The following is a 288,358-nucleotide window of genomic DNA, read 5'->3' as shown; positions in this document are numbered from 1 at the left end:
GAGATCACCATTATCTTTGTGTTGCTTGCTGATGGCACTCCCACCTCCATCCAGGCTGGAGTTTGCAAAATTTGGATCCCACTCTGTTATCTTGGCAAGTGAGGCCAGACTGGTGTCTCTGATCTCTGGGCATTCACTGCGGTTCCAAACCCCCTCCCCCCCGAACCGATTTGTTCATAAGCACAGAAAGGCAGTTCACGTTTTGGTCTGAGCCTGTGGATCATTTTACTTTTGTGCGCTGTTCTCAAGAATTTTTCATTTTGCTACCTTTCTGCACAGAGCATTATGACAATGGTCAGTAAACCTTTAATGGTAATACTGGCCGGGGCACAGCAAGAGGATAGTCTGCATTTAGAAATGGTGCCATGGCAGGATTTAGGCTTGGCCAAGAGAGCAGGGCCACGCAACTGGACAATGCAGTACGGTGGTGACAGGTTAAGGAGGTGTTTGGATCTCTGGAGAGAAACCCAGAAGTTTGGTGGTCAGAGATGATCATGCTGACAAGGAAATGAATGCAGATGTGAAGGGATATCTTGGCTATGGGTTCTCCCAATCCTCTCAGGACCCATTTAGTCTGGCTTTTCTTGCATTGCATCCCCTTACTTTCCCCCACCATGGATTAAATTGACTTCCTGTCTCTACTCTCGACTTGCAGACTAGACAGTGCAGAAACAGGTCCTTGAATCCATGCCAAACACCACCCATCCAGATGCATTGATCCCATTTTCTTCTCCCCACATTCCCACCCAGAATGTGGATCATTTGCAGTTTCCATTTCAAAGCAAAGGCCGTGTTTTTGTCTAGCTTTTGTGCTTGTGAACCTTTCTATTTCGGGAAGCAGCTTGCCAACTAACTGGAAGGCTCCTAAAGCTGATCAGGACAATTGGCTGTATAGTTAGGCAGATACTGAAGAGTCGAGGTGATTACATTGTCATGTAATAAAAGAGAAAATGTGATATTACATGAAATTTCCTTTAGTCAGACAAAGATTCGCCACCAGCAGAAATTGCCCAGTGTCCCTTACAGTCAGAGAAAGAGAATCCCCAGAGTCAGTGAGTGTCCGTGGTTTCGCCTCCAGCACTTCCCGCAGCCTCACAGCCTTCAGTCCAAACCATCAGCAACCAGAGCTCCAGATGTGAACCTCTTACATGATCAGGAAGCCTCCAGCACTCTTGACAAGCTTTCGCATCCTAGTTCTGAAATCCAGTACCCCTTCTGCCAGTCTCCAGCAGTCCGCAGCCTGGTGCGAGTCACCTTGATGGCAGTCGCCATTCTGCGTGGGGCCCTCGCCTTGAGTCACCAACAGTCTTGGTGCCTGTTTGTTCCTCAGCCTCAGAGCCCCTCGCTGGTCTGCCACTGTGGTCACCAAGTCTCCTCTGCTTTTTCTCAAACAGGGGTGGTCTCCCTGTTTGCTGGCGCCCTGCACCAGTCCTCTGTTTCCCTGAAGTTTGTAACCCCTCGTGGCTGCTGCTGATCACAGGCCCAGACCCCGTGGTCACAGGATTTTAAAATAAACCACTGTTGGCTACTTTAACAAGCCATTTAAAACCTGTTCGGAGCTGACAGCAGTTAGACTGGGCAGATGGACCCTGTGGGGAGCGCTGCGTCTCTGCTCCCGTTCGGGTCCATGACAGTTGTCCCAACAGCACCACTATTTCTGCCCAGGCATGTACATACTGGACAGAAAAATCAGTGAAAGAGAGAGCAGAACTTTTTGGGATGTGGCATGAAATCAGAACGCCCAGAAGACATGCGCGTGGTCTCAGCGAGAGCGTGCAGGCTCCACTCGGATGGAGTTCAGGATCGGACCCTGGTGTCAGGCGCTGCGAAGGTGGTGTCTGCAGACCTTTAAAGCCTCCCGTGCAACACAGGGCGGTGCTTCTCATCTAAAAAAGTGGTAATGCAGCAGTTTGTTCAACCAGCACTCTGTGCTCCAGATTTGGGCAAGGAACATAAACCCACAACCTTTTGACCCAGAAGTAACCCAAACTGTGGCTTCAATGCAGACCAGGTTTCTGGTAGCAATAAAATGCATTCCATTAAATGCACCCACCTTCCCTCACACCCGGCACTCAAAGGATATTCTTGCTGTGAGTTGCATGTGGAAGAAATAAATTGACATTGCGAGATGAGAAAGAAGATCTTATCAGCAGAGCAGCGGAAGCTTTTATTTTCTTACTGTCTGAAGTGCTTCAAGTGCAATATGTCGCAGTCAAAACCAAGAACTCCCAAGAAATCAGAATCGTTGTGACACAGGAGGTGGTTTTTCTGCATGTGCTGGCCACTTGAGCATAGAGTCACACAGGCCCTTTGGCCCAACTTACCCATGCCGACCAAAATGTCCTACCTGCCTGCATTTGACCCTCTAAACCCATCCTATCCAATTTTATTTCTTAAAACACTGCAATGATCCCTGTCCCAATCACTTCCTCTAGCAACCCGTTCCATACACCCAACCACCTCTGCATGTTTAAAAAAAAGTTACTTCCTGTTAGACCTCTTTCTCCCCACCCACCTTAAACCTATGTCGTCTGGTTACAGATATCCCCCTACTCTGGCAAAAGACTCTCCGCATTCACATGATCCATTCCTGTCATGATTTTGTACATGTTTGAGATCACCCCTCATTCTCTTGCGCTCCAACAAATAAAGCCCCGTCCGTTCAACCTCACCCACCAGCTCAGGTCCCGAATCTCTGGCAACATCCTCGTAAACCTTTTGTCTTCTCTCTACCCCCCCACCCCCCCCCCCCCCCCCAACCCCACAAGCTTCTTTCCTACAGCACGGTAGCCAAATCTGAACATGGCACTCTGATCCCTCTGTTCTCTTACGTTCCCCAGAACCCTACCATTCACTGTGTAGGTCCTACCCATGTTAGATCTCCCAAAATGCAGCACCTCACGTATCTCTGTATAAAATTCCACCACCCAACTCTCTGCCCACTGTCCAAACGATCAAGACCCTGCTGTAAGCATCGACAACCGTCTTCACTCTCTACAGTACTGGACACTTTAGTGTCACTTACTAATCCTGCCATGTACATTTTCATCTAAATCATGTACATGCATGTCCAATAGCGATGGGCCCAGCATAAACCCTGCAGCACACAGGTCTCCTGTCCGAAAAACAACCTTCCACAATCACCCTCTGCTTTCTATTGTGAAGCTTATTTTGAATCCATTCTGCTGTCTTCCCTTGGATCCCATGCAATATAACCCTCCAGAGCAACATACTGTGTGGAACCTTATTGAAAGCCTTACTGAAATCCATATGTACAACATCCACAGCTCTCCCCACGTCAACCTTCTTGGCCACATCTGCAAAAAGCTCAATCAGATTTGTGAGACATGACCTTCCAGTTTCAAAGCTGTGCTGACCATCCCTAATCAGCCCTTGTCCATCCAAGTGCATCTTTCCCCTCAGAATACTCTCCAGTAACTAACCCACCACAGACCTTAGGCTCACTAGCCCGCAGTTCCCAGGCTTTTTCCTGCAATCCTTCTTTTTTGAATATTTTATTTAAATTTTAAGAAAATACAGAATATAGGACTCAATTAATATAATAATAATACATTGAATAGAAAAACATTCATAAGGTAGCAGTTAGTGCAACACTGTTTCACGCCAGCATTAGGGAACAGGGTTCGAACCCCGCGCTGTCTGTAAGGAGTTTGTATGAAGTCCCCATGTCTGTGTGGGTTCTCCCCGGGGGCTCCAGTTTCCTCCCACCCAAGGTGGGGGTGGTTGGGCTAGGGGCGTAGCCAGGTTCTAACATTAGGGGGAGCGAGCATGTAAAAAATGTGCCACAACACATAGCAGATGGCGAGCCAGTAGTTGAATGGTGGGCCACACTGATTTTTTGGTGGCGTCTGACCAGAGGGGTGGTGGTGGACTGGGATTGGGGGGGGGAAGCAGGTGGGGAGGTGCCTCTTTTGAAAAAAATGTCACTCCCCTTGCAACCCCCCCCCCCCCCCCCCCAATGTGTACCACTGGGTCCTCTGCCACTTACCTGCCCACTTGACTAGCTTGGGTCTCATCCTGTAGCCCACCGTACTCATCCTAATTGCTCCTTGCAATTCCAAGCTTCATCTCCGCCCCTAATTTGGAAAGGATTAATGAACTATTAGCACAAAAGAAACGGGGAGAACAAATCACCCCCCACCTGCCCACTAAGAGGGAGAAGCATAGGAGATGACCTGACAGGGAAGGTGACCTCAGCCAGAGGACCAGCGAGGGTGGCTCCGGCGACTGAAGGAGCCACAACCAGCTGGCAGGCTGCTACCGACTTGTGGCTGAATGGACCCACACAGGCAGTGGGCGACTGGCTCCCGGGAACCAGGTATGGGAGCAGAGATTTGAGAGGCAGCTGAGGGCAAGAAAGGCTCCTGAAGGGGCTCTGACTTCCTGATCATATTGGATCTGGAGCTCGGGTGGCCAATGGTTTGAACAGGAGCTTGTGGGGCTGTAGAGGCTGTGGGAGGGCTGGAGGCGAATCCATGGACACTCAGTGACTCTGATTGAAGGGACTCTCTTTTGCTTCTCATGCCTTACAGTGGGCAAAAGTTGACAATAAAAGGAACCTTGAGCATAATCTTTGCTCCTCTTTGTTTTCCTCACTGAGGAATAATCCCTTATTTCCCATTTTCATTGCTACACGTAGAGCAACTATCCTGAGGCGAGTCTTACATTTTAAATGGAGACTTGCAGCACGGTAACAGGCCCTCTCAGCCCATGAGCCCGTGCCACCCAATTATCCGGCACCCCAGTACGTTTCGAACGGTGGTAGGCAACCAGTGCCTCTGGGGAAAACCCAGGGAGAACGTACAAACTCCTTACAGACAGAACCCCAGTCCCAATTGCTGGCACTGTAAAGACGTTGCGCTAACCCTACCGCCCGGTTGAAGAGGACAGTTTGGTGCGGTGCTGCAGCTCGTTGAAATGCTGCCTCACAGCAGCAGTGGCCCAGATTAATTCTGTCCTATGGTGCCATATATGTGGAGTTTGCGTGTCCTCTCTGTGACTGTGTTTTTTGTCTCTCCGGGATCTCCAGTTTCATCCCCACCCCAAAGACTTGGGCGTGAGTGGGTGGGCTGATTTGACCACTGACTCTTTAGGTAGGTTACCGAAGACTCTTGGAAATTTCTACAGGTGTACTGTGGAGAGCATTCTGGCTGGTCGCATCACTGCCTGGTTTGGAGGCGCCAACTCTCAGGACAAGAATAAATTCCAGAGGGTTGTTAACTCGTCCTGCGACATCTGAGGCACCAGACTTCACTCCATCGAGGACATCCTCATGAGGCGGTGTCTTAAAAAAGCATCCTCTATCCTCAAAGACCCCCACCACCTAGGCCATGGCCTCTTCACTCTGCTACCATCGGTGAAAAAGGTACAGGAGCCTAAAGACGAGCACTCAGCGGCACAAGGACAGCTTCTTCCCCACTGCTATTAGATTCCTAAATGATCAATGAACCAAAGACACTACCTCACTTTGACTTTTCGTCCACTATTTTTATTTATTGTTGTAAGGGGTTCATATGAATGTTTGCCCTGTGATGCTGTGACGAATTTCGTGACTTGTTCATGACAGTACATTCTGATTATTGAGTGGAAGAAGCTGAAAGGATTTGATGGGCATGGGGAGTAGAGGTTAGGAATAAATGGGGACATGTGGGATGAGTATGAATGGCTGCTTGATGTTGGGCGAGATCACGGTGGGCTGTTCTCCCTGGTTCTATGATACATGTCTCTGAGAACACTGGAGAAAAGAAAGGATTAGTGAAAGGAGTTAGGGATGAAATCTCGCAGTGCCTTGATGCAGAAGCAACTGTACGATGGACGACCAACTCAATTTTTCGAGCATGAGCGTAGCACTGGGCAAGCGACAATCAGATAAGACCTTGGAGGTATTTTCAGTGAAGAGTGAGAGTCTTTTAGCTTTGAGGGATGGTCAAGGAATGCAAAGATAATGAGATGAGGTCTTAAGTTACCGGGAATAGTAGGCTGGGTACATTTACGGAGTGTGGGAGGAGGGTGGGCGGGGGATGGTTGGGGCAGGGGATGAGGGACATGGGTACAGAGTTGGCCGACTTGGAGCTGTGTTGGGGCGGGTCTGGTGGAGGTTCGGGTGCTAGCTCGGCGCAGAGGAGAGGGAAGGAATGGCAGGTTAAACCCATAAGCTCTTGGTCTTTTGGGTATGCCCTGTGCTCAACCGTTTGCTGGGTACAAGGCGTCAGAGGAGTGATCGAGGAAGGAGGAGTTCGGGAGCTGTCGACTCCCGCCAACTGGGTTGTGCGTGCGATGGGAAGATGTGGCGGAAGGCAGCATCTCGTTGTTCATCCCCTCCCACCCGGTCCACGCATAGAGCTGTGAGGCATGGTGTGAAATTATGCAGGAATCATTGATCTGGAGCTACGGTTACTCTGATTGACCCTGGGGGGCCGTATTAAATGCCCAAGAGTAGTTGTGTTAGAGTGCTTGCCATCTGCTGCAAAAAATACCACTGCTGATTCGCTGCAAGTGAGCCGGCTGGCTAGGGGTATCTCTATCAAGTTTAATTGGTCACGCACCCATTTGAAATGGACACAGACCTCATTGTTTGAAAGAAAAATAGAGGAATCCTGTCATTGAACAAGAAGACGTACAAAATGTTCCTCTCGACCCCATTGCTCCTCATTCTCACCCCTTGCACTGCCTGGGTCTAGTTTTCTTATTTGAACTTTCCCCTCTCCCCTCCTTCCCCCTCCCCTCCTTTACCCTCCCCTCCTTTCCCCCCTTCCTCCCCTCCCCCCTTTCCTCCCCTCCCCCTTCCTCCCCTCTTCCCCTCCCCTCTTCCTCCCCACCCCTCACCCCTGCTTTTCTCCTCCCCTCTCCCATTCCCTTCCTTCTTTCCCCTCTCTCTCTCTTTACTCTCCCTCTTCCCCCCTCCCTTTTCTCCATTTCTCTCCCTATCCCCTACCCAATACCCCCACCCCCTGTTTCTTGACTGCAGCCGGCCTCTGCCCTGAGACAGAACCACATGACACTGGGTCTTTAATTCCAGTGCTTCCTGGAATTGGATTGCAGATTTGTAGAATGACTAATTAATGTTGTCTCATGCTCAGTGACTGCCTATGATAGGCTGTGCACAGGGACATTGGAACAGGGGCCAGAGAGCTTGAGTTGGTGCACTGGTAAAGTCACTGAGAGCAGCAGAATCTGTTTCTCACCGTCTCCAGCAGCCCAGCCTCCAGAAGGAGGTACGAGCACTCTCTTTATTTGGCTTGAATCCACACTGGTTTCTGTCAGCGGCCTGGGCTGCTGACCTCATCATTTCCTTGACAGCAGATGGTCCTTGTGTTCAATTCTGTTTGCTTGTGCAGTGTGTGGCAGAGACCTGTCTAACCAATCCCTCATTCACCCAATGTCAAATGCTGTGATCACCAGCTCAAATGTCCAGGAAGAGAGATTTTGTTCCATTTGACTGTTTGAGATATTGTTGATTATTGGCAGCCAGTGCAGTGGGTGGTCAGGCCTGGAAGAACTGTTGCTCAGTTCGTATTAAGTTGCTCTAAATTAAAGCCAGCCCTGGGGTGGGGGGGGGGGGGGGGGCAGGCAGGGTGAGCAAAATGATGGGCACGCTGCGGCTTTTCAGCCACGTGCTGGTGGATAGGCTGAACCTTAACCCTTTAGCCGCATTGCCACCACCAGGTCTCCGACGAGACCAGTCAGGCCGTTAAGACCCATTAAGACCCTGACAGCCCCAGTGACCCACCTTCGATCCCGACCTCCACCACTGTCTGTCTGCCTGCGGTTTGCGCCTTCCTCCTGTCTGCTTTCCTCCCACGTCCCAAAGGCCCGCTGGTGGGTGAGTTAATTGACCAGTGTCAGATGACTCCATCGTGCGGATGAGGTGCTGGGATCTGGAGTGGGGGAGGTGATAGGGATTAGGAGAGAATAAAATGGTATCCATGTCCACTTTCTGTAACTCTGTCTGCAACTTGAGTGACCCAAAGTGCATTAGTTCCTCCCTCAAAGGAGCAATATAACATTAATCACAATTTTCAGAGGTTCCTCAACTTACAATGGTTTGACATGATTTTTCCCACTTACGATGAGTTCATCGGAATGTAACCCTATGTAAGGAAAGGAGCATCTGTCCTGTACATTAATGATCTGGAAGAGGGGGATGTGTAGAGTGCATCATAATTTGATGAAGACACTAAATTGAACAGAAAAGCAAATTGTGCAGAAGATGCGGAGGTAGGTTAAGTGAGTGGGCAAGGTTCTTGCAGATGGAGTACCATGTGAGGTTATTCAGTTTGCAAGGAAAAATGGAAGAGCAGATTGTTGCTGAAATGCCAAGCAATTGCGGCATGCTGCTGTGTAGAAGGACTTGGGAGTCGCTGTGCAGAAGGACTTGGGAGTCCCTGTGCATGAATTGTCAAATGTTGGTTTGCAGGTGCAGTGGGCTATCAGGAAGGTTAGCCTATATTGCTGGAGGGATTGAGTGTAGGAACAGGGAGGGTATTGATTGGTGAAGCTGCATCTGGGGTACTATGTGCAGTTCTGGCCTCCTAACTTGAGGGAGGGTGTACTGGCCTTAGAAGTAGAGCAGAGGAGGTTCACTATATTGATTCCAGAAATGAGAGGGTGAGCCTATGACGTTACAGAGCCAACGATTGGGACCGGGTTTCGAATCCCGCGCTGTCTGTAAGGAGTTTACACATTCTCCCTGTGTCTGCGTGGGTTTTCCCTGGGGACTCCAGTTTCCTCCCACAGTTCAAAACGCACCGCGAGTTGTAGGTCATTTGGGCGTAATTGGGTGGCACAGGCTCGTGGGCTGAAGGGGCCTGTTTACCATGGTGTACGTCTAAATTTGAGCCTCTCTCCCATACTTCATTTGAGGCTTCACCATCAAAAAAGCGTCAACATCCTATCCCTGCTCTTTTACCCTCCTCTCGAAATAAGCCAACAGTGCATTTGGTGTCTTCACCACTGAGTCATCCTCGACTCCCCTCAACTTCCCGGCCTCTGATGTCAGCCTAATAGGTCTCTAATTTCCTTTCTGCTGCCTCCCTCCCTTTCTAAACTGCAGAGTGGCCATTGCAGGTTTCCAGTCCTCCAGAACCTTGCCAGAATCTTGCTCATGACCAATGCCTCCACTTCCTTTAGAACCCCGGGGGTGCATTCCATCCAGTCCGAGAGGATTTATCCACCCGGGTGAAGACCATTCAGCTTCCCAACCACCTTCTCTGGTGATCATGACTGCACTTGCCTCTCTGCCCTGACACCCTTGAAAGTCAGGCCCACTGCTAACATCTTCCACAGTGAAGACTGACTGATGCCATATCCTTGTCTCCCATTACAATTTCTCCAGCTTAATTTTCTACTGGTCCGTAATCAGATGGCAAGTCACAGGTCCTTAAGCAGATTATCTTCAGTTTGGTCAAACATGTCTCATTTGTAGTATAGAGATCCTTTTTGCACATTAAAGATAATCCTATTTAACCCAAGAGAGGGTACAGTTGGGGAAGCTGCAAAAAAAAGATTTATAAAGCTGGTGGGTGGGTTCCTGTCACCAAGGCAACGTTCTCTCTTCTGCAGTGAAAGAACTCACTCGGGATCATTCTGATGCTCATCTGTTTAAGTGAGTGCCTTGGTCCAAAACTGAGCCAGTGCGTTATATCCCTGCCCTCCCCTGCTGCCAGGCAGTGTGAGCGCCAAAGGCTGCCAAGGCCCTCATGGGTAAAATTCATTTTGTTTAGCCATTCCCTTCCTCCTCTCTTTTCCTTACTCCTGTCCCAACCCCTACTCCATCTCCTACTCTCTCCCCCTCCTTCCCGCGCTCTCTCCCCCTCCTTCCCGTGCTCTCTCCCCCTCCTTCCCGCGCTCTCTCCCCCTCCTTCCCGCGCGCTCTCCCCCTCCTTCCCGCGCGCTCTCCCCCTCCTTCCCGCGCTCTCTCCCCCTCCTTCCCGCGCGCTCTCCCCCTCCTTCCCGCGCACTCTCCCCCTCCTTCCCGCGCACTCTCCCCCTCCTTCCCGCGCTCTCTCCCCCTCCTTCCCGCGCTCTCTCCCCCTCCTTCCCGCGCTCTCTCCCCCTCCTTCCCGCGCTCTCTCCCCCTCCTTCCCGCGCTCTCTCCCCCTCCTTCCCGCGCTCTCTCCCCCTCCTTCCCGCGCTCTCTCCCCCTCCTTCCCGCGCTCTCTCCCCCTCCTTCCCGCGCTCTCTCCCCCTCCTTCCCGCGCTCTCTCCCCCTCCTTCCCGCGCTCTCTCCCCCTCCTTCCCGCGCTCTCTCCCCCTCCTTCCCGCGCTCTCTCCCCCTCCTTCCCGCGCTCTCTCCCCCTCCTTCCCGCGCTCTCTCCCCCTCCTTCCCGCGCTCTCTCCCCCTCCTTCCCGCGCTCTCTCCCCCTCCTTCCCGCGCTCTCTCCCCCTCCTTCCCGCGCTCTCTCCCCCTCCTTCCCGCGCTCTCTCCCCCTCCTTCCCGCGCTCTCTCCCCCTCCTTCCCGCGCTCTCTCCCCCTCCTTCCCGCGCTCTCTCCCCCTCCTTCCCGCGCTCTCTCCCCCTCCTTCCCGCGCTCTCTCCCCCTCCTTCCCGCGCTCTCTCCCCCTCCTTCCCGCGCTCTCTCCCCCTCCTTCCCGCGCTCTCTCCCCCTCCTTCCCGCGCGCTCTCCCCCTCCTTCCCGCGCGCTCTCCCCCTCCTTCCCGCGCGCTCTCCCCCTCCTTCCCGCGCGCTCTCCCCCTCCTTCCCGCGCGCTCTCCCCCTCCTTCCCGCGCGCTCTCCCCCTCCTTCCCGCGCGCTCTCCCCCTCCTTCCCGCGCGCTCTCCCCCTCCTTCCCGCGCGCTCTCCCCCTCCTTCCCGCGCGCTCTCCCCCTCCTTCCCGCGCGCTCTCCCCCTCCTTCCCGCGCGCTCTCCCCCTCCTTCCCGCGCGCTCTCCCCCTCCTTCCCGCGCGCTCTCCCCCTCCTTCCCGCGCGCTCTCCCCCTCCTTCCCGCGCGCTCTCCCCCTCCTTCCCGCGCGCTCTCCCCCTCCTTCCCGCGCGCTCTCCCCTCCTTCCCGCGCGCTCTCCCCCTCCTTCCCGCGCGCTCTCCCCCTCCTTCCCGCGCGCTCTCCCCCTCCTTCCCGCGCGCTCTCCCCCTCCTTCCCGCGCTCTCTCCCCCTCCTTCCCGCGCTCTCTCCCCCTCCTTCCCGCGCTCTCTCCCCCTCCTTCCCGCGCTCTCTCCCCCTCCTTCCCGCGCTCTCTCCCCCTCCTTCCCGCGCTCTCTCCCCCTCCTTCCCGCGCTCTCGCCCCCTCCTTCCCGCGCTCTCGCCCCCTCCTTCCCGCGCTCTCGCCCCCTCCTTCCCGCGCTCTCGCCCCCTCCTTCCCGCGCTCTCGCCCCCTCCTTCCCGCGCTCTCGCCCCCTCCTTCCCGCGCTCTCGCCCCCTCCTTCCCGCGCTCTCGCCCCCTCCTTCCCGCGCTCTCGCCCCCTCCTTCCCGCGCTCTCGCCCCCTCCTTCCCGCGCTCTCGCCCCCTCCTTCCCGCGCTCTCGCCCCCTCCTTCCCGCGCTCTCGCCCCCTCCTTCCCGCGCTCTCGCCCCCTCCTTCCCGCGCTCTCGCCCCCTCCTTCCCGCGCTCTCGCCCCCTCCTTCCCGCGCTCTCGCCCCCTCCTTCCCGCGCTCTCGCCCCCTCCTTCCCGCGCTCTCGCCCCCTCCTTCCCGCGCTCTCGCCCCCTCCTTCCCGCGCTCTCGCCCCCTCCTTCCCGCGCTCTCGCCCCCTCCTTCCCGCGCCCTCTCTCCCCCACCCTGTGATGAATCTGTGTCATGCTGTCAGTCTTTCACTGTGCTTAGTCTGTTCTCCTGACTTTGGACGTGTATTATCTCACCCTCCCTCACTCTCTCTCTCACCCTCCCTCACTCTCTCTCTCTCTCTCTCTCTCTCTCTTTCTCTCTCTCTCTCTCTCACTCTCCCTCACTCTCTCACCCTTCCTCACACTCTCAAGCCTCCCCTTCCTCGTTCTCTCTCCCTCCTTTGCGCTCACTCTGTCCTTTGCAATTTTCCCCTTGCTTTTTCTCACCTTCCCTTCCCCCTCCCACTTCTCCTTCCTGTCTTCTGCTTTCTCAGCCTTCTTTCCCATAACCTATCCACACCCTCCCTCCCTCCCTGTCTCTTCACCTCTCCTTCTTCTTCCTTTTCCGCTCTCTTTGTCTCTCCCTTATCTACCCTTTTTCCCTTGCCCGTCATCCCCTCTGTCTGAAGTTGGCAGCTCTGCCGTCTATATTCCACCAGATTTTAGAGCTTCATATTATTTTAATTAATGAGGAAGATTCATTCTCCACGTTGTGACACAGCACACTTCCTGCCCAGTTTCATGGAGCACATTTCCTTTGTGAATTGTCTTGGCCTCCCAATTCTGCTGGGAGTGTGCAATGCCAAGTTATTTTGGGCTTGGCACTGCGTCATGGCCCATGAGTGAATGAGTCCCACTTAAGCCTTCTAGCCTGGCACAGCAGTCGTTCTGGACTGAGAAAGTGATGCACAGGGCTAAATCACCCAAACACAGATATCGACAAATATGATTCTTTATTGAGATATTTGTGGTCTAGTTCAGTATTGGGTTGAAAGATGGTTGTCTAGACTCTGACGGATAATGTTAGTCTAAGTCCAGCGGCGATTTCATTCCACTCTGCTTCTGCTGCTTCCTGCCTGGCTAAAAGCTCTGGCAAGCCCAGAATTAAATCCACCGGAAAAATTAAAACAATTGGGAAGGAGACGGGGTTACTCAAAGGCAACCTGATTAAAAATGATCCAGGCTCCGTTCATCCACTGCATTTATATTGTGGGGTTATTTGGAAAAGCAAAAAAAAAATTGACGTATCATGTTTGGGTGGAGTTATTTGAAACATGCAAGGTATGAAGTGCGGCTAAGAGCATGTGGCTTGGCTAGTGGACTTTAACGCAGGAGTATTTGATCAGACTGGAACATCAGCTGTGGAGGGGGTTTCTTTTTGGAATAAATGTAAATAGGTTTTTTCCTCTTTACTGCTCTGCTTTTGCCTGCCATCTCTTCCCCCCCTCACTCTCTGCCACTCTCTCCCTCACTCTCTGCCCCTCTCTCCCTCACTCTCTGCCCCTCTCTCCCTCACTCTCTGCCCCTCTCTCCCTCACTCTCTGCCCCTCTCTCCCTCACTCTCTGCCCCTCTCTCCCTCACTCTCTGCCCCTCTCTCCCTCACTCTCTGCCCCTCTCTCCCTCACTCTCTGCCCCTCTCTCCCTCACTCTCTGCCCCTCTCTCCCTCACTCTCTGCCCCTCTCTCCCTCACTCTCTGCCCCTCTCTCCCTCACTCTCTGCCCCTCTCTCCCTCACTCTCTGCCCCTCTCTCCCTCACTCTCTGCCCCTCTCTCCCTCACTCTCTGCCCCTCTCTCCCTCACTCTCTGCCCCTCTCTCCCTCACTCTCTGCCCCTCTCTCCCTCACTCTCTGCCCCTCTCTCCCTCACTCTCTGCCCCTCTCTCCCTCACTCTCTGCCCCTCTCTCCCTCACTCTCTCTCCCTCACTCTCTCTCCCTCACTCTCTCTCCCTCACTCTCTCTCCCTCACTCTCTCTCCCTCACTCTCTCTCCCTCACTCTCTCTCCCTCACTCTCTCTCCCTCACTCTCTCTCCCTCACTCTCTCTCCCTCACTCTCTCTCCCTCACTCTCTCTCCCTCACTCTCTCTCCCTCACTCTCTCTCCCTCACTCTCTCTCCCTCACTCTCTCTCCCTCACTCTCTCTCCCTCACTCTCTCTCCCTCACTCTCTCTCCCTCACTCTCTCTCCCTCACTCTCTCTCCCTCACTCTCTCTCCCTCACTCTCTCTCCCTCACTCTCTCTCCCTCACTCTCTCTCCCTCACTCTCTCTCCCTCACTCTCTCTCCCTCACTCTCTCTCCCTCACTCTCTCTCCCTCACTCTCTCTCTCCCTCACTCTCTCTCTCCCTCACTCTCTCTCTCCCTCACTCTCTCTCTCCCTCACTCTCTCTCTCCCTCACTCTCTCTCTCCCTCACTCTCTCTCTCGCTCACTCTCTCTCTCGCTCACTCTCTCTCTCGCTCACTCTCTCTCTCGCTCACTCTCTCTCTCGCTCACTCTCTCTCTCGCTCACTCTCTCTCTCGCTCACTCTCTCTCTCTCTCCCTCACTCTCTCTCTCTCCCTCACTCTCACTCTCTCCCTCACTCTCTCTCTCTCTCCCTCACTCTCACTCTCTCCCTCACTCTCACTCTCTCCCTCACTACCCCCCCCACAAACTCCTCTTTCCTCGTTCGTGTCCTCATATCCAATTCATACCTTTTGTCTGTTGGTCTATACCCCTCCCCTTCCTCCCTTTTCATTAGCTTTTTAAATACGAGTTATCCGTAAGTTGGACATTCGTAACATCGGGACTCCCTATACTTTTCCCTCCCACATCCTCACCCACCCTCCACTCAAGCTTGTACCCTTCACTCTCAACTCCACAACTTTTGACGGAGGAGAACCTCCGTCAAAAGGTCACACTGCATGGAGTCAGGCCGACAAACAGCAGGCAGCCTTCTGTGTTGGGCCCATCTTCCACTGCTTATCTGCTTACCTTCAGTGCCGCGCTGCCTTGACTGTTGTGGACTCAAGCACGTTGAGGAACTTTCACGGTTGCTAGGATTCAGTCCTGGAACTCCCCCTGCTGAAAGCCCCTTCACTAGAGGTACTAAACCGTTCAAAAGGACAACTTTCCAAAGTCTTTACAGCAGTTAGTAGAAACCTTGCCCAGATCTTTTAAACAAATGGGAGAGAAATGAACCCTCTGGAGCCTGAAGCTGCTGCAGGAGCATAAATGCTTCTGGTACGGCAGGAAGTGTCTGGGTTCCAAAGAGTTTTTTTCAGCAGCTTCCAGACACTTGAACACCCCACACTCTCCTGCACTATCCTAACCATAAACTGGTCCAGGGCCACCAAAGATCTGTCTGTGCTATTGATACATCACTTCTTTGGGCACCAGAAATGGGAGAAACACCACCCCCCCCCCCCAACGTTGAAAAGGAGAAGTATGTATAAGATCGGACCATATGGGATGGTGAGAGAGCGGCTGAAGGACCGGCACAGGCTGCGGGCTGCTGGAGACCGGCTCACGGGGACCAGGTATCGTCACCGGGACTCGAGAGGGCGCTGAGGACAAAAGGGGCTCCTGAAGGACCTCAGGCGCTGAAGGCTTCCTGGACAGGTCAGGGATTTGGACCTGGAGCTCGGGTTTGCTGATGGATCGAATGGTAGTCCGTGCGGCTGTGGGAGAGCTGGAGGGGAATCCATGGACACTCCATGCCTCTGAAGGGACTCACCTTTGCTTCTCTTTCTCTCTAACTGTATGGGGCACTGGGCAATATCAATAGCGATTCTTTGTCTGTCTTAAGTCATGTAATATTACATTTTCTCTTTTATTACATGTCAGTAGCTGAATCTTGAAACGTGAAAAATTTTGCACCACCATCTCTGTCTTATTGCTTCGTGTGCTAATTTACTTAATACTATTTTTATTGGTATGGCTGAAGGAAGTAAGAATTTCATTACCTCTGTACATTGAGATTGTGATTATGGCCATAAACTCTCATGGTTTTGCTCTCCAGGCAGCATGCACCACATGCCAGGTCTCCGTTAGTTTACTGCAGACACTGTGTGGGCTGGAGTTGTCATGGTGCTCGACGGTAACGGAGATATCCGAGCCTTCGCCGAGGTCGCTGACTGGGCCATGCCGAGCAGTCCTGGCTTTCCAGGCACTGCCTCGTTATCCCCTCTCCAACGTCACACCCAGCTCTGTGCTGTCATGTGAGTGTTGAATTGCCTGCATCACACCTGATACAGGAGTGGGATGCAGTGATCCTGCAAGATTGAGTCCGGTTTCATTTCACGAATTGGGCATGCGATCAGCCAACTTTCTAGAATCTGACCACCCTACACTGCACAGTTTTATTTTCCAGTTTGGCTAACTTTAGCCTCAGTAAGCAGATACCTTTTTAAAACCAGTTGCTCACTCTTGAAGCATGATTTGTGTCTTCCAGCTGGTCTCACTTTCAGTGTTGCAGGCAGCTACAACCTGCACTTGTAGAGCAATTTCTGCAGTCTTAAAGGTTCCTCAGGTGTTTTCATACAAAACACATAGGCGACATGGTTAGTGCAATGCTGTCACGCCCCAGCATTTGGATCTGGGGTTCGACTCCAGCACTGTCTGTAAGGAGTTTGTACGTTCTCCCCGAGTCTGCGTGGGTTTTCTCCAGGGGCTCTGGTTTCCTCCCCCATTGGAAACCTGCCGGGGGTTGTAGGTTAATTTGGCGGCATGGGCTTGAGGGTCAAAATGGCCTGTTACCGTGTTGTATGTCTAAATGTTGTAGGTTAATTTGGCGGCATGGGCTTGAGGGTCAAAATGGCCTGTTACCGTGTTGTATGTCTAAATCTAAAATTTTTCCATGATAATTTTTCCATCGATATTCTCGCCATCCTACCTTACCAAAGAAATTTTCTGTTTATTTAATTCCTGTAAAAAAAATTAAAAAAATTTGTGGTACAAAAATTGGCAAAGTCTGAAATTCTTGGAAAGATATACATTTTAATACAATTAACTCTACCAATGAAAGTTTGAGGCAAATTTGTCCATCTTTTCAAATCCTCATTTACTTTCTTAAGTATCGGAATATAATTTAATTTATATAAATTTTTAAAAATTATTTACGTATTCCTAAATACTTAATCCCAGTGTTACAATTTATAACCAGAAACTTTTCAATAATCTATCAGTTGCTTATAAAGTCTAGGTCAGTGGTTTTCAACCTTTTTCTTTCCGCACCTCTGTCACGGTGGCCAGTGGAGAGCTCGCCATATAATACGATCTTGGGAAGGCGATGGTCCTCCATTCTGGAGACGTGACCCATCCAGCGCGGCTGGATCTTCAGCAGCGTGGACTCGATGCTGTCGACCTCTGCCATCTCGAGTACCTCGACGTTAGGGGTGTGAGCGCTCCAATGGATGTTGAGGATGGAGCGGAGACAACGCTGGTGGAAGCGTTCTAGGAGCCGTAGGTGGTGCCGGTAGAGGACCCATGATTCGGAGCCGAACAGGAGTGTGGGTATGACAACGGCTCTGTATACGCTTATCTTTGTGAGGTTTTTCAGTTGGTTGTTTTTCCAGACTCTTTTGTGTAGTCTTCCAAAGGCGCTATTTGCCTTGGCGAGTCTGTTGTCTATCTCATTGTCGATCCTTGCATCTGATGAAATGGTGCAGCCGAGATAGGTAAACTGGTTGACCGTTTTGAGTTTTGTGTGCCCGATGGAGATGTGGGGGGGCTGGTAGTCATGGTGGGGAGCTGGCTGATGGAGGACCTCAGTTTTCTTCAGGCTGACTTCCAGGCCAAACATTTTGGCAGTTTCCGCAAAGCAGGACGTCAAGCGCTGAAGAGCTGGCTCTGAATGGGCAACTAAAGCGGCATCATCTGCAAAGAGTAGTTCACGGACAAGTTTCTCTTGTGTCTTGGTGTGAGCTTGCAGGCGCCTCAGATTGAAGAGACTGCCATCCGTGCGGTACCGGATGTAAACAGCGTCTTCATTGTTGGGGTCTTTCATGGCTTGGTTCAGCATCATGCTGAAGAAGATTGAAAAGAGGGTTGGTGTGGAGGACCATCGCCTTCCCAAGATCGTATTATATGGCGAGCTCTCCACTGGCCACCGTGACAGAGGTGCACCAAAGAAAAGGTACAAGGACTGCCTAAAGAAATCTCTTGGTGCCTGCCACATTGACCACCGCCAGTGGGCTGATAACGCCTCAAACCGTGCATCTTGGCGCCTCACAGTTTGGCGGGCAGCAACCTCCTTTGAAGAAGACCGCAGAGCCCACCTCACTGACAAAAGGCAAAGGAGGAAAAACCCAACACCCAACCCCAACCAACCAATTTTCCCTTGCAACCGCTGCAATCGTGTCTGCCTGTCCCGCATCGGACTGGTCAGCCACAAACGAGCCTGCAGCTGACGTGGACTTTTTACCCCCTCCATAAATCTTCGTCCGCGAAGCCAAGCCAAAGAAAGAAAGAAGACATACCACCTTAAATAATCCCTATGCTATTGGTGCTCTGTGATTAGTAAGGGATTGATTAAGGTGGGATGTGAGTGGGAAGGGAAGGTTGAGAATCACTGCTCTAGACCCAATTGCTATGGAAATATTTTGCTTCAGAAAAATTGTCATTGGCCCATCTCCTTTAGAGTTATGAAACTGTGCACATAACGAGTCAATGAGGGATGATTGAAACAGTGGTTTTCAAACTTTTTCTTTCCACCCACATACCACCTTAAGCAATCCCTTACTAATCACAGAGCACCGATGGCAGAGGGATTCCTTAAAGTGGTATGTGAGTGGAAAGAAAAATGTTGAGAACCACTAGGTTAGGTTGTAATAATCGTGGTTGAGTCAAATATACCAACACATCGTCCGCAAATAGACTAAGCTTATGTTCAGTGTGATTTACCGTAAAACCTTTTACTGTTGATCTATGTGAGATTCAAAGTTGTATTCCATTAGAAAAAAATTACATATAATTCTGTAGTTTTTTCTATTTTTATATAGTTCAGTCAATTATTTGTAACAATGTGATATACGCTTTTTATATGTGTTGATTTAAAATAAAATACTAAAAACATAAATCTAAAATTAAAAAAAATATTCAGCATTGAGCCTCGTTAGATTTTGGGACGGGTGTAGGGAAGGTTGGTTCAGACGGGTGGCAGGAGGTCGAGTAGGGTGTAGGTAGGTGATCTCAAGACGTCCACAACAAGTGCTAAGCAGAGGACTAGGCCAATACACACTGGCACAGCGGTATTTACAGTTGTTTTGGATTTGTTTGTTGCCCTTGTACCTGGTAAAGTGAGGGGGTAGGGGGTCCTCTTGCCAGCAATTTATAATAGGACTGGTCTTAATGCAACCATACCGAAGAGGAAGAAGTTTGGAAATCCACGTGCAGGACAGTAGGTTGAGTGGATTGTGAAGAAGGCTAATGCAATGCTGGCGTTCATTTCAAGAGAAATAGTATGTAAGAGCAGGGATATGATTTTGAGGCTTTATAAGCCTCAGACCTCAGTTGGAGTATTGTGAGCATTTTTGAGCTCCTCATTTGAAAGAATGTGTTGATAATAGAGCGGGTTCAGAGGAAGTTCACAAGGATGATTCCGTGAATGAAAGGGTTATCATATGAGGAGTGTTTGACAACTCTTGGCCTTTAATCATTGGAATTTAGAATCTCACTGAAACAATTTATATGTTGACAGGCATGGACAGAGTTGATGTAGAAAGGTTGTTTCCCATGGTGGGAGAGTCTAGGACCAGGGAACAACTTCCGGACTGGTGAGTCTGTGGAATTTGTTGCCACGTTTCGGGCCTGAGCCCTTACCATGAGTTAAAAGCAGGCAGGCGCCCGAATTAAAAGGCTGGGGAGAAGGGAAGAATGGCAGCGGGAGGAATGCTGACCAACAGATGAAAGGTGTTAAATGGATGGGACACGAGAGAGAGAGAGAGAGAGAGAGAGAGAGGTTAGAATTGACTGGGGCATGGGTGGGGAGGTTGTTTTTGGCTCTGTGGAAGCAAGAGGTGGAGGAAAAGAGACAGAGAAAAGGAAAGAGAGATGGAGGAGGGCAGCAGAAATCAGTAATGCTGTCCAGTTGGAATACGTGGTGTTGTTCTTCCAATCAGCGGAGTCTTTTAATGAGTCAGCCATTTAAAAAATTTTTAGACATACAGTAGGAAGACAGGCCCTTTTGGTCCACGAGCCCATGCCACCCAATTACACCTAATTAACCTACAACCCCCATACGTTTTTGAAGGGTGGGAGGAAGCTGGAGCCCTCGGGGGGGGGGTGTGGGGGAACCCATGAAGACACAGGGAGAAAGTGCAAACTCCTTAGAGGCAGTACCGGGTCGCTGGCGCTATAATAACGGTGAGCTAACTGCTAAGCTAACCCTGCCGCCTGCAGCCTCACTAAATGACACTCGATGGCATCTGAAGCTTCCAACAGCCATGTTTTATTCAATTCCGTAGGCCGTCTCCTCCCGCTTTTATTTTAAAATGCACTTTATTCATAAAAGTTCATGGAACATGCAAGACCACCCAAGGTACCTAGTTGTCTGTTGTAAGGATATATACCTGCCATGAGTGGGCCTCTCTCTGTGTGGCATTTGTCACTCATTAATTTCAGCACAAGGGTAAATTTATTGCCAATTTCAGTGTAATTCTTCGCCATTTGGATACGAATGGACATCATTGAGCCCTCTATGAGGCCATGCATCAGAGCCTAATGTAGCAGGGCAGCACAGAGAATCACCTGTTTAAATGGCAAGCGAATGCAGCATGCTGCCTTGCAGAAGGACTTGGCAATATTTGTGCATGAATAGGGAGACGGTGCAGAAGAGAAGAGGCTCACCAGGTTGATTCCAGGGATGAAGAGGTGAGCCCATGAGGAGAGATTGAGTCATCTTGCTGGAATTTAGAAGAATGAATGGGGATCTTATAGAAATCTATAAAATTATGAAAAGATAAGATGGAGGTAGGTAAGTTGTTTGCATTGGTGTGGAAGACTTGTTCCAGGGGGAATAGCCTCAATATTCCAGGTAGCAGATTTAGAATGGAGATGAGGAGGAACTGCTTTTCCCAGAGGGCAGTCAATCTGTGGAATTCATTGCCCATTGAAGCAGTGGAGGCCACCTTGGTGAATATATTTAAGACAAGGTTGGATAGATTTTTACAAAGTAGGGGAAAATTAAGGGATATGGGGAAAAGGAAGGTCGATGGAGATGACCTGACATCAGATCGGCCATGATGTCATTGAATGGCGGAACAGGCTTGACAGGCCTGAAGGCCTTCTCCTGCTTCTAGTTCTTGCATTCCCATGAAGCTTGTAGCAAAGTGCTCATTGCATCCCAGGCATGACACCTGCGCTTGACGTGGTGGAAGACGCCCATAACTCAGGATGATGATAAAACGTGAAGTGTTTCCCCCCCCCCTCCGTATGTTAATTCTGTCACAAGTGCAGCAGCCACTAGTGCAGGAAATTCAGTTTCCACGGAAACCACCGGCTGTAGTGACGGAAAGGCTGTGCAAACTCGAGTTGGTGAATTATTTTTCCATTGCAGTGATCCCATAACACTTCCACGTGAGTAACCTAATTATTCTAAATCTGCTCTCCCTGTCTGGTGTTTAATGGTGCAGAGCACTTAAAGTGCATCCGGATTTGAGTTCATGGCTTTTTGCCTCAAGGTGGGAACATCATTTACAGAGAGCAGTATGCTGCAAAATGTTAACTGAAAGTCGGTATGCAGAGCCGAAGAGAGAAAGTAGCCCTAAAAACTGCTTATATTTGTCCCTTGACGTACCCTTTGGACTAGTTCAACCCAGTTTTCATTCACATGTTGCTTTAGTTTGCTTCTCTGATGTAATCACCAGTAATCAAGAGTGCTCCTGGTGTGTCAGATAGGATAAGGCAAATACTGTTTTCGAAGAGGTCATGATAAAATGTGATTGGCAAAATATTTCATTGTTTCACTGTTAATCTTTAGCTGTTGGCTTCTTCGTGTTCATTCGTACTTGTTCAGAGGTAGAGAGTGCTCTGTCTAGCCTAACGAAGACTGCAGTTTTGTTTTTGATTCGTCTCTTCTCCCTCTGCAGTTGAGGTTTGTGCTTGCCAGAGCGGCGGAAGGGGAATCCTCCATCTTTTGGAGACCTCTGACTACAGCCACCATGGTGAGAGGTGTGCGGCCACCTTACTGCTGGCTGTTCCTTGTGGCCGCGCTTCTCTCTTGCAATTTCACTTGCCAGTTCTCAGAATCAGGATTTATTGTCATGAACAAGTCATGAAATTCGTTGTTTTGCAGCAGCATCAAAGTGAAAACATTCATATTATAACCATCTCACAACATTACGATAAAAAAATTAAAATAATAGAGCACAAAATGTAAGGCAGTGTCTTTGGATCATTGATCATTCAGGAATCTGATGGCAGCAGGGAAGAAACTGTTGTCGTGTCACTGAGTGCTTGTCTTTAGGTTCCTGTACCTTTTCCCTGATGGTAGCAGTGTGAAGAGGGCTCTTTGAGCATAGAAGCTGCATTTTGAAGACACTACCTCGTGTAGATGTCCTCGATGGAGTGAAGTCTGGTGCCTGGTCGCAGGCCAAGTTAACAACCTTTTGGAACTTATTCTTGTCCTGAGATTTGGTGCCTTCATGCCAGGCAGTGATGCAACCAGCCAGAATGCTCTCCACGATACACCTGTAGAAGTTTACAAGGTTTTTGGTGTCATTTCGAATCTCCTCAAACACCTCACAAAGTATATCCGCTGGTGAGCCTTCTTTGTGATTGCATCAATATGGAGGCTCCAGGACTGATTTATTATCCTGATTTTTTGCATTGCATGGACAGTAACACTTGAACCAATTATAAATTTAAATTTAGACATACAGCCTGGTAACAGGCCCTTGCGGCCCATGAGTCCATCCTCCCCATTTACACCAACAACGTTTGGAAGGGCTGGGGAGGGGGGGTGGGGTGGAGTACCTGGGGAAGGGTACATGCAGACACAGGGGAGACAGTTCAAGCTCCTCACAGACAGTGCTGGGTTCAAACCCGTGTCGCTGACACTGTAACAGCGGCATGCTAACCGCTAGGCTAACTGTGCTACCCACATTTCTTCCAAGGTAGCCTCAAAGTTTGGATCAATACCAAGACCCTTGCGGATGTCATTATACAATTGGGAGTTTACTGTTGACCTGACTCCCACCACCCATACATAGCCTGATGAGATGAGAGGTTATTGTCATTATACTGTAAAACTGCCGGTATCCAGCACCTGGGTATTTGGTAGATGCCGGATAAGTGAATTTTCCGGTTGCTTGAGATTATGTGTTGAGTGTTGGGCAAACTAACGGAGAGACACACACTAAATTTAAACTTCTGTATTTTTTACCAATTTATTTTCCACAGTTTTTTTTGTCAGTGGTTTGAGGCTGCTGGTTGCTTGAATTCTGTGTAACAGGGGTTGTACTATACATAGTTGCAATGAACAAATGAACTGAAATTCTTCCTGCTTGCTACACAAGTACATAGAATGCACTATTGAGCAAATGATTATACAAGAGAGAAAATATAAATATCGAAGGATAGATAACTAAACATTCACGCCTGCATCTGGTGCAAATAATATGTCATGGTACAATAGTGCAGACAGATCTTTGGTCCCAGGACTGTGTTCTGGTATGGAAGATTCAAGAGACTGATTGCTGTTGAATGAAAATGGTCCTTGAACCTAGCAGTTCAAAGAGGTGGTGACCATGGAGACGGGGGCCCTTTATGCTGTTGGCAGCCTTCTTGAGACAGCGTCTCGTGTCGATGCCTATTGTGGACAGTGGGGGGGGGGTGCGGTCTTTGCCTGTAATGGACCTGCCACTTTCTGCAGCTATCTACATTTCTGGACACTTGAGTTTCCAAACCAGGCTGCGATGCAGCCAAGTCAGTTTCCACAGTTTAATAGAGTAGTCAGTGCTATGCCAAATCCCTTCCGGCTGCTTAGAAAGTTGATGTGTCTTCACGGTTGCCTCAATGTGCTTTCCTCTGAAGACATCTTCATCGTCATTGAAAAAAAGAGTTGCCCCTGTCTGTGATGGTGGCCATAGCACTCTGACCAAGAGCTTTGTTGATGACCTTGGTGTTAGTGATTCTGATCTGCCCATTGCTACAAGATGGTAAGCAGATGAGCTGGAAACCATTCGCTTGCCTTTCTTGCTATAACTGTGTTGATTGCCTCTCATGGTGAGGCACAGGGGTACAGAGGGTTTCTACATAAGCAGCTTTGCTTTGATAATGGGTTTTAATGGGACAGACAATCAGAGCTTGCTCGTTTTCTTGTGAGGTGTGCAGTCTGGACTGAAATGGAGCCTATCGGAGAATCATGGGATCAGGTTTGGATTGGGTTGGGAGGGATTAGAGTCATGATTTGGATTGGATACATGTAGAGATTGGGATCAAGTTTGGATTGGGGACTGTTGGATTGAGGTAGGATTGGATTGGGGACGGTAAGATTGGGATCAGGTTGGGATTGGCATGGTGAGATAGGGATCAGGGTGGGATTGGGCAGAATGGAATTGGGATCAGGTTTGGATTGGGCACGGTGAAATTGGGATCAGGTTTGGATTGGGCATGGTGAGATTGGGATCAGGTTGGGATTGGGATCAGGTTTTGATTGGGCACAGTGAGATTGGGATATTGGGATCAGGTTTGAATTAGGCATGGTGGAATTGGGAGCAGGTCTGGATTGAGAACAGATTTGGATTGGGCACGGTGAGATTGGGATCAGGTTTGGATTGGGCATGGTGAGATTGGGATCAGGTTTGGATTGGGCATGGTGAGATTATGATATTGGGATCAGGTTTGGATTAGGCATGGTGGAATTGGGAGCAGGTCTGGATTGAGAGCAGGTCTGGATTGAGAGCAGGTCTGGATTGAGAGCAGGTCTGGATTGAGAGCAGGTCTGGATTGAGAGCAGGTCTGGATTGAGAGCAGGTCTGGATTGAGAGCAGGTCTGGATTGAGAGCAGGTCTGGATTGAGAGCAGGTCTGGATTGAGAGCAGGTCTGGATTGAGAGCAGGTCTGGATTGAGAGCAGGTCTGGATTGAGAGCAGGTCTGGATTGAGAGCAGGTCTGGATTAGGCACGGTGAGATTGGGATCAGGTTTGGATTGGGCATGGTGAGATTGGGATCAGGCTGAGATTTTGTGTGGTGGGATTGGGATCAGTTTTGGATTGGGATTGGGCTGGGATTGGCCCTGTTAGCTTTTATCTGCTTCTAGCTGTATGTTATACAGTCCCCAACAAGATGTAAGAGGTGAAAGGCTTTGGTCATAATGGGGGTGTTGCCTGTCTTTCGCACAACCTCGTGCCCTAGGGTCGGTGAGGGACAGTTGGGGTGTGATTGTTGTAACGGGACTGTGCTGCTCTTATGGCATTGTTCAGATCAAACCCTTTACACTAATGGCGTCATGAAGAAAGCACGTCGGAGCCTCTACTACCTCAGGAGTTTGCGGAGATTCAGTACAACATTGGAAACCCTGGCAAATTTCTACAGAAGTGTAGAGGAAAGTATGCTGACTGGCTGCATCATGGTCTGGGATGGGGACACCAATATCCTGTTCAAATTGCCTATGACGTGACCTAGGTAAATTTAACTGGGTTCCCTGACTCCCTCTGAGATAGGTCAGGGGTCCGGTTGGGTTCCAACAGGTTAGACCCTTTCTAACTGCCGCGTAACTGGGGCGTTATCTGGGTAAATTGCCTGGTTAACCCCATTTTGCTCAGCAGTTTCAAAGGGTCTACTGATATCTCCGTGTGCAGAAAGACCAACGGGATTCGGGCAGATCACCGGGTGCCTTTCACCGAGTTGGTGGTCTTCCAGCTGTTCTGGATGTCCCACTCTGCGTACGTCTCCAGGAGCAGCCCGTGGGCCAGAGAGTCCTCTGTCACGTTGCCGCTGGGGATGAACCATGACAAGGACCCCTTCTCCACGCAGTCGTACCAAACCTGCATTCGACAAAGAGGTGGGCAACTGTCTTCACTCCACTGCTGTCACCTTGGGGACAGCATGCACGGTGGGTGATATGCTGGTTGTACAGGAAGGATTTGACCAGGAGATTATTTAAAAAAAATCAAAAACAGACTTTATTTGCAATAAATTATTTTCCAAAGGAAAACCATTCCAAGTTCTTCCCACCCTTAGTTTCCTATCTATATGTTTCCATCACTCTACATTGTAACATGCATTTCTGTTTACACAGGTATATAACTACCTCTTTGAGCCTGAGCCCTACGACAATGTATGAGCTAAAAGGAGGCAGGTGCCTGAATAGAAAGGCAGATGGAGGAGAGAAGAAAGGGCTGGTGGGAGGGGGTGCGTGCACAGGCCAACAGGTGGACATGGATAGGGCAGAGGTGGAAAATCGATTGGAGGAGAGGCAGGTGTAGTTCTGTGAATGCAGAGCAGCAGGGGAAGGAGCACAGACAAACCAACAATTGGGCACAGGGCGGAGGGCCGGAGAGGAGAAACGTTTGGGGAAGGGGAGTGGCTGAGTTAGAGAACTGGGATTTAGAGGGCTGGGCGACTGCCAAGGGCCAGTGGCAAGGGAAAGATCGCAACGTTGAGATGCTGAGAGAGGGGTGGCGATGCCCTCGCAGTAACCTCTCGGGCATTTTCCGGGCTGTTGTCAATATTGGACCTCAGTGTCGTTGCACGAAGAATTCCCCTGAGAGCACTGTGCAATGGCTTGTGAGGCCCTGCATCACACATTAAAGGAAACGTCGGTCAGGCTGCTGCTCCTTCCTGGTGTAAGTGAGTCATCCTTCATTCATAGAACTTGATAGCACAGTGCAGGCCCTTTGGTCCACAATTCTGTGATGACCTAGCCAAAGGGACTCCTCAGAAAGCAAGAGAAATATTGGAAGCAGATGGAATGGCTGCTGTAAAGGTGGCTCTGGAGTGGAGACAGCGCTGCTCCGCAGGGTCTGACTGCTGACAACTCCACACAGGCTTCAAATGGGCCTCACAGGCCTGTTACAGGGTCCCTCAATGTTTTTTTTTAATCCTGCATCCACGGGGTTTGCGTCCAAGAAGATGGTGCCTGTGCAGAGCAGCGTACCATGAGGGGGTCCGCAGACTCCAGTGGAGTAGTGGACCAGCACAGGGCACCAGAAACGGGGAGAACGCTCCTGTTGAGATGGAGAAACATTGGGGGCGACCCTATAGGAAGGCGGCCGCGGGCCAGCGAGAGGCTCAGCGGCAGGAGTACCTACACAGACTGCTGGAGAATGGCTCATAGGAACTAACTGTTAGAACTGGGATCCCAGAGGGTGCTGAGGGCAAGAAGGGCCTCGGGCGCTGAAAGCCTCCTGATTTGGACCTGGAGCTTGGGTTGCTGATGCATAGGCTGTGGGAGGGCTGGAGACAAATCCACAGACACTCGGTGTCTCTGAAGGGACTACATTTTGCTTCTTTCTCTAATTGTTAGGGCAATGCTCATGGCGACCCTTGGCTGGCCTTACGGCAGACAGAAGTTGAAGCGTGGTGCCTTCTGGAATGTTTGGGACACATTGTTTTCCGTTTTATTTGCCCCTGTGCTCCACAGTTTTAAATCAAAAAATTCACGTGATTAAAGTGCACATTCCAGATTTTATTCAGGATTATTTGTATATATTTCGATTTGACCACGTGGAAATCACAGCACTTTTTATACATGGTCCCCCATTTCAGGGCACCAGAATGTTTGGGACATTTGGGTTCTCAGGTGTTTGTGAGAACTCGGGTATGTTTAATCGTTTCATTGGTATAAGAGAGCTAGGCTTGCTTCTGAGCTTTCGATCACCGTTGGAGTCTGTAGTTGCCATTTTCCAACATGAGATCCAGAGTTGTGCCAATGAAAATTAAAGAAGCCATTATGAGGCTGAAAACCAGGATTAAAACAGTAAGAGACATCACCCAAACCTGAGGTTTACCAACATCGACTGCTTGAAACATCATTAAGAAGAAGGGGCGTACTGGTGAGCTCAGTAATCACAAAGGGACTGGGAGGCCAAGGGAAACCTCCAGTGCTGATGACAGAAGAATTCTCAACATAATGAAGAAAAATCCCCAAACGCCTGCCCAACAGATCAGAAACATTCCTCGGGGGGCAGGTGAGGGAGTGTCAATGACTACTGTCCGCAGATGACTTCACGAACAGAAAGGCAGAGGCCACACTGCAAGATGGAAACCATTAGTTAGCCACAGAAACCAGATTGCAGTTTGCCAAGAAGTATTTAAAAGAGCCTGCAAAATTCTGGAAAAAGGGCCTTGTGGACAGATGAGTCTAAGATTAAACAGTATCAGAGAGATGGCAAGAGCAAAGTGTGAAGGCGTAAAGGAACTGTCCAAGATCCAAAGCTACCACCTCCTCTGTGAAATGTGCTGGGGTTGTTATGGCCCTGGGCATGTGTGGCTGCCACAGGTACTGGAGCACTTATCTTCATTGATGTAACTGCTCATGGCAGGAATTCTGAGGGGTACAGAAATAACCTATCTGCTCAAGTTCGAGCAAATACCTCCAAACTCCATTGGACGGTGCTTCATCCCGCAGCAAGACAATGACCCCAAACATATTGCTAAAGCAACAAAGGAGTTTTTCCAAAGTTTAAAAACCAGAATGGCCAAGTCAGTCGCCCAATTTAAATCCAACTGACCGTGTTTTCCATATGCTGAAGACAAGCCCCTGAAACAAGCAGGAGCTGAAGATTGGTGCAGTAGAGGCCTGACAGAACATCACCAGAGAAAATACACAGCACCTGGTGATGTCTGCGAATCAGAGACTTCAAGCAGTCATTGCCTGCAAGGGATATGCAACAAAGCACTAAACATGACTACTTTAATGTACACACACATTGCTATGTCCCAAATATTATGGTGCACTGACTATGTATAAAAAAAGTTCTGAAATTTCCACATGGTCAAACAAAAATCAACACAAATACCCTTTAATAAAATCTGAATAGTTCACTTTAATCACGTGAGTTGTTTGATTAAAAATTTAAAACTGGATCAAAGGGGAAGAAATTGTCTTTGACTCAAGCATGATGGAGGGCCCTGTATGTCATGCACATTACATATTGATGTGTTGGTACGTGAAAATAAAAAGAACCTTTTGACCCTAACGATATTCTTTATGTGAAGTGAGTTAAGTCGGGTTTTACGAATAAATATATTTTGGGGGCGGGGGGATGCTAATTAGAACAGAAATTTGACCCAAACACTGAGCATTGTGACCAGTCTGTGAAGCAGTCCTTTGTCCTGAAACATACAGCTGTTCCTCTTTCCACAGATGCTGCCTGGTCAGCTGAGTGTTTAAAGCAGTTTCACTTCTTACGATTGCAGAAATGTTCTCAATAGATTCATTGAATTGGTGCCATCAGAGCTTTCAATGAAATGTGGCGTTATTCACCAGGTAGCTTCCATCATGTAAGAATTTGAATTAGATTCGGAATCAGAACATATTGTCTTGAACAAGTCACAAAATTTGTTGCCTTGTGGCAGAACCACAAAACATTCATATAATCCCTCTTATGAATAATAAGTAAAAATAGTGGCACTAAAAGTCAAAATAGGGCAGTGTCTTTGGTTCATTGATCATTCAGGAATCTGATGGCAATGGGGATGAAGCTGTCCTTATGCTGCTGAGTGCTCGCCTTCAGGCTCCTGTACTTTTTTCCCGATGGTAGTAGAGGGAATGGCCAGAATGGTGAGGGTCCATGAGGATAGAGGCTGCTTTTTTTTTTAAGACACCGCCTCAATGTCCTCGATGGAGTGAAGTTTGGTGCCAGTGATGTCGCAGACCGAGTTAACAACCCTCTGGAGTTTATCCTTGTCCTGAATGCTGGCACCTCCGCACCAGACAGTGATTGTCAAGGAGATGGGAAGTACTTGCCTGCATTAATTCAAGGCTGGATTTTGCAGATTGTTGCTTTTACCAGGAAAGTGATAGGATGAGATTATCCTTAATAGATTCTTGACACCCATGAACGTATTTGCCACTAACTCAGAAAGTGTGTCTTTGATATCATCCTTAGCAGACTTGTGCAGATGGAGTTGTGGTCATTGTAGCAACCTGGGCTAATTCTATTAAAGCTATTTATTTTGGAACACCGCCAAGTGAGGGGACTGAATGTCTGCAGAGGGAGATTTGAGTGAATGCCATGCCTATTCTCTAATTTCTGTGATTTTTCTCCTGCCCTGTGAAATGGGGATGGCTCTTCCTCCTCACCACACCCACTTTTTGCCTTGTTGAAGTGGTCGCTGAGTTGGTCCCTCTGCTCAGTTTTAACGTGGCATCAGCGATCTTTGGCCCCTGGATTATTTGCCCTGTCTTTTTGTGACAGTGCACCACAGGCCACATTTGGAATTTTCTCACTTTTTCAAAGAAAGGAGCTTCTGGAACCGAGTGAGGTGAATGAACAATTGCAAAATGTGTCTTACATGAGCATCAGAGATAAATTTTTAATAAATGATTGAGGTTTTGCCCATCCTCAATGGAATATTGATCCCCTATTGCCTTGTTACCCACAAATGGAAAAAATGATATTCCTATGAACGTGATTTATTTTAATCCATAAAATTACCATTTAGGTTCGTAATTCAGATGCCCAACACTTCAAGAATCTGAAAGAACTGACCTGGTGACTTACATCTGGTATAGTTCTGCCTCTTTCCCAAAGTATGCTCAGAAGAAATCAGTTTGCCCGGTGATCCAAGGAGGAGACTGGGGCAGAGCGGAAACTAGGCTTTACCATGCTTGCATTGGTCATGTTGTGGGACTGCAGAGAGACCCATGAATGGAGCAAGCCAGATAGGTTGGAGCTTATTTCTCTTCAGCTCAGCAGGCTAAGGGGTGACATTATGAGGGTATTTGCTCAGGAAAATGCTCACCACCTGTTCCCTAGAGCACAGAAATCTAAAACCAGATGGTGTAGGCCTAAGGCAAGATTTAAAGGGGACCAGGGGGGACAGAGGGTGGTGGGTGTTTGGAATGAAGTGCCAGATGAAGCTATGGAGGTGGGAACAGTTACAACATTTAAAAGGCATTTTGACAGCTATGTCAATGTGAAGGGTTTATAGGGAGATGGGCCAAATTAATGGGGTCAGCTCGAAAGTAAAACCCGAAAGTCTGCAGACACCATGGTTGAAGTAAAAGCACAATGCTGGAGAAACTCAGCAGGTCAGACATGGTCCTTCTACAGCAAAGGTAAAAATACATAACCAATGTTTTGGGCTTGTCCCCTTTAACAAGGTATGGAAAACTGTTGGCAGGCACCCGAATGAAATGAGGGAGGGGCGTGGTCACAAAGGCAGGAGGCGATAGACAAGTAGGTCAGACAGGTTGGCCGAAGGGCCTGTTTCCCTGCCTCATAACTGTTACCCCCACTCCTCCCACTCCCGTTTCTGTGACTAATTTTTCCCCTTTGATTCCTCCCCGAAGGTGCCCACCCTTCCGACCACGTTCCAAAAAGGCTGGAACTTCTAGACCACCTCGTCTAGCCTCCAGTAGCACATGGCCTTCTGATGAGTATCTGCTTTTGGGCCTACACCTGGAAACATCAAGGGTGAATGCAACAGAGATCGGAAGGCCACACGGACTGGTGAAATGGGCAGGCACGGGGGTGAAGCAAACGACGAGAGACTGGAGGACCAGAGACCCAATGCGGTGGCTGACCACTTCCCTCTGTGAATGCGACTTGACCCGCCGAGTCCCTCTGACTATCCAGTGCTCAGTCGTGGATTACAGCATCTACAATTCTTGTGTCCCTTGAAGTAGGCGGTGGATACAGTATAGCACAGAGGAAAGGCAAGAGTTCACGTTGATTCCAAGAGCAAAGACAGTCAACCAATGCAAATGGAGCAAGTGTCAAGATGATGCAGAACCAGAAGGTCCTGGCAATGAAAGTTGTCAACCTTTGGCAAAGTATGTTGAGAACAAAATGCAGGTACCGCTGCAGCAGGCATTTTATTTACAAGTGCCCAATTGATAATTATTCTCCCCCTATTCTCACCCAGAGTGAAATGCAGTAGCCTCCTCTTCCAGGATGTATTATGTCATTCAAGGGAAGATCAGTGGAACGTGCTGGTGCACTAATGGGATGTTGTGGCTGAGGACACACTCGATGTCATCTGTGCAGTGCTCTGTGCAACAACATTTAGACAGACATACCGCACAGTAACAGGCTCTTCCAGCCCACGAGCCCATGCCGCCTAATTGACCTACAACCCCCACCCCTGGTACATTTCCAATGGTGGGAGGAAATTGGAGCACTCGGGGAAAACCCAAACAGACACGGGGAGAATGTATAAACTCCTTACGGACTGTGTGGGATTCGAACCCCTGTCTCGATTGCTGGCGCTATAACGGTGTTGTGCTAACCGTGATGCCCTAACCTTGGGCCATGTTATCCCAGGAGTGACTATCAATGGAGCACTGGGTCTTCCCAGACGTTGCTGGATGTGACTGCTGGGCAGGCAGGTCCCATCCTTTCTTGTGGATCTATTGACTCTTCCATTCCCGTCCCCTCAACCAACTTGCATGGTCCTGAATTGAAGCTGCTGCGCCCCCCCACCCACCACCTTGGGGGCTTGTGTTGTTGTGTCCTCCTGTATTCCTATGTACACATAAATATTGTTTCATAACTAGTAGTGTCTTGGGTGGTTAGTGTGAACAGTTTCTATCGTCGTTCAGCATTCTCACTGCCTGTGGGAAGAAGCTGTTCCTCAGCCTGGTGGTGCTGGCTCTGATCCTCCTGTATCTGGTTTCAATGCTTAGCAGTGTGCATACTCAAGTGGGTTGGGTAAAGGTGTGTGTGGGGTTAAAATTCCTCCATGGTCGCTTGCATTAAAAGCTCCAGGGAGCACCAGTACATGGACGAATCCTGCACTGGTGCACTGTCCAACATTTGCAGAGCGAATTTGCAAACATGAGTGGCAGGTTAGGTATCTGTAGCCTGAGAATGATGGTGGGTGTATGGCAGAGAGTGGGCACTGTATACTTTGCATGGATGGCTGAGCAAGTTGCACCCCAAAACTGCCTGTCTTTGGAATGTGGCAGGAAACTGTATTTCCTGGAGTGGGAAGGATGCCTGCAAGGTGAGAGGGAGCATGCACAAACCACTGTTTTAATCGTACCTCATTGACTCGCCATGTGCACAGTTTCATAACTCCAAAGGAAATGGGCCAATGACAATTTTTCTCCAGCAAAATATTTCAGTAACAATTGGGTCTAGAGCAGTGATTCTCAACCTTCCCTTCCCACCCACATACCACCTTAAGCAAACCCTTACTAATCACAGAGCACCTATGGCATAGGGATTCCTTAAGGTGGTTTTTGTGAGTAGGAAGAAAAAGGTTGAGAACGACACAGACTGTAGCAGAGGTCAGGATTGAACCTGTGTCACTGGAGCTGCGCTGCAGCAGCTCAATAACTCTAGCTGCACAAATTCACTTAGTTCATCTCCAGTAACACTCTCCCTTTTCTCGATCTCTCTGTCTCCATCTTGGGTGACATATCTCAACAGATATTGTCTGCAAACCCAACAACTAACACAGCTATCTCAACCACACTTCTTCACACCCTGTCCCCTGTAAGGATTCCATTCCTTTCTCTCAATTCCTCTGTGTCAGTTGTAGCTGATCCCAGGACGACGACTTCCATGTCAGATCATCAGAGATGTCCTCTTTTTTCAAACAACATGGCTTTCCCTCTACCACCATCAACTTGATGCTCACCTATATATTCTCCATTATCCGCACATCTGCCCTGGCCCCCTCCTTCCCCACAAAGATAGGATTCCCCTTGCCCTCACCTACTATTCCACCAGCATCCGTGCCCAACATATTCTCCTCTACCATTTCCGCCACTTCTAAGGTGACCCCACCATGAGCCACTTAGTCCCTTCTCCTCTCCTCTCCGCCTTCTGCAGAAACTGCTCTCTCCGTGACTCCCTTGTCCACTCCTCCCTCTCCACCAATTGTCCCCCTTGGCACCCACCCCTGTGACCACAAGAGGTGCTCAACTTGCACCCACAACCTCTCCTCCCCCCCCCCCACCACCATTCAGGGCCCGAAACCATCCTTCTGAATAACGCATCGTTTCACTTGTGAATCTGCAACAGTCTCTACTGCATCCGGCACTCCCTCTGTAGTCTCCTGTACATCAGAGAGGCTGGATGCAGACCGGGAGATCACTTTGTTGAGCACCTCAACTCTGTCTGCCACAATAGTAGGAGATCTCCTAGTGGCCACCCATTCAGTTCCCTGTCCAATTTGCATGCTGGTTTTGTGCACTGCCAGACTGAGACCACCCACAAGTCAGAAGAAGAACGCCTCATCTTCCATCTTGGCACCCTCCAACCGAATGGTATTATCGATTGCTCTGGCTTTTGGTAACCCCCCCAGCACTTCTTCCCCAGCTCTTTCTCTCCCTTCCATCTCCTTTTCCACAGATATGATAAATTTTTACCTCATCCCTTATCATATCCAACCTTTTGGTCTGGATTCCTCACCCTGCCCAGCGTTGTCTGCATTCTGAGATTTCGTGCTTCTGGCTCATTCTGCTTATTCCTTGAAGAAGGGCTCAGGCCCAAAACGTTGGCAGTGTACCTTTTTATAGACGCTGAAAGACCGGCCGAGTTCCTCCAGCATTTTGATGTGTCTTTACTACAATTGCGGCGTCCACAAGCATTTGAGTTACAGTGCTCCATATCTCTCCCTGGTGTGTCAGCCCCGGAATCTGTGCTCACATGTCTGGAGTGGAACCCGAGCCCACAATCTTCTGACTTGTGTGCAAGCACTACCAACTAAAACATGGCTGCTTTAAATTAAACATACTTTTACAAGACCTTCCATTGGAATTTCTTGTAATTTCCACTTTCTGTAACAGCAGGAACAGACTAATAGTTTTAGATTAAAAAGGAATTGTACTCTGAATTTACCTTTGAAGTATGGAAGAATGCCAATTCCTGTATGTTTTTTTAATTAGAGACCAATGCGCTGGACAGCGAAAATTTTGCTTCCTGAACACTTTTGGGTGTATTTTATGGATTCTGGGCAGCTGATCACCTGAAAATTTTACTGTCACATGCTTTTTTTAAAATATATAGCTATAACCTATTTTTGTGATTTTCTGTCATATTTTAAGTCTTCTTCAAGCAGACAAAATCATGAGGTCCATCATGTCATTGAAAATCCAATTTTTTTGCATTCGCACTTGGACTTCTTCCCTGCTGATCTCGGTGCCATCAGAGACGAACAGGGTGAACAGTTTCACCCAGACATTGCAATCAGGGCAACTGGAATCCATCAACTGGCCGACGATTTGTTGGCCACTGATTTGCACAAGACATTGAGTACAAATGAAAATCAGCGGCAAAACATTTTTAGGTCAGTTGAACTCACACAATGTGTCAGCATCATTATGTGATTAAACATGCTAAATTCAATAAAAGTTAATTAAATGTTTCTCCAACTTCCTATGTGATACGGCAAATCTGAAATTATCTTTGTTTTCAGCTTTAAGTTGTCCATCGTGATTCCCCAAATTTTATTCAGGAAGCAAACGCTTTGAAAAAAGTTTGTCCAATGGCATTGTACAAAGAGTTCTGGATATCCTTGTAAAGCAACGCACAGAATATTAACACTGAGGTGGTGCACCAATGGGGAAGTTAAATAATATCTCGGGATGAGGAATGGGGTGAAAGAGCAAGGAGGCTTTGCTGCCAGCTGTTTGAGGTCTTTGTAAAGTCTCGGCCTTCTGTTTGGGACAAAAATCTGGAGCACCCAGAGGAGATCCACGTGGTCACAGGTGGCAAACTCCGCACAGACAGCACCCGAAGTCAGGGTCAGACTTGAGTCACTGTGTCCTCTCAAATCCCAGTTCAGAGACCTACTGCCCATGAGCCAGTCTCCAGCAGCATGCAGCCTGGATGGTTCTGTGAGCCGCTGACCGGTCTTCTGCCGCAGTCACCTTCCCTGCAGAATGGTCTCCTACTCCTTCTCAGCAGAGGGTGTTATCCCCACTTTTGGTGCCTCCCTGGGAGTCCTCAACCCTTGAACTATGGTGCCCAGCCTAAGCACAGACCACCGTGGTTTCTGGATGGTTTTAAAAAAAAACACCTTTGGCTCTTCTAACATGCAATGGTATTAGGCTCCTGCGGAGCGAGGCTGTATTCCCCACCCCCCTCTCCTGAGTCTGCAACGGCAGCGCTGCTGTTACATAATCTCCGGCAGCCCCACCATTTTGGGAAAAAAGCAAGTGCATAACGATAAATAAACATGGCTTAAAACCACAACACGGTTATTCTGGTAGTGCGTGAACCAGTGTTTTGGTTCATTTTGGGGACACACAGAATAATGCAAGTGTTGGAGTCTTGAACAAAGGGCAATGTGCTGAGGTCACTTGGGAATCAGAATTCTATGTCATGAATGAGTCACGTAGCTCGTTATTTTGTGGCAGCATCACAGGGCAAATGTTCACATAAACCACAACACAACAATAAATAAAAATAGTGCACAAAAAGTCAAAGTGAGGCAGTGTCTTTGGTTTATTGATCGTTCAGGAATCTGATGGCAGCGGGGAAGAAGTGAGTGCTCGTCTTCAGACTCCTGTACCTTTCCCCCATGGTTGTAGAGTGAAGAGGGCATGGTCTGGGTGGTGGGGTCAACTTATTGTTGTTTGTCTTTGAGGCATGCTGACCAGCATCAAGACAAGTGTAGCCAGGGCATGCCATTGCTGACCACGGACCTGCTACTCCAGGTCTGTGCTTCCAGGTATTCTAATGGATATTTGCATTTGCTTTATAATCGCATTATCCAGTGAAAGCAATGAGTCAGCCCTTATTTCATGAGCCTTTTTTAAACTGCAGCACCTTGGTCGCCCTCCTGGGACCCAGTTGCGACGACTGGGGCAAAGATGCTGGAAGCACCTTTTAAACTGCAGCAGAATGACCCATTAAATTGTCAACCCGGTGATATAAGGGGGATCCTGCTCCCACAATGACGAGTCATAGACTCACCGGAAGTATCGCCGGATGCTGGCTGCCCGGTGACGCATGCACGCAAGCACTGGCATCACCAGAGTAAGTGGGTCAGGTCATTTTGTTTTCATATCGCCTGTGGACACGACGTAGGTAAGTTTAACTGGGTTCTCTGTCTATCGCTGAGGTAGGTCAGGGACCCAGTGGATTTTGACAAGGTTGACCGGACCGGGTCAGACCCTTTCTAACTGGGGCGCTAACCGGACAAGTTGCCCAGTTATCCCCATTTTACATGGCAGTGTATACAGTCTGGTTTTGGCCCTCTCTGAATGCAGCCATTACGTGGCCGATGAAATCTATTGGTCCAACACTTTGTTGGGAACCAGTCTGCTGGTGCTCAACACAGTGGGCTTTTAAAGGAGAGGCCTTTGACTGTTATGTTTAACCAAAAGGGGATTAGAGTTTCCAGACAGGTCAAAGTGTGAACTCTGCTGCGAGATGTCTTGGTGTGTAACCTAGTGTTGCAAAGAGCTGCAGTGGCCAGGAGATGGTTGCCAATATCAATAGTGTGGTATTCCTGGTCTGGGTCCCTTTATCTGTGCTTGTTTTTTGCTCTGCTCCAAGGACCAATTGTCGTCATTTAAATTTTTAATTTAGACATACAGCATGGTAGCAGGCCATTCTGACCCACGAGCCTGTGCTGCCCAGTTTATACCCAATTGATGCACCTTTCGAATGGTGGGAAGAAACCGGAACCCCAGAGGAAACCCACGCAGAGACAGGGAGAACATGCAAATTTCTTACAGACAGCGTGGGATTCGAACCCTGGTCCTGATCGCTGGCGCTGTAACGGCATTGCACTAACTGCTCTGCCGGCCACACCGCCCAAGGAGGAGACTTGCCCGCAGCCGTTTCCCGGAGGGGCGAGTACCTCACTCTGGCGAGTGTGACGCCTCGGGCAAATCTGACTGTGGCCGCTCTTGCTGCTGCTTCAGCCGTGCCCACCAACGTAGAGCTCCCTGAGCTGAGAAACGGTGGTGGTGGTGGGCGGGGGGGCACTGCCGCATTTGTAAACACCATCAACTTGTTTACCGCCCCCATCGCTGATGGTAAACGGAAGCTAAACAATGGAGCGCATGACTGGATTGTATATTACGCTCGCTTGTCCCTCTGTCACTTCTGAGCACGCAGGCAGGATGAGGAATGGCGTAAAAGAACAAGAATTGGGAAATGTCTGAACCGGCCCTAAACTAGCTGCTGAAGGCTTAACAGACCTGACTGTTGGTGTACAATGATTGCAGAGGAATTGACAGTGCTGTGTGATTACTACCTGCTGAGCTGATCACTGCTGAGGTGCTGAAGACTGATAGAGGAAATATCTGCACTATGAGATAGCTGTGAACCCAAAATCCGGGGTGTTTCTGGCAGAGATATGCAGGTGTGAATGATAACAAGTGTACAAGAATCAGAGCCTCAGACCTTGTTCAGGGGCTCACATGGTTATGGTTATCTAAAAGACTCTCCATCAATTGAGCGGCACAAGCTTGTGAATAAAGGGCGAATGGTTGAAAATGCATTGAGTTGGAAGGTTTTTCTCTCTATGTCTGATCCGAAAGAAAAGGACGGGACTTCACATATCTGAGGCAGCCCAGCCCGAGACCTTGTATTTATTCAAATAACTGACTCAGCAAGTACAGAAGCAAAAGTGATAAAATCAAGGACTGTGTTGTTCAGAGTGAGATTGAATGTGGTTTCACCTTGACAACTGTTCCACCTCATCCAGTTTATTAGATTGAAAAAGAGACTGCAGAAGCTAGAATTGGCATAAGAGAGAGAGAGAGAGAGGGAAAAAAAGGGGTTTGGCCGGTTAACACCCCACTCGCAAGGCAGTTTTAAAGGGTTCGCCCCAGTCAGCGTCGTCCAAAGTCAAGCCAGGATGTGTTGATCGGTGGCTTGAACAGCAAAATCGCCGACCTGGTTGCTCCTGTGACATCAGCACTTGCACGCTGGCTTCACCGAGAAACTCCGGCTGAAGTGTCTGCAGTGTTCGGGGTGGGGGGGGAAGAGGGGTTGCTGCCAGGGCCCAAGCTGGAGTAGTTGGTGGCGGGGTGGGGGGAAAGAGAGGTCGCTGACGTGAGGGAGAGAGATGGGGGCCACATTTGGGGGGGGGGGGGAAGAGAGGTCTGTATGGTGGGGGGGAGCAACGCGTAGGTTGGGTGGGAAGCACGATTGACAGTGGGAAGGAAGACTGATAGCTGGTGAGGGGACGGGGAGCCTAGTTTGTGTGACACGTCACTTACCGCGTCATTGTGGGGGTGGGATCCCCCTTAAATCACTGGGGTCATCCCCCCTCAGCTTTAAAGGTTCTGGAGGCACCTTTGCCCCACTAATAGCAGGAGGGCTACCCAGATGATACATCTTAAAAGCACCTAAGGAGAATGGGAGAAAAAGAGAGAGAGAAGCAGAAGGACAGTGATCCTTCATTAAAAGTTCGTGAATGAACCAAAATGTTAACATTTTTCCTCTCCGTAACTACTGAGTGCTTCTAGCATTTTCTGTATCAGTGATTTTCAGCCTTTTTCTTTCCACTCACATACCACCTTAAGCAATCCCTTACCAATCACAGAGCACCTATGGCATAGGGAATACTTAAAGTGGTATGTGAGTGGAAAGAAAAAGGTTCAGAACCACTGTTCTATATGATTTTTAAGGTCCTAGGGAGAAAGGGAGCTACTGGAATAGTTCCAGGGATTTAGACGACATTGAGATATACAGTACAGTAACAAGCCATTTTGTCCCAATTTACACCCAATTAAACTATAACACCCGGTATGTTTCGAATGGTGGGAAGAAACAGGAGCCCTCGCGGAAAACCCACGCAGACACGGGGAGACAGTGTGGGATTCGAACCCCAGTCCCGCTCACTAGCGTTGTAAAGGCGTTGCGCTAACCGCTATGCAAATCATGCACCCCTGATCAGGGATTTGAGCCACAAAGTCAGGCAGAGAGAAGTGGACATTGTTTCCCCTGGAGCAGGGGAGACTAAGAGGTCATTGGATGGGGGAGGGTATGATCATAACTGCTTTAGATGGGGAGAGCTGTTCCTGATATTGGATGCTTCAAGGTCATGGTGAGTAATGATGATCTGGACTTTGCCAATAATTATGGTGGTGGAAGCAGTTAATGAGGGCTTTTAAAAACACTGGGTACCCAAAGGACAATAATTTTCAGGCCTGTAGATAAAGATATCATGGAACATTACAGCCCCTCAGTGCCAACAATATTGTGCCGGGCTATATATATATATATATATATATATACATCAAAAAATAAAAATAAACCCTCCCTAGTCTGTAACCCTCTATTTTTCCTCCATCCATGAGCCTCTCTAAGTCTCTTAAATGCCCCTAATGTTCCAGCCTCTACGACCACCCATGGCCAGGCACCCACAACTCTCTGTGTATGTCTCCTCTAAACCTCCCTCACTTTGCTGCTGGTCAGACTGATGTTGGGACAGCATGACAGCAGTTATTAATGCCAGGTGCAGTATAATTTTCTGCATCAGTTGTACCTCACCCCACAAAAATTACATAAATACAAACCAGAAATTTTGGAAATGTGCTTCAGGCGTGGTGTGGAAATTGGAACCTTTATCCACTCAACCTGGCTGTGTACCAAGGTGAGGATCTTCAGGGTGGACCTGGACGACATTCTGAAAGAAATTACAATGGTGGATTTTCCACAGGATCTGGAACTGTACCTTCTGGTCCTGAGTTTTAAACTGTCCAAGTACAAAATTCAGGTTGTGAAGGTCGCCTTGCCGGTCGGTAACCAGGAAATGTATAGCGTTCACGTAGAAGTCTGACTCCCAACTAAATATTACACGATGGAGTACGGAAATGCAGAGTTGTATTCCCCTGGAAAACCATGTACAATTTAAGGAGTGAATAGAACACAATCATTAGGGTATGATGGCCTTATCTGCAACATATTGGATGCAGTTACACCCCTTCAAAATAGAAGAAAGGTTAAAGTCCGTACTAAGAGTGGAACGATTGAGACTTATGAAGTGGGTCGGGTGCAGACGACAAGCTCTTGTTTTATATCTTTTTCATTTTACTTTATGTTATTCTGGGTTTACATTTGATTCCCTTAAGGGTTGGTGACTGGAGATTTTTGGTTCTTTATTTAAGTTTTATCATTTATTTGTTATGGTATTAGGGTGTGGAAGGGAAGGGAGAGGGGTGGGCACTGGGTGGAAAATGTTGAGAAATCATTGTTGAGAAAAATTGTCTTGTGGTTTTGGATTTGTGTGATTCTTGGAATATCAAAAATAAAATATTTTTTAAAAAAAACCCCTCCCTTCACTTTACACACATGTCCTTTGGTGTTTGCTATTCCTGCCCTGGTAAAAGGGTGCTGGCTGTCCAGCCAATCTATGCCTCTCAGAATCTTGTAGACCTCTATTAAGACTCCTCTCATCCTTCTGCACTCCAAAGAGAAAAGTCCCAGCTCTGCTAACCTTGCCTCATAAGACTTGTTTTCTAATCCTGGTAAATCTCCTCTGCACCCTCTCCACAGCTTCCACATTCTTCCTATAATGAGGTGAACAGAACTGAACAGAAGCTCTAAGTGTGGTCTCACCAGAGATTTGTAGAGTTGCAACATGAACTCTCGATTCTTGAAATCAATCCCCCATTAATGACGCCCAACATCCCATAGGCCTTCTTAACTATCTTAACCTGTGCGGCGACCTTGAAGGATGTCTGGATTTGATCCCCAAGGTCTCTCTGTTCATCCACACTCTTAAGTAACCGACCATTAACCCTGTACTCAGCCTCTCAGCCTTCTGGTTTGTTCTTCCAAAATGCATGACCTCACACTTACCTGGATTGAACTCCATCTGCCACTTCTATGCCCAACTCTGCATCCTGTCTATATAAAATTTCAGATTTATCATCAAAGTAAATACATGACATCACAAACAGCCCTAAGATTGTTTTTCCTTTTGGTGAGGCAAAATTAGGACTTAGTGCAAAAAAAATTGTACACAGTATACACATGTAAACAAAGAACTGTAAACAGATAGCGAATGTAAACAAACGGCAATATAGAGAGAATAATAAAAAAATAAATAAAGTGCACAAGTAAGAGTCCTTAAATGAGTCCCTGATTGAGTTTATTGTTGAGGAGTCTGATTGTGGAGACCTGAACCTGGTGGTGGGAGTCTTGTGGCACCTACACCTCTTTCCTGATGGCAGCAGCAAGAACAGAGCCTGTGCTGGGTGGTGTGGATCCTTGATGATCGCACTGCTCTCCGATGGCAGCGCTTCCTGTAGATGTACTCAATAGTGGGTAGGATTTTGCTTGTGATGTCCTGGGCTGTATCCACTACCTTTTTCAGGGGTATTGGTGCTGCCATACCAGACTATGATGCAGCCGGTCAGCACTTTCCACCACACCTCTGTACAAATTTGCCAGGGTTTCCGATATCGTACCAAACCTATGAGGCGCTGATGTGCTTTCTTCACAGCACTGTTAGTGTGTTGGGTGCAGGAAAGATCCTCTGAGATAGGGACTCCCAAGAACTTAAATTTGCACACTGTCTCCACCTCTGATCCCCCAATGATCATTGGATCGTACAACTCTGGGTTTCCCTTCCTGAAGTCAGCAATCAGATCCTTGGTTTTGGTGACATTGAGTGTGAAGTTATTGTTGGTGCACCATTCAGCTAAGTTTTTAATCTCCAACCTGTACTTTGACTCATCCCCTTCCATTTTTCCACCCACTATCGTGGTATCATTGCCAATCTGTAGATGGTGGTGGTATTGTATCTAGCCACACAGTTATAGGTATAAAGTCAGTAGAGCAGGGGGGGGGTTAAGAACACAGCCATGTGGTTCTCCAGTATTGATGGAGATGTGGTGCTCCAGTATTGATGGAGATGTGGTTCCCCAGTATTGATGGAGATGTGGTGCTCCAGTATTGATGGAGATGTGGTGCTCCAGTATTGATGGAGATGTGGTTCCCTAGTATTGATGAAGATGTGGTGCTCCAGTACTGATGGAGATGTGGTGCTCCAGTACTGATGGAGATGTGGTGCTCCAGTACTGATGGAGATGTGGTGCTCCAGTACTGATGGAGATGTGGTTCTCTAGGATTGATGGAGATGTGGTGCTCCAGTACTGATGGAGATGTGGTGCTCCAGTACTGATGGAGATGTGGTGCTCCAGTACTGATGGAGATGTGGTGCTCCAGTTCTGATGGAGATGTGGTTCTCCAGTATTGATGGAAAATCAAAAACACCATCCACAGCCCAACCTTCAACCTTCGTATCATCCACAAACTTACTGACCCATCTCTCTCCATCTTTGTCCCAATCATTTATAACAAAGAGTAGGCTTCCCAGAATAGATCTGTGTGGAACTTCACTGGTCACTAGTCCAGCCAGAATGCCTTCTGTCCACTACAACTCTCTGCTTTCTATTGGCAAGCTGATTCTGAATCCCCCACAGCCAAGCTTCCATGGAACCTATTCCTCATGACTTTCTGAAAGTCTCTCATGGGGGACCTTGTCAAATACCTCACTAAAACCCATATACAGTAGAATCCCCATTATCCGGTGGATGTCAGATATGTGAATATTCTGGTTAACTGAGATTCACTCTTCCAATGCCTAACTAATCTTTCTTCTTTTCTTCTTCTTTCTTCTTTGGCTTGGCTTCGTGGATGAAGATTTATGGAGGGGTAATGTCCACGTCAGCTGCAGGTTCGTTTGTGGCTGACAAGTCCGATGCGGGACAGGCAGACACGGTTGCAGCGGTTGCAAGGGAAAATTGGTGGGTTGTGGTTGAGTGTTGGGTTTTTCCTCCTTTGTCTTTTTTTCAGTGAGGTGGGCTCTGCGGTCTTCTTCAAAGGAGGTTGCTGCCCGCCGAACTGTGAGGCGCCAAGATGCACGGTTTGAGGCAATATCAGCCCGCTGGCGGTGGTCAATGTGGCAGGCACCGAGAGATTTCTTTAGGCAGTCCTTGTACCTCTTCTTTGGTGCACCGCTGTCACGGTGGCCAGTGGAGAGCTCGCCATATAACACGATCTTGGTAAGGCGATGGTCCTCCATTCTGGAGACGTGACCTACCCAGCGCAGTTGGATCTTCAGCAGCGTGGATTTGATACTAATACATCTGCATTAAGAATAAACAGTTTAAAAGATAAGACAGTGCAAACTGTGAAATAACTTTAAAAAAATCCTTATTGTAGACTTTCATTATGAAGTTCACTTTAATCAGGTAATTCCTGTAACTTACAAAATTTAAATGTGAACCGCGGTCTCTGGTGCTGTAACAGTGTTGAGCTAATCGTGTCAATGTCATAATGCCCACCAATTTTAAACTTCATATTTTTTACATACTACATATGCTGGCATAAGGAGGATCCTTCAAGCTTTAAAATATCACCTCAAAATCGGGTCTGAAATCCAAACCTTAACAGTGAAGTCTCAACACCGCTGCAATCTTCCTCCTCGCCCTGCCAGCTCCGACTCGAGTGTCTCAGTCAGGCCCTTGACGCACTCTACCACCTTCCTCACACTGACCACCTAACTCACCTCCGCGCTAGTCCTCGCCACACCTTCCTCACGCTGACAGCCTGACTAACCTCCAGGCCAGTGTCCCAGTCAGGCCCTCCTTAAACTGACAACCCGACTCACCTCCATGCGGGTGTCCTGTTCAGGCCCTCTATGCACCTTCCCCACACTAGACAACCTGACTCACCTCCACGCAAGTGGCGAGGGTGAAAAGATTGTGCATGCGTACATTGAGGGTCATTGCTAGTTCAACAGGGCAAACCTGAGCATGTCCAATGAAGACTCAAAGCTCCCCCGTGGGGTCCAACCGCCCAGCCTCATTTATTCAAATTCTTATTCGTTTATTTCAGTGATTTTTTTTTCCCCCTGTTGCTTGAATTCCAGATAATGTGGATTCTACTGTTCACCATGTCTACTGGCCTGCCCTCATCAATTTCTTTTGTTAGGGTCGTGAGGTGCGGCCTTCCCTTCACAAATGCACACTAACTATCCCTGAGTAGACTGTAAATGCTCATAATAAGAATCCTCTCCAATAGTTTGCCCACCACTGACGTGAGACTCTGGTCTACAACTTCCAGGATTCTCCCTATTACCTTTTTTAAACAACAGAACCTCATTGGCCATTCTTCAATCATCTGATTGCTCGCCTGTGACCAAGGACGTCAAGATTGTTGCCAAAGCCCAAGTTTTGTAAACTTCAGTGTCATAAATGGAACCAAGTGAATTATTCGAGTATATTTATAAATATTTATTTTTATGTATTTTTATTAATTACTTTTAATTTAAAAATTTTAAAAATTAGGCTTACTTTAACAGGCCCTTTTGGCCCACAGGCCTGTGCCTCCCAATTACACCCAATTGACCTACGTTTCGAACGGTGGGAGGAAACCGGAGGCCCCCCCCCCCGGGAAACCCCATGCAGACGTGGGGAGAACATACCCATTCCTTACAGGCAACACGGGATTCGAACCCCAGTCCCGAAGGCTGGTGCTCTAACAGCATTACTCCAACCGGCTGATTCCACCGTTATTAAAAGTTCTGGCACTCGTATATTGTCCAGTCTCTGCCACAGTTGTCATGTGTGACAGAATGTTCATTTATCATACTTGCTCATATATGAGTGACAGGCGTTAGTGAGGCATTGATAACCTTTCAAACCCACATGGTTGAATGTGGGTCACAACTGCTGAAAATGAAAGCTATAATACCTTAATTTACCAAGAGCTCTTTAATAATGAATATGCTCCTTTGATTCAAGAAAAGACAGCTTTTTGAGAGAAGCTCTGGAGCATTTGGATAGAGATCTGTGATATTTTTAGATCGGAACTACTCAAAAGCTGGGCACTCCTCCCTGCCAATATATCTTCAGAGTTGGCTGTCAGAGGCCACATGAAAATAGCTGAGACAGCTATCCCTTCTTTATATTTCCAGGTTTCTTTTTGGGCTTATTCTTGGCAGGCGTGGGAAGTTGCCACCTTTGCATCAAATTAAGTCTGCCTCTTGGGGAGGGGAGACGGGAAGAAAGCATCGAACGCGGGCCTGGCTGCTTCTTCACTCACTGCTACTCTCGAGCAAGGAGCTCTCAGAGAAGCAGGCAACCAGCAGAGGCTGAAATCTTGAACCACTGATGAGCCATTGGAGGAACTCAGCAGGTCCCGCAGCATCCGTGGGTAGAAATAATTGCTCATGGTTTGGGACCCTTGATTGAGCCTGGACCGAGGATCCCAACCGCAAACCATTTCTATCCGCGGATGCTGCCCGACCCACAGAGTTCCGCCTGCTGGTTTCCCCCTCATTCTGGAGATGTAGGTGGAAAGCTGTGAGTTCAAATCGTGCTCCGGAGACCCCAGCACGAACTGCAGGTGTTCCCGAAAGAGCTGCACTTGACTACAGGTGGAAATGCAAACCATGGCAGCTCTCTCCCTCTCCCTCTCCCCCTCCCTCTCTCTCTCTTTCTCTCTCTCTCTCCCTCTCTCTGCGAAAAGTCAACAATCTCGCAACTCCAAAGAGGAGGTTAGTTGGATCTCCAGGTCAATATTTATCAGGCAATCAACGTGACTTCAGAAATGAACTTGCAGCATTTTATGGGATTTGTAGTGCTTGTGGAATGTAGGTGTTGCATTTCCACACAAGCAATGACTGCATTTGGGAAGCATTTAATTGATTGAATAGCTGGTCAAGCTTTTCCAAAAGGAAGGGATTGGTTAAATGCAAGTTGCCTTTATTTGTTTACGGTGGGTGAAGGCTGTGGGGGTAATGTACGTTATGAGTTGCGTTGATGTGATATGCAGTAAAATCCCTGGTATCTGGCACTGACTGGGATTGCAGATACCGGACATATAAATTTTCCAGTTGCCTGAGACAGACTCTTACGATGCCTAACTAATAGAACAGAACCATAGAACATTACAGCATAGAAACAGGCCCCTTCGGCCCTTCTAGTCTGTGCCAAACTATTTTTCTGCCTGGTCCCATGGACCTGTACCCAGTCCATCCATGTATCCGTCCACATCCTTAAATGTTAAAATTGAACCCGCATTCACCACCGCAGCTCGTTTCCCCCCCTCCCACCAATCTCTGTGTAAAGAAGGTCCCCCCTAAACTTATCCACTTTCACTCTTGACCCATGTTCTCTGGTTTGTATCTCACTGACCCTCAGTGGAATAAGCCTATTAACATTTACTGTCTATACCGCTTATAATTTTAAATACCTCTATCAAATCTCCCCACATTCTCCTGCACTCCAGGGAATAAAGTCTTAACCTGAATAAGAGACAAAAGGACAGTACAAAATGTAAAATAATTGGAAAAAAATATCAGTAATGTGGTTCTCGCTGCTGCCATCAGGAAAGAGGTACAGGTGCTACAAGATTCACACCCCCAGGTCCAGGAACAACTGCTACCCCTCCTCCATCAGACTCCTCAACAACAAACTCAATCAGGGGCTACTTAGTTAAGGACTCTTTCTTGTGCACTTTGATATTTTTCCTCTCCATACACAATCAGTTGTTTACATTTGTTTATTTGTTTACACATGTTTCATCCAGCATTATTGTGCATTAAACTACAGCGTCTGAGGCCTTTCTTGTTTAACTGAAATGCAAGTTATTTTCCATCCCTCACCGCAGGCAAGGGGTGTTGGGGAGTAATGCTTGCTTTGAGTCCAGTGAGACACAGAGCATGGATCCACTCACTGAGTCCACACTGACCATAGAACATTCATCTACACTCAGTCCTGATGAAGGCCTGATCACTGTCTATTGACGTCCATGAATGCTGACTGGCTTCCCAAGTTCCCGCAGCATTTGTGTGTTGTTCCAGATGATCCCTTGTTTGCCAATCCTGTTTTAAAGCCTCTGGTCCGTGGCTTTCTATGCTTGGGAAATTCAGTCACCCATCTGAATATATTCGTTAGAAGAGTCACTCCCTCCAACTGTCTTTAAGAAAGCAGCCTCTATCCACAAGGACCCCCACCACCCAGGCCATGCCATCTTCACTATCATTGGGGGAAAGGTACAAGAGCCTGAAGACGAGCACTCAGCGGCACCACCCAGGCCATGCCATCTTCACTCTCTGTCATCAGGGGAAAGGTACAAGAGCCTGAAGACGACACTCAGCGGCACAAGCACAGCTTCTTCCCCGCTGTCATCAGATTCCTGAACGACCAATGAACCAAAGGCACTGCCTCATTTTGACTTTCCATGCACTATATTAATTTATTGTTGAAGGGAGTTTATGTTAATGTTTGCGCTGTGATGCTGCCACAAAAACAGCTGTTCATGGCAACAATTTCTGATTCTGATGCCTCTCGGACACCTGTAGAAAGAAGCAGGTATGGGAGATGTTGCAGACCCTGTAAAAGCCGGTGACGTAAGCACAAAGGGGGAAGGGGTCTGTGAGAAACATTTGGATAATTTTGCCTTTGCTTTTCTGCATTGGATTTGAGATGTAGCATTGTTTCAGCTTTGGTCTTCCTTGAGGAAATTCCATCACCGTTGAGGTATAGAAAGTCTTGTGATAAGTCATAATGTGTTCAATGTGGGATTTAGGAAGAAGACACGTGTGTGTCCAGATCCAGCACTGACCGTATGGAAGAGAATAATTGGCCACATGTAAGAGACGGAAATGATAGGTGTTGGTTCCTGCTCCCTTAATGTTGGCTGTTGCTTCCTTCAATCAGCAGGACCACAGCCAATAGTTTTTTTTTAATGTGTCGCAAAATATTAAGGAGAGTGGTGATATCAGGTCAATGCTGCAAATCAAAGCCACAAATAGCGAAGGCAAATGGAGAGGTTTGGTGTGGGAATTTCCCACTGAAATCGTTGTTCTGTCTAACATTAATTTTGTCTGCAGATGTGGGAGTTTTTTTTAATTGATTATTTTGTGGGGTTGACTCTCCCCTTTCTCTCTCCCTCCCACTTCTCTCTCCCCTCCCCCTCTACCTATCCTTCCCACCTACCTCTCCCTCTCCCCTTTCCCCCTTCCTCTCCTCCTCCCTCTCTCCTTCCCTCTCCCTCTCCCCACCTTCCCCTCCCTCCCTCCCTTCCATTCCTTCTTCTTGCCCCCCCCTTCTCCCCTTCCTCACCCTCTCCCTCTTCCTTTCTCTCCTCCCTCCCCTCTCCCTTTCTCTCCCTCCCCCTCCCTCTCACCCTCTTTCCCCTCCTCCCCCTCCCTTTCCCCCTCTCCTCCTCCCTCTCTCCCCATCTTCCTGTATCTCCCTCTCCTTACCCCTCTTTCCACTTTCTCTCCCCTCCCCTCATTTCCCCCTTCCCCCTCCCTTTCCCCTTCTTCTCTCTTTTTCTCCCTCTCCCTCTTTTCTGGATTCAATTCTGTGCAAAAGGGAAATGGACAGACTGATAGGAAAGACTCTGGGGAGACAATTGGCAATTGGGACTGGCTTTTGCATGGAGCCAGGAATGACTGAATGGATAATTGTTCTGTGACATGGTGACAAAAGTCCAAACTCATGTGGTTGGGGATAGCCCTGGACAGTCAAAGGAACGCTGCAGCATAAAGTTTACAATAAAGCTTCATTGAATAATTTTAAGAGACTTTATGTTAGTTTTCTTTTGCGATTTTGATTTTGAACACTTGCAGTTATGTTTACTGAGTGGCCAAAATGGCAAAAAGGGGGCAAGTAAGACTACAGGCAATCCCCGGGTTACAAACAACTCGTACTTTTGAACGAACGGACTATGCGTGGCTTCAGCGGTTCGTCAGCTTGAGGAAGGAGAACGCCGTCCGCCATTTTACGTCGGATCTCATTGATGCCTACTTAAGGAATTGACTCCAGTAGTTTTTTTTTAATGCATATAGAAGGGTGAAATATGTAAGTCAACCTTTTCACTAACTGACCCTAAATGTACCTGTTCTGACTTAACTACAAATACAACTTATAAAGACAGACCTAGAAACAGATCTTGCTTGTAACCTGGGGACTACCTGTAAAGTGGGGGGGGGATGATTTCAAATAAAGTCGGATGAAAGGGGGTGAGTAAAGTTGGTGCACTTTTAATGGTAAAGCCTGTGGTCAAATTGTGCTGCACCATCTCACTATAGGATACTGCCATCTCCAGGAGTAACAGATACTGCAGGTGATGCCTAAGTGCTGAAAGTAATAGAATAGATACCTGGTTAATTCCCTCCCCCCACCAGTCTTTGCACAAGTAGAGTTGAGACAGGAGACATTGTCTGGGTCAGGCTGAGGAGGCAAAGGGCGATGGGGAGGAAGGAGGAGAAAGGAAAGCACACTGTGGAAGATAGGACAGTCCAGTACATGAACAGACCCTTCGGCCCGCGCGTCTGTGCTGAACAGGATGTCCAACTTCAGCTAAAACTGCTGCTTGCACCTGATAGGAAGCCCTCCGTCCCCTTCATTTTCTTGCATCTCAAAGTGTCTTAAATGGCACGATTCCCTCTGCCTTCACCAATACCCATGGGACCCCATTCCAGCATCTGCCACTGTCTGGGCAAAAAAGAAGTTGCCCTGTGCATGTCCTTTAAACTTCCCCTCTCCTTAAACAAATGTGCCCTATAAGTGTATTAAACAGGAAAGTCGCTGCAATTGCAGTGCAATACACAGAGGTGCTGGAGGAAGGCAGCAGGTCACGCAGTGACCATAGGAAGCTGGTGTGTGATGCCTTTGCCCTGATGATTGATTCTGACTGGCCCACCAGTGCCTCTCATAGTTTTACTTTTCACCTCAATCAGCTTTTGACATATCAAAGCAAAACAATGCAAGTTTGCCCAATCTCGCACCAAAGCTCATACCCTCGAAACCAGACAACATCCTAGTTAACCCCTCGCTCCACATCCTTCCTGCAATGGGGCGACCATAAACTGTATACATTCCGCTTACATTTGAACTCCCTACGGTGTAACAGCTCACACTTTACCGGTTGAAGTTCCGCTTTAGGAAACCCGCGGAGTGCCCGAATAGTGCAAGATTTGCATTCTGTGTGGAGAGCCTGTATTTTCAATGCAGTGGTTCTCAACTTTTTCTTTCCACTCACACATCACTTTAAGTCATCACTATGCCAGAGGGTGCTCTGTGATTAGTAAGTGACCTCGGCTGCACCATTTCATCTGATGCAAGGATCGACAAAGACATAGACAACAGATTCGCCAAGGCAAATAGCGCCTTTGGAAGACTACACAAAGGAGTCTGGAAAAACAATCACCTGAAGAAACACACAAAGATCAGCGTGTACAGAGCCATTGTTATACCCACGCTCCTGTTCGGCTCTGAATCATGGGTCCTCTACCGGCATCACCTATGGCTCCTAGAACGCTTCCATCAGCGCTGTCTCCGCTCCATCCTCAACATTCATTGGAATGACTTCATCACCAACATCGAAGTACTTGAGCTGGCAGAGTCCGCAAGCATCGAATCCACACTGCTGAAGACCCAACTGCGCTGGGTGGGACACGTCTCCAGAATGGAGGACCGTCGCCTTCCCAAGATCGTGTTACATGGCGAGCTCTCCACTGGCCACCGAGACAGAGGTGCACCAAAGAAGAGGTACAAGGACTGCTTAAAGAAATCTCTTGGTGCCTGCCACATTGACCACCGCCAGTGGGATGATATCGCCTCCAACCGTGCATCTTGGCGCCTCACAGTTCGGCGGGCTGCAACCTCCTTTGAAGAAGTCCGCAGAGCCCACCTCACTGACAAAAGACAAAGGAGGAAAAGCCCAACCCCAACCAACCAATTTTCCCTTGCAACCGTTGCAACCGTGCCTGCCTGTCCCGCATCGGACTTGTCAGTCACCAACGAGCCTGCAGCAGATGTGTACATACCCCTCCATAAATCTTCATCCGCGAAGCCAAGCCAAAGAAAGAAGAAAGAAAGAGTAAGTGAGTGGGAAGGGAAGATTGAGAATCATTGCTCGAGACCCAACTGTTACTGAAATAGTTTGCTTAAGAAAAATTGTCATTGCCTCATTTCTTTTGGAGTTATGAAACCACGAATAGAATGAGACAACAAGGGACGATTAAAACAGTGGTTTTAAACTTTTTCTTTCCACCCACACACCACCTTTCACAATCCCTTTCTAATCAGAGAGCACAGATGGCATAGGGAATAGTGTGTGAATGGAAATAAAAAGATTGAGTACCACCGGTTCAATGTCTGACTTTTCCCTTCAGTAAGACTGGTGTGTAAGCGAATGGTTACAGGTTCACCCCTTCCCCAAGATTGGATTGCGATGGGGACAGGATGGATTTCATGATGCTGTTGCTTGGTTCTTGCCAATCTCTTTTTTATTTTTCGCACTATGAACCATAACAACCAAAATATGTACAAACGTTTCTCATGAAATTTACACAGTGGTCTTTTCTCCCCTTTATTTCCCCTCTTTCCCTCCCTCCCCTCTACCCACCCCCCTCCAAAACCCATAAATATTCAACATATACAATACTATAAAACAATATCTTCACACAAAGGAAAATAAACAATAAAAATGTGTCGTCTATTTATTACACACTGAATCTAGTCGTTTTGTCTTATCATTTTCATTCTCATTTTAGGGGATGGAGGTCATAGGCAAGGTCTCTCTGATATTTTCCATGTATGGTTCCCAAATTTATTCAAACATTGTCACTTTATTTTTTAAATTACATGTTATTTTTTCCAATGGAATACATTTATTCATTTCCTTGTACCATTGCTGTATACTCATGCTCTCTTTCATTTTCCAAGTTGACATTATACATTTTTTTGTTATCGCTAAGGCTATCATAATGAAAATTTTTTGCACTTTATCCAATTTGAGGCCTAGTTCTATACTTCTTATGTTACTTTAAATAAATATCTCTGGTTTTTTTTTGGTGTTATTTTCTGTAATTTTATTTAGTATCTTGATTTAATTCATCCCAAAGCGTATTTACTTTCATACATGCCCAAGTTGCATGTAATGTTGTTCCCATTTCCTTCTTACAGCGAAAATATCTATCCGATAATGTTGAATCCCATTTTTTTAATTTTTGAGGAGTAATATATACCCTGTGTAAACAATTATACTGTATCATGCGTAACCTGGTGTTTATTGTATTCTTCATGGTTCCAGAAACATAACTTTTCCTATACTTCATTTTTTATCTTCATGTTTACTTTTCCCACTTCTTCTTAGGTTTATAGTTCTTGTCAATCTCGAGGGGCAGGGAGGAGGAGCTGGGCTGCATGCTGGGGTTGGAGGGCACCGTGTAGAACGCAGGATGGAGTTTAGCAGTCAGGCCATAGGTTGGGGGTGGGGAGGCATACTGGGCAGATCCAGCCAGTGCAAAAAGTTTGGCCAGCGGTTCAGGTGGAAGTGACTCCGATTCTAGCCCGAGGTAACTTTGAGCTGCAATCTCCCTCAAAACCTTCACCCTCCACCTTTCCTTGATAATCTATTTTTCCGAGATTTCCTGCTCACATCAGAGGTTTGGACCTGGAGCTTGGGTTTACCGTTGGTTTGGACTAGAGCTTGCACGGCCGTGAGAGCGCTTGGGACGAATCCACGGACCAGTGCCTCTGAAGGGATTCTCTCTTGGTATTGTTGGGACAATGCTCACAGCGACTCTTTGTTTGCCTTTACAGCAGACTAAGTTGAAGTATATAATATGTGACAATAAAAGGAACGTTAACCCTACTTAGGAGGAAGCGTGAAAGGCCTTAAGGCAGTAGGTGGTCACCTCTAGGGGACAATGTGAAAGTCCATTTGACCATATTAAGACCATCAGCCAGTGAAGGGAGTAACCAGGTCATCACCAACATAGGTGTCAGCCATTACAATCTTGACTGAGGAGCACTTGGGGAAGTAATGGGTAGGGTGTGGACGAGGGCAAATAATCAGTGCAAAAACATTCTTGGCTGGTGCTTTAGACCGGCTATTCTCAATGTTTTCTTCGGCTATGGCCTCTTTAGGTCTCTGCTCAAAGTTTCCCTGGAAAGTAGTCAGGCTTAGTTGGTTTCTTCCGTACTCCTAACAATGAGGTGAAAAACATAAATTGTATTTTATGTTTTCAAGTCTATGGTCCCCCTGCTTCGGACAATGATCTGTTCAGCTAGAGTCACCTGTTGGGATGCACTTCCATTTGCAGGACCTTCTGAGAATCGGTTAATTTCAGTGTGGAAAAGCTACATCAACCCAGGAGATGAGATAACCTGTTGTTTATTTTTAAACAAACTTCCCTGAATCATGCTTTATAGGCAAAACAGATTCACTCGGCCTCTCTGACGTGAGATCACCACTGCAGATGAGCCAGCATTCTGACATTGCATCTGTGTTCATTTAACCTTCATCAGGCACAGCAATGTAGTGATGGGGACCATTATTTTTTTCAATAGTCACTTTACAGTAAACAACAGCTGATAATCTTTGGCAGAGCAATCTGCTCATTAATTTTTTTTTTAAATGGTCTTGAACCTCCCTTCAGTCATCTCAGGGATGGGTCTCCAAGCTTGTGGCTGGGGCTGGAGGCACTTTTCCAGGCCCCAGGGAAGCATCCACCGGGAGTGCAGTTTTCAAGAATTCAAGCAACCGGCAGCCTCAAACATCCAGCAAACAAAATCGCAGAAAATTAATAGTTAAAAAAAAAGCCAGAAGTTTAAAATTGGCGCACCTCGCTGTTCACGCAATCTCAAGCAACCAGAGAATTCACTTATCCAGCAGCTACCAGCTCCATTAGGATACCAGCAGCTTTACTGTATTTGGTTTGGGATCTTCCGTACCACCAACTTCTTCCCACCCTTGATCCTTACAAGTCCACCTGATGGTCCTTCCCACCACTTCTTTCCTCCTATCCTATCCACCTGCGTTCAACACTCACCTCCGCACCTGGAGTCCACAGCTATCTCTTGCGCAAGGATCTGACATACATTCAGTTGGCAGGCCGCGAGGTTGGGGCACAGCAGAAAAGTTCAGGTCAGATCCAGCTGACACCCATCCATCTTCAATCACTGGAAGGATACTGGGAACCGAAGGAGGGTCACGGGAGGGGATGGGATGGGGAGGGAGTAAAAATGAACGGGAATGAGGCAAAACAGTTTAGTAGATGAAACATTAGAACAGAAACAGGCCCCTTCGGCCCATAGGCTGTACCTTTTTTTGCCTAGCTCCACTGACCTGCACCCAGTCCATATCCCTCCGCACCCCTCACATCCATGTACGTGTTCAAATTTTTCTTAAATGTTAAAATTGAGCCCTCAGCTGGCAGCTCGTTCCACACCCCCACCACTCTCTGTGTGATGCTCCCCTAAACTTGTCCCTTTTCAGCTTTAACCCATGTCTTCTGATTTGTACCCTCATTTGGAAAAAAATGCCTACCTACTTTTACTCTGTCTACCCCCTCATAAATTTAAATACCTCCATCAAATCTCCCCTCATTCTCTGCTCCAGGTAATAAAGTCCTAACCTGTTTAACCTTTTCCAGTAACTCAGTTCCTGGTGAGAGTGCATTGAAGTTGTCAAAGTGCCAGATGACGGGGAAAAAGAAAGGTGTGAGTTTTAAAACTGAGCTGAGGGTCTTGTTGGATGTTGACTCTGCAAGAGGGCTTGCAGCTACTGCCTTTCATTACATTGGGAGGAAACCTAAGCAGTCCTGTGTTTATTGTGCTTTGCTGTTTTGAACTCGGCACAGACATTCCCACAGTCATTAAATCTACAGCAGCTGAAGCCAAGCTGGGAGTCCTCGGAATCTTTCACGCATCCCCCTCGGAGCAGTGCCCTGTGGCCTCCATGGTGGGTCACTGGGGAACGCCGCAGCGATTTGGTGTTTTGTTTATTGAAAAAGTTAAATGTGAAAAGCCGGTGTCATGGCCCTCCCCACCCGTGGGTCTGACGCGGACTGAAGTATTTCTCATTAGCCCAATTGAAAGAGGAAGAAAGATCTTTTCCTCAGTTAATTTTGGAATCTGGAAGCATTAATTCTAAGAAACAGTGGGTTGTGTCTGTCAGTCAATGAAAGATGATAGCTGCATCTTACCCAGATGAGAATGCAGTGGCTTATGAAGGATTCCTGTCTCTTGTCTTACAAGTTGCAAGCTCCCCTCCCCCTTCTCTCTCCTACCCTTTTATCTCAGTGTACTCCTCCAGTCCCCTCTGATTCTCAACTTCTCAGCCACCCCACTCACTTCAAGGCTTCACCCATTAAATTCACATGCTCTGGAATTCTCTCTGGCTTCTTTGAGTGAAGTAACAGGAAAGCTTAGCGGTTAGTGCAACACCATTACAGGGCCAGTGGTCTGTGCTCGAATCCAGCACAGTCTTCGAGGGGTTTCTACGTTGTCCCTTTATCTGTGTGGGGTTACTCTGGACCCTCTGGTTTCCTCCCAACCTCCAAAACGTGCAGGGTTGGAGGTAAAATTGGGATATTTGGGCACCATGGGCACGTGGGCTGGAAGGGCTGGTGTCAATACTGCACTCCTAAATTTAAAGTTGACCTGAATCGGGGGCTACAACCTGGGCTCGGCTTTCTCTCAAAACATTGCAAAAGAATTTTCATGGGTGCCGAGTTGGTTGAAATTTCCAGACCTATGACAGTAGATTTTCATTGGGTAAGGTGATCAGGGGATATCTATTTTTAAATTTAAATTTAGACATACAGCACAGTAACAGGCCATTTCAGCCCACGAGCCCATGCCGCCCAATTTACATCCAATTGACCTACACCCGCCCCCCCCCTCCCCCCGGTATATTTCGAACAGTGGGAGGAAACTGGAGCCTCCACAGAAAGCCCATGCAGACGCCGGGAGAGTGCAGGATTTGAACCCCGGTCCCGATCGCTGGCGCTGTAACAGCGTTGTGCTAACAATGAGGCTAATCATGCGGCATATGTACTTGAGGTGTAGACCAGTCTTAATGCACATGCTTCCATTTCTAATTACTAACCACTCCATTCTTCTGGCCCCAGATGCCCACAGCGAGGAGTGTTGGATTGCGTGATCCAGTAGGTGGAATTACCACGGAGTTGTCTGTAATCTGGCTTCCTTGTCCCTCTACTGAGGTTGGGATCTACCTGTTCTTTTAATAGCCATCAGGAATCTAAATGTTTTTTTTCAGGATGGATGCAGACTCCACACACTGGATGGGATCCACCTGGGGACAGGCAGAACCATTACCACCAGTGTAGTGTTCCTGATGATGCGTCGGCTGGAAGTAGAACTATAGGAGCAGTACAGCAAGAAACAGGTTCTTCTGCCCACTGTCCACGATAGCCGTCATCTGAACTCATCCTTCATCCCATTTCTTTGTCTTCCCACATTCGAATAGACACCAGGGGCAACGTGCAGTGGCCAGCTCACCTATCAGGACAGATGTCTTTGGGATGGGGGAGAAAGCCAGAGGAAACTTAACGTTGAGGCAGGGAAAAGGTGCACACTGCAGAGATTTGCTGGCAGCAGCCATCAGGCGGCTGGCTGGGTGTTTTAGCAGCAGTGCCATGGCCGAGTTGCTGACCCAGCATTCATAGCGGGTTAACAGTCCAGAGGATCTAAGTGCGAGTGACAAAATAAAAACCTGGAGTTAAAGGTTAGTCTTGTTAATAGTGACTACCATGTAATGACCAGATTGTTCTCGTGGCTCACGAATGCTCTCAGAATAGTCATGGGGTTATAGAGTTCTATAGAAACAGTCCCTTTGGCCCAACTGGTCCATGCTTGCCCAGTTGTTTTCCTTAGCATTGCCCTTTTTTTATGTATTTCCTATCCATGAACCTGTCTAAGTGCCCTTTAAAAGTTGCTATTATACCCTCTGGCAGCTCATTCCACACACCCAGCATCATCTTGTGTTTGGGGAGAGGTGGGAGGAGTTAGGGTGCCTTGCACCCCTCTTCAATCTTTAACCTCTCACCTTAAACCCCTGCCCTCTACTTTGGTACTAGCCTGGCCTGGGTGAAAGAATATGACCATTTATCTATGACCCTCCATAAGGTCACCCCCTCTCCCCAACCCCATCCTATCCAGAAACATCCCAGACTTGTACCTCAAGCCCTGCCTATTCCAGATAACTATCCTTGCGGTCTCTGGCCTTCGTACGACTTCAGTTCTGTCTGTTTGGTTGAATCTTAAACCGCACCCTCCAACATTAAAGTTACCGAGTAAATGTGGACAGGCTTTTTCCACTGAGGGTCGGTGAGATACAAACCAGAGGACATGGGCTAAGGAATTTAGGGTGTAGCGGCCCGCGCCTCAGGCCAACACCAGAAGTGGCCATCGAATGCAGTGACTGGCAAGACCTCACACGGGCTGAGACGCCCAGTGGAATGGTGAAACCGGCCAACCACTGCCAGCGGATCCCAGGGGGCCCAATTGGGGCCCGGGTGCAGGAACTGACCAATCGGTGGCTGGCCCGCTCAAGCCACGCCCCGGTGGTGATGTGCCTGAGCTGACTATAAAAGGCAGAACTGCCCCTGAATAAACTCAGTGTCGAATACACTCTACCGGCGTGCGTGTCTTCTGTCCTTTGCAAATTTCGAGCTACAGTCAGGAACTATAACTGTGAGCTATAACCTGGCTGAAGCAGTAGCGACCCTGCTACAAGGGAGAGCTTCTTCACATAGAGAGTAGTGGGAGTGTGGAACGAGCTGCCAGCTGAAGTGGTGAATGTGGGCTCAATCTTAACATTTAAGAAGAATTTAGACAGGTACATGGATGGGAGGGGTATGGAGGGCTGTGGACTGGGTCCAGGTCAGTGGGACGAGGCAGAAAAGAATGGTTCAGCACAGACTAGAAGGGCCAAAGTGGCTTGTTTCTGTGATGTAATGTTCTATGGTTCTAACAAGCCAGAGAATATTGACAAGACCTATTCTGCTGCAAGTTCAGCTGGCAGTGAAAGGGAAAGGTACTGTGAATGAGGATCTCACCTTTTCTCCAGCTCTCATGTCAAAGATGCCCACTGAAAAACCAAACCAAACCATCAGCATGCACTCTGCCAAAAAATTGCTTCCAACAATGCATCTTGTGCGCTGGTGTTTCATCTAATCAAGGTAACTGCCACACCAATGTTTCACGGGTCCAGACTCCACAACTGTTTACTGTGCCAAAAGAAAACAGATTGCCGGATAAGATTACTTTCACAAACTGCGCAAGGGGCATAGTCTAAGGAGAGGCTGGTGTAAGGAAGAATTTCTTCAATCAGTGCCGCAAACCTGTGGAATTTTCCTGGGGTGGGGGGGGGGAGCGATGGATTCCAAATTCCAATCTCTGGTTTGGGATTCGTGTGCACGGGAGGGACGCGGAGATTGGGCCAAAGTTATGAATGTTTCATGGTGTTCTTGAATGACATGGGAAGGCCAAGTTCTTGAATGGCCGGCACCTATTTCTGCACAAAAGTCTGCTGGCACCGAGATTGAAGTAAAAACAAAGTTGGAAAAACTCAGCAGGTCAAAGTGTCCGTTTTAAAATATATTTAATTTACACTTGCCTCGATGAAGGGCTGAAGCCTGAAACATTGGTTATGCATCTTTATCCTTGTTCTATAAGTATGCAGTTTGCCCTGCTGAGTTTCTCCAGCATTAATCTGGCAGGAGATATCTTGTTTGGATGAGTTGTTTGTTCCGTGCTTCTAACTGCACTTCTTCAGATTCTGAATTATTCCGATGCCGATTTTACACAGGTTCCAAGCCATTTGCTTGTGTTGTAATGGTGACTCAGTTCACCCATCCACTCCTCCCTGCCCCCACCTCCCCACCCTCTCTGCCCCCGGAGAATCTTGATAAAGAGTTGTGTGGCTGGCACCAAGGTCTCCCATTGTCTCCCTGTGGAAATTCAGGGCCGCGGGCCTCCTAACAGGTTTTGCCAAGAGGCCAAGGGTCCTGTTGATGCAGGGCACAGCCAAGGCTGCTGTACAAATAAACTAAAAAGCCAAGCGCACAGGTTGGTTGGGAGAGCGTGCGCTCTGGCTGCTCCCCAGGGCTCCAGAGGTGAGGGGTTTCTATCCCCAGATGACCATCAGTCAGCAACAAATGACACAGGATTGCATTCCCGAAGCGAGCACTTGTATCCTGTTTTGTCACACTCATTGACTTGATATGATGAGACCAACCAGGCAGTTACTTCCAACAGAGCCGGCCTGTATCACATTAACCAGGAATTTCATGGTATCACTTATCAAATGACCGGTTCCTTTTCTTTCAGCCATAATTCTGACTGTGGCATACTCCCCAGTTTATCGCTGTGACAGGCCCTGCCACGACCGCCTTGCAGCAGATGGCCTCCTCATTGCGAATCATTTCATTTATCCCTGGGGTGGGTAGGGAGGAGGCAGTTTGCCCTCTTGTTTGCGTCTCAGGAACAGTGAATGTAACTTATCCCCTTTTGGAACTTGGGGAACATTTTGAAGGCACAACTGTGGCACCTTTATGCAAATCCGTTCATAGGACTCCGTTCCCTGATCCCAGTGGGGAGCCAGAGCTCCTTTTTCTGCCTCTTGTCAAGGACAGGCATGGAGAGATGCAGCGCAGAAACAGACCCTTCAGACCACCGAGTTCATCCTGGCTATCAATCACCTGTCTCGTCAATCTGACATTCATCTCATTTTTAATATGACCCCCGCTTTCATATTAACTCGGGGATTCACTGCTCTCCTCAATACGAGGGGAATATGAAGTGGGGATATGGGAGGAGAGTCATGGGGAGAATGCATAAGAGTGCCAGAGGCTACGATTTAGCCAGTCTCTCGGGCGTGGCGAGACAGCTCTGCTGCCCCACGGCGAGAGCAGTTGAGGGCTGCACATTCCCCCTCAAGGCCGCTCATCCCATTCGGAGGCAGGACTGGAATCCAGGGGCTCTTGCTCAGCTGCACCCAAGCTTGGATGGAGAATCCGGGCTTAGTTTTGCTGGTTCCTTGCCGTGCTCCGCAGCGGAAACGGCGTTGCCTCCAGTGAGCATTGGAGGGAGACCTGCTGCCCTGCCTGTGACTGTGAAAGAAGCAGTGCCTGAATGCTCTGCTGCCCCTCCTTTAGTAGTGCGGGATCCAGGAATTGGTTGTGCAAATGGCACAGGTGAAAGCGTGTGAACACTACAGAATGCACAGGTCTTTCGGCCCTCAATGCCATGTTGACCCATATAATCCTTAAAAAAATAAGTACTAAACCCTCCCTACCCCGTAATCCTCCATCCACGTGCCTGTCCAAGAGTCTCATAAATGCCCCTAATGCCACCATTCCTGGCAAGGCATTCCAGGCACCCACAACTCTCTGTGTAAAAAAACACCCCTGATGTCTCCCGTAAACTTCTCTCCCTTCACATATATACTCTGGTGTTTGCTGATCCTGCCCTGGGAAACAGGCACTGGCTGTCCACTCTACCTTTGTCTCTCATAATCTTGTAGACCTCCATTAAGTCTCCTCTCATCCTTCTGCACTCCAAAGAGAAAACTCCCAGCTCTGTTAACCTTGCTTCATAAGACTTATTTTCCAATCCTGGCAACAACCTGGTAGATCTCCTCTGCACCCTCTCCATAGCTTCAACATCCTTCCTATAATGAGGTGACCAGAACTGAACAGAAGCTCGTAAGTGTGGTCTCACCAGAGATTTGTAGAGTTGCAACATGATCTCTCGATTCTTGAGATCAATCCCACCCCATTAATGAAGCCCAACATCCCATAGGCCTTCTCAACTATCTTATCAACCTGCGCGATGACCTTGAGAGATGTCTGGATTTGGATCCCAAAGTCCCTTTGTTCATCCACACTCTTATGTAACTGACCATTAACCCTGCACCCAGCCTTCTGGTTTGTCCTTCCAAAAATGTGTCACCTCATACTTATATGGATTGAACTCCATCTGCCACTTCTCCACCCATCTCTGCATCCTGTCTATACCCTTTTGTAACCTACGATAACCTTCAACACCATCCACAACTCCTCCAACGTTCGTGTCATCCGCAAACTGACCCATCCTTCCGCCTCTTCATCTAGGTCATTTATAAAAATCACAAAGAGCAGAAGTCCCAGAACAGATCCGTGCCACACTGTACTAGTCACCAACATCCACAGACAAAATACTTTCCATCCACTGCTACTCTCTGCTTTCTACATGCAAGCTCATTTTTTATCCACACAGCCAAGGTCCCATGAATCCTGTGCCTCGTGACTTTCTGATCGAGTCTGTCATGGGGGACCTTGTCAAATCCATGAAGACCACATCTACTGCTTTACCCTCATCAATTTCTTCAGTTACCTCCTCAAAAAACTCAGGCTTGTGAGGTGCCACCTTCCCTTTACAAACCCATGCTGACTATCCTTGAGTAGGCTGGACTTCTCCAAATGCTCACAGATCCTATCTTTAAGAATCCTCTCCAATAGTTTGCACACCACTGACGTAAGATTCACCTGTCTGTAATTTCCAGGATTCTCCTGATTACCTTTTTTAAACAAGGGGACCAAATTTGCTATTCTCCAATCCTTCCGCACCTCTCCTGGGGCCAAAGAGGGCTCAAAGATTTTGGCTACTGCCTCAGCTATCTTTTCCCTCACTTCCCACAGCACACTGGAGTATATTGAGTCTGGCTCTGGCAGTTATCAATCAATACTTTTTAAAAAGATGAAACATTTCCTTTTCCTTAATCTCCACATGGTCCAGCACACAGTCCTGTTCTATTCCAACCTCACCCCGATCACGGTCCTTTGTGAATAAGGATGCAAAATATTCATTTAGGACCTCCCTAACCTCTTCTGCCTCCACATTGTCTCCTTTATCCTTTAGTGGCCCCACCTTCATTCTCATCATCCTTCTGTTCTTCACATATGCATTGAACGCCTTGGGATTCTCCTTAATGCTACATGCCAAGGCCTTCTCATTCCCCCTTCCTCTCCCAAGTCCTTTCTGAAGCTCCTTCCTGGCTACCATATACTTCTCATGAGCCCTTCCTGTTTCCCGCTTCCTCTATCTAATGTGTGCTTCCTTCTTCCTCTTGACCAGCTGCCTCACCTGCTTCATCAACCACGGTTCCCGTTTCCTACCCTCTTTTCCCTGTCTCTGGGACAAACCTATCTTGGACCCAGCCCAAGTGGTCCCTAAACTTCCTCCACATTAGATCTGTGCTTTCACCCTTGAACATTTGTTTCCAATTTACTCTCGCTAGTTCCTGCCTCATCCCATCGCAATTAGCCCTTCCCCAATTAAACACTTTCCCATTTTGCCTGCTTTTATGTTAGCAGCGAGTGAGCTAAGTTTGGCCAGCTGAGCTCAAGTTCCTGCTGAGCTCAAGTTCCTGGCTGCTTCATGACTCCTGCAGGAATTGCTTGCAGCCAAGTGTTAAGGTGCAGATAAACAAAACAGTGCAGGTCAAGTTTCAATGAAAAGTCCAAACAATGTGTTGGGCGTTTGCACTGTATAGGAGGCCTCTCATGGTTGCTGACATTGGTTGGAGTCAGTTGTTGTTCATGGATAGGCACACTTCATTGATTTTTGGTTTTCAGATTTATTGTCAGAGTACATACATCAGATACAACCCTGAGATTCTTTCACAGCAAAATTCCCACTTATTGGTAGTGCAAAAAAGAACTGCATGTTAATAAGTAAGAGAATGGAAACAAACTGTAATACAAGGAGAGAGAAAAAATCAATAAAGTGCACATGTAAGAGTCCTTAAATGAGCAGTGAGAACAGAGCGTGTTGGGTGATGTGGATCCTTGATGATTGCTGCTGCTCTCCGACGGCAGCGTTCCCCATAGAAGTTCTCGATGTTGGGCAGGGTTTTGCCTGTGATGTCCTGGGCTGCGTCCACTGCCTTTTGCAGAGCTCTACACTCAGGGGCATTGGTGCCTATGTGCCAGGTTATGATGCAGCCAGTCAGCACACTTTCCACTACACATCTGTAGACACTTGCCAAGGTTTTCAATGTCATACTGAACCTCTGCAAACTCCTGAGGAAGTAGAGGTGCTGATGTGCTTTTTTCTTGGTGCCTTTTGTGTGTTGGGTCCAGGAAAGATCCTCCAAGATAGTGACTCCCAAGGTTAATTGGTCGCTGTGCGTTGCCCCATGGTATGTAGGTGAATGGTGGAATCTGGGCGATTCTTGGGCCAGTGGGGGAGAATTAGACAAGGGAAATGATCAGGGGCGCCACGGTTGGCGTAGCAGTCATCACAACACCTTTACAGCGCCAGCAATGGGATGGGAGTTCGAATCCCGTGTTCTCTGAAAGGAGTTGGCGCATTCTCCCCGTGTCTGCGTGGGTTTTCCCCGGGTGCTCTGGTTTCCTTCCACCGTTTGAAATGTGCTGGGGGTTGTAGGTTAATTGGGTGTAAATTGGGCGGCACGTGAGCCAAAGCGGCCTGTTACCGTGTTGCAAATTAAAAAAAATTAAACATAGGATGTACAATAGATGCTTCGTGCTTGATCGTGTGCTGACTATTGGTTAATTATGAATGGCTAGTGACTCTTAAAGCTGTGCAGACAGAGGGAAAGTGAGGTGTGAAAGAGAGTGTGTTACATTGGGTGCTGAGAGCCAGTTATTTATTAGGTGTGCTGTTAGCTCCTCCTTTCATACTTCCTCTCTTGCCCATCCTTCCTTTTAAAAGCTGGCCATAATATTTCATGTTCCATCACTTTTGCCTGGATCTTCAAGTGTCAGGGAAGATTTTGACTGAGAACATACAAACTCCTTACAGACAGCAAGGAATTTGAACCCTAGTCCCGATTGCTGGCGCTGTGACACCTTTGTGCTCACCCCTACGCTAACTGTGCCATCCCAGTTGGGTTGGTTCAGATATTTTAAGTTATGAGGGGCCAGGGCAGAGAGAACAGGGATGAAACCTTCCTATTCAGATGAGAATAAAACTTTAAGGGGGCAATGTTTTGGAGGAGAGTTGAGAAGAAAATATTTCCTATAACAAAAGATTCGAGGTGTGAAACGTTCCTTGAAAGGTTGCTGGAGGCAGCAAACCTCGCTATTTAAACAAAAAGTATGTGTACAATCTCGGCCTGAAGCACGAAGACCTTGGTGGTGGGATTCACCTGAAGTTCACCTATTTGGGCAGGATGGTTGGTGTAGTGGTTAGAGCCACGCTGTTACAGCACCAATGATTTGGTCTGGGGTTTGAATCCCACGCTGCCTTTAAGGAGTTTGTACGTTCTCCCCGTGTGCGTGGCTTTTTTCCTGGGGGATCCAGTTTCCTTCCACCATTCAAAACATACTGGGCGTTGTAGGTCAGTTGGGTGTAATTGGGCGGCACAGGCTCGAGGGCCGAAAGGGCCTGTTTTGCCTGTGTGTCTAAATTAAGTTTATTTTCTCTATTTTTGTACTCTCTGCTCTGGGTTGACCTGCCTGGAGAGCACACAAAGGAAAGCTTTTTTACTGTGTTTCAGTATATGTGACAACAAGCAGGCCAATTCAGTTCAGTTGCTGACCCTTGCCTGGATGAAGTGTGCACGTTCTTCCTGCAATGGAGTGGATTCCCGCTGGGAGCTCGGGTTTTGCGTCCCAAAGATACGTGAATTGGTAGGTTATATTGCACCCAGTGCGTGGGTGAATGGTAGAATCTGGGGGGGGGGGGGGGGGGGAGGAATGAGGGACACTCGTGGGAATGCGGAAGAATAAAATGGGAGTATTGTTAGATTAGTGCAAGGGTGAAGGACGACGGTAGGTCTTAAGAGCCTGTTTCCTGCTGTATCTCGCTGCGACTGTGATACAGATAATGGTGTGCTTATAAATCGAGGATGATGTTAAAGGCTGTAAAATTAAAGTGCAACATCAACAGTATGTGTAGGTTAGTTATAATTCCAAAACTTTCCCCCGTCCTGCCAGCATTACATCAACTCAGTTTACTTGTGGTCTTGTGGCAGTGTTTGACAGCAGCTGCTGGTGTTTGAGATTTATGGTGGGGTAGGGAAAGGGTGGAGGGGGAACTTCTTTGCTGCTTGCTTCTAAGCGCGAGCAGCAGCCTGAACTGCAGTTAAGCCCCAGCCCAGATGCAGACGCAAAGAGCTCGCCCATTTAGCTCTCTTTAGGAAGTCAGCCAATCCTGTTGGTCAGCACCTCAGCAGCTTCAGAGAGGAGGGCAGAAGAAAATTTTGGGGAACGAGTGGGAGGTTGGAATGTTTTAAAAAGAGTCTGCATTGTGTCAGCAAGTTCTGGAAATTTGCCCAAAAAAATCAACGTGAATTTTTGCACCATTATGTATATATGCAGAAAAACAGAGTGGGATTATATGTTCACTTGGCTCCTATTCGATTCACTGGTTGCTGTATAAATCTAATGGTGTTGAATATGCAAGAACTTCATCAGAAGTAGCGAACAACTTCTTGGTCTGAACAAAGTAATCCACTGCGTGATGAAACATGAATATTGAGTACAGGAGTTGAGATGTTATGGTGAAGTTGTGTAAGACATTGTTGAGGCCAGATTTGGAGTATTGTGTGCAGGCTTGGTTATCTAACTACAGGAAAGATATCAATAAAATGGAAAGAGTGCTGAAAAGATTTGCTAGGATGTTTCCCGGACTTCAGGAACTGAGTTACAGGGAAAGGTTAAACATGTTAGGACTTTATTCCCTGGAGCGGAGAAGAATGAGGGGAGATTTGATGTAGGTATTTAAAATTATAATGGGGTAGACAGAATGAATGTCGATAGACTTTTTTTCCATTGTGGGTAGGTGAGCTACAAAGCTGAGGATATGAGTTAAGGGTGACAGTGGAAAAGTTGGAACATGAGGGGGAATCTTCTTCACGCAGAGAGTGGTGGGGTGGCGTGGAACAAGCTGCCAGCTGAAATGGTGAATGCGGGCTTAATTTTAACATTTAAGGAGAAGTTGGACAGGTACTGGATGGGAGAGGTATAAGGTGTGGTCTGGGTGCAGGTCAGTGGGAGTAGGCAAAAAAATGGTTCGACACAGACTAGAAGGGCTGAAGGGACCTGTTTCTGTGTGGTAATGTTCTGTGGTTCTAATCTTCTTTGGCTTGGCTTCGCGGACGAAGATTTATGGAGGGGGTAAAAGTCCACGTCAGCTGCAGGCTCGTTTGTGGCTGACAAGTCCGATGCGGGACAGGCAGACACGGTTGCAGCGGCTGCAGGGGAAAATTGGTTGGTTGGGGTTGGGTGTTGGGTTTTTCCTCCTTTGCCTTTTGTCAGTGAGGTGGGTTCTAATAGTTAGTGGAGAAGTCACCCTCAAGCACTTCTGACAGCACTTAACAGCAGACTTCTCAGCAAGGTAACCAGTATCACAGAAGAGATTCTTTTCAGTATTTTTATTGGTTTCAAGTAAATGTTACACAGGTACATAATAATAAAGAATTAACAAATCACATGAAATGATAAAAATGGTGTTGAGACCTACGTCACATTGTGAAGAAGAAAAAAACCTATACTAATTATCGACCCCCCCCCCCCACCCCCCTCCCCACCCTTCGGAGGCTACTGGCTAAACACTACCGGATAATAAAAAGGTGTGGCCTCTGGAATCAAGCAGATTTCCTCTTCATCACTTCTAAAAGCCCGAATCACATGCCCAACATGTGCTGATGTCACATGGCCGGTTCAATGCTTCCTGGGAGTTGTAGTGTCACTGCAGAGGTAATCCATGCGGTCAAAAAAACCAAAGTATAACTAACCCAACAAATTCTGAAAGTAATTAAGAAAATAACCCCATGAAGAAACAAAGTTAAGATTCATTTCAGTCGCGGGTCATCTAATTTTCATCACATCAGACAACCATTGAGCTTGAGAGGGAGGGACACTTTATTATGGCCCTTTTAGCGATAAGGGAGGCGAGGGCAACTCCATGGGATTGTGATGCAGTCAATTTCAGACCTGCTTAATCCAAAGGATTTAGAGTCCAAGTAATGTTAAGAACTAAAGGCCAGGTACAGAATACCCCTTCCCAAAAATTGGAGAGAGAGGGACATAACTAGAACATATGATACAGTGAACCTTCTTCAGTTCTACATTTGTCACATGTAGAAGAGAGATTAGATAGATTTTAGCCAATTGGACTTTGGAATAGTGAGCCGCTGTACTCCCTTAAACTGTATTAATGAATGTCGAGCACAAGGAGAGGATGAATGTACTCACTTCAGAATAGAATTCCATGTAGTTTCAGAAAATAACTTGAAAATCCTGTTCTGTCGTTTTTTGATTCTGTCCCGGAACTGTCCCTAGATCTTAAAAGTAGTTCATAAAAGACTGTTTATGATCAGGTTTGAAATTATATATCTTCCCTATCACGTTAGGTTCCAGGTCTTGAGGGTGCCTCAGAATTAAAGAACTCGAGAAGCTCCCAACCTGTAAATAATGAGAAAAGTGATATCTAGGTATTACAAATTTGATGGATAATTGTTCCAAGGCAGCAAGATTTTGGTCAGTTGTTACGAGCCCAGAGGACCCCAAAACCCAGCAGCGATAGATATTCACCAAGACAAATGGTTACTTAAACAAAAGTTGCTTTTAATTATCTTTAAACATGAAAACAGAATCACACTTTAACTTATCACTCTTGACTTAACTAACTTAACTTTACCCCCTTCTAATTCTAATCGCACGGATATGTAATGTGTGTGTAAGTTCTGAAAAGTTCTTTAATTCACAGTCCAATCTCACTTCTCATTCCTCCAAGTTCACTGGTTGCAGGCAATTCTTACACTGGGCACAGAATTTAATATTTATAAAGTTAACCAGGCTTTGGTGCTTGAAAGGTAAATGATTACCGCTCAGGAAGGTTCTTGTCAGTTTTCAGAGAGAGATTCGTTGTTCCAGAACACCCATAACTGATTCCTTTTTAATCAGCCACTCCAGTGTCTTGCCGACGAAACTTTTTCCCTCAGGGTTCTCCAGATAATAAACCTCTTTCTTTCAGGTCACCACAGAGTTCCTTTTTGTTTCTCTTATTTCAAAGTGCTCTCCTCTTCCATGAACCACAAGGGCTTTGACCAGGCTGAACTAAGCAATCACAACCTCTCTTCCAAATGGGGTTTTTCACAAGCTTCCCAGCTTGTCCTGTTCCAGTCCCAGCTGCTGCTGACTGTAACACTGTAGAACTGATCTCTGTGTCTCTCTTTCTCTCACTCTCTCTCAGAGAAAAGCCTGTTTTACTCTCTCTGCTTGCAAAACCACATGATCCTCCTAGAACAGCAACTTGCACTCCAGACAGAATGCGGCACCGACAAGCTCTTTCATTTGTTGCCTTTTTGTAAACAACAATCCATTAGTGAAGTCTCTTGGGCACTCCCCAAAGCTTTTGCAAAGGCTCTGAGGCCCCAACATGTCTAGCATTAGCAGAGCTCCAGTATTTTAAATAAGATCTGTTTCAAAGTGTTTGTATGTGACCTACACTAACAACCCTGCCCCAGTTTATCTCCCAAAAACTTACCTATATTCTGTCACACAGTAAAGAAATCTAAAAAGGATTGGATGCCTAAATTAGATGGTAACCAATATCTTGATCCAAAGATAAAAAGGAGTAATCTAAATTAGGACTGATTAATAAGAATCTATGGTGCCCAAAATATTTCCTGAATTGAAATCCAAATTCTCAATGTACATCTGACCACAAAATTATCAGTTAATTTGGAAGCTGAAAAAGGTAAATATCCTCCATGTATTGAAAGAAGAGAATACTTTTCAGTAGATTTAACTTCTAAATTAATCCATCTTCAAGCACCTCATGGAAGAGATTCAACAGGCTAATTCCTGGGTTGAGAGGATTTGTATTTGGCATTTAGAACAATGAGGGGTGATCTTACTGAAACGGATAATATTATCTTGAGGAAACGTGACAGGGTGGATGTCACCAGTGATAGGAGGACCTTGAACGAGTGGACATGGTAAAAAGCTTGGGGCGGTGAATCTAAAACTATGATCTGTTGGAATTTCTTGCACAGGCTGGGGAGTCTGCAATTCTATGCCCTGGAGAGCTAGCTCCCACAAATCTGCAGGTATCTGTGGAAGACCAGGGAATAAATGACAAGGAGGAATTTAAGGCTGGGGGAGATCAGCCATGATCATAATAGAACCATAGAAAACTATAGCATGGAAAACAGGCCATTTGGCTCTTCTAGTCTGTGCCAAAACATTCTGCTAGTCACACTAACCTGCACCCATTCCATAACCCTCTGGACCTCTCCCATCCATGTATCTATCCAATTTACTCTTAAAACTTAAGTGAACCTGCATTTACCACGTCAGATGGCAGCTCGTTCCACATTTTCACCACTCTCTGAGTTAAGATATTCCCCATAAACCTTGCCCCTAGAGAGTCCTACAGCCTGGAACAGTTTCTTCAGCTCAGCTGGCCCACACCGACCAAAATATCCCACCCTCACCTGCCTGTGTTTGGTTTGTATCTCTGTAAACCCTTCCTATCCTTGTGTCGAATGAAATGTTCCTTTAAACATCACTGTGGTCCTTGCCTCAATCTACTGTTAAATCTCTTCCCCTCCACCCCCCCTCCCCCCACCTTAAAGCCATGACACTGGTTACTGATTCCCCTACTCCGGGCAAAAGAGTCTCTGCATTCACCTGATCTATTCCTCTCAATATTTAAGGAATAACATCCTTGCCCATTCAACCTCATGATAGTTCAGGCCCACAAGTCCTAGCAACATCCTTGTAAATCTTCACTGCACCCTCTCCAGCTTGACAACATCTTTCCTGCAGCACGGTGACCAGGGCTGAACTCAGTTCCTCAATGGTGGCCGATGAGCTCATCAACTTCATTCACTTCGCTGCCAACTTCCTCCCCGATCTCAAGCTCACCTAGTCTATCTCCAACTCACAAATCAACAGAGTAGCCATGCATACTGTGACAGATTGTTATATTTTATATTTTAAAGGAGATAAATATTGGGGTGTTTAGTTATGTCACACACAGATACAAACAATTCAGAACAGATCTCATTTAAAATGTCAGAGCTCTGCTCAAGCCAGACAGTCCAGGCTCCAGGTGCCTTTACAAAAAGTTTGAAGAATGCCTTTCGAGACTTCACAAGTAGATGTTAATTGGATATGAAGTAATGGATTACTGTTTTCGAAACCAACAGATAAACAAGACCCTAAGATTAGGTCCAGTGCCACAGTCTGTCTGAGCGTAGTTTGCTGCTCTGGGAAGGCCACATGGTTTTGCAAGTAGAGAGAGTGAAACACGTTTTTCTCTGATTGAAAGAGAAGGAGAGAGAGAGAGAGAGAGAATTCAGTTCTACATGTCAGCAACAGCAGGTGAGACTGGAACAGGACAAGCTGGCAAGGGTGTGGAAAAACCCCATTTTGAAGATAGTTTGTGAGTTCTTAGTTCAGCCTGTTCAAAGTCCTTGTGGTCCATACAAGAGGAGATGGCTGGCTGCCTAATGTTTCACTTGAAATAAGGGAAGCAAAAAGGAACTCTGGTGACCTGAAAGAAAGAAAGAAAGAGGTTATCATATGGAAAACCCTGATGGGGCAAGTTTCTTCAGCTAGACACTGACATATCTGATCGGAAGGAATCAGTTTGTGTCCAACGAGCAGCAAATCTCTCTCTGAAAACCATTTACCTTTCAAGCACCAAAGCCTGTTGAACTTCATAAATGTTAAATTCTGTGCACAGTGTAAGAATTGCCTGAACTTGAATGAGTGAGAAGTGAGATTGGACTGTGAATAAAGAACTTTTCTGAACTTACACACACACACACATTACATACACGTGGGCTTAGAATTAGAAGGGGGTTATGTTAATAGTAATGTTAAAGTTTGATTCTGTTTTCATGTTTAAAGATAATTAAAAACAACTTTTGTTTAAGTAACCATTTGTCTTGGTGAATTTCTATTGCTGCTGGGTTTTGGGGTCCTCTGGGCTCATAACAATACCCATATGGGTCCCAGCAACACCTGTCTGTTTATGGGCTTTGTGGAGCGATCTAACTTATACCTCGATCTCAAATTCACCTGGTCCATCTCCGACATTTATTTTTACACCGGTAAAACATGACTCTACATCAGGGCGGCCTCATGCACCAGCGATGAGCTCATCAACTGTATTCACTTCACGGCCAACTTACACCTCGATCTCAAATTCACCTGGTCCATCTCCGACGTTTTGTTTTTACTACAATAATCCAAACGGGTCTTGTACAATTGCAACATGACCTATTAGCTTCAATACTCAGTACTCAGCACTCAGACTGATGATGGCCAGTGTGCCAAAAGCCTTTCTGACCAGCCCTTCCATTGTGTATGTCCTACCCATGTTAGACCTCCCAAAGTGCAACATCTCACCTGCCCAACTGATCAAGATCCTGATGCATTCAATGGCAGAGTGGGGTTTGGGGACAGGCGAAGGGACTTTGTAGAACAGCACTGCCTTGCTGCTCCTTCGTGGCCTTGGAGGCGATCCAGAGGAGGTTCACCAGGTTGATCCTAGAGATGACGAGATTGACCTATGAGGAGAAACTAAATCACCTCAAATTCAGAAGAATGCGAGGAGATCTTATGGAAACATATACAATTATGAAAGGCATAGATAAGAGGCAGTAAAATTGTTTTCGCTGGTAGGTGAGACCAGAGCTAGGGGACACAGCTTCAAGATTCAGGGGAGTAGATTTAAGATGGAGATGCGGGAAAAGCTGCTTTTCCCAGAGAGTAGAGAACCTGTGGAATTCTCTGCCCAGGAAAGTGATTGAGGCGACTTCATTAAACATATTTAAGTTTCAGTTAGGTAGATTTTTACATAAAAATGGAATTAAGGGATATGGGAGAAAAAGCAGGTAGATGGAGTTGAGCCCAATGATCAGATCAGCCATGGTCTTAGTGAATGGTGACACAGGATTGAAGGGCCGAATGGCCGACCCCTGCTCCTACTTATGTTCTTACACCATTACAGCAGATCCAGCTTCACTGCCATTTTTCTCACCATGTTCACAGTTTTATTTTAAAAATTTAGGAGATACCAAGTAAGATCAGGTGTATTCCAAATTTTCTTTGCTACTGGGTACTCACGCGCCCAGGCACTTGTTCTTCAAATGCCCATCCCATTTCTCTGTCATGTGTCTGCTCTCCTGGAGGCTCAAGACCCATCTCATTGATTAAACAAGCAAACAATGAGAGATTGGAGCAACACAGAGCATCAGGCAGTATCCCTGCATAGAAATGGCCAGTCAGCATTTTACATTTTGGAAATTTAGACATACGGTAACAGCCTTCTGGCCCACCAGCCCCTTCTGTCCAAGTACACGAATTAACCTGCAAAGCATGTACGTTTTTGCAGGGTGCACCCAGAAGAAACTCACGCAGACATGTGGGGCGGGGGGGGGGGGGGGGGGGGCGAAGAACATACAAACAGATGCCACAAGACGAACACCACCAGGTTCAGAAAAAGCTGCTACCCCTCCCACCTTCAGACTTCTCCACAACAGACTCAATTAGAGACTCATTTAAGAACTCTGACTTGTGCACTTTATTGATTTTCTAAATTCTCTCTGCATTGCACAGTCAGTTTGTTTACATTTGTTATCTGTTTAAAATTCTTTATTTACATGTATACTGTGTACAGTTTTTTTTGCACTACCAATAAGTGGTAATTCTGCGTCACCCACGAGAAAAAGAATCTCAACGGTGTATGTGATGCCATGTATGTGATGCCATGTATGTGATGCCATGTATGTGATGGCATGTATGTGATGCCATGTATGTGATGACATGTATGTGATGACATGTATGGACTTTGCCAATAATTTGGACCTGGGTTTCTGACAGTATAGTGTTGCGCTAACTGTGCCATAGGTCAGAACTCTTGATTGAGACTCGATGGACCAACCATCTGTCCTGTTCTTTCCTTGTGTGCAGGATGAATCTTTCTATGTTGATAATAGCGAGTTGGAAGTTTTATTTTTAATTTTTAAATTTAAATTTAGACATACAACATGGTAACAGGCCATTTTGGCCCACAAGTTCATGCTACCCAATTACACCCAAATAACCCCACCCCAGTAGACATGGGGAGAGCATACAAACTCCTTACAGACAGCGTGGCGTTTTAACCCCAGTCCCGATTGCTGGCGCTGTAACAGCATTGCGCTAAGTGTTACGCCAACTGTGCCTGCCGCCTGTATAACCTTAAAGCTGCCATATAAGTATGATTTATTATATGCAAAGAAGTCAAAAATGGCAATCTTTTGCCCTAAAGTTTCCAATTATTGTTCAAAATGGCTCAAACTTAAAGCAGCGAGTAGAGTAAAACATGATTGAAGTAAAAACGTGATGCTGGAGAAACTTAGCAGGTCAAATAGTGTCCTTCATATAGCAAAGAGGTGCTAATTATTGATAGGTGACAATCCATGTCTTGTTTGGCTACCATCAGTTATGTTTTTTCACATAGAACTAACGCTTTTTTTCCTGTCATCAGTTGTCACACTTACTTCCAGAGTGGCCGTTTGCACAGGAACGACCAAAACTCCAAAATTCCTGCTTTCACCGTGACTTTACATTAAATATCTTAATTGTGGTGTTCCTTTAGGGTGACGTGGGACACCACTACGTTAACCGTGATGTAGAACCTATATGTGATCTGCCTGTTATGGTAGGCGTCAGAGACTGATAAATCCAGAGAGTCAGATCATTCAGACTGAAAACTCATCTACTGATTTAATGTACATCTTACGCAAAACCTGTTAAGAATGGCATATAATCACCACGGTTCCAGTAATTCGTATTGAATGGCGGAGCAGGCTCGATGGGCTATTTTTGGCCGACTCCTGTTCCTACTTCCTATGTATGTTCCTATTACGAATATGCCGGTTATTGCCACAGGAAAAAAATGAATTCACATGCAACCCATTTAAATCCCGGATTTCTGACTAAGCCATTAATCTAAAACCAGCGATAAACACCCGCTGGATATGCTCAATGTAAAACAGGTTTTTTTTTCCAGATTCGTATCTGCGACTTTGCTCCGTTGATGTGATTGTTGTTAAATCTCACTCTCAAATGAACACGATTTTACAACTCACTTTCATGCCCAGCAATTCCCTCCCACCCACCCCCCCATTCTTTTTTTCCCTCCCCCTCACACTTCTCAAAAATGGTGAGCAAGCAAGATCCCCAGGTCGTGCCGAGAAGTAAACATTGACATGCGCCTCAGCCTTAATTTAGTGAGGAGACCATATTCCTGGAATGAAAGCGAGCGCCGTGATAGATCTTTCTTTGTAGAATATCATTATTGTCAACAGGAATGTCCCACATCATGGATGCCTTATTTGGAATATATGGGTTTAGAAATATCTTAAAATATTGTATTATTTTAAAATTTGCATTATTTGAAATATTTTTTTTTGGCTCCCCTTGTGGAACTGGCTAAGTCGGGGGGGGGGGGGGGGTTTGCTGATTTGTTTATTGTAATTCTATTTATGTAATATTTTCATATTATTTTTAAAAGTTTTAAATAAAGTTTTTTTAAAAAGTAATGTCCTAGATCACATTCATCTTTTAATATTACGTTTACGTTCACTTTTCACCTGTTCAGTTTCCCGGTCTGTCTCTCGAAACAAAGAAATAGATGTTTAGTCCTGTTGCATTGCTGAGGATATCAATTATTATTTATTTAAGAAGCTCTATTTCCAAATTTGTGACTTACCATGATGGAATGCCTCCTTTGTAATCCCAGCTTAATGGAGCTGGTCCTTTGCGTGTCACTGCGCGCCATCAATAACATCCCATTGTTGCAACTGATCACCTGCAGTGGCATTTAGACTGCAGGCATTCTGTCATCGTTTCTCGGGGTCCATGAGGTAAAATATCGGAATGGAAAAGAAAGATTTATCACGGCGCTCGCTTTCATTCCAGGAATGTGGTCTCCCTACTAAATTAAGGCTGAGGCGTCTGTCAATGTTTACTTCTCGGCACGACCTGGGGATCTTGGTTGCTCACCATTTTTGAGAAGCGAGAGGAGGAGGGAAAAAAACAAATGAGGGGGGCGGTGTGGGAGGAAATTGCTGGGCATAAAAGTGAGATGAGCGCCTGTAAAATCATGTTCATTTGAGAGTGAGATTTAACCACAATCACGTCAACGTTCCAATCCTTTTACACAGACCGCATTCTGGAATTTTGGGAAGATATTTCAGGAACGCAGCAGCTGTATAGAAAGCATAAGTGTGTCGCCTGAACCTCCTGGCCAGATCTCCACTTGGCTGGTCCACCAGGGGCAGTGAAACCTGGGTGAATGACGACACAAGTGGACTTTTAAAGTTCTTTCTCTCATGATCATCAACTGTCGACTTCTGGTGTTTGCTGGCGGTTTAATTGAGATCCATGTTGGAGCAAAGTGGTGTTTCATTTTGGATTGTGATAAAAATCCGCTTGTTGGAAATTGTGAAAGAAAAGCAGAAAAATATTGTTTTGAACGTTTATTTCTTGGAAGGATTTGACCGTAACGTCTGTGAAATTGTCTCTTTCCAGAGTGTTCTATCTCCGTTCCTTTGGTTTCCATGACACTGAACAGCCAAGTGGCAAAAGATTTGAAAAATCCTGAACGGACAATGTCTCAATGAATGCACCTCTGTTGCATTGGTTGGAAACCACAGTGGGAGCTCTCAGGAGACCGGAAAGGTGCTATAAAAATGCATGTTTTTAAAGCCCTCTCTTTCCCTCCCCCCCCCCCACTTTCATTCTTTCTCTTGTTCCTTTTGTTCTGAGCCCACTGCCCCTGCCCCTCCCCCATCACCAATAACCTCGAATGTGGGCAGATGTAGATAAGTGAACATTTAAAAACAAAATGGTGGGAACACTTAGCAGATTAATTGGTACTTTTGGTGATCAACATTGCTAATATCGCAGGCTCGTGGCCCATGAAGAGTGGTCAACTTGCAGCATTTCGGTGCAGCATGGATGGGCAGCGATGTTACAGCGCCAGCCACCTGGGTTTGAATACGGCATTGTCTGTGAGGAGTTTGTTCGATCTCCTCATGTCTGCATGGGTTTCCTCTGGGTGTTCTGGTTTCCTCCCTCCCTCCCTCCTAGAACGTACAGTGGTTGTGTGCAATTGGGGTATGTGGGCAACACGGGCTCAAGGGCCAGAAGAAGGCAGGGTTAGCATAGCGGTTAGCACAACAGCGCCAGCAATCGGGACCAGGGTTGGAATCTGACGCTGTCTGTAAGGAGTTTGTATGTTCTCCCCATATCTGCGTGGGTTTTACCTGGGAGCTCTGGTTTCCTCCCGCCATTCAAAGTGTAATGGGGGTGGAGATTAATTTGGAGTAATTAGGCGGTATGGGCTTATGGGTCACATTCGCCTGTACCGTGCTGTATGTCTAATATAAATAATTTTAAATAACATATAAATTAGCTCAGTTCCACTTTCTTCAGTTGCCGCCTGACTTGCTGTTTATTTTTTCAACTATTTACTACTTTCAAAGGGTACATTATTTGCCTTTTGATGAAAGTTTACTAGAGTAGCTTGGTTAGATGGCAGCCCAGGATAAGATTGTGTGACCTGTGGCCCTATTCTGTTAAAATTTGAGGAGATTCGGTACGTCACCAAAAACTCTTGCTAATTTCTACAGATGTGCCGTGAAGAGCAACCTGACCGGTCGCATCACTCTCTGGAACGGAGGGGCCAATGTACAGGGCAGGAAGAGACTACATAGAGTTCTGCACTCATCCAGTGCCATCATGGGCATTAATCGTCACTCCATTTTTAAGAGGTGGGGTCTCAAGAAAGCAGCCTCTATCATCAAGGACCTTCAGCACCCAGGCCATGCCCTCTTCACACATCAGGAAGGAGGATCCTGAAGACACACGCCCAAGGACTGCTTCTTCCCCTCTGCTGTCAGATTTCTGAATGGACAATGAACCACGAACACTGCCTCACTTTCGCTCATAATTATTTTAATTAATTATACTTTAAATAGTGCATTTACAGAAATGTAATTTATAGCACTCTGCATCCGTAATGCACAATACTGATGCCACACAACAGCAAATCTCGTGACACTTGTTCCTGACAATAAACCTGATTCTAATTCTAAAAGAAAACCAGAATTGTTATTGTCTCCAGGAGCCCTGCTCTGTTTGCCCTCCCTCTAGCTTTCCATTTACCTTGTTTGCTGTTCGTGGGATTGGCTATTTAATCCTCATTCAATTTACTGATGTCCGTCCTGAATGAGCAACTTGAGAAGGGCACAGAAACAGATGGGGGCTTGCCCTTCTGTTTACGGTTCACAAGCATCTGGGGCAGGTAGTGCAAGGAAGGAGAACTTGCAGTCTCGCTACAGTGATCTAATGATCCAAAACCGTGGATGACACCGTTCGTGTAGCAGCTAGCCCAGCACCAGCATCCTGGGTTGGAATCCGGCACTGTCTGTGAGGAGTTTGTATGTAATCCCTACTTCCCAGCAACGCTTGGCTTTTGTGAGCGTGTGTACATGCGTGCGCGCAAAAGTACATTGCATATAAGTGTGCGTGTCCATGCACGCATTCCTTGGGTGCTTTGTGTGCATTCAGTGCGTGCTTTGCATGTGCGTGCATGGTGTGTGTGCATGGTGTGTGCGCGCGCATGCACTGCGTCCATGCCACTGCCCGAAAATCCGGAATATCCAAAAATTCGAACCAATCTGAACAGTCCTGATTTTAGGACTTTTACTGTATTAAAATTTTTGTTTATTCTTCTTTCTATTTATTTCCTCTTTTATTTCCTGGTTGCTTGAATTCCAGATAGTGAGCATTTTACCATATTTTCATTTTGGAACTTCAGAAACAGAAGCGTTTGAGGCTTTCACAGCCCACATTGGGACCTGCTACTCGGCAAGGGCAAAACAGGGCCAGCTTCCAGCATGCCCGGCCCTGCCTACTTCCCCCCTGCTCCCTGCGCTGCCACTGCAAATCCCTCCCATCCACTTTTTACCGAGTTCCCTTGAGAGATTTGTGATGTGCGATGGGGGAGGAGTGTTTAATTTTCGATCCTCTTTAGGCGTTGGACGGGGCCGGTGGATGCTGACACAGACGCGAAGTGGTAAGCCTTTCTTCCGCCTCTAGAGACTGCAGCACAGTCCCTCCCATGACTCATTAACAGGAGAAAACCCAACTAGTTCCCCTTTTCTTAAACCAGATCATGAGAATCACAAGGTAAGATGTTTCTCTCCTAAAAGTACTTCTTTTTTAAAAAATGAGAGACGGTGATAGAAGCAAGTAAGCTGACCGAATTTAAGAAGCATCGAGGCAAGTACTTGCATCACCTCAGCACAGAAGGCGACACGTCGAGAAGATGGGGGTTAACATGGATAGATATCCACTGGTCAGCACTCTTGGACTTCCTCCGTTTCCTGAAGCCCGACTGCAGCACGATCATCGATCCAGCTCGAGTCGGTGAGGAGTGGCAGTCTCTCATTTACATCGGAGAGACTGGACACAGACTGGGAGATCACTTTGTTGAGTAGCTCGGCTCTGTCCGCCGCAATAGCGTGGATCTCTTGTGGCTACCCATTTCAATTCCCCATGACAACTGGGCACTATCCAACCAGATGGCATTAATGTCAGCTCTGGCTTTTGTTAAGGAAACCCCCCCCCCAACTTCTTTCCCCATCGTCTTCCCTCATTTCCCTCATCTCTATCTCTCTCCCCCTTTTCCATGTCTCCTTGCACCCAGACATAATAAATTCTCAACTTTCCATGATCAGATCCAATGAACCCCTTTTGTGGAATGGATTCCTACCCCCAGCCCGGCACAGTCTTTATTCTGAGTTTCCTGCTTCTGGCTCCTTCTGCTTATACCTTGAAGAAGGGCTCTAAACATGGGCAATTTATTTTTGTCTCCTAATAACTGAAAAACTGGCGAAGTTCCTCCAGCATTTTGGTGTGTGTTTTTTTACTACAATCACAGCGCCTGGAAACTTCTTCATGTTTCTCTGATGTCACGAGGAGCCCCAGACGCAGATCCCAGAGTCATAGGGAGGCACAGTGCAGATGCAGACCCTTTGGCCACGGAACCCAAGCCAACCTCCCCTGACCCGTTTTGACGTCTGCACATTTCCATCAACTACAGCCCACCCGACGGATTCTCAGATCCTAGTGATATCCTGCAGACTTTCAGGGCCGTTTCCAGCAGCCAATTAACCTGGCGATCTGCATGGTTTAGGGGTGTCGGAAGAAGGTGTCCAGACAAGCCTCACCTCACGCAGGGCCAACAGGTAACCTCCATTCAGACAGCGTCCAAGGTCAGGGCTGAAGCCAGGTCCCTGTATGTGTGAGCCTGCGCCCAACCAGCTCTTCCTCTCGTGACAGACCGCGCTGATTTCTGTTTGATTTGTCCTTTCTTTCTTCTCGGTTTCATTGGTCTGTCAGTCTGTGGGCGGGCGTGCCCTCTGAGAGCAGCTTGCACGTCCACAAAAGCCGGCAAGGACGAGAACGTCCCCTCTCTCTGAATGAGGCAGAATATGGTCATTATTATTCAAGCAGCTCCTAATGGTAGAGCAACTTCCTTTAATTACAAGCCGCAGGACTTGTGGCTTCTTCTTCGTTCACCCAGTGAATCTGAGAATGAAACATCAATGGACCTCTGTTATAGGGAAGCAGAGCTTCTGGTTTGCAAGAGAAAGGCACAAATGGTAAAGTGAGCAACAAAGAGATGTTGTAGCTGCTAATCTCTTCGATCTGCGCGTTTAGGTGGAGCCGCATAATTAGTGGGAAGGTAAGGTACGGCCAGCAGTGCCACAAGCAGGGAAGTCCCAGAATGCAGGCAACAAAATACACGGCAGGATGAGCAACATGTGCAGAGAGATGTTAACGGCTTTGCTTTCCACACAAGCTACCAGCATTTTCTATTTTTTTTTAAATTTCTGATGTAATGCTTTGAATTAATGACAAATTGTATCCCTTGCGTTTTCATCTGGAAGCTGGAATCGGGTCCCTGATCCCAGTCATAATCTTCAGTTTGATTCAGGATTCACTTTTTTTGTTCTGTTGTGAAAACAGTGTCATATTACTTAAAATTGCTTTCGCCTGCTGTAAGGCAGATGGATTCATCACCAGGAGAAATTGCCCGAAGTGCCTCTTACAGTCAGAGAAAGAGAAGCAAAAGGAAGTACCCCACCACACCCGAGTCACTGAGTGTCCGTGGATTCGCCTCGAGCGCTCCCGCAGCCTCTGCGGCCACACAGAGCCCAATCCGAACCATCGGCAGCCCGAGCTCCAGATCCGAACCTCCGACACGATGAATGCCCTTGGTACCCCCTCACGTCGCGGTTCACTGGACACCCAGCTGGGATGGGAGAGAGTGGACAATGCAAGCACAGCTGAGCAAAGTTCAACATCTATCTCTGTGGGATCTGTATCCAGCCCTTTCCCTCACATGCAACACACACCAAATTCTAATGATTCATGGTTTAAAAGGCACTCCCTGTGTCATCCCTAGTTCAGTTGCCTGGCTCTTAAAGCTTATGGTGGTAGAAACATTCCCTTCACTCAAACCCTTCTTGCTGCTAAGTAACATCCAGCAAGTATCTTCTCTGAAGCAGAGAAATCTGCAGTCAGTTGCATGGTTTTGATCTCTCTCCATGGAACCATTCCATCTGCAGTGTGAATTGAGCTCGAAAGGGAGAAATGAGGAAGGGAGAGATTTTCAACGTTTGCAGCTTGAATAAAAGCCCTGGCATGCTGAGCAGGTCCACACTGTTGCATTGAGTACTGTCCTGTATCAACGGAACAAGTTCTTTTTAAAATTTAGTTATACAGCACGGGAACAGGCCATTTCAGCCCCTCAGTCTGTGCCGCCCAATTGACCTAAGTTTCGAAGGGTGGGAGGAAACTGGAGCCCCCAGGGAAAATCCTCGCTGACACGGAGAGAATGATCAAACTCTTTAGAGACAGCGCAGGATTCGAACCCAAGTCCAATCGCTGGCCCTGTAACAGTGTTGCTCCAACCGTGCTGCCCCCTTCTGTGACACTTGCTGTGCTTTCTGAGCTGGCGTTAGGCTGGATGGCAAGCGGAGGGTGTGGCTTTTGGAATGTTGTGAATGAAATAAGAAGCAAGTTGCACCTGGTTATGGAACTTCATCCTCATTCCACTCCATCCAGATGCGCAAGAGGAGCTTGGACTGTGATAGATATTGCCCTGTTGCTTCCCACCCCCATCCCACCCACCTCCAAAAATAGGCTCCATCTGCCCAACACCCACTAGCTTCCATAAGACCATATGGGTGGCACAGTTGGCGTAGCAGCTAGCACAACACTGTTACAGTGCAAGGAACCGGGGTTTGAATCATTCGCTGGGCTTCACTTTCCTCCCACTGTTCGAAATGTACCATTGGTGAACTATGCCCTTATCTCTATTTTAAATGGCCAAATCCTCATTTTAACATTCTGCCTTCTCTGCCCCCAAGTTCTGGATTTCTCATAATACAAGCCCTTCAGAACATGTCTTAAAGTCTGCGTGAGGTTTACCGGGGGGTGGGGGGGGGGCACCGTTTTCCTCCCACCATTCGAAACATACGGGGTGGGTGGGGGTGTAGGTGTTAATTGTGTGTAAATTGGGTGGAATGGGCTCATGGGCCGAAATGGTCTGTTACCATGCTGAATGTCTAAATTTAATAAATTTTTATAGAAGCAGACAGGCCATTTGGCCCATTGACTTTCCCCTCCATTCCATGATGCACTGATCCATTCTACCACTTCCCTGTCTTCTCCCCATAACCTTTGATATGCTGACTATTTAGATATCCCATCATCTCCCCCCCCCCGCCCCCACCCTCACTATCCCCATCTGTCCACCAACCTGGCTCCAGTCATCACCTTCCTTATCTGATTCCATAATCTGTATCCCTCTTTTGTCTTCACTCCCCACTTCCTTGCTTCTCCTCCTTCACTTGCCACATACTGTCCCGCCCTTTCCCATTTCTTTCAACTGCTATCTTCGCTTTTCCAGTCCCAACGCAGCACCCTGATGCAAAACCACCTTCCCTCCGCACTATGCTGCCTGAGCTGTCGAGTTCTTTCGGCAGTTTGCTTTCTCTTGAGCTGCTGGGAGTGCCAGACGGCAGCACTTGCGAGATGAGAGAAGGTGAACTGATAGAAGGCAGCCTTCTGAATCCCTTTCGGAGAGATGAGCAAAGGCAGTGACTGTGGTGGTGGACCAGCAGAAGTGCTCAGCGGCTGACAGACCCACACAGGTGGTGGGCCACTTGCGGTCGGAGGACCCACGCGGATTGATGGGGACCGGCCCATGGAAACCAGGTACCGGGACCAGGATTCGAGAGGGTGCTGAGGGTCAAAAATGGCCTCAGTCGCTGAAGGTTTCCTGATCGTATCGGACCTGGAGCTCGGGTGGCCGATGATTTGAACTGGAGTCTGTGCGACTGCAGAGGTTGCGGGAGGGCTGGAGGTGAATCTACGGACACTCGATGTCTCGGAAGGGACTCGCTTTTGCTTCTCTTTTTCCTATTGTGAGGGGGGCCAGGCAATGCTCACAGCGACTCTGCCTTACAGAAGATAAAATGTACAGTAGATCATGTACATTATATTTTTACTGTATTATTACGTGACAATAAAAGGAACCTTGACTTTGGAACTCCCTCCCCAGCTACTGGATTACTGCAGTTTCTGGCCATGCTGCAGTAGGGTCTCTTTCTGTTGGCCATTTGTCCTGAATTTCTGTATTGACTTTCCCAACCTCTGGCTACCTCAGAGTGCTATCCAACTGTGGACGTGGAAAACGCCTCTCCTGGCAGAAATAATTAGTACCCGACCTTTAAAAAATTTTTTTTTAAATCTCACTGGTTTTAAAAATTTCTTAGAGGTCTCAGAAGATGGCTACAAAAAAATCGCCTGAAACTGAAATTACTTTGCTGGAAGAATCAGGACCTACCTTGAAGACTCAGCCTCCGATCCTAGTTCCTGTCCAGCCCGACTGACCAAGGATCCACGGGTGAGAACTTAGGCTCCAGCGCCACCTTCTCGGGGAGCTGGGACAGATGCCGCTGGAGCACGGATGAAAACTATGGAGGTGGCAGTAGAGACAATGCGCATGCGTGAAATTCCATGCATGCGCGCTACAGAAGCAATCGAGTCAGAGTCTGTGGGTGGATCCGACTCCGCGACAATGGTCGCATGTCAGACAAGGGCTAAACAAAAAGCCTGCCTTTGGCAACCTCAACGGAGGAGGAACCTGGAGGAGAAGAAGAATGCTTTTGCCACAGTCACAAGGAGAGGAAACAGAAGAAGGAGGAGGAGATCAATATATTCACGGTAAAATGGGTGCATATTATGTTACTCCAAAACCTCTTGATCCACAGATTTTTGATATGTCCTGCATTGTTTGTTTTAGCAGTTGAACCGCTGCCACAATCAATAAGACAAGATGTTGGTATTAAAGGAATTAAAATGAATAAAGAGGAATATAAAATTAGTTTGTTTGCAGATGATGTATTGATTAATATAACAAATCCTGAAAATTCTCTAATTTCTCTATATAAAAAGTTACAAGATAATTGAGAAATATCTGGTTATAAAATTAATTGGAATAAAAGTGAAGTTGTTAGTAGAAGGCGACTATGATTGTTGTAAATGTGTAGCTCAATTTAGGTGGACAAGTAATCCGATTAAATATTTAGGTATTAGAATTGATAAAAAATTAGACAATTTGTGTAAGTTAAATTAAAGATGATTTAATAGATTGAATGATTTACCTATTACTTTAATAGGAAGAGTGATTTGTATCAAAATGAATATCTTTCCAAGGATTCAATATCTTTTTCAATCTATTCCTTGTTTAGTACCCCCAATTTTTTTTTTAAAGATCTTAATTTAATTGTAAGGAAATGTTTATGGAAGGGGAAATGAATAGGGTATCTTTGGAGAAATTAACTTGGAAATTTGAATTAGGTGGTTTACAACTTCCTCATGTTCAGAATTATTATAAAGCTGCACAATTGAAATGTATTAATGCAATGTTTGATTTAAATAAATCTTCTATTTGGGCGAATATAGAGTTAGATAAAATAGATGAGAATTTTATGTCTGAATTTATTTATGTGGAATTCAAAATTGTTAATTGGTAAAGATCCACAAATTTTGAAACATTTAATTGAAATATGGAATAAAATTGATTATCATATGTGTGGAAAGGGAACAATTTCAGCAAAAATGCCTTTATATCCCCTTTACTGTTAATAATCAAGTTTTGAAAATATGGAATCAATTAGGGATTTAAAAAGTTGAAGATTGTTATGAATCAGGGAAGTTTTTATCTTTCAATCGAATGAAGGAAAAGTTTCAAGTTCCGAGTAATACTTTTTTTGTTATTACAGGTACACAATCCTTTATCCAGAACCCTTGGGGGACAGTGTGTCCTGAATTTCGGATTTTGGAAAGCCAGATTTAAACCCACCCGAATTGTGCTGCCATATCCACCCCCACCCCCTTCCAGTTGCATTGCCGGTCTCTCGCCCTCGCCCGCCCGACTCGCGCTGCTGGTCTCCCGCCGCCTGACTCGTACTGCCGTCTCTCTCCCCACTTGCCAGATTTTGACGCTTTCCGGATTTTAGATGTCTGGATAAAAGATTGTGTACGTGTATCAGGTTAAAACTTTTTGATTGGGAAAATTAGGCTATAGTTTAAAATTACCTAGACAATCTGCTTTAGAATTATTGATCTCTAAGGAAGAACCAAATAAATTTATTTCTGAGATGTATAAGTTATCACAAACTAAAATGCTTAAGTTGAATGTTCATAAATCAAGAATGAAATGGGAACTTGATTTAAATAGAAAGATAGATGAAAATGTTTGGAGAAATGTATGTAAAGATAGTGGATTAAGTTTATAAATGTACGATATAGACTGGTACAATATAATTTTTACATCAATTGTATTTAACTCCTCAAAAATCAAAGAAATTTGAATTAATTTCTTCAGGTTCATGTTTTAGATGTGGACAAGAAATAGGTACTTTTTTTCCATTTGACTTAGACTTGTTCTAAGGTTAAGAATTTTTGATCACAAGTTAATTTGTTTTTGAAGTGAGTATTAAAAGTAATTTACCGTTTGATCCAATGTTATTTTTATTGGGGGACATTAAGTCGATTGCTTTAGGGTTGAGATTGACTATTTATCAAATTGAATTTTTACGCTTCGCTCTGGCTCTTTCTAAGAAAATGTTTGGCTATTACGTGGAAATCTGATTTAGTTTTAGGAATGCAAAGATGACATGCTGAAATGAAATCCTGTATTCCTTTAGAAAAGATAATGTACAATTTGAGGGATAAATAACATTTTTTTGTAAAAGTATGGAGCCCACATTTAAAAACTCTTGGTAAGAAGATTTAATCTCTCGGTTGCTCCGGTGGACGTCTCGGTCTCCACGGCTAAAAAGTGGATTATTGTTGTCCTTAGTGATGATCTCCTTCTTTCTTTCTTTGTAGGTAGGTAGGGGAGGAGGGTGGGTGTTAGTGGGATGAATGAAGGAGGTTGGGGGGGGTATTCAATTACATAATGTTTGTACCCATATGTTATAATTAATGTCATATGATTTAAAATTGTAAATAAAATATTAAAAAGAGTGCTATACAACCAGTGAATTATTGTTGCTTAATAGGAAGTACGGTTCCATAAACAGGAGTGGGCTGATCGCTCAATTTTGCTTGCACAACAGAGCTCTGGGACAGCCACTCAATGTCCTGTCACGTTGGAGCCCACACTGACTTCTTTGTGGCTGAATGAAATATATTGTATATCGTTCAACAAGAAAGTCTGCAGATGCTATGATTGCTGTTTAATACACAAAAGTAGTGGAGAAACTCAGCAGGTCACACGGCGTCCAGAGGAATCAAGAGCCCCTTTCACACTGGCACCCTGTCCCAGGAATTGACAGCCAATTTACTGGTTAAAGATCCAGTGTAAAAGCAAATCAATCAGCACGTCGACAACAAATCACGCCAGGGATTGACGGTGTCAACCCCTACTCACATCCCCGGCGTCAGCTGACACTGGCATGCCGATCAACCCAGAGTGAAAAGGATAAGTTGTACCAGGACATTTCTGGTTGGAGGAAGACCCTCCTCTCCCTGGGCATGACTTGCAGTCAGTGTGAAAACAGGCCATGTCCCAGTTAAAAGTGGCCCAATGGGAACAGCAAAAACGGCTTCTTTAACCGGGACACTGAACGACCAGTGTGAAAAGGGCTAAAGGTACACAATCAATAGCTCTTTGTCCACTGGCATCCCAGTTAATTGGCTGTGCAATGTCCTGGGATGGGAAGCCGTTTCCACTGGGCCACCTTTAACTGGGACACGGCCTGCTTTCACACTGAACACAACTCATTCCTGGCGATCGACCTTGGAATGGATGGAATTGTCCTTTTTCCACTGGTTTAATCAGCATGCCGGTGTCAGCTGATGCAGGGGATAATGAGTAGGGGTAGAGGCCATGTTTTGACGTCATTGGATGCCGCCGTGCTGATTGTTTTCCTTTTCCACTGGACCCTGTCCCAGTTAATTCCCTGTGAATTGCCAGTGGAAAAGGGACTAATGTTTCAGGCCTGAGTCTTGACGAAATACGCAGGCCTGAAACATTGGTTAAAAATCTTTACTTTGCGCTGAGTTCCTCCAGTACTTTGGTATGTTTTTACTACAGTCTTGAGTGTTTCACTCGGTTGTGGCAGAAGCAGATCATTTGCCCCCATCATGTCTATTTTGATTCCTTTTCGGAACAAAATTTTAGTCCCACCTCACTCTCCTCCCTCCCCACCCCCCCCCCCCCCACCCTCATCACCACCCTGGCCTTTCAAACTTTTTTCCAACTCTCTCTTGAAAGCCACAGTGGACCTCCCTCTACTCTCTACCACATTTGCAGGCAGCACATTCCATATTGCAATCACACATGCATTAAAAAAAGCTTTCCCCCTGTCACTATTACTTTTCTTCCCTTTTTATTTTTTAACAGTGACTTCCATTTCTCAACCCTTCCACCAGTGCTGACAGCCCACAACTGTCCATACTGTCTGCATCTAATATCAGTATTTCAGTCAGGTCGACCCCCAGCCTTCTCTTTAAGGAAAGCAGTCCCAACCCCTCCAATCAAATTGCAGTCCCGGAAATTATTCCTTCTGGAACCTCTCCAATTTAAATATAAAATTTTCTATTACATTTTTAAATTTAGACGTACAGCACGGTAACACCATTTCGGCCCACGAGCCCGTGCCGCCCAATTTACACCCCACTAATCAACAGGCCCAGGTACGTTTCGAGCAGTGGGTGGAAGTTGGAGCCCCAGGGGAAAACCCATGTAGACATGGGGAGAACATGCAAACTCCTTTCAGACAGCGTGGGATTCGAACCCCTCACATCCTTCCTATAATGTGGCCACCAGAAATGGACTTCCCTGGATTTATGTGCTTCATTGATTGAGCCGTAAATAGCCCACGCCTTATGAACCGATTGTTTAGCCAGCTCTATCCCTTGTAATAATTTGTGCACCCACATCCCTTCTGCCTCCCTTTCAGAACGGCATCCTTCGGTATCGCCTCCCATTTTTCTTCCGCAATCGCAACACCTCGCATGGAACTTCGTTTGGCTGATTATACCACCCCGCTGTGTTTTATCGCTGCCCTCTACACAATTTCCTGCAGCTTGCCAGCGTTCACGCTGAAGCATGCAGTGAGAAAAGAAAAAGCAGGCGCTGGCTTTCTTGGCACAAGTGGAACCGTGGCCTGGAATAAACTGGTGGGCAGAGAACCACTAGCACCGGGATATGGCCGCAAATTCCCACCTTCTCAACTCGGCGATGCTGTCTGGCAGAAGTGGAACTTGGAGCAGGGAAGTCTGAAAGTAATATTTGGGCTGGTGCCAAGCTCACCAGCATGGATGATTGTACAGTCCTCCTGTTGCTCCATGCACACTGCACCATTGTTTTACATTAGTCTTAAACACTGCATTTTATTTAACTATATTTAGAAATAGTCACGAATATGCCAAGATAATATCAGGCTGCTTGCCCCTCACCAAGATGTGTTCTATCGCCAACTCAACAGTAGCACAAAGCCTTGGAGCCTTGTGATTTTTTTGAAAATAGTTAATATTTACAGCAGAATATAATCTCACTCCTCTCCCCCGAAGGACCTTTTTCGAACTTTTATTTTGTTAGCAGAGAGCAGCTGGCCAAATGCACGCGGTTACATGGCCTCACATGGAGTTGTGTGCATGGTCAGTAAACATCAGAACATAGAGCATTCCATCACAGTACAGGCCCTTCGGCCCACCATGTTGTGCTGATCTGCTCAACAATTTAAACCTTCCCCACTCACACCCATAACCCTCTACTTTTCTTGCATCCCATGTGCCTGTCTGAGGCTTTTAAATGTCCCTGTCCTACCAGCCTCCACCACCAATCCTGGGAAGCTATTCCAGGCACCCACAACTCTCTGTAAAAAAACTTACCCCTGACGTCACCCCAAAACTTCCTGCATCTCGCACATGTCCTCTGGTGTTTGCCAGTCTCATGCAAGGAGACTGGTGCAGATTTTCCACCCTACTTATGCCTCTCATGACCTCTATTAAATCACCTCATCCTTCTTTGCTCTGTCAACCTTGCCTCGTAAGGCACACTCTCCAATCCAGGCAACAACCTGGTAAATCTGCTCTTAACCCTCTCTATAACTTCCACATTTATCCTGCAATGAGGTGACCAGAACTGAACACAATACTCCAAGTGCAGTCTAACCAGAGTTTTATAGAGCTGCAACATTACCTCATGGCTCTTGAACTCAATCCCCTGACCAATAAAGACCAACTGCAAGAAATATCAAATGGATGGAGGGATAAACAATACACAGTTGACTGTAGTATTCACTGGAGCAGTAAAATAGTGCAATTACGATGTTGAAACTCATCGGAGAACTTCATTGAGGGCTCCAGTCAATGAGACACAGTATTTGTTCTGGAGAGAAACAAGGTCGAACGATGGCTGCAGATTGGCGAGCTAGAGGACGTGCTGGATCAGGGTCGGCGCCAGAGCCAATGTTAGAGAGGCTGTTGGGGGGTGGGGGGGGTGCACATATATATGTTTAGCAGGTGGGGAGGGTGACCGTTACATCATCCACTCTCCAGTTTAGGTGACGAGAGAACTGCTTTTATGGCGTCAAGCAGACTTCACTCCATTGAGGACATCTACATGAGGTGGTGACTTAAAAAAGCAGACTCTATCCTCAAAGACCCCCACCACCCAGTCCATGCCCTCTTCGCTCTGCTACCATTGGGGAAAAGGTACAGGAGCCTAAAGACGAGCACTCAGCAGCACAAGGACAGCTTCTTCCCCGCTGCCATCAGATTCCTGAACAACCAATGAATCACAGAACCTGCCTCACTTTGACTTTTCGGGCACTATTTTTATGTATTGTTGTAAGGAGGTTTATATGAATGTTTGCCCTGTGAAACTGCCACAAAACAACAAATTTCATGACTTGTTCATGACAATACTGATTCTGAAGTTAAGCCAAGCATATTCGTGAGTGGTAGACTGATGGGAGGGTGGGTTAATGGGAAATGTGGAAAATAAAATTAATTCAAATGGACACAATATTTGGCAGAGACCCAGTGGACTGAAGGCCCTCCATCGTGTTGCATGGCTTTATAATGCTTGGATGCAGGAATGAGTTTTATATAGGCTGAGCTTCCTTCTCCCCCCCCCCCCCCTCAGTATAATGGTCAATGTACCCACCGAGAAAGGAATGAGAAATAAATTCAGGTTCAAAGAGGCAGAGAGAGAGAGAGAGAGATGGTGTGCAGTCAATGGGATGTGAGAGGTAAAGAGAGAGAGAGAGATGGTGAGTAGTTAATGGGACACAAGGGGGAGAGAAGAGAGATGATGAGTAGTCAACGGGATGTGAGGGAGAGAGATGGTGAGTAGTCAACGGGATGCGAGGGAGAGAGATGATATGTAGTCAACAGGACATGAGGGGGATAGAAAAGATGGTGAGTAGTCAACGGGATGCGAGAGGGAGAGAAGAGAGATGGTGAGTAGTTAACGGGATGCGAGAGGGAGAGAAGAGAGATGGTGAGTAGTTAATGGGATGCGAGAGAGAGAGAGATGGTATGTAGTCAATGGGATGTGAGGGGGAGAGAAGAGAGATAGTGAGTAGTCAACGGGACACGAGGGGGAGAGAGAGATGGTGAGTAGTCAACGGGACACGAGGGGGAGAGAGAGATGGTGAGTAGTCAACGGGATGGGAGAGGGAGAGAGAGGTGGTGAGTAGTCAATGGGACACAATGGGGAGAGAAAAAATAGAATTTGCCTGAGAGCGGAAAAGGATTTGTCACCCAGTACTAGGTGAAGAAAAAGGAAGCCAGTACACCCAACACTGGGCGTAGAACCGGTTCAGGGCACCAACATTGGGTATGGAATCAGATCAGTACACCTGCCATTGGGTGTGGAACCGGATTAGTACATCAACATTGGGTGTGGATCTGGATCAGTGCACCCAACACTGGGTGTGGAACTGGATCATTACACCCAACACATGGTATGGAACTGGAACAGTACACTCAGTGCTGAGTGTGGAACTGGATTAGTACACCCAACACTGGGTGTGGAACCGGATTAGTACACCCAACACTGGGTATGGAACCAGATCTGTACTCCTATCACTGGGTGTGGAACTGAATCCGTATATCCAAAACTGAGTATGGAACCCGATCAGTGCACCCAACACTGGTTGTGGAACTTGATCAGTGCACACGGCACTGGGTGTGGAACTGGATCAGTACACCCAACAATGGTGTGGAACCGGATCAGTACCCCCACTACTGGGCATGGAACTGGATCAGTATACTCAGTGCTGAGTGTAGAACTGGATTAGTACACCCAACATTGGGTGTGGAACCAGATCAGTACACCCAACACTGGGTATGGAACCAGATCTATCACTGGGTGTGGAACTGAATCCATATATCCAACATTGAGTATGGAACCCGATCAGTGCACCAAACAGTGGGTGTGAAACAGGATGAGTGCACACAGCACTGGGTGTGGAACTGGATCAGTACACCCAACAGTGGGTGTGGAACAGGATCAGTACACCCACTGTTGGGAGTACTCCACAAGGACAAAGCCCAGTGTTGGCTGTTGTTCCAAGTTGTTCCATGGAGCACCCTACCTAGTAATGCCACACGGACACTGTACATTATTTCAGGACTTCACTTTCCAGAGAAAACGGGCCACTCACTTTCCTGTATCCTGTGCCCCTATAGAATTAGATGGCCTGACCTACGATTCGGAGACCCTCCCTCCTGACCTTTAAGGTTTGTTTTAATTTTATCAATAATCACACAGTAAGTTGCAGACACAGACGGAACCAGACGTTCTGCTCTCCCAATGAGTAGTGATTCTGTGAGGGCTACATCTATCATTTTCTGCTCCAGCATCACAAACAGACCTGTCTGCACTATTGATACCCCTTTTTTTTCTCACTCTCTTTTATTGTGAATATTCATCATTTATTTATCTTTTACTTTATCTCTTTCTGTACTGCAGACATGTGATGCACACCATTGAAGTTTTTTCCCCAGAAGAATCTGGTGGTGGTGTTAGAATTGAAGTATTTTTTTCCTTGTACTTATGTTCATGACAAAAACCTTGTTCATGAAGTGATGGTCTAAAGTCTGCAGATGCTTTAACAGGCCAATTCGCCCCTACGAGTCTGTGTTACACTTCATTAAACTACACCCGGTACTTTTTTGAAAGGTGGCAGGAAACTGGGGCCCCCGTGGTAAAGCCACGCAGACGCAGGGAGGACGTACAAACTCTTTACCCACGGCGTGGGATTTGTACCCAGGTCCGGTCCCGATCACTGGCGCTGTAACGGTTTTGTGCTGACCGCTATGGCAATTGTGCCAAACGACGTTTCGGGCCTGAGCCCATTTTTAAGGTGTGGGAAGAAATAGGTAGCCAGAGAGCTTCAGGATGGGCAACACTGAGATTTCACAGTGGAGTAAGTGAATAGAGTGAAACAAGGAGAACTTCCCACATCTTGAAGAAGGTCTCTCGCCTGAAACATCGATGACATATCTTTTCCTCCTATGGACGCTGCAAGACCTGCTGAACTCCTCCAGCATTTCTGTGCTTTTACTAAAAAAACTTGTTTAATATCATCATTGATGGTATTTTACCTGCTGACGGTACCTGTGACTGCACTCCCATCCCAAGCCGATGGCAGTAATCAAGCAGACCTCTCTGCCCCGAGCAGCTGAGAGCTTCCAACCTTGCACTGGGTTGATGGGCAGCCTCAATCATTTCGGAGCTTTCCGTCCCGTCTCTCAGGTTGGTGAGTGTCAGGGAGAAGGTACCATTAACAGCTGAGGCAGGGGCAGAAAAGGGTGGGGAAGAGATCAGAGTGTGTGTGTGTGTGTGTGTGTGTGTGTGTGTGTGTGTGTGTGTGTGTGTGTGTGTGTGTGTGTGTGTGTGTGTGTGTGTGTGTGACAGGTATCCAATCAGCCTTCAAGAGGACCAGTGCCCTTGGTTTTCTTGCCCAGTCGCTGCACGAGCTGGAAATTTCTGACCCCTGCACTGATCACGGTGCAAACTCTCCCAACATTTCCACCTGGTTTCTTTCAGCTGAATTGGCGACCACCCTCTTCGTGATGATACTTACTTTTTACTCTTGGTAGTTTCCCCTAATAGGAGGGAGGTGGGGTGAAATTTCATTTTCTTTACTGTGCTTCTCTAGATAATGTAAACTTTTTTTTTCGTTGGTTGGGGGAATTCCATTAGAATGGCACGGTATTAGTAATCTAAGCCCCAAATAGTGTTCCAGGTGCTAAATTAAGATAGCACATTGAAGAACAGATACCTTAGTTGGGCCCAGTTGGAAGAAATGTGCTCTCTCGGTTGAATGTCATTTGTGCAGGTTTTGTTATGATCATTTGCCTGTTTTTAACTCTTCAGAACAGAATATTTTCCCCTTCCTTTGCAAGCAGCCCTCTCTCTGTTATTCGTTAGTGACTGGATGATCAGATTCGACAAACATTGATTTCCCACAATCTGACTGTTATTTGCCAACACTATCGTGTAATATTGAAACCAATAATTAACGGATTTTGTTTTTAAGATCAATGGTAATAATCCAAAGTAAATTGACAGCTTACCAGTACACGGAGATACCCAGTCTTGTCGCGGTGGCAATCGTCTTTCTCTCTCTCTCTCTCTCTCTCTCAAAATGAAATATTCACGTGCCCCCCCCACCCTTCCCACATCCCATTTCATGCCCCATTCAAACACTTGGATGTGGCGACGGTCGTCTGGGGTAAGTTTGGTGTGTGCAGGGGAAAGAAGGCGCACACGCACACCGAGCCCCTGCTGCTCTCTGCCTCCACTGCCTGCCTCTGGCCTGGGTGTTGTCGGCCATTGGAGGAAGTGGCTTCTGCGGGCAGATTGCTGGAAGTAGTGTGTCGAGTTTGCAAAGGTCAGCTAGGTTAATGAGAGTAGCACACCGAAAGGGGCGGACGTGAGCGATGCCAGAGAACCATGGGGTCCGTGGAAGGTGCACGAGCCAAGTGTGCATGCGCACGCACACATGTACACGCGCGTTCACACATGCACACTCACACACATGATGCCCTCCCACCTCTCCTGTCTGATGACACAGTCATCTTCTGACTGGGCCCCCTCCAACTGGACTTCTCTGGCTTTTGTTAATCCCCCCCAACTTCTACCCTCGTCACCTTTCCCTATCTCTTTCTCTCCATTTCATCTCCTTTCCTACAAACATGATAAATTCTTACCTTGGCCCTTATCATATCCAATTAACACCCTTCCTGGGGACTGGAATCCTCCCCCATTTCTTAATTTAAGACTAATTCTAAGTCTTTCCTGCTTCTGGCTCATTCTACTTATTCCTTGCGGATGGGCTCAGGCCCAAATATTGGCAATATACCTTTGTCCCATATAGACACTGAAAAAACCGGCTGAGTTCATGCAGTATGTCGGTTTTACTGCGATCACAGAATCTGAAGTCTTTCATGTTTTGCACAGGTATAGACAGAGGCCTGCTCGTATGTAAACAAACTATCAGAGATCACACAGGGAGAGGAAGCAAACACATACACACACAGACGCACGCACACACTCACACACGCTCACACACATACACACACACACACACTCACACATACACACACACACATACATACACACAGACACACACGCACACACACATACACACACACATATACATACATACACACACATTCACACATACATACATAAGCACCCATACATAGATACACCCACACATACATACATACACACACAATCACACATACATACACACGCACACACACACACACATACACCCACACACACTCACACATGCACACACCCACACATACACCCACACACACTCACACATGCACACACCCACACATACACCTACACACACACACATACCTATACACACACATACTCACCCAATGGACACATAAACTAAAGATGAAAACCAAAGACCATGGTTGAAGCCATAAAACATCATTTCCAATTTACAGCCAGTGAGTTTTTTTTTAAGTATATGCAAATTTCTGATCTGGGAAAGGCAGAGCAGGATTGTTTTCCAGATGAGTCTCCCATCAAAGTACTGACCCGGCCTGAGTCTGTGTGATTGGCTCCTCCCATGGGAATAGAGCCACCCAGCACGGAATCAGGCCTACCCAGAGTTCACACCGACTATCCAGCATTCTCTTTGCACTAATCAACTTTAGATTGCTATCTACTCCCCCCAGATCCAGCCACTCACTGCGTACGAGGAGCAATGTCCAGTAGCCAATTAACTCACCAAGCAGTGCATCTTTGGGATGGAGGTGAAAACAATGGGGATCAGATGTGGTCATGGCTGAGCGTGCAATCTCCACACAGATAGAGATCAAGAATGAAACCAGGTTGCTGGAGCCGGGAGGCAGCAGCTGCAGTCTGGTGCTGATCTAACACTCCCCATGATAATGAACATATTGAATGATATGGACATATGAATATCAGGCAGGGCCTCTAATTCACATGCTGTTTGAACTTGCACTGTAAGACTATTTAGATCCAACTGTTCCTCAGACTTCATATACTGAGTTAAAGAGAAAGGTTAAACAGTTAAGGACTTTATGCCCTGGAGCATAGAAAAATGAGGAGAGATTTGATAAAATTATGAGGGGTATAAACAGAGTAAATGTAGACAGGCATTTTTCACTGAGAACATGGGTGAAGGGTGAAAGGGAAAAAGTTAAGGGGGAACTTCTTCACACAGAGTGGTGGGAGTGTGGATCAAGCTTCCAGCTGAAGTGGTGAAGGCAGGGTCAATCTTAAAATTTAAGAAGAATTTGGCCATGTACATGGATGGGAGAAGTATGGAGTGATATGGACTGAATGCAAAAGAAAATTGTTCAGCACAGGCTAGAAGGGCTGAAAGGACCTGTTTCTGTGCTGTAATGTTCCATAGGACTGAGAAGAAAGTTGTTCGGAGCAGACCAAAGGCGGAATATAAGTTCAAGAGGACGGTTAATGTAGCAAGAGCGTAGTGATTTATCGCAAAGTTGCTACTGCACGAGCAATTGGGACTTGGGTTCGAATCCCGTGCTGTCTGTAAAGAGTTTGTATGTTCTCTCTGCATCTGCGTGGGTTTTCCTTGGGGGCTCCAGTTTCCTTCCACCGTTCGAAATGTGCTGGGGGATGTAGGTCAATTGGGTTCGTGGGCCAAAGGGACCTGTTACCGTACTGTATGTCTGAAATCTAAAAACAAAATGATCATATAATTGTATAACTAAAACTGGTTAATCGGCATTCTCTTCATACCCTCTGACTTTTTTTTTCTTTTTTTAAAATTTTTTAAAATTTTTTTTATTTTTCACACCATAAACCACATTAACCATGATACATACTTTTTCCTTTTCAAATATATACAGTGCCATTTTCTCCCCCACCCCTCCCTCCTCCCACCCCACCCTACCTACCTCCCCCCCCCCCGTCCATTTAAAGTACAAAATCTAGGATACATTAAACCAGTCAAACAATGTTGTCATTCAATAAAAATAAACAAGAAATTCCACTGAGTCAATTATTTTCATTTCCTTCTCCTTTCGTTAATGTCCCCGGTAGGTTTTCGCTATTGTGTTTCATGTAAGGCTCCCATATTTGTTCAAATATTTCAATATTATTTCTTAAACTATATGTTATTTTTTCTAATGGAATACATTTATTCATTTCTATATACCATTGTTGTATTTTCAAATTATCTTCCAATTTCCAGGTTGACATAATACATTTTTTTGCTACGGCTAGAGCTATCTTAACAAATCTTTTTTGTGCATCTTCCAAATCAATTCCAAATTCTTTGTTTTTTATGTTACTTAGGAGGAAGATCTCTGGATTCTTTGGTATATTGTTTTCTGTAATTTTATTTAATATTTGGTTTAGATCTTCCCAAAATTTTTCTACTTTCTCACATGTCCAGATTGCATGAATTGTTGTTCCCATTTCTTTTTTACATCGAAAACATCTATCAGATACTGTTGGGTCCCATTTATTTAACTTTTGAGGTGTAATGTATAGCCTGTGTATCCAGTTATATTGTATCATACATAACCTCGTATTTATTGTATTTCTCATCGTTCCAGAACATAACTTCTCCCATGTTTCCTTTATTATCTTTATATTTAAATCTTGTTCCCATTTTTGTTTAGTTTTACCATTTGTTTCCTCATTCTCCTTTTCTTTCAGTTTAATATACATATTTGTTATAAATCTTTTGATTATCATTGTATCTGTAATCACATATTCAAAGTTACTTCCCTCTGGTAAACTCAGACTGCTTCCTAATTTGTCCTTCAAGTAGGATCTCAATTGGTAATATGCCAGCACTGTATCTTGAGTTATATTGTATTTATCTTTCATTTGTTCAAAGGATAATAATCTATTTCCTGAAAAACAATTTTCTATTCTTTTGATCCCTTTTTTCTCCCATTCTCTAAAGGAAAGGTTATCTATTGTAAAAGGGAGTAGCTTATTTTGCGTCAATATTAGTTTTGGTAATTGATAATTTGTTTTATTTCTTTCTACATGAATCTTCTTCCAAATATTGAGTAGATGATGTAATACTGGAGAACTTCTATGTTGTACAAATTTTTCATCCCATTTATATAATATGTGTTCAGGTATCTTTTCCCCTATTTTATCTAATTCTAATCTAGTCCAATCTGGCTTTTCCCTTATTTGATAAAAATCTGATAGGTATCTTAATAGTGCGGCTCTATAATAATTTTTAAAGTTTGGCAGTTGTAAGCCTCCTTGTTTAAACCATTCTGTTAATTTATCTAGTGCTATCCTCGGTTTCCCCCCTTTCCATAAAAATTTCCTTATTATTTTCTTTAACTCCTTGAAGAATTTCTCTGTCAAGTGTATTGGCAATGCCTGAAATAGGTATAATATCTTTGGAAAAATGTTCATTTTAATACAGTTTATCCTTCCTATTAGTGTTAGTGGTAAATCTTTCCAATGCTCTAAATCGTTCTGTAATTTTTTCATTAGTGGATAATAATTGAGTTTATATAGTTGGCCGAGATTTTTATTTATTTCTATACCTAGGTATCTTATTGCTTGCATTTGCCATCTGAATGGTGATTCCTTCTTAAATTTTGAGAAATCCGCATTATTCATAGGCATTGCTTCACTTTTATTTGCGTAAATCTTGTAACCTGACACTTCTCCATATTCCTTCAATTTCTTATACAATTCTTTTATTGATAGTTCTGGTTCTGTTAAGTATACTATAACATCATCCGCAAATAAACAGATTTTATATTCCTTGTCTTTTATTTTTATCCCTTTTATATTATTTTCTGTTCTTATAAATTCTGCTAGTGGTTCTATAGCTTTTCTTTCTTTGGCTTGGCTTCGCGGACGAACATTTATGGAGGGGGTAAAAGTCCACGTCAGCTGCAGGCTCGTTTGTGGCTGACAAGTCCGATGCGGGACAGGCAGACACGGTTGCAGCGGCTGCAGGGGAAAATTGGTTGGTTGGGGTTGGGTGTTGGGTTTTTCCTCCTTTGCCTTTTGTCAGTGAGGTGGGCTCTGTGGTCTTCTTCAAAGGAGGTTGATGCCCGCCAAACTGTGAGGCGCCAAGATGCACAGTTTGAGGCGATATCAGACCACTAGCGGTGGTCAATGTGGCAGGCACCAAGAGATTTCTTTAGGCAGTCCTTGTACCTTTTCTTTGGTGCACGTCTGTCACGGTGGCCAGTGGAGAGCTCACCATATAACACGATCTTGGGAAGGCGATGGTCCTCCATTCTGGAGACGTGACCCACCCAGCGCAGCTGGATCTTCAGCAGCGTGGACTCGATGCTGTCGACCTCTGCCATCTCGAGTACTTCGACGTTAGGGATGAAAGCGCTCCAATGGATGTTGAGGATGGAGCGGAGACAACGCTGGTGGAAGCGTTCTAGGAGCCGTAGGTGATGCCGGTAGAGGACCCATGATTCGGAGCCGAACAGGAGTGTGGGTATGACAACGGCTCTGTATACGCTTATCTTTGTGAGGTTTTTCAGTTGGTTGTTTTTCCAGACTCTTTTGTGTAGTCTTCCAAAGGCGCTATTTGCCTTGGCGAGTCTGTTGTCTATCTCATTGTCGATCCTTGCATCTGATGAAATGGTGCAGCCGAGATGGGTAAACTGGTTGACCGTTTTGAGTTTTGTGTGCCCGATGGAGATGTGGGGGGGTGCTGGTAGTCATGGTGGGGACCTGGCTGATGGAGGACCTCAATTTTCTTCAGGCTGACTTCCAGGCCAAACATTTTGGCAGTTTCCGCAAAGCAGGACGTCAAGCGCTGAAGAGCTGGCTCTGAATGGGCAACTAAAGCGGCATCGTCTGCAAAGAGTAGTTCACGGACAAGTTTCTCTTGTGTCTTGGTGTGAGCTTGCAGGCGCCTCAGATTGAAGAGACTGCCATCCGTGCGGTACCGGATGTAAACAGCGTCTTCACTGTTGAGGTCTTTCATGGCTTGGTTCAGCATCATGCTGAAGAAGATTGAAAAGAGGGTTGGTGCGAGAACGCAGCCTTGCTTCACGCCATTGTTAATGGAGAAGGGTTCAGAGAGCTCATTGCTGTATCTGACCCGACCTTGTTGGTTTTCGTGCAGTTGGATAATCATGTTGAGGAACTTTGGGGGACATCCGATGCGCTCTAGTATTTGCCAAAGCCCTTTCCTGCTCACGGTGTCGAAGGCTTTGGTGAGGTCAACAAAGGTGATGTAGAGTCCTTTGTTTTGTTCTCTGCACTTTTCTTGGAGCTGTCTGAGGGCAAAGACCATGTCAGTAGTTCCTCTGTTTGCGCGAAAGCCGCACTGTGATTCTGGGAGAATATTCTCGGCGACACTAGGTATTATTCTATTTAGTAGAATCCTAGCGAAGATTTTGCCTGCAATGGAGAGCAGCGTGATTCCCCTGTAGTTTGAGCAGTCTGATTTCTCGCCTTTGTTATTGTACAGGGTGATGATGGTGGCATCACGAACGTCCTGAGGCAGTTTTCCTTCGTCCCAACAAAGCTTGAAAAACTCATGCAGTTTGGCATGCCGAGTTTTGCCGCCAGCCTTCCAGACCTCTGGGGGGATTCCATCCATACCTGCTGCATTGCCACTTTTCAGTTGTTTGATTGCCTTATATGTCTCATCCTGGGTGAGGACCTCATCCAGCTCTAGCCTTAGGGGCTGTTGAGGGAGCTGGAGCAGGGCGGAATCTTGGACTGAGCGGTTGGCACTGAAAAGAGATTGGAAGTGTTCTGACCATCGGTTGAGGATGGAGATCTTGTCGCTGAGGAGGACTTTGCCGTCTGAGCTGCGCAGCGGGCTTTGGACTTGGGGTGAGCGGCCGTACACAGCCTTTAGAGCCTCGTAAAAACCCCTGAAGTTGCCAATGTCCGCGCTGAGCTGGGTTTGTTTGGCGAGGCTAGTCCACCACTCATTTTGGATCTCCCGGAGTTTGCGCTGAAGATGGCTGCATGCGCGACGGAAGGCTTGTTTCTTCTCTGGACAGGACGGCTTTGTAAGGTGAGCCTGGTGGGCAGCTCGCTTCTTTGCCAGCAGCTCCTGGATTTCCTGGCTGTTTTCGTCGAACCAGTCCTGGTTTTTCCTGGAGGAGAAGCCCAGTACCTCTTCAGTGGATTGCAGTATGGTAGTCTTCAACTGATCCCAGAGGGTTTCAGGGGACGGGTCCGTGAGGCGGGTTGCATCGTCGAGCTTTGCTTTGAGGTTTGCCTGGAAGTTTCCTCTCGCTTCGTCTGACTGCAGGTTTCCAACATTGAACCTCTTTCTGGGGGCTTTACTGTTCCTGGGCTTTGGCTTGAAGTGAAGGTTGAGCTTGCAGCGAAACAGTCGATGGACAGTGTGGCATTCCGCGCTGGGCATGACCCTGGTGTGGAGCACATCTCGTTTGTCACTTTCTCGCACCAGGATGTAGTCCAGGAGGTGCCAGTGTTTGGATCGGGGATGCATCCAGGTAGTCTTAAGGCTGTCCCTCTGCGGCGGCGGCCGCGATCCGGGCAGGAGCAAGGGGGAGACGGCGGCCCCAGCCTCGGTCGAGTGAGGCAGGCGGAGGCCCCGATCCGGCCAGAGAGTGGGAGGCGGCGGCCCCAGTCCGGGCACAGAGAGAGCAGCGGCGGCCCCGGCCCCGGTCCGGGCGAAAGGTAGGCGGCGGCGGCCCCGATCCGGGCAGAAGCAAGGGGGAGACGGCGGCCCCAGCCTCGGTCGAGTGAGGCAGGCGGAGGCCCCGATCCGGGCAGAAAGTAGGAGGCGGCGGCCCCGGTCCGGGCATAGGGAAAGCATCGGCGGCCCCGGCCCCGATCTGGGCAGTGGGCAGAGGGTAGGCGGCGGCGGCCCCGATCCGGGCTGGAGCAAGGGGGAGACTGCGACCCCAGCCTCGGTCGAGTGAGGCAGGCGGAGGCCCCGATCCAGGCAGAGAGTGGGAGGCGGCGGCCCCAGTCCGGGCACAGAGAGAGCAGCGGCGGCCATGGCCCCGGTCCGGGCGAAGGGTAGGCGGCGGCGGCGCCGATCCGGGCAGGAGCAAGGGGGAGACGGCGGCCCTGGCCTCGGTCGAGTTAGGCAGGCGGAGGCCCCGATCTGGGCAGAAAGTAGGAGGCGGCAGCCCCGGTCCAGGCACAGGGAAAGCAGAGGCGGCCCCGATCCGGGCTGGAGCAAGGGGGAGACGGCGGCCCCGGCGTCGGTCGAGTGAGGCAGGCGGAGGCCCCGATCCGGGCAGAGAGTGGGAGGCGGCGGCCCCAGTCCGGGCACAGAGAGAGCTGCGGCGGCACTGGCCCCGGTCCGGGCGAAGGGTAGGCGGCGGCGGCCCCGATCCGGGCAGGAGCAAGGGGGAGATGGCGGCCCTTGCCTCGGTCGAGTGAGGCAGGCGGAGGCCCCGATCCGGGCAGAGAGTGGGAGGCGGCGGCCCCAGTCCGGGCACAGAGAGAGCTGCGGTGGCCTCTGCCCCAGTCCGGGCAGTATGGACCGACCTAGGAGGGGAGGCAGACCCCTCCAGCCCGGGTAGGAAACCTGCATAGGAGAAGGCCACTCCGATATAAAACCTATGACCCAAGGACCTCGCTGCCACGTCCCAGCTTGCTTGGCCACGGCACACATGGGTGTAAAGGGCGGGGCCAGTACTGCGCGCTCTGCACTCCACCTAAAAGCTCCTTTGCACAGGCCCAAGGACAGGTCCACGTCCTCCCCCTCCACGTCCTCCCCCTCCACGTCCTCCCCCTCCACGTCCTCCCCCTCAAAAGATGCTCACAAACTCAAGCTAGCATGCTGGAACATCAGAACCATGCTAGACAAGGCTGACAGCCACCGACCTGAACGTCGGTCTGCCCTCATTGCACATGAACTCCTCAGACTTGACATCGACATAGCCGCTCTCAGTGAAGTCCGCCTGGCAGATGTAGGCAGCCTCCAAGAATGCGGCGTGGGCTACACACTCTACTGGTCTGGCAAGCCTTCGGATGAACGACGCCTATCTGGTGTAGGCTTCATGGTCAAGAACTTCATTGCCTCCAAACTCGAAAACCTTCCGACAGGCCACTCGGACCGAATCATGTCCATGCAACTCCCCCTTCAAAACAAGCGTTGCTTCACCCTCATCAGTGTCTATGCTCCAACCCTCCAGGCGGAACCAGCAGAAAAGGACAAGTTCTACACCGACCTGCGCAACCTCATCCAACGCACCCCTACAGCCGACAAGGTTGTCATCCTTGGCGACTTCAACGCTCGCGTCGGCAAAGTCTCAGAAACCTGGCCAGGAATCCTGGGCAAGGATGGCGTTGGCAAGTGCAACGACAATGGGCGCCTCCTGTTGGAGCTCTGCGCAGAACAGCGGCTTGTCATTACAAACACCCTTTTTCAGCTGAGGTTCTATAGCTAACGCGAACAATAAGGGTGATAGTGGGCATCCCTGCTGTGTTGACCTGCTTAAGTTAAATTGCTTTGATATTTACCCATTTACTGTCACTTTCGCCAATGGTCCCTTATACAATGCTTTAATCCAATTAATATACTTCTCTGGTAAACTGAATTTTTGCAATATTTTGAATAAATAATTCCATTCTACTCTGTCAAAGGCCTTCTCTGCGTCTAAAGCAACTGCTACTGTTGGCGCTTTACTCCCTTCTACTGCATGAATTAAGTTAATAAATTTACAAATATTATCTGTTGTGCGTCTTTTTTTAATAAATCCAGTTTGGTCTAGATTTACCATTTTCGGTACATACTCTGCTAATCTGTTTGCTAATAGTTTAGCTATTATCTTATAATCTGTGTTAAGTTAAGATATTGGTCTATATGACGCTGGTGCGAGTGGATCTTTCCCTTGCTTTAGTATTGCTGTAATTATTGCTGTTTTACATGAATCTGGTAAGCTTTGTGTTTTATCAATCTGGTTGATTATTTCCAAGAGGGGAGGAATTAATAAATCTTTAAATGTTTTATAGAATTCTATTGGGAATCCATCCTCTCCTGGTGTTTTATTATTTGGTAATTTTTATATTATCTCTTGTATTTCTACTATTCCAAATGGTTCTGTTAATTTATTTTGTTCCTCTATTTGTAGTTTTGGTAGTTCAATTTTAGTTAGAAATTCATCTAATTTCCCTTCTTTCCCTTCATTTTCAGTTTGGTATAATTGTTCATAGAATTCTCTAAAGTTTTCCTTGATCTTCTTTGGATTATATGTGATTTGTTTGTCTTTTTTCCTTGATGCCAATACCATTTTCTTAGCTTGTTCTGTCTTAAGCTGCCATGCTAGAATTTTGTGCGTTTTTTCCCCTAGTTCATAATATTTCTGTTTTGTCTTCATTATGTTCTTCTCCACCTTATATGTTTGTAGTGTTTCATATTTTATTTTTTTATCTGCCAATTCTCTTCTTTTAGTTGTATCTTCCTTCATTGCTAATTCTTTTTCTATTTACTATTTACTATTTCCCTTTCCAACTGCTCTGTTTCCTGATTATAGTCCTTCTTCATCTTGGTTACATAACTTATTATTTGCCCTCTAATGAACGCTTTCATTGCATCCCATAGTATAAACTTATCTTTCACTGATTCCGTATTTATTTCAAAATACATTTTAATTTGTCTTTCAATTAATTCTCTAAAATCCTGCCTTTTGAGTGACATGGAGTTTAATCTCCATCTATACATTCTTGGAGGGATGTCCTCTAACTTTATTGTCAATATTAAGGGTGAATGGTCCGATAATATTCTAGCTTTATATTCTGTTTTTCTTACTCTATCTTGCATACGAGCTGATAACAAAAATAGGTCTATTCTTGAGTATGTTTTATATCTAGCCGAGTAATATGAATATTCCTTTTCCTTTGGGTGTTGTTTCCTCCATATATCCAAAAGTTGCATTTCTTCCATCGATTTAATTATAAATTTGGTTACTCTGTTCTTTCTGTTAATTTTTTTCCCAGTTTTGTCCATATTTGAATCCAAATTCAGGTTGAAATCCCCTCCCTATTAATATGTTCCCTTGCGTATCTGCTATCTTCAAAAAAATATCTTGCATAAACTTTTGATCTTCTTCGTTAGGTGAATATACATTGAGTAGATTCCAAAACTCCGAATATATCTGACATTTTATCATTACATATCTCCCTGCTGGATCTATTATTTCCTCTTCTATTTTAATTGGCACATTTTTACTAATTAATATAGCTACTCCTCTTGCTTTTGAATTATACGACGCTGCTGTTACATGTCCTATCCAATCTCTCTTTAATTTCTTGTGCTCCAATTCAGTTAAATGTGTTTCTTGCACAAATGCTATATCAATTTTTTCTTTTTTCAGTAAATTTAGCAGTTTCTTCCTTTTAATTTGGTTATGTATTCCGTTAATATTTAAAGTCATATAGTTCAGCGTAGCCATTTTATACTTTGTTTATCTTCCCTTTCCGTTTCTCCATTATCACCTTTCCTTCTTATCCATTTCTGCTTTCTTGTTTTGAACAATTTATAAGACAACATTTCTAAAACATCAAACATTTTCCCTATTCTCCTATTTAAAACTTCTTTAACCCCATTCTCCCCTCCCCCTCCTGAGTTGTCCTTTATCCCTTGTCGGACAACCACATCTCCCCTCTCCATTTGGATTTGCGAATTCACTGATTCAGCTGATTTTGCAGTGACCGTAACTCCTCCCCACCCAGCCCCCCCAGAAAAGATTTCAATTTTCATATGTAACAAAGGTCACTCTTTTAATTCCCTCCTTATTCCCTCTATTCCATTTCCCTCCCTTATTAATTCTTGTCTATACTCTATATATTTTCCTCTAAATACGGATACATTCATGTATGCACACTATATATATATATATATATATATACACACACATATACCCCTTTACACACATACATATAGATCGTGGTCATTTTTACTCTTATTACATGTCTTCATCTCTCTGCTTGTTTTGTAGTTGTTCTGCAAATTTCCTTGCTTCTTCTGGATCCGAGAATAGTCTGTTTTGTTGCCCTGGAATAATTATTTTAAGTACCGCTGGGTACCTTAACATAAACTTATATCCTCTTTTCCATAAGATCGTTTTCGCTGTATTGAACTCCTTCCTCTTCTTCAGGAGTTCAAAACTTATGTCTGGATAGAAAAAATTTTTTTGAGCTTTATATTCCAGTGGCTTTTTGTCCTCTCTTACTTTCTTCATTGCTTTCTCTAATATATTTTCTCTTGTTGTATATCTTAAGAATTTTACTAAAATGGATCTTGGTTTTTGCTGCGGTTGTGGTTTTGGGGCTAAAGTTCTATGTGCCCTCTCTATTTCCATTTCTTCCTGTAATTCTGGTCTTCCCAGGACCCTGGGGATCCAATCTTTTATAAATTCTCTCATATTCTTGCCTTCTTCATCTTCCTTAAGGCCCACTATCTTTATATTATTTCTTCTATTATAGTTTTCTATTATATCTATCTTCTGAGCTAACAGCTCCTGTGCCTCTTTAGCTTTTTTATTAGATTCTTCTAATTTCTCTTTTAAGTCTTTTACTTCCATATCTACAAATGTTTCTCATTTTTCCATATTTTCCACTCTTTTTGCCAATTCTGATATGGCCGTTTCCATTTTATTCATTTTTTCTTCTGCATTCTTAATTCTTCTTTTTATCTCATCAAATTCTTGTAATTGCCATTCTTTCACTGATTCCATATTTTCTTTAAAAAAAGATACATCCATTGTCTTGCTTTTCTCTTCTTCTTCCACTTCTTTCTGTTCTTCTTCTTCTTCTTCCTCTGGGTTGACCATCTGTTGTTTCCTTGTTTTCTTTTTACCCTTTTCTTTCTTGTTGTCGTTATTGTCTGTGTTCTGCACCTGCTGCTGTGCTGCAGGTGTCTCTCTCAGCTGTGGAGATCGACTCCGCAGCTGTTCCCCCCTCCCGTCAGAGTGTTTTTTTTCATGCGCATCGCGCATGCGAGACTCCTCGCGCATGCGCGGTTGCGCACTTTTACTCGGTTCTGCGAGCCATTTTTGTAGTCCCGAGCCCGGGACCTCCACTGACCTGTGGGAGCGGGCCTCTCTCTCCGCGGCGGGCCTCTTCGGACAGGTAAGGCCTTCACCTTCTTCTTCCGACGTCTTTCCTTCTTCTTTTCTTCCCGTTGTTTTTGGTTTTTCTTTCTTCGCTGCCATTTTCTTCACACTTTTACTTTCACTTTGTTTTGGTTTTTAAGTTTGTGCCTTTGCTTTTTCTCTATCTTTTTTTAACTTTTCTGGAGAGGGCTGGAGTTCCCCTACCAGCCACTACTCCATTACGTGACTCCCCCCCATACCCTCTGACTGAAGAGGATCTGGCCAAGGAGGGTCTTGGTGGTGACTGCCAACATAATCAGCATGGTGATGACATATCCAAATCTCACCTTATGGCTAAAATGAGAAATTTCGTAAATCCATTCATTTTGCATGCGGTATTTGTTTAATTATTTTCAAACCTGTGGGTAGCTTCCATCCTGGAGAGCATCTGCTTCCAAATCAGACATCACGTGGAGATTGCTTGTGTCCACTAAGAAAGCTAAAGAAAAAGTGGGAAAAACTGTTCGGACTGAAAGTGTAACGAGAGGAAGAGCTAAAATGTAAAGCAAAAATTTGATTTCTTCTCAAAACTTGACATATTAAACCAGTGGTTCTCAACCATTTTCTTTCCACTCACATCCCACTTTTAAGTGATTCCTATGCAATCGGTGTTCTGTGATTAGTAAGGGATTACTTAAGGTGGGATGTGAGTGGGAAGGGAAGGTTGAGAAACACTGCTCCAGACCCAATTGTTACTGAAGTATTTTGCTTGAGAAAAATTGTCATTGGCCCATTTCCTTTGGAGTTATGAAACCGTCCACAAATCAAGTCAATGAGGTACGATTAAAATAATGGTTGTCAAACTTTTTCTTTCCACCCACATAGCACCTTACTAAGCACAGAGCACTGATGGCATAGGAATTACTTAAAGTGGTATGTGAGTGGAAATAAAAAGGTTCGGAACCACTGGATTCAAGGATGATTTGTCCATTTTTGAGGCCCGGAAGAATTGTTAGACATATTTAGGGCTTCATACTATTACAAGTACTTTGAAACAGTCATGCCATACTCTCTACTGCTTGCGAAGTCTGTGTCTACAGCAGCCATTCTCTTTTCCAATCTTTTTATTAATCATATTATAAGTAAATAATATATTTTTTCAAACATTATTTATTGAAAAATTATTGGTAAACATACAAAATACACTTCACAACAACATTTTTATATATATGAAAATAAAGAGGAAAAAAAAGAAATTAAACACCACACCCCTCCCACCCCTTCAGCCAGCTCTCTTAAGGAGAGCCAGATATATATGAAAAAAAAACTAAACAAAGATTAAAATAAATCAAAGTTCCTCTAACTGCATATATTCCAAATATAATGACCACTTATTAACAAAAAAAGAATAATTATCATGCAAAACATAGGTAATTTTACCCATAACAATACAAGCTTTCACTTCATAATGCCATCACGTTATACTAATCACTGTATTATCCTTCCATGTACTTGCTATATATTTTCGAGCTACGGACAACGCTAAATATACAAATGCAATTTGATATTTATCCAACCCCAAATCCCTTTAAAGGAATCACATAACCCAGTAAAAAAAACAGATGGATCTAATGGTAACCTAATCTTATACAATTTTTCCAAAATTGACTTAATTTCTTCCCAAAATGGTGGTACATACATACAAGACCAAACAGCAGGCAAAAAAAAAGTTCAAACACACGTACCACATCTAAAACAAGAATTTTAATTACTAAAGCCATATTTTTTTCAATTTCTCAGAAGTTAAATATAACTGATTAAAAAAATTATAATTAACCATTCCATATCGTGCATTTGTCAACCTAGTAACACTATCATGACACGTATCCATCGAGTAATCTTCAGGAAAAACAAAAGTTAAATAATTTTCCCATTTAAACTTAGATTTCTCTCATTTCGACTTGTGCAGATTATCTTGTAATACTTGATACATAACAGAAATATAATCCACATATAGTCCACATTCAATAAAGAAATAGGTCTATACGAAGACACCTTTAATGGATCTCTATCTTTCTTTGGAATTACAGTAACTCTGACAATACAGGTAAAATCATCTCTGTGGAAAAATATTCATTTTAATACAATTAACTCAGCCAATTAAAGTTAACAGAAGGTCTTTCCACTTAATTAAGTCTGCTTTTATCTTTTTCAACAATGGAACATAATTTAATTTATATAAAGATTGATACTCAGTATTCACAATTATTCCTAAATATTTAATTTTATCTGTCCATTTCAAATTAATAACTTTTTTATAAACTGAATAATCTCCTTCACCTACCAGTAAAATTTCACTTTTATCTCAATTAACTTTATACCCAGATAATGATCCATACTGTAATAAACATTCCCATAAATGCAGCAAAGATTGTTCCAGATTTGTTAAGTATATCAAAACATCATCTGCAAATAAATTAATCTTATACTCTTCATCCAAAACTCTCATCACTTGTATCTGCTCATTTTGCCATACTAATTGAGCTAACAGTTTAATGACCAACACAAATAGGGCTGGTGACAATGGACGACCCTGTCAAGTAGAAAGTGTTAATTTAAATGATGATGAAATCTGTCCATTTGTCACCACTTTAGCAGTCGAGTTTGTATATAAAGCTTTAACCCAGCCAATAAAAAAAGGGCCAAATTTAAACTTTTCCAAGACCTTAAATAAAATAAATAAATCCATTCAACCCTATCAAAAGCTTTTTCTGCATCAAGTGGAACCACCATTGGATGGTTGGGCTGCCGTCGGTATGCATTGGTCAAACTAATTAGTCGAAGAATATTATCCGAAGCATGTCTATTTTTAATAAAACTTGTTTGATCTACATGCATCAATTTAGGTAAATATTTAGCAAGCCGATTGGCTAACAATTTAGCTATTATTTTATAGTCCACATTCAATAAATAAATAGGTCTATACGAAGACACCTTTAATGGATCTCTATCTTTCTTTGGAATTACAGTAATTAAAGCACTAGAACAAGATTTTGGTAACTCATAATGTTCAGTCACTTATAATACCTCCCCAAACACCGAAGATAAATCTTCATAAAAAACTTTATAAAATTCCACTGAAAACCCGTCATTTCCTGGTGACTTACCATTAGGCATTTCCATCATAGCGGTTTTAATTTCTAGATCTGTGAACGGAGCTTCCAAATCTATAATATCCTCTTCATCTAATGCTGGTAACTTTAATGTAGATCAAAAAAGAATCAATAGATCCATTATCCTGTTTCCCCTCAGAAGTATATAATTTTTTATAAAATGAATAAAACTGTTCATTGATTTCCTGAGGTTTATAGGTAACTGTTGAATCCTTTTTAACAGCATTAATAACCCTTGAGGTCTGCTCCTTCTTTAACTGCCACGCAAGTACTTTATGCACCTTCTCACCCCACTCATAATATTTGGTTTGGTATGATTAAGTAAACATTCAAATTGATAAGTCTGTAACGTATTATATCACAATTTCAATTTAGTCAAAGCTATCTTCGGATCTTCTGTTACTCCCTTCTGAAATTCCTTCTCCAATTCATCAATTTGCTTTTCTAATTTAATACTTTCAGCCATATGCCCTTTCTTAACTTTAGTAGCGTAACTAATTATATGTCCTCTTAAATAACCCTTTAACACATCCCATACTACAAATCTACTTTGAACAGAGTTAACATTTTCCATTAAGAAAAAATTCAATCTGTTTCTTAACAAAAGCAACAAACTCAGATTTTTTCAACATTGTATTAAACCTCCATCTATAAAATGGACGTAACACCTCCGAACTTTCATAAGAAAAAAATAATAATGAATGATCAGATATTACTCTACTTTTATAATCTGCCTGCAATACCTTTCCCTGTAAATGTGCCGATATTTAAAAAAAATCTATTCAAGTAAAGGAATCATGCCTAGAAGAATAAAAAGAAAAAAATCTTTCTCTGTAGGATTAATCCTTCTCCAAATATCTACCAAATTTAAATCTTTCATTAAAGCCCCAAATTGTATCACCATCTTTGATTTTCTAAAACATTTTGGGGATTTATCCATTAATGGATCCAAAACACAATTAAAATCTCCCCCAACTAGAATATTTTCATTAGCTTGACTTAATAACAAAAAAGCATCTGAAATAAAACATTCATCATTTACATTAGGTGCATAGATATCGAGTAAAGTCCAAAGTTCATTAAAAATTTTACAATCCACTTTTAAAACCCTTCCAGCATTCCCCTCTACAGTCTGTAACTCAAAAGATAAATTCTTATGCTTTAAAATCGCTACACCTTTTGCCTTAGAGTTAAATGAAGAAAAAAAAAACATGGCCAACCCGATCTCTTTTCAATTTCAAATGTTCTTTTTCAGTCAAATGTGTTTCTTGTAAAAAAGCAATATCAATTTTCATTTTCTTAATATAAGCTAAAAGTCGCTTTCGTTTAATTGGATTATTTAATCCCTGAACATTAAAAGTTTCAAATTTCAAACTAGACATTTTAATAGACTATCAATATAAACACGTAATATTTAAAAAAATGCTCTCCTGTTAATAAACAAAATCTACTTTCCCTCCCCTAATGTTATAAAAAAGTTAATATGAAAAGGAATACAATTAATACCCCCCAAAACAAAAACCCAAAGGTAGTAATTCCCTAAAAAACTGGGTGTGGCAAACCCCACCAGTGGCAGATGACTATCAAAGATATCAGTGCCATCCACCTCCCCCCCCCAGCCAGAAATACAATATATATAATAATGTAATTCAACATCATTAATATATTCAGCTCTGGGACTCCAGTCCCAAAGATTGATTTGAATCTTCAACATCACTAGGACTGAGTGTCGAAGTCTCCTTCTTCCCATCTTTCCCATTCTTCCCATTCTGTCCATTTCCATGTCCATTGGCCCTTTTAGGTGACGACGGTGAAATTCTTCCCTGATCACGTAAATCTAGTAACGAATTAGTGAAAACCAATGCACCGTGATCATTCTCAAAAAATTGAGACTGATAGTTGCCATAAAAAACCTTCAACACTGCAGGGTTTTGAAAAGCAAACTTATATCCTTTCCGGCACAGCACATCTTTGGCTGAATTAAACTCACATCGACGTCTGATAATTTCTTGACTCAAATCAGCATAAGAAAAAACTATTATTCTGAATTATCATTGGAGTTTGACTTTGTCTCGCCTTCTGTACCGCCAACCGTAAAATAATTTCTCTATCCTGATAATTCAAGCACCGAATTAACACTGCTCATGATGGTTGACCCAGTAACGGTTTCCTCCTCAACTCTCTATGTGCCCTCTCCAGTACCAAACCACCCGGAAAGGACACTTTACCTAACATCTCATGGATCCAATTCTTAAAAAAAAATTATTGGATCTGCACCTTCAATATCTTCCGGAAGGCCCACAATTTTTACATTATTTCTCCGACTTTGATTTTCCAATGAATCAATTTTTTTCAATAAATCTTCTGAATTCCCCAATCCACGAATGAATCTTCCACTTTCTCTATTTTATCTTCATTACATACAACTTGCTCTTTACATTCAGGAAAGCTGTCTCAAGCTTTTAAAATTTTTCTTGTACTACATCTACTGAAGTAAGGCATTTATTAACATCTCTCTTAAGTGTAGATATATCTTCAGAGACATTAAACATTGTAGATTGCATTTGATTCATTTGATGAGACATAGTATTCATATGGTAAACAATCTCTTCCAGCACAGTAAAAATAGAGTTCAGTCTGGATTCCAGTCCCACATCTTGAGACCCACCTTCTACAAGCTCCTCCTCCAATTGTCCCTGTGAACTGGCCATGAAAGGTAAGCCTTTTTCTTGTTCCAGTATTGTCAGGGCTTTTCCCGTGCGGCTGTGGGTCTGGACACCCGACGATGGCACCCCGACCTCATCGGGGTGCCACCGCTTGGGCCCCCCTGCAGGCCACACACACTCCAATAAATCATGGACCCTGGAAGCACCGCGCATGCCCGGCAGGCCCAGGAGCTGTGCAGGGGCGGACTCCAGCACCTTCCTGTGCATCCCCGACTCTCCCGACGGTAGCGTGGGCCCAAGGGCTCTTTGTTCAGTCGGGTCACCTCTGTGCCCGACATCGCGAATGCACAGGTCAACGTTGGTCAATTTTGTCAAGCTGGCACCATCTTACGGGGACAAGACCAGCGCCGGTGTAATACTTAGCCAAGCTGGAGTTCTCTGTGGCTTGGAAGTTCCCGACGGCAACTCCATGGTTATAACTGGACAGGTAGGCCTCAGTTCTTCAGCACATTTAAAAAACAGTTTATTCTGTAGTTGAGTCTTCGGTTTTTTAATATTAGCCACCATTATAGACAACTAATGTACTTAGAAGCAGAAATAAAACATTTATATATACTTAGATTAAAGTTTAAAAACGGGTGTTTAAAAAAACTAGCTGGGGAGGATTAGGACCGTACGTCTGCCCTCTACGCCATCTTGCCACGCCCCCCCCCCCCAGGTAAATAATACATGAGGAGAATCGGAGAACATCAACAAGAATGGGGAAAAAAAATCACTGTCTGACATCATATGATATAACATTTTGCAGTACAGCACAGTTATCATCTCAAACTGAAATCTTCAAAAAGAGGAAAAAAAATGTATTATATAACCCCACCTAGTCTAAAAAAAGAAAAAGACATGGCAGTCTATCCTGAGAATTTATTAATGAAAATTAATCAACTGGTCCTCACCAACAAAGAAAAAGGAAAATAAATATCGCCCGGAAGTCATGAGGAAGTAATTTATAAAAGGACGCCAAGTCTCTTTAAATTTAATAGACGTATCAAATGTACAACTTCTAACTTTCTCTAAACTTTAACTCAGTGGTTCTTTCAAATTATGTCATGTTTAAGTATGGGGATTAGAATCTTTCCATTCAAATAAGATCGCTCTTCTAGCCAACAGTGTAGAAAAGGCAGCAGCCATTCTCACTGGGCGCTACCGCATATTTAAGGGGGGGCCATGAGCTGAAATCATAATTTTAAAAAAAATGCTTTTTACGTAGTCGTTAGGAGAGAATAACCTCAACAATGAAGACGCTGTTTACATCCGGTACCGCACGGATGGCAGTCTCTTCAATCTGAGGCGCCTGCAAGCTCACACCAAGACACAAGAGCAACTTGTCCGTGAACTACTCTTTGCAGATGATGCCACTTTAGTTGCCCATTCAGAGCCAGCTCTCCAGCGCATGATGTCATGTTTTGCAGAAACTGCCAAAATGTTTGGCCTGGAAGTCAGCCTGAAGAAAACTGAGGTGCTCCATCAGCCAGCTCCCCACCATGACTACCACCCCCCCCCCCCAACGTCTCCATCGGGCACACTGAACTCAAAACGGTCAACCAGTTTACCTACCTCGGCTGCACCATTTCATCGGATGCAAGGATCGACAAAGCGATAGACAACAGACTCACCAAGGCAAATAGCACCTTTGGAAGACTACACAAAAGAGTCTGGAAAAACAACCACCTGAAGAAACACACAAAGATGAGCATGTACAGAGCCGTTGTCATACCCACGCTCCTGTTCGGCTCCGAATCATGGGTCCTCTACCGGCATCACCTACGGCTCCTAGAACGCTTCCATCAGCGCTGTCTCCGCTCCATCCTCAACATTCATTGGAATGACTTCATCACCAACATCGAAGTACTTGAGCTGGCAGAGTCCGCAAGCATCGAATCCATGCTGCTGAAGACCCAACTGCGCTGGGTGGGTCACGTTTCCAGAATGGAGGACCATCGCCTTCCCAAGATCGTGTTATATGGCGAGCTCTCCACTGGCCACCGAGACAGAGGTGCACCAAAGAAGAGGTACAAGGACTGCTTAAAGAAATCTCAGTTGGCCCTTCCTTCAATCGCCAGTGGGCTGATCTCGCCTCCAACCGTGCATCTTGGCGCCACACAGTTCGGCGGGCAGCAACCTCCTTTGAAGAAGACTGCAGAGCCCACCTCACTGACAAAAGACAAAGGAGGAAAAACCCAACACCCAACCCCAACCAACCAATTTTCCCTGGCAACCACTGCAACCGTGCCTGCCTGTCCTGCATCGGACTTGTCAGTCACCAACGAGCCTGCAGCAGACGTGGTCACACCCCTCCATAAATCTTCATCCGCGAAGCCAAGCCAAAGAAGAAAGGAGAGAAGTACGGAATAAACCAACTAAACTTGACTGCTTCATAGGATAAGGGGCTCATAAAATTTGAGTAGAGTTCTATGTGGGCCATAGCCAAAACAAGGTCTACAAACTTGGTACGGGAGCTCTAAGCTGGACGAGCCAGGGTTTTGTTTTGTGACCTTCAGACCTTTTTTCAGTTGTACTGCTGTGATCGGCTGAGATTGCCGGCTGTAGATTGCTTAAATAACCTTGATCACTGTTGAACTGTGATTGCAATTGTAAATTCTGCACCATGGTTGGATGACGCACATCCAGACACACTCAGGCAAGCAAACTCCCAAAATGGATGCTCAGTTGTCAACCCTAAATATTCTTTGGTTGCACTTCACTTCGTCCAGCAAATTGGGTCGGCATTCTCTTGCCTTTCTGCGTGAACTTTGCAATTTAGCATTTCAATGTGTTCTTACCATGCCATGCCTTCTACAATGTTTACCTCCCTTTGCAGCATGTTTCCTGGCTGATATCTTGCACGGTTAGTGTAGCGGTCAGTGTGACGCTGTTACAGCACCAATGATCGGGACCAGGGTTCAAATCCCATACTGTCTGTAAGGAATTTGTACATTCTCCCCGTGTCTGCGTGATTTTTCCCCGGGGGCACCTGTTTCCTCCCACGAAGCTGGGGGTTGTACGTCAATTGGGCGGCACGGGTTAGTGGACCATAAGGGCCTGTTACAGTGTTGTATGTCTAAATGTAAAAATTTTAATTTAAAATGTAATTTACATTGCTTATGCCTTGATGAAGGGCTCAGCCCGGAACATCGGTTATGTATCCTTATATTTGTAAATATATCCTTATAAAGTACATTGTTTGACCTGCTGAGTTTCTCCAGCATTGTGTTTTAAGCCTTTATTGGAATGTTATTTTGGAGGCACCAGGGCCGTACCTGATTCTTCTCTCACCCAGTCACCCGAGTGCCAGAGAGGCTTGTCTGATTTGTGTATTGTTTTCGTTTCTCTATGGCTAAGAAATGAAACACCACTCAGGTCAGGCTGAGAGTAAAATCTGGGACACCCGTGAGGTGTATGATTCAATCTCCAGCCAATTATTAAACAACCCAGCCATGGGGAGAGCCCCAGCTGAGTGTTAGCGTGGGTGTAGGGTGTTTAGAGTTGCAACCTGCCAAAATTAATTCTAATCTGGCTCAGTTAGTTGTTCCCTTCGCTCAAAGCCACCCCTCTCGACTCAATGATTCCATTTCACTGTCTATCTGGGAGTTAAGGAGGGCTTGACAGTGAGCACAATTTCCGTTACCTTCATCAGCATCTCCTCCAGGCTGTTTGACCCTTTTTAATCATTCATTAATGATCAGTATTGCTGTCAAGCCTTCTGTGACTCGAATTAAGTGGCTTGAGAGAATGGTTAAGGGTCGGCCTGACTGCTTGTTGAACCTCCATCTTCTCCCCCTGTCTCCGTTGCTCTACCTCTATCGCTCGCTCTCTCTTCCCTTTTCCCTGTCTCTTTTCACAGAGCCAAAATCAATTCTCACCTTTCCTCTTACCATCTCCAGTTAGTTGCCTGATCGTCTGGACTCCTCCCTCTCCCATTGTTCCCCCTTTCTTTCCCCAGCCTGTTGAAGAAGGGTTTAGGCCCGAAACGCTGGTAATGTATCCTGTGGATGCTGCATGCCCGGGTGAGTTCCTCCAGCATTTACTGTGAGAACGAGGTTTCCTTCCCTGATGGGTATCTTTGAATCAGGCAGGTTTTGTGTGGCACTCCGAAGCCATCTCTGTCACTAATACCGTTCTTTTCTTACAGCTCCACAGAGCTCCTCTAGTGGGATTGGAACCCACATCTCTGCCATTGGAATGCAGAAGGGGGATGCCTGGTTCCTGATTTTATTTTTGCAGCGTTGCTGCTTGGCACCACTGTCCTGAACACCGTTGAAATGCGAGCGACAATGTTGATCACACAGCATGAACTTACAAACTCCTTACGGACAGCGCAGGATTCGAACCCAAGTCCCAAATGCTGGCACTGTCTTGCTTTTTTAAACTGTTTATTGTTAATGCTGGTGTATTAGTTCAGCATTGTAAGAGTGAGTCTCAAGCAACCGGAAAATTAGTTTTCCGGCATCTTCCAATCCTCATAGATGCAGGATACCGGGATTTGGCTGTATAACCATCCAGTAGGAAACTTGGAAAGGAAGACATTTGTCTTTGAACCTTTGCTGTACAAACCCTAGATTCAGGAAGTGTTAGAGCAAGAATAACGAGGAAGCGAAGCAATATATATAACCTCGTGGTCTCCCTGCACACAACATCCCCTCCCAAAATAAAGATAAAAAAACTCAAGCCCAAAACATGGCTTATACACCTTTATCTTTGCGATATAAATGCACTCTTTGACCAGCTGAGTTTCTCCAGGATTCATGTTTTTAGAACTCTGGCTTCAACAGTTTCTCCTCTGAACTCCAGTTGCACATACATCTCTGCATCCTCTGTAGTGTTGTTCATGTAACATCATTAGATGTACACAGTTCTCAGGTTGTGGGCTAACTACTGTTTATTTTAATGATTCTTGCATTCTATGTCCAACGGTGTATGTGTGCGCATGTGTGTGTGCGTGTATGTGTGTGAGTGTGCGCGTGCGTGAGAGGGAGAGAGAGAGAGAGAGAGAGAGAGAGAGAGAGAGAGAACCCCACCCCCCAATCCCAACTTGGGAAAGATGTGGAATCAGAAAGTGTTGAGTTAGTGTTATAGATGGAAACTATTTCGCCGCTGGCAGTTTATTGTAGAATGCCAGACGGTGGAAACACTTTGGAGGAAGTGTGGTTAACTCAACAATTTGGAGGAACAATTGCTCATAACAATGGATGACTGGCTGGAGTTCCTGTGGTGAAGGAAAATAAAATAAAATAGTGGCAATGAAGCAATGGGGCTTGTGCGCAGCTAATAATCCCCGGGAGATTATGAATTATGAAAAATAAAGAGAAAAAGATAAGCAAAAACACAAAGGTATAAACTGCCAGGGAGTAAGATGTTCCTCTCAGTGCTTTAACATGATCATTATAGAGAGGATCCAGTTGATAAGAAGCAATGAGAGGGATTGGCAAGGTAGAAGAAATAATTAGAATTAAATTAATGCTTTGCTTTCATTTTCAAGGCCAGGCCATTGGGTGTATTTAAGATAGAGATTCATTGGTATCTGAATAGTCAGGATATCAAAGATTATGGGGAGAAGATAGAGGAGCAGGGCTGAGTGGAAGAATCCAGCCGTTCAAGATGGATGGGGCGAATGGCCTGCTTCTGCTCCTTTATCATGGTAAGGGTAATGAGGAAAAGGGATGGATGACATTTGGAGCGGGACAAATCAAGCCACTCAACTCAAGGGCCAAATGGGCCTCCTCCTGTTCCTCCATTCGGCTGAGATCTTGTTGACAGGAAAATACTTGGTAATAATTTCCTGTATGTCTGAAAAGTTAAATATTTTAGAAAGTAATAAATAGATGGCTCTGGTTTACGGGAATTCAGTGAGTGTATCACTGTTGGAATTTTGTACATCCTCTGAATCATAGCTGAACATAGCCGATAAAATCCAAAGGGAGCTTTCAAGGTGGTCAGTGAAATTTTGGTGGCCAAAAGCCTGCTGCCTTTGTTAAATGGATATTCTAGTTCTTGCTTGTATGTGTTAATGTTGGAGTCTGCCTTTCACTTACAATCGCTGAATAAATTCTGAACCTGCAAACTCAGGCCCAAAAATGTACTCTGTGGATCAGGCAGCTTTTGCGGAAAGGGGGAACAAAGGTAGGATTGAAATTTTTGGAAAGAGTAATATCAACTTCCATGGTATTGCTTACTTTCGTTATTAATTTAAAATTTAAATTTAGACATAGAGCACGGTAATGGGCCATTACAGTCCATGAGCCCGAGCCGCCCATTTACAACCTCTGGTCGTTTTGAATGCTGGGAGGAAACCGAAGCCCCCGGGGAAAACCCTCGCAGACACGGGGAGAATGTACCAGCTCCTTACAGACAGCGTGGGATTCGAACCCCAGTCCCAATCGCTGGCATTGTCTCGCCCACAGGAAAAAAAAGAATCTCAGGGTTGTATGTGATGTCATGCATGGACTCTGACAGTAAATCTGATTGCTCCATGCATTGGAGATGGGAATTTTGAGCATGCACAGCCAATGGGTGATCAAAGCAAAATGCGATACAAGTTTTACCAACCCTTCATGTTGAAGTGAAATTCGGCATGCCTGCAAGACAACCAGCTTGCTGTCAGCTTTATTAGGAGTACTAAGCTTTTCACTGGCCTTGCACAACTCCCAATGCTTTGGTGTGATCAACAATGCCCTCTCTGTTTGCCTCCCACTCCCTCCCTCCTCCACACCACTGATGGCCTGAGCAGTTTTCCTTTGATTGTAGCAGTCATTTCACTGAGTTACCAACTTCAATCCAAACCTGACCAATTACTTTGGACAAAATATTTCTACCCGCATGTTAGGCAGGACTACCCGCTAAGTCTTGGGCAGCATCAGAGACCCGGGTTCAATTCTGACCTCTGATTGAGTTTGCATGGAGCTTGCACATTCTTTCTCTGACTGAGTGGGATTCCTCTGGGTGCTCTGGTCTTCTCCACGTGGAGGTTGGGAGCTTAATTATCAATGGGCCTTAGGGTATAGGTAAGTGGGAGAATCCGGCAGAGTTGGTGGGGATGTCAGGATGTAGGTAACAAGGAGATTGAAATCACTCTGATGAACTGACACAGTCACACTGCATTGAGCACCACAGCTCTGTAACATGCCCATCGGTTCAACTCATTCCTACTGACCAAGTTATCATCTTGAGCTAGTCCTATTAGCCTTTGTTTGACATAGATCCCTCTCTAGCCTCACAATCCATGAACCTGTCCAGATGGGTTTTTAAAAAAATGTACAGCCTCCTTGGGCAGCTCGTTCCCAATGCGCACCATTCTCTGGGTTCAAACTGTTCTCCTCAGGTCCCTATTGAATTTTGAGCAAAGCACGAAAGTTTGCAGGCACCATGATTGAAAATACACAACCGACATTTTGGGCTTGAGCCCTTCATCAAGGCCCTTTTATCTTTCATCTTAGGTCTATGTCCTCTTGTTTTAGACTCCACATATTCAATGCTCCAGTAAACCTCGGTAAGGTCCCCTCTTGTGCTCCAGGGTGAAAAGTTGCAGACTATTCAGTCCTTCTCTGCAATTCTAGCCTTGTATTCTTGGTAACACCCATGTGAATCTGCTTCATATCCATTCCAACTCCATTGGTCACAATAGCCTCTTGCAGTATCATAATGAAATGAAGGAACCAGCAGAAGATCCACCATTTGGATCTTGCTGTTGACCAAGGGAGCATTACCTCTGTTCCTCACTTGTGATCAGCTGGTGATCTGGCAGATACCTAGACCACACCAAGTCACGCCAAATTCAAGGCAATGAGCTGATCGCGGCTGGGGCAATGGGATTATTATAACTGACTACAGTGGCAATATCAGGCAGAGTTCATGTTAAAGTGAAAGAGGGTTCATGATCCTGAAACATCTGGGGAGTCATTGGAGCACCTGGTTAGGTGGGGAAGTTCTGCAGCCCAATAAAATGCATCGACCGCTCAAGATTACTCTCACGCACCACATTTGATTTCCCTTGCCCGTAGAGGTACCACCATCAAGAAGGGAAGAAGTGAAGAGCCACTCCTTTCCTCAGAGACATCAAGTGTCTGCTGATCCAACCAACTACTCACGGCACCTGCCTCCTTGATGATTGCTGCTGCTCTCTGACGGCAATGTTCCCTATAGATGTTCTCGATGGAGGGGAGGGGGGGGTGGTTGCTAGCCAGGAGCTACCTGTCAACCGGGGAGGGGTGCTATTGGATGCCATGACCTACCTATATTAACACCATCTGCCCCTCTGACGTGGGACATGAGGGTGCTCCTTTTACTGCATCAAGTGTAACTAGATGCCTCTGACGCTTGACACACGCTAGTGGCATGGCCAGGGGTGGGTGGACAGTTGGTAGTGTATGTCAAGCTAGACGCTACTGATGCGGGAGGGGGTGGGGGCTGGTTTGACGGCCAGGGATGGACACCACCATATGGCCGGGAACAGCACCTCACTTGGAGGGTAATGCCCAAGGATGCCTCCTCTTGGCACCGACCCTGAGTGACTCCCAAAATATTTGCTCACCCTCTCCACACCTGATCCCCCAATGATCACTGGATCGTAAAACTCTGGATTTTCCCTTCCTAAAGTCAACAATCAGCTCCTTAGTTTTGGTGACATGGAGTGCAAGATTGTTGTTGGTGCTCCATTCAGCCAAGTTTTCCATCTCCCTCCTGTAGGCTGACACATCCCCTTCCTTTATACAGCCCACTACCATGGTATCATCGGCAAATTTGTAGATGGTGTTATTGTCATATCAAGTCACACAGTCGTATGTGTAGAGCAGGGGGCTAAGAACATAGCCCTGTGGTGCTCCGGTACTGATGGAGACTGTGGAGGAGATGTTCTTGGTGAAGATTCTATGTGGCCTCATGGGCTAGTTACCATGCTGCATGTTTAAATTTAATTGAATGACCTGCTAGCCCAAGACATTGGATCAAGGTCACCCAGTTGGGACTGGAATGGGAAAACCTCTACAGTTGGAGTTGTGAGATGCTTAGTTGATGCAAGTGCTCAAGGGTGGGATTGTTGGGAACAGAGTGAAATCAAGCTGGGTGAGGCGAAGTAATTGGCACAAAGGCTCAGTCATGATGCCTTCAAATAAACATGGGCACCGTCCCATTTAAAGGGGAAATGAAATCATGAATTCGGTGTGAAGTACACATCCACTCAACGGCAAGGATATGGGGTTTCCCTTCCAGAAGCTGCCTAAAAAACACAGTTGACAATTTACAACAGGGTGGCTTTCTGGATTTTGCCTTAAAATGGTGAACTGGTCTTTCAAATGTAACTCTCTAGGCTTGTGCATAGGAATATGAATCCATGCTTGTATGTGAAGATCAAGTTTATTGTCATCTGATTGAACAATCGATGAAACTGTGCATCTTCTGACCATAGAGCATACAGACATACTCTATACCCTATACACAGTGATCCAAAATGAAGACTCAAACCCCTAGTATCCAAAATTCAATCAATTGGGTGGCATGGTTAACCTAGCAGTTATTGCACGCATTTACAGCATCAACGATCGGGAACCGGGGTTTGAATCCTGCACTGTCTGTAAGGAGTTTGTACATTCTCCTCATGTCTGTATGGGTTTTCCTCGGGGGCTCCAGTTTCCTCCCACGACTTGAAATGTACAAGGGGGTTGTGTTAATTGGGTGGCATGGGCTCCTGGGCTGAAAGGACCTGTTATCATGACCTATGTCTAAATTTAAAATTAAATAAAATGTAAACAGGCAATCTCATGCAACCAGCAAAAATAAACCATAGAAATAGGTAAAAAAGATAGAAGTTTAAAACTGGCGCATCTCGCCTTTATTTTGTCAATTCACACAAACCACAATCTCAAGAAACCAGAAAATTCACTTATCCGCCATCTACCAGTCACCATAGGTGCCGGATACTGGAGGTGTTACTGTAGATATAAAAATAATTTATGGGTTTCTAGGATTGTTCAACAGTCTCATGGCCTGTGGGAAGAATCCGTTTGCCAGCCTGGCAGTCCTGTACCTCTTCCTTGAAGGTAGTGCCGACTCGATAGCAAGGGCACTCGATGATTCTCTGAGCCCCCTTTAAGCACCGCGCATTGTAGTTATGGTCGATAGTTGATAGTCATGTTGATTGTAAGTGGCAGTACCACACACATAGCCAAGATGGGCCCACTCACTTTCTCTCCAGAGAATTGCGTCCAGCCCAGCTCCAGACTCTGGGCTTTTCAAGTAGGACTCTGCTGCTCCTGCTGAACTCCTGCAGATCAAGGCTCTGGAAGATCTACCTCAAAGTCAGAGCAAGAGGAAGGAGAAGACGTGTGGTTTGAAGTCTGGGGAAAGTGGTGAGCTGTGCCGTTAGATGTCACAGCTGAACTTCCCGCTCTTGCACCAGCGAGAGAAAAGCTGTTCTGTTTTGACTCATTGCTTGTGTCCATAACGTCGAAAATAATATCAGGCAAAAGCATTTCTCTTGACTTCCTGTTGAGATCCCCATTTCCCATCAGGCGAGCTGCTACCTGGATCAATGAGTAGTGCATAGTCTTGCACCCAGTATCTTACTCCGATGGCCTGTCTCAGTTTCTCCCACCCAAACCCTCACCCCCCTACCCACTCAACTCTCACCTCATACTGTGCATCCATTCCAGATCATTGCTCTCCTCAGTTGGCCCTTCCATCCAACCCTGATGTTCAAGCAATAGAGAGTTGATGTTTCCTGATAAGGGTTTTTACCCAAAACGTCAATGACCTATTGCAGGGGTAGCCAAACCATAGTTCACAAACCACATGCAGCTCTTTGACACACAACGTGCAGCTCACTGCAATACCATACAAGCTGTTGTATAGGATGATTTGCGTAACTTAAAAATTATCACCTTAAAATCAGAGTTGTCCTATACAAAGAGTCTTACCTTGGTGATGAGGTCACAACACTGCTGTCATCTCCCTGCCGGCTCCGATGCAATCTCGACGTGCCGCGTTAGTTATTTGCGAAGTCTCAGCGCTCCTCTGCGGGGTCAATTCACCTGGTCCAACTGCTGTTGGCTTTGTACAGGTGTTAAATGTGTTACAGGAGCGAACAGTGGTTAATTTTAAAATATCCAAATAAAATGTAAACCTTTGAATCAGTGGTTTTCTTTCCACTCACATACCACTTTAAGTAATCCCTTTGCCATCCGTGCTCTGTATTTAGTAAGGGATTGCTTAAGGTCGGACGTGAGTGGGAAGGGAAGGTTGAGAACCATTGCTTTAGACCCAATTGTTACGGAAATATTTTGCTTGAGAAAAATTGTCATTGGCCCATTTCCTTTGGAGTTCTGTAACTGTGCACATAACAAGTCAATGCGGTACAATTAAAACAGTGGTTTTCAAATGTTTTCTTCTCACTCACATACCACCTTAAGCAATCCCTTACTAATCACAGAGCACTGATGGCATAGAGAATACTTAAAGTGGTTTGTGAGTGGGAAGAAAAAGGTTGAGAACCACTGCTTTAAATGATAATTTGCTATTAAAATATCATGACTTGCTTTTAACACAGTAGTTTTCAACCTTTTTCTTTCCACTTACTGCTGTGACAGAGTATATAGAAATGTTTTTGGGAAATAAATTGGGAAAAGTTTGTTAGAGTAGCTTATGTATAAACACTTTAAAATAGATCTTATTTGAAATACTGGAGCTTTGCCCATGCTAGATACATCGGCTCCACAGCTTTTGCAAGAGCTTTGAAGAGTGCTCAAGAGACTTCACTAATGGATTGTTGTTTACAAAAGGCAACAGATGAAAGAGCTTGTTGGAGCCACAGATTGTCTGAAAGAGAGATTGTTATTCTAAGAGGGTCATGTGGTTTTGCAAGCAGAGACAGTCCAACAGGCTTTCTCTCAGAGAGGGAGAGCGAGAGACACAGAGATCACTTCTAGAGTGTTACAGCCAACAAAAGCAGCTGGGACTGGAACAGGACAAGCTGGCAAGCTTATGGAAAGCCCCATTTGGAAGACAGCTTGGTCAAAGCCCTTGTGGATCATGCAAGGGGAGAGGACTGGCTGTCTAATGTTTCACTTGGAATAAGAGAAAAAGGAACTCTGTGGTGAACTGAAAGTAAGAGGTTATCATCTGGTGAACCCTGAGCGGGCAAGCTTTATCAGCAAGACACTGAAGTGGCTGATGAAAAATGAATCAGTTGTGGGTGTCCTGGAATAAGAAATCTCTCTCTGAAAACCGACAAGAACCTTCCTGAGTGGTAACCATTTACCTTTCAACCACTAAAGCCTGGTGAACTTTATAAATGTTAAATTCTGTGCAGAGTATAAGAATTGCCTGCAACCAGTGAACTTAGAGGAATGAGAAGTGAGATTGGACTGAACCAAAGAAGTTTTACACACTTACACACTTACAAACTTCCACACACACATTACATACAAGTGTGCTTAGAATTAGAAGGGGGATAAGTTAGATTAGTTAAGTTAATGTGTGATTCTATTTTCATGTTTAAAGATAATTAAAAGCAACTTTTGTTTAAGTAACCATTTGTCTTGGTGAATATATATTGCTGCTGGGTTTTGGGGTCCACTGGACTTGTAACACCACTTTAAATAATCCCCATGCCATCGGTGCTCTGTGATTAGTAAAGGATTGCTTAAGTACATGAGTAGAAAGAAAAAATTTGAGAATAACTGTTTTAACGGCATCCATTGGTAAGGGGTAAGTGTCCGATTTGGGAGGGGGGGGGGAGTTGTCTTATTCAACATTTTTGGTTGAAATTCCATGATCGTCCTGTACAGGGCCGTCTTATACAAAGTTATCCTATATAGAGTCGCCCTCTATAGAGTCGTCCTATATAGTTGTCCAATACAACAGCATATACGGTATGTTTGCTGTGACAGGAATGGTATGAGCCACTGCTCACAATGGTAGTTTTAGTGGGCATGGCTTGTGATCACGTGATTTTAGTGGCTCTCAAACATCTGAAGTTTATGTTATGTGGGCTTTTCCATCACGCAAGTTTGTCCACCCCGACCTATTGCCTTCCGTGGATGCTGCCTGACATGCTGACATGCCTCCAGCACTTTGAATGTTGCTCCACTTTTCCAGCATCTTCAGACTTCTGATCTATCTCTTTCGTGCCATTTCTTTGAATCTTCCTCGTCTCTCTGGGCATGACTTTTGATTGGTCACACTCCTGAGAAGACTCTTGTGCTGTTTGCTACGTTCAGCATGCTAAATGCATGAAAGTTGTTGTTTTGGATGATATTGGCAGGACTGAGTTTGATTCGTTGTGTGAATTCCTTTGGACCTAGATTAGATCACAGCTGGCTTGACAATTATCAATTTAGAAAGGTGTTGATGTGAGATGTACACAGCCAGCAAGGTTGCCTGAAGCCTCAGTAAAACCTGGCATCCTTCACCAAAAAGAAAATAATCAGTTAGCGTAGTAGCACAATGCGATTACAGCCCTAGAGACTGAGGTTCAAATCCTCTGCTGTCTGTAAGGAGTTTGTACGTTGTCCCCGTGTGTGTGGCTTTTCTCCGGGAGCTCCGGTTTCCTCCCACCCTTCAAAATGTACAGGGTTTGTAGGTTGATTGGTGCACTTGGGCAGCACAGGTTTATGGGCCGGAAGAGTCTGTTACTGTGTCGTATGTCCAAATTTAAATGGAAAGATTTTTTTTTAAAAATTGAGCAGCGCCTTTTCCATTGTGGGAAAATCCAGGAGGATTTCTGGGATTAGAACAAAACATTTCACACCGGATCAGGAACTAGTGGTCATGGAGGGAGGTTCACCAAACCTAATGAAACTCTTTGAGCAAGTGACAAGCAGGCTGGATAAGCAAGATGTTGTGCATTTGGATTTTCAGAAGGCATTTGAAAAGGGGCCGTGCAAAAGGCTATTTAACAAGATAAGATCCCGTGGTATGACAGGAAACATACTAGTGTGGGTAGAGCATTGGCTGATTGGCAAGAAGCAGGCAGAAGGAATACAAGAATCATATTTTGGGGACTTTGCCTCATGATCCAGGGTAGTAGATTTAGGACAGAGATGAGGAAGAACTGCTTTTCCCAGAGGGTGGTGAATCTGGGGAATTCACTGGCCATGGATGCAGTGGAGGTGATCTCAGTAAATACATTTAAGAACAAGGGTGGATATATTTTAACATTGTAAGGGAATTAAGGGTTATGGGGAAAAGGTAGGTAGATGGAGATGAGCCAATCATCAGGTTAGCCATGATCTCATTGAATAGCGGCCAGGGTCGATGGGCCAGATGGCCAACTTTTTTATAAATATTGTATTAAAAATTTTCCATACATGCAATAATTAAAATTCATATTATTATACAGCTTCTGGAATTATATGAATTTTGATTATTGCATATATGGAAAAATTTTAAATAAAATATTTTTAAAAACTTAAATTAACATACATGATGATATTCACCCCTGCCCCTGTAAAAAACAAATCTCCAAACCCCCCCTCCCTCAGAACAGTTCATATATAAGATATAATGTAGCTAAATAAACATAGAAAAAGAAGAAAAGATTTTTAAGATTGCACAAAAAGATGTCATCCAACACACATGAATAAGAATTCTTCATTACGATTCAGAGGAGAATCTCACAGGTCTAGAGCCACAGAGAGGACGTTATTACAAATTAAATCCTAACATTTAATCGTATAATCAGATAACAATTACAGTATGGAAGCAGGCCATCTCAGCCCTCTAGTCCTCACCGATTTAGGTGAACTCCACTAGTCCCACCTGTCTGCTGCCTGCCCATAACCCTCCAATCCCCTCACATCCATGCACTCATCCAACCTTCTCTTAAATGACAAAATTGACCCTGCTGCATCCACCTCTTCCGGAAGGTCATCCCACTCAGCCACCACTCTCTGAGTGAAAAAGCCCCCTCTCATATTACTTCTAAACTTTTGCCCCCTAAACCTTAACTCATTATAATTTTTTATTTTTCACACTGTGAACCATATCAACCAAAATACATACAAACATTTCCCTCTTAAATATACACAGTGGCATTTTCTCCCCTTTTTGTTCCCCCTGCCTCCCCTCCCCTTCCCACCCCCCTCCAAAACCAATAAACATTCAACATATACAATACAATAAAACCATTAAACAATGTCATCACACAATGAAAAATAAACAAGAAAAATGTCATCTACTTTTACACACTGGATCAAGTCATTTTCTCTTCTTATCATTTTAGGGGGTGGAAGTCCGAGGCAAGCCCTCTCTGTTATGTTCCATGTACGGTTCCCAAATTTGTTCAAATAATATGGCTTTATTTTTTTAATTATATGTTATTTTTTTTCCAATGGAATACATTTATTCATTTCCATGTACCATTGCTGTATTCTCAAGCTCTCTTCCGATTTCCAAGTTGACATTATAGATTTTTTTGCTACAGCTAAGGCTATCATAAATAATCTTTTTTGTGCTCCATCCAAATCGAGTCCAAGTTCTTTATTTCTTATATTACTTAGAAGAAAGATCTCTGGATTTTTTGGTATGTGTTTTTTGTGATTTTATTTAATATCTGATTTAGATCTTCCCAAAACTTTTTCACTTTCTCACATGTCCAAATTGCATGCACTGTTGTTCCCGTTTCCTTCTTACAGTAAAAACATCTATCTGATAATGTTGGATCCTATTTTTTTAACTTTTGGGGTGTGATATATAATCTGTGTAACCAATTATACTGTATCATGTGTAACCTTGTGTTTATTATATTCTTCATAGTTCCAGAACATAACTTTTCCCATGTTTCATTTTTTATCTTTATGTTTAAATCCTTTTCCCACATTTGTTTGGGTTTATAGCTTATTTCATTATTTTCCTTATCTTGCAGTTTGATGTACATGTTCGTTATAAATCTTTTAATTATCATTGTGTCTGTAATCACATATTCAAAGCTACTTCCTTCTGGTAATCTCAGTCTGTTTCCCAATGTATCCTTTAAGTAGGCTTTCAGTTGATGATATGCAAACATTTTACCATGAGTTATTCCATATTTGTACTTCAACTGTTCAAATGTTAATAAATTATTTCCCAAAAAAACAACTTTCTATTCTTTTAATTCCTTTTCTCTCCCATTCTCTAAAGGAAAGCTTATCTATTGTAAAAGGGATTAGTTGATTTTGCGTCAATAATAATTTTGGTATTTGGTAAATTGTTTTTTACCTTTCTAAGTGAATCTTCTTCCATATATTGAGTAAATGATGCAATACTGGTGAGCTTTTATATCGTACCAGCTTTTCAACACACTTATAAAGTATATGTTCGGGTACCTTCTCCCCTATTTTATCTAGCTCTATCTTAGTCCAATCTGGTTTTTCCCTTGTCTGATAAAAATCTGATAAATACCATAATTGTGCTGCTCTATAATAATTTTTAAAGTTTGGTAACTGCAAACCACCTTGGTTGTAGCTCTCTGTTAATTTATCTAACACTATCCTCGGTTTCCCCCCCTTTCCACAAGAATTTCCTTATTATTCTCTTTAGTTAGTTAAAGAATTTATCTGTTAAGGGAATAGGTAATGATTGAAATAAGTGTTGTATCCTTGGGAAGACATTCATTTTAATGCAATTTACTCTCCCTATCAACGTTAGCGGTAATTCTTTCCAATGTTCTAAGTCTTCCTGCAATTTCTTTATTAGTGGCTGATAATTTAATTTGTACAAGTGGCTTAAATTATTATCTAACCTAATACCTAGGTATCAGATTGCTTGTGTTTGCCATTTAAATGGTGATTCTTTTTAAAATTCTGTACAATCGCATTACTCATTGGCATCAATTCACTTTTATTTGCGTTGATCTTCTACCCTGATATTTCTCCATACTCCTTCAATTTCTTATGTAGTTCTTTTATTGATATTTCTGGTTCTGTTAAGTACATTATGATGTCATCTGCAAATAAACTGATGTTATAGTCCAATTAATATATTTTTCTGGTAGATTGAACCTCTGTAATACCTTGAATAAATAATTTCATTCTACCCTGTCAAAGGCTTTTTCTGCGTCTAAAGCAACAGCCACTGTTGGCCTCTTATTTCCTTGAACTGCATGAATTAAATTAATAAATTTACAGACATTATCCGCTGTTCGTCTTTTCTTAATAAATCCAGTTTGATCTTGTTTTACTATTTTTGGTACATAATCGGCCAATCTGTTTGCTAATAATTTTGCTATTATCTTATAATCTGAATTAAGTAGAGATATTGGTCTATATCAGGGGTGTCAAACTCAAATTCATGGAGGGCCAAAATTAAAAACTTGGACTAAGTCGAGGGCCGAACTAAATATTTATTGAAAATTTTCAACAACATCTGCATGTTTTCTCTTCTTTCAACATATGTAATGTTAAACTTTTTCTTATTAAAATAAATGTTTAATAATAGTTTTGGATAAACTCTTTCCAGAAGCATTAATAAATGAGAAATAAAATATTCAATAAATAATATTTCTCTATAGAGGATTTGTCAAATGTTGCTAGTGTGCTGTCGAATAGTAAAATCTGAGGGCTATTGAGAATGTGGGAGAATAACATGATTCCTGAAACAATCAAATGGGTGATTGATTGTGGGCATGAACTCTAGCAGGGTTATTTGCCATGCCCTTTTTGGTACAGATATCCTTTGATTTACACACTTTTCAAGTTTTATGCCTAATGAGCTTGTATCCAGGTGCAGGACCATTTTTAACCAGGAATATATTTATCACTGTGACATGAAATTATTGGAAGATCGTTTTATCCTGAGATTAAAGTTCATAATACTTACTCAGGCCTGTGTGCGGGAGGGCAGGGTTTGCGGGCGATCGGGTTGGACAATGACAGTACGGGGTCATCGGCTCTCGCTGCAGGGCAGCATCTCGGCAGATCAGCGGCCCCGTCACCGTGAATCGCGGATCGGCCTGCAGCAGGGAGGGGGAGTGGGCAATGGTCCTGGCGAGGTCAGGCCCGAGGCCTCCGGTTCCGGGCGCTGGGAAGCGGCCTTGGCTTCCCCTGACACCGGCCAGGCCCCAAAACCAGAGTCCACGGTGAGACCTTGCAACGTAAACAGAGGAGGTGGGGGCGATTAGCAGGCTGACGCCAGTGCATTCTGGGATTTGTTGTATTACTGTGCATGCACTATACTGGCGCGGCGGCCAGCGGGCCACCTCTAATACATTTTTGAAATGATCTTGCGGGCCAAATATAAATATATTGCGGGCCAAATTTGGCCCGCGGGCCAGAGTTTGACATGTGTGATCTATATGATGCTGGTGTTAGTGGATCCTTCCCCGTCTTTGGTATTACTGTAATTATTGCTGTCTTACATGAATCTGGCAAGTTTTGTGTTTCTTCTATCTGGTTCATTACTTCCAGGAGAGGAGGAATTAATAACTCTTTAAATGTTTTATAAAATTCTATTAGGAATCCATCCTCTCCAGGCCTTTTATTGTTCGGCAGCTTTTTTAATATATCCTGTACTTTCTCTATTTCAAATGGTTTTATCAGTTTGTTTTGCTCATCTTCTTGCAATTTCGGCAGTTCAATTTTAGCTAAATACTCTTCTATTTTATCATATTTCCCCTTGTTCTCAGTTTGATATAATTGTTCATAAAATTCCTTAAAGTTCTCATTAATCTCCATTGGATTATATGTAATTTGTTTGTCCTTTTTACTTGATGGCAATACAGTTCTTTTAGCTTGTTCTGTTTTAAGTTGCCAGGCTAATATTTTTTGTGTTTTTTCTCCTAGTTCATAATACTTTTGCTTTATTTTCATTATGTTCTTCTCCACCTTATATGTTTGTAATGTTTCGTGTTTTTTTTAGTCCGCCAATTCTCATCTTTTTGTTATATCGTCCCTTGTTGCTAGTTCTTTTTCTGTACTTACTATTTCCCTTTCCAACTGTTCTATTCCCCAATTGTAGTCCTTTTTAATCTTAGTCACATAACTTATTATCTGCCCTCTAATGAAGGCTTTCATTGGATCCCATAATATAAATTTTCTTTCACTGATTCAATATTTATTTCAAATATGTTTTAATTTGACGTTCAATAAACTCTCTAAATTCCTGCCTTTTAAGTAGCATGGAGTTTAACCTCCATCTATATGTTCTTGGTGAGATGTCCTCCAGTTCTATTTGACCAGTTTTATCCAACATTGGATCCAAATTAAGGTTAAAATCCCCTCCTATCAATATATTCCCTTGCGTATCTACAATCTTCAAAAAGATATCTTGCATAAACTTTTGATCCTCTTCATTAGGTGCATATATATTGACCAAATTCCAGAATTCTGAATATATCTGACACTTTATCATTACATATCTCCCTGCTGGATCTATTATTTCCTCCTCTATTTTAATTGGTACATTTTTATTAATTAATATAGCTACTCCTCTAGCTTTTAAATTATATGATGCTGCCACTACGTGCCCTACCCAGTCTCTCTTTAATTTATGTTCCACTTCAGTCAGATGCGTTTCCTGCACAAATGCTATGTCTATTTTTTATTTTTTCAGTAAATTTAATAGCCTCTTCTGTTTAATTTGGTTATGTATTCCATTAATATTTATAGTCATATAATTCAACATGGCCATCTCATATCCTGTTTACACCTCATTTCTGCTTCCTTACCACCACCTTCCCCCTTTTCCCCATTTTCATCTCTGTTTTCCCTTATTAAACTCAATGTATGACAACACATTTAAAACATAAAATACTTCAACAACTCCCACATCCAATATTCCCTTAGCCCCAAATGTCACCCCCCCGCCCCTTTGAGTTGCCACTTATCTCTTGCCGGGCAACCACAACTCCCTTCTCCATTTGGATTGCGATCCCGTTCACAAGCGTCAACTGATTTCGCAGTGGCAGTTATTCTCTCCCACCCAACCCCCCAGAAAATACTTTTTCATTTACATATATAACAAAGTTCACCCTCCTTTTATCCCCCTTTCCTTTCTTATCTTCTCTTTCCCTTATTTAGTTCTTACGTATACATTAATTTTACATCTTTACATATATATTTTATTGCCGTTCTTCATTCTTGTTACAACTCTTCATCTCTCCTTCTGTCCTGCAGGCGTTCTGCACATTCCTGTGCTTCCTCCGAATCTGAAAACAGTCTGTTTTGCTCCCCAGGGATAAATATTTTAAGCACAGCTGGATGTCTTAACATAAATTTATAACCTTTTTTCCATAGGATTGATTCCTTCTTCTTCTTTAAGAGTTCAAAACTTATGTCTGGGTTAAAAAAAAATATTTTTTGACCCTTGTATTCCAATGGTTTATTGTCTTCTCTAATTTTATTCTTTGCCCGCTCCAGTATATTTTCTCTTGTTGTATAATCTCAAAAATTTTACTAAAACGGATCTTGGTTTTTGATGTGTCTGTGTTTTCGGAGCTAGTTTTCTGTGTGCCCTTTCTATTTCCATTCCTTCCTGTATTTCTGTCATTCCCAGGACCTTTGGCATCCATTCTTTTATAAATTCCTTCATATCTGTGCCTTCTTCATCTTCCTTTAGGCCCAGTATTTTTATGTTGTTTCACCTACTATAATTTTCCATCATAGCAATTTTCTGAGCTAACAACTCTTGTGACTAACTTTTTAATCACTTTCTTCCAATTTTCTTCTTAAGTCATTCACTTCCATTTCTACAGCCGTTTTTCGTTCTTCCACATTTTCTAATCTTTTCCCTATTTCTGTCATGACCAGATGTCATGTTCCTCTGCATCTATTCACTTTATCTTCTTTACTTTTCATTTTTCTTTTAATTTCACTAAATTCTAATGTCAACCATTCTTTTAATGCTCTCATTAGTTCTTGAAAAAAAAACTTTATCTATATTCTGTCCATCTGTTTTACCTTCTATTTCTCTGTGCAGATCTTGGTCTTCTTCCTCTTCTTCTGTGTCTGTACCTGTGTTTGTGTGTTCTTCTTCTCTTCCTTGTATCTGTGTCTCTTCTGACTTTCCTGATGAGTTGCTTGTCTCACTTTGCTGGTCTTCTTCTTGCTTGGCTTCTTGCTGTTGGTCTTCTTCTGGGCCTCCTGCTGCTGCTGTTCTTACCTTTCACTCCCTTTCCTCTTCTTCCAGCTGAGAGCCCTGGTGTCGGGCATCCCTCAGCTGGCCGCGTTGTGTTTTCCCGCTCCTCGGCTGAGTCCCCCTCCCGTCGGTGTTCTCCTTCTTAGTAAGCACACTGCGTACTTTTGTTTGGCTCAGAGAGCCACTTTTGCAGTGCAGCGGTCGGGGGGTGGGGGGGGTCGCAACTTTGCGGGGTCGACACCAACCTTGGAGAACGGGGTCTTTTCTCCTTGACAGCTCCCTGTTTCTTCATGCAGGTAAGGCCTTCTCCTTTTTCTTACGGCGTCTTTTCTTCTTTTTTTCTCGTTGTTTTTGCTTTTTCCTTCTTGGGTGCCATTTTCTTTCTTTTCTCTACAACATAATCTTTTATTTGTTATGTTTTGTGTTTCTTGAACTTTGTATTTTCTTCACTTTATTTCTTCTTTTCTGGAGAGGGCTGGTATTCCCCTACTAGCCACTACTCCATCACGTGACTCCTCCTAAACCTAACTCATGACCCTTCGTTCCAATCTCACCTACCCTCAAGGGGAAGAGCCTATTCACATCTGCTCTATCTATCCCCCTCATAATTTTAAAAACCTCTATCAAATCCCCCCCCCCTCCCCTCAGCCTTCTACGCTCCAATGAATACAGACCCAGTCTACTCAATCTCTCTTTGTATTCTAGATACTGCAATCTAGGCAACAATTTAGTAAATCTTAGCTGCACCCTCTCTACCTTATTGATATCCTTCCTATAATTTGGGGACCAGAACTTCACACAATATTCCAAATTTGTTCTCACCAATGCCTTGAATAGTCTCAACATCACCTCCCAGCTTGTATATTCTATGGTATGATTTATAAAGGCCAGAATACCAAAAGCCTTCTTCACCACCCTATCTACATGAGAATCCACTTTCAAGGAACGATGAACCGTTATTCCAAGATCTCTCTGTTCCTCTGCATTCCTTAAAGCCCTCCCTTTCACTGCATATGTTTTGATCATTCTCCCCAAAATGAAACACTTCACACTTATCGGTATTAAACTCCATCTGCCAACTTTCAGCCCACTCTTTTAAGCAGTCCAAATCTTTCTGCAGTCCCGGAAAACCATCTTAACTATCCACAACTTCCCTTATTTTTGTATTGTCCGCATATTTACTAACCCAATTTGCCACTCCATCATCCAAATCATTAATATAAATGACGAACAACAAGGGACCCAACACCGATCCCTGAGGCACACCACTCGTCATTGGCCTCCATCCTGACAGACAGTTATCTACCATGACTCTCTGGCACCTATCTTCTAGCCACTGTTGAACCCATCAGACTATCTGAACATTAATCCCTTGCACCTGAACCTTCCTCACCAACCTTCCATGTGAAACCTTATCAAAGGCGTTGCTAAAATGCATATAGACTACATCTACTACTCTACCCTCATCAACCTTCCTAGTCACTTCCTCAAAAAATTCAACAAGGTTCGTCAAACCCATGTTGGGTATCCCTGATCAGTCCCTGCCTCTCCAGATACTTATACATATTATCTCTAAGAATAATTTCCATTAGTTTACCAACCACCACCGTCAAACTTACTAGCCTATCAGTGCTAGGCCTACTCCTGCATTGCACAATCAGTTTGTTTACATTTTACTCTTTTATGTACGTATCTTTTTTTGGCACTACCAATGTGCTGAAATTCTACCTGAAGAATCTTATGGTTGCATGTGATGTCACGTAATTATTCTGACAATAAATCTGAACTTTTAACTTTTGCAATCCTTGCATTCAAGGAAAGAAATGTGTAATCATCTCTTTGAGTTAATTCCATTCTTGACCAAGGGTCTGCCCAAGTTCCAGTGAGCTATAATTTTGTGATGACAGGTTGCAAGCCTGACACTACCGCAGATAATTTTTGCATGAGGCTTGTGCTTGCGTGGAGTGGAGTGGGGAACCGGAGGTCTTCAGACATTTTAAATGCTTAACCCTGTGACAAAGGGTTCACTTGAGAGTTCAGATTTATTGTAGAGTACATACGTGGCATCGCATACAGCCCTGAAATTCTTTTTCCTGCTGGCTGGGCAGAATCACCACTTATTAGTACGGAACAGAATCAACCTCACTTCCACTCTTCCTCCTTTTCCAGCTTGTTTACTGCTTTTGGTACTTAGATAAATAAGCCACCAGGAAGGGGTGCAGTACTGTTGGAGTTCACTGGACAATCGCTCCGACACCTCATCGGGCCGCTTCAGGGCTGCTCCCGCATCTCATGGGCCCGCCCAGGATGGCAGCGTCTTAATGCGGGATCAATGGCCGCCTCCATTACCCATAATTTCCCACACAGCTGGAAGCGATCTTCTAGCACCAGGGAAATGGACATGCCTGTCGTCATGCCCCCCGCCCCCCCACCCGGTGAGCGCTATTTTCTATTCTGGACACACCTGCTTATTCCACTCCACAGTTGGTCATCCTACTTTGTAGTCCTACAGTTAGCTGTCAATTAGACAGCACCAAATACACACGGCCACCAAGGCCAGGTCTCGCGAGACCACCATATCGCTGTTTTTGGTGATCCGTCCCGTACCTAAAAGATATTGCACTGCATCCCTGCTAGTAGACAATGCAGGACAAAGGTCACCAACCTTTTGTTTCTTCTTCAAGACACTTCGATCGCCCTTGGAGAAAGGAGTGTTTGAAACCTGCCACAATCATAGCCTCTAAATAACACTTATGGTTCTGTTGTAAATCTTTGCAACCTTGCAAAATTGCCACCTCTTTGGGATGAAGATGCTCAGCTGCACAGCGGGACATCAGATTTATCAGGTTAATTGGCTGCTAAAAATGGGCACTGGCTGGTGAGGGCATCACTGGCAGTGTTAATGGAAAAGTGCGAGAGAATGAGCTACAGGAAAATAAATGAGGGTGAGAGCTGGCACAGCCTTGATGAACTGAATGGCCTTGTCCTAATGTCCTGAGGAAATATGAGAACAGAAGTAGTCAAGGCTGAGGTTGATTTTCTGGACACTGAGCTGGGAGTGTTGTGATCAAGCAGAGACTTGAGACAGAGTGATCGTACCTAATTGCACAGACTAGGGTTCGATTCCCATGCTGTCTGTAAGGAGTCAGTACATCCTCCACGTGTCTGCATGGTTTTTCCCTGGGGCTTTGCTTTCCTCCCACCATCCGAAACGAACCGAGGGTGTAGGTTAATTGGGTGGCACAGACTCGTGGGCCGGAAGGGCCTGTTACTGTGCTTTATCTAAATTTAAGTTTAAAGTGATGTGAGAAATTTAATATACCTGGGAAGGAAAAGATTCAGAGTTCTTAATTGTTCCTGCTTCCCAATTTTCACATCAACCTATTTCCCCAACACCAATCCCTGTGGCCCCTAAGTCACCAGTTGTAACTGCCTTTGGTCTGTTTCTCAGAGCAACTCCTGAACTGAATGAGACCGCCAGCCGCCACTGCTGTGCCAACCTTGCTGACGTTTCATCACACCTTCCAGATGAGTCGGATTGACAAGCTGAAAACGCACCCATTCTTTATTCCTGAAGGGAGAGGTGAGGGTGCCCTCGATCTTACAGGTTGCCCCCTGCAATGGGCTAGTGGTGTATCACCACACCCTCCACCATCAGACTCCTCCACAACCAATTCAGGTAGGGACTCTTACTTGTGCCCTCTATTGATTTTTTTTCTCTCTGTATTGCAGTCAGTTTGTTTGCATTTCTTAGTTGTTTACATGTGTACGTTGTGCACAGTTTTTTTTTGCATTACTAATAAACTAGTGATTCTGCCTCATCCTGCAGGATAAAGGAATCTCAGGGTTGCATGTGATGTCATGGATGTACTCTGAGAAGAAATCTGAAATCTGAGAGAGTGGAATGGGAAAAAAGGATTCCCAGCAAAATTATGTCCAACAGTAATGAATGAAGTAGAAGCTGTCCAAGTTCAATTGAGTTGGCCACACGTCCAAGTTTCCAGTATATGAAAGCATATCTAGTGTATTCTTTCATTGTATGCACAAGAGTGTCATCGGAAGATAAAACAACTTACAACTGCTGAAACAGCTCTTACAGCCACTCCAGTGTAGATCTTGCCAAGTCTGCTTCAGCACTTTGACTTGGCAATTGGATTGGTTTGGGCCCCATTCAATGGTCTTGGCATCGAGCATTGTGCGCAATGATGATTCATGTAAGTCTTCTACCAGGATCTTGATTCCTCCCATGACAGTAAGGATGTGGAACAACACTTCCAGGAATTAAACCCAAAAACAAGATGACGTTGGTCATCTGCATTGTTCAGGAATATTTTGCATTGTTTATGGTGCGGGAGGAAAAGCAGATGACTGAAATCAGATCCACACACACAAAAAAAGGATCTTTCACAGTTGTGCTTGCTCGTGATCGGATTATTTTCATTGTAAATGGTTTGATTGTGAATAAAATTCTGCAGCAGCTGGAAATCTGAAGTAAATTCCAAATATGGTTTGAAATACTCATCAGGTCAGTCAGCGTCTGTGGAGGGAGAGAGAGAGAGAGAGAGAGGAAACAAAAACATCACATTTGGGGATTTTGCCTGATCTGCCGCGTTTATCCAGCACTTTTGGTCTCAGCTGAGTTTGCTTCATCAGTGCAGTAATTTCCAAATGTACAACACAGCACATGCCATTCAGCCCACTTGTCTGTGTTGGACATGAGGTCCAAAACAAACTAAAACTCTGCTGTTTGCACTTGACAGATATCCCTTCATTCCCTACATATTCATGTGTCTATCTGCAAGTTTCATAAACACTAGTATTTGTATCTGCTTCCCCCGATATCCCTAGCAGCCTGTTCCAGGCACCCACCATTCTCCAAAATTCTTGACCCACCCCCCACATCTCAATTAAACTTCCTCCTCCACATCTGAAACATGCGTCCTCCAGACGCACTTGCCCTGGGGAAAAGATTTCAACTTACCCCTTCCCCAACCATGCCTGCTATAATTTTATGCACCTCTCTTGGTTCTCTCCTCCATCTCCGACACTCCAGAGAAATCAGCTCGTACTCATAACCTCCAGGCAACACCTGGCAAGTTAAACAGGAAAGTCTGCAAACACTGTGACTGTAGTGCAATTCGCAAAAGTACTGGCGAAAATCCTGCTAAACATTTTCTGTGTCTTTTCCAACCCCATCCATTGTTCCTCCTGTAATGGGGTGATCGTAAATGCTCACAGTTGTGGTTCACTTAAAGTGGCTTAAACATGACAGATGTAAAAAATAGAACTCAAGCGTCCAACACTCGATATATCAGATTAACTGAGAAACAAGCCGTAAGCTCAGGGTGTCATCAGAGAGATAATTCTTGAAGAACTATCTTTCTATTGTTTAAAGTCTGCTCCACACATTGTTGCCCACCAATGAACCATTCAAAATAAAACTTCAAAGTCTGCGGATGCTGCGACTGTAGTAAAAGCACACGGAATTACTGGAGGAACTCAGCCGGTCTCGCAGCGTCCACAGGAGGTAAAGATATATTAACAAGGTTTCGGGCCCGAGCCCTTCTTCAAGGTATAAGCAAAGAACAGGAAGGTGTCAGAATAAAGACTGAAGACTGGCAGGGGGAGGAGTCCAGACCAACAAAAGGCATTCATTGGAAATGAAAAGAGGAGAGGTGAGCATTGGTGTTGGCTCAGTGAAATGAGACGGAAGGAAAAGGGAAGAGAGAGAGTGAGAGAGCTGAGGAGAAGGCAACAGGGAAATAAAAAGTGGGGGGGGGGAAGAAGGGTATTGGTGGTTGTTTTCAAAGGCTCTGGCCCTCAGTTTATTGCATGTTCATTCCATTTCTTCTCTAGGGCTGACGAGTTGAAAATTTCAGACAGTACAATGTGGGAATTTCTTGCCTCAGTTCCTTTTCCAATGTTTTGCTTTGTCCTGCAAACACTGCGTTCTGTGAATGATTGAAATAAAGCCAGTTCGTCTGGGACTTTGTCATCTATATCAATGATCTGGGTGATAATGTGGTCAATTGGATCAGCAAGTTTGCAGATGACACTAGGATTGGAGGCGTTGTGGACAGTGAGGGAGGTTTTCAAAGCTTGTAGAGGGATCTGGACCAGCTGGAAAAATGGGCTGAATAATGATAGATGGAATTTAATGCAGACAAGTGTGAGGTGTTGCATTTTGGAAGGACAAACCAAGAAGGGACATACACAGTAAGTGGTAAGGCACTAAGGAGTATGGTAGAACAAAGGGATCTGGGAATACAGATACATAATTCCCTGAAAGTGGTGAAACAGGTAAATAGGATTTTAAGAGAGCTTTTAGCATATGGGCCTTCATGAATCAGAGTATTGAGTATAGGAGTTGGGATGTTATGTTAAAGTTGTATAGGACATTGGTGAAGCCAAATTTGGAGCATTGGGTTCAGTTTTGGTCACCTGACTACAGGAAAAATATCAATAAGATAGAAAGAGTGCAGAGAAGATTTACTAGGATGTTGCCCGGACTTCAGGAATTGAGTTACAGGGAAAGGTGAATCAGGCTAGGACTTTATTCCCTGGAGAGTAGAAAAATGAGGGGAGATTTGATAGAGGGATTTAAAATTGTGTAAGGTTTTGTCAGAGTAAATGTAGATAGGATTTTTCCACTGAGGGTAGGTGAGATACAAACCAGAGGGCATGGGTTAAGGGTGAAAGAGGAAAGTTTAGGGGGAACATGAAGGAGAACTTCTTCACAGAGAGTGGTGGGAGTGTGGAACGAGCTACCAGCTGAGGTGGTGAATGCGGGCTCAATTTTAACATGAATTTGGACAGATACATGGATGGAAGAGGTATGGAAGGATATGGACTGGGTGCAGGTCAGTGGGACTAGGCAAAATAATAATGGTTTGGCACAGACTAGAAGGGCCAAAGGGGCCTGTTTCTGAGCAGTAATGTTCTATGGACTGGTGTGACATTGTGTGTCTCAGATGCCCCTTTTCCATTCTCTTGTGTTAACAGTGATAGCGTTCTTGTTTCTGGGGATCAGACCACCCTTCAGAGTGTGCCGGCTGCCAGGATTGAAATATAGTATAACTAAACATCTTTTCTTGCGTAAAGAACCACAAAATCTCCAGGGGCTCCTGCAACCTTGAACAAACAATGAGAAGCTGGAGGGACACACACCTCAGACGACAACCATGGGTTGTTGTGGATTGGTACGCTTTATCGAGTCTCAATAAAAGATCCCGACCAAAAATGTCTGACTCACCACTTTGACCCGTTACCTGGTCCTTGACCTGCTTAATTCCTCCAACTTCACATTCTTGCCCTTTTCTTGGTTATTTTTGTTTCATTTATCATAACATTGGATGGAGATGAAGCTTTGCAAAAATAAAAGGCAACATCCTCCTGTGTCGTTTTGGACTTAAAAATATAGTAAAGGCAAAGTAACATGATGGTGGTCAAACTGGGTCTCCAACATTTCAACAGGCAAATCCGATTCATCCTGCCATTCCAGAGGTTGTCCGATCCTCAGTCATCAATGCCATCCCAACTTCGCCTTTTGATGGCCATTCCTTATTCAGAGTTGAGCAGCATGACTTATCTCTGTGGAGGCCAGCACTTTTCCTTCAGCCAGTCTTACCTGGGGTAAACTAATTGTGGGTGATTGACGGACTCTGGACTTGAAGCGGCTGTGAAGTACCTGATGGTAAGGGTGCCTGTCACATTGACCACCGCCAGTGGGCTGATATCGCCTCCAACCTTGCATCTTGGCGCCTCACAGTTCGATGGGCAGCAACCTCCTTTGAAGAAGACCGCAGAGCCCACCTCACTGACAAAAAGACAAAGGAGGAAAAACCCAACACCCAACCCCAACCAATTTTCCCCTGCAACCGCTGTAACCGTGTCTGCCTGTCCCGCATCGGACTTGCCAGCCACAAACGAGCCTGCAGCTGACGTGGACATTACCCCTCCATAAATATTCATCCACGAAGCCAAGCCAAAGAAGAAAGAAAGAAAGACATTTCAGTGTAATCTTATTGTGCAGTAACTTTGCAGAACAATATGAGCAGAATTCAATCTTCTGCCGTTGGCTTCTATCCTTATAATGCAGATGTACATCATGGCAGTACTTAACCTGATTTAACCTAGGAGACAGGGCACATAGCATTGCTGGAAGCATTCTTTTTCTTTTCCGACCAGTTGTACTGTGGTTCCAACCAAACATCTAATTACAAACTTGGTCCTCACCCGTACATCCTCCATTACCCACACATCCGCCCTGGCCCCCTCCACCACCCACTCGCAACAAGGACAAGATTCCTCTTGCTCTCACCTACCATCCCACCAATCTCTGCATCCAACACATCCTCCACCGTCATTTCTGGCACCGCCTACATTATCCCACCACTAGACACATATTCCCCTCTCTGTCTTCTGCAGTGACCTCTCTGTGACTCCCTTGTCCACTTCTCCCTCTCCACCAATCATCCCCTTGGTACCTACTTTTGTGAGCGCAGAGGTGCTCCACTTGTGCCCACACCTCCTCCCTCAACACCATTCGGGGCCCCCAACAGTCCTTCCAAGTGAAGCAACTTTCCATTTGTAAATCTGCAGGGATCATCTACTGCATCTGATGCTCCCGCTCCTCTACATCGGAGAGACTGGGCACAGGCTGGAAGGTTGTTTTGTTCATCATCTTAGCTCTGTCTGCCAATATCACATGGATCTTGCAGTGGCCATCCATTTCAATTCCCCATCCCAATCGCTTGGTGACATGTTTGTTCATGATCTCATGCACTGCCAGACTGAAACCACCTGCAAAATGGAGGAACAACACCTCATCTTCCATCAGAGTGCCCTCCAACCAGATGGCATTATTATTGACTTCTCTGGCTTTCGTTAACCCCCTCCCCACTTCTTAGTCTGCTGCCTTCCCCCAGCTCTATCTCTCTCCCTTTTCCCTCTGTCTCCTTTCACACAGACAGAATCAATTCTCCCCTCTCCTCTTATCATATCCAATTAACACCTTTTGTTGGTCTGGACTCCTCTCCCAGCCCAAGATGTGGAACAAGGCCGAATAATTAGTTCGGCAAGACTAGAAGGGTTTAATGGCCTGTTTCAGTGCTGCAGTGTTCTAAATTCTATGGAAGGGCGCAGATTGATGGATTAATTGACTGACATAAATTGCCTCTTGTGAGCAGGTCTGTGGTAGAATCTAGAAGAAGTTGACGAGAACGTGGGAGAATTCAAACATGAAAGGGTGGCCCAGTTGGTGCAGCGGTTAGCGCAACACCTTTATAGGACCAGTGATCAGGACCAGGGTTCAAATTCTGCACTCTCTGTAAGGAGTTTGTACATTCTCCCTGTGTGGGCTTTCCCCAGAGGCCCCGGTTTCCTCCCACCATTTGAAATGCACCGGGGTTGTAGATTAATTGAGTGTAATTTGGCAGCACGGAATTACAGTGCTGTATGTCTAAATTTAGATTTAAATTTAATTTAGAATGTGGGAAAATTAAAACAAGATTTAACAAAAATTGGTGGAAAGGGACAGGGCAATTCATGGGACCAAATGGCCTACTTCCACGTTGTTGGACGCTTTGGCCTGACAACTCACTTCAGCTTTATGTTGCCAGTCAGATTGACTCTGTAACAGATTTGGCCTCACCCACATCATCTGAATCCAGAGGTCATGTCGTACTTGTCACTGGGAAAATAGCATGCATTCTACGGAGGGACTGCCCAGAGTGAGGAGAGGGGTGTGATGCCAATAAAAGCAAAAATTAAAGCCAAGAATCCCTGTTCCGTGTGACGATAGAGGTCTTGGCAATTACACATTGTGTCCTGTTCCACAGAATATTTTAGCAAACACATGAAGATCAACATTCTGTTTTAAGGTTCTTCCTGTCAAGTAGGGACATTTCCTGTACTCTATGGACAAACAGAGCCAATTACATTAAGCAATGGTTTTTAAAGTGGCAAATCATATCCCCTTCGGCCTTGATGATTGCAGCTGTTAATTTATGTTTGCAGCCAGATTTTACCCAGGTTCACAGGTGTTTCAAACGCTTCCTACTCCAGGAAGAGCCAGCAGTGCTGAGACAGGTGGTGCAACTGCTAGGACCACAAGGGCAAAGGCCTTGTTTGCTCCTGTCCTCTCAATCTTTTTGTTTGTGAGTCAGGTGATGAACGATGGAAAATGTTGCTTGCCCCTACCCTGCAGTTCAACCAGTGGGGCAAGCAAGTCTGTCCAGCAATGACCTCCTTCTGGTCAGGATGTAGGGTGTAGAGTGGCTCACAAACCCTGAGCAGACTCTGTTCCCCTTGTCAGGGGACAGGGGTGTTATGGTTAGCGTAGTGGTTATTGCAATGCTGTTACAGCGCCGGCAAATGGGACCGGGGTTCGAATCCCGTGCTGTCTGCCAGGCGTTTGTACTTTCTCTCCGTGTCTGCATGGGTTTCTTCCAGGAACTCCAGTTTGCTCCCACCCTTTCAAAACATACTGGGGGACTGTAGGTTAATGGGGTGTAATTGGGCGGCACAGACTCGTGGGCCAAAAGGGCCTGTTACCATGCTAAAAATGAAATGCAGTGGAAGCTCCTTACCATACTTACACTGAAAGACGGTTCAGAGGACATTACTGAACCCTACCACTGTAGCTGAGACCATTCATTGTTCCCACTGACCTAATAGATGACTTAACTCTATGGATGGACCTAGTGACTGAAAGCAAGACGTGGGGGGTCATGGGGAGGGGGGGGGAGAGACTGTGGAATGACATGGGTGAGCTGTCCCTTACACCCGAGAGCAGCAACACAGAAGTCACGCTCGTAGCCAGCAGTTGACGTAGAATTTCCACCTCTTTGCAGGTGGTGGAGCCCGAGCTGAGCTCAAGATTATTTTATTTTATTCTCTTGAAATAAGACAGAAAATGTGATATTACACGAAATTTACTTTATTCTACTGTAAGGCAGGCAAAGAGTCGGTGTCAACAGAAATTGTTCAGCCAGTGAAGGAGAAGAAAAGAGAGTTCCCCCTTCCCCCCCACCTCCCCCACCAGAGTCACTAAATGTCCTTGGCTTCACCTCCTGCAGCCTCACAGCCTTTAGTCCAAGCCATTGGCAAACCCAAGCTCCAGATGAAAACCTCTGACACAATCAGGAAGCCTTGGCACCCCTTCATGTCTCGGTTCTAATACCTGGTACCCATGTTCCCTCTCAGTTTTTGTAGCCAGTGTACACAAATATCTTATGTTGCCCACTGGTCCTCATCCTTATTCTTTAAGATGAGGGCAGGGGTGAGGTTTCTGTATCCAGGGCTGGGATTTTTTGGGGGTATTTATCAGAAACAGGGAAAGTCCAGGAAAATATGAATAAAAGAAAATAAAGTAGTTGGAATAAATTCTGTCAGTGGATGTTTTGCCTGGTTAATCATGTCCTCATTGCTGTTAATGTAACTTTTTTTTGCCCATTGCTAGGTACTTGCACTTTAAATAGCCCAGGAATCCCCAATACCATATGAAACTGGGTCATGAAAAGGACACATACTCTCTCCCATGTTACACTGTGGAAGTAAGTGCAGAGAAGCCAACTCACTCAGCAAATCCGATCATCGAATGAGGCTAAATCACAAGTGAACAGAGTCCGTTCTAGCAAAGTAAACTATCAGAAACCTTCCACTGCGGAGGAATGGCTAAAAATTCATCGCCACTGTTTGGCTCTGATTTGGACAACCATGACTTAGGTAAGTGTGATACGTAATGCACATCATAAACCAATCCTTACAGTCTAATCGATGAAGTTCATTCTTGGTAACCAGATAACCACTTCAGCAACCCTCCATATTTTGCTCAGCTAAATATTGGAATTTGAGAGATTTGATGAAATCTGAAGCAGGAACGAAATTCCTTGAGAGAGGTCTAGAGCAGTGGTTTTCAATCTTCCCTTCCCACTCACATACTACCTTAAGCAATCCCTTACTAATCACAGAGCACCGATGGCATAAGGATAACTTAGAGTGATATGTGAGTGGGAAAAAAAAGGTTGAGAACCACAGGCCTAGAGAAATACGCAGGAAGATGGGATGAACCCAGATTGCCAATTTAGTCATCATGGACTAGTTGGGCTGAACACCATTCAACACGATCATGGTTAATCTGGCAACAGATTCAACTCCATCTACCTATCTCTTCCCTACGTTGCAAGGTTGTAACTAACTCTATCTTAAATATACTTAAAGAGGCAGCCTCCACTCCTTCCTTGAGCAGAGCATTTCACAGATTCACTACTCTCTGGGAAGAGCAGCTGTTTTTTGATGTCCAGCATGGCAACAAGTCCTTTTGACCCATGAGCCCGTGCCGCTCAAATACCCCAATTAACCTGCATCATCCCCCCAGCGCCCTGCACATTTTGAACAGTGGGAGGAAACTGGAGCCCCCGGAGGAAACTCACGCAGACACGGAGAGAATGCACAAACTCCTTACAGAGAGCGCCGGATTCAAACCCCAGTCTCTGGCGCTGAAGCAGCGTTGCGCTAACCATCACGCCAACTGTGCTTCACCTCCATCCTAAATCTACTCCTCCAAATCTTTATTAATTGCAGCAATTGCACCTGCTGCCTGGTGCCTTGGCAGCTGTCGAGAGGTTTGTTGCAGGAGAAGGGTTGCCTATTTCACATGCTGGAAGCTGATCTTGATGGTTCAGTAGGGAGACCAGACGTGGTCCTCACTGCAAGACTGTACTTTTGAAGCCAGTCCAGATATGTGCAGCGAAAGCTACTGCCTGCTTCACAATGTTGAAGTGTTGATGTGAGAGGCAGGAAACATGGCAGGTGGGCTGTAGAGATGACAATTGATATCACGGCTGCCCAGAGGAACATCCAGACATCACCTCAGTGCAGGGGTGAAAGTTTCACTTTAGCTCATTTAAGCTCCTGGGATGCCATGATGCACAATATCACACTTGATGTACTTGGAAGCAAAGAACTTGTCCAAATCTTGGTAATAGTTCTTGTTTGGGAAGGACCAACCAGCAAGAAAATGATCCACTGGTCACTGGGGGAAATCAGAGGTGGAGAGGGTGAGCAAATTTAAATTCCTGGGAGTCACTGTCATGGAGAACCTTTCCTGGACCCAACACAGTAATGTCATTGTGAAGAAAGCACATCATTTCCTTCACTTCTTCAGGTGTTTGTGGAGGTTCGGTACGACATTGGAAATCCTAGCAAATTTCTTACAGAGGTGTGGTGAAAAGTGTGCTGACTGGCTGCATCACGGTCTGGTTTGGGGGAACCAGTATCCCTGAGCATAAAGCCCTGCAAACGGGGTAGCAACCATTCCTGAACCTGGTGGTGTGAGTCTTGTGGCACCTATACCTTTTTCCTGATGGTAGCAGTGAGAACAGAGTGTGTGCTGGATGATGTGGATCCTCGATGATCACTGCTGCTCTCCGACGGCAGCATTCCCTGCAGATGTTCTCGATAGTGGGGAGGGTTTTGCATGCGATGTCCTGGGCTGTGTCCACTGACCCATCAACTATATGATGAAAGGAAGCTAAACTATATATTTCATAAGATAGTTCAATGGAATTCCTAGCACAGAAACAGGTCCATTCAATCTGAGTCACTGCAATGATCCCAGAACTTGGGTTCACCTTCAGACACAAACACTGGCCATGTGGATTCTGAAGATTTGAGGCTGCAGGATGCAGGGGATTCAGAGGAGGTAATGGGATCCAGAGACTCTCGATGCCTCTGAAGGGACTCTCTTTTACATATCTTTCTCTTGATAGGGGCAGATTCTCCATGGGCCTTTATGGGACAAACAATGAAAACGTATAAGGAATCCTGCTGGTCTGTGCCAAATTATTATTCTGCCTGAACCCACTGACCTGCACTCACTCCATACCCCTCCCATCCATGGACCTGTCCATATTTTGTTAAAATTGAGTCCACATTCACCACTTCAGCTGGCAGCTTGTTCCACACTCCCATCACTCTCTGTGTGAAGACATTTCCCCTTCATGTACCCTCTAAACCGCTCCTGTTTCACTCTTAACCCATGTCCTCTGGTTTGGATCTCACCAAACCCCATTGGGAAAAACCCAACCTGCACTTAACTCTGCCTTTTCCCCTCATGATTTTGTATTCCTCCAACAAACCTTGAGGCTGCTGGGTTTTCTCTTCGCTTGTGGGCTCCAGTTACCAGCCTCCTCAAAGGCATGGACAGATCACAGTTCAAGTCTAGAACATATTCCCCTTGTCAGAATCCAGGTGAGTCACAGACCCACACATAAGTTTATTCCATTGAAAATGCCTTATGGGTATTGCTGACAGAGGTGTGACAGTCTTTGCCTGCCTGATTTGGGAAAATAACAAGATGTCGGGGAAAGTGTAGGCACATCACAGCTGCTAGATTCTCACGTTGCCCTGCAGACCTTGTTTGGTCTACCTGCACCAAATGCATCTGAAGTGAAGGAGATTTGAGCCACAGTATTTTCAATCCAAATAAAACTTAGGCATTTGACCTCTCCAATAGCTGGTGGTCTGTTGTTGGATCATTTGTATGCTTCAGTCCACACGCAATGAGCTTCATTCCTACATCTAGACCAGTGGTTCACAACCATTTTTTGTTCACAGACCTTCTTTAAGTATCCCTTTACTGCCAGTGGTGGGAGCGGGCGGAGATGCTGATCAGCTCAAGCTCTTACCCAGACCACAGAGGAGATCTTCATTTTGTACTGTTGGGAAATTCATGTGAGAATTTTTGACCACTTTTGTTGTAACACATAACACACATTACATCATTGATACTGATCTCCATTGCTTCGTCAAAGAGCATAGGTGCGTTTTCGGAGAGCACCGGTGATCTGCTTCCACACCTCTTGGGTGGATTTTCACCATCCTGAACAAGAAGTTCCAATGCAGCTCAGTACTACATGTCTAGCCTTTATCTTAATATAACCATATAACAATTACAGCACAGAAACAGGCCAGTTCAGCCCTTCAAGTCCATGCCAAACACCTCCCACCTAGTCCCATTGACCCGCAATCACCCCATAACCTTGCATACCTCTCTCCTCCATATACCTATTCAACATTTCCTTAAATATTAAAATCCAGCCTATATGTACCACTTCAGCCGGAAGCTCATTCCACATTCCCACCATCCTCTGAGTGAGGAAATTCACCCTCATGTTTCCCCTAAAATTTCCCCCCTTCCAATCTCAGACAATGCCCTCTTGTTTGAATCTCCCCCACTCTCAGTGGAAAAAGCCTATCCACATTGACTCTATCTGTCCCCCTTCATAATTATAAATACCTCTATCAAATCTTCTAACTATCTGCTTGTGATGCGCTGTGGTGCAGCAAGCAAACACAAAACACGAGAAGACTGTACTCTGTACACACCAGTCTTAATACTTTTGCTGGCTCCACATGCCTGACTGACCCCAGGAGGGGCCGGCTCGCTCTAAATGCAGGCTGGGCCAGCCTCCCAGGTTGCCTACCTGCAGGTACAGTAGTTGCCCTCTGCAGTAGGCTGGTAGGAGTGCAACCAGTGTTGTGGTTGTTTCACCACACTTTTCTTATTCAGGACATTCCCATTAGGTTAAAAACCTCAAAGTCTACACTGTCAAGCTTCCTTAAGTTTTTCAATTGATATTCCTCTTTATTTTATTAATTGCCCATGACAGGGCAAACCTATCATTGCAGGAATTAGCCCAGTGCATTTGTTCAGAGCTGCTTCCAAAACAAGCGTATTCCTTCTCGAATGGGGAGACCCAAGTTACACACAATACCCCAGGCATGGAGGCAGGCCAAACTTAAATGGATGGATGCAGGAAGGAGATAGATGGGGTTGATCCATCCCATTCCAACCTCTGGAAGAGAAACAGAGGACATCTCTCTCTCTCCCTCTCTCTCTCTCTCTCTCTCTCTCTCTCTCTCTCTCTCTCTCTCTCTCTCTCTCTCTTTCTCTCTCTCGCTCTCTCTCTCTCTCTCTCTCTCTCTTGGTTAAACATTGAAGTTCCCAGAATAATTGGGCAATTTGCTCTATAGCAGGGATGGCCAAACTGTGGCTCACGAGCCACATGCAGCTCTTTGACATGTAACGTGTGGCTGGTGGAAATGTTCTGGCTGAGACAGGAATCATGCGAGCCGGTGCTCATACTGGTAGATTTAGTGGACGTGATTTGCGATCTCGTAATTGTAATGACTCTCTATTTTAATTTTTTTTTAAAATTTAGACATACAGCATGGTTACAGGCCATTTCGGCACACGAGGCCGTGCCGCCCAATTTACACCCTATTGACCTACAGTACATTTCGATCTTTAGGAGGAAACTGGAGCCCCTGGGGAAAACCCATGCAGACTCTGGGTATACGTACAAACTCCTTACAGCGTGGGATTCAAGCCCGGGTCCCGATCGCTGGCGCCATCAAGGCACTGTGCTAACTGCTATGAAACTGTGTCGCCCAACATTGGTGTTCTATTGTTTTTTGTATGTGGCTCTTGTGTTAAGCAAGTTTGGTCACCCCTGCTCTACACTATTGTGATTTTGGGATGAATTGCGATAATCAGACCTTTGTTGTATTTGTGTATGCAGTCACTTGAGAGTCCATAATGCCACCTGTTGTCGCAGGCTTCCTCCTGTGTTCAGAACAGGTGTAAATAATGTGGAGGCCAGCATTGTTACTGATATTGTTCACTTACGGATCAATCCGTGCAATTCATTGGTCATGTCACAGAGTATTTTGAGAGGTTGTGGTGTATTATAAGGCGAGATAAATTTTTGGTGCCAGCACAGTTGACTTGAGAGAGCTCTGGGGAAAACCACCTGGATGGGTTGGTTTGAAGCCAGCTGCATTGCAATATTTGCCAAGAAAACAGAACTCAATCTCTGCTCATAGGCTAATCCCCTTATCTCTGGAATGTGTCAGTCTCCACTATCATCCCCAGTAATGAACTGCAAGCACTGAGTAAAAATTGTCTCCCCTGAACTTTTCTCCACTCCTCCTTAAACTGATGTCCTCTAGTATTTGCTAATGTCACCCCAATAAAAAGGTGGCATCTGTTGACCCTAATTAAGCCCCTCGTAATTTTATATACCTCAATTAAGTCACTTCTCTTCCTTCATCGACAGGAAGACAGGAGCATCACAGTCAAAGCCCCAGATGCCAGGACGTCCCAGCAGAATGGGCATCCTTCCATATGGAGCTGCCCCGTATTTCCTGACCCTGCTTGGGGAAGCACCGACCCTTAGCCACTGAGACAGACATCGGGCTGCACATTGTCTTGTTGTCAGTGGCCTCTCTCTGCTTCAGTCGGTAACAGGTGCCATGCAGTGAGATCCCAATAACCAGGCCACATCTGCACCTGGCAGATGTTGCCTAATTTGAGGCCAGGCCAAAACTTTATACGAGAGCATGTCTACCCAGTTCAACCTCAACAGTATGTGATGGGATGATAACAATGAATTACAAATGCCTGATGTTAATTTGGGTCTAATTTTACTTTTATACCAGTTCTCCTTGATTTACATCAATAAAATTCGCAAATTTAAATTTAAATCTTTAAATAACATGATTACAGGCCCTTTTGGCCCATGAGCTCGTGCTACCTAATTACACCCAATTAACCCCTCCCCCCCCCCCACCATGGTACATTTCGAACAGTGGGAGGAAACTGGAGCCCCCAGGGAAAACCCACACAGACACAGGGAGAACCTACAAACTCCTTATAGACAGTGTGGGATTCGAACCCCAGTCCCTGTCACTGGTGTGGTAAGATCCTCCAAGATAGTAACTCCCAAGAACTTAAATTTGCTCTCCCTCTCCACCTCTGATCCCCCAAAGATCAGTGGATCGTTCACCTCTGGCTTATCCTTCCTGAAGGGATTTATCATCCAGTCCAAAGACTGTGGAGAAAGTCTCATCACAATAAATTAGATATCAATATAGTGTAACCATTTAAATCAGACCAAGAGCATGTGGTCTTGTACTTGGGAACAATTGAGCTGTCAGTTTAGGTTACAGTACCACAGTGTGTTCACCAAGACAAGTCAAGTCTAATAGAAATTTAGAAAATGTGGAATGTAATTCAAAACTTGGGAGTTATTTGTTTTAGGAAATATATGTCATACCTTTCAGAGGAAAAGAATTGGTTTCAGTTTTTCCAATTGAGAAACACTCGAAACTGTGAAGCGATTCTAAAATGTAGAGGTGTTTGTTAGCCTGCAGCAGATCTGCAGATGGTAATGAATTTCCTTTATATGTTTGACTGCTTTCAGATTCTTGCTCATCTTTGAGGTGTGAAGCCGAGAGGTACCTCCTCCTAACCAAGAGCACAGTCTGTTCAATGCCTTGGGGTACCTCCTTCAATAACGCTCATCGAAGAGCTATGAGAGAGAAACCCGGACTGTGGGTAGGGCCCGAAGCCTTCTCTTCTGCTGCCCTTAAATTGCTTGGGTTTCTTTGACAAGTTCCGTGGAAAGCGGCAGTTGCAGACTCTGGCGAGGCAGAGAACTGGTGCAGGGCACCAGGAAATGGAGAGACCATTCCCCTCCCCTCTTCCCCACCCTCCCATTTGAGAAGGAGAAGCAAAAGAGGTGACCCATGGGGATGGCTAGAGAACCTACGGATGGTGGGCAGTTGGCGACTTGAGGAGAGCGATCCACGCAGGCTGTGAGCTGCTGGTGACTGGGCGGGGGGGGGGGATCAATGGACTGCTAGAGACTGGCTGACAGGGTATCGGAACTGGGATGCAAGAGGGTGCTGAGGGTGCTGAAGGCTTCCTGATCGTGTCAGAGGTTTGGATCTGGAATTTGAGTTGCTGATGGTTTGGATTGAAAGTGATGTGGCTGCGGAAGGTAAATCTATGGACACTCAGTGACATCCTTTCACTTCCCTTTCTCCGACTGTAAAAGGCACCTGGCAATTTCTGCTGATGACCAATCTGTCTGCCTTATGGCAGTCTAAAGCTTATTTCGTGTAATATTACAGCCATTTTATTGGATGATAATAAAAGAATCTTGAAGACAGATGTGAGCTGACATTTGATCTGCTAATCTCACTGCGTTATCTGCCTCAGTAAATGCCTTTTTTAATTTGTTTATAATCAATGTTCTCTCTCCTGTACGGGATCATTGCTTGTCCTCTTTAATCTACCCATGTGGCGAGCTGGACAAGAAACGGAAAGAATTTCCATTCAAGAGTACTATCGTGAATAACACTATCTGTGCCCATTTGAAAATTTCATAAAGGTGTTACATTATATAAAAAACAACCTTAATCTCAACCTTCCCCAAACCATGACTCTTTTCTCATTCTTTCTCACAGTTTCTCTCAGTACTAACTCATCCTCAAGCAAACGCATTCTCTCTCATTCTTTCTTTTGTTTCTCTTCCTTACCTTTTCCCTTTCTCTCCCTTATCTTCTCATTGCTCTTTGCCCTTCTCCCTATCTTGTTCTCTCTGTGGTCACTGTCCCCGCTGATTGCCTCCCCCCCCCCATCTGAGGAGAAGAAGAAGAAGGGGGGGAGGTGACCGGCAGGGACGGTGACCACAGTGGTGGACCAGTGAGGGGGCTCTGTGGCTGAGGGACCAGTGCATGCAGCGGGCTGCTGGAGACTTGAGGACGCGAGCATCCCACGGAAGCTGCGGGATGCTGGAGACCGCTGTCGGGGGACCCGCGCCGGGCTGCGGACTGCTGGAGACTGACTTAAACTGGCTGGAGGGGTACCAAGTATTGGGCCAGGATGCGAAGAGGTGCTGAATGCGCGGAAGGGTCCCTGACTGTGTCGGAGGTTCGGATCTGGTGCTCGGGGCGCCGATGGTTTGGACAGGGCTCTGGTGGGCTGCAGAAGTGCTGGAGGTGAATCTGCAGGTATCTGGTGATTTTGTGAGGGGGACTCTCTTCTGCTTCTCTCTCCTTCTCTGACCATAAGTCTGACTGTAAGAACTATAAGAGGCACTTTGATAATTTCTGCCGGTGACGAATCTGTCTGCCTTGCATGAAAGAAATTTCATGTAATATGACACTGTTTTATTACGATGACAATCAATTGAATCTTGTATCTTGAAATCTTTCATCTGCCTCTTCTTGATGTCCCAGATATTGTAGAAGTTGTGGATGGAGCTGAAGGTTGTCAAAGGATACAGGAGGATATAGACAGTTTGAGGAGAAAAGTGACAAATGGATTTCGATCCAGATAAGTGTGAGGTGATGCCTTTTGGAAGGACAAACCAGAAAGCTGATTACAAGGTTTATGGTCAGTTACTTAAGAGTGTGGATGAACAGAGGGATCTTGGCATCCAAATCCATGCATCCCTCAAGGTTGCCGCACAGCTTGAGAGGAGAGTTAAGAAGGCCTTTGGAATGCTGGGCTACATTAATGGGGGATTGAATTCAGGAGTCGAGAGGTCATGTTGCACCTCTACAAATCTCTCATGAGACCACATTTAGAGTATTGTGTTCATTTCTGCTCACCTCATTATAGGAAGAATATGGAAGCTATGGAGAGGGTGCAGAGGAGATTTATCAGGATGTTGCCTGGATTAGGAAACAAGTCTTTTGAGAGGACTTAATAGTGGTCTACAAGATTATGAGAGGCATCCAAGGCATCCAGGGCAGGATCAGCAAACACCAAAGGACATAAATACAAAATTGAAGGAGGGAAGTTTAGGGGAGACATCAGGGGTAATCTTTTTTTATGCACAGAGAGTTGTGGGTGCCTGGAATGCCTTGCCAGGGATGGTGGTGGATACTGAAACGTTGGGGGCATTTAAAACATATAACCATATAACCATATAACCATTTATGGAGCGGAAACAGGCCATGTTGGCCTTTCGAGTCCGCACCTAGATGAAAGAAAAATAGAGTGTGATGGAGTAGGGAGAGTTCTGTACTTTTTTTTAGAAGGAATATGTGGGTCGGCAGAACTGTTTAGTGACAAAGCTTGTGAAAGCTTTGAGCAGAGAAGGAAAGCAGTGGGAGCTGTGAAGGTCACTTCCATACGAGGAGTTAGGACAACGGCCTGTTGCCAACAGGACTACCCTTTGTAGCAAAGCCTGGATGAATTTGTACAAAAAGAGAAGCCGTTTCGTTCTCCCCAAGTGGTTAAGATCTGTTGATCTGAGGAGTTGCCTTTTCCAACCAGTTGGCTTTGCCCTTTCCCTTCTCCACTTTCAGCTTCCACCAACCTCCCTGGAAAGCCAGACTATCTCCAACACTGAGGTAACACAGGACAACAAAGTTTTTCAAAAGGTTTGCTTCCTTAAAGAACATTGGTGATTATGATAAACAACTTCAAGCTGAACACAAAGATAATATCAGTTTTGCTGTATCACGTAGGAAGTTGGAGAACATTCAATAAACTTTAAAAAAATTTAGCATGTTTTATCACATAATAATGCTGACACATTGCTCTCAGGCTGATTTCACATGTTTGCACAATAAATATGAGGAGCCCAAGGCTTGTCTTGATCACCAATTTTATAACCAAAGTAGAGTTCATCGGCTTTCTTAATAAGTTCAGTCATGCTGTGTCTTTAAGTCTTAAGCGTATTTTGTTTTGGTTCTTCATTTATTGGAATGATAAAGGCTTTATATAATAGCCCAAAGGCCAGAATTGCTGTCAATGGGCAGATCTCAGAATCTTTTAATTTAACAAGGTCTACTAGACAAGGATGCCCATTGTCACTTGCTTTATTCGCTATAGTCATTGAGCCTTTGGCACAATTAATACGTCAAAACGAAAATGTTAAAGGCATGAGAGTTTTGAGTGAAGAATATAAGATTAATTTATTTGCTGATGATGTTTTATTATATTTGGTGGATCCGGGCATTTCTTTACCAGCAATTCAAGAATGTTTAGAAATTTATGGTCAATTATCTGGTTATAAAGTAAATTGGACCAAAAATGAAATTTTATCAATTTGTAAAAATGATTATTCAATGTATAAAAGTATTACAAATTTGAAGTGGACCACACAAATTAAATATTTAGGAATTAATGTTAATACAGAATTTCAAGATTTATATTCAGTTAATTACCTTCCTTTAATAAAAAGGATTAAATTAGATTTGATTAGGTGGAAGGATTTGCCTTTGGGTTTATTAGGGAGGATTAATACTATAAAAATGAATATTTTTCCTCGAATACAATATTTGTTTCAATCAATTCCTTCTTTTTTAAATAAAAGTTTTTTTAAGGATCTATATAAACCAATTAGAGATTTTTTTATGGAAGGGAAAATTTCCGAGGGTAGCGATGAGAAAGCTGATGTGGGATTTCCGATTTGGAGGTTTAAGATTACCGAATTTTCAACATTATTATGAAGCAGTTCAATTTAAATTTCTTAGTGCATTAATGAATATGGATGATCCGCCCAGTTGGGCAAAGATAGAAATGGCGGTTATTTCAGAAAAATTTTCTCATGAGTTTTTGTTTCGATGGAATAAAAATGTATTACGAACTTATGATGTCCCAATATTGAAGCATTTATTAAATTTTTTGGACAAGTAAACTTAATAAATTGGGACTCAAAAATAAATGGTCTGGACGATTGCCGTTATATAACAATCAACTTGTTCCTTTTACAGTCTCCAATATCACTTTGAAACAGTGGGAAAGGAAGGGAATAAAAAATGTATCCAATTTTTTTCTGAGGGATGCTTTTGTTCTTTTGATGAATTACAAAGGAAATTCGGTATTAGTAGAAACTCTATATTTGTGTATTATCAATTAAGATCTTTTGTAAAACAGGTATGTAGTCGACATATGATTTTATTGCCTGATTCTAATTTTGAGGAATACGTACTTTCAATACCACAAAAGGGATATATATCTGATTTGTATTGTATTTTACAAGAAATTGATAGTAAAAAAGATTGGGATAAAGATAAGTTGAAATGGGAAAAAGGTTTAGGTTTTACAATAGCTGAAGAAGCCTGGATGGAAATTTGTCAGAATAGTATTCGGAAATTGGTTAATGCTAGATTAGCGATGATTAATTATAATTTCATACATCAGTTATATTTAACACCGGAGAAACTAAAAAAGTTTGGCCTTAGTAAGTTGGATTGCTGTTTTCGCTGTGACCAGATGGCTAATACTTTTTTGCATACTGTCTGGCTTTGTGGTCGATTGCAGCAGTTTTAATAGTTTATATAATATTTGTCTTGTATTAGCCTGGTATATTTTTATTAGGGAATATGCAATCATTAATTGATTTAGGCCTACAAGATTATCAGATTTCCTTTATCTATTTAGCTTTAGCTGTGGCTAAGAAATGTATAGCTCTTACTTGGAAAGATAGAAATATATTAACTTTAGATAGGTGGTATTTGGAGATGAAGTCCTGTTTGACTATGAAAAGGATATCTTTTTCAATTCAGGATGGGATGTCTTTTTATAGGTTGAAGTGGACTCCGTTTGCTAAATATATGCATTTAAGTTTGATTTAAATATGTTTTTAAGTTTGATATTTTAGTATTGATAACTTTTTTTTGTTGTTAGTATCTTTATTTGTTATGTTTTATCTTTTTTTGTGTAAGTGGGCATTTTTTAATATAATATTGTTCATTTCATTAACTCTTCACTCTTTCTCTCTTTATCTTGAGGGGGGTTAGACTAACTTCAAGCTAGGTCATTAATGTTGTGTACTAATTATTGGGGGTGGGGGGTTTAGTTTATTTATTCTGCCGATGTAGTACTGTAATTTTTATTATCTTACGTTTAATTTTTTTACTGTAACTTTCTATTTTATTCATGTTATAAAATTTTAAATAAAGTTTAAAAAAAAGTCTTAAGCATATACTCACCTCAAATGTAACAGAATGTATCGCAGCTGTTGCGTTATCGAGACATTTCTGCTGTATTGACTCTTCCTGAAGACAATAAATGCTATTGTTAAGTACTCTCACTCTGCTCTTGCCTGAAGAACATGTGCATCAACATGTGTTCAATCTATATCATTATAATGCACAGCATCTGTATATGTGAGCTGCTTTTATAGCATGTCTGCGTCTATCCTGACTGAGCATGCCCAGGCCTAAGAAAACATTTGAATAGCACCTGCACAGAATGCATGCCTAGACATGCTTGGACTGACCAAAACAGCTTTCTTTGTGGATAATATACTAGTAGACTTAAACTATGACAGGAAATCTCAAAAATAGATTATTAAATATAAAAATGGTATGTGATAGGAACATTTTAAGGTGGTTCTCATGATCAGCAGCCTAAAATCCATAAAATACAGCAAAAAGTATTCAGGAAACAAAATCTTTGTTGTCCAGTGTAATTTGAGCATAGAGGGAAATACCCTTGTGGACAGATGAGGAGAAAACAATTCTTCTTTGTACTTTCTCTAAACCTTTTAGTTGAAGCCTATGTCCTCAGGTTAAAGACAGAGCATTTCTGGGCTGTTCATGGGGCAACAGTAGCAGTTTGCTTGTTATATTGATACCGAGCTCAGCACGAGATATTCACAAAAGCAGGTGAGGGGACACACCCAGTGAGGATAAATGTTCACAGGGCAACTCTGGACCAAATGTCTACTTTTGTCATTGCTGGCGACCAGAGGTGAACATTGTTATGGAAACGGTGCTCTCCACATTGTTGCCTGGCATGGAGTAACCAACCCATTTATGAGGAGAAGCTGTGTTTGTTTCACTTGAAACAGAAAAGGGAAGACTTGGCAGAGGTGCACAAAATGCCAGAAAAGAGGATATAAAAGTCTATCACTAGAGACAAAGATTTAAAATAAGAGGTTAAGAGGGAATATAAGGAAGATTGGCTGCATCTTGGCCAAATATGGGGGCACCAATACCTCTTTCTTTTGAATACTTTATTTAAAAATGTTCACTTACAATACAAATACTCCCATCCTTTACTAATCACAGAGCATCTTTAGCATAGGGATTACTTAAAGTGGTATGTGAGTGGGAAGAAAAAGGTCTACAGAATTGGGCAGCCGTGCATTATCCAGAGATGCACTCTCTTTCGTACAGGTGGGTGTGGGGAGTGGGGGTGCGGAGATGGGGGAGGTACTGGTCAACTTTAGCAGAACATCACACACGTGTGTGGCGACGTCCCTCTTCAGGCTGGGTTTTGGAGAGGGACTATGCAACCGGATACATCTCCTCGACTCAGCCGAAAACAATGTATGTGAAATGGGAAGCTTCCCAAACAAGGTTGGAGTTGGGCAAGGCCATGCTCTTGATTAGAACTAGGCTAAAACTAAGGGACATAACCTCAGGACTCGGGGTAGTAGATGTGGAATGCAGATGAGGAGGAAATGTTTTGCCCATAGAGTGGTGAATCTATGAAAGTGCAGTGGAGGTCACCTCAGTAAATATATTTAAGACAAGGTTGGATAGATTTTTACACAGGGGAATTGAGGGATATGGGGAAAAGGCAGGTCAGTGGAGATGAGCCTATCATCAGATAAGCCATGATCTCATTAACTGGTGGAACAGGCTCGACGGGGAGATGGCTGACTCCTGCTCCTATTTCTTATTTTCTTACGGTCTGTGTCTTGTTGTGTGTTGAGAATCCATCATGAAGGACACAGGTATAAGAGGACTGAAGAGTCCAGAGAGGGGCACTCAGATCAGAACTTCTTATCCTCTGGCTGAACCTACTGTCTGTCCACAGGTTGATCGGTAACTGCCACCAGCTGGAATTGGCCTCGGCGGCCATTTTGACTCTACAGCAGAAGCAAGGTCTGTGGCCTTTGACAACAGGTGCAAATGAGCCTGGTTTCCTTCACTGTCAGGACTGACTAACTGAGGAGCTGGGGTCTTGCTCTGGAGGAGCTGAGGCATTCTGCCAGTTAGCAGAAGCAGAGAACCAAGGTGAGGGGTAATGCAGGAAGTGAAGTGGAGTAATGGAAGTGGAGTGCTCCCCCAACAGCAGTCGAAGAACCGGGTTATCAGGTGTCAGTTGCTCTCAGTGTTTCTGTACATGGCATGGGTGTGGCCTGTCCTCTGCTCCCCTCCCTTGGCAGTCAGCCAAGCCATCTTCCATTTCATCTGGATGTCCAAAGATATGTAACATATAAGTCTCCAGAAAAAAAAGGTGAAAATGCACTTGATTGCCCGGTTTGCTCGCCCCCCTTCGTTCTTGCCAGCATCTAGTTCTGCGTGCAGCCTGGATGAGCAGCACTGGCTGCTGAGATTCTCCCAGTCCCCACTGTTGCCTGGAACATTGATTTTGTTGTCCATCATGAGCTACTTGTTGAAGAAATATGAGTGCCCACAGGTCAATCAGGTAGTGCTCTGAGCGGAATGTGCTGAAGATGCTGTGGGATCAGGAGGCAGTGGATCCCGTGGGATCAGGAGGCAGTGGATCCTGTGGGATCTGGAGGCAGTGGATCATATGGGATGGTTCTGTGGGCACTGTTAAAAGTATTTGGCAAAGTTTCCCCTTTAGAGCTCTTAAACGAGCACGACTCTTTGTTTGATTAGAGGTCCCATCTCGTCTATCTGAATCTCCATCCCTCTCTCAATGTTGATCTAGTCTGGATGAGATGGTCATCCATTTCTCTCTAGTCTGTGCATCTAGAAAGAGTATGTGGTGATACAACCACTGGACGTTCGTTGGCTGCCTGCATCTGTCCGTATTCCTGAACTGCCTACTGTAGGGGTCAACCCTTATACCTGCCAGGAGGTAACCTAGGAGACTGACTCCACCTACTCCCTGCCAACCACCAGCCCCATGTAAAGGCTCATGCCGGCCCTTGGGCAAGGAGCAGAGCACACGGAACCAGGAAGGATACAGAACCTGGTGTTAAATTTTAAGCTAATGAAAGCCAGCCCTTCATTGCTTGTGCCTGTCAGTTCGTACTGCAGTGCACCACACAGTGGCCTCTGTTGCATTACACAGAACCCTGCTCTCCAAGTTGTTCCATGGGGCACAAACTGATTCAAACTTCTGTCTGCTTGAAGCTATGGAGAGAGGTCAGGCAACTTGGGTTATCTGGAGCGTTGGAGGATAAAATTATGAGTTAATATTTAGTCGTGCAGCACGGTAACAGGTCCTTTCAGCCCATGAGTTCGCGCCACCCACACCATTAACTTACACCCCTGGTACATTTCTAAATGGTGGGAGGAAACCGGAGCCTCTGGTGAAAACCCACACAGACATGGGGAGAAGGTGCAAACTCCTTACAGACAGCACGGGATTTGAACGAGAGTCACTGGAGCTGTAATAGCGGTGCGATAACCACCACGCGAACTGTGCCGTGATGTAAATCTTTTCCACAGAGAGTGGTGGGTGCTTGGACAGGCTGCCAGGAATAGTGGTGGAAGTAGATCTGACTGCGGCATTGAAGAGGCTTCTGGGTCGGCACATGAGTATACAGAAAAAGTCGGGAGATGAGTCATGGGCAGAGAGAAGCAATATCATTTAATCTGGGAATGAATTCAGCACACACATTGTGGGCAGAAGGGCCTGTGCCTGTGCTATACTGTTCCATGTCCTGTTACAAGGTTTTGTACTCAAGTTTGGCAGAATGACATTGACTAACTTACATTAACAGATATACACTTGTAATATTGAGGTTTCAAACAGTAATACATTGTGCTGACGAGGTATTGAATATTTCAAAATCAGAATCAGAATTTATTATCATGTCACAAAATTCAGTGTTTTGCGGCAGCAATCACAAAACATTCATATTCAACCCCTTACAACAATAAAAATAGTGCAGAAAAAGTCAAAGTGAGGCAGAGTCTGTGATTCATCGATCATTCAGGAATCTGATGGCAGCAGGGAAGAAGTTGTCCTTGTGCCGCTGGGTGCTCGTCTTCAGGCTCCTGTACCTTTTCTCTGATGGTAGCAGAGTGAAGAGGGCATGGTCTGGGTGGTGGGGTGTCTTTGAGGGTAGTGGCTGCTTTCGTCAAACACTACCTTATGTAGATGTCCATAGTAGTCTGAAGTCTGATGTCCGTGTTGTCCGTGTTTTCTTGTCCTGAACTTTGGCACCTTTGTACCAGACAGTGATGCTCTCCACGGTACACCTGTAGAAATTTTCAAGAGTCTTCGGTGACGTACCGAATCTCCTCAAACCCCTCGTAAAGTCTAGCTGCTGGCGGGCCTTCTTCGTGACTGCATTGATGCGGAGGCTCCAGGGAATATCGTAGCCCTCTGAGATCTGTCATTGGCTTCACATTCCTGGGATGTATCGGGATAGTGGGGAGGGAAGTCGAACGAAATTCTGGGACAAAACCTGAGGGGTTGGTGGGCAGGGGGGCATTGTGAGCAGGCCACGACTGAAATAACAGTTAGCCTGGCAAATGTTTACACCTGAAACAACAGAATACTTAAGAAATAATGTTTAACATAGGAAATAATGACAGAAGTAAACCATTATTGTCCGCTGACTGGAGTTCTCTGAACACTAAAACTCTAACGACTCAAAGTGCGTGCCCTTCTGTTCATTCCAGAGAGAGAAAAAAGAACTTGTATTTTACACTGCCCTGGGAGCAAGAGGGTGTGGATCAGAGGGAGAACAATGTCCGTTCATGGATTGCTTGGCCAGCCATTCAGAATTGGGCAGACAGCCAGACTTGGCCAGATGCAGTAGATTGGGCACTCCAGTTCCAGCTGGTAACTTTTATTGATGCTGACCCCTTTTGTAAAAGCACATTAGAACACTGATTTAGTGGTGCTGTGGCAGCTGCAAACAGCCAAAAAACTCAGCAGAAACTGAACAGTACACTTTGATGTTGAGTCCTGTGCCAGAAACCTCCCATTTCACTGAATTTTGCGAGGCCACATGATCACATGGACACAACGTTCTTCAGGCTGGTCATCTGCACGCACAGAGCAAGCTTGTGCAGGTTGAAAAAACATAATGGGTCATCAAGCAACGTGGATAAATTACTGCAAAATATCTGCGCACAGGGTGTCAGGTCATTAAGATTAGAGTTGTGTTATCCTACTGCGGCTGGCTGAAGAACGGGAAACGGTGAGTCAGAATACAAGATGGAGTTCGAGAATCTGGTGCCGGAACAACAACCTTGCTTTCAGTGTCAGCCAGGTGAAGTCCAGGTTATTGTGGACTTCAGGAAGAGGAAGCCACACACTTGCCTTTATTGGTGGTGGAGAGGGACAGTGCCTTTAGGTACCTGGAAGTTCACAGATCGGAGGACCCGCCTCCTGGAGCCAGCACCTCAAGGCATCCATGAAGTTGGGACACCAACAGATCGATGCCGGATCAGGATATATGGCATGTTGTTGAATACTCCATCAAACTTCTACATGCGTGCTGTGGAAATTATAATGATTGGTTGTAAAATGGCCTGGTTTGAATACCTGAGTGCTCAGGAAGGTAGAAGGTGTCAAATTTAATGCTTATTCTTGTTGTTGGCATCTTGCATCTTGCAATTTTATTGCATCTGTACATTGTACTTATTTTTAAAATTAAAATTAAATTTTTTAAAGAAATTAAGACAGTCCCTTTTGGCCCATAAGCCTGTTCAGCCCAATTACACTCCATTAACCGAAAACCCCCCAGTATATTTCAAATGGTGGGAGGAATCCAGAGCCCCCAGAGAAAACCCATGCATACGTTCCCCCTGAACGTACAAGGTCCTTCCAGACAAGGCGGGATTCGAACCCTGGTCCAGATCGCTGGCACTGTAATGGTATGGCACCAACTGCTACGCCAACTGTGCTCCCACATAAATATGGTGATAAACTCTCATCATTCCCCCCAACACTCTCAGAAGGAAGGGATTGCACTGGAGAGGGAGCAGAAGGAATTGATGGGAATGTTGCCTGGATTGATGCATCTCAGTTATAAGAAAGACAGGACAAGCTGGTATAACATGAAACTGCAGATTCTGGGCAAACAATGAGATGCTGGGGGGTGGGGAGGGTGGTGGGATGATCGGAGGGGAGGGGGGGATTCAGTTGTGAATTAGCACAAGGATATGAATATCCTTAAGATGACTGCGTTATTCCAGCAGACTCACCCAACACATCATACATATCTTGTGGACCCAAAGACATCACCCCATCACATCAGTGACCCCCTAACCTACCTTCAAGATTGAAAGTGTACAGACCGGCCATCCAGTCTCATAGAAATTAGCTGCTCAAACCATGGGAAGCAGTGCAGGCACACAGACCAAGAAGCATTGATGTACCCACACAGAGCACCTGCTGTGAGAGCTGCTCAGTCTGAAATACACACGAGATTGTTCATAATGACTTCACGTTAGTTTTGCTTAATTCAGAATCAGGATTAATTGTCATGAACAAGTCATGAAAGTTATTGTTTTGCGGCAGCATCACAGGGCAAACATTCATATAAACCTCCTCACAAAAATAAATAAAAATAGTGCACATAAAGTCAAAGTGAGGCAGTGTCTTTGGTTCATTGATCATTCAGGGATCTGTTGGCAGCGGGTAAGAAGCTGTCCTTGTGCCGCTGAGAGCCCGTCTTTAGGCTCCCGTACCTTTTCCCCGATGGTACCAGAGTGAAGAGGGCATGGTCTGGGCGGTGGAGTCCTTGAGGATAGAGACTGCTTTTTAAGACACCGCCTCATGTCGACGTCCTCGATGGAGTGAAGTCTGGTGCCTGTGATGTCGCAGGCCGAGTTAAAAACCCTCTGGTGTTTATTCTTGTCCTGAGCTTTGGCACCTCCGTACCAGACAGCGATGCAACCAGCCAGGATGCTCTCCGGTACACCTGTAGGAGTTTACATGAGTCTTCGGTGACGTACCGAATCTCCTCAGACACTTCACAATGTCTAGCCACTGACAAGCAACATGGAGGCTCCAGGACAGATCCTTGGAAATGTCGACACCCAGGAATTTGAAGTTCTTGACCCTCTCTACTGCTGAGCCCTCGATGAGGACTGGGTCGTGTTCCCCTGACATCCGAAGTCAATTATAAACATGGAAATTCAAGTAATGAAAATTTATGAATTTATAAAAAATTAATTCATTAAGTAAACTCTAAGAGTGTTTATAAACGAGAGGCATATGCAGTTACTACTGTGGTTTTTGATTATTAGCAGCAAATGAACTGTGTGGAGGAACAGCTGACACAGTTGAAATGCAGCTGACTCCAGCAGCAAGGTACCTCATGAATGACAAATTCATGAATGAACAGTCCAGAGGTCTTCCCGGTTAGGCGGTTAAATTTAGAATGCCGCAGTTCCTCATTGCTTTGGTCACTTTCAGTTCCTGTTGGTCATGCAGCGCAGCAACCAGAGACTTGTCCAATCATTCTGAGAATTAGGGCATTTAGTTCATGGATCCGAGGAACTTTTCTGCCCAGGTCTCATGAACTTACACTGGGCATGTCTTGCCGTAAAACACACAAGTCTGCAGACCGACACTGTTGTTGAAGTTCGAACACAATGCTGGAGGAACTCAGCAGGTCAGCTTCTTTTATATAATGAAGATAAAAATTCATATCTGATGTTTCGGGCTTGAGCCCTCATCAAGGTACGGAAACATGTCAGCAGGCGCCTCCTCCCTCACCAGTCTTCAGCCCCAAACAGGCCTTTCATGTGAAGCACCGCTTGTGAAACTGCAGGATTGATCTACTGAATCCAATGCCGGGTTATGATATTGTGGGGCTTGTAGCAAATATTTTCAAGGGGCCCTAAATTATATAACTATCTACAGCACAGAAACAGGCCAGTTTGGCCCTACTAGACTGTGCTGAACATCTTCTCCCACCTAGTCCCACTGACCCACATTCGGCCCATAACCCTCCACACTTCTCCCGTCCATATACCTATCCAACCTTTCCTTGAATATTAACATCAATCTCACTTCTACCACCTCGGCCGGATGTTCATTCCATAGTCCCACCACCCTCTGCGTGAAGAAACTCTCCCTCATGTTTCCCTTAAATTTTTCCCCCCTTTTACTCTCAATCCATGTGCTCTTGTTTGAATCTCCCCCACTCTCAGTGGAAAAAGCCTATCCACATTGACTCTCTCTATTCCCCTTATAATTTTGAATACCTCCATCAAATCACCCCTCAATCTTCTACACCCCAGAGAATAAAGTCCCAGCCTGCTCAACCTTTCCCTGTAACTCAAACTGTGAAACCCCGGCAACATTCTTGTAAACCTCCTCTGTACTTTCTCTATTCTGTTTATATCTTTCCTGTAATTCAGTGACCAAAACTGCATACAGTATTCCAAATTTGGCCTCACAAATGCCTTATACAATTTCAACATAATATCCCAACTCCTGTGTTCTATACTCTGATTTATGAAAGCCAACAGACTAAATGCCTTCCTCACCACCCTATCCATGTGTGATTCAACTTTCAGGGAATTATGTACCATGACTCCCAAATCCCTTTGTTCCGCTGAACTCCTCAGTTGTCTACCATTTAATGTGTATGACCTGTTTTGATTAGTCCTACCAAAATGTAGCACCTCACATTTATCAGTATTAAACTCCATCTCCCATCTTCCAGCCCACTCTTCTAACCGTCCTATATCACCCTATAAGCTTTGATAATCTTCCTCGCTGTCCACAACACCACCAATCTTTGTATCATCTGCAAATTTACTAATCCAATTTCCCACCCTATCATCTAGATCGTTAATATATATGACAAACAGCAGTGGACCCAGTACCGATCCCTGAGGCACTCCACTCATCACCAGCCTCTAATTTGACAAACAATTTTCTACCACTACTCTCTGGAATCTTCCATCCAACCATTGTTGAATCCATTTCACTACTTCATCATTTATACCTAATGCTTCCACCTTCCTTACTATCCTCTTATGGGGAACCTTATCAAAAGCCTTACTAGAGTCCAAATAGACAACATCCATCGCCTTCCCCTCATCAACCTTTTTAGTGACCTCCTCAAAAGCTCTATAACATTTGTTGGACATGATCTACCATGCTGATGCATTGGCAGTGAGGGGGAAGATCTTACACTGATTTTACACTTATACTGAAATTGCTCCCCACCCCTCCCATCCCCTCCCTGTTAAAACTCACTGACATATTTGGTTAAAACAAAACTTACAGCAATGGCGATTGGTGGCATGTGGGATCAATGGTTTCTCTGGCACTGACACTGGCAGAGCGGTTCCCGTAGGTAATCAAGACGGCCATTGCTCCTGCCTTGAGGTGTCGCTGCGAGCTGCCAGGGATAGTTAGTGTTAATAATCCTGAATGAATTCAAGGTTAGCGATTTTAGCCAATTATCATCTTTAATTGGGGTTAATAACGCAGACTATCAGTGTGGTTTCTCATAGTTGCTGCACAATCGAAAACGTTTCTCATAATTCCTAGTACATAAATGCGGGGGCCCTTGAAATTACGGAGCCCATTGCATTTGCTACTCTCACTACTACGCTAATCCGGCCCTGACTGCATCCAGTGCTCCCCTTGTGGCCTTCTCTACACCACAGAGACTGGGCACAGCCTGGGAGATCACTTCACTGAGCACCTTTGCTCTGTTGGCACCAGTGACAAAGACCTCCCAGTGGCCAAACATTTCATTTCTGTGTCACACTCCCATTCTCATGTCTGTCCATGGCCTCATGTACTATCACACCCTGACCACACGTAAATTGGAGGAGCTCCTGAATTTCCATCTGGGCAGATGACATTAACCTTGACTTCTCCAGTTTCTGCTAACTTGTTCTCCTTCCCCCCGCCCACTTCCCTTCCCTCAGCTCTACCCACTTCCCTCTCTATTCACCCAGCCATCCCTCCTTCCCCTGTTTGCTGCTGTGCCCTCCCTCCCTTCTCCACCCATTACCTTTGGGACCGTGCTCCTCTTCCCATAATTTTTTTTTTGGATGCCTGGCGACATTTTTCCATACCTCGATGGGCCCGACACGTCGGTGATGTATCTTTATCTTTGCTTATATAAAGAACGCTGTGTGACCAGCTGAATTTCTTCACTGGAAATCTCCAGATTGTTGCAATGTCAATGATGTTGGATGGTTTGAGAAGCATTAGGATCAGTTCCCTTCCCCAGTCAGTGGGGAGAGTAGTATTGCTTCTTTTCTGGCCCTTTTCTGTTTATTCTCATTGATGCAGTCATTCATTTTACCTTTTGTCATAACATAACATAACATAACATAACAATTACAGCACGGAAACAGGCCATTAGGCCCTTCTAGTCCGCACCAAACCAAACACCCCTTTCTAATCCCACCTCCCTGCACAATACCCATAACCCTCCATCTTCCTCTCATCCAAATACCTGTCCAACCTTTTCTTAAATAATACAATTGACTCCGCCGCCACTATTTCTCCCGGAAGATCATTCCACACAGCTACCACTCTCTGAGTAAAGAAGTTCCCCCTCATGTTACCTCTAAACCTCTGCCCCTTAATTCTTAACTCATGTCCTCTTGTTTTAAACCTTCCTCCTCTTAACGGAAATAGTCTATCCACATCCATTCTGTCTATCCCTTTCATAATCTTAAATACTTCTATCAAATCCCCTCTCAACCTTCTACGCTCCAAAGAATAAAGACCCAATCTGTCCAATCTCTCCCCATACTCCAGATGCTTAAACCCAGGCAACATTCTGGTAAACCTTCTCTGCACTCTCTCCACTCTGTTTATATCCTTCCTATAATTAGGCGACCAGAACTGCACACAGAACTCCAAATTAGGCCGCACCAACGTCTTATACAATCTCAACATCACCTCCCAACTCCTATATTCCATGCAATGATTGATAAAGGCCAGCATACTAAAAGCCTTCTTCACCACCCTATTCACGTGAGTTTCTACCTTCAGGGAACGATGTACCGTCACTCCTAAATCTTTCTGCTCTTCTGTATTCCTCAATGCTCTCCCATTTACCACATATGTCCTATTCTGATTCTTCTTACCAAAATGAAGCACCTCACACTTATCAGCATTAAATTCCATCTGCCATTTTTCAGCCCACTTTTCTAAGCAGCCCAAATCCCTCTGCAATCCTTGAAAACCTTCTTCATTATCCACTATTCCACCTATCTTAGTATCGTCTGCATATTTACTAATCCAATTCACCACCCCATCATCTAGATTATTAATGTATATAACGAACAACAATGGGCCCAATACAGATCCTTGAGGCACACCACTGGTCACCGGCCTCCAACCTGACAGACAATTTTCCACTACCACTCTCTGGCCTCTCCCTTTCAGCCAATGTTCAATCCATTTGACTATCTCAAAATTTATACCTAAAGACTGCACCTTCCTAACTAACCTTCCATGTGGTACCTTATCGAAGGCCTTACTGAAGTCCATATAGACAACATCCACTGTGCTACCCTCATCCACATTCCTAGTCACCTCTTCAAAAAATTCAATCAGATTGGTCAAACATGACCTTCCTCCCACAAATCCATGTTGAGTGCTCCTGATCAGACCCTGTCTATCCAGATGTTTATAAGTACTATCTCTAAGTGATTTTGCATTTATGCATTGGGATCCTTTTTGCATCCTTGCATTAATCTTGGCACCTTGTAAAGATTAGCCTTGTTCAGGTTGTAACAATTCTGACTGTTCATAAGGGCCGCAATGTGGAACTGGACTGCAACTGTTTTCATGCCTGTCCATTAAGTGGAGTTGACTGTTGTGGCAAACTTGAAAATAACCACTGTAAAACCCCCGTTATTCGGAATTCAAGCAACTGGCAATAAAATCGCAGAAAATAAATAGGTTAAAATAGGAGAGTTTAAAATTGGTGTGGCAATCACGCAGCATGCAATCTCAAGCAACGGGAACATTCACTTAACCGCCATAGGTGCTGGATAACAGGGGTTTTACTGTACTTGGGTTAGAACTCTTTAAAGGTTAACAATTTTCCCCACTGCTCCACCGTTTACTCCGGGAGTTGTGAACCTTATTGCCTTTTGGTAAGATCTGCTCATACTAAGCTGTTGTGTCAATGGACTTGTTTACGGGAGTTTGCCACTTACCATGAACTTAGCATTGTAAGCCATAATCATGGATTGACTTTGTTCCAGTTACAACAGAATGACTGAATGTTGAGCCATTGAGACATTTGCTGTGCCTGCTAGTTTTTTCTTAGAGGAAATAACTTAATTCTGTCCTCTTTTGATTCCGCCAACTGTGTTTCCCTGGACCTGTGGAAATGTGTGACTGTTCCTGTAAATGAATGTGCCTGCAGCATAACCCAAAGAGGAAAAGGCTTCTTTTTTTTTCCAAAATGATTGGATTTTATCTCTCTTTTGCAGAGTGGAACAACGAGGACTGAATTTTGATTCAGTTCTAAACAAGCTCTTTGTTGAATTCCCATTCAGAGTTGTAGTAGCATGTGATGGTCGACCTTGTTTCATTGTTTCATGTAAAAACACAATGTTGGAGAAACTCAGCTAGTCAAGCAATGTCCTTTATAGAGCAAAGATAAAGATACAGAACCAACATTTTGGACTTGAGCCTTTCATCAACACCTTACCTTGATGAAGAGCTCAAGCCCGAAACGTCAGTGATGTACCTTTATCTTTGCTCTTTAAAGGACACTGTTTGACCAGCTGAGTTTCGCCAACATTGTCTTTTTACTTCAACCACAATGTCTGCAGACTTTCGTGTTTTATTTCCTTGTCTCGTGTGTTTGTCTAAAGGAGACTCGTCATCTGTGGCTGGTCACTGCTTAGATCACTGAGGCCACTGGTTAAAAACCATGGTTAAAATAAGGCTGTAAATCTCTGCCCCATGAATAGATGATTTGTTGCGTGCTGATGACGTAGCCAGTTCATTCAGCACCACTCAGCTAACCAAACTTAGACACTATGAGTGGAATCAAGAAAGAAACTTTGACCATGTTGCGGTGACATTTTGTCTTTCAAGTCCTTTTCTGGTACTGGAAGACAGATGTTGTTAAATTTAAAAAAAATTAGACATACAGCACGGTAATGGGCCATTCAGGCCACCATTACACCCAGTTGACCTACAACCCCCCAATATGTTTTGAAGGGTGGGAGGAAACTGAAGCCCCCAGGGAAAATCCACGCAGACATGGGAAAAACATACAAACTCCTTATAAGTAGTGTGGGATTCAAACCCTGGTCCCAATCACCTGCACTGTAGCAGTGTTGTTCCAACCGGGCCATCCAATTGGCCTACACCCTTGGTTCATTTTGAAGAGTGGGAGGAAACTGGAGCCCTCCCCCCACCGCCCTGAGGAAAACCCACACAGGCATGCGGGAGAACGTACAAACTCTTTACAGACAGAGAGGATGCAAACCCCAGTCCCGATCACTGGCGCAGTTACAGCATTGCGCTAACTGCCACGCTAACCGTGCTGCTGATGGGTGAACATTTTGGACCTGATGGCTGGAGGTGACCTATGAATGATTGCACAGTCATGCAGTTGGTATCTGTACTTCAGTATTGCCTCTTGGTGAACATCTTCACAGAGGTTTGATTGTTTAGCCTCCCGGCCAATTCCTAGCAGAAAAGCCAATGCCATCATCACGAGTTCCTTTTCTGCTGCAGTAATGTTCAGGCTCACATGTCACGCTTCACCAGCAAAAGAGGAAGACATAGTTCTAGGCAACACACATTCTTGTGGATTATTGGGTCTCCACGTGGTGAGAGGAAAACTTTGTTTATATTCTGCTTTGCATAACCACAAGGTATGCTGCCTGCTTTTAAACAGTAAGGTATTTTTGATGAAAAGTCATAGAATCTATTGCAGGAAGTATGAGAATCAATTTGTACACAGCAAGTCCCGACAAACAGTAATTTGGGACAGGTGTAAAACACCAAAGTCTGCGGACACCGCGGTTGAAATAAAACCACAATGCTGGAGAACCTGGTCATGGCCAGAATTAACACGGACCTAAGTAAAGAACTGGACCCGCTGCCATTCACCTATCGTCACAATAGCTCTACAGCAGATGCAATATCACTGGCTCTCTACCCAGCTCTGGATCACCTCGAAAACAGCAATTCATACATACGGCTGCTCTTCACCAACCTTCATTACCATTATTCCCTCAGTGCTGGTCGAGAAGGTACAAACTCTAGATCTCTGTACCTCCCTCTGCAACTGGATCCTCGACTTCCTCATTGGAAGACCACAGTCAGTATGAATTGAAAACAAAGTCTCTCCTCACTGATTTTCAACACAGGGCACCCCAAGAGTGCTTAGTCCACTGCTCTACTCATTATACACCCATGACTGTGTGGCCAGGCCCAATTCCAATGCTATCTCCAAGTTTGCTGATGACACCACAGTTGTCGGCAGAATCACAAACGGCAATGAGGAAGTGTACAGGAGGGAGATGGATCAGCTCGTTGAATGGTGTAACAACAACCTTATGCTTAATGTCAGCAAAACCAAGGAGATGATTGTAGATTTCAGGAGGAAGTCGAGGGAACATGACTCAGTCCTCATCGAGGGTCAGTAGTGGAGAGGGTCAAGAACTTCAAATTCCTGGGTGTCAACATTACCGAGGATCTGTCCTGGAACCTCCACATTGATGCAATCACAAAGAAGGCTCACCAGCGGCTATACTTTATGAGGTGTCTGAGGAGATTTGTTAAGTCATCGAAGACTCTCATAAACTTTTACATGGAGAGCATTCTGGCTGGTTGCGTCTCTGTCTGGTATGGGGGTGTCAATGCTCAGGACAAGAAAAAACTCCAGAGGGTTGTTAACTTGGCCTGCAACATCTCAGGCACCAGACTTTACTCCGTCAAGGATATCTACATGAGGCGGTGTCTTAAAAAAGCAGCCTCTATCCTCAAAGACCCCACCACCCAGGCCATCGGTACCATCGGTACCATCGGTAAAAAGGTACAGGAGCCTAAAAGTGAGCACTCAGCGTCACAAGGACAGCTTCTTCCCCGCTGCCATCAGATTCCTGAATAATCAATGAACCAAAGACACTGCCTCACTTTTCTTGAACAATTATTATAATTTTATAGTAATGTCATAAGATGGTCATAATATGAATGTTTGCTGCCACAAAACAATGAATTCCATGACTTGTTCATGACAATAAATCCTGATTCTGATTCTGAAACTCAGGAGGTCAAACAGTGTCCTTTACATAGCAAAGATAAAAATACATCACTGACATTTTGGGCTTGAGCCCTTCATCAAGGTATGGAAAAATGTTGATAGGCATCCGAATAAAAAGGGTAAGCAGAGAGCCACAGGGGGAGGAGCATGGAGGCAAAGGCAGGAGCTAATAGGAGAGAAGGGAGGGAGGGCACAGCTGTAAGCTAGGGGAGGGGGGATGGCTGGGTGACTGGAGTGGAAAGCGGGTGGAGAGCTGGAGGAAAGAAGACAGAGACGTTGGGACAGGTATTGACTACTGGGGATAGCAACCATGCCCTTTAAGTAGAAATGTGGGAGTTTCCATGTCAGCCCTGAGACATCTCTGAATCATGGAGCCAAAACCTAACTGGAAGAACATCTCAATGGAACAGCTAAGCAGAGACTAAGCTAATCTGCAGCAAGACCCCCAAATCTTTCCAGCTCTTCACAAGCTAAATCAGAAGTGTAATTGCAGCAGGTTAGAACCATTGTCATTTTAGAAATTGTGCTAGTGGGGCAAAGCAGTCAGCTTCATCATGTCCCATTACCAACATTTCGGGCTCGACCCTCTTCCGCGTAACTCCTGGTAGCCGAGAATTGAATGGCAGGGACAGAGGACCGATGACACGGGATGATACCACATCTGGTTTCCCTTCCGGAATCCTCCATGTGTTCTCCATGGGAGTGGCCATCTTCGAGATCCTAGGGTGGACATCTTGAAGGCAGCCATCCCAATGTCATAGCAGCAATGAATCCGACAGCGAGTTGACACTAGTCTCCATCGGCTGGATCAGAAAAGGCCACCCCAACTGGCATGATCGATGATGGACATTGAGGTAAATGGCCACACCACGGGTTGCTTATTCGACATGGGGAGTCCAATGCTGTGCCCTGTCAGTGTCCCCTGCCAAGTGCAAGGAAGCATTAGCGACCAAGTCCCAGTCCATGGAAATCTGCGGGTGCTATACCGTGACCCTAATGGTTGAATTCCGGAGCTGTTGTTGTACCTATCAATTTCTGCCTTAAGAGCGGAGTATGAGGTTTCAATGGAAAAAGCTGGACTTTCACTGAACCTTTCAGCTATTGGGTGACCTGTGCACTTGTCCTGATGCTCCCATATTAAAGTTTCAGTAAACTAAGAAGTAAAAATCTTAGAGTAACCTGGAGGCCAGAGACAGTATGGATGGGCAGACACCAGACATTAGTGAATCAGATGCAATTCAGATCATCAAGACGAGTTTTGCTTAAAATTAATTGAATTTAAATTCCTCCTATCTTAATAATGGAAATGAATGCAAATTTATTTTCTGCTGGTTGATATAATATAACGGTATTTTTGAATGAATGTTGCTTGGGTTTCAGGAGTCATCTGGGTAGTATCACATTTACTGTAGGTTAACCATCCGGAAAGTAGTGGTTAGCAGGGAGTGATTACAAAAATCTGTCCTGTCTGGTAGTGACATCACATTTCTCTCTCACTACTTGGTTGGCGCAGCGGTTAGTGCAACGCCGTTGCAGCGCCAGCGATCAGGACTTGGGTTCGAATCCTGCGCCGTATGTAAGGAGTTTCTACGAACTCCCTGTGTCTGTGTAGGTTTTCCCCCAGGGACTCCAGTTTCCTCCCACTGTTCGAAACGTGCCGGAGGGGGTGAAGGTTAACTGGGTGTAAATTGGGTGGCATGGAATCGTGGGCTGAAATGTTACCCACTGTTACCATGTATGTCTAAATTTAATGTAAAAAAAATTAATTACTCCTTCACAATCACTCATTGCTGTTGGTGAACTCCTTCAACCTCTCTGTGTTTCTTTTTTTGAAACCCTTTTGTAATTTCAAGAGATGCTGTTAGATTTTTTTACAGCTACATCTCCATGGCACTTCAAAACCGAACCCTCTTCTCTCTCTCTCTATCTCTCTCTCTCACTCTCACTTTCTCTCTTACTCTCTCTCTCTCTCTCTCACTCTCTTTCACTCTCTGTCTCACTCTAACTTTCTCTCTCACACTCTCTCACTCTCTTTCTCTCTGTCTCTCTCTCTCTCTCTCTTTCTCTCTGTGCTGCAAGCTAACCGAGATAGGTTCCTTAGCAGAGAGAGATATGATGTTTGATTTGAAAGTGCACTGCGCCAATTTTAAGTGAAGAGGTTTGCACAGCTGAGGTTAGCCCAAAGAGATACTGCCACCTCAACACATCACAGAACTGCTGCTGCTTCTGTGGAATGGCAGTGCATGGTCATATAGACTAAACAATGGCTGCCCTATGAACCTGTGACTGAGAAGAAGCATCACACATTAGCTCCTTAGCCCGCCGCATCCCATCTAATCACATCATAGCCTCAAACTATGAATTCCCACACATTCGCTGTAAACTATTGCCACTTGCTTATCAAGAAACCATTTACCCACTGGCGGTGGTCAATGGGGCAGGCACCAAGAGATTTCTTTAGGCAGTCCTTGTACCTCTTCTTTGGTGCACCTCTGTCATGTTGGCCAGTGGAGAGCTCGCCATAGAACACGATCTTGGGAAGGCGATGTTCCTCCATTTTGGAGACGTGACCTACCCAGCGCAGTTGGATCTTCAGCAGCGTGGATTCGATGCTGTCGGCCTCTGCCATCTCGAGTACTTCGATGTTAGGGATGAAGTCACTCCAATGAATGTTGAGAATGGAGCGGAGACAACGCTGGTGGAAGCGTTCTAGGAGCCGTAGGTGATGCCGGTAGAGGACCCATGATTCGGAGCCAAACAGGAGTGTGGGTATGACAACATGGTTATCCAACTGCACAAAAACCAACAAGGTCGGGTCAGATACAGCAATGAGCTCTCTGAACCCTTCTCCATTAACAATGGCGTGAAGCAAGGCTGCATTCTCGCACCAATCCTCTTTTCAATCTTCTTCAGCATGATGCTGAAACAAGCCATGAAAGACCTCAACAATGAAGACGCTGTTTACATCCGGTACCGCACGGATGGCAGTCTCTTCAATCTGAGGCGTCTGCAAGCTCACACCAAGACACAAGAGCAACTTGTCCGTGAACTACTCTTTGCAGACGATGCCGCTTTAGTTGTCCATTCGGAGCCAGCTCTCCAGCGCTTGACGTCCTATTTTGCGGAAACTGCCAAAATGTTTGGCCTGGAAGTCAGCCTGAAGAAAATTGAGGTCCTCCATCAGCCAGCTCCCCACCATGACTACCATCACCCCCACATCTCCATCAGGCACACAAAACTCAAAACGGTCAACCAGTTTACCTATCTCGCTGCACCATTTCATCGGATGCAAGGATCGACAACGAGATAGACAACAGACTCGCCAAGGCAAATAGCGCCTTTGGAAGACTACACAAAAGAGTCTGGAAAAAAAACCAACTGAACTTACGTTGTTTAAAGATTCGGTTTCCGCTGCCTCCAAAGATGGCCAGCTTTCTGAGGGAGAAAATAGTGTTTCAAGATTCAAGATCCCCCCGTTTATTGTTATGAGATAGTACAGCATAGTTGGTGTTGCGGTAAGTGCAACGCCATTACAGTGCCAGTGATCGGGACCCGTGTTCGAATGCCGCGCTGTCTGTAAGGAGTTGGTACGCTCTTCCTGTGTCTGTATGGGTTTTCCCTGGAGGGCTCCGGTTTCCTCCCACCTTTCGAAACATTCCAGGGTTTGTAAGTTAATGGGGTGTAAACTGGGTGGCATGGGCTCATGGGCCGAAATGGCCTGTTATCGCGCTGTACGTCTAAATTTAAAGTTATAAAATTTATACATTTTTTACACAAAATTGTTTCCTGTCAGAAGGCAGACAAAGCATCCCCATTAGGTTTGCCCCTTACAATAAGCAAAAAAGAAGCAAAAAAGAGTGTCTGCAAGGTCACTGAGAGTCTGTGGATTTGAATGGATTTTAAATATTTCTAAACAATTACCCATTGTATTAACACATTGTCTCCACATACTCCCTGTCAGAAGTGACCAGGGCCTTGTTTCTATCAACTCCAGCGATAGAAGCTGCCTATCCTACCTTAGCTCATAAGACGCACTACCCAGTGCACCCTCCTTAAATAAGTAAAGCAGATGTGGTCTCATCAATACCCTACATAACTGAAGCGTGGCCTGACTACTTTTGCATTCAGTTCCTCTAATAATGAGCGATATGTACTGTCAGCTTTCCTAACTGCATACATGCCTTTTGCAAATCACGCAGAGGGGAGAAAGTGGAGAGAAAAGTTCTTGTTGGGGAGGTCACGGGTGGGGAACACTTCTCGTGGTGGGTGGATGTCCCCAGAGCCCATGTGATGATGTACTAATCTCATAAATGTGACCTGACAGATGCGGACTGTCAGTATCAGTGGCTATTTGCATCAAAGGTTCAAAGTATCAGAATTGATTCTCATGAACAAGTCACAAAATTTGTTATTCATTTCCTTACAAAATAAATAAAATAATACAAGAAAAAAATATCAAAGTGAGGCAGTGTGTTTGGTTCATTGATCATTCAGGAATCTGATGGCAGCGGGGAAGAAACTGTCCTTGTGCTGCTGAGTTCTCGCCTTCAGGCTCCTGCACCTTTTTCCTGATGGTAGCAGAGTGAAAAGGGCATGGCTTAGGTGGTGGGGGTCCTTGAGGATAGAGGCTGCTTCTTTTGAGACACCATCTCATGTAGATGCCATTGATGGAGTGAAGTCTGGTGTCTGTGATGTCGCAATCCGAGTTAACAACCCTCTGGAGTTTATTCTTAAGACACTTCAGCAGTGAGAGATTGAAAATGTCTGTTAACAATCTTTTATTGTCACGTAATAACTTTTGCCTGCAGTAAGGCAAACAAAGAGCCACCATGAGCATTGCCCCTAACAATAAAAGAAAGAGAAGCAAAAGAGAGTCCATTCAGAGACACAGAGTGTCCGTGGTTTCGCCTCCAGCCCTCCCGCAGCCTCTGCAGCCGCACAGACTGAGCACCAGATCTGAACTTCTGACATGATCGGGAACCAGTTTTCAAGTCAAATTTATTGTCATCTGATTGTACAAGTACCACCCGACGAAACAGTGTTCTCTGGTCCTCGGTGCAAAACATGCAGACACACAACCAGACAGAACACAAAAACAGACAGACAATAGATACGCAGGGCAAGTATTTCATCTATACAAATAAACCAGCAAATATTTGTTTTGTACAAATGAGAGTCTCAAGTGATTAGTGTGAGCTGTTCCTTTAGTCGTTCAGTGTTCTCACTGCCCGTGGGAAGAAGCTGTTCCTCAGCCTCCTGTTTCCCTTCCCCGACGGGAGCAGCTGAAAGACGCTGTGTGAAGGGGTCCTCAATGATTTTGAGTGCCCTCTTCAGACAGTCTTGCCATCAGTGCCCATTGGAATCTTGTTTCCGATGTCTAGTTCCCCTAAGCCAGCCTCCACCAACCCGGAGCCCGTGCAGGTCTTTTGACTGCATGTTGCCAGCAGACCACATGTGGATCCTTCAACTGTCTGTTGCCAACCACCTGCAGCCTGTGTGGGTCCTTGAGCTGCTGAACCCCTGCCTAGGTCACCGTTCTCTAGGGTGGTCTCCTATGTTTTCCTTTCTGGTGCCCTTCATCGGTCCACTACTCACCTGGAGAAATCAACCCTTTGGGGTCTAGTGCCCAGCACAGGTGCCGCCATCTTGGCTACAGACCTTGTGGTGGAAGGATTTGAAAAAAAAACCATTGGCCTCTTCAACAGGTCTTTTCAAGCCTGTGGAGAGCCTTTGGTGTCAGAGCAGGTAGTAGGACCCTGCGGAACAGCCCTGTGTCACTGATCCACTGGTCTGCTCTGGCAGCCCCAGAAATGATAGGGGGCTGGCGATTGAATGCACATTGAAATAGTAGTGGAGGAATGTGCAGCGGATGTCAGGAGCTCCTGACTACTCCTTCTACGGGATGCTCTGACATGTCTTTCACCAAGCGCTACATCTTGGTGGCGAGGTTGTAGCTCTGGACCACACCTTGAGCAGACTTGCTGGCCGTTTCTTGCACTTCATTCTGCAAGCATGAGCACACTCTGGAGGAGGTGATGGACTCGACAGAGGTGATGGTCAATGATTGGCTGCAGTCAACTTCATCCAGCCCATATTGCTAGGAAGGCTAATGAATGATCATTTGACATGTAAAGATCTGAGTGATAGCTACCAGGCATTAAAAGGGCACTGTCTGTTCACCTCACCACAGCGCATGCAAGGACTTTGTGGCTGGTCCCCACAGGAGTGAGGGCATGGGTACATTTAGTGGAATGCTGTTACAACACTAGCGAATGGGACTGGGGTTCGAATCCCATGCTGATTGTAAAGAGTCTTCCCGTGTCACGTGGGTTTTCCCTGGGGGTTCTGGGTTCATCCTTCCGTACAAGATGTACCGGGAATTAATTCAGTGTAATCGGGCGCACAGGTCCGTGGGACAGAAGGGCCTGTTACCGTGCTGCATGTCTAAATTATTCAGTGGTGCTTGCCAGTTAATCCCAGGTTCTGCTAGCGCCAAGGCCCAGCAGTTACGTTCAGTATCCCATCACCTACTGCCCTCTACGTTCATGTGTGCCGTCCGTCCCCGCCCCATCACACTGCACTCTCAATAAAGGAACCTGACCCAAAAAGTTGAGCAACCATTTCTCCTCATAGAAGCTGCCTGACCCACTGTGTCCCTCCGGTTCCTCGTTGGCATTCTCTGAATCCCAGCATCTGCCATCCTTGTGATTCTGCAGTGGCATTCCCCAAGGTCTCACTTCTGATCCACCGTTGGCAATTCTCTCCCGCTCTTGTACCCGCTCACACCTATTTCCCCCACTAAACCCATGGCGCCAGTGTTACAAGGTTGAGGTCGGTGCCTCAAATTTAAATTTTACGTTTTAAAGTTAGACATACAGCACAGTAATGGGGCCTTCCGGCCCATGAGCCCGAAACACCCAATTACACCAAATTAACCTACAAGCTCCATGCATTTGGAGGAAACTGGAGCACCCAGAGGAAACCGACATAAACATGGGAAGAATGTACAAACTCCTTATAGTCAAACACAGGAGGACGTGCAAACTCCTTACAGTCAGTGCTGGATTCAAACCCAGGTCACCGGTGCTCTAATTGCATTGTGCTAACTGAATGCCCCTACCCTAACCGTGCCTCATTTCTAGCTTGCTCTCTGATAACAGATTAGTCCAGTCCAAGGAGTGAAACCTGTGGAGGGCCGATTCTCCATCTCGGATAGGACCATTGAACCAGGCTGTCACCCTTTTGACCCTTGAGGCATTTAGTGGGGTTAAAGCTGATTTGTTGCAGACCTGTACTACCAATTCCACCCCCCCCCCCCCACAAAACCACATCACCCCAATAAGAAGCTTACCAATTTTAGATTGTATATGTAAATCTGATCTGCCATCAATCACTGTCTGGAAGGGAGAGTTCCAAATGCACACTGGCCTCTGCATGTCATATCCTTACTTCCTGAGGGAGTTCTCTCCTTTTTTTTTAAGAACCAAGTCTCCGTGTGGTGTGGAACCTTCACTTCCCGGGGCTCTTTCCTTTTTTTTTTGCCGCACATTTGCCTCAGTAAATGGTTTCAGCTCTGATGTGGGCTGGAGAAGGTTCCTCCACGGCATGTTCTGAAACTAAGTGCATGAACTGTGAAAGAAGGTCATTGAGCTGGGAGTTTTCACCTTCCACCAATACGCTGGAGGGCTGGGCACATTCCACTGAGCGTCGAGCGGCAGAAGATAAGAACAAACTTCAATCTGGCCTTTTTTACTTCTACCAGGGCGAACAATGTCACTTCTGAACATTTGCAGGCCCAATTTCAATTCCCAACCATTGCAGGAGGGTGTTTTGGCCCATTGCCTTTGTAACAGCTCTTTGAAAAAAATAATCCATCATCGAAGTCAGACAAACAACACAGTAACTGGCCATTTCAGCCTATGAAACTGTGCAGCCCAATTACATCTAATTGACCTACAACTACCAGTACATTTTGAAGGGTGGGAAGAAACTGGAGCCCCTGGGGAAAACTCATGCAGACATGGGAAGAACGTAAAAATTTCTTACAGACAGTCCGGGATTCAACCCCCAGTCCCAATCACTCGCACTGTAACAACGTTGTGCTATGAAATATATAGGGTTATGGGTGTGAGTTAGGGAAGGATTAGACCAATGGTTCTCAACCTTTTTCTTCCCACTCACATCCCACTTTAAGTAATCCCTATGCCATTGGTGTTCTGTGATTAATAAGGGATTGCTTAAGGTGGTGTGTGGGTGGGAAGGGAAGGTTGAGAATCACTGCTATAGACCCAATTGTTACCGAAATATTTTGCTTGAGAAAATTCGCCATTGGCCCATTTCCTTTATAGTTCTGAAACCATTTTGATGGAATATTTGGGAATGTTTTTGGGAGATAAATTGGTAAAATTAGAGAAGGTTGCATACATATACACAGTTTACAATAGATCTTATTTGAAATACTGAAGAATTCATATCCACAGTACTTTGAAGAGGAACTGTGAGGAAAGCTATGAACATTTCACAAGTAGGTGCTAATTGAAATGATGTCATGAAATGAATGGACTATTGTCTTGGAATAATAGCCAGAACTAGGTTGTCTGTTTTGGATCTTTTTGCAAGTTGCTCACTCAGAGGTCATTGAGAGGTTATTGTTTACCTGAAACAACAGATGGACCTATTGTTTGCTGGAGAAGGTCAGGGGTTTTGCAAGTGAGAGAGAGAAGGACATGCTGCTGGTAGTTTGAATCTCAGATAGAGAGAGAGAGACAGAAGGGTGTCTTTGACTGTGTGTGACAGAAAGCTGTAACAAGCCAGTTAATGAAACAGAAACTCCAGAGTGGCGGATGGCTGGAAGTGCTATTTGTCTGATGTTTCTCTTGGAATAAGTGGAACAGAAAGAAACTCTGTGATAGCTTGAAAAAATAGGCTATCATCTGGAGAACCCTGATGGGGCAAGTTTCATCAGCAAGACATTGAGGTGATTAATGGTGGTACCTCAGTTGTGGAAATCCTGGAACAACAAATCTCTCTCTGTAAACCTACAAGAATCTTCTTGAGCGGTAACCATTTACCTTTCAAGCACCAAAGCCTGGTGAACTTTATACATGTTAATTCTGTGCACAGTATAAGAATTGCCTGCAACAGAGAACTTGGAAGAAGGAGAAGTGAGATTGAACTGTGAACCAAAGAACTTTTCTTAAATTTACACACACATTACATACACATGCACTTAGAATTAGAAGGGGGTTAAGTTGGGTTAGTTAAGTTAATAGTGATAAGTTAAAGTTTGATTCTGTTTTCATGTTTAAAGATAATTAAAAACAACTTTTGTTCAAGTAACTATTTGTTGTGGTGAATATCTATTGCTGCTGGGTTTTGGGGTCCTTTGGGCTCATAACATTTTATGGGGGAGCATAATGAGTCAACAAGGTACGACTAATACAGTGTGTTTCCAACTTTTTTCTTTCCACCCATACACCACCTTAAACAATCCCTTACTAATCACAGAGCACCGATGGCTTAGGAATTAATTAAGGGGGTATGTGAGTGGAAAGAAAAGAGTTGGAAACCACTGGATTAGATTATTGTGTAGGTAGGGACTGCTCAATCCTGCACGGGATGCTCCATGCATGTTGCCTACCAACAACTCTGGAAAATGGGGCTGAACTTAGGGCTCTGGAGCTGCCACCATACCACTGTGTTCCCCTCAACACATTCTTACCTCGCCCCTCCCAGCACATCGCACCCTTTTGTCCTGTTAGAAATGTCGGAAACCACTGGCCCATTCTGGGGCTGTTAACAACTGTGTGATTTTTATTTTCTTTGGTTGAAGGTTTCATCTTAATGACTCATTTTGCTGTTGAAATTTGAAATAAAGTGGAAAGCAAGGGTGGGGAAAGGCCAGGCATTGGTGTCTATGTGTCTTTCCATGCCACCTGTTTGAATGAGAAGCAGAGTGAAATGATTCATCTGAACAACAGTGAGGTTTCACTCTTCTCAGGAAACATAAGCTTCCTCAGCGGTTGATAAAAAAAACTTCAGAGATCAGTACATTGCAGACCACCATGGAACTGTTAATCATCTTTCACCATGGATAAAGATTCTAAGAAAGAAAGTGCAAGGAAGAACCAATCTCCTGTAAACCATGCGAAAGGGGGTAGGGAAAATAATTGATGAGCCTGTAGCGACGCACGACTATGCTGCAACGAACCGACCCCGCTTGTTACGCGCAGTCAGCGGGGAGGGGGGGCAGTTGTGACAAAGATGGCAATGCACATCCCTCTCTTCAGTCCCGGAACGGAAGCTGGCGTGTGCGCTTGCGTCAGCGTGATGCAAATGGCGAGACGTGCAGGCGGTCCGACTGGCGGCCTGATGAGCGAGTGCGCGAAGTTTGAATAAGCATTCTGCTGTGACACTCGAGCCAACAGCCCTCGTCTCCAGTCTGTTCAACCGCTCTCTCACAGCACACTACAAGCCCTTTTCAGCTCTAAAAATGGATCCGAGAAGTCTTTAAGCAGAGATCTTCCTGATCTTCTGTAAAGTTCACCATTGTAAAATTCTGAACTGCACTACCAATAGGGTGATATAATAAAGGAAAATAAAAATGCAGTGTTAGTAATCTAAAATGGAGGCAGAAAAGGCTGGGGAAGTCCAGGCAACACCTTTGGAAACAGAAGGGTCTTTGGCTGAATGGCCTTTGACCCAAAACATTAATTCTTCTCCTCTTTCCATGGATAAGACCATAAGACAAAGGAGCAGAAATAGGCCATTTAGTCCACTGAGTCTACCCTATACTTAACCATTTCCCCACTCAGCTCCACTGCCTGGCCTTCTCCCCATAACCATTGATGCCCTGGCTTATCAAGAACCTGTCAATCTGATTTGGTGAATGTTTCCACCAATTTCTCTTTTTTTTTGTCATGAATTAAGTTGCAATTTAAAAAAAAAACTTGAAAAACAAGCAAAGTTTTATTTCCTCTTTATCTGATGATTTGAGGGTCGGGTTTCACTGGTTGAAATTTCTAGTCTGCACCTTGAGGCTTCGAAACACAATTGGGATCATTTTCATCAGCTGAAAATATATTTCCAACAGACACCATTTTAGAACAGAACCTGAGTCCAAAGCCAGCCTTCAGTAAAACACAAAAATTTGCAGGCACCGTGATTGAAGTAAAAACACAATGCTGGAGAAACTCAGCAGGTCAAACAGTGCCCCTTTATATTGCAAAGATAAAGACGCAGAACCAATGTTTCGGGCTTGAGGCCTTCATCAAAGAAAAAACAAAATGTAGGCAGGTGCTTGTACAAGATGGTGGGGGGAGGGGCAGGGGGAGGAGCGCAGTCCTACAGGCATGAGGTACCAGGTGGATAAGAGAGGGAGGGCACAACAGCAAACAGGGGGAGGGGGATTCGAACCCTGGTCCCGATGGCTGGCGCTGCAACAGCGTTGCGCTAACCGCGAGGCCAACCTTGGCACTCTATCAGAATAACTTTGCATTATTACTGATGCAGTAATTCCTCTGACATATTTGGTGGTTATGTAGCACTTTGTCTGCTCTTTAAAAGACAACCCACAGTGCCACCCTGGTATGTGGGATCTTTTCCCAATTCGACCACAAAAGTGAGATCCAGAGACATCTCCGCGATACTTTAATCGAGCCACGTCCCAAGCCACCCACATTCTGTGATGACAACTTTCCTTATTTCCCGCTGAATACTCATTGCATAGGAATTTCTGGCATATTGTTGCTGCGTGATCCCTCCCTGACACCCAATCACCCCTCGATGGACCTCTTTAACATGGCATGGTATTTTATTTCATTTTCAGCTCTTTCTGAAATCTGAAGAAAATGTTTTTGCATAAATTGTATTTCTGGGCCTTCCCTCAGTTGGGGATTTTTTGTTGTTGTTGCTTGTGTTTTAATTCCTTTATGTCTCATTTTATCAGAAGTGAAACATCATTCTCAGTATTGTACTGACAACATGATGTAATGGAATGCCTTCAGAGTGATCATTTCACACACACTGTTCTGGTGATTGTGAGCTGCGTTCTGCAGCTCCGTAGCGTAGATAAAAGCTCACACTCGATGGGAGGGAGAACTGACACTTTTATTAGCTTACAACATAGGTAGGGTTCATGAACAGGCTGCAGAGGGGTTCTGGGTTTAGGCAGGAAACCAGGATTATATACAGGCCCCTGGGGGAGGAGCTGGGAGGCAAGGCCAGTTGTCAATACAGCACACTTCTAGTGAATCCCAGTTAATTCCACACTCAAATTGTGATCACGGGTGCCAATCGGGTTTGAAATCCGCACCTTGCCCGCACTCGACCGCCAGTGAAGGTTTTGACCGGCAAGGCTGTCAGCTCCCTCACTCAGGCAGGAGGGAGTCTGTGAAGTGGTTGGCGCGATGCTTTTTCTGCGCCAGCGATCAGAACCGGGGTTCAAATCCCACACTGTCTGGAAGGAGTTTGTACATTCTTCCTGTGTCTGCGTGGGTTTTCCATGGGGGCTCCGGTTTCCTCCTGCCGTTCAAAATGTACCAGGGGTTGTAGGGCAATTGGGTATAAATTGGGCAGCACGAGCTCGTTGGACCAAAGGGCCTGTTACTGTTCTCTATTTTAAACTTTTAATTAAAAAGATTCCACTGGTCAGGAGTTTCATAGAAAATGCAGTGGTTAAATACAATGGTGCAGCAGGTGAAGTTGAACATAAATATACTGGAAATCCGATCGAACAACAGCACCTGCTGGAAATCTCAGCAGGCCAGACTGCATCCGTGAGGAAGAGAGAACTTGGGAGTTATCTTCAAACTGTAACGTCAACTCTGTTTCTCTTCCCACAGATGTGGGAATGCCTTACCCATAAGGCATTTTATAATCATAGCTGGTAGTTCCAGCAACTTTTGTTCAATCCTGGCCTCCAGTGCTGCCTGTGTAGAGTTTGCCCTCTCTTGCTGTGATCATAAGAATTCCCCAGGTGCTCTGATTTTGTCCCACATCCCAGCGCTAAGTGGTTGCTGTAAGTTCCCTCATACAGCGGAGGTGAGTGCCGAATCTGGCGAAGCGGACAGGAAAGTAAGTGGGGTTTGTGTCAAGTCTAGTGCTCAAGCATACCGGAGAAACCCAGCAGGTCAAGTAGCATCCGTAGGAAGCAAAAGGGTAACTAAATCTTTCAGGCTTGAGCACTTCTTTAGGTTCAAAGGTCCCATTTATTTTCACACAATAATACATTAAAAATGTAATATACATGATACACTTCAACTTATGTCTGCAGGCGCTTATGAGCAGTGCCCGCTGTTTCTAACAGTCGGAGAAAGAGAAGCAAAAGAGAGGCCCTTCAGAGACACCGAGTGTCCATGGATTTTCCTTCAGGGCTCCCGCAGCCTCTGCAGCAACGCAGACCCCAGTTCATTCTATTGGCAAACCTGATCCAAACCTCCCATACGATCAGGAAGCCTTCAGTGCCTGAAGTCCTTCAGGAGCATTTCTTCCCATGGGCCAAGTCTTCAGCAGACCGGGGCCTGTGACACAGCCTACGACAAAAGGCCCAGGCCCAAAACGTCGGTCACCCTTTACTTCCTATGGACGCTGCCTGACCTGCTGAGTTTCCCAGCATGTTTGTGTTTTGCACTCGACCCCAGCCCCTGCAGACTTTCTTGTTTTGCTAAATTTGTGTTGGGTCGGTACTTGGTGGTTGAAACAAAGTCATTGGGCCAAATGGTCAGTTACCTTGCTGAATGACACAGTGATGCCATGGAACGTTTTCGCCAGACCTTCCATCAGTGAAGTTAGAGGTTCAATCCATGTGCGAATGGTAATAGAGGATTGGAGCTCTTTCACATTTATTTGTTGTCTTCATCACTTAGCGATCGATTCTGGGAACCCTTTGGTGTGAAGCTGGAAACATGAGGTCGTCCATAGGAAGAGTTTCAAAGTGGCATATTCTACTTGAAGGGTTAAATGGCGTTTCTGACCCCTAAATGAGCATGGTGGTTTCAGTCATCATTTCCCCTTGGCTGAGGTCAAATCATTGAGACAGTTGTCAAGCCTGGGTCCTGAAGCTTCTCAATGACAGTTTTTTTCGCTTTACGGCAGGTTTGAACGTTTATTTGAGTAATAATCTGCCATTTCATGTCAATTTGCTAGCCGGTTTCTAAAGACCTGGAAAATAATTTTTGCATTTGGTCTTTCTGGGTTTAGTGACATGTTAATCAATGTGATTCATCTGAAAGATAGGTCACTGCTAAAGCAATGAGCCAGAGACCTACACAATCATTGTATTTATATATATATATATATATATATATATATATATATGGAGAGAGAGAGAGAGAGAGAGAGAGAGAGAGAGAGAGAGACAAAAAAGAGAGCACATGAGAGAAAGGGAGTGTGAGAGATATAGCGCAAGAGGGAGAAAGAAGGAAGGAGTGAGAGCGTAAGGGAGAGAGTGTGGGGGGGGCAAATAGAGAGAGAGAAAGTACATGAGAGAGAGAGAAAGAGGGTGAGAGAGAGAGATGGAGAATGAGGGAGGGAGAGAGAGGGAAAAGAGAGAGGAAGAGAGAGCAGGAGGAGGAGAGAATGCGAGGAGGAGAGGGGCAAAACGAGAGAGCACATGAGAGAGAGGGAGAAAGAGAGGGAGAGATGTTGCAGATAACTCAATGATCACATGAGCTTGCAGTGTGGATTTTAGGAAGAAAATTATGTGCCTATTTTTATTGATTGTGAGTGTTGCTAGGAGACAGGAAGATGGACTGTCTAAAGAAACACAGAATAAGCAGGTGCCACCGTAGGTGGTTTTGGTTGGAAAAATTCTTTATCAAAAACTCATTTTCAAGTGATAGTTCATTAATAATGAAAATTAAAAATAAACTGCAGCTGGTGGAAATCCAAAACAAATGCAGAAAAGCCGGAAACTTTCCACAGATCAGGCAGCAAAGAGGAGCTATTGTAATGAAATGAAAGGTCGAAGGGAAAAGCGAGTTTGAGGGACGGAGCTGAATGATACGTTTTGTTGTTGTGTAGGTTTACTTCTGAAATGTGTGCATGATGCTCTCCCTGCAGAATGGCGGTGGAATGGGTCAACACCGGTAAGTGGCCAAGATCAAATAGATGAGTTGGGCTGCTGGGCCTGTTTCCCTTCTGCACATCTCAATGACTCGAAGATTCTGATCTGACTCATTCCCTGCTGTTCAATGTGATGTGAGTATCCTGGACTTTTTTAAATTAAACTTTTTAAAAATAATTTAGCATGGTAGCAGGCCCTTTCGGCCCACAAGCCCGAGCCGCCCAATTACACACAATTAATCTCCAACGATTTGAATGGTGGGAGCGCACACCTTTGAGGGCTTTCATCAATACTTTCTGACAGCTTACCTAACTATTCACTGACAGGTAACAATGGTTCAAACACTAAGGGTTACAATACATTGAAAACATTACAGCACAAAATTACATTTATTTTTAAATATAAATTTAAGTTTTTTTACAAACTTAGACATACAGTGCAGTTTAAATTTAGACATTCAGGCCATTTCAGCCCACGAGTCCGTGCTGTTCAATTTGCACCCAATTAACGCCGAAAATGTCCTCCCAGAATCACAGTGTGGCTTTCGCGCAAACAGAGGAACTACTGACATGGTCTTTGCCCTCAGACAGCTCCAAGGCAAGTGCAGAGAACAAAACAAAGGACTCTACATCACCTTTGTTGACCTCACCAAAGCCTTCGACACCGTGAGCAGGAAAGGGCTTTGACGAATATTAGAGCACCTCGGATGCCCCCCCAAGTTCCTCAACATGATTATCCAACTGCACGAAAACCAACAAGGTCAGGTCAGATACAGCAATGAGCTCGCTGAACCCTTCTCCATTGACAGCAGCGTGAAGCAAGGCTGCGTCCTCGCACCAACCCTCTTTACTGTCTTCTTCAGCATGATGCTGAAACAAGCCATGAAAGACCTCAACAACGAAGACACTGTTTACATTCAGTACCGCACAGACGGCAGTCTCTTTAATCTGAGGTGCCTTCAAGCTCACATCAAGACACAAGAGCAACTTGTCCGTGAACTACTCTTTGCAGACGATGCCGCTTTAGTTGTCCATTCGGAGCCAGCTCTCCAGCGCATGACGTCCTGTTTTGCGGAAACTGCCAAAATGTTTGGCCTGGAAGTCAGCCTGAAGAAAACTGAAGTCCTCCATCAGCCAGCTCCCCACCATGACCACCAGCCCCCCGACATCTCCATCGGGCACACTGAACTCAAAACGGTCAACCAGTTTACCTACCTCGGCTGCACCATTTCATCGGATGCAAGGATCGACAAAGAGATAGACAACAGACTCGCCAAGGCAAATAGCGCCTTTGGAAGACTACACAAAAGAGTCTGGAAAAACAACCACCTGAAGAAACACACAAAGATCAGCGTGTGCAGAGCCGTTGTCATACCCACGCTCCTGTTCAGCTCCGAATCATGGGTCCTCTACCGGCATCACCTATGGCTCCTAGAACGCTTCATCCTCAACATTTATTGGAATGACTTCATCACCAACATCGAAGTACTTGAGCTGGCAGAGTCCGCAAGCATCAAATCCATGCTGCTGAAGACCCAACTGCGCTGGGTGGGTCATGTCTCCAGAATGGAGGACCATCGCCTTCCCAAGATCGTGTTCTATGGCGAGCTCTCCACTGGCCACCGAGACAGAGGTGCACCAAAGAAGAGGTACAAGGACTGCTTAAAGAAATCTATTGGTGCCTGTCACATTGACCAACGCCAGTGAGCTGATCTCGCCTCCATCCGTGCATCTTGGCTCCTCACAGTTCGGCGGGCAGCAACCTCCTTTGAAGAAGGCTGCAGAGCCCACCTCACTGACAAAAGACAAAGGAGGAAAAACCCAACACCCAACCCCAACCAACCAATTTTACCTTGCAACCGCTGCAACTGTGCCTGCCTGTCCCAAGTTGGACTTGTCAGTCACCAACGAGCCTGCAGCAGACGTGGACATACCCCTCCATAAATCTTCGTCCGCGAAGCCAAGCCAAAGAACCTACACCCCCGGTACATTTCGAACAGTGGGAGCCCTCGGGGAAAACCCTCGCAGAAACAAGGAGAATGTGCAAACTCCTTACAGACATCGTGGGATTTGAACTCTGGACTCGATCGCCAGCATATTCAAGGCATTGCTCTAACCGCTACACCAACCGTGCCATCCCTTTGGCCCTTAGAGTATGTGCAGCTCTCTTTACGACCCTAACCACCTGTGACAACATTTTCAGGGAATTATGTATCTGCATTCCCAGATCCCTCTGTTCCACCGCACTCCTAAGTGCCTGACCGTATGTCCTACCTTGGTTTGTCCTTGCAAAATGAATGATACTTCCCTGTTGTGGAAATCGCCATTGTTTTCAGAGAAAACGAAGAAGCAGGATGCTTTCCGTGATACTTTGTCCATCTTCAGTCCTCTCTGTGTGGATTTGTTGCTTGGAAAAACTTTTTTGTAGCTTATTTTTACAAATTCTTTTAATTACAGAAGCACCACAAAAAGTATCCTGTCCAAACTGCTCTGCCGTAGGGCACTAGAAACTGCAGAGAATAAAGTTCACGGCTCAGGCCAACATGGAAATGAATGTTCTCTCCATCGACTCCATCCATACCTCACAATGTTTTCGAGAAAGCTGCTAACATACTCAAAGTCTCATCCCACTCTGCTCCCACTTTCCATCAGGCCCAAAAATATGAACCTCCAGATTCGAGGTCAGTTTTTCTCCTGCTGTAATCGGACTTTTCAATGGACTTCTCATTGGCAAAAGAAGATACCTTTGTAATGTTTTAAGTTTGCTGATGACACAAAGAAAGGAGGTGTTGTGGACAGCGAGGAAGATTTTCAAAGCTTGCAGAGGGATCTGGACCAGCTAGGAGAATGAGCTAAAAAATGGCATATAGAGTTTAATATAAACAAGAGTGAGGTGATGCATTTTGGAAGGACAAACCAAGGTGGGAGATATATAGTAAATGATAGCAGAGAGGTGAAGAGAGATCTGGGAACACAAATACATAATTCCCTGAAGGTGGCATTGCATGTGGACAGGGTTGTAAAGAAAGCCTTTATAAATCAAAGTTGGGATGTTGTGTTGACATTGTTTAAGACATTGGTGAGGCCAAATGGTGTGAAGTTCTGATCTCCTAACTATAGGAAGGATATCAGTAAGAATGAAAGAGTGCAGAGAAGATTTACTAGGATGTTGCCAGGTCTTCAGGAGTTGAGTTACAGGGAAAGATTAAACAGGTTAGGACTTTATTCCTTGGAGCGAAGAAGAATCTGGAGAGATTTGTTAGAGGTTTACAAGATTATGAGAGGTATAGACAGAATGGATGTGAATAGGCTTTTTCCACTTAGATTGGGGGAGATAAATATGAGAGGTCATAGTTTTAAGCTGAAAGGGGAAAGGCTTAGGGGGAACATAAGGGGGAAGTTCTTCACTCAGAGAGTGGTGGAAGTGTGGAACGAGCTGCCATCCAACGTGGTGAATACAGGCTCGATTGTGTGTTTTAAGAATAGATTGGATGGATACATGGATGGGAGAGGTCCGGAGGGTTATAGAATGGGAGCAGGTCAGTGGGACTGGCGAGACGATGGTTGGCACAGACTAGGGGGACTGAATGGCCTGTTTTCTGTGCTGTAGCTTTCTATGGTACTTTTTTTTATTACCCTGAATTCTAGCACTAAGTGAAACACAACATTCTGCAGATGCTGTGATTATAGTAGAAACATATCAAAATGCAGGAGGAACTAAGCTGGCCTTTTATCATCCATAGAAGTCTCTTATAGATGCTGAAAGACTGGCTGAGTTCCTCCAGCATTTTGGTGTGTTTTTAGTCTGTAATTCTGTACTCTTTGACTTATTGTAACACTACCCTACTTTACTATTGACGTACCTGCCATACTTAATTATGACTTGGCTAGATAGCACACAGAACAAAACTTTTTACTGGGAAACATGACAAGAAACAATTCAAGTCCACGCCAGCTGGTGCATATGCACCGAGGAACAGGTACAAAATTGTACACAAATGTACTTTGCAGTCATGGGATGAAGCTAATGTCTGCTGGGATGGGTTTTCTCCTCCGTTTGGGCTGGAATTTAATCCTAGTGAGACTACAGGGTTCACGAGGCCTCACAGATATCATGCCGACCAATTTCTGAGAAGATCTGGTTCTTGTAAGCAGAGTCACTTTTTGTGGAAGATTATCTCCTTCTCCTGTTGAAAGCAGCTTAGATATGTGCGCAGACATTTTTATTGTGAATGCACTTGTTCTTCACAAGACCTCTGTTTATCTTTCAGAAACATATGCCTGGTTAAGTGCTGTTAGAATTCTACTGTGGGGGACTGTTGAGGTCTTTTATCTTGGGTGCAACCTGAGGTACACTCGAACCAGTTTGCACAGTGACGCTGCAGAAGGGTAAAACAGAATCGCTGACTCAGTGGAAGGCTGGGCAAAGGTGTGTGTGTGTGTGTGTGTGTGTGTGTGTGTGTGTGTGTGTGTGTGTGTGTGTGTGTGTGTGTGTGTGTGTGTGTGTGTGTGTGTGTGTGTATATACACATGCATATGAGTGTGTATGTGCACATGTGCACATGTGAGTAAGTCTGTGTGTGTACTTGCATGTGCATGTGTGTGTCTCTGTGTGAATATGTGTGTGAGAGAGAGACTATCTGTGAGTGAATCTCTGTAAGAGTGTGGATGGGTGTGGGAGTGTGTTTGTATAGATGTGTTTATGTGCTACGCATCATATGTGTATTTTTGTGTGTAGGTGTGTGCTCTGTGTGTCTGTTCATGTATGCGCCCGTGTATGTATTTGCGATTATGTTCAGGTATGTGAACAGCATGTCTGTGAAAGTGGTACATGTGTGTTAATATATATGTGAAATACAGTAAAACCCTTGTTACGTGGAATTCAAACAACTGGAAGCCTCAAGAAAACGGCAAAAAAAATCACAGAAAATAAAAAGGTAAAAAGTACAGAAGTTTAAAATTGGCGCGCCTCGCCATTTGTTCACCAATCACGCAGCAGGGAACCTCATGCAACCAGAAAATTCACTCATCCGAAATCTGGCGGACACCAGGGGTTTTACTGCACCTGTTTATGCTTCTGTGAAGAATGCTTGTTTGTGTATATGATGCCCATATGCCCATATGGTGGGAGTGAGGCGAGGGCTGGGTAAGATTTTGACCTTGCAGAGCCATCAGATAACTGGTGGGTTGAAAATCAAGGGCAACATGTTCTCCAACATCCGACACACATGGCCTGGAAAATGAACTCTAGGTTCTTTTAGCCTCGGGGAGCTGGGCCAAAGCCAGCGTAATTCCTGCAGACAGGTACCAGGGAGCCTAGGCTGAGATTCACAGGCTCGAGCCTAGAGCAGAATACGCTCACACTAGCAGTTCCATGATGAACCTGAGGAGGCCTCTTGATCTCTTCAAACTGCCTGATCATTCACTCAGATCAAGACTGATAGAAATGTCACTCACCTATCATCACCTTGCGTGTCAAATATCTCGCTACTTCTGCCTTGAAGATATTCAAAGGCCCTTTCAAGAAAAGTGTTCTAATGACTCAATAAATCACCTTATCTCCATCTTAAATATTTTAAAGCTGTGACTGCTCATTCCCGGTTTCCCCACAAAAGGAAACATTATCTCCACAAACTCCCTATCAAAATCCATTGGGACTTTAGATGTTTCATTGAAGTCGGCTCTCACTCTTCCAAACTCAAGTAGATACAAGATTAGCTAGTCTAGCTTTTGCCCAAATGGACAGTCCCTCCCTTCGAAGTATTAGTTCAGTAAACCTTAGAGCCATCGAACTCTATGGGCCCTTCAGCCCTTCTAGTCTGTGCTGAACTATTTTTCTGTCTATCCCCACTGACCTGCACCCAGATCATATCCCTTCATATTCCTCCTGTCCATGTATCTGCCCATATTTTTCTTAAATGCCAAAATGGAACTTGCATATGCCAATTCAGCTGGCAACTTGTTCCACCCCCTGCATTCAGAAGTTCCCCCAATGATCCATGTTAAACTTTTCCTCTTTCACCTTTATTCCATGTCTTCTAGTTTTTATCTCATCTACCTTCAGTGGACAAAACCTGCTTGCAGTTACTCTATCTTCTCTGATTTCCTTCCAATGCATTAATATTCTCCCATAAAGAATATTGTCACACAAGACTCAATGTGTTCTTACCAATTCTCAGTCTAATTAAAACATAACCTCCCCAATGTTGGTGTTCAATTATCCTTGCAGGAAGCAAAAGCATTTATTTTATTGTCCAGGGCACTACTGAATTAATTCATGAATTATTTCCAGGTAAGCCTTTTGTGAATGGTGCTGGGGGATAACGCAGATACCTCTGCTCTTCAGAGCTCTAAATAGTGACTGGCTTCTCGCCACTGTAAGATAGATGGACACTTAGCAAGTAAGGTTAAACAAGAACATTTTCATATGCAAAGGTCAAGTGCAATACACAAAAGCGTCCCTCATTTCACTTTTAAATTTTTGGCATACAGCACAAACAGGCCCTTCTGGCCCACGAGCCCATGCTGCCAAAACACTGCCAATTAACCAATCTGAGGGATGGGAGGAAACCGGAGCCCCCAGGAAAACTCACACAGATATGAGGAGAACATACAAGCTCCTTCCAGACAGCACTAGATTCAAAAGTGATTCACTGGCACTGTGACAGTGTCACACTAACCAGGCCACCCTCACATAGGGCTCAGGCCCGAATCATTGGTTACCCTTTCCTTCCTGTGGATGGTGTGTGACCTGCCTTGTATTAATGCATGAGGAAGTTCTGCTCCACTTCTAAGCACAGTTTAACCTTGTCCTCGCTATTGCCTGTCAAATCGTCTTAAAATTTTACTTTCCTTTGGCTTCAATTTTTGTTCCTCTAGACCAGTGGTTCTCAACCTTTTTCTTTCCACTCACATACCACTTTAAGTAATCCCCATGCCATCGATGCTCTGTGATTAATAAGGGATTGTGGGTGGAAAAAAATGGTTGAAACCCATTGTTTTAATCATCCCTCATTGACTCGTTATGTGCACGGTTTCATAACTCCAAAGGAAATGGGCCAATGACAATTTTTCTCAAGCAAAGTATTTCAGTAACAATTGGATCTAGAGTAGTGATTCTCAACCTTCCCTTCCCACTCACATCCTACGTTAAGCAATCTCTTACTAATCACAGAGCACCGATGGCATAGGGATTACTTAAAGTGAAATGTGAATGGAAAGAAAAACATTGAGAACCACTGCTATACACAGTAGAGACTCTCACCCCTAGTCATTGTGTGTCTTGTGACAGTATATAGATATGTTTTTGGGAGATAAATTGGGGCAGTGTTTGTTAGTGTAGGTCACATACAAACACTTTAAAACAGATCTTATTTAAAATACTGGAGCTCTGCTCATGCTAGACATTCTGGGGCCAAAAGCTTTGGAGAGTCCCCAAGAAACTTCACTAATGGATTGTTGTTAACAAAAAGGGAACAGATGAAAGAACTTGACGGAGCCGCAGACTGTCTGAAGGGGAACTTGCTGTTCTAAGAGGGTCTTGTGGTTTTGAAAGCGGAGATTGTCAAACAGGCTTTTCTCTCTGAGAGAGAGAGAGAGAGAGAGAGAGAGAGAGAGAGAGACAGTCAGACAGAGATCAGATCTACAATTTTACAGTCAGCAGCAGCAACTGGGACTGGAACAGGACAAGCTGACAAACTAATTGAAGGACTCTGAATTGCACTGTCTGTTCTTTACAATTGTATGTTGAGTGTAGTTTTTTCACATGACCAAATTTCTGCCTTGTCCACAGGCAAAAGGATCTCAGGATTGTATGTGATGTCATTATTTTTTTCAATAAATTATAAATAATAAATTTAGACATACAGCACAGTAACAGGCCCTTTTGGGCCTCAAGTCCTTGCCACCCAAATACACCCAATTAACCTAAACCCTCCCCCCCCAGTACGTTTTGAAAGGTGGGAGGAAACCAGAGCCCCCGGGGAAAACCCACACAGCCACAGGGAGAATGTACAAGCTCCTTACAGACACTGCCTGATTTGGACCCTAGTCCAAATGCTGGCGCTATAACAGCGTTGCGCTGACTGCATCGCCAACTGTGCTGCTCTTGTATAGATACTCTGACAATAAATCTGTCCGGGATTGATTTAACCCCTCATCAGATGACGCAAACCCTCTGCAGTGCACTGGAAATTGGACTCAAAGTTTCCCAATGGGGATTGGTAGATGCTGGATAAGTGTAATGTCCGGATGCTTGAGATTCCATGTTGCATGATTGGCAAACTAACGGTGAGACAAGCCAATTTTAAACGTGTAGTTTTTACCTATTTATTTTCCTTGATCTTTATGCTGGTTGCTTGAATTCCTCTGGATAGCAGGGGTTTTACTGTATCCAAACATTAATTTTACTTTCTTTACATTGCTCAGTCGTATAATAAATTTTACAGCAAATCTACTGAGTTCCCAGTAAGTGTAAGATATACAAGCCGTCTGAACCCTGCCTCCAGCTATGGACCTACCCACATGATAATGGCAATAACGTTACTGTCATACACATTGTACAATTTACATATGCACTGACATTCTTGCTTGCAAATGAACAGGTATTTGTTGAAAATCAACTAATAATATAACTACATGAATTTACTTAATAGAATGAAATAGTAGCAGCTACAAAAGACCCAGGTATTCGCAATTATCCTAGTGAAAAGAAAAGTGACTTAGCAATAGCACAGACCGTCCTTTGTGGTGTTGGAGCAGTCCATGATCAATGTACCAAGGGGAGGTTCAAGTCCCTGATAGATGTTGAAAAGAAGCTATTCTTGAACTAAGAGGTGTTGGTCTTCAGACTTTTGTACCTTTTGCTCGAAGGTAGCAGTGAGAAAAGGGTATGACCAGGTTGATATGGGTCCTTTATGATGTTGGCTGCCTTCTTGAGGCAACAGCTGACATAGATGCAATCAATGGTTGAAAAGTCAGCCTGTGAATGATCTGGCCATGTTTGGAAACTTCTTTGTTCCTGGGCAGTTGAATGACCAAACCAGGCTGTGATGCAACCCGTCAGTATACTTTCCAGTTTGATATGGAATCTGACAACATGCTAGATCTCTTTAGACTCTTAAGAATGTAAAGATATTGGTGCACCTTCTTCACGGTTGCGTGAATGTGCTGGCTCCAGAAGAGGTCTTCAGAAATATGGATGTCCAGAAACTTAAAGATTCTAATCCTTTCCACTTCTGTCCTGTCAATGTGGAAAATGTGGCACGGTCCCTCTGCCACTGATGCAGATCAGGGCATTTCCTCCACCCTCCTTCCTGACGTCGGTGACCAGTTCTGTTATGTTTGCTGACATTGAGGCAGAATCTGTTGTCCTGTCACCAGTCCACTAGACTCTCTATCGTTCTCCCGCATCATGGCCCCTCATCATTGGTTGAGATCCAGCCTTCAGCGGAGGTGGCATCTGCAACCTTGCTGATGGAGTTAGAGGGGTGTTAGTTTAACGTAGCAGTTAGTACAACACGTTTACAGCACCAGCGGTGAGGACTGGTGTTCGAATCCCGCGCTGTCTGTAAGGACTTTGTACCTTCTCCCCATGTCTGTGTGGGTTTCCCCCGGGGGCTCTGGTTTCCTCCCACTGTTCGAAATGCGTTGGGGGTTGTAGTTTAATTGGGAGACACGGGATCATGGGCCAAAAGGGCTCTATACCATGGTGTGTGACTAAATTGAAAAAAAAAATGAAGGGCTGAAACACACAGTCCGGGCTATCACAGAGGAGGTGCTGTCACCATCCCACATGGCTTGTGTTCTGCAGGTCAGGAAATCAAAGGTCCATTTGCAGGTTGATAACTCATTCTTGATGAAAGAAACAGGAACGAGAACAGCCAAGAAATTCAAGACTGATTGGACGTAGTGGTTGACTTTGAATCTTGCAGAGTTTCTTTTGACCTGCATAAGAAAGATTCAGTTCACTTCTCCAGAATTATTACATCTGGCGAGACATTTGCATTTATTTCACCAAATATGAAGCCATTCAAAGATTGATCTTAATGTTACTCAGTTTATTTTGTTCATGTCACATCAACAGTAGCTGCTGGGAATACTTGAATGAATTAAGCACCTGCAATGTGTTTTATCAGAGCTGGGAAACACGATGTTGCACATGATCTCAGAACAGCAGAAATTTGAAAGAAGAGAGCAGATGAATTAAATTGAAAGTATGAGCCAATGGTTGGCGCTGAGTTTCAAATGCAAGTTCACAGATTGCTCCTGCAGTAACCTCAACATGCATTCCCCCTGCATCTCGTGACCCAAGCCAATCGGGAGGCATTGCCACTTGCCACTGCCCTTTGACCTAATTTTACCCCCTCGATATCCATGTGAATGGTCAATCACATGATCCTCCGGAAATGGAGAAGAATTGTCAAGCAACTCTTGGGAAAGGCACCTACATCTGGCATTGCACACCAGTCCCCTTTGAGGTTTGTAGGACACATCAGCTTTGGAAGACCAAGCAACAACTTGCCTCTTTTATCTGCCGGGATGCTGGTTCTGGTTTCTGTTCCAGGAACCTGCATCTGTAGCCTCCTTCGTCTGGACCAATAGATTTGAATTATAAATCAATTTTTTTTTCAAAGGAAATATTTAACTTGTATCTGGCATAAGAGTTACTCCAGTTTGTAAGAGATTAGACAATATCCAGTAGGAAATAAATATTTTAGAAAGGTTAAAGGGGTTAAGACATTGCTTTCCTTTGCAGAACCTAGACTAAGAAGTTTTTAATTGAAATTACTCTTGTTTGCTGTGTGATTGAGATTTCAGGGGACCACTCACTCTGTGGACGGCAATAAACATTAATAAAAAAATTCTCCAAAATGACATTTAATCTTATTCTCTTTCAGTATTTTTCCACTCTTGCATGCATGCAATTTTGTTCTTGGCATGCCATCATGGAACCTGGATACTCCTGGTGGAATTAGGTGTTCGTGGACTAAGCCTGCAACCACTATGCCCCCATGATGAGAGTTTTGTGTTTAGGTGGACAGTGTTTTCTTTAAAAGATTTGGGAAGATTCAAAGGACAGTGTACCCTGTTATTTTCAGAATCTAGACCTCCATTTGAACATTTCTTACAGTATGTTTTTTGGGGGTTAAGTCATGGCTAATTTTGACAGGTTCTGATTGACGTAAACTTGAGCCTGAGGCAGGAATCCATTCCATAGTTGTGCCAATATGCAGATGCTATGGCATTTAATGTGGCCATTACCAACCCTGCGCACCTTCTCCAGGCAGTATACTCATGCCATGACTGCCCCCCTCCCCCGGGAACTCTCAAGCTCCTGGCCCCTTTTCAGAATCTAGACCATCTTCACAGTTTTGACAATGCAGTTGTATTTAAACAGGTGCCTTGACTTAGAATAACCCATGGCCTAGTTCAGATGCAGGTGATTGAGTTTATAGTTCCAGAAGCTTGTGTCCAACGTCTTCAGATAAGACAGGTGCACTGCCAGATAAAGTTTAATGTTGGACCAAACTGAAGCAGGTGAAAAAAGCATTTTAAGGAGGACAGAAAGGTTTTAAAGGAGCCATTCTCAACCTTTTTTTAGGTGATGATCCCCTTAAGACTCTGCTCAAAAACTGAGGAGACAGTACAGACAAGTTATGGCTCCTTCTGTTCTTCTCTCCTGCTGACCACTTAATACACATGAAATAGATGTATGTTACAAGAGATGAAAAAGAAAGCAAGGCTTTTACTTAAATGCGCTGCGGCTCCCCCAGGGAGTCCGTGGGGCCCCTGTTGAGAATGGCTGCTCTCGAGCTTGATATTCAGACAGCTGCGCAAAAGTGGAGGAAGTTTCAGGGTTCACCAGAGGGGTGAACTGGACGAGGGCAGAGATTTTGGGAAGGTTGCAGGACAGTGGGAAGTTACAGAGAGAAAGCAAGGATCGAGGCCACGGTGCTTGGGTTGGGAAAGCAGAGGCATTTGTACTTGTTCATACTGTGTTTATTCCTGCAGTCAGCAAAGGGAGTAGCCAGGCCCCTCTTTTCATTGCCCTTCACTGGATGCTGCTGAAGTAAATAAAAATGCCACTGCGCACTGATCTCCTTGCTACAAAGCCAGCTCATGCTTTACGTGGTATCATGTAATCGCAGTTACCGTTTTTCCTGGTTAGTGTCCTGCTGTTAGAAAATATAATTTCTCCACAGCTTTAACTCCTTGTGGCAGAGTTAGGGCGGCAGGGTTAGCGCAATGCTATAAATGGCGCCAGTGACCCAGGTTCCAATTCGGCGCCGTCTGCAAGGAGTTTCTACATTCTCCCCGTGAGTGCGTGGGTTTCCTCCGGGTGCTCTGGTTTCTACCCTCCCTCCAAAACATACGCCTATTGTAGTTTAATTGGGATGTTCTGAAGGCACAGGCTTCAGAAAACCCCAATGTATGTCTATATTTAATTTAAATTTAAATTTTGGATTGGTTCCAGATCAGTGTGCCTAGATTTTGGGGTCGTGCAGTTTACTCACTGAACAAAAGGCAGGTAGTATTTTTGCTGAAGGCCAGTTTGGAATAGAGCACTATTCTGGGATGTTTCTCAAAGCATCCTGGGAAATATCCTTCCAACCTGACAATGTATGAACGAGAAGGTAAGGAATCATTCTTAGTGAAAAGCAAACTTCCAATTCTATTTCTCCTTTCAAACTGAAAGGAATGGTGAAGCCGATAGAGTTGCAGCCTCATGACTCCAGTACTGTCTGTGTAGAGCTTGCAGACTCACCCTGTCCCAAGATCACAAGGTACAAGAGTAGAAGGAGGCCATTCAGCCTGCCAGATCTGCTCTGCCTTTTTAATCATGAGCTGATCCTTATGGCTCAGCCCCACTCCCCGGCCTTCTCCCCGTAACCCTTGATGCCGTGACTAATCAAATACCTGTCAATCTCTGTCTTAAATACACCCAGCCACCTCACTTCCACTGATGCCTGTGACAACAAGTTTCACAGTCTCACGACCCCATGGCTAAAGAAATTTCATTGCATTTCTGTTTTAAATTGACGCCCTTTTATCCTGAAATTGTGCCCCCTTGTGCTAGACTCTCCTACCATGGGAACCGTCCTTACCGCATCTACTCTGCCCAAGCTTTTCAACATCCATGATGTCAATATGAAGATCCCCCCCCTCAACCTTCTCTACTCCAAAGAGTACAGTCCAAGAGCCAATAAACATTCCTCATCTGCTAGCCCTTTCATTCCTGGTATCATTTTAGCAAATCTTCTCTGTACCCTCTCCAATGCTAGCAGATCCATTCTCAAATCATGTGCCCTAAACTATAAACTGCATGGATTTCCTCTGCGGGCTTTGTTCCACCTACTTCCCAGGGACATGAGGCTTGGAAGGTTGAACTGTGGACACCAGGTGAGTGGTGGAACCTGATAGGAATTGGAGAGAGTGTGGGGAGAATAAAATGGGATGAGTGTTGAATGTAGGAGCTTGATGGTCAGCATGGCTTTGATGGGCTGAAGAGTCTGTTTCCATGTTGTGTGACTCAATAAATGTATGCTTCCACCTCCACTGAATTGAACTGAATTTAAATTTAGAGATACAGCACGGTGACAGGACCTTCTGGCCCATGACTCCGTGCTGCCTAAATACAACCCCCGGCACATTTTGAACGTTGGGAAAAAACCAGAGCACCCAGAGGAATCCAATGCAGATACAGAGAGAACAAGCAAATACCTTGCAGACAGCATGGGACTCGAACCTGGGTTGCTGATGCGGTAAAAGTGTTGCGCTAATGTGATGATACAACCACAACACTGGGCGCAGTCTTACCAGCCTACTGCAGGGGGAATCCATCTGGCCGGCTGTCAATCACCGGCCTGTATATACACTCGAGCCAGCCCCTTCTGGGGTCAGTCGGACATGTAGAGCCAGCAAAATATTAAGACTGATGTGTACAGAGTTTGAGTTGATTAAAGCCTGTCGTACAGTCTTCTCATGTTTTGTGTTGGCTTGCTGCACCACAGCGCATCACAGCTAACCATCCTGATAACCGTACCACCCTGTGGGTGAGTTGCATTTGAAGGCTAGGTGATTTCATGACCAAGGAACTCGACTTCCTCAGGAACCCGAGAAAATCTGGCATGTCCCTCAGGCCAATTATTGCAGAAGTTCCACAGAAGGTGTCCTACCTGGAAGCCTGGTATGCGAACTGTTCAGCTCAAGACCACAAGAAACCGCAGAGAGTTTTGAACGGAGCTCAGGCCAACACACAGGTCAACCTCCCCTCCATCAACTCTGCCTACAACACCTCTGCCATGGGAAAGTTGCCAACAGATTAAAGCACCCCATCTACCCCAGTTACGCTCTCTTCTCCCCATGCCTGATGGGTAGAAGATATGTGAACTTGAAAATGTATTTCCATATCAACAGACAGTTTCTTTTCATCTGTTATCAGACCCTTAATGGGCCTCTCATTTGTAGATGATGTCTTTGCACTGCTTAACTATACATTCCTCCATACACGGTACATGGCATTCTGACTTACTGCAACACTGCTCATTTTTTAAATTATTGCCACAGCTGTGGTATTCGGTACGCATTGACCTGTCTGGATAGCATCCACAACAAAGCTTTTCACTGTACAGATGGCCATCAAGATTGAACAGCTGCACCACCTACAGAGCCACTGCACCAACACGTCAGCTGAATGGAAGTGACTCCAGCAGGACAGGCTTTGGACTGGAGTGTGAACCTCCATTGAGAGCCTTTCCACTTGGGGCCACCGCCTCACTTATAGCAGGAGTGCCACACACTAACCCTGCTGACATATTAACTCATAATAAGATCTGTGGGCTTCTGGTAAACAAGCTCTCCTGTAATACAGGACAAACATGAGCTGACTCACCAGCACTTGAGAATTTTGGCCTCAGTCATCTTGCCACTTGAAACCTCTGGATATTAGTGTGTGCATGAACTCTGGAAGACATTGTGCCTGAGAATCGAACACCACCTCTTCTGTGGTAAGAGGCTACATTTTGCATTCTTTGTTGTTTCAAGCGGATGTGACACTCGTTCTGTTAACTTTTTTTTATTGATTAGCAAATTTGTTGCCATGGAGACCAATGCAGCCTCAATCATTCTTTTTTTATGGTGCAGCTTAAATCTGACAAGAACACCAGTTCAGAACGCGTTTCGACGATGAAACCGCCCACTCACTACCACGCTACATTCATTACATGGGAAGTGGGGAGATAAATCTGCCGGTCACTTATTACTCCATGGGATTGCACAGGTAATGTTTGTAAGTACGGCTTACGAGACTGCACTCCTATTTTGAGATAGAAGAGTCAATATAGTGCGATGGCCAGCACAATGACCCGGGTTTGCGTCCCGCCCTGTGTGTAAGGTGTTTGTACGTTCTCCCCGTGTCTGTGTGGGTTTCCACTGGGTGCTCTGGTTTCCTTCCTGATAGTAGCTAATAGCCTGGGATTGTTTTATCTGGGAAGCTAAGCAGGCTCAGGCCTGATCAGTACTTGGAGGGGAGACCTTCCAGGAACACCAGGTGCTGAAGGGGTGCTGGACAAAATGGTAACTCTCTGTCTTAAGATCGACAAACATTAAAGAATTTCAAGTATGTTACATTCTAAATGTAGTATTCTTTGGCTTGGCTTCGCGGACGAAGATTTATGGAGGGGGTAAAAAGTCCACGTCAGCTGCAGGCTCGTTTGTGGCTGACAAGTCCGATGCGGGACAGGCAGACACGATTGCAGCGGTTGCAAGGGAAAATTTGTTGGTTGGGGTTGGGTGTTGGGTTTTTCCTCCTTTGCCTTTTGTCAGTGAGGAGGGCTCTGCGGTCTTCTTCAAAGGAGGTTGCTGCCCGCCAAACTGTGAGGCGCCAAGATGCACGGTTTGAGGCGTTATCAGCCCACTGGCGGTGGTCAATGTGGCAGGCACCAAGAGATTTCTTTAGGCAGTCCTTGTACCTTTTCTTTGGTGCACCTCTGTCACGGTGGCCAGTGGAGAGCTCGCCATATAACACGATCTTGGGAAGGCGATGGTTCTCCATTCTGGAGACGTGACCCATCCAGCGCAGCTGGATCTTCAGCAGCGTGGACTCGATGCTGTCGACCTCTGCCATCTCGAGTACTTCGACGTTAGGGGTGTAAGCGCTCCAATGGATGTTGAGGATGGAGCGGAGACAACGCTGGTGGAAGCGTTCTAGGAGCCGTAGGTGGTGCCGGTAGAGGACCCATGATTCGGAGCCGAACAGGAGTGTGGGTATGACAACGGCTCTGTATACGCTTATCTTTGTGAGGTTTTTCAGTTGGTTGTTTTTCCAGACTCTTTTGTGTAGTCTTCCAAAGGCGCTATTTGCCTTGGCGAGTCTGTTGTCTATCTCATTGTCGATCCTTGCATCTGATGAAATGGTGCAGCCGAGATAGGTAAACTGGTTGACCGTTTTGAGTTTTGTGTGCCCGATGGAGATGTGGGGGGGCTGGTAGTCATGGTGGGGAGCTGGCTGATGGAGGACCTCAGTTTTCTTCAGGCTGACTTCCAGGCCAAACATTTTGGCAGTTTCCGCAAAGCAGGACGTCAAGCGCTGAAGAGCTGGCTCTGAATGGGCAACTAAAGCGGCATCATCTGCAAAGAGTAGTTCACGGACAAGTTTCTCTTGTGTCTTGGTGTGAGCTTGCAGGCGCCTCAGATTGAAGAGACTGCCATCCGTGCGGTACCGGATGTAAACAGCGTCTTCATTGTTGGGGTCTGGAATCCCCCCAGAAGTCTGGAAGGCTGGCGGCAAAACTCTGCATGCCAAACTGCATGAGTTTTTCAAGCTTTGTTGGGACCAAGGTAAACTGCCTCAGGATCTTCGTGATGCCACCATCATCACCCTGTACAAAAACAAAGGCGAGAAATCAGACTGCTCAAACTACAGGGGAATCACGTTGCTCTCCATTGCAGGCAAAATCTTCGCTAGGATTCTACTAAATAGAATAATACCTAGTGTCGCCGAGAATATTCTCCCAGAATCACAGTGCGGCTTTCGCGCAAACAGAGGAACCACTGACATGGTCTTTGCCCTCAGACAGCTCCAAGAAAAGTGCAGAGAACAAAACAAAGGACTCTACATCACCTTTGTTGACCTCACCAAAGCCTTCGACACCGTGAGCAGGAAAGGGCTTTGGCAAATACTAGAGCGCATCGGATGTCCCCCAAAGTTCCTCAACATGATTATCCAACTGCACGAAAACCAACAAGGTCGGGTCAGATACAGCAATGAGCTCTCTGAACCCTTCTCCATTAACAATGGCGTGAAGCAAGGCTGTGTTCTCGCACCAACCCTCTTTTCAATCTTCTTCAGCATGATGCTGAACCAAGCCAAATGTAGTATTACGTGTCAATAATTCACATTCCAAAGGCATATGGGATTACTAAGTTAATTGATAGCCTGGGTATACAGCACAACTCCGATTATCTGAAATGCTCGGGACTAGGCTCATTTCGGATAAACGTTTTCTTCAGAGAACCAGTCATTTTTAAAAAAAACAGCCCAGTAGCAACAGCAAAACACTTTTAATCATGATTAAACAACAAACAAACAATAAGGGAAGGATTTTTAAGCATTAAAATAATGTTTAATTCTCACAAAAATAATGCTGGCCACCGCTGATCACCGATACCTCCCCACCAAGGCCCCACTTGTTCTGGGAGCCTGAGGGTCCCACTCTTGTCCAGGAGTTTGAGATCCTTGCTGCTGTGGGAGCTTGAGGTCCGCTTCTGCTGCTTCTGGTGCCGGGGACCCAATATCCACGGTCAGTTCGGCTCTGAAAAAATTTCAGATAAATGAGGATTTTGGATATCCTCGTTTATCCAAAATGTTTAAAAAATTTTTGAAAACTGAGGATTTTGGAGAACCCGATTTCGGATAATTGGGGTTATACTGTATTTATGTGGGCTCGTGGTCTGGAAAGGCCTATATCCGTGATGTACCACTAAATTTAAAAAAATCCAAGTCTTGTGAATTTTCTGTTGAGTTTGGAAGCTTGCTATAGATTTGCAAATAGAACACTCTATATTCACAAATAGAAGGCCACCATGGTTAGCGAGGCAGATGGAGCAATGCTGCTGCAGCACCAGGAACGAGGGTTCGAATCCCGCGCTGTCTGTAAGGAGTTTATATGTTCTCCCCATGTCTGTGTGGGTTTCCTCTGGATGCTCCATTTTCCTCCCGCCATTTGGGTCAAATAGGGCAGCAAGGGCTCATGTGCCAAAAGGGCCTGTTACTGTGCTGTATGTCTAAATTTAAATTAAAACATCCAATTTTAAGATACAGGATGCAAGATGGTTCATTATGTGCCTTCGAGCTTTCCCTAAATTTTTAGGGATGGTGTAAGACAATTCATAGCAGCTTGTTCTTTACTCAGTTACTCCACAGCTTTGCAGTCTGGGTGAAGTTTCCATCTTTTCCTTGTGGGTTTCCACTACGTGTCTCTGCACACATCCCAACAAACGTATGAGTTAATTAGATACGAGTATATGGTAGAATTGGGTGGAAAGAGGGGGTGTTGACAGGAATGAGGGGACAGTCAAATGGGTCAGGGGTGAATCGTTGTAAAAATGGGTCTTGGATGGTTGGCGTCAACCCAATGGGCTGAAGGCCTATTGAAGACCATAAAAACATAAGTCACAGGAGCAGAAATAAGCTATTCAGCCCATTGAGTCTGTCCCACCATTCAATCATGAGCTGATCTATTTCCCAACTCAGCATCACTGCCTGGCCTTCTCCCCATAACCTTTGATGCTCTGGCTAATCAATGACCTGGCCTCCACAATGACCTTAGCAACAAATTCCACAGATTTACCACCCTCTGGCTGAAGTAATTTTTCCGCATCTCTGTTTTAAGTGGATGCCCTCCAATCCTGAGGTTCTGCCCTCTTGTCCTAGACTCTCCCACCATAGGAAACAAACTTACTACATCTACTCTGTCTATGCCTGTCAACATTCAAAATGTTTCAATGAGATCCACTCCCCCCCCCACCCCCCCCCCACAACCCCCCATCATTGTGCTAAATTCCAAGTGCTGGCCAAGAGCTATCAAACGCTCCTCATATGATAGCCCTTTCATTCCCGGAATCATCCCTGTGAACCTCCTTTGAACCCTCTCTAACGTCAGCACAACTTTTCTTAAATGAGGAGCCGAAAACTGCTCACCAGTGCCTTATTATATGTCATTGAGGCCCGGCCCCTGCCTCAATATTCAGCTACAAAGACTCAGAAACTTGCATTCCCTCCACAAACTTCTCTGCCTGCCTTTCCTTCCTTTAATCTTCCTTCCTCTTACCCCTCTTTAATATTTATCCATTTTAAGTGATCTCCTAACCAATTTTGTTGTATATTGTAAAGCTAATTAATTGAACATTTTTGTTAAGTGTAAATATAATTCAATTTTGCTTGGAGTTGAACAGATCCTGTTGGACAGTTGAATAGCAGGTCCTGTTCAGATAGATTGTGATAAAGCTAAGAACATTAGGAACAGGAGCAGGCCATTCTGCTCCTCACACGTCCCATCATTGCTCCCTTTGTGGCCTTTTTGACATCAGAGAGACTGAGCACAGACTGGGCGATCGTTGCGCTGAGCACCAATGACGGGCCTCCCAGTGGTCAACCACTTCAGTTTTGTGTCCCACTCCCACACTCACATGTTTGTCCATGGCCTCGGGTACTACCCCACCGAGAACTGGAGGAACAACACCTGATTTTCCGTCTGTCTCCAACCGGATGGCATTAACATCGACTTCTCCAGTTTCAGCTAACCTGCTATTCCCCTTCCTATCCCTTCCCCCTGTCTTCTTTCCCTCAGCTCTAACAGTAAATGGTAGAGCACTGAGGAGAGCAGTGGGGTGTCTGTGGTCAAGCAAAGGGATCTGGGAATACAGATACATAATTCCCTGAAAGTGGTGTCACAAGCAGATTGAGTTGTAAAGAGGGTTTTTGACATATTGGCCTTCATAAATCAAACTATTAAGTACAGAATTTGGGATGTTATAATAAAGTTGTATAAGACATTGGTGAGGCCAAATTCAGAGTATTTTATGGAGTTTTGGTCACTGAACTACAGGGAAGATATTAATAAGATAGAAAGAGTGCAAAGATTTATTACCTACCACTTTAAGTAATCCCTATGCCATTGGTGCTATGTGATTAGTAAGGGATTACTTAAGGTGGGAGGTGGGTGGGAAGGGAAGGTTGGGAATCACTGCTCTAGACCAAATTGTTCCTGAAATATTTTGCTTGAGGAAAATTGTCATTGGCCCATTTCCTTTGGAGTTATGAAACCATGCACATAACGAGTCAATGAGGGACGATAAAACAGTGGTTTTCAAACTTTTTCTTTCCACCCACCTAGCACCTTAAGCAATCTGTTACTAATCACAGAGCACCGATGACATAGGGATTTCTTAAGGTGGTAGGTGAGCGGAAAGAAAAGTGTTGAGGACCACTGAGTTAGACTTAATTCCCTGGAGTGTAGAAGAATGAGGAGAGATTTGATAGAGGCATTTAAAATTATGAGGGGGATCGACAGAGTAAATGTAGATAGGCTTTTTACATTGAGGTTAAGTGAGATATAAAGTAGAGAACATGGGTTTAGGATGAAAGGAGAGGAGTTTAGGGGGAATATTAAACTGAATTTCTTCACACAGACGGCTGTGGGAATATGAGCTGCCAACAACAGAAGGGTTGAATGCAAGCTCATTTTTAACAATTAAGAAAACTTTGGATAGGCACATTGATGGGAGAGGTATGGAGGGCTATGAACTGGGTTCAGGTCAGTGGGACTAGGTAGTATAATAGTTTAGCACTGACTAGAAGGGCCAAAGGGCCTGCTTTCTGTAGCTGTAATGTTCTCTGATCCTTCAGTGAATTAAGTGTCTCTCACCGCTACTCCTCAAATAAGGCCTTATTCTTAATTTGATTTCCATCGGCTTGTCATCCACCTGGGGTGGGGTGGGGGGGGATGATCGAATTCCCCTCCCTTCATATGCAGATGCAGTTAAACAAAACACAAAGAGTCTAATAGTGCACAGGGATGTTTAAGAGAGTCTGTCCCATCTGTTCTGTATTTGCCATGTAATTTCACATTTTCTGCTCTTATTCCCATGCCTCATTTCCCTCACTTAAGCCGTTGGGGGGAAATGTGGCAGCACTGACAGGACTTTCTTGACACAGACCAAGGCGAACGGCTCAACCGGTGTAGGAATAGGTATAACATTGTCTTTTCTGCAACCATGCAAGGGTTTTCCCGGCTGACTTTGCCCAGAGGAATGTTCTGGCTGACTCCTTCAACATTGCTGAAGTTTAACCTGGCCACCATCGCTTACAAGGTTCAGCAGTAGACTTGATTATTTCAAGGCCCTGTCCTCGCTCAACCTTCCATACAAAACACCCACCCACAGGTTCACATAGGAGCTACTGCTGGGCCAAGAGGAAAATTATATGGCACCCTCTGCTTGCCATCTTGAGCAGTAGTATTCTCTCCAGGGTGAACAAAGCTACATTTCCCATCCGTCAATTCCATGACCAAAATTTGCTCAAAAGTTCTCAGTTCTATGGTTTGCAGGTGGTTTCTCGCCCATACTGCACCACTGCCAGGACGTTAAACAACTGTGCGTTGAGTGACTGATTATGTAGCAGTTAGCGCAAAGCTTTTACAGCGCCAGCGACCCGGGTTCACATCCGGCGTTGCCTGTAAGGAGTTTGCACGTTTTCCCTGTATCTGCATGGGTTTCCATTGAGTGCTCCAGTTTCCTACCATCCTTCAAAACTTATGGGAGTTGACACCCAATTGGGAACAAACTCGTGGGCCAGAAGAGCCTGTTACTGTGCTGTATGTCTAAATTATTTTAAAAATTAAATTAAATATTTCCAATATTAGAACAGCAATCACACTTCAAAATTACCTGAAATAGTTTTTAGTTATGAAATACAAGCCTTTAAGTAAAATATTCCAGCAAACCTCATGATGTGTATTTGGATATATGGAGTATAATCAGTAATACCTTTTTTTACTGGAGTAAACCTATGTGATAGTACAGATTCTATCACCAATGTGTATATGTACAGATTGTAGTGTAGGATGACTGTGATTGGCTGAGAGCGTAGCCACACCTACTGGCAGGTCTTAAAGGATTGCTCCTAGCCAGACCAGGTCATTCTGGACTGGTCAAACTACTTGTGATATGCTCCAGTCTTTTAGTTAATAAAAGCCTTGGTTTGGATCAGCAAGTCTTTGGTTCTTTTGACGCGCACTACACCCTATTTGGGCATTTTTGGGGGAGGAATCCATACGTTGTTGTAGCTTTGGATACGCACACAACGCAAGATGTGATTGTGTTGGAGAGCATGGAGGGGAGATTCAACAGGGAGTGGCCTGGGTTGGAGTATTTTGGCTGTAAGGAAAGGCTGGATCCCCTGGATCAGAGGTGGCCAAGATGTGGTCTGAGGGATGCAGATAGGGGAGACAGTAAAAATCATTTTGCACCACGGCGATGGTGTCTAAACACTCGATGTCGATGGTTTAGAGCAGCCATTCTCAACGGGGGCCACAGCGCATTTAAGTGTGGCTGATATCTTACAATATTTTTAATGTTTTTTATAAAGTTGGTATACAAGAAACCAGCTAAACTAGATTGCTTCACTGAGAAGGGGTCTATGAACTTTGAGCAGTGTCCTAAGGAGGCTATAGCCCCCAGAAAAATGGTTGAGAATGGCTGGTTTAGAGGTCTGAGATGGAGGTTCTTTTTCCACACAAGGTGATTGGAGTCCAGAATCCATTTTCTGAAGAGTTGGTGAACCTAGATAATTACTGAGACAGAAAAATCTGTGGACCTAATCCAGGTGATGGAGAGAGGCACAAGGGACAGCATTGACCTAGTGGGCCAAAGGGCCTTTTTCTGTGCTGGTAGGACTATGAGTCACAAGATGCTGGGAGTCCCATCCTCTCCACAGCCAAGGTCTGAAGAACATTCATCACCCACTGCACTCATTCATCATGCAATCAGTAGAAAACTGGGCCAAGTCAATATCTTTGCTGCGAACACTCAGAAGCCCATTTGACCAAAGGAAAGCTGATGTAAATGGGGAAGAGTGACAGGCTGCCTCAACATGCATTGGAATGTTTTGCAGTGTGAAACCACCATGGGGGTGTTAAGACAAGTCGTCCAACTGCAAATGGAATTTGTTAATAGGAAGTGAATCACTTACCCTCTGCCCTTCCAGTACATTTGATCTTTTAACATTCTCCTGAGAATACCTGCCAGATCTTTCAGATCAAAGGCAAGGGTGAATGGGCAATAATTTCCACCATTAGAGGTAAGACCTACATCCCATGAATGCATGTAGAACAATTGTGGTGTTGTCTGTACATGCATGAATCTAGGTCCAAGGACCTGTACAGTATGGATACCCTTTCTATTGTCAGGCCACCCAGTATTTACCCTGAGGTATATTTAGAAATTGGGTAGGAAGGGAACAGGCTGGCAGGAATCCTCATCTCAAAGACATACCATACCTTTGAAGACACAAGCAATACAAAAAGAGAAGGGAGAGATGCAGCTCTGTACAGCTCTGATTGGGCCACATGGAATATTGTGCTCATACTGGCCTTCTCATTACAGAAATGGATATGGAGAGGGTGCAGAGGAGATTTACCAGGATGTTACCTGGATTGGGTAACGCGTCTTGTGAGGCAAGTTGACAGAGTTAGGGTTTTTCTCTGTGAAGGATGAGAGGTCAATTAATAGAGGTCAACATGATCGTAAGAGGCATAGATAAGGTCAACAGCCAGCCCTTTTTTCCTAGGGCGGGACTAGCAAACACCAGAGGACATCTGCACAAGGTGAGGTGAGGATGGTACGGTTGTCATAGCAGTTAATGCAATGCTGTTACAGCGCCAGCGATCGGGACGGGGGTTCGAATCCCCCGCTGTCTGTAAGGAGTTTGTACGTTCTCCCCATGTCTGCGTGGGTTTTTCCCAGTGGGCTCTGGTTTCCTCCCACCCTTCAAAAACCGGGGGTTTTAAGACAATTGGGAGTAATTGGGCGGCACAGACTCATGGGCTTAAAGGGCCTGAAATCATGGACTGAGAGGGCCTGTTACCAAACTAAATTAAAGTTTAGGGGAGAGGCCAGGGGTAAGGTTTTTACACTGAGAGTAGTGGGTGCCTGGAATGCATAGCCAGGGGCGGTGGTGGAGGATGGTACAATAGGGACATTTAAAGACTCTTCGACAGACACATGGATTCAAGAAAAGGAGAGGGTGAGGACGGCAAGGTTTAGTTTGCTGAGTAGGTTTACAGAGGTCAGCACAACATTGTGGGCTGAAGGGCCTTTACTGTTCTATGTTTTATGTTTTATGTAGTGGTGTTTTGGTGAGAAAAGCTACCAAACCTCACGACCCTGAACAAGAAGGTGCCGGTGATGGTTCATTTCTACTAGCTGTGAGCCATAGATGTCGTTACCTGACTAAGGCATCAGCTGTCTCCAAGGAATCAATCATAGCCCTATATCTGTTCCACTTCGCACACTGAATTGTTTATTGCCATCTGTACCAAGATATGGTGAAAAGCTTTGTGTTGCGTGCTAACCAGGCAAGTCAACCTATAGTAATGTACAGCAGGCAGTGCAATAATAAAACAAAAGTGCAGGCTTTGAATGTGAATACTCTCCTCTGAGCCCACCCTTTCTTCCCACCCCTTAGCCCTCAGACCCACCCAACTCCCCCCTGACCTCCCCAACCATCCACCTTCCCTCTCTGATCCCCAACCTTCTATTCCCCCAACCCCCCCCATTCCCCCCACTCCATTCAGAGGTCTATCCCCTCTTTCTCTTGTGCCCTCCCACCCTAATTCACCGATGACCTCTTGCCTGTGGCTCCGTGCTCCTCCCTTGCCACCCCCACCATTCTACTCAGGCGCCTGCCTCTTTTTAGCTCGTACCTTGCGGTAGGGCTCAGACCCAAAAAGCTGGCTATCCCCCTTTATCTTTGCTGCTTAAGGAAAGCTGAACGACTTTTTTTGGAGCTCCCCCAGCATTTTTGTATGAACTTTGAATGTGTACGTTTTTCATGCCACCAATTTTTAACCTCCTCAGATCGAACAAGAAATGATTAGCAGCACCTGTGGAGATACGGATAAGATTTATTAAATTTAGATTTTACATTTACACCTATGACAGAATAACAGGACATTTCAGCCAACGAGTCCGTGCGCCCAATAACCTACAATCCCCAGTACGTCTTGAACAGTGGGAGGAAACTGGAGCCACCCCGGGAAAAAGCCCACGGGGAGAATGTACAAACTCCTTACAGACAGCGTGCGATTCGAACCCCAGTCCCGATTACAGGCACTGTAACAGGGTTGTACTTACCACTCGCTACGTCAGATTGGAGATCAAATTTTGACAAAGTCCAAAGCATTAATGTCATTTCATTCTCTGTGCTATTGGACCTGGACATTTTGAGCAACTATCCATTTTTATTCCTGCATTTTGTTTCTGGCCTGTATCCTGAGGCTCTTAGAACTGTTTAACAGTGTGAAGCGGTCTCTGACCCAAAGCATTAACTCTGTTTCTCCCACCACCGTATGTCACCTGACCTGCTAATTGTCTCCAGCCCTCTTTGCCAAAAAAATTGCCACCACCACTGTCTCTGTCAATCCCTCAAAATTCACTGGCGTTGACAACTGAAGTAACACCAGTGACCTCTCCCAAGCCAAAGGAGCAAGGCCCAAATGACACTTGGTCAGGTCTGTTGGGCACCTCCTTATCAGAATTAGAATCAGAATTTATTGTGATGAGCAAGTCACAGAATTTGTTGTTTTGTGGCAGCGTCACATTGCAAATATTTCGATAAACCACATTTCAAAATAAATAAAAATAGTGCAAAAACAGACAGAAATGCTGGAGGAACTCAGCAGAACTCGTACTGTCTACAGTGGGTAAAGATATATTACTGACATTCTGGCCTGAGCCCTTCTTCAAGGAATAAGCAAAGAACAGGAAGGCATCAGAATAAAGACAGAAGATTAGCCAGGTGAGGAGTCCAGGCCAACAAAAAATGTTAATTGGGTATGATAAGAGGAGAGGTGAGAATTGATTTTGGCTCTGTGAAAGGAGACAGGGAAAAGGGAAGAGAGAGAGAGAAAGACAGACAAAGGGTAAGAGAGACAGAGAGAGAGAGACAGAGTGAGAGACAGAGAGATATAGATAAATAGAGAGAGAGAGAGACAGAGGGATAGAGAGAGAGCAAGAGAGAAAGAGAGTGAGAAAGAGAGATGAGCTGGGGGAAAGGCGATTGGGGAAGAAGAAGGGCCGGAGATTTAACAGAAACCGGTGGAGTCGATCTTAATGCCATCTGGTTGGAGAGTACCCAGACAGAAGATGAAGTGTTGTTCCTCTAATTTGCGGGTGGTCTCAGTGCAATGCCTTGCCCTGCTGCCACCTTATTAGTAGTGTTGTGTTTCTCCTGGTGAGACAGAGGAATTCAACATAATGGGGTGTTGGTGGAGTACTGTGGCATGCATCAGCCATGGATTGGAAGAACTTTGCGGGAGTTACAACGTTAAGAGCCCTTGGTAGAGCCTCCCCTGTTCTGGTATGGCCTGCTAGGCTGTGCTTTCTCTTTCATACATCCTTCAGGGGATGATTGTCAACTCCTCCAAGTATCCATCACGTATACAGGCTCAGATATTTGGACATGCACTAATCCATGACTTCAGTGGTTACAAAGGGTGAGGATCAGATAAACACCTTGATCGAAATGCAATGGAATAACCCTGGGCTAGAGCATTTTAAATGCGCTTTAAATTCAGACATACAGTACGGTAATAGGCCCTACCAGCCCACGAGCCCATGCCGCCCAAATACACGGAACCCCGTATGTTTTTGAATGCTGGGAGGAAACCGAAGCTCCCAGAGGAAACCCATGCCAACACGAGTAGGACATGCAAACCCCTTACAGACAGCGTGGGATTCGAACAAAGGTTGCTGGTGCTGTGACAGTGTTTCACTAACCAGCTAATCAGCAAAACTGAAATCTCTTATGCTAATATCTGATAACAACAGCCCAGATGTACAGCAAAGACACAAATGTATCAGTCCTTGCAGATTTAAGTACGATTTGAGCACAGCGAAAGAGTGAAAAATGCAGATGAGTTTGAATTCAGTTTTAGTATTTAGTCAATATGAAAGGCAATGTGAAATGTGCATTAGCTAAGCTTGATGCAACTCGACCGTTCATAACCGTGCTTTCAGTTTGAAAATCAGGTTTAAAAAAAAAGACCCAGTTATCAATTGATACCTTCTGGTTATCAAATGAGTCAGTATTGAACGTTTTGATGGGACACTGAGATATCAAGTCATTTGTGGTCAGATTCTTAAAAAGATTTTATTTAATACAAGGTAGAAGCCAATCCTGGCCATTGAAACCCATGCAGATATGGGAAGAATGTACCAACTTCTGACAGACAGCGCTGGATTCGAACCCAGTTCACTGACGCTGCAGTAACGTTGCGCTCTCTGTGCCACCTACATATTCTCAGAATGGAATATTGCCCTCATTTACTGAACACCCTCCTGTATGGCAGGCAGGACGTCCAACAACGACGAAAGTGAGTACCGAGGAGAGAGGAAGGGACCTGTGGTTTGGTTTTAGGACAACCTCTGCTTCCATGTCTGAAGATCCGGAAGAAGTCTGTACATTTACACATCCCAAACCGCTGCAGAAATACTCCAGCAGAGTGTTCAGTGATGGAGTAAGCATGGCAGCCAAGTACTGCAACGGCCATGGGGGGGTGGGATCCCTACAAGCAAGAAGGAAGAGATTGAAAGCATGATGGCAACAGGGGCGACTGCACTTAGTGGGACTCTGACTGTCAGCATGGAGCGACTGCTTCTGGAAATGGCCGTGAAATGAATTTAATTTGCCTGCTATGTTCTACTGACTGGATGCATCATGGGAGCTGCTCTGCTCAAGACTGGAAGGTAGTAAATGCAGCTCAGACCATTGGCAAAAAAATGATCCCTGTTTTCTATGGAGTTCCACCTTTATCACCCACTGCTGAGGAAAGGCAGCCATTTTACTGGAGCACCCATCACACCTCAGATACACTCTTCTCCCTTCTTTCGTCAGGGAGAAGGATTAAGAGTAGAAGAACAGACACCAGCAAGCTTAGAGACAATTTCTTCCTTGCAGCCATCAGGCTCCTGGATGAACCCCATCACGCAGCTCTCATGCTGCTGTCTCTTGGTGGTAATTGATCCTTTATTTCATTTCAATCCTATATGCTGTAACTGTACTTTTTTTTAACACAGCTGTATGAAGGTTACAGATAACCTATTAGTTTGCTCACAGAAGAACTTCTCACCCTATTGTGACTTTTGTAACAACTAAACTTGAATTAATCAAAACTCCTACAAATGCAGTTTGATCATTGCCATGCTTGACCTTATTCCCTTGTTTGTACTATGCTTTCTGTGAATTTGTCAATATCTAATTGTGCTGGAGAGTGGCGACATCATTGCAATGACTGGATATCATGTAAATCTCAGATGGTCCCTGTAACTAAACCAAAATAAAAATGGGCCACAGGTTAAAGGATGAAAAGTCCACAGTACAACAAGGATATCTTGTGCCGTCCTGATAGGGATGCAAATACCCTGAATCCAAAAGGTGGTGGACACAGCCCAAGACATCACAGGCAAAGCCCTCCCCACTATCGAGAACATCTACAGGGAATGCTGCCGTCAGAGTGCAGCAGTGATCATCAAGGATTTACCCCATCTGGCACATGCTCTGTTCTCGCTGCTGCCATCAGGAAAGAGGTGTAGTTACCACAAGACTCGCACCACCAATATCAGGAACAGCTGCTCCCCCTCCACCATCATTCTCCTCAACAACAAACTCAATCAGGGACTTATTTATGGACTCTGACCTTTGCACTTGATTGATTTTTTTCTCTGTAATGCACAGTCAGTTTGTTTACATTTCCTTATTTGTTTGCATGCATATGTTGAGTACAGTGTTTTTGCACTATCAATAAGTGGTAATTCTGCCTTGCCCTCAGGAAAAGGAATCTCAGGGTTGTATGTGATGTTATGGAAGTGCTCTGACAATAAATCTGAACTTTGATTATGACTGGAAAATTACAACTCTTGCTATATTGTTCTGTGCTGAAGCAAGGTACAACGTTAGGGCACTTAAGCAACGAGGAACCAGACAAATGCATTGAACCCTTGACTACCACGGGGCAGTCGGGAATCAGGTGGCATTGTAGATCTTCAGCAGTGCTGTTGATTGTAGCCTTCTGTTCCCACAGTGTTACTGCAATGAAATGCTGCCACTCCAGACTGAATCGTAGAATGATACAGGAAGAGGATACCAGGCCCATCGTGTGAGTGTCAGGTCCTCTCATCTGCTCTTTTCCAATCGATCTGTCACTCTTTGTCCAATTAATTTTTGAAAGTAAGCACTGATTCTGCTTCAAACACCTGTATCAGACAAAAATCACACATAATTATAAAATAATGTATGTACTCATATAAAAGTCGAGTCTTAAAGACCATTTTTTAAACATTAATCTTATGGGTTCAACCCTTACACGGACACTGCTTTTGACCTTGGTAAGACCCTGCGCTGTTTGAGGCGTTGGGAGTTCTGACGGGTGTGCGGCCAACTGGTTCTGGGTGTTAAGACCACTTTCAAGGCATCAAGAGTTCCAGTGGGCAGGTTGCCAGAGGGCCAAAGGTAGTCGACTTTTACATGAGTATACACTAGTGGTTCTCAACTTTTTTCTTTCCACTCACATTCCACTTTAAGTATTTCCTATGCCATCGGTGCTCTGTGATTAGTAAGGAATGACTTAAGGTGGGATGTGAGTGAGAAGGGAAGGTTGAGAATCACTGATCTAGACCCAATTATTACTGAAATATTTTGCTTGAGAAAAATTGCCATTGGCCCATTTCCTTTAGAGTTCTGAAACCGTGCACATAACGAGTCAATGAGGTACAATTAAAACAGTGGGTTTCAAACTTTTTCTTCCCACCTGCACACCACCATATGTAATCCCTTACTAATCACAGAGCACCGATGGCATAGGGATTACTTAAAGTGGTATGTGAGTGGAAAGAGCAATGTTGAGAACCACTGGTGTAGACAGTAATTCCTTCCTTGCCTCTTGCTTTTTTCTTCGTATCACATCAGTAAATGCACTTCAAAGGAAGTGACTACAGCGCCTTCACACATCAAGATGCAACAGAAATGCACGTTCTCGGTTTGAACTATGGAGCTGGTAAATCAACCTTGGGTCGAGAGTGGACTGTCACATGTAATTATACAGTACAGGAACATACCTTTAGGCCCATCATTCTATACCATCTCACACTCTCAGCAACACTCCCATGCACTCACACACTTGAGTCCATTTACTGGGTCAATTAACCTGCCAACCCACTCATCTTTTGGATGCGAAGCACCCAGCAGGAACCCATGCATGCACGCAGAGAACATGGAAAATCCACACAGACAGCTCTGGAGGTCAGGATCAAAGCCAGGTGGCTGGGGAGTGGGGGTGGGGAAGCTACTGTACTTTGAACCCATCTAAGGACATGAGCTGAAGGATCAGGTCCATTGCATTCACTGTGAAATTGCCTGGCGGCTCTCAATATCTGGACCATCGTGATCAGAATGAGCACGCGGGAAAGCCCTCGGAATCCAAGCCAATTTTAGCGGGAACTTGTGCACAGAGGAGTGGATTTGCAGCTGATGCAATGTTGGCCCAGCAATTATAGGACTGTAGTTCACCACATCTCATCAAATGCAAATCCAAAGTTCCTCCACAGGAGCAGGGGAATTTAAATTCAGCTCATGAAATTAGGATTTTTTTTTAGCTATGGTGCACCAAAGAGTTATGTGGGTGCTTTAGATACTCATTAAATTTGCTGTTGTTACCAGCACACAGATGAACAAAGGTTTAATGCTATCCAGCTGCAGCAACTCATTCCCACATTCTCACAGGCAATTCTGGATGAATATTTAACCCAGGCCTCATTGAACAATGGCCACATCCTTTTTATTTTGGTTTAATCCTATTTTGATTTCAAAGACCAAGCGTAAAAGTCTGAAGCACAAAGAGTGTCATTCCTGGAATGTCAGGAAGCAATCCCACACCAAATGCTCTCACCTATTCTCTCCGTGTCAGAGATTGACACGGAATCCCAGGGTGAGCAGGTGTCAACAGGAGAAGTGAGTACAGGAGACAGGAAGACAATAAGGAGGTCCTCATGAATCTTTGTCCAAAGAAAATCTCAAATGTTCAGCCCTTCACAATATCCTAATGTGAAAAGGGTACAAAATAAAAATGAAAGTAACTGGAGATTTGCAGATCAATTCAGCATATTCTGCAGGGCATATCTTGAAGAATTTGATTGGTTTCCTTGAGTAAACCTCAAATTGCAGGCACAGGGGTCTTTGCAACAACCTCTGATTAAATTTACCTTTGAACAAAAGGAAGTTGACTTGCTTCATGATTGGCTTTTCACTGCAGCAGGAGAGCTCGGTGCTGTTAACCATATCTGGACCATAAATACTACAAGCACCCACAAGATGAACCACAAGTTGCATAACCTTATCAACACCTCATGGGTGCAGAGAGTCATAGAGCTTAGGCAGCAGAGATACAGCCTCTTTGACCTCAATTGTCCGGCCCGACCTGACCTCATTCCCTTTGCCTGCATTTGTTGCAGATCCCGTGAAAACCTTTCCCATCTGCATACCTGATCAAATGACTGAAACGTTGAAATTGTACCCAATTCTGCTACTCCCTCTAACAGTTTGGTCTAGATATGATGCACCCTAAGTTTGAAAAACTTGTCCACCTGGTCCCTTTTAAATCTTTCCACCCTCCCCTTCAACCTGAACCCTCTAGTTTTAGTCTCCCCTGCCCTGGGAAAAAGACTGTGACCTCTCACCTAGGCCCCACCCACCTGTGGACTCTTGACACCTCAAATGTGGGCTTACCACCCGATCCCAGCCAGCCGCTCATCCATTGGAATTTATCTGCATATCTGATGATTTTATGAACTCTATACAGTCATTCCTCAGACTCCTATTCCAGGGGAAAGGACCAGGCCCATCTCCTTGTCACTCAAGTTGTGATAATTCTTTTTGAATCCTTCTGTACCCCTTCCAGATTAATGACATGTAGCTAGGTGACTAGAACTCCAACCGTGGTTTTGCCAATGTCTTGTACAGCTGGAACTCATTGCCCTAACTCTTGCACTTATTGCCCTGACCACTGAAGGCTAGGTGTATTCACTGAGCTGTGCTTATCTCCCTCTTTCTGCTCATGTGTCCAGAGGAAGCCTTTCCATTCCCTTCTTTATTCACTAAAATTGTCTAATACTCCTTTGAATATTTCTCTCACTCACACACACACACACACACACACACACACACACACACACACACACACACACACACACACAGACACACACAACAATGCATATATGTGCGTGCACACACACACACATGCACACATGGACACCAGCACATGTGCATGCATAACATTATACATATGCATGCATGCGTGCGTACATACACATACATGTAACAATACACATATGTGTGTGTATCAATGTACATATCTATTGCAATATAGGATATATCAATTTGATTAAAATGAATCTTTAACCTAAATTTCTGTACTTTTTTCAATCCTTCCCAATTTTCATTCCCAAATCTTTCTTTAACTCATTAAATTTGGATATTTCCTCATCTATATTGCAGGCAAAACAACTACATATAAATAAAGCTCATCTTCAAAAACTAAAAGGAATGGGAGATTATCACTTCCAAATTTTTGATTTTATTATTGGGCGATTCATGTAGATAATTTATTTTTATTATCACATTTTGATAAATTAGTGAATCATCCTTATTGGGTAGAAATGAATCTGAGGTTTTCTAAATAATTATCTATGTTGGCAATTTTAGGTTCCATTTTACCCTTTTCCTTTTCTAAATTGACACATAATCCAATAATGAGAAATAAGTTGAGAACATGGGCTCAATTTAGGAAATGTTTTTTTGGTTATAACAGTTTTTCTCTTGCTCGGCCCATTATAGATAACTATCTTTTTCAACTGTCTGTGTTAGATGCACGTTTTAAGGAATGGTACAGACGAGGTATCAAAAGTTATAAAGATGTTTTTATTCAAGATAACTTTGCCTATTTTGAACAACTGTCAGCTAATTTTAATCTTTCTAATAGACATTTCTTTAGATATTTACAAGTTAGGCATTTTGTTTGAACAAAATTACGATTTTCCTCAAATTGCAAATTCAAATATTTTTGATCAAGTTTTTAATTTACAGTTTGGTGGAATTTACAGGATTAATACCATACATTTATAATGATTTATTGGATTTAAGATCAGCCTCCATGGCTAGATTAAAAATGATTGGGAGGGTAATCTCAATGAATTTTCTTTTTGTACAAGGCACTGTTTATTATGATTTACTTTTATATGCATATCAAGAGAAAGTTTTAGCTTTTATCATGTTGATAACCAGATGAGCAATTTTAATTAAATGGAAAGATGAATCTTCACCTGCTCATACACAGTGGTTACATGATGTACTGTCATATTTAAACTTGGAGAAAATTAGATACAACATTAAAGATAGGAGGTTTCAATTTCAAAAGATGTGGGTCCCATTCATAGATACTACCATGGTTGGCAGATTTAAGTAATTTGGATGCTCTGGTAATTCTCTGTCTGGTTTCTGAAGATCGCTATTCAATCCACAGCTTTACATCATTTTCTACAAGGTAACCTTGATTAGAGAGAGGGGGTCAATTAGATTTACTTTTAGCTTATTTTGTTGTTTTTTTCTTTTTTCTTTTTATTCCTTTTTTAGATTAACCGATTATATACAGGTTTAATTATATTATAAACATATTATCACATTAGACAGATATTACTCTGTGTTCTGATCAAGGCTTGGAATAATGTAACTCAATTGATTTCTATCCAGAATTATTTGAAAGAAATAATGTTTAATCAACAAATATGGATAGATTTGAATTACATTTATATTAATTTGTGATATATGTATGATAGGACATGCTTTTTTTGTTATATCAGTAAACTTTGTATGTACGATGAATATGTTAAACTCCATAAAATATTTTAAAAAGAACAATACACATATGAGTGTGCACACACACACACATACATGTGCATATATATATATATATACATATGTGCACATGCACACACAGGGATACATACACATGCACATACAAATAACCACATGCATACATACACACACATGTAACTATATGTTTGCTGTACATATGCATGTGCAAACACACATGCTTGCACATCTACATATATATATATCCACTTATCTATCTCTCTATCTATATATTTATATAGATAGATAGAGATATAGATATAATAGATATATAGACATGCACACACACATACACACACATGTACACATACATATGCACACACATAGAATGATATACATATGTGCGCACACCCACATATATGCACACATATATGCAACCATGTATTTGGTGTACATATACATATGGAAACACACACATTTATATATAGATATATAGACTTGCACACACATGCACATGCACACATCTATACACACACACGCATATATCCTGACTTTCAAAATATATGAATAATTAGAATGTTTCTTATAAAAATGATAAAAATAATTGAATTATATTGGAATTTTGGATTTAATCCAATTTCCCCATACATTTTTGGATAGACTCCTGCGCCCCTTTTATTTTCCTGAATATTGTAAGCTTTGTACCTTTTCATCTCCTCCTCAGACAGCCTTTCCTGTAAGGTGCACCTCCATTTGCAGCGTTACTTTTGTTTCAAATGTCGCTGCGATTTTCATTTCATGTTGCTGTTTGATGACCTTGTCCTTCCTCAGGGAACCACCAATGATCTTGGGGTCACCGCGTGCAGTTGTCAGACTGAAAGGTGGATTGATCTGGGATTGATTTGTACCATTCCTGCCAGATGAGGAACAGTTTGCATCATTTGAGCTTCCTATTACACATTGACTGGTACCTCACCTGCTGATATTTGTTCCCCATTCCATGGGAGTAGTTAAATTGGCTCCTATGTTCTTTCCCCAGACCTTGTCAACTTTTTTCATTAATTAATTAAATGTTTTGAGTGGTACGGTTGGCGTAACAGTTAGTGCAACACCTTTACAGTGCCAGTGATTGGGACTGGAGTTCGAATCCCATGCTGTCTGTAAGGAGTTTGTACATTCGCCCTGTGTCTGTGTGAATTTTCCCTGGGGGCTCCAGTTTCTCCCACCCTTCAAAAATGCACTGGGGGCATAGGTTAATTTGGCATAAATTAGGCGGCACGGGCTCATGGGCCGAAATGGCCTGTTACCGTGCTGTATGTCTAAATTAAAAAAAAATTAAATATGTCCTCTTCTCTCCACTTTGGATTACCATTTACTTCATGATACCTCAGTTAACATACTTCTCTTATTCGTTGCAGGGGTATGGATATCTCAGGCAACTGCCCCTGAGGTAAGGAGCTACTTAAGAGTCCACCATATTGGTGGTTCAGAGTCACATGTTGCCCAGCTCAAGGAAGAACAACACATTGGAAGGACAAGTGTTTGGAGATGCTGGAATGTGGAGGATGAAACGAACTGCAGGAGGAAGCCAGTGGTCTTGTCAGAACAACAGGACTCATCAGCTTAATCCACTGAGGTCCTCCAGCAGTTGTTCTTTGAGGACTGCAAACTACTTTCTCTGAAAGAAATCCAGGATTTAGAGGGGTTTTTAACTCCCATTCAGTAGTTCATGGTGAATGGTACTGAGAATGCAGTTTTGCATCTATTTTGCTTTTGGTTAACTGGTCAATCTTAAATTCCCCAACCACCAAAGTGATTTTGAACTTATGTCATTGAATGAAAGGCCCAGTGCTCCATATCAGCCATTCTCAACCATTTTAAATTAATTTATGCTTAAAATTATTTCTTTAAAATCAGTTTTATTTTGATCGCGGTAGAGGCTGATTCTGCCCATTTAAACTCCTGCCACCCAATTACATCCAAATCTTGAATTTGAACGGTGGGCGGCAACCTAGCAGGCACAGAAAGAATGTACAAACTCCCTACAGACAGTGCCGGTTTCGAACCCGGGTTGATGGTGTTGCACTCAACACTACACTTAAGCCCCTTTAAGACCCTGCTCAAAGTTTATGGGTCCCCTTCTCTGTGAAGTTCTTTTCTTTCGTAATTCTCTCCTGCTGATTGCGCAAAAAAATTTAAACTATTTTATGATTTCAATCCATGGCCCCCCCCCCCTTTTAAATGTGCCATGCACATATAAGTTTGAGAAGTTATTACAGAGAACTCATAAAGTATTAGCTTGGCAGTTAAAAATGAAACAAGTCTCTAGAACAATAAATGCTATTAGGGATGATTCGATGATTACATATAAACCTCAGGATATTAATGGTGTGTTTAGAAAATTTTATGCAAAATTGTATACCTCTGAAGTAGTGGAGGTTGAGGTTAAAAATGACAATTTTTTATCTGATCTGGATTTACCTTTTTTGAGTGCTAAAGATGTTAAAGATTTGGACGCTTTTTTTACTGGTAAAGAAGTAATCCAGAATGGAGGACCATCGCCTTCCCAAGATCATGTTATATGGCGAGCTCTCCACTGGCCACCGTGACAGAGGTGCACCAAAGAAAAGGTACAAGGACTGCCTAAAGAAATCTCTTGGTGCCTGCCACATTGACCACCGCCAGTGGGCTGATATCGCCTCAAACCGTGCATCTTGGCGCCTCACAGTTTGGCGGGCAGCAACCTCCTTTGAAGAAGACCGCAGAGCCCACCTCACTGACAAAAGACAAAGGAGGAAAAACCCAACACCCAACCCCAACCAGCCAATTTTCCCCTGCAGCCGCTGCAACCGTGTCTGCCTGTCCCGCATCGGACTTGTCAGCCACAAACGAGCCTGCAGCTGATGTGGACTTTTACCCCCCTCCATAAATCTTCGTCCGCGAAGCCAAGCCAAAGAAAAGAAATGGGATGTCTGCAGGGGACGATGGTTTTACTTCTAAATTTTATTAAAAATTCAGGATTTATTGATTGATGGATGTATTGAAACAGGTGATGGAGGTTTATTCTTTTCTGGATTCTTTTTCTCAAGTAATTATTACTTTTCGGGAGGGATCCAACCTGCCAATGGTTATTTCATTGGATGTAAAAAAGACCTTTGATAGAGTAGAGTGGAGTTTTTTTTATTTAAAGTTTTAGAGAATTTTAAATTTGGCCTCTTTTTTATTTGTTGGATTAAGGCTTTATATAGAAGTCCACTGCTAGTGTTATGACAAATGGATAGTTATCTTTACCTTTTATGTTGACCAGGTCGACTAGACAGGCTATCCTTTGTCACCAGCTCCATTTGCATTAGTTATTGAACCTTTGGCTCAGGTGATGAGACAAGATAGTAATATTAAATGTATTAAGGGTTAAATCTTATGAACCTAAAATTATTTTGTTTGCAGATGATGTTTTGATACATTTAACAGAACATCAGAATTCTTTGAGGTGTTTACATGACAGATTGGAACAGCATGGTGAGATATCAGGTTATAAAATCAATTGGGAAAAGAGTGAGATTATGTCATGAGCCGAAATGGATTATGCTTCTTGTAGTCATATTGTGAAATTTAAATGTTCAGATCAGTTTAAGTATTTAGGTGTTAAGGTAGATTGTAATTATAGTCATTTATATGAATTAAATTATTTGCTGTTATTGTCTAAAATTAAACATGATATTAAAATGTATATTTTTCCTTGAATTCAGTATTTATTTCAATCTATTTCTTTCAAGATTCCTCAAAAACATTTTAAGGAAATTTTTATGGAAGGATAACATGATAAGGGTATCATTACAAAAATTAACTTGGAAGTATGAATTAGGAGGTTTGCAACTCCCTAATTTTCAAAACTATCATGAAGCAGCACAAATTAAATTTATTAATAGGATGTTTGAAATGGATAAACCCTTGATATGGGCTAATATTGAATTATCTCAAATTGGTGAGAAGAAGATGGATCAGTTTATTTATAGATGGAATCCTAAGTTATTGAGTAATTATAATTTACCTGTTTTGAAATATTTAATGGATTTATGGTATAAAAAAATGAAGCCATAGATACTCAAGGTAAGATTTCAGGTAAAACTCCTTTGTATCAAAATAAGCTTTATTCCTTCACACTTAATAACACTTTAAGTTATGGGATCAAAATGGTATTAAATTGGTACAAGATTGTTATGAAGCAGGATATTTTATTTCTTTTCAAAGAATGAAAGAGAAATATGATATATCTTCAAATACTCTTTTTTTTATTATCAAATTAAAGTTTAATTGTTGGATAATTTTGGACATACTTTACGGTTACCTAGACGATCTAAGTTTGAAATTTTACTTACTGAGTGTGGTGAGAAGGGATTTATATCTGTGATGTATGCTTTATTACAGAATAAAATGCATGAGTTGGATTTACATAAATCTAGATTGAAATGGGAGAAAGATTTAGGAATACTTATTTCTCAGGATGACTGGATGAATTTATCTAGGGATAGTATGACTAAGATTATAAATGTAAGGTATCGATTAGTTCATTATAATTTTATCCATCAATTATATTTAATTCCAGAAAAATTAAGGAGATATAATTTTATTTCTTTGGATTTATGTATCCAGTGTCATAAGGATGTAGGTTCTTTTTTACATTCTACTCGGTCATGTGAAACAGTGAAATCTTTTTGGAACAGACTTAAGGAATTTTTAGAAGTTATTTTGAAAGTGAAAATTTCATTAGATCCTTTACTGTTTTTGTTGAGTAATATTTTAAGAGGTTGAGTTTAGAATTAAAACTAAATAGATTCCAAATTGCATTTTTGAGATTGGCATTAGCTGTGACCAGAAAATGTCTGGCAATTACTTGGAAAAATGAGACTGATTTGAGTATTCAGAGATGGTATCTGGAGTTGAGGATACAAAGAGTGCCATTGGAGAAGATAGCACATAATTTGTGCGATAATTATTGTTTTATCGTAAAACTTGAAGACCATATTTGGATTATATGGGGTTGAATTTTTGAACCACCTGACTGCACAGTAGTGGTGTTACTCCAAACCACGGGAATTAACTGATGAATTTTGTTGTTATAGTTCGTCTCGTCCTCTTTCTTTACTTTCTTTTCTTTTGGGGTAGGTTAGAGGGGGGTGGGATGGGATGGGTGGATTAAGGGAGGGTGGGGGGTTGTATTGAAAACATAATTTATGTATTTTTTGAATTGTTTTTAAGTTTTATTCATTAATTTTATCTTTCAATATATGCAACATGATTTAATAAGTGAATGTTTAAAAAAAAAACACATTACAGCACAGTACAGACCCTTTACTTTGCGACGTTATGCTGGCCTACCCAATAAACAAAAGCTTTCCTACCTCATAACCCTCAATTTTCGTTCATCCATGTACCTGTCTGAGTATTTTCAATGTCCCATTCATACCAGCCTCCACCTCCACCCCTGGCAAGACATTCAAGACACCCACCACTCTCTGACACCTCCCCTAAACTTTCCTCCCCTCACCTTGTACAGATGACCTCTGGTGTTAACTAATCTCATCCCAGGAAAAAAGGTGCTATCTATGCCTCTCATAATCCTGTAGGCCTCAATTAAGCCACCTTGAGCTTCCTCTTGGACTCTCAATCTGGTGCAATAGACTTTGCCCTCATGGTTGCCACTGACGATTGAACCACATCCTCCTGACTTAGAGCAGAGAGTATTACCTCAGAGATTTGATTGACAGGAAAACGAGAAGGGGAGAAAGAGCAAATTGGTCTGTCAAAAGAGCAACTCGAGGAAAGAAAAAAACAATCAATATCCCAACAATTGGCAAGTTATCAGTTTTAACTGCATGGGAGTGATGACCATGCAAGAATACATTTCAGAGAATTAACAGTAGCATTTGATCACTCATTGACAAAGCAATTCTTTTTTACATTCTTTTACCTATAATTTCATTGCTTTTTAAGAAGATCTCTACACCAAGTATCCTGCCTGTGTTACTAAATGCATTCATAGTTGTTTCCCATTGAACAAAAATTAGACCAAACTCGATATAAATACTTTAGACACTTTTGAATTACTGGCCCCCTTATCATGCTGGTTTTTGCATTTATACTTCACATCTGGTTGGAACGAGTATTGAACCAATCCAGCAAAAACTGCACCTGCTCAAGTCCAAGTTTATTATCATCTGATTGCACAAGTACACCCCAACGAAACAGTGTTCTCTGGTCTTTGGTGGAAAATATAGACACACAACCAGACATAACACTCATTCAGAAAAACAATGCATGTGCAGGACAAGTATTCATATGTACAAATAAATAAATAAATAAATATTGTTTTGTAAATAAGAGAGTCTCGGATGGTTAGTGTGAGCAGTTCCTTTGGTCGTTCAGCGTTCTCACTGTCCATGAGAAGAAGTTTTCCTCGGCCTGGTGGTGCTGGCTCTGATACTCCTGTATCTCTTCCCTCAACTGGAGCAGCTGAAAGAGGCTGTGCGTGGGGTGGAAGGGGTCCTCGATGATTTTTCACGCCTTCTTCAGGCAACGATCCCGGTAGGTCACGCTGATGGAGGGGGAGGGAGAGTCCAGTGTACCTCTCTGCAGCTCTTATGGTCCTGTGGGTTGACTTCTGATCCATTTCCTTGCAGCAACTGTACCTCACTGTGATGCAGCCAGCCAGGACGCTCTTGATTGAGCTCCTTTGGAAGGATGATTCCTTCAAGATATTTTCACATTTTTTTTTCCAGGGTAAATCTGTCAAATACTAGAGGACACACACTTCGGGTGAGAGTGGAAGTTCAAAGGCAAGGTTTCTTTTGCACAGGTAGGTGTCTGGAAGGAGCTGCCAGAGGTAGTCATGGAAGTAGACACATTAGCAGCATTTAAAAGCATTTTAGGTAGACACATGAATGTATAGGTAATAGAGGGCCATGGATCAGGCAGAGGATATTGATTTAGCATCATGTTTGGCACAGACATCATGGGAAGAAGGGTCTGTTCCTTTGCTGTACTGTTCCGTGTTTTATGAACGAAAGCAGTAAGACCATGAACAGAGGCTCTTGCCCCAAACTCACCATTCATTTGAAACGTAACCACATAACCCATGCTTGGTTCTTAAAGAGTGCAAAGTTAGCTAATCTCCAGTGTTCCATTATTGGCCTACAATTTAGCACACTGGAGAGGCACTGGATCATTTCCAAGGCCACAACTTGTATTTCAGTGCAGCTCTGCATCTATTTATTCACCATTTTCAGGTCATTTAAGGCATACAAATTCATATTTGGTGATTGGAGCTCTTGGGGATGTGAGGCACACATCCACAACTGTCCATCATGCCATGTGAATTTCAGCATTGCTGTTTGGGCACGCAGAAGCCTTCAATTGCTTTTAAATTTAGACACACCACAGGAGCAGGCCATTTTGGTCCACGAGCCCACGCCACCCAACTACAACCAGTTAACCTACATCCCTGGCACATTTCAAACGATGGGAGGAAACCAGAGTCCCGGGGAAACCCCATGCAGACTCGGGGCGTAGGTACAAGCCCTCTACAGACAGCGCAGGATTTGAACTCCAGCCCCGATCACTGGCACTATAACGTCGTTGCACTAACTGTTGCGCCAATCGTGCCGCCCCGAGGGTGGAGACAGTTAGTCAGGACCCAGACTTGTGGAGTTCCTCCACCATTTCTGTCTGCTTTTGCTGCAGTGTCAGTGTGCCCAGACTTTTGTGTTTCACTCCACTAACAAGGAGGCTGGTCGAATACAGGTGAGCAGGACTTTTAAACTTTCTTTTTGGAATATTTTATTTTAATTTTCATAGACTCGTAAAATTCAAACGAACATTATCAGGGACTCTGAACCTTGATCGAGCATTTGGTTGGTGGCTGTAATATTAGACACAGGCTGAGGAATAAGTTCTTCCCACGGGCAGTGAGAATGCTGAATGAACTGCCAAAACAACTCTCTGAGACTCCACTTTCTATTAATAATATTTATTTTAAATCCATGTAGATAGATTATGTGATATTCTTGTCTATATGTGTGTTTGCGCTGTGGATTGAACTATGCTGTTTAGTCGGGTTGTACTGGTACAATTGAATGATAAATGAACTTGTTGGCATGGTTATCATAGCAGTTAGCACAACTCTGTTACATGGCCAGTGATCGGGACCGGGGTTCGATTCCCGTGCTGTCTGTAAGGAGTTTGCATGTTCTCCTCGAGTCGGAATGGTTTTTTTCTCCTGGGAGCTCCAGTTTCCTCCCACCATTTGAAATGTACCAGGAGTGTAAGTTAATTGGGTGTAATTGGGCAGCACAGACTAGTGGGCCAAAATGGCCTCTGTCTAAATTTAAAATTTGAACTTGACACTGGTGTTCTTGGTAGAGATCTTCCCCTGCTGCATCTTGATGGGATGATCTCAACCATAGATTGAGTCGCCATGAGTGGACTCAAGAGACGGGCTTGGTTTGCCGTCTATCTCCTTGAGCAGTTTGCTGTGGCTTTGTGGAGGAAGAGCAAAACAGGACGGAATTGGAAGCCATGGAAGATGAGTTAATTCGAGTGAAACCACGAGAATGCACAAAGCTCAAGTGGAAATTTAGCTCACATTGTGGCTTGATACTGGCACACAAACTGAGAGAGGAAAGAATGAAGAACAAAAATGGCAGCACTGGAGGAGACACAGCACTGCTCCACAGGGTCCACTGCCTGATGTTATGAGCCCAGAGGACCCCAAAAACCCAACAGCAATAGAAATTTATCAAGACAAAGGGTTACTTAAGCCAAAGTTGCTTTTAATTTTCTTTAAACATAATAACAAGATCAAATTTAACTTAATACTATTAACTTAACCTAACTTAACCACCTTCTAATTCTAAGTGCACGTGTATGTAATGTGTATATGTTCAAGAAAATTCTTTGCTTTAATAGTTCAATCATTCACTTCTCACTTTTCCAAGTTCACTGGAATCAGGCAATTCTTATACTGTGCACAGAATTTAACATTTATGAATTTTCACCAGGCTCTGGTACTTAAAGGTAAATAGTTACCACTCAGGAAGGTTCTTGTGGGACACACACAAACTGATTCCATCTGATCAGCCTCTTCAATGTCTTGCCGAAGAAACTTGCCCCATCATAGGTTTTCCAAAGATAACCTCTTCTTCTGCAAGTCACCAGAGTTCCTCTTGTTTCCCTTAATTAAGGAGAAACACTCTAACCAGCCATTTCCTCTTTTAAGGACTACAAGGTTTTAAACAGACTGAACTCAGAACTCACGACCCATCTTGAAAGTATGGTCTTTCAACAAGCTGCCAGCTTGCCATTTTACAGCCTCAACTGGTACTGTAGAACTGACCTCTCTCTCTGAGAGAAAAACCTGTTTGTTTTTTTCCTCTTGCTGCTTGTAAAAACTTAAAAAAATCCTCTCCCAAGGCTCCAAATCCAATCTTTGAAAGATCTTGTCAGTACTTCTGAGCCTGGACTTTATTGCCCATACACAATAGATCAGCATTCTTCATTGCTTCTGCAAAGTCAACCTGAGTCTCTCCATCCAGCTTCAGCAAAGCTTTTGCATTTTAAACAAGATGTCTTTTGTGAAGTGTTACTGTGTTTGTGAAGTGACCTACACTAAACCACCACAATCTATCTCTTTTAGAGACATATTTATCCATAACCATTCTAATGTATCCCATAAAATTGGCCATGATTGGCTCTGTACAGACTTTAAAATGTCTGTTGAAAGTGCCACAGAGTTTTTATTTTTAATCCTGCAAACACATGCCCAAGATGTCAGCGCCTGTGCTGGGCAGTGTAACACAAGGAGTTGCAGACTCTTGGGGTGCATTAGACCGGCAGGGTACCACAAACAGGGAGAATACCCCCGTTGAGAAGGAGAAGCATGGGAGATGACCCTGCAGGAAGGTGAACAGGGCAGCAGAGCAGTGAGGGGCTCAGCGGCTGAGGACCCACACAGGCTGCGGGTTGCTGGCACCTTGTTGTTGAAGGACTTACATGGGCTGCGGGCTGCTGGAGACCAGCTCATCGGTATTCGAGAGAGTGCTGAGGGCAAGAATGGGCTCCCGAAGGGCCTCTGAGGCTGAAGGGGCTTCCCGATTGTGTCTGAGGTTTGGACCTGGAGATCCAATTGCCGATGATCTACAGAGTTAATCCATCTGCAGAGGCCGTGGGGGGGAGTGCTCGGGCGGGTTGGGCGGGGGAATACATTTGCGGGCAAGGTGCTGTGCCTCCCATACAGTCGCAGCCATCCCTGGCCATCAGACCTGTCCCACTCCCTTATGCGTCGCTAGCGTCTAGGATGACACAGGCTAGCAACTCTCCACCCGCCCCAGGCCGCGCCACTACCATGCGTCAAGAGTCAGTAGCATCTAGTGACACTTGACACAATAAAAGGAGTGCCCTCGTGTCCCCCAACATGGTACAGATCCTAAGGGTGAATCCATGAACACTCAATGTCTCTGAAGGGACCTTCTTTTGCTTTTCTTTCTCCTATTGTCAGCAGGACCACACAAAGCTCATGGAGTCTCTTTGTTTGCCTTGCGGTGGGCAAAAGTTGAAGCATATCATGTATATCATATTTTGAATGTATTATTGCGTGATCGTGAACAAAACAACAACAGAATAGCAGGCAGAGCTCAGCAGGTCAGACAGCATCCGTAGGTAGAAAAGGTCAGTCAGCCTTTCAGGCCATGCTGAATTCCGAAGGGATGATTCACTGCCATTAGTTTGCAGAGGACCTCCATCTGCCTTGATTTTTGCTGTGTCGGTGTGCAGTCAGGAGGAATGCTGAAGCAAACTGCTGCTCATTAACCATTGCCAGGGAGTGTAAAGGCCACATTAGACTTGTGTGTGCTTTCCACTATGGTATTCCAGCATAGCGACTTGACTAATATGCACCAGGCAATAGCCTGTGACTATCGCGAGTAATTTGCCTTGTGACGAAGCTTCAAGAATGCTGCATATCTGTCCAAGGTTCCTTTACTTGACATGTAATAATACTTTAAAAATGTAACATATATGATAGTCTTTAATTTTTGCCTGCCTTAAGGCAGATAGAGAGTGACCATGACTACTGCCTGGCACTCCTTACAGTAAGAGAGAAAGAGAAAGCAAAAGACAGTCCCTTCAGAGCCACTGTCCATGGATTCATCTCAGCCCTCCCGCAGCCGCCCAGACCCCAGGTCGATTCATCGGCCACACCAGATCCAAACCTCTGATCCAATCAGGAGGCTTTCAGTGCCCGAGGCTCTTCAGCAGACCTTCTTGTCCTCAGCGCCCTCTCGAATCTTGACTTGGACACCTGCTTCCAGCAGCCCATAGCCCGAGGGGGAGATGGTGGTGGACCTCAAGACACCAAACGCCCTCAGTCTGTGTGGGTTTTCTCACCCACTGAGTCCCCTCGTTGGTCCGCCGCAATGGTCACTGTCCTGTAAGGTCATCGCCTCTGCTTACTCTTCCCAACAGAGTGGAGAGGGTGGGGGAGATACAGGTGCTCTCTCCATTTCTGGTGCCTTGGTCTGGTCTGCCGTTAAAGTCGCAAGTTCAGTGTTTTTCCTAAATCTACACTTCAGTGCACATGAAACATTTCAGTCATGTTCATCACATCGGACAGCAGGAGACAGTCAACACTGCAGGCCACGCTGTTAGACACACGCTCTTTCTATAAGCTGCTTTGTCCTCAGTAATGAGTGAAACAACAGCAAGTCATTTCAGATATTGTAGATGTTGTGGGAAACAATAGAATCTTTATTGGGAGTGATTTTTGTCATTGTATGTTGTGTAGGTCACACAGTCAAAATTAATTGAGTTTTTCCGTTTTACTCAGAGTTATACCCAGCTTGTAGAGAAAACATTGGCTTTTAACAGAGCTGTTCATTGTTTCCAGTTTGCATGGTGTGATCCGAAAAGCTCACTGGATAGCAGCTGGAGCTGTAGAGCTTGCACATTGTTGAGTGGAGTTAAACTATTAAGTTCCAGTGGAGCTCAAAGAACTTCAGAATAATGGTTGGGCAGAGCTAAATACCTAAATCAAGGACTCTCAGATCTAGGCATATTACAGGAAAGATAATAATGAGATAGAAAGAGTGTGGAGAAGATTTACTAGGATGTTGCTCGGACTTCAGGAACTGAGCTCCAGGGAAAGGTTAGGACTTTATTCCCCGGAGCGTAGAAGAATGACGGGAGATTTGATGGAGGTATTTAAAATTATGAGGGGGTTAGACAGAGTAAATGTAGGTAGACTTTTTCCACTGAAGGTAGGTGAGATACAAACCAGAGGACAAGGGATAAGAGTGAAAGGGGAACAGAGAGTGGTGGGAGCTCCTGCCTGGGCTTTCCACGGGTGCTCCCACAGTTCAAAACGAACTGAGTTGTAGATCAATTGAGTGTAATTGAGTGGCATAGGCTCATGGGCCAGAAGGGCCTGTCACTGTACTGTATGTGAGCAAATGGTCATTCCGCATTGTGGGGAAGGTAGAAGGAGAAGGCGGGCATCTGCCTTGCTCATCGAGAGAGGAAAATGAGAACTGGGGAGGAGAGTTAGAGTATTCTGCTGATTCTGTTAGGGAGGTGACATGACACCTGTTTTGCCCCATCCAAGTGAAGAGTAAGAAAGAAGAAGGAGTCCATTTTCACAGGAAATTAAAAGGTAATTATTCTTAAAGCACATCCAATGCCTTCCAGCCACTCAAGAAAACCATCACGTAATGGGTTCAGACCATCGGCCACCCAAGCTCCAGATGCCAACCCTGGGCTGACTAACTTTCATGTTATCCCTATGGGCAGTGATTGTGCTGAGGTAAGTAATTATATCTGGCACTCCCCTCATATGGACAGCAATTCACCAGCTGGGGTTCGTCCAATAGAGACAATTCAACTAAGAAGTAAAACGCAAAAGTCTCCAGAGTCTGTGGTTGAAGTAAAAACACAGTGCTGGAGAAACTTAGCAGGTCAGACAGTGTCCTTTATATTTAAATTTAAATTTAAATGCAGGCATACTGCATGGTAACAGGCTATTTTGGTCCATGGTTCCTTTCCGCCCAATTTATACCTAATTGACCTAAACCCCCCCCCCCAACCCCAGTTTGTTTTGAGGAAACTAGAGCCCCCGGGGATAACCCACACAGACATGGGAAGAACGTACAAACTCCTGACAGACAGCACGGGTTTCGAACCCTGGTCTCGATCGCTGGCGCTGTAAAGGCATTGTGCCAACCGGGCCGCCCATATGATAAAAAATATATAACTGATGCTTCGGGCTTGAGCCCTTCATCAAGGTATGGTAAAATGTCAGTAGGGGTCCGAATAAAATGGTAAAGGGGTGGTGTGGTCGCAGCTCCACCCCCTTCCCTCTCTACAGCTCGTCACCCCCTTCCCTCTCTATTCATCTAGCCATTCCTCCTCCACCCTGCTTGCTGCTGTGCCCTCCCTCTCTTCTCCACCTATTACCTCTTGCCTTTGCGACCAAGCTCTTCCCCTCCACCCTTTTATTCGGTTGCCAGCCGACATTTTCCCACAGCTTGACGAAGGGCTCAAGCCCAGAAATTCAGTTATATATCTTTATCTTTGCTCTATCAAGTACCCTGTTTGACCGGCTGAGTTTCTCCGGCATTGTGCATTTTTTTCAAAAAGATATAGTTACAACAATGATTTTATTTGGGATTGTAGACTCTGCAAAAGCTGCGGACTGAAACAGGGCACCAGAAATTGGAAAAATGCCCACTCCCCCCCCATGGAGAAGGAAAAAGCAGTGGACCGATGAGGGGCTCAGTGGCTGAAAGACTCAAATGGGCTGTGGGCTGCTGGAGATTGGCTCGTGGGAACCAGATATCGGAAGCGTGATTTCAAGAGGGTGGAATGTCTCCCAAAAGCTTCCTCATCGTGTCGGAGGTTTGGACTTGGAGCTCGGGTTTGCCAATGGTTTAAACTGGAGTCCATGTGGCTGCAGAGGCTGAAGGAGCGCTGGAGGCGAATCCACGGACCTCAGTGTCTCTGAAGGGGCTTCCTTTCCCTTAATGTTAGGTGCACCAGGCAATACTCACAGTGATTCTTTTTTGTTACCCTACTGCAGACATAAGATGAAGACCATCATGGACAGTACATAACATTTTTAATATATTATTACATGACAATAAAAAGAACCTTGAACCTATTTCTAATTGGTGGCTGGAACTAAAAAAGTATTTTAAATTTCAAGGCACTGTTCCTTTAATGCCTGACAACCATTTAGGTTTGATGGCATCTTTAAGCAGGTTAATCTTACGAATCTGAATGACGACCAAAATTAAAGGCTACAACTTTTTTTTTAACCGCCAAAAACATTTTTTTGCATCTTAAACAACTAACCATTGAGACTTATTTTAATAAATATTGAAATGAATGAATGGGATTTTGAAATTTATAATGGAACGTTACTAATTCTGAGATTAATAGGCTTTCATTTCCGCTCTGTGCAAAAAGCAGATTGGACTTCAATAAAGTTGTTGGCTGTGCACCATTCTCCCCTTAGACTCTGCTCAGTCAGAGAGCAATAGGTGTGGCCAGCTTCATTAGATTAATCAGTCTAGGAGAAAGGTTTGTATTCAAATGCTGCAAATGCATATGTAGATAAATGGAAAGGATGTAGGGAGTGTCCAAGAAAATATTTGTTCACTCATTGTTCAAAAGAAATACCACTTAACCGTAAAAGGAAAATTCTACTAACATGATTCTGGAGAATGTGGTGCAGAGATAGGGTGACAGCACTGTCATTTGACTTCTTAAGTCTGTGTCCCTGCAAAAAGGCAAGTCACTCAATGCTGGGAAGAGATTGGAGAACCACCCATTAACTTATCACTTAATTTCTGACAGTCCAAATGTCCTGGCTTGCCTGGAACTTCAGCTGGTAAATGCTTAACTGAATGTGAAGGCTAATAGTTATTCGTCCGGAAAGGTATTCTGGAGAGAACAACAATGCTACCGTTGTCTGAAGCTCTGTTGTGGAGTTTGTTTGCTAATAATATTTCAAAAGGAGTCTGTGTTTGTCATTCACTGCTTAGTTTAGGCAACACTCTTGTCCATGAGTCATGAGCTTATGAATCCAACTCCCATTCCAGTTCTGCAGGACTGCTGTGCTGAAGGCACTTCCATCTTTTGGAGACACTGTTGGCTCTCATTTGGATGTACCAGACCTGATGGCAAGCACACTAAGGCAGAGCTGGCCTACGCTTTTCCCTTAAATAGCATTAGATATTTGATGGCAATTCTCCACTTTCCCTTTTAGCACCTTCTAGGGACTGTTCCCTTCAGGACACTGATGCGCTACCAATAACTCCAAAGACTAGAAGTTACCTGACTGCTGGGCTTTTATTACCATAAGCAGAAGGCACATCTCATGTTGCTGACCCGAGACCCGGGCTTGTTCTGGGGGAGGGGTAACAGCGTTGCCAACTTTATCAGGGGAATCAAGGGGGAGAAGCCACGGTACAATCAGCAAAGGGTGAGCTAGCCATACACATACAAACAGTGTGAACAGTAGTTCCACCGCAGGGACCCCCGGCCATTTTTCTTCCATGTAACAGCACGATCTGCCCCCTTACCTCTTTTGATCTTACTGAGGCTGTCCTCTGCTACCTGCTTGTCCTTGGCCTTTTGCAGCAAAGGATTACACAAGCTCAAGGAATAACCCCTCACCTCCCTTCTTGGCCCTCCACGGCCTTCAGGGTTCAACAATTACAGCTGTTTCCCCATGTGAGGGACAGTCACATTTCTAGCATTCAATTTTGTCTCTCTTCCCTCCTAATGTTCCAGACTTGATTTATCTCTGACTTACAGCTCAGTTCCTTCACCAGTATCTTTGCATTTTGGTAAATTAAATTTTGCCACAAATTGTTCAAAAGTAACAAAACTATTATGAATAAAAAGGTCTTTGAAACATTTGATACCCAATCAGTGCCCTATCATTAAAATCCACGTCTTGCAAAGCAGGTGAAAAAAGATGATTAGATATTATGGGACTATCAAGGGAAAAGTTCCGAATCTAAAAAAAACTTCTAAATTGTGCTCAAGTTCTTAAACTAGGTTTAATTATCAGATTATTAGTTAGCTTATATAGAGAGGAAGATAAACATGAACCTAACCAAATTATCAAAATATAACAAAAGAAATAATTGACCGCCCAATAATAGAATCCAAAATTGGCAAGTGCCAGCCCACCATTCCTTTTAGCTCTTTGAAGATGAGCTTTCTTGAAGTGAGAGCGGGGCGTTTTCCTTGCCATATGTAAGAAGATACAAGCAAATCAAGTGAGTAAAAATTTTTTTAGGAATAACTATGTAACCATCTACAGCACAGAAAAAGGCCAGTTCAGCCCTACTAGTCTGTGCCAAACATCTTCTCCCACCTAGCCCCACTGACCCGCATTCGGCCCATAACCCTCCATGCCTCTCCCGTCCATATACCTATCCAACCTTTCCTTGAATATTAACATCAATCTCCCTTCTACCACCTCTGCCGGAAGTTCATTCCACACCCACATCACCCTCTACATGAAGAAATTCCTCATCATGTTTCCCTTAAACTTTTCCCCTTTTGGTCTTAATCCACGTCCTCTTGTTTGAATCTCTCCCATTCTCAGTGGAACATATTGACTCTATCTGTCCCCCTTATAATTTTGAATACCTCCATCAAATCACCCCTCAATCTTCTATGCTCCAGGGAATAAAGCCTCAGCCTGCTCAACCTTTCCCTGTAAATCAAACCCTGAAACCCTGGCAACATTCTCGTAAACCTCCTCTGCACTTTTTCTTTTGTGTTTATATACTTCCTGTAATTCAGCAACCAAAACTGCACACAATATTCCATATTTGGCCTCACCAATGCCTTATACAATTTCAACATAACATCGCAACTCCTAGGTTCTATACTCTGATTTATGAAAGCCAACATACTAAATGCCTTCCTCACCACCCTAGCCACATGTGATTCAACTTTCAGAGAATTATGTACCATGACTTCTAAATCCCTTTGTTCCACTACACTCCTCAATTATCTACCATTTAACATGTATGTCCTATTTTGATTAGCCCTACCAAAATGTCTCACCTCACATTTATCAATTTTAAACTCCATCTGCCATCTTTCAGCCCACTCATCTAACTGTCCTATAAAAGTTGGTGTAGATTGAAAAAGATACAAAAGTTTAGGTAAGACATTCATTTTAATGGAATTGATGTGACCAATCATCGGGAATGATAAAGGTGACCATCTCGATAAATAATAATTTAACCTGAATAGAAAACAATGCAAAAAAACCCCACATTGACCATTTAAATAAAAAAACTTCTAAGAAAAGGCAAAAACGCTTATTTAACATAAAAAATCCTAGACGCTACTAATCGAAGACAAGTAAAAAATTAAAAAGGGAAAAAAAAGGAAAAAACACATTAACCACAGGGTCTGCGGAGCTCGACGTCCATCACCCAGGTCCCTTCCATTCATCTCAACCTAGCCTGAATGGAATGGATACCCCACCTCCCCACTGTCAAAGGACAAAGGGCAATGGGGGTGGCAGTGAAACACAGCGGGCCACACTGGAAGGGGGGGGGATAAAACCAGACTCAGCAGAATATATATATATATATATATCTTTCTTTGGCTTGGCTTCGCGGACGAAGATTTATGGAGGGGGCAAAAAGTCCACGTCAGCTATATATATAAATACACACACTTAATGAACGTGATTGTTGTGAATTAGTGGAACTGCCAGTTGTAAAAATTATAAATAAAATATTCAACAATAATTTAACCTGATTAAATAGAGTGGAAAAATTTTCCTCAAAAAGATGTTTATAGCTCCTAGCTATTGTAACACCAAGATAGGTAAATTTATTTTTCACAATCTGAAAAAGAAAATTAGAATAAGTCTTGGCGCTAGCAGAACAGAATTGAACGTAGAAGGGTGAGACTTGATTGAGGTCTACAAAATTATGAGAGGCAGAGATAGGTTGGACAGCCAGCAACTGTTTCCTAGGGTGGGAATAACAACCACTAGAGGACACATGTACAAGATTAAGGGAGGAAAGTATAGGGGAGATGTCAGGGGTTGGATTTTTACACACAGAGAGTTGTTGAGGCCTGGAATGCCTTGCCAGGAGTGGTGGTAGAGGCTGAAACATTAGGGGCTTTTAAAAGACTATTAGATGTGCACAGGGATGACAGAAAAGTAAAGGGTTATAGGGTAGGGAGGGTTTAGCACTTCTATATGGTTTGGCACAACATGGAGGGTTGGAGGGCCTGTACAGTGCTGGAATGTTTTAATCTTTAATGTATCTAAGTCACAGATATTTCATTTTATCCCTCTGCCCCTTTCCCTTTGACCTACTCTTCCTCCTTTATCCAATCCTGATGGAGAGTCTTCAACCGGAAATATTATAGTTGTCTAGCCCCAAAGACTCCATTTGACCTGCTGAGTATTTCCAACACATTCTGCATTTGCAGCTTTACATCAGTGGTAATTGTGGGACGTACTGTTGCGTTTCTAAATTGCCAGTTGCTTTTCTTCGGCTGCCGAACGATGTGATGCATTCGACAATTGTGTAAGCCGCAAGCCTTCCAATTTTTTTGAATTAATCACACATTAATGGACTAATAGTCAGGGCTCAGTCAAGGGGAGGCTGGACAAATACTTGAGGGAGTGAAAGTCCAAAAAGCTGTAGATGCTGTTAATTTGTAATAAAAATAGGAAGAAACTCTCAACAGGCCACAGAACACTAAGAGGCTTGAGAGCACTGTAACAGCCTCTCAAACACAAAATGGGTGCATTGGTGAAAGAGGCCAGATAAGTGGCACTTGTGTTTTGTAAACAGAACATGTTGATTTGATAATTCTAAGAGTATAGGAGTTGGTACAGCATGTTCCTCTGTACAAGGCATTGATGAGGCTACATTAGAGTATTGTGCGCAGTTCTGGTTGTGCTGTTATTGGAAGGATGTCGCTGGGACTGGAGGGTTCAAGTTATATGGAGCTACTGAATAGACATGGACCTTTTTTTCCCTGCAGGCTTTTTCATACGAGGTTCTGGATGCCATGTTTAGCATAGGGGTTAGTGTAACACCAATCTAGTACCAGCAATTGGGATCCGGGTTCAAATCCAGTGCTATTTGTACATTCTCTCCATGTCTGCGTGAGTTTCCTCTGGGAGCTCCAGTTTCCTCCCACCATTCAAAATGTACCAGAAGGTTGTTGGTCAACTGGGTGTAATTGGGCGGCACAAGCACGTAGGCCAACAGGGCCTGTTATCATGCTACATATGTCTAAAAAATGTAAACCTATAGTGGTCCTCAACCTTTTTCTTCCCACTCAAATACCACTTTAAGTAAACCCTATGCCATTGGTGCTCTATGATTAGTAAGGGATTGCTTAAGGTGGTGTGTGGGTGAGAAGGGAAGGTTGAGAATCACTGCTCCAGACCCAATTGTTCCTGAAATATTTTGCTTGAGAAAAATTGTCATTGGCCCATTTCCTTTGGAGTTATGAAACCGTGCACATTAGGTACAATTAAAACAGTGGTTTTCAAACTTTTTCTTCCCACCCACACACCACCTTAAGCAATCACTTACTAATCACAGAGCACGCATGGCATATGGAATATTAAAAGTGGTGTGTGAGTGGAAAGAGAAAGGTTGAGAACCACTGCTTTAGAGGTATATAAAATCATGCTACATGTGATTGATCTGTCTTTTTTTTACAGGGTACAGAACTCTAAAACTAGAGGACATTTATTTAAGGTGAGGGGAAAGATTTAAATGAGACCTGGCAAGTGCTTTTTTCACACAAAGCGGGAGGGGAGGGGGTTGGTGGGTATGTGAAATGAGATGCTAGTGGAAGCTGGAGAGGCTATAACACTTAAAAGTCATTTGGACAAGTAAGTGGACAGGAAAGATTTAGAGCAGGGGTGTCAAACTCAAATTCACCGAGGGCCAAAATTAAAAACTTGGACTAAGTCGAGGGCCGAACTAAATATTTATTGAAAATTTTCAACAACATCTGCATGTTTTCTCTCAACATATGTAATGTTAAACTTTTTCTTATTAAAATAAATGTTTAATAATAGTTTTGGTTAAACTCTTTCCATAAGAAGCATTAACAAATAAGAAATAAAATATTCAATAAATAATATTTCTCTCTAACCTTTAAGCCAAGGATCGCACGTTGCCGAGAAGCATGCCAGGGAGCAGAGGTCTGCAGGGAGCCCACCCCAGCCCAACCAGCAAACCCGAGCGGCATTCCCCCCCCGCCCCCTCTCCCTCCTCCGCCCCCCCCTCCGCCTGCCGCAACCGCCGCCAACAACCCAAGGAGTCCCCACTGGTCTCGCCATCTCACCGGGAATACCGTGAGAGCGGTGGAACTCGTCCGCGACCTCCACCCCAGCGGAAAGTCCGATGCCCAGCAGCACCCGCCCACAGATGAAGCTCAAGGAGATGTTGGAGCTAGGCGGCGGGTCCGTTGGAGCTAGGCGGCGGGTTCGTTGGAGCTAGGCGGCGGGTCCGTTGGAGCTAGGTGGCGGGTCCGTTGGAGCTAGGCGGCGGTCCGTTGGAGCTAGGCGGCGGGTCCGTTGGAGCTAGGCGGCGGGTCCGTTGGAGCTAGGCGGTGGGTCCGTTGTATTGGCGCCGCCGTGAATATCTAATTAACTTTCCCGTTAACTATATCGGTGTCCTGCTGTGCCTGCTGTGGAAGTGCTAAAATCTACTATGGTGGTGCTTGCTGCTGTGCATGTGCTATACTTGCGCGGCGGCCAGCGGGCCAACTCTAATATATATTTAATATGATCTTGCGGGCCAAATATAATTATATCGCGGGCCAAATATGGCCCGCGGGCCAGAGTTTGACATGTGTGATTTAGAGGATAATGGTCCAAATGCAGCCAAAAAGGGACAAGATTAGATGGCAGCTAGTCAGCATGGAAGAATTGGGCTGAAGGGCCTGTTTCCAAGCTGTATGTTTGTAGGCATGTACTGACGTGATGACATTATGAATATATTTATCTGATGGTGCTATAAATGTCCATGTTCTGTTTGTATTGTATTTCATATGACAGGTAAGATAGAGGTAGGTAAATTATTTCCATTGGTAGGGGAGACTAGAACTGGGGGACAGCCTCAAGATTCAGGGAAGACATAAAGCAAGGTAACAGGCCATTTCAACCCACGATCCCGTGCCACCCAATTGCACCCGGTACATTTCGAACCGTGGAAGGAAACTGGAACTCCCTGGGGATAACCCACGCTGACATGGGGAGAACGTATCACCCTTAACAGACAGTGCGGGATTCAAACCCCATGTCTGAGGTTCCAATATACTTCAAGGTATATCACACTCCTTGTTTACACCAGAGCCATAGAATCCTACAGACAAATTGCAGGGAAACAGGGACTTCCTGTGTCCCTACTGGCCATCAAAAACAAATTTGCACAAATCCCCTACTCTTCACACACTCATCGACTCCCCCCAGGTTTTACCCCTGATCTATGTCCAACGGACAAGCTGCACATCAACAGGATGAAGGACCAAACCAGAGCACCTGGAGCACTAATTGCTACGCTAACCATGCCCCCCAGTAGATTTAGATGAGGAGAGACTACTTTTCCCAGAGGGCGGGGAATCTGTAGAATTCTTTGCCCATGGAAGCAGTGGAGGCTCCCTCAGTAAATATATTTAAGACAAGATTGGATAGATTTTTACATAGTTGGGGAATTAAGGGATATGGGGTAAAGCAGGTAGGTAGAGATGGGCTGTCATCAGATCAGCTGTGATTTAATTGAATGGCAGAACAGGCTCAACGGGCCGGATGGCCGACTCCTGCTCCTGTTTCTTATGTTCTTATATTCCTGCAAATATTTTTATGAATGAAATTTATCTTTCAATTTAATTTAATCATCCAGCATAGTAACGGGCCCTTCTGGCCCATGCCACCCAAACAACCCAATTAACCTACAACCCTCTTATGTTTTGAAATGTAAGAAATACTGAGCATGTTATACACACTTTCAAACACGTGATTCTCCCAGCCAGATGCAGGGAGAATACGCAATATCCTCATAGGTACCACCAGAGGTCGGGATTGAACTTGGGTCACTTGGTCAGCAGCTCGACTGCTCCACGACTTGCCAATGTCACATCGGGGCTGCTACATTGCTATCCCCACCTCGAGCGTGCCTTTTAGCATCCACACATGCTGTATTTGCTCCCTCCCCTGTACTCTTCCTAAAATTTTACTCAATTTACTTTGCATAATTCATGCTCAGCAAGTCCTCATTGGTTGGCCTCAACAATCATTGGTCGAGAGCGAGAAGCATAGCAAAGGACCTTCAGCCCACGATATTATGCTGGCCTAAATAAACTTACTCCACCTTAATCTAATCCATCCCTACCTTATGCTCATACCCCTCTATTTTTCTGCATCCTTGAATCTGTCTAAGAGTCTTTTGAATGGCCCTATCGTTCCACCCCCCTCAATGCATTCCAGGCACCCACTGCTCTCTGTGTAAAAAAATTACCTGATGTCTTCACTGAACTTTATTCCACTCTCCATAAACAAACATCCTCTGGTATTTACTATTATCAGCCCAGGAAAAAGCTCTCCAATTTTATCCTAATTTCTAAATCACCAAAGCGAACTCCACATCCGCTGCATCAACTTCCCACTTAACCAATTTTCATTTATAACAGATCATCCCATTTGATCTCCCTTCACCCGCCCCCCCCCCCCACCCCCATTAATATCTACAAGAGCCTACACCTGGTAGCAGAATATCAAGCACCATCACACTGAGCACCGGCACACTTCAGGCTGCCCCTGTTCATGTCACTGACCCAAGATGGCATCACCAGATCCAGCTACAACAATGTCATTGTAGTGTTTGTGTTACATGTGCATAGAGAAGAATGATATGCACAGCAAAGCCTTGAGGCCAAGACTGGATAATTGCACTGGCCATCACACTTATGTGGGCCCTAGGCACTGATAACAGGACCCTACGTCATCGGAGTGCCCGCCTGGGATTGGTCAGCGTTCCTGCCACAGTTTTCCATCTTCCCACCACGTGGGAGGTCACCTGGGACGACGGCTGGTGTCACCCCAGCTCTCTGAAGTGCCAGATGGTCTTCAACCCCCTGCTGATTTGGGTGTCATGTGGAGGGGAGAGGCCCAGGGACTGTCAGAGTGCCGCACAATCCCCAGCTCTTCCATTTTGTTAAACTCCTCCTTCACTAGGCTGAATGTTTTAGGAGGGAGTTGCATGCTCTGGTGTGGGGCTGGGGGGGGGGATGGGGCTCTCGGTTAGCATGTGGTGTGTTACCCTGTGCTTTGGCTCAGCTGTGGAGAACTGTGGTGCCACTATTGAGGGGAACTCCGCCAGGATGCGGGCGAATTTGTTTTCTGAATGCATTATTGAGTCTAGGTGGTGGGGGGGGGGGGCAGGTAGCTTGGTTTCCTCCAGAGGTAGAGTCTGAAAAGTTCTGGTGTGCACCAAGCACCATTCCTTGAAGAAAGTTGGCCCCCATGAACAGTTGCCCCACTGCCGCGAGGGTGAAAGTCTATGCAGAGTGGCTGTTGTTGAATCAAAGGAAAATGGTGCAGGTTCCAGAAGTCTGAATGGAGGAGCTGTTGGCTGCCCTCATTGCTGGGCCATGCTTGCCATTGTGGGTGTCGAGTCCTGCAGGGGAGGGGGTAGGACACTTATCTTGGCGCTAGTGTTGACCAGGGTGACTTCCTGACAAGGAATCCCTGACATAACTGCCAAAACGATCAACGACAGTTGGCCAGGGCATCTCCCAGAAATCCGCAGGGTGGGTGCCATCGACGGGCCTCTATACCCCATCGCTGATTGTAGTAGCAGAACTGACCTGGGGTATTAACTTGTCTCTCAGGCGACTGTTCTTGGACCTTGCTGATGTCGTCTTCGATGGGGCTGGTGTCCTTCTTCACTCTACAGAACATATCTGCCTGGGCTGCGACTTTCAGGGGGGTCACTGAAGTCCTTGTTCATGAGCATGAGTCGGTTATCCTTGGGCAGGGAAGGTTTGAGAAGAATGACATGCACACCAAAGCCTTGGAAATCGAGACTGGCTTATTGCACTGCCATTGCACTTATCTGGGTTCCAAGCGCTGACATCACTGCCCGGCTTCATCGGAGTGTCGGTCTGGGATTGGCCAGCGTTCCCTCCAGAGCTCCACATCTTCCCACTATACGGAGGTTACCTGGGACGACGGCGGGTGTCATTCCCAGGTCTGCGCAGTTGGCCATTTTGTGGGCCGGTCCACATCTCTGTGTGAAGTCGTTACATCATCAAGTTTGCAGATGACACAACAGCCTTTGGCTTCATCAGCAACAACGATGAGTCGCACAACAGAGAAAAGGTGGAAAATCTTGTGAAACAATGCGAGAGCAACAAGTTGAGTCTCAACGTGGACAAGACGGAGGAGATGATTGTGGAGTTCAGGAGGACAAGGAATGACTACTCTCTACTATAGAGCAACAACTCTGTAGTAGAGAGAGTGGAGAGCACCAAGTCCCATGAGTTCACTTAATTAATGACCTATCATGGACACTCAACATCTCCTCATTTGTCAGGAAGGTGTAACCACGATTGAACTTCCTGTGAAGACTAAAAGAGGCAAGGCTAATGGCCACCATATGTTGACCTTCTATAGGAGCTCTATCAGTGTGGTACGGTTGCTGCAGAGAAATGGATCAGAAGTCAATCCACAGGCCCATAGGAGTGGCAGAGAGGATCACTGGGGGTCTCCCTCCCCCACATCGACGTGATCTACTGGGATCTTTGTCTGAGAGGGCACACAAAATCATTGAGGACCCCTTCTACCCTGCACACAGCATTTTTCAGCTGCTCCTGTCGGGGAAGAGATACTGGAATATCAGAGCCAGCACCACCAGGCTGAGGAACAGCTTCTTCCAACAGGCAGTGAGAACGCTGAACGACCAAAGGAACTCACACTGACCCTCAGAGACTCTCGTTGATACAAAGGAATATTTATTTATTTATTTCTATTGTCGAATACTTGTACTGCATATGTATAATTTATCTGTATGTGTGTTATGTCTGCGTGTTTTGCACCGAGGTCCGGAGAACGCTGTTTTGTCAGGTTGTTCTTGACAATAAACTTGACTTGACAGGACCTGAAATGTTGCTTCTCCCTCAACAGCCAATGCCCTACCTTCTGCCTATTTCCTGCACTTACATTTCAGATTTCTATTGCCTGCTGTACTTCACATCAGAATTTCTTTATTGCAATTTGTTCTCAGAAGGTGTTAATGTTTTCCACTGAAGGGCATGCAATACAATGCGGGTTAACATGAAACTCGGCCCCTTTCCCCAAAATCCACTGCTTCAAAATCTTCTCCAGTTTACAATCTTGGCTCTTTTGTTGAACAAGACTGATGTTGGGCGTCCATGGTCTTTTGATTTTATATTAGCATACCCATTCTGTGGTCCGGTACAGTCATCCTTAACACACATCATCGGAAGTAAGCCATCATTGATTTTGTGTGTGGTACATGCAGTGAGTAATCCCAGATTGCTTGCCTCTCTGGCTTGAGTGCTCTGTTGGCGACATCCTAGCTTTTGTTTCATGATCCTTTTCAATTTTAATCTCCTGTTCATCGTTTAATCTGAAACAGACATTGAGTTATGGATGCAGCCAAAAGGGTGTATATGTACTGTAACTCTTAAGCAGCATTAAAACTGCTTTTGTTTTGCATTTTATTGCAAAATAAGTGGTACATTTTCTGGGTGAAATAATTAGATTGTCATGTTCTTGGTGATGAATGTCAAAGATTTTACGTATAAGGAAAGATTTTATTCCAAACAATATATTCAAATTGTATTACGTGCTCCCAGTTCATTTTCATTCGAGTGGGAATGTGACTTTAAGATTACAAATCAAGCTGCAAGCCCTGCAAACATTGGACTGTGGGCTGACAGGCTGGGACAGCGTGTAGTCATTTTCACTACTTCTGAAGAATGTGTCCCTCGGACGCAGGTGCAGAGACCACCTGACCAACATATTTAAAGCCCCTTTCACACTTGCCAGTGATCCCAGGAATTAACCACCAATCGGCCTTTAAAGTGGCAAGTGTGAGTGCAGGAACATGAAGGAAGAAAAGGTTAAAATAAAGGTATAAACTTTGTTGTGGTAAAGACATAAGCGGGAGAGTGAGAGAGAGAGAGAGAGAGAGAGAGAGAGAGAGAGAGAGAGAGAGAGAGAGAGAGAGAGAGAGAGAGAGAGAGAGAGAGAGAGAGAGAGAGAGGAAATAAATAGCAATAGTGGACAATTTTTAAACAGCCTGGAAATATTGGTAGTGCTATAGCGCACAATTTATAAACACCGTGGGAAAAAGCAATGGTGGACCTAATTTCCCAGAATGCCATGTGGCAAACTTCTCCATGAATGCTCTGTGCATGCAGCCGTGCATACATCCCTTTCTCTGCTGCATGGAATTCTGGGAGGGCAGATCCGCCATCGTTTTTCCCCACAGTATTTATAAATTGTGTGTGATAGCGCTGTTTAAATTGTACGCGATGGCACTACCAACTTTCCCATGCTATATAAATTGAGCGCTATAGCGTAACCAACATTCCAACCCTATTTAAAAATTGTCCACTATTGCTATTTATTGCTAGCACTTTCCCATAGTCCCTTATAAAGGTGTATATAGGTCATCACAACAACAACAACAACAGGGGCTGAAAGGCCTATACTGTGCTGTACATAAAGCTTCATTATGTTATAATGATGCATGATTAATTTCGTTCAAATATAAGATCATAATACATTGATCAGGATTTAGGGCAGGTCCACCATCACTCAATGCATCATGATGTCACCAGTAGAAGGTAGAACAGTCTTAACCCCGGGGATGGCTCCTTGCAAGTGTGAAAGCGTTTAGTGTCCCAGTTAGGAATGGTCAAGTATGAAAAGCCAAACCCCCATTCCTATCCCGGGACACTGAATGGCCAATTTAGTGGGACGCAAGTGTGAAAGGGGCTAATGAAACAGCACATTGTTTGATCAGGGGCCATTTTAAGGAAGCAATGCAGGAGCAGCAGCTCTTTGAGGAATACTGTGCTGAAGTGACTTTATGCAGCCAAAGGAAAGTCACTTCTGAAGAGAAATTGTTTAAATCCCACCATGACTATTGTGATGGTCATTTTGGCTGATCCCTGAAAGGGTTCTGGAAGCTTTGCCCAATGGCAAGAAAAGGAGCATTTTGACTACCACTCGTCTGAAAGGATATTTCTCAGGAAGCAACTCAACAAGGATTTTGTAAGTTTGTAACAGTCACTCCCACCTAATTCATAATCCCTTCTTTACATCAATTTAAGGGTCTTTGTGTCAACTCTGTATTTCTGAGACTGAACTTTGAATTGACGTTCCAGAATCGGGCTGAGCTGTAATGTTTTGGGATATGCCCCCCACCCCATCCACACACACACACACACACACACACACACACACACACACACACACACACACACACACACACACACACACACACACACACACACATTCATGCATAGTTGGGAGTTAAGTTTAGGTAAGTTTGATAAGGTGTTATATTGGTGATTAATAATAAAAATATTATTTTAAATATAACACTGTCTTGGCTAATTTCTATTGCTGCTGTCTGATTATGTAACAATTTAGGCTTACGCACGGTAACAGGCCCTTTCGACCCACGAGACTGTGCTGCCCAATTTACACCAAATTGACCTACAACCCCAGGTATATTTTGAAGGGTGAGAAGAAACTGGGGCCCCCGGGGAAAACCCACGCAGACACAGGAAGAACATGCAAACTCCTTCCAGATAGCACTGAATTACTCAAATTAACCAGACAGACTCCTTTAATTCAAACACAGCAAAAAAAAAGACAAAATAAATAACCCAACTCAATAAGTAAGTGTTGATCTTCACTTCTTAAACCACAATGTATACTAAATGAAGTGGGGGGGGGGGGGGGGGGGGGAGGGTGGTGGAGAGAGGAATGAATCTGAACTAATTATTAAACTGCTGAACCTTTCTGGGAAATAAAATGCTTGCCACAGTTGTTTGAAAGGAGAAAGGTTTTTATTTATATGTATCAAGTAAATTGAAAACTTGTAAAATCACTAGAAGAGAGTAAACAGAAGGACAATGGATATAATTGTGCACAAGTACATGGAATGCAAAGCCTGAAGCTGTTCACCTGCCTTGTTGATCAGTGGAGAGAAGAAAGCAGGTGGGAGGAAGAGAACATGTAAGTTGCTGTCAGGGGAGGGATCCCTGGAATGCGAAGCATGAACCTATCAGTGGAACAAAAGTTCTGCTGAAATGTGAAACTCTTGGACTCTTTGAAGATATTTAAGGAGTAAGTGATGAACAATGAGAAAGGAAGACAGTATTTCAGAAGTCAGAGGCAGCGTGCATGAAAGTCCTTTCTGACATTTTCAGAATAGTACGTGCAAGAAGCTGACTAAAAATGGGAATGTTTAGTTAGAGCAGGACGGTTCAATGCTGGGTACACGTGGAGATCTGCTCCAAGCATCCTTGCAACACATCACAGATTTGGGGAAGTTCATAAAAAAACAGAATTCACCTTTCTGGCTTCTGATGGCACCTGCTGCTTCCGAGCACCAAGAACTTATTCAGCTCAACGGGCTCATCACCCATAGCTGCGACTATGAATATTTCAGAAAAGACCTCTCCAGGAGCCAGCCCGTCGAGGGAAACCTGAAGAAGGCACCCCGATGCCTCTACTTTCTGAACCTGACACTCTGCCAGACTTCTGCGGGAGCACAGTAGGAACAGCATACTGACTGGTTGCATTGCAGCCTATGCGCAGGAACGCAGAAGGCTGCGGATGGTAGCAAACATGGCCAGGTCCATCATTGCATGCATCTACATGAGGTGCTGCATCCAGAAGACAGCCAACATTGTAAAGGACCTCCATCACCCTGGTCACAACCTCTTCTCACTGCTACCTTCAGGCAGAATTTATATTAAGCCCAAAGTCCCACACTTCTAGGTTCAAGAACAGTTTTCGTTCCAACAGCTGCTGGACTCTTCAACTTCCCCTTGTTACACTACTCTTGGACTGCTCTGACATCACAAACGGTCTGTCTTCACTATTAGTCACATTTCCTTGCACTAGGATTTATCTACCTTATGTATTGTTGAGTCTTTGAATGCAATTAGTTTACTGCTATAGTCTTTCTTTATAAGCACTTCTTGGGCTCCAACAGGTAAGAATGTTGGTTCATATGTACATTCTACAATGTGCATGACAATATACTCATTCTCATTTATCAATTCAGAGAAAGGGGACGATCACAGAGCTGACTTTTCTGTTTGATTAAGTGATGGTGAATCTCCAGTTTTGGTTGTACAATCCAGCCTCAGTTCAATTCAAAGAATCTCCATTTCTGTCTGTATCGGTCTCAGTGCAAGGTATTCACTTATTTCAACTAAAAAATGTTGAATAATCTCCACTTTATATTCAGGAGTATCATCATTCTTAAATCTTCCACTGGTCACCCCCTGAGGGTCACCAATGTCTGAAAACAGAAACCAGTCACCTGAGACATAAGGGAAGAAATAGGAGCATGTTAGCAGCCCTACTAATCATCCATGAGGTAATTCATTTCCCCACTTAGCCCCACTCCCTGCCCTTCTCCCCATAAGCGCTAATACCCTGGCCAATCAAGAACCTATCAATCGCTATCTTGAATACACCCAATGACCTGGCCTCCGCAACTGCCTGTGGCAACAAATTCCGCGAGATTCACCACCATCTGGCTGAAGAGATTCCTCGCATTTCTGTTCTGTGGACTCCCTGCAATGCTCTAGTTGTGCCCTCTTGTCCTAGACTCTCCATCATGGGAAACAAACCTTTCAACGTCTGCTGTATTCTGTCCATGCCTTTCAGCATTCAAAATGTTTCCATGAGATCCCCCTTCATTCTCCTAAATTCCGAATCAAACGCTCCTCATATGATAACCCATACATGTCAAACTCCGGCCCGCGGGCCAAATTTGGCCCGCGATATAATTATATTTGGCCCGCAAGATCATTTCAAAAATGTATTAGAGGTGACCCGCCCTGCAGCGAGAGCTGATGCTGTTTTTTGGTAATGTCACCCCCACCATCCTCCCCCTTCATTGCACATCCTTCCCCATTGTAACACGAGAAACTGTAACATGAGAAGTCTGTCGATGTCATCAGCCGGCAAGCCAGTTGGAAGGCTCCCCGCACAACCAGTCACTTCTCCCACCTGTCGAGCGGTGCGGCGGATTGGCGAGCGCCTGTGATTTCCTGTCGGCACGACGAACATGGCAGGCTGCGTACGGCCCCCGGGCAGCGCAAGCCCCGCGCGACTGGCACCGGATGGTCCTTCCACAGCGCGAGCGCACTTCTCCCGGTCGCCACGGCCTTCAGCGCTTGCACCCGCGCGGACCCCAGGGACGGCTGGTTTGGCCCTGCACGTGAAGAGAGAGATTGTGGCTGTCCGCAAAGGCTGATCGGCAGTGCGCTGGGCCTGAGTGGGTGGGTAAGCAGGGGTGGGCAGAGGGTGTAGGTGAGGAGTAATGGGCAGGGGAAGTTATGGTGGTGCGAGGGGCAGTTAGAGGGAGGGATGAGTAGAAGGAGGGGTGGATAGGGAAGAGGTAAAAAGGGAGGGGGAGGGCGAGTAGGGGAGGGGTGATTAGAGGGTGAGAGACGGGTTGAGGGGAGAGGCAGTAGAAGGGCGTGTATAGGATAGGGTGGGTAGAGGCAGAGCGAGTGGAGTGAGGGGTGAGTAGAGGTTGGGTAAAGGACTGGTCAGGTAGAGGGATGGTGGGTCGAGGTTGAATAGAGGCCTAGAGCCTGAGGAGTGAGCAGGAAATGCTGAGTCCTGATGCAGGCCAAAATGGACACAGCCTGTGAATGCTGACTACATCTCCACAGGGACCAAATATGTTTCCCTCAGGTCAAGCAAAGGGTGAACTTGAGCTACCTACTCCTGATCTGTAAAATTACCCTCCTAAAGTTATATCCTAAAGTTTAACATTACATATGTTGAAAGAAGAGAAAACATGCAGATGTTGTTGAAAATTTTCAATAAATATTTAGTTCGGCCCTCGACTTAGTCCAAGTTTTTAATTTTGGCCCTCCGTGAATTTGAGTTTGACACCCCTGTGATAACCCTTTCATTCCCAGAATCATCCTAGTGAACCTCCTTTGAGCTCTCTCCAATTTCAGTGCATCTTTTCTTAAATGAGGAGCTCAGTATTCCAAGTGAGGTCTCACCTGTGCCTTATGAAGCCCCAACATCACATCCCTGCTCTTGTATTCTATTCCTCCTGAAATGAATGCTAGCATTGCATTGGCCTTCTTCACCATTGTCTCAACCTACAGGTTTACCTTCAGGTTATCCTGCACGAGGCCTCCCAGGCCCCTTTGCATCAGGGTATTTTCGATTTTCGCACCATCTGAAAAATAAGAACAAGAGAAGAACAAAGGCCAGAGAATCCCAGAGACAATCTGCAAAGCACTTGTCAGAAATATGGTACAATCGTGTCCACTTGCCTGGATAAATGCAATCTACATAACATGTATGACGATCACCACTCTCCAGAACAAAGTATCAAGATATAGGGATCCCTACTCAAAACATTAACAGACCAATTCTCTTCATGGACACTGTCTGACCTGTTGGGTCCCTTCAACTTCTGATCGTTCACTGAGGATTCCAGCCTCTGGAATGTTAGTGTTTCACCAGTACTTGCAAGTTCTGCTCCCAGTCATACACATGCCCAGTTCCAACCATTCACCTTCATTGGATGAAAATTCTTAAGCTCCATGTCAAGTTCAACTGTTCAAGAAACAGCTCACCATCTTCCCCTCAAGGGAAACTAGACATGAACATTTATTTTATTCCACATCATTTAATACTGACCAGTACTGCCTAAATAAAAACATACTGAAAGCTAAACATGACTGACTACTTTACCTTTACCTTTAACCCATGGCAGGTCATTTCCCAGACCTGACATTGACATCTACAGAGAAATGGATCAGAGGTCAATCCACAGGACCACAAGAGTGGCAGAGAGGATCACTGGGGTCTCCCTCCCCCCCACCCCCCCCAACCACCACCATCACGATCAATCGTGATCTACCACGATTGATGTCTGAAGAGGGCGTGCAAAATCATTGAGGACCCCTTCCACCCCACACACAGCATCTTTCAGCTACTCCCACTGGGGACGAGATATAGGAGTATCAGAGCCAGCACCACCAGGCCGAGGAACAGCTTCTTCCCACGGACAGTGAGAACGCTGGACAACCAAAGGAACTGCTCACACTAACCCTCCGAGATTCTTGTATGTAAATAAAAGCAACATTTATTTATTTATTTATTTGTATACTGTATAGGAATACTTGTCCTGCATCTGTAATGTTTGCCTGAATGTGTGTGACGTCTGGTTGTGTGTCTGCATGAGGACCGGAGAATGCTGTTTTGTTGGGTTGTACTTGTACAATCAGATGACAATAGACTTGCCTTGATGACATGACATACATTATGCTTGTTATTAGCAGATGAAAAACACTTTATTTCACTTTTAGACAGCCACCCTGCACACCCAGCTAACGATTGAAAACAATTTTGGACAAGAATTGGACTGCAGTGGTTTTGTTTTAGACTTATTGCTTTTAATTTTCATATGTAACCAAGGTAGCCTGTTTAACTAAGCTTTTTATCATTGTTAATTGTATCACAAATATTGTGAAATGCATATTAGTTCTTGTGCTGCATTCTGGGCATGAAGATCTCTGACAGCTTTGTGCTGCTCAGGGATACCATCGCCGAAATGCAAGATATGGAGTGAACACCTGCCTGGTCAGCTTAAACCAGGAGAAGGCTTTCACCCGGATATCACACACCTACATGATGGATGTGCTCTCCAAAATGGGCTTTGGGGAGGGAATCTGGAATTGGATTAAACTGCTTTACACGGACAGGCCGTAGTGCAGTTCAAGTCAATGCGTGGGAAACAAGTAGCTTCCCCATCAAGTCTGGAGTTAGGCAAAGCTGCCCACAGTCTCCAGTCTTATTTGTGTGTTGCATAGAGCTCTTTGCCGAAGCTATCAGGAAGGACGAGGCCATAAGAGGAGTGACGTTGCTAGGAAGCGGAGACGCTCAGGTCAAGCCTCCCTGGGCATGGACGATATCACTGTCTACTGTTCGGATACATGATCGGTCTGGAGACTGACCAGCCTCTGCGGGCAATTTGAGTCCACACCAGGCACCCGGGAAAACCAGAAGAATGAGGCAATGCACTTTGATAACTGGCCCAACTGGTCCACCATTCCCTTCACAGTCAGATCTGACTACCTGAAGGTGCTGGGGATCTGGTTGGGAGAGGGTGAGGTGTGCAACAAGAATTGGTCGGAGCGGATTGCAAAAGTCCACCAAACATTGGGTCTGTGGGTGCGTCGCCTCTTAATAACAGAGAAGAACCTGGTCATCAGGTGCCAGGTGCTCTCGGAACTGCTGTACCTGGCGCAGTTGTGGTCCGTTCCTACACCTCTGGCCTGGCAGTCACCAGAGCAGTTTTCTGATTCATATGGGGGTCCAAATGGAAAAGGTCCAAAGTGGCACCATGTACAAGTCACTAGACAATGGGGCAACAACGTCCCAACATGGCTTCACCTTGATGACTACTTTTGTGCCATCAGGCTGTGCGTGGAACCAAAATACAAGAGCACTAAGTCCCACTATGAGCTGAGTTTCTGCCTGTCCCGGGTGTTGCGAAGGACAGGCCTAGCCCCAGTGCTGCACAATGTCCCAGTTGGCTGGACTTTGCCACATCACCTATCCATCATGGGAAGGTTTTTTCAGAACAACACCTTTGACCACAAGGCAATCAGGCAGTGGTCAGCACAGAACGTCCTGCAGAAGCTGAGAGATGAAGACTTGATGGACTCAGTGAAGTGGTTCCCTGAGCAGATCGTCCAGGTCATCTGGTGGAATGCCTCATCACCGAGGCTCACAAACAAGCACCAGGACTTGGCCTGGCTGGTGCTGAGGGGATCCCTCACAGTCCGATCCTTCTTGTACAACCGGAACATCACCCATCGCACACGTTGTCCTGAGGATGGCTGCGGTGGAGTGGAGACAGTTGCCCACCTCCTCGCAGAATGCAGATTCACTCAAAGTGCGTGGAGAAGGATTCATTCCCAGTGGCAGCGTGACAGAGGACTCTCCCATCTATGGGCTTTTCCCAAAGATGCACTCAGAGTTAGACATCCAGAACTGCTGGAAGATCATCAACTCGGTGAAAGATGCCCGAATCCTATTGGTCTTTTAGCATATGGAGATGCTGCCGACTAGCACATTCCAGACTGTAGGAGTACATGCTGAGGCTTGGCGGTGCCAACACGAGGGCCCTGTGAGGATAGACCACAGTGTAGAGTCCTGCCATTACCAGACATTGAGGGGCTGAGACGGAGGGGAAGCCCCTCAAACAACAGTCAAGGGAGTATGACAAGGTGCCACAGTAGTGGTCATTCTGCTAAACAGAAAATTAATCTAACAACGTGCAGTGATGGAAATGTATGGATACGACACTAAGAGTGGGAAGATACAGGACGTTTTTCTGTTTGTAAATAATTTTTTGTGAATGAAGTTAAAAAAAATGCCACGAGGCATTCTGGAGATGCTCAAAGATCAAGCAAGGCCCTGCAGAAATGAAAAATCCTTTCATTTCTTTGATGAGTGACGGCAAAGGAAATTTAATTGAAATGCTAAGTGCTGTGGTAAGTTTTTTCTATTGCCACTGGCTGTAAATTATGTGATGGGTAAATATTCAGAGTATTTTCTTCAAGTAATTATTGTGCTGCGTCAAGGCCCTCTGGATCTGCATTCAAACACAGATATGGAATGAATTTATTTGTTGACCGTCCTCTGCGCATTGCAAACCCACTTGCTCTTCCAGCCACTTTTATTTGAGACTCAAACAAAACCTTCCTCCGGGAGATTAAATAGAAGGCAAAGCCTAACATAGACTCATTTGTATCTGGATGTGTGATTGATTAGTTTTGATGGCTTTTACTTCCTTCAAATTTTTGTGGGGTTTGAGTTCCTCAGCCGTCGAACATGTGAGAGGAAACAAATCAGAGGTCATTTCTGTTGTAAGGAATTTACATATGGTTACATCCCGTCACAAAGCAACAGAAAAACTACTGACAAAGTCTGATTGAAATTCTGTTAGCATCGAACACAAGTGATCTGTAGAATGATTAGAGGAACATAAAGTCTGCTGAGTGGGCCCTTTGTGCTCTCAAATAGGTTGTCACCAACAGGCAGGGCAAGGCCTGCTTTTAATCAGGACCTCAGTCATGTATAATTGAGCAGGATCAGCTGAATTTAACCCTTCTAGAATATCGCGGTGATCATAAGAGGAAAAAGAAGTTCACGAGCATGGCTGGACGCTGCGAGGCCTGCTGCATTCCTCCAGAATTCCTGTGTTTTCACTACCGTCTCAGCGCTTACAAGCTTTCGCATTTTACTTCAGGAGCGTAGTTCACACTGATTCGGAGCTTGGGAGATTTAACATCTCAGCTATCTTCCCACAATGGAAAGATTAGCAGGCAAGCCTCTGTATCATTGTCCTCTCTAGACAGTTGCACTGTGATTTTTGAGCTTCTGCAATGTGCATTTTGTGCCTGGCAAGGCTGGGACATATTTTTCCCAATAGTAGCAGTGAAAAACGATTTCTATTCCTGACACTCGTGATGGAAGAATTAGATTGTGAATGTGTCACCAGGTTTTGAGTCGATTCTGAATGTATTGGCAGTGAATGATTTGTTAGCATTATTGAGGTAGGTTGAATTGGACGCGATGTACAAGCCCTTGTCCATTCTGTTTGTTGATTGTTCTTGGTAGTTTAGCCCTGCCTCTCCATTTGTGCTCCTTTGAGCTTTCTGGAATATAAAATAAGGAGAATAGAAAGTAGATTCATGCTGCAAAAATAAAACAAGCTCCTTCTTTCAACAGTGGTCTCAGCTGGAGAAGAAAGGACAAAGGTTGAACCACTATTCCAAAATTCTCCCCTCTTCTTTAGGGCAATGCCTATATGCATATATTTTACATTTCTTTTCATTTAGAGAGTGATGTACTTGTTATGAAAGTTAAGTGTGCTGAGGTGAGGGGGTGAGGGGGAGGGGTCAGGTAAGACTTATTAACTCACTCCCTCAGAGGTCAGGTAGCTTTCTCTGACAGACAGTACTCCAGAGGATGCATGTGGCAGGTCATCTGGGATGGAGAGGACTGGCTGACCAAGCCAGTGGATACCAAGAAGACTCTTGGCCCTCGATTCCAAACTGGGCCAGTGCCGTCACGAGCAAATTGACTCTGAGTTGGTGAATAAAAAAGTAATCTCGATTGAACCTTGAGTATTAGACCTGCCTACATTTCTGAACTGCCTTCAGTGATTGGGGTTGTCTGCATCCACCTGAGGCTTAGTTGGTAGGTGACTTATAATCTGACCACAGCACTGGTGAAGATCAGAGCACACGATATGCCCTTGTTTTCTTTCACTCCTCCTCTGGGATGGCAGTGCCACATGCTTTGGTGCATTTTGTTGCATTTTCCCATTGTTCCTTCATTTTTTTCTAGTGCTTGGACCAATCCTAAGTCTTTCCACTCTCCATCATCATCTATACAGTACTTCTCCTTTCTGCAGATGCCATGTCATTATTTTATCATACAATTGTTTCATAACAAGTGTTTTGCAGTGCTTGTAATCAGTTGTGCTCAATGCACTGGTGAGTTTCTCTGGTTTGATTTGACATTCTTCTAAATTGAATCGAAATCAGAATTTATAGTCATGAAATTCATTGTTTTGCAGAGATTATTCTACAAATTACATTTTTAAAAATAAATTAGTTAGTGCAAAAAGAAGAGGAAGTGAGAGAGTGTCTGTGGTTCATTGTCCATTGAAAAATCTGATGGCGGAGGGGAAGAAGCTGTTAGTGGACTGTTAGGTGTTGGTCTTCAGGCTCCTGTACCTCCTTCCTGATGGTAGCAGTGAGAAGAGGACATGGCCTGGGTGGTGGGGGTCCTTGATGATAGAGGCTGCTTTCTTGCTTCGCCACCTCTTGTATATGTTCTCGATGGAGTGAAGTCAGGTGCCCGTGATATCACACGCCAAATTCCCAACTCTCCTTAGCCTGTTCCTGTCCTGTGCATTGGCACTCCCATACCAGACAGCGGTGCAACCGTTCAGAATGCTTGCCAAGGTACACCTGTAGAAATTTTTGAGACTTTGGAGGCACGTGAAATCACCTCAAACTCAAGGGGTTGGCTTGTTGGCTTACCTCTGGATCTTCAGTTGCACACCTGAAGTGATACAACTGCCCCCATCTCTGTACACTGCCTTGCCTTTATTTATCTTGGATTTTAAACATTCATGGTTATCCTGAAGTGACTAATACACTGTGTGAGCCAACTGTTCAAGCTCTGGCAATGACCTCATACTTGTTGTGATCTTTCCTTTCTTTTATTGTCAATCTAGGTTGAACGTCATTCCAGTTAAATAATCATTGCGCATTGACAATGATAGAGCAATATTAATGTCATAAAAAATGTCTTATGTGAATGTTGTCATTTGAATTTCGTATCCGGCTGCAAATAACCAAAGCTCAGAAAAGGACAGGAGCACAATGAACATCCTAAATGGGCTGAGACAAATAGAAAAATATAAGTGAGAGCCACAGTATGGTTCCATGAGCCTGCTCTGCCACACAATGGTGGATCTGAAAATCTAAACAGAGAAGGGTACAGTGGAGCCCCTCTGGGCCAACGCTGTGCTGGAGCGGGTGCATGTGATGTACGAAGGGATGGTGGCCGAGTTCCAAGAAAGCTGGGCACCCAAGTGGCTTGTGTGTGTGTGTGGTTGATGATGAAAATCATGTTCTGATTTGAAGTGGTAGTGATTAATGCTTCCAGCGGTTTGTTTTTTTTTGCCATGTTCATATTGGTGTTTAGGTATGGGCTTTGTGTTTTGTAATTTTGTAGTTTTAAATAAAGTTTGCATGTTAAAAAAAAAACTTGTGGAGCCACGGCCTCACAGCTCAATGTTCGCCCCTTCAATGCCCTCCGGGTGCTCTGGCTTCCTCCCACATCCCAAAGACGAGGAGTTTAATTGTCCTCCGTAAATTGGCCCGAGTGGGTGGGAGAATTCGGGGGACGCCGATGAGAAGTTGGGCAAGAGGCAGGAATAGATAGCCAGTTCCTGATGGCATTTGTATTGACTTCTCCAGTTTCCGTTCACCCCACCTCCCCATCTCACCCACTGTCTCCTTTCCTCCAGCACTGCCTTCACAGAGTCACCTCCTCCTCCGATCAGTTCTCCCCTTTCCTCTCCGGCCCTCCCGCCCCTGTCCAATTATCATCTCTCATTGGTTGGTCTATGCTCCTCCTCCTGCCCTTTTTTTTTACCTTCTCTCCAGCCTTTCAATTCAGACGTCTGCCTGCTCTTCACTCATACCTTGAAGTTCAGGCCCGAAGAGTTAGTAATATAGCTTCACCTTCCATGGATGCTACGAGATCGGCTGAGCTCCTCCAGCATTTCTGTGTTTTCACTGCAATGTGCAGATTAAAAAAATTTAGACAGGCAGCATGGCAACAGGCCCTTTCGGCCCACGAGTCCATTCGGCCCAATAACACCTGATTAACCTACAACCCCCTGTACTTTTGGAAAAGTTGGGTTAAACCGGAGCCGCCGGGGAAAACCCAAGCAGACACGGGGAGTACGTATAAACTCCTTACAGAAAGCTTGGGATTCGAACCCCAGTCCTGATTGTTGGCGCTGTAACAGCCTTGCGCTTACTGCTACGCCAACCGTTTCACCTCAACTGATGGCCAGTGCAGTCTCAGAGAGCTGATGGGCTGATGGGCGTATTTGTCTTTCACGATTACATGAAAACTGCAGATGCCGAAATGTGAAATAAAACCAGACAATTGTGGAACTACTCAGAAAGTTAGTCAAGTTCAAGTTCAGTTTCACTTGTCATCTGATTGTACAAGTGTAACCCGACGCACAGTGTTCCCTGGTCCTCGACACAAAAACAATGCAAACAATCACACAGACATAATACACATAGACAAATGATATATACTGTATGCACAGTACATATAGACAAATATTAAAATAAATAAATGGTATTGTTGAATATTTGAGTCATGGAGGGTTTGTATCAGCAGTTCCTTTGGCCGTTCACCATTCTCACTGCTCATGGGAAGAAGCTGTTCCTCTGTCTGGTGGTGCTGGCTCTGATACTCCTGTATCTCTTCCCTGACAGGAGTAGCTGAAAGATGTTGCGTGCAGGGTGGTTGGCGTTCTTAATGATTTTGCGCGCCCTCTTCAGAACATGATCCTGGCAAATCAAATTGATGGAGGGGAGGGAGACCTCAGTGATTCTCTCTGCTGCACTTATGATCCTGTGGATTGACCTCTGATCTGATGCTCTACAGCAATCATACTACACTGTGATGCAGCAGGCCAGGATGCTCACACCACAACCTTCCTGTAGAAGGTTGACATAATGGTGGCTGGTAGCCTTACCCACCTCAATCTTCTCAGAAGTGCAGTAATTTTGTGCCTTCTTGACAAGTGAGGGGATGTTGTGTGCCCAGGATAGGTGAAATGGAACTTGGTGCTCTCCTCTCTCTCCTCGACAGAGTTGTTGATGTATAGAGGAGGGAGGTCGTCCCAGGTCCTCCTGATGTCCACGATCATCTCCTTCATCTTGACCATGTTGAGACTCAAGTTATTACTCTTGCACCATTCACGAGATTTTCCACCTCTTCTCTGTAGCACGACTCATCATTGTTGCTGATGAGGCTGATTACTAATGTGCCATTTGCAAATTTGCTGGAGGTGTCATGGGTCAGTAACGTGAACAAGAGCAGGCTAAGCACACTGGTCTGAGATGCATCAGTGCTCGATGATCTGATGCCAAACTGTATTCACTGTGGTCTTTCTACCAGGAAGTCCACAATCTTATTACAGAGAGGGGTGTTGAGTCCCAATGAGGACAGCTTCTCCACCAGCCTCTGTGGTATGATCATATGAAACACCGAGCTGAAATCAATGAACAGCAGCCTGGTGTATGAGGCATTGTTCTCTAGGTAGGATAGGTTGGAGTAGAGGGTCAAGGCTATAGCATAGTCTCTGAAATGGTTCCATCTGTCGGTGAATTGAAGCAGGTCCAGTGTCTCTGGGAAGTGCGCTTTGATCCATCACCAAGTGCTCAAAACATTTCATAATGGTGGGAGGTAATCATTGAGGCCTGTTTCTCTCACCTTCTTTGATTCTGCAATAATGGTGACTGTCTTGAAACCCTCAGTGCAGTGATATGTTGACAATGTCTGTAAGGACCTCCATCAGTTAGTCTGCGGATTCCTTCAGTACCTGACCAGGTATATTGTTTGATCCTATCAACTTGTTTGGGTTCATCTTGGATAGGGTTCTCCTCACCTCGGCCGTAGCTATGCATGGGTCCATTCATCAGGGGACACAAAGCTTTCTTTGGCATCATCCTGCTCTTCTCACGTAGCCGTGCATGGAAAGTGTTCAGTCTAAGCGGAAGGGAGGCGTCATTCACAAAGTTGATGTGATCCATCATAGTCTTGATCCTTTGTCGCTCAGCTGTCTGTGGATCTTCTGTGTGCACTCCTGCTTTGCCTTCCAGATTGTTCGGGAGAGTTCAGCCCTGGCTGATCTTAGTGTCATGCTACACCCTGACCTGAAGGCAGCATCACGAGCTCTGAGAAGGGTCCGGACCTTTGCATTGAACCATGGTTTCTGGTTAGTCCTGGTTGTGATGCATTTGATCTCAGTGATGTCCTCGATGCACTTGGTGATGTAGCCAGTCACAGAGCTCGTATACATGACTGTTGTAGATGGCTGCCTCCCTGAGACAGCTCCAGTTTGTGGTCTCAATGCATCCTTGGAGTGCTGCAGTGCCCCCCCCCCCCCAAAAAAAACCCAATCCCGGCCACGTCTTGAACTCTCTGCGGCCTGACCTAGTTTACTTTGCCAGCGGTCTGTACACTGGAGTTAGCCAAGGTGGGGCACCAGGGATGTTGGTGTACACCTGATGCAAGGTGTTCTCTGCTCTGGTAGTGATTTTGACATACTGTTGAAACTGGGGCAGAACAGTTTTCAGGTTGGTGTGATTCAAGTCACCAGCAACAGTTATGGCACCATCAGGATGGGACGTTTGGGCTTTGCAGATGGAACCATAAAGCTCCTTCATTGCTTCATACTCACAGCTCCACAGCTCTTTGGGCAGAGAGTTCCTCAGCCCTCTGAAGGAAGAAATTCCTCTTCACCTCCGCCTGAAGCTGGTGTGGTCTCTTCTGAAGCCATGTCTCTAGATCCCATTAAACTCCAATCATTATCACCGACCTGTTTAAAAAAATATGGCGATGCTGTCAGAGCTGCTGTATCAGCAACGCTGCAGTTGGTCCAGACCTGGGGAGAGTAGGGGTCGGAGACACAGCACGCCCCCACAGTCTTCTAATCCCCAGTCCAATTACTAACAGCTCTGTACAGGCTTTTAATGGTTTTAAAGGAAGGTGTTTTATTTTAAAATCCTATGACCACAGGGTCTGGGCCCAGGATGGCAGCGCCTGTGCTGGCATTGACCTCAAAGGGTTACAGACTCTAGGGGAGCAGAGGACTGGCCCAGTGCAGCAGAAAATGGGAAAATCATCCCCATTTGAGGTGACCACGATGGTGTACAGTGAGGGGCACTGCAGCTGAGGAACGCACAGGAAGAGGGCTGTTGGTGAATTGAGGCGAGGAACATATGCACATTGCACCACTTTGGGGACATGCGATCGAAGGACTCGCGGACTGCCGGAGACTTGCTGAAGGGGCACCAAATATCAGAACCAGGATGCCAAGAGCGGGAGGGCTCCTGAAGGGTCTAGGGTGCTGATCTGGAGCTCGGGTTGCCAATGGCTTGAACTGAGGTCTGTGTGGTTAAGAGAGTGCTGAAGGTGAATCCATGGACACTCAATGATCTGAAGGGACACTCATTTGCTTCTCTCTCTGACTGTAAGGGGCGCTAGACAATTTCTGCAGAATCTTTGCATTTAGTAGACTAAATGCCATTTTGTGTAATATTACACCTGTTTTATTACGACAATAATAGAATCTTGAATCTTGAATCTTATCTGGCAATCCTGCTGTCTCTGAGCTAACCCTTGTAGTCTGCCTCCACTCTAAACATTCACTTCCTTGTTAGGTTAAAAGTTGTATAAGACATTGGTGAGGCCAAATTTGGAGGATTGTGTGCAGTTTTGGTTATCTGACTACAGGAAAGATATCAATAAGATAGAAAGAGCATAGAGAAGATTTACTGGGATGTTGACCAATTTCCAGGAACTGAGTTACAGGGAAAGGTTAAACAGGTTAGGACTTTATTCCCTGGAGCAGAGAAGAATGAGGTGAGATTTAATAGAGGTATTTAAAATTATGAGGGGGTTAGACAGGGTGAATGTAGATAGTTTTTTCCCCACTGAGGGTAGGTGAGATACAAACCAGAGGGCATGGGTTAAGAATGAAAGGGGATAAACTTTAGGGGGAACATGAGAGTGAACTTCTTCACACAGAGAGTGGTGGGAGTATGGAATGAGCTGCCAGCAGAAATGATGAATGTGGGCTCAATTTTAACATTTAAGAGGAATTTGGACAGGTACATAGATGTGAGAGGTATGGAGGGCTATGAACTTGGTGCAGGTTAGTGGGGCTAGGCAGAAAAATGGTTCAACACAGACTAGAAGGGCTGAAGTCATCCATTTCTGTGCTGTAATGTTCTATGGTTCTATGGTTCCTTAAATAAGAGTTGAAAAACATTTCACAGACTCCACATGTAGTATCATCAATGTTCTGTAAAGTTAAATCTAGACTTCCACCCTTTAGACTGCATCACCACCTTTGTCATTCCAGAGTTTGGTACAAGGCAAATGAGAGGGAGGTTGAGGCTCACACTCAGTGAGCTAAACCGTGTGTGTTGCATAGTTTTGAGCAGTGCGAGGGACCCAGCGACCCAGATAACCCAATTACAATGATTTTAAAGGTACAGCACCTGCAGATGCTCCTGTCCAAACTACCATAGATTGGAATAAGCAAAGGAGCATAGAATAGTGCAGAACAAGAGGTTGCTTATTTAATTTTGCTTGTCCCTGCATTTTGAAAAAAAGCCTCTAATCAATCCAATTCCAATTCCCTTCTGTAAACTTCTACTGAGTCTGCTTCCCTCTCAGGGAGTTTGACTCAGGTAACTCCTAATTGCAGCACCACCTAGGTTAACTTCCCTGGATAGCACATCAAACAAAGTTTTTCACTCTACCTCGGTCCATGTGACAATGAACAATTCAATTAATTTCAGTTCTTATCAGCTCTCCTCTAGTCGGGAACTTTTGTAAATGAGCGGGTAAACAAGAAAATCTTCATATGCTGGGTCAAATGCAATACACAAAAGTGCTGGAGAAACTCAACAGGTCACCCAGCACCCATAGGAAGTCAAAAGCAGATGAAGCTTCAGGCCTGAGCCCTTCATCAGGTGTGCCAAAAATCAGGCAGGAGCCTGAGTTATAAATCTGCATTGTCTAATGGATTAAGTTCAAGATATGTTCTCTATCACAAATGTAAACACTTTGATTAGATTTCATAGTTCCCAATCTCTCTGTGTCACTCAACTTCCTCAACGCAGGTACAATCCTGGGAAACTTACTCTAGATTCTCTACTTACATCCATGTAAATTACCGCATATGCTGTTGTATAGGATGATCCGAAACTTGGGTGGCACAGTTGGCGTAGCGGTTAGTGCCACGCCTTTACAGCGCCAGCGATCGGAACCTGGATTCGAACCCCATGCTGTCTGTAAGGAGTTTGAACATTCTCCCCATGTTTGTGTGGGTTTTCCCCATGGGCTCTGGTTTCCTCCCACTGTTCAAAATGTACTTGGGGTGTAGGTTAATTAGGTGTAAAGTGGGCAACATGGGTCTTGCCGGCCGTTACCATGCTGTATGTCTAAATTTAAATTAAAATAACAAATTTAACCATAAAATTTGGGTCATCCTATAGACGAGATCTAAAATTCTTACCTTGACAATAAAATCTCAACACTACCAACTTGATAGAGGTCAACAAAATTATAAGAGACATAGATGGTGGACAGACAGTACCTGTTTCCAAGGGCAGGATCAGCAAACACCAGAGGACATGTGTACAAAGTGAAGGGAGGGAAGTTTAGGGGAGACACCAGGGGTAATTTATTTTTACATAGAGAGTTGCAGGTGCCTGGAATGACTTGCCAGGGATGGTGGTGGAGGGTCTAGAGCAGTGGTTCTCAGCCTTTTTTTTTCCACTCACATACCACATTAAGTATTCCCTCTGCCATCAGTGCTCTGTGATTAGTAAGGGATTGCTTAAGGTGGTATGTGGGTGGAAAGAAAAAAGATTGAGAACCATTGGTTCAGAACATTATCTTTTGGAAGGACCACTAGGTCAGTACAACATCAAGGGCCAAAAGGCCTGCACTGTGCTGAAGTGTTCTATGTGCCCACCGGCTCTGACGCAATCTCACACATGCCTCGCTAGTTATTTGCAAAGTCTCTGTGCTCCTCCATAGGGTCCATCTACCTGGTCCAACTGCTGTTGGCTCTGTACAGGCTTTAAACAGCCTGTTACAGGAGCAAACAGTGGTTTATTTTAAAATATCCAAATAAAAATTAAACTTTTAAATGATATTTTGTTATTAAAATATTTTGATTTGATTTTAACAGCATCTGCGGTAAGTGGTAAGAGCCAGATTTTGGTTGGTTGGGGTGGGGGGGCGGGAGGAGGTGCGTTTGTTTTCTACAAAGGGCATTGGGTGGAAATTCTGGAGTCGTGCTAAACATAAGTCATCCTATACAATGGTGCACCAAGTCTAATGACTTTGTACGTGCATACCATTCACCAAATGCTAAATGCACAGCTATGTACTTCCAACATTTAATGAAAGAACTAACGAATGCATAGATTCTGTTTAACACATAATCATCCGTGGCTTCATTTACAAAACCTTAACAATTTGGATATAATCATTGCCATTTATTTCCTCATGGCATAGAGGAAGACACTTCAACTCACTGAATCTGTGCTGGGTCACAGAGCAGTCCCACTCTTCACAAGTTTGGAATTGGTGTAATGTTTTCTTAGCACATTCCCATCACCTTCTCCTGGATCCAACCACTCATCTACATACTTGGACGTTTACCTGACTAACACACTCTTTGGGACATAGGAAAAAAGCCAAAGGTCCCGAGGTAGGGTGGGGGTGTGGAAACCAACATGGAACATGCAAACTCCATATAGATGGTACCCGAGGCCAGGGCCACTGAAGCAGAGTGGTTGCTCTTGGTCTGTACTTGTGGGAATTTAGGAGAATGAAGGGGTATCTCATTGAAACATTTCTAATGTTGAAAGACATGGAAAGTGTAGCTGTAGAAAGGTTTTCTTCTCACAGTAGGAGAGACTAGGACAAGAGGGCACAACTTTAGGATTGAAGGGCATCCTCTTAGAACAGAGACGCAGAAGAATTTCTTCATCCAGAGGGTGGGGAATCTATGGAATTTGCTGCCACAAGCCATTGTGGAGACCAAATCATTGGGGTATTTAAGGCCGAGAGTGATAGATTCTTGATTAGTCAGGGCATTAAGGCCTGGGAGTGGGGCTGTGGGAAAATAGATCAGTTCATGATTAAATGACAGGGAAGACTCGATGGGCAGAATAGTCTATTTCTGCCTCTATTTCTTATGGTCTATGCCACTGTACCACACTTAATCTGGTGACAGATGCATGGGATCGAATTCTGATGGGTGGAGAAAGTTCTGAGGGATAAACAATCTTTCCTTGCCCAACCATGTTGATATGATGTTCAAGAAAGCACACCCGTGCTTCTACCTTCTCAGAAGACTGAGAAAATTTGGTGTGTCACCTGCATCACTCAACAGCTTTTGTAAATGCACTATTGACAGTGTCCTGTCAGAAGACATCACGGTGCAGTAAGTGACCTGCTCTCCACAAGGCTGTAGAGTCGTGAGCACAGCTCAGACCCTCTCACAAATCCAATTCCTTTCCATTGACACCATCCCGCTGCCTTGGAAGAGCAGCCAACATATTAAAGGACTCATCTAACCTTAGTCACACAATCTTCCCCCTCCCACTCATGAGGAAGAAAACTACTCTAGGTTCAAGGGCAATTTTATTTCCCTGCAGTTATTGAATAAACCTCACGAGAGAAAAATAATGTTTCCTTTGCTCTATTCTAATGGTTCTCTCTCTGTAACTCTGCATTCTGTACTGCATGTTTCCTGTTGCATTATAGAACTGTAGAAAATTACAGCACAGAAACATTTAGCCCTTCTAGATTGTGCCAAACTATTATTTTGCCTAGTCCTGCACCCAGTCCATAGGCCTCCATACCCCTCCCATCCATGTACCAATCCAAATTTTTCTTAAATTTTAAAATTGAGCCCACATTCACCAACTCAGATCATTCATTCCTCTCTCTATGAAGTTCCCCCTCATGTTCCCCTTAAACTTCTCCCCTTTCACTCAACTTCAGGTCTGATATGGCATCCTGAAGAACAGAATATTTAAGAAGCATCAAAAAGAGCATGTGAATTGCCAAGGTATAGAAAGTGAATCTAAATGCAAATAAATCGAATTTGTATAGATTATCACTTGATTGTCAGTAGTGATGTGGTGGGCTGAATGCATTGTTGTATGATTCCATCAACTGACAGACTTAAAGAAAACCACTGTCCACTGATGCACATTGTATCAGTGGTCAGTGCTTTGTCTTAACTCTCTAAGTCATCATTTCCTGAAAGTGTTGATGTAATGCAACAGCGAGTGTTGGAAGATACTGGTCTGAGATGGATCTCCCATATCCACGTTGCCACAATGAGCACCCATGAGAATGGGTTCACTGCTGGGAAAGCACTCCAGGTTTTGGAAGGATTATGCAAGGTGCTCCAGAAATCCATGTCTTGCTCTTAGGGTTGAACATCAGCGCCCTCTGCAGCTTACTGCAGGCCAGATTGAGGGAAAATAAGAATGGAATGTGCAACAATATTTGCTATTTGAATCCAGGCTCCCCACCCAACTAATGGAAGGTTGCACTATGTAGCTCTTGGTCACAGTTAGATACACTCATGGGTAGGATTACGAATGGACGCCAAGTTCAGCTATCAAGCCCAGAATTGAAGGGTGGGTTGGTAACCTCACCCTTCCACTGCTGTTCTCCATCTACTTCCTCAGTGCAGGACTACCCTCGGGAGTACACCCTGTGTAGTTTGGTAAATCTACCCTCACGCATTAATTGCTCGGTTGTGGAGAGCACCAAGTTCCTCGGAGTCTACTTAAGAAGTGATCGAGCTTGGGCACCCATCTCCTCACTGGTCAGGACAGCACAGCAATGACTGCGCTTCCTTAGAAGGCTGAGGCGAGCAAGGTTACTGGCCACCATTCTCTTAACTTTCTACAGGAGCTCTATCGAGACCTCACAGTGCTCTTGGGTTGCTGTAGAGCACTGGATCGGAGGTCAATTGACAGGAAGAGGGGATTACTGGGGCCTCCCTCTGCCCCATCAATGTGATTTACTGAGATCATTGTTACTCCCTTCGGGAAAGAGATACAGAGGTATTAGAGCCAAAACCACCAGGATGAGGAACAGCTTCTTCCCAGGGCAGTGAGATTGCTGAACGACTGTTAAAATAACTCTCTGTGACTCTACTATTTATTAATCATATTTAAGTTAATATTTTGGAAGGGTATGAGATTTATAGTAACTGATAGGGCACTAAGGAGTTCAGAGGAGCAGAGAGATCTGGGAAGACAAATACCTTATTCACTGAAGGTGGCATCACATGTGGATGGGGTTGTAAAGAAAGCTTTTGGTATCTTAGCCTTTATAAATCAAAGTATAGAGTATAGGAGTTGGGATGTCGTATTGAAGTTGTTTAAGACATTGATGAGGCCAAATTCACAGTTCTGGTCGCCAAACTACAGGAAGGATGTCAATAAGATAGAACGAGCACAGAGAAGATTTACTAAGATGTTGCCGGGTATTCAGGAGTTGAGTTACAGGGAAAGATTAAACCAGTTAGGACTTTATTCCTTGGAGCAAAGAAGAATCAGGAGAAATTTGTTAGAGGTTTACAAGATTATGAGAGGTGTAGACGGAGTGGGTGCGAATAGGCTCTTTCCACTTAGATTGGGGAGATAAATGCGAGAGGTTATAGTTTTAAGATGAAGGGGAAAAGGTTTAGGGGGAACGTAGAAGGGAAGTTCTTCACTCGGAGAGTGGTGGGAGTGTGGAAAGTGCTGCCATCTGACATGGTGAATGTGGGCTTGATCGCGTATGTAAAGAATAAATTGGATGGGTACATGGATGTGAGAGGTCTGGAGGGTTATGGAATGGGAGGAAGTCAGTGGGACTAAGGAGATGATGGTTGGCACAGACTAGAGGGGCTGAATATACTATGCTGTAGAATTCTATTGTTGTATGTGTATATATTTCCTGTGTATATGTATTGTTTGTCCGTATGTGCACTGTTCTGCACCCTGGACTGGAGAACGCTGTTTCATCGGGTTCTACCTGGTACAATCAGATGACAAATAAACTTGAACTCACATGTGTAGGGTTATGAATGCACTCTAAGCTCTGCTATAGTCTAAAATGGAAGAGAGAATATCCTAGGGTTGGGCGATGGCGGGGGTGGGGGGAGGGGGCTCAGGGGTTGGTAAATCAACCCTCACCCTTCCACTGATATTCTCCATCCACCACCTTATCTTAGAACTACCCTGGAATCCCTCCTCAATGTGCAGCTCCACGCCGCCATTTGGTGAAATTTTGCCGAGGCATAAGCCTTGCTTTCATCTCCATGCTAATGGTGGGCTGTGCCCTTTAACTCCACATCCAATATTCAACGACTGTGATCCTGACCCAATGTTACATGATTGCGAATGCATCAGGCATTCAACCACTCCTATTCACTCCCTGCAGAATTACCCAGAACAAGCTCCCACTCTCACCCCCTCTCACTGCTGCTAAAATGCTTCCAAGCCCCTTCCTCTATGGCTCTGGTGTATGCCCCTCCAGTAATCAAATTTCTTGCTGTGAAGGGGTCAGTACAGTTAGCCGTGGTGTTTAGTGCAACACTGTAACAGCACCAGTGCCTCGGGTTCAAATCCTGCACTGTCTGAAAGGAGTTTGTACGTTCTCCCTGTGTCTGTTAGGAACCCCTGTTTCCTTACACGCTCCAAAATGTAGCGGGTGGGGGGAGGGGTCGTAGGTTAATTGGGTGTAATTGGGAGGCACGGGCTCGTGTCTGTATGTCTAAAAACAAAATCAGAGTGATCCCATCTTTAAGTTTCAGCATGAGTTCGGACACTGCTTCCTCCCGCAAAACCACCTACTTCTCTCCTTAAAATATCCTGCTGTCATCTCCTCCACTTGCCATTTAAAATCTTCTTCCAGTGCTCTAGTTTCTTCAGTACGTTCTTCACCCACCACTCTCCAGAGTTCATCGGATGAAAATTCCAACTCGTTCAGTACACTGTTCTCTGCACCATCCCTCTGACCCCTTCCTCCTTTCCGGTGCTCTGAACTCATGTCTCCCAACCTCCTTTCTTTGCTTACAGTTACCTCTTGCTTCACATTCACCAGCCCTTTGAAGTATCTGCTCTGCAGGTCACTTGCTATAGATTATTTCTTATGCCTCTTGTACACATTATGTTTCATGCTCTTTTACCAGATCAAATGAACCAAACCACTGTGCTCTGCTTTTGAAGGTTTCCACTTGCTGGTCCTAGGATGGCTCTTTTGGGGCAAATGCACCCCATCAGTTGTGCAGCAGTAGCGCTGCTGCCTTACAGTATGATGCGGACCTTGTGGATCTCTCTTTGGGTCTCTGCACCCTACAGCGGGTATGCAAGGGGCTCAGCGGCTGAAGGACCATCGCGGGCCGCAGGGCTGCTGGAGACTGGCTCAATGGAATCAAGTATCGTAAGCTGAGATTCAGGAGGTTGCTGAGGGCAAGGAAAGCTCCTGAGGGGGACCTGATTGTAATGGAGGTTTGGATCTGGAACTCAGGTTGCTGACGGCAGCGGCTGCGGGAGTGCTGGAGGTGAATCCCTGGAGACTCAATATCTCTTTTGCTTCTTTTTCTCTTACTGTAAGGTGTGCCAGGTGATACTAATGGCTTACGGCAGGCTAAAAGAAATTTCTTGTAACATTACATTCCCTGTTTTATTACGTGACAATAAAGAATCTTGACTCTTGAAATCTTGAAATGTTAATGTATTGTTACATGACAATAAAAGGAACCTTTGCATATCTTCCATTGATTCCATAAGAACTGGGCAGCACAGTTGGCCTAGCGGTTAGCGGAACACTGTTACAGCGCCAGTGATCAGGACTAGGGTTTGAATCTCACGCTGTCTGTGAGGAGTTTGCATGTTTTCCCCGTGTCTTCGTGGGTTTTCCCTGGGGGCTCTGGTTTCCTCTCACTGTTTGAAATGCACTGGGGGTGTTGGTTAATTGGGTGTAATTGAGCGGCACAGACTCATGGGCTGAAAGGGCCTGTTACTGTGCAGTTTGTCTAAATTTAAACGTGAATTAATTTTATTTTCTATTTGACATACCACACAGTAACAGGCCCTTCCTGCCCAGGCAATATCCCAATTAAGCTACAACTGTCCCCCCCCATACATTTTTGGAGGATGGGGGGAAGCTGGAGTAGGTGGAGGAAATCCTCGCAGAACAGGGAGAACGTACAAACTCCTTACAGACAGTGCTGGATTCGAACCCTGGTCGCTGGCACTGTAATAAATTTGTGCTGACCACCATGCCTGACAAAAGATGTGTTAGCTTGGTAGGTTAACTTTAGTGTGAATTGCCCCAAGCAAGAGAATTGGGTGCAGGGGAGGACTTGATGAGGATGAGAGAGGGATTTCAGGGATGTAATTGGGGGAATATGATTGGTTTGAAATCTGATGGACAGAATGGCCTTCTCCCCTATTCTGAGATCTGTGTGAGGCAACAGTGCAGTGCAATGCACAAAGTTGCCATCTAGTGTGGATCCGTTAAGATGAATGGCAGCCTGACCTGGTGCACACTGGACTGTTCAGTAGCCTGCTAATCTCATCTGGGTTCACACACAGCAGACGGCCACTTAGATGCTGCCCCGTAATTGGTACTCCCTTGAAGCAGGAAAAAAACCCACAGGTCATTAAGTATGATTAATCACACATTATTTCTTAGATTTTCCATAGCTTGTTCCAAGCGGCGATTTGTGCAATCAACTTGTCATTTTCGTTCTCAGATCCTGCCCTGTACTCGAAGAAGCTGAGGTGAGTTGCAAGTCATACATCTAGCCTACAATCTTGGAGCTTTAATTTCTGGTGCCTTAGTAATCTGTTAGTTTCAGTTGCAATTTGTGTGAAGGTGACATTCATTTAGGATAAATTAGTAAGTGTTCTTGGTTTATAATGTGCACAGGAATGACTAATAAACGCAAAGCTAACAACTTAAAATTGCTTGCACACTGCTTGGAGTGATGTGTGCAGGCTGACTTGCCCCAGCTACCAGAATTCACCAGCTGACTATTGAAAAAATGAACTTACTGGCAACTGTCAAGATACCTGCTGAGTTTGAATTTCCTTGGCAGACTCCAATGAGTCCTCAGATCCTTGACATTCTTCCCCTGTGCATACAACCGGAAGGAACATCATAAATGGATCTTCCCACCTGTCCTTTGTTCATTGGTGCCCCAGCTCCAGCCAGACTCCAACTGACCACATGGTCAGGCAATGCTTACGTCATGGTATTCAAAGTACAGTAAAATCCCTGTTACCCGGAATTCAAGCAACCAGCAAACTCAGAGGCACGTGAGGACCATGGGCAGGGATGACAGGCCGCTACCAGGCTGAGGAAGAGTGAAGAGAGAGGAAACCATAGAACCATAGAACACCGTAGCTCAGAAACAGGCCCCTTCAGCCCTTCTAGTCTGTGCTGAATTATTTTTCTGCCGAGTCTCACTGACCTGCAAACAGATTATATCTATCCATTCCCCTCCCTTCCATATACCTTTCCAAATTTTTCTTAAATGTCAAAATTGACCAATTCACTTAGCAGCCCATTTCACACTCCCTCCACTCTCTGCATGAAGAAGTTTCCCCTAATGTTCCCCCTTCACCCTTAACCCATGTCCTCTAATTTTTATCTCACCTATCCTCAGTGCAAAAGCCTCTTTGCATTCACCCTGTCAAATCCTATAATAATTTTGGGGACCTCTATCCAATCTCGCCTTATTCGTTTGCACTCCAGAGAATGAAGACCTAATGTGTTTAAGCTTTCCCTGGAACTCGGTTCTTAGAGTCCTTCTAAATCTCCTCTGCACTCTTTCCATCTTATCATTATCCTTCCTGTCGAAAGGTAGGGATAGGTAAAAATGGCGGAAGGAGAGAGTGGGGTGATTTGCAGGAGAGGTGGAGAGAAGCACTGGGCAACTTCAGTAGGGAGTGAGCAATAGTAAATAATAAAATAATTCCATTAAAAAAAACCCACCCCTTTTCTCATTGACTGGACAGACCCCAATTGTTCCAGTGTTAAAGGTTTCTCCATGTCTTAAAATGATGTATAATCCCCTTCTTAGTGATAATTTGTTTTGTTCTTTTCTTTCTGACAAAATATACTGCAATCGATGAACACCACAAATCAACGTGATACTTTCATTTGCAGTGAGAGGCAGCCAACTGTTCAAGTTGATGGGTTTTCATCCGAACTGGAAATAAACTAGATGTCCAGATTGAAGCAATTATAGTCCTTTTGAGGGGGGAGGTCTTCAACAAGAAAAAGTAACTTTCTCTTTCCATATATGCTGTCCGACCTGCTGAGTGCTTTCTGGTTTTTTTTCAGGTTTTCAGCATCTGTGATTTAAAAAGAAATAACAATTCGAAAGCAAGTTTGCCTCAGGTACAGGGTTACATTTTTAAATTTAGATATACAGCACTGTAACATTTTGGTCCAAAAGCCTGTGCCGCCCAATTACACCCAAACTTACTTCAGAGTGTGGATGGACAGAGGGACCTTGGGGGCCAAATCCAGACATCCCTCAAGGCCGTGAATGTTTATAGGTTAGTTAAGGAGGCCAATGGGATGTTGGGCTTCATTAATATGCAGACTGAGTTCAAGAGTCGAGAGGTCATGTTGCAACTCTACAAATCTCTGGGGAGACCACACTTTGGGTAATGTGTTCAGTTCTGGTCACCTCATTTTAGGAAGGATGTGGAAGCTATGAAGATTAATTTGTTGAATTTAAATTTAAATTTAAACAGACAGCACAGTAACAAGCCATTTCAGCCCATGAGACCGGGCTTCCCAATTACACCCAATTAACCTACATCCCTGGTACATTATGGATGGAGGGAGGAAACCAGTGTCCCTGGGGAAAACCCATGCAGACATGGGGAAAACATGCTAACTCCTTACAGACAGCAAGGGATTTGGATCAGTCACTGGTGCTGTAACAGCTTTGCTCTAACTGCTACCCAACTGTGCTACCCATAATAGAGGTCTACAAGTCTATGAGAGACATAGATAGCAAGCACCAGGAGACGTGTACAGAGTGAAGGGAGGGAAGTTTAGGTTAGGTATCGGGGTAAATTTTTTTTACACAAAATGTTGTGGTGTCTGAAAAAAATGCCTTGCCAGGGTTAGTGGTGGAGGCTGAAACATTAGGGGCTTTTATGAGACTCTTAGACAGCACATGAATGGAAGGAAAATAGAGGGTTAAAGGGTAGAGAGTGTCCAGTACTTTTTTTAAGGAATACTAGACAGTATATGGGTCAGCACAACATTGAGGGCTGAAGGGCCTGTACTGTGTTCTAGTATTCTATGTTTATGTTCAATTTTACAAAGAGTCAAGGGGTTGTTCTCCTATTGCAGCTTTGTGGAGACCCCATTTCCGTTCCAAAGGTCAAGAAGAGTTAGAGAGCAAAAGTTTTAGTTAAAACACAGAATGCTGGAGAAACTCAGCAGGTAAAGATACAGAAGCGACGTTTCAGACTTGAGCCCTTCATCAAGGTGTGAGAAAATGCCGGCAAGCATCCGAACGAAAGAGTTGGGGGGGGGGGAGGTGATAGGAGGAGAAAGGAGAGAGGGCACAGCAGCAATGAGGGGGAGGGGGGATGGCTGGGTGGGTAGAAGAACTGGAAAAACAGGAAAGGGGAGGGGAAAGAAAAAGTGAGCAGGTTTAATGGAAAGCGGTAGTCAGTGTTAATGACATCTGGAAAGAGGGTGCCCAGATAGAAAATAAGGCGTTCCTTCAATCTGTGGGTGATCACAGTGGGATAGTATCCAAGGCCATGGACTGACATGTGAGTGCAGGAGTATGATCCAGAATTGAAGTAGTCGGCCACTGGGAGGTCGCTGTGGTTGCATATGGAGTGGAGGTGCAGAGCGAAGCGATCTTCCAGTCTGCGACCAGTCTCTCAGATGTAGAGCAGGCCACAAAGTGAGCACCAGATGCAGTAAATAAATCCTACGAATGTATAGGTGAAGTGTTCCTTAATGTGAAAGGCCTGTTTGGGGCCCCAGACCATGGTGAGGGAGGAAGTATGGGCGCAAGCGTTGCACCTCCTGTGGGCACAGGGGAAGGTGACAGGATACGATGGGTGGGGAGGGATGAGTACACGAGCGAATTTTGGAGGGAGCAGTCCCTGTGGAAGGCCAAGAGAGGAGGAGAGAGAAAAATGTGTCTGGTGGTGGGATCCTATAGTAAGTGCCGGAAATTCCAGTGGATGATGTGTTGGATGCAGAGGCTGGTAGGGTGGTAGGAGGATGAGGGGGATTCTATGTTGGTTGTGTCTGGGGGCAGAGGGGACCAGGGCAGATGTGCAGGAAATGGAGGAGATGCGAGTGAGAACTGAGTTGACAGTGGTGGAGATGAAGCCACGTTTGTGGAAGAAGGCAGACATTTTGGAAGATCTGGACTGGAAGGCCTCATCTTGGGAACAGATGGAGTGGAGACGAAGAAATTGAGAGAAGGGGATGGATTCCTTGCAGGGGACAGGATGTGAGGAAGTGTAGTCAAGGTAGTTGTGGGAGTTAGAGGGTTTGTAATAAATGTTGGTGGAAGGCATGTCTCCTGAGATGAAAAGAGAGAGATCCAGGAAGGGGGGACAGTGTTGTTGTAGATGGACCAGGTGAGTTTGATTGAGATCAGGGTGGAAGTTGTCCACAAAGTGGATGAAGTGGACAAGCTCATTGTGGGTGCATGAGGCAGTCCCGATGTAGTCATCGATATACTGGAGGAAGAGTTGAGGGGTCTTGCCTGTGTAGGCTTGTAGCAGGGATTGGTGCACAAAGCCCACAAACAGGCAGGTGTAGCTGGGACCCATGCAGGAACCCATGGCTACTGTCATGGAATGAGTTAAAGGAGTTATTTAAAGTGAGATGGAAGGAGACGGTGACTGGTTGGGTCCAGGAAGAAGGAAAGTGCTTTCAGACCTTCTGTGTGGGGGATGGAGCTATAAAGGACTGGGCGACCATCGAGAAGATGAGGCAGTTGGGTTCGGGGTATCTGAAGTCATTGAGGAGATGGAGGGCATGTGAGGTGTTGCAGATGTAGGTTGGGAGGGATAAGGTAGGATGAAACTAGCTCAGTGGGGCAGGAGCAGGCAGAAACAATGGGTCTACCCGATGGTTGTGTTTGTGTATCTTGGGTAGGAGGTAGAACTAGGCAATGTGGGGGTGGGAGGGAATGATGTTAGTAGCTGTGGAGGGGAGGTGACCCGAGGTGATGAGTGGAATGGTGCTGGAGACAGTGGCTTGATATGTAGTGGTGGGGTCCTGTGGGAGGGGGCAATAGGAGGAGGTGTCTGAGAGCTGTCGACTCACCTCAGTACTGTAGAGGTCAGTGCATCAGACCACAACTGCCTCACCCTTGCCTGTGGGTTTGAAGGTGAGGTTGGGATTGTTGTGAAGAGAGAGGAGGGCAGAGCGTTCTGAGGAGGTGAGGTTGGAAAACGAGGGGGGTAGGGTGGTAAATTTGAGACGGTTGATGTCTTTGTGGCAGTTGGAAATAAAAAGGTCCAGACCGGGCAGCTGGTCAAGATGAGGATTCCAGGAAGAGGAAGAAGGCTTGAAGCAGGAGAAAAGGGTCTTGGGTGGGGGGGGGGGAGGGGGGTGGGGGTGGAGAGTCATGGTTGCGGAAATGAGCCCGGAGGTGGGGGTGGTGGAAGAAGTGTTTGGATCCTTGCTGTGCGCGGAACTCATTGAGGTTTGGGCGAAGGGTGACAAAGGTGAGGCCTCTACTGAGGACCAAGCGCTCCATCTCAGGGAGGGGTAAGTCAAAGGGGATAGTAAAAACCAAGCAGGGGTCAGAGTGGGGATCGGTGTTGCGGGGAGGGAGAGGAGGAGGGTTGAGGTTCTAGTTCATTTTCTAAACACAGAAGCACTGAACTAAGGGATTGTTAATATATTCAGAAAATAGTATTGGCAACATTCAACAGAGCGCCACTGCCGGCTGCAATAGGTATTTCAAATAAGTGTGTGTCCTTTTGGTAATGTGATATTTCAAAGTACGAGTCAGGCACAAGAATATTTAATATGCCTTGAAATCAAATGTTATAAGCTTCCTAACATTTTCAATAAATACAGCTGTTATGCACATTCCTTTTATTTAGTTGGATGGATAAGCACCTTGTTTTCTGTGGGAGCATTAGGTAAGGTAATAGCAATGAAAAGTGGGGAGCTCCCAGGAGATAAGGTCCCCTGACCTTAACCATTTTCCAGAAGCCGATCCTTTGCATGCAGCGCATCAGTAACCGGAGATTACATCATGCCCCATCAGTGCCACAGACAGAAGCAGCTTCCAGAACATCCATCAGGTGACTCCCTGAGTCAATAGACAAGACTTCGGAGAATGGCAAGGGCAGCTATTTCTGTGATCTGAGCACTGGGCTCGAAGGATTGAGTCATCCGCAGGCTGTGCTTCTTTTGTGCCTGCCGTTAATGAGACAATAAGGTCAAATCCTAAGTACAATGCTCTGGAAGGAATTAACAATAAAGTGGGCCGGTGTGGGGTGGGGGGGGGGGGGGGTGGAAAGAAGGGCCTGCTGATTTACAACATGGAGACTAATTAAAGGTAATTGAATAACACCAGTCTGCTTGATGCAACAGAGATCTCAGCTGATGCAAACTCGTGCAATAGTTCGGTTCACAGCGACTCATCAGAGAGATGCAGACATACAAAACTATAGGATGCTCTCAGATTTAGCCAGGTTGATAACTTAGACCTAATTTTTATCGGATCACGCCAGGCAAACAGGTGATTCAACAAAATGCGTATGCCATTGCAATGTATCCATATCATTTGACATAATCCACTTCATTACAGCCCACTCCAAAGAACAGAGGACATAATTTAAACCATCCTACATCTTATATGCACCTGCCCCATCAAACTAGACTGTTCACTGTCCCATAAGAAAAAAAGCATGGAAATTTCAACGTTTGAAAATGCAAATACAATGAGAATATCTATGAGAAATTTTCCTCCTCCTGACACCGCTTCATTCCACTGTCGGCAGCTTTTATTTTTCTCTTGGGTACAGAAGCCCAACCCTTCCCAAGATTTCTTCTTGTGTCGCCGCCTTCAACCCCACCCAAGGGGGTACAGAGCGCTGAAACAGGTCCTTTAGCTGGCCGTCAGGTGCCCACCAGCACTCCTCCAGATACCAGTAGTTTAGCCATTCTATGCCTTGCCAGTTCCAACGCTCATCCAGGTACCTCTTAAATCCCACGCGAGGTGTTGTCTCTGCCACCCTCTTAGACCATGCATTCCAAACTCTGTGGGAAGGAAGCCGTCTCTTCTAAACCGAACCTTAATCCTATTTCCAACTATGCTATGGGGAAAAATATTACTGCTGTTCATCCTCTCTGTGCCCCTCAAAATTTTCCACACCTCTTTCAGATCCTTCTCCACTCTGAGGAAAGCAAGTCCAGCCGCCATTCTCTCCTTGTTTCTGAGAAACTTCATCCAAGGGCCTCTCCTCTACACCCTCTCCTGAGCAATCATGCCCTTAGTGTACTGTGTGGTGACCAAAACCACACAGAGTATTGCAGCCGAACCAGTGTGTGATGATGTATTGGAGACAACATGCTTTGGGCGCCCCTGTGCTTTGTGAGCATTCTATATTTTCTGCAGTTTTTGCATATTTACTTTTGCTTTCTTCTCTGTAAAGTGCTCAGGGCGTCAAGAGAGCTGAGGCCAATTGCTATATCTCTCCCGCCGGTCTCACAACGTCCATAGGAGGTAAAGGTATATTATTGATGTTTCAGGCCTGAGCCCTTCTTCATGGTGTAAGCAAAAAAATGGGAAGGCATCTGAATGAAGAATGAAGGTTGGGAGGGGGAGGAATCCAGACCAACAAAAGGTGTTAATTGGATATGATAAGAGGAGAGGTGAGAAATGATTTTGGCTCTGTGAAAGGAGACAGTGGGAAAGGGGTGAGAGAGAGAGAGAGAGAGAGAGAGAGAGAGAGAGAGAGAGAGAGAGAAAGGCAGAGCTTGGGGAAAGATGGAGGAAGAAGAAGGAGGGAGTTCAACGGAAACAGGAAAAGTTGATGTTAATGCCATTCTGGTTGGAGGGTGCCCAGACGGAAGATGAGGTGTTGTTCCTCCAATTTGTCTCAGTGTGGAGGTGCATGAGACCATGGATAGACATGTTAGCAAGGGATGCGACGTAGAATTGAAATGGGTGGCCACCGAGAGATCCACACTATTGTGGCAGACAGAGCCGAGGGGCTCCACAACACGATCTCCCAGTCCGCACCCAGCTTCTCCAATGTATAGGAGCCTACAACGGGAGCACCGGATGCAGTAGATGACCCCCGCAGATTCATGTGTTGAATGTTCCATTGCTTGGAAGGTCTGTTTGGTGGTGAGGGTGGGGATACGGACACAAGAGGAGCATTTCCTGCAGTTGCAGGGGTAGGTGCTCTCCAACCCTGGCTATCTCTACTGCTGCCTAATCACATCCCCAGAGTTCAAATAATCTCCTTCTCTTGTGTTGAAAAGCAAAAGAAAAAAAGGCAGATCTTTAAAGTCTGAAGTTAAAGTAAAAAGCACTTTACCCTATTGCTGGAGGGCACATTGAAGCAGTAGTCAGTGCTGCTGACTCCAAGCTCGAGGGAGCCAGTCGATGCTGACCTTGGGTGGAGAATATGCCTATTCCTTCTGTCACAGTGTAGATTTCCCCCAGCCTCTCTGATTTCCTTCCACACCCTAAAGAGGTTTTAGTAAGTTAATAGCCTGTTGTAAGTTTCCCCTTGATGTCAGCAAGTTGCAAAATGAATCAAATGGGAGAGAAAAAGAATAATTTGCAACGTTAGAGTGCAATGAGAAGAGGTGTGGGTCAAATGGGATTGCATGCCTGAGTCAGCATGAATTCAATGGGCTGAATGGCCTGATTCTCTATAATTGTAAGCATAAGAGTGTGCAAGGTAACAATCATAGAGTTGCTTCTAATAGTGCAAGCCATACCAGGGAGGATAGCTCTTACCAGACAATCATGCAAATAATTCTCCTTCAGTTGTGTCTCCAGTTCCCCTTTGTGAGCCTTGATTGTTTCTAATCCTGTCACCCCTTACAGGGTGTGCATTCCAGATTATAGCTACTCTCTGTCAGAAAGATTTCCTTTTCAGTGTACTTTTTGCCTGAGATCTTTGAACCTCCCCCTATTCCCCTGTCCTTTGATTTATTCTTTCTCACCTCCTACTCTGGTATTTGTCCCAAATATTGACCATGATAGAGGTATTTCGAATGCTGAAAGGTCTGGACAGAGTCGATGGGGCAAAGTTGTTACCCGTGGTAGCAGAGTCCAGGGACAAGAGGCCACAATTTCACGATAGAAGGGCATCAATTTAAAATGGAAATGTGGATAAATTTCTTTAGCCGGACGGTCTTAAATCTGTGCAACTTGTTGCCACAGGTGGCAGTGGAATCGCTGGGCTTATTTAAGGCGGAGATTGAGAGGAATTTGATCAGTCAGGGCATCAAGGGTTACAGGGAGAAGTCTGGGAAGTGGGGCTGAGTGGGAGGATGGATCAGCTCAGGATTAAATGGGGGAGCAGACCCTACGGGATGAATGGCCGACTTCTGCTCTTGTACCTTGTGTGATCGTGTGAATCCCACGCATGCAGAGTTCAGACAGAGTCTTATGAACATTTTGTTGTTTATGTTGTATTTATGCAGTTCTTTGAAACAAAGTCGTTGTTCATTAAGATGCTGCAGGGTCTTCAAACTGCTACAAAGATCTTACTGTCAAATAGTAAATGGAATGAAGTATGTGCGTAAAGTCAAAAATAAATTGAAAGGATCACATGCTTGCTTCTGAATTATTCATCCACGTTAATCGGTTTCAGACATGCCTGCAACTTTTCTCATGTGATTGACAGCAACTGAAGAAGGGAGTGCCTCGGACTGTAAATGACCACATGCGAAGCTGAGGAGAGACAAGCACATATATCTTACGAAGATTTGGTCTGCTTGGAGATCCCAGAAACATTGCAATTAGGAGAATGCTTCCCAGTTTAAAATTTATTTAAAATTCTCCCTGCTCTAATTTCCATTCTCTCTTCCCCCAGGGGAGCACCAAGAAGCTGGAGAACGTAAGCCAGCCAAATGTGCCCAGTGTTTCTCAAGGAGGGCTGAAGGAGAGCATGTCCATGCTCTCCTCACCCAGCGGAAGCTCATTAGGTTGTCACTTGTGCCCAGACTGCAGAGACACAGCTGGATGCCTGAGTTCAAATCGCCAGTGATTGCTTTGCGTGTGTCAGCATTCTATCACCCACAGGCTTTTTTATATAGCAAAGCAATGTTTTGGGCCTGAGTTTCTCCAGCATTGTGTTTTTACTTCAAACATGATGTTTGAAGTCTTTCATGCTTTGCTTCCACCCACAGGCTTTATCTGCTGGATTATCAGTGGGTCAAGGTTCCTTTTATTGTCCTGCAATAATACATTCAAAATGTTGTATACATGATGCATTTCGACTTCTGCCTGCTGTAAGACAAATTAAGAGTTGCCCTGAGCGTTGCCTGGCGCCCCTCATGATAGGAGAAAGAGAAGCGAGGAAGAGTCCCATCAGGGCCACCGTGGATTCGCCTCCAGCGTTCCCACAGCCCCTGCAGCTGCACAGACTCCTGTTCCATCCATCAGCAAACCGAGCTCCAGATCAGGCGCAGTCAGCGCAACACCTTTACAGCACCAGCAATCAGGACTGAGGTTCAAAACCCGCGCTGTCTGTAAGGAGTTTGAACGTTCTTCCTGTCTCCTCGTGGATTTTCCCTGGGACTTCAGTTTCCTCCCACTGTTGTAGGTTAATTGAGTGTAAATTGGGCTGAAATTGTCTGTTTCTGTGCTGTATTTCTAAATCCAAACCTCCTATACGATCAGGAACTCTTCAGCACCCGAGGTCCTTTGGGAGCCCTTCTCGCCATCAGCACCCTCTCGAATCTTGGTTCTGATACCTGGTTCCCATGAGCCAGTCTCCAGCAGACTGCAGCCCATGTGAGCCCTTTGAACACAAGTTGCCAACTGCCCGCAGCCTGCATGGGTCCTTCAGCCGCTGAGCCCCTCGCTGGGCCGCTGCCATGGTCACTTCCTGTAGGGTCATCTCCTCTGCTTCTCAACGGGAGAAATGTTCTCCTGTACCAATGACCCTTGCCGGGAATTCAGACAAGAGAGGCTGTGATGACCTCGTGGCCTAAATCCTGTACATTGAATATGGTCGCACAAGTATTTCAGAAAAATATGGGAGTCCCTGATTCTCCTTAAAGTATCCTTCGGAGAAATGATCAACTAAAACCTCTTCTGATTTCCGGGAAGAAGGTAAAAACTCCCAGCACACAAAAAGAGGGGGAAGAAAAACAGGCCAATATTTACCCTGAGAAAATTATCACTAAATAAAACAGACAAATGCCTCACGATCACTTTGCTCTCTGTGGTCATTGCAAATACATTGAATATGTTAGCATGGGTAGAGGATTGGTTAATCGAGTGGGAGTGGGAATAAGAGGATCCTGTTGCGGTGCTCCGCAGGGGTCAAAGTTGGGGCCGCTTCATTTTACATTGCATAAAGGATTTGGATAATGGAATTCTTGGCTCTGTGGCTAAATTTTCAGATGACACCAAAATAGCTCTAGGGCTGAGGACACAAAAAGGCCGCAGGGAGACTTGGATAGATCAGGAGAATGGATGAAGAGGTGGCAGAGGAAATAGAACATTGGGAAGCGCATGGACATGCAGTTTGGTAGAAGAAATAGACAGGCAGGCTATCATTTGGATGGTGAGAAAAGTCAAAATTCAGAGGTGCAAAGGGACTTGGGAGTCCTCATGTAGGGTATCCTGAAGGTTAACTTTTGGGTTGAGTCGGTGGTGAAGGCGAATGTTGGTATTCATTTCTAAAGGAATTGTGTACAAGAGCAGGGATGTAATGATGAGACTCGATGGGGCACTGGTGAGACTTGCTGTACAGTTTTGGGTGCTTTATTTGAGAAAAGGTGTGCTAGATTGGAACGGGTTCAGAAAAGATTTACTAGGATAATACCAGGAATGAAAGGGTTAGAATATGAGGAATGTTTGTCAGCTCTTGGACTGTACTCATTGGGGTTCAGAGGAATGAGAAGGAATCTCTTAGAGGCATTTCGAATGCTGAAAAGCCTGGAAGAGTAGATGGGGTAAGGATGTTTCCCATGATAGAAGAGTTTAGGACAAGAGGCCACAATTTCAGGATAAAAGGCCATCAATTTAAAACAGAAATGCAGAGAAATTGCTTTAGCCAGAGGGTCGTGATTCTGTGGAACTTGTTGCCACAGGTGGATGTGGAAGCGTGGTTGTTGGGTGTATTTAAGACTGAAATTGACAGGCATTTGATTAGCAAGGGAGAAGGCCTGGGAGAGGGGGAGATTGGAATGGCAGAGCAGACCTGACAGGTTGATTAAGCCTACTTTTGCTCTTATATCTTGTGATCTTGTGCACGTGGAATTTTCCTTGCCTGCAACACACGCCTGCACTTTGAAAGAGCTTACTGACTGAGATGTTCTGAGATCGTGAACAGTGTTATATAAACTCATGCTTTCCTTTATTTCTCAGCAGACTCGTGAAGATTAGGAAGCCACAGAGAGCACAGCATAGAATTGGATTATTCGACCTGCCTCACCCACTCTGACCCATTTTTTTTTTACCCATCTGCAACCATCCCATTTTCCCACGTCAGGCCCACATCTTTCTCTCCCTTACCTATCTACGTGTTCATTGAAGTGAAAAAGGTCAACAGAAAAACAGAACAATCCCAAGAGTTAGCTACTGATATTCGTCCTCATACCATTGGTGAATATTTCGTGACTCAGTTTGTTGTCATTACGAATGGAGGGTAACTTGGGAAAACTGGCACTTGATCCCTTTCATGCAAATGTGCCGCCCACACACTCCGGAGTGTTGTTATTACATTAAACAAGTACAGATCTAAGCCTGCACCTGCTACCATTGCTAATTTAAAATGAAAACCTGAATGATGTGTTAATGGAAGAATTGCCACAACTCAATCTTTGTTTCTCCTTTGATGTTAAGGCACTTGGTGGACTTCTCTGACTTGTTCATTTTCTAAGTAATTGCAGTTTAGATCATCAACAAAAGAACTAGTAGGAAAAAGAGGGGAATTATTTTCATGCAGCCAATTGTTAGAAATCAGCATTCATAGAAAAAGAAAAGTGGAAGCAGATTCAATGAGAACTGTGCAGTATTAGTCCTGAAGCCAGAAAACCTGAGCTGAACAGGACTAAATCTGTGTAGACCTGTTATTCACCGAGATCATAAATGCTTTTTATTCCTCTTTGTTTCATAAACCTTATCTAAAACAACGGATCACTCAAAACATATCAGGGGTGTAAGTTAATGGGATGTAAATTGGGTGGCATGGACTTGTGGGCCAAAGTAGCCTGATACTGTGCTGTAGGTCTAAAAAAATTTTTTTAAATTCCCAATTAGTTAATTTTCTCCTGTTCTACACTCTACACACATCTTGGGGACCATCTTCTCTGTGAGGAATATTTCTCTCCTTTTGGTTTGAGAACATCTGCAGGGAACGCTGTTGTCGGAGAGCAGCAGTGATCGTCAAGGATCTGCGCCACCCGCTCTGTTCTCACTGCTGCCGTCAGGAAAGAGGTCTAGGTGCCATACTTTGTGAGATGTCTGAGGAGCTTCAGTCTGTCACTGAAAACCCTCGAAAACTTCTACAGGTGTATCACAGAGAGCATTCTGGCTGGTTGCATCACTGCCTGGTATGGAGGCGCCAACTCCCGGGGACATTGCAGGGGACAAAATCCTCCCCGCTGTCGAGAACATCTAATGGGAACACTGCTGTTGGAGAACAGCAGCAATCATCAAAGACCCACCCCACCCAGTACACAATCTGTTCTCACTGCTACCATCAGGAAAGAGGTGTCGGTGCCACAAGACACGCACCACCAGGTTCAGGAACAGCTGCCACCCCTCCTCCATCAGTCTCTTCAGCAACAAACTCAATCAGGGATGCATTTAAGGACTTTTCAGATTATTTATTATTGAATATTTGTTTTTTGTCTTATCAAGTCAGTTTCTTTACATTTATTTCTTTGCTTACATTTCTCTCTTTCCTTGAGTTCAGTGTTTTGTACAACTGATAAGTAGAAATTCTGCTTGGCCCGCAGGAAAAAGAATCTCAGGGTTGCATGTGATGTTATGTATGTACACTGACAATAAATCTGAAATGTGAACATTGAATTGTACCCACAATTCTCTTACCATGTCTTATCATCTTAAATGCATCCATAAGACCAGCTTAAACCCAAAATATTGGTTACCCTTTACTCCCTGCAGATGCCTGTTGAGTTTCTGCAGCACTTTTTTCTACATTACATTACAATCACAGAGTCTGAAGATTTTCTTGTTTAACACCCCTATTTCATTCCTGCATGTCAGCACTCACAATTCATCTAAATATTCACCTTTAAGTATAAACTTTTACAAGGAGTCTCCATGGACTTTAAACACAGGCTGATACCTGAGTGTAGAACTGAAGGCATTCTATACAGCCAGTATCTTTGGTACCAGATTTTCTCTGACCACTGCCTGGTGCATATAAAAATCCCAATGAAATCCACAAATGGCAAACAGCAATGTTAACCAGGAGACGGTCAAGTTCTAAAATTGTTTTATTGTCATGTAATAAAACGGAAAGTGTAAGATTACACAAAATTTCCTTTCTTCTGCCCTAAGGCAGTCACTTTGTGTCTTGCCCAGCGCCACTTACTTAAGAGAAAGAGAAGCAAAAAAAGAGTTCCTTGAGAGTCACTGAGAGTCTGTGGATTCGCCACCAATGTTCCCGTAGCCTCTGTGGTCACATAGGGTCCTGCTCAAATCAACGGCAATCTGAACTCCAGGTCCAAACCTCCGATACAATCAGGAAGCCCTCAATGCCTGAGGTCCTTCAGGAGTCATTCTTGCCTGTATTCCTCGATGAACATTGCCACTTGTAGACCTTCCCTTGTGCAGACTGTATTCCCTCGGTTGCAAGAAAGAATGCGTTAAACGTACTGTATGTATTTCAGCAGTCACAAGCAGAATGCTAAGTTTATGCTGGAAACCTGCGACAATTATTCAAGCAAGGATTCCTGGCAACTCTATTGATCTCCACAGGTAGTTGGTCCATCTTGAACGGATGGTGTGCCTATCAGTCGACAACAGGGAAGCTTTCCACATTGAGGAAAATGTGAAGAGGCAGCCAGATGGAGAGAGATCCAAATGAATCATTTGGTGAGGTTTGTGGTGGGTTGATATCAGAAGCTCAGCTTGTGCAATATGTCAGCTGAATGATGTCACCGAATTGTCAAAGGTATGAACCCTCCGTGCCGCCCCACTAACCTATGCCCCTGTACATTTCGAACGGTGGGAGGAAACCGAGCCCCCTGGGGAAACCCACGCAGACACAGGGAGAATGTACAAACTCCTTACAGATAGTGCAGGATTTGAATCCCAGTCCCGATTGCTGCCGCTGTAACAGTGTTGCGCTAACCGCTACGCCAACCCGCAGCTGGAGGGTTTGTTTCTCCAGCCTCATTGCTCCATGAGCTTCCCTTTGTTCTCCCATTGCACCAGACTTTGCCTCAAAGGGATGACCCATTTCAAAGTGCTGGAAAGGGATCACTCTACTGATATTCATTGGCTCATATCTTACACACCACCCCAATCATGTCAAGGGGAAGGAGCCTTCTCCAAGCACCTTGCACACTTAACACTAATTGGCACCTTTCAGGGAAAGGTCATAGACTACCTGAGTAGGTTTGCTGTTATCATGAGGAGGCTGAGCTCTT

The sequence above is a fragment of the Narcine bancroftii genome, chromosome 2 (genome assembly GCF_036971445.1).
Source record: "Narcine bancroftii isolate sNarBan1 chromosome 2, sNarBan1.hap1, whole genome shotgun sequence".
Taxonomy (NCBI): Eukaryota; Metazoa; Chordata; class Chondrichthyes; order Torpediniformes; family Narcinidae; genus Narcine; species Narcine bancroftii.
The sequence above is the reverse complement of the archived record's forward strand: the minus strand, read 5'-3'. Positions refer to the sequence as shown.